Genomic DNA, 283,319 nt, shown 5'->3' with positions numbered 1-283,319 from the left:
AGTACATTTAGAGCATAGGTTAGGAAATTGCAATTTATGGGCTGCATGCAGCCCCTGAAGCTCTCCGTTTTTTGGAAAAAAATTGTAATATTGGGCAATTCCCCCTCACCCCAAATCATGCAGAACGTCCCTCCACTTCATTTTCCTCTGCAGTCTTCTATAAATGGCTACATCACTTTTGTCACCAGTTTGAGATGGACTTGTAAGAAGCACTGCTTGAATATCAGGCAAAAAATGGGTGCTAGAAATAATAACATACGAAAGCTGATGGGCACAACCTGGGAATCACAATAGGACACACTGACGACATCTGCCCTTGTGCTTTGCTACTCTGCTCCTGAGTATGCATACCGAGTGTGGATTACATCTCAACTCGTTAAAATAGTGGATGTGGCTCTTAATGAGACATGTCACATTATCACAGGATGTCTACGCCCAACACCCTGGAGAAATTATATTGTTTATCCGGTATTGCACCACCTGACATCCACCGGGAAGTAGCAGTCTGCAGTGAAAGGACCAAGGCATTGACATCATTGGCCCATCCTCTGTTTGGATATCAACCAGCAAGCCAACACCGTAAATCAAGAAACAGCTTCATAAGATCTACAGAGATACTTGCAGGAACACCACAACAAACGAGAGTGCAAAGGTGGCAGGCAAAAAACCGGAACCTCAATCAGTGGATGATATCAGATGAGAGACTCCCTCCTGGGCACACAGAAGATTGGGCAACCTGGAAGGCATTGAACAGACTGTGCTCTGGCACCACACGATGCAGAGCCAACCTTAAGAAAAGGGGCTGCATAGTGGAGTCCACTACATACAAGTGCGGAGAAGAGCAAACCACAGGCCAGCTATTACAGTGCAACCTGAGCCCTACCACATGCACAATGGAGGACCTTCTCACAGCAACACCCAAGGCACACCAAGTGATCAGCTTCTAATCTAAGGACATTTAGCATACTGCCAAATTTTTAACTTTTTGTGTTTTAAAATACATTATAACTACCCAATTCACTTCTGACACAATAACATTTTGAGAGGGACAACAACAAAAAAGGGAGGTACTTGGGCTTGCTATGGAAAGAAGTTGGGGGGAATTGGCCTAGTCTGAAGCAGTTGACCCTCCAGATATTGTTAAAGTGGAAGGATCACAAGAGATGCAGTCCATCAAGAAGTGGAGGCCTACACATATCCTATCTATTATTTAGAGGTGTGCTACTCAAAAGTTGTCCATGGACCAGTTAGTTCCTGACAAGTTTCCACGAGAGAAGGAAAGACTTGTAGCTGGCAAGACAGAAATAAAATACTAGTTCCTGGCATATTGGGGTGAGGGTGGGATTTCCAGCCCTCTAATCAGACAGATTACATAGATGACGAAGGAATAGTGGGCTATGTAGGAAAGTGAGGGGACAACAACATATCTGGGAATAGAATTGATTCTACTGGTAGAATCGGTGCTGAATCAAGAAACATTCACTAAGTCAACAAGCATATGTGTATGTTCCTCAAAACACTGTCATGTTCTTGTCTGAATGCAGAAAGGTCTAACTTAGTAAATAAACAGAAAGTTTTGATAATATCACAAAGGACGTTTACCAGCTTTAGCATGGTAGCAAACAGCCTTCTGTTCCGAACTTCCCTGTCTACTTTAATAGCGAGGGCACAAGAACTGTGTTTTATGCCACCCCTTTCTCCAGTCCAACGGCTGAGCCTTCACATGCTGCTGGAGTCATAGCAGTAATTTCATATACCTGGCACTGAAGCAACACTCCCTGGAACCTGCTAGGACATTTACTTAGTTGGTTTAGATTTACAACCACAAAAGAAAAAAATACTAATGAGGGACTAAAAGTGAGAGCAAACAGAAGTGTATGTACAGCCAGGAGTACCGGGCCATTTTATTGCTTGATGTGTTGTGTTTCTTTTTAACAAGAAGATAGGCACAAGGTACATTTGTTTGTGCCAAGAGTATTGGGAACATAGTAACAATTATGGAGGTATCTGGGTATCGCTATACCAGCCTATGGGCATCACAGCTAGTGTTTCATAGCAGCAGCCGTAGGGAAAGTTGGTTTACTCCACAGATGGAAGTTGTGTAAAACACAACTTTTAGCATTAAAAACTCTAATTAGTTCTCTATGAGGCAAAGCCCTCGTGGTAATTGCAGCAAGATGCAGTTTAAAAAGATTAACTTGGACCTGCCCTATAATCTAACTCAGGCTGTCAGCAACCAGGCTGCTAAACTATTCAGTTGTGGCAGTGCACAGTCTACTTGCAAACAGGCCATTAGCTGGGTGCCAAAATAGTACTGTCTGAGAGGAATGTTCTTTCCTACAGAGGTAATATAGTAGACAAAGGTTTGTTTCACCACAGGTTTTCTTCAAAGGTTGCTCTGCATTTTGAGTCTCTGTTAAGAGAAAAAGCAGCACACAAATAAATATCATAATTCTGTAGATCAGGTGGATCTTCGAAAACATTATTTTTTCCTTTCCAGATATTCTCTTCAGAGAAAAGGCAGGAAATCTCTTATATAGTTGAATAATGTGCCTCCTAATAAGCATATTTGTTTGAAAATAAATTCAACAGAACCCTTTAGGACAGTGGTTTCCAACCCATGGTCCGTGGACCACCAGTGATCCACAAGAACTAAAATATGGTCGGCGGGCTCACCATTACTACAACGTTGTATCAAGAGCAACTGGTCTCGCAAAACCCTCTTATGCCGAGGCTTATTAAAAATGGTTTTCTGTGAGCAAGCAGGTGATGACTACTGGATGTCACATCAGCTCTAGATGATCAAATATGGTTTTCAGATGGTGATTACTGGGTGGCATATGTTCTGCATCAGAAACGAGAGCTGATGTTGTCTATCCAATGCAATTTTCTGAATCGGCACCCCAAATTACCAAACCAAATCTAAAGTTGACCAAAAACTGATTCGTAACCCTTTTGGTACTAATATTGGAGAGTGGCCCCTGGTCAAAGTGGTCCTTGGTCAAAAAAAGGTTGGGAACAACTGCTTTATGACAAATTTACAATCAAGTGCATAGCTACATTCGGGATCAGCACTGTGGCACTTATTCCAACGTGTATATATACACTCAACATTTTAGGATATTAGCCATTTGTTGGCACTCTTGAGCTTGCTTCCTTTTCCTAGTGCTGCTGTTGAAGCAAGCAGATTTTGCTTAAAATAATGGGAGTACAGCCAAAAGTCCTTTGATGTTCTTTATTCCTGAACCATATAGCATGATCTGGTGCAAAATCTTTCCATCAGCCTTGGCTGTTGCAGAAATGTGTAGTGACAGACCATATTTAGGCTTGAAGACATAATAGCACTGCTGGAGCAGACCATAGGCCTATTTAGTCCACCATTGTGTTCTCACAACAGATAAAAGTCCTGCAAAGCCCTATAGGAAGATGAATTTATCTGCATTCCTAACCAGTATTTGTTGTTAACCATACCTTAGAAAAGCGGATGATGAAAATTGTGTTCCATCTTTGCTTTGGGGCAGAGAACCATTGACCCTACAGATATATATATAAGATTTGAGCTTCCCTAAAAGCCGCAGTAAATACAACCAGTGGTACAGGAGCTGTAGTCCAGAACATCATGCGGCACCAGTCTCTTCCACTATTTTCAAATTTTGCTTAATGGTGAATACCATTAAGCATACCTGTTCACATGGTCTGCAGTGAAAATATAAACCAGAAGCTGTGGCTGAGATCTTAAGTACAATTTATGCATTTTGAAGAAGCAATAGATATCAGCATGTATCAATAGTAGCAACCCCCCTGGTTATAAAGCCAACAAGCTTGATTAATCCAAGGCAGCAGGCGCAGCAAAACGACAGCCAAAGAAGTTAGGAGAAGTAACCCATATTTCATGGTGAATTATTAGTATCTCATAGTAAGCATTTTGTCACCGAAACATCAGCAAAAGGGGCACCTGCTCACAACAGCTCCTTTCAACTGCAGTCCTTTGTCAATATCTATTTCTAGTACTTAGCACTGTCACAGCCCGCCTTTAGAGCTTGAGATAATATGAAAGCAATTTGCTTTCTACGTGGCTTAAATTGTTCACCGGAGCCATGGGAAACCCCCTTAGGCTTAGAAAACATACTTCATAATTCAGAAGTGGAGAGAATGTGCTACGAGTTAATAGCGTTTGCAGCACAACAGAACCAAAAATACACCCCAAGTGGTTTTGAATAATACATATGCATAGTTTTTGTTCAGTGCATCAAACAGCTTGAGCCAGACTTCTTTCAATACTAGTTAAGCTTTTGTTTTCTCATAGGAAAAGTACCTGCAATTTTGTTTTACCAGGAGTAAGTGGTCCCTTGTAAATATAAAACTTTTAAGTTTTCTTGCATATTTGCTACTAGATAATCTATCTTCTCCTCATTGACAACCTCCAGATGAGTTGGACTAGTGCACCTGGAAGGTTTTCTTTTGCTACACGAGTTGCATCAGTATTTTCAGTGGCTTTGTCACAACTGTTGGATTAGAATTGTACACAAGGCACAAAACACTTAAAGGCAGTCAGAACTCAGCGAATAGAAGGCAAAGCAAAAGGGGAGGAGTACAAACAACTGCAACGAAATTTGAAAGAGCCTACAGATGAAAGAAGAAAGTGCAAAAGATTGGTTGCAGTTAAACATAAAAAACCCAAGATTATGGTAACCAGACTGATCGATAACTGGCAAATAAAGGGAGAGAACGTGGAGGCAGTGACAGACTTTGCATTTCTAGGTGCAAAGATTACTGCAGACGCAGACTGCAGCCAGGAAATCAGAAGACGTTTACTTCTTGGAAGGAGAGCAATGACCAATTTCGATAAAATAGTGAAGAGTAGAGACATCACACCGGCAATGAAGATCCAAATAGTTAAAGCAATGGTATTCCCCATAGCAACCTATGGATGCAAGAGCTGGACCCATAAGGAAGGCTGAGTGAAGGAAGATAAGACACTTTTGAACTGTGGTGTTGGAGGAAAATTCTGAGAGTGCCTTGGATCGTGAGCAGATCAAACCAGTCCATACTTCAGGAAATAAAAGCCCAACTGCTCACTGGAAGGAAGGATATTAATTAATTTATTTATTTATTTATTTCGAGGTTTTATATACCGACCCTCTCACCTTCAAAGAGGGATTCGGACCGGTTCACAACATGTGTTAACATACAAAAAATATGCAATAACCACACAATGCCACTTCATTACACGATTAAAATATCAGCACCATACACATTAAAATATTAACATCCTAGTTAAAAGAGCCAAATCGTCCAACACCATCACAATCACATTCATCATCCTCCTTTCATGTGGGCAAAGAATTAAATCAGTTGTCAAATGCCGCGTTCCACAACCAGGTCTTTGTTAGTTTCCTGAACGTCATGAGGGAGGGGGCAGTTCTAATCTCTAATGGCAGGGAGTTCCAAAGTCGAGGGGCCACCATCGAGAAGGCCCTGTCCCTCGTCCCCACCAGCCATGCTTGTGCAGGCGGAGGGACCGAGAGCAGGGCCCCTCCAGACGATCTTAGTGGTCTTGATGGTTCGTAGGGGAGAATACGTTCGGAGAGGTAAACAGGGCCGGAGTCGTTTAGGGCTTTATAGGTTAACACCAGCACTTTGAATTGTGCTCGGAAGCTAATCGGCAGCCAGTGGAGTTCGAGTAACAGCGGAGTGGTGTGCTCCCTGTATCCCGCACCCGTTAGTAATCTGGCTGCCGCGCGTTGTACTTGCTGCAGCTTCCGGGTAGTCTTCAGAGGCAACCCCACGTAGAGAGCGTTGCAGTAATCTAAGCGGGATGTAACCAAAGCGTGTACTACCGTGGCCAAGTCAGCCCTCCCAAGGTACGGACGCAGCTGGCGCACAAGTTTTAATTGTGCGAATGCTCCCCTGACCACCGCTGAAACCTGGGGTTCCAGGCTCAGCGATGAATCCAGGAGAACTCCCAGACTGCGTACCTGTGCTTTTAGGGGGAGTGTGACCCCGTCCAACACAGGCTGTAACCCCGTACCCTGTTCGGTCTTACGACTGACCTGGAGTACCTCTGTCTTGTCTGGATTTATTTTCAATCTGTTGTCCCTCATCCAGTCCGTGACAGCGGCCAAGCACCGGTTCATGACCTGAACAGCCTCCTTAGTGGCAGGTGGAAATGAGTGATAGAGTTGGACATCATCTGCGTACAGATGACATCGCACCCCAAAACTCCGGATGATCTCTCCCAACGGCTTCATGTATATGTTAAACAACATAGGGGACAGTATTGAGCCCTGCGGGACTCCACAGTACAATGGCCGAGGAGTCGAACAGGAGTCCCCTAGTGACACCTTCTGGGAGCGACCCTCGAGAAAGGACCGGAGCCACTGCAAGGCAGTACCCCCGAGACCCATTCCCGCGAGGCGTCCCAGAAGGATACCGTGGTCGACGGTATCGAAGGCCGAAGAGAGGTCCAGCAGAACTAACAGGGACACACTCCCCCTGTCCAGTTCCCGGCGCAGATCATCAACTAAGGCGACCAAGGCTGTCTCAGTACCATGTCCCGGCCTAAAGCCAGACTGTGACGGATCTAGATAGTCCGTGTCCACCAGGAATTCCTGGAGTTGCGAGGCCACCACACGTTCCAGGACTTTGCCCAAGTAGGGGAGATTGGAGACTGGCCGAAAGTTGACGAATTGAGTGGGGTCTAGTGATGGTTTTTTCAACAGCGGTTTGATGACAGCTTGTTTTAAGCTGGCTGGAATCTTGCCTTCCCGAAGGGAGGCATTAACCACCACCTTTACCCACTCTGCCAAACCCCCTCTGGCTTCTTTTACCAGCCAGGAAGGGCAGGGGTCTAGGATGCATGTGGTGGGCCTCGCCTCTCCCAGAACCCTGATGACCTCGTCGAGTTGAACAGATCAAAACGAATCCAACAAAACTGGACAAGCAGATGCTTGAGTTACATCCTCAGAGACTGCAGTTAATGTGGTGTCAAAGCCCACGCGGATCAAAGCGACTTTGTCCGCAAAGTACTGAGCAAATGCTTCACAGCGCGCTGTCGAGTCGTCAGGGGACCCACTCAAGGTGGGATTCAACAACCCTCTGACTACTCGGAACAGCTCTGCTGGACGGTTCCTTGCTGACGCAATATTGGCCAAGTAGAAAGCATTTTGCGCGGCCTCTATTGCCGCGCCATACGCCCTTAGATAGAGGCGTAGGCGTGTTCGGTTTGACTCGCTGGGCTGTTTCCTCCACACGCTCTCTAGCCACCTCTTTGTTCGCTTTAGCTCCACCAGCTCCTCGTTGAACCAAGGGGCCGGTTTCGCTCGGCGACTTAAGAGGGGGCGCTCCGGAGCAATCGTGTCTATTGCCCTAGTCAACTCCCTATTCCAGTGAGCGACCAGGGCATCGACAGAATCACCATCCAAGGCAGCGGAAACATCCCCAAGAGCCATCAGGAGTCCTTCTGGATCCATAAGCCTCCTGGGGCGGACCATCTTAATGGGTCCACCACCCCTGCGGAGGTTAGAAGTTGCAGCAAGTCTAAACTTGATCAGGTGGTGGTCAGTCCATGGCAAAGGGGAGATTGATAACTCCTCCACACCGCCACCTTCTTCCCAGCCCTGACAGAAGACCAAGTCAAGTGTGTGTCCAGCACAGTGGGTAGGGCCAGATATTAATTGGGACAGCCCCATAGTTGCCATGGAAGCCATGAAGTCCTGAGCCGCTCCTGAAAGAGTGGTCTCTGCATGGACATTGAAGTCCCCCAGCACTACAAGCCGCCGGGACTCCAATGCCAGGCCCGAGACCAACTCTGCAAGCTCAGGTAGGGCGGCCGTGGTGCAGCGGGGTGGTCGGTACACCAACAACAGCCCTATTCTGTCCCGGTCTCCTAGCCTCAGGTGGACACATTCAAACAAGGTCGACTGTAAGGCCGGGCCCCTGACCAAGGAGATGGAATCTTTATAGACTATTGCAACTCCGCCTCCCCGCCCCCCGGATCTCGGTTGGTGTTGCACGGCATAACCTGGTGGGCAAAGCTGGGTGAGATTAACCCCTCCAGCCTCGTCCAACCAGGTCTCCGTGATGCACGCCAGGTCTGCCTTTTCATCCAGGATTAAATCCTGAATGGTTGATGTTTTACCATTGACAGACCTGGCGTTCAACAGCACCACCTTTAATCCGGGAGGACCGTCTACCTTGGAACCCAAGTTTACCATGTCGGGAGGACATTTTGGAATTTTTCTTAAGGTTTGCTCACGAATTGGCCGAATTGGTTTTTTAACTCTCCCTTTCCCGTATCTCCCCCTCCCCATCATCACCTCGATGGGGGCCCCCCAAGCACCGGAACTCCCTCCCTCCCTCCCTCCCCCCTCTATCATTCTCCATATCCTGGTAGTTCACTAGTGCGCTATTATATGATATGTCAATAGCCCTGGCGGTTGTTAAACCATCATTTACGCCATTGTTGTAGTTCAATTCCTCCGCCTTATAAAACCATCTCCAATTTTCCCCGGCCATTCGACCATTGTTGGGAGTGATTATATAATACACGATGTAAAGTGCAAATGCAAAATTAAAGTGACCGCACAATAGCACCATTGACATTAGTAACTAACAGAGATCTCACCGTTAATTAAAGTGCTGGAGTGCTAACAAGTCATCTTTCATAACAGTGCAATGAGGGATTAGACTACAGAGGTATTCCTACACAGTGCAATTCTTATTGGCAAGAAATTGGCAGATTGGCAGTGTAATTGACATTAAGTAGGGGCATAGGAAAAAGTGCCAGGTGCAAATCACAGTAGCTTGAGAGATATTCGCAGCAGGACCTCGGGCTCCAGGAGGGAGCCGTATAGTTCCTCTACTGATGCCTTCAGTCAATCTGCAGCTGTTGACAGTCCTCTCTGCACATAGGTGGAACAGTAGCACCAAACACACAATAACCCCCCTAGAGCCACTGCCCAGGATGGAGTACGGCTGTACTACTGGAGGTTGGAATATATTCCTGTTTGTTGGGTGGATGGAAGGGCAACTGACCCTTGGCAAGCCGAGGGTGTCTATAATGACAGTTGGCAACTGGCGACTGGTCTCAAACAAACAGTAAGCAGTAAAAAAGCAACTTCACAATTACACCACAACCAAGCCAGGATGGATAGCAAGCCCGCAGCCGCCACCGCACATTAGGGGGTCCTGGAGGACTGCACAAGAAGTTCTTAACTGCAGATGGAGCACACTGTCACAGCCCCAATAGTACAGCACCACCAGTCGTCGTAGGTATTGCAGCCCGACCAGTTGACCTCTAGCTGCTGCAGACAACCCCGCCGGCTGAAGTAGGTGGTCGCCGGTCCTCAACCAGTGCAGGCTCCAAGGGGGGAAAACTCTATCGCCAGTCTTAACTGGAAATGGAGATGGACAGTCGGATGGCAGCAAGTTAAGATGGTGGGATGGTCAATGCTAGTCCTTCCAGGAGTGGAGATGGAAGACGCGATGACAGTGGAGATGGAAGACGCGATGACAGGCGTCTCAGATGGTGAGATGGTGAGTCAGACCCCACTGGAGGAGGCCTGGGCTGCTGGCTACTCACAAGGAGTCCTGGGAGCGGCTGGAGATCTTTATTGCCCCTTATAGCAGCACAGCAGACACAGTCCCTGGCAGGCCTGTGGGCTCAGCTTTATAGAAGTAGAGGCCTCCTTGCAGGTGCTGAGTCAGACCCCACTCATTAAGGGCAAAGATGAAGTACTTTGGCCACATAATGAGAAGACAGGAAAGCTTAGAGAAGAGAATGATGCTTGGGAAAATGGAAGGAAAAAGGAAGAGGGGCTGACCATGGACCAGATGGATGGATGGTATCCTTGAAGTGATTGGATTGAGTCTGAAGGAGCTGAGGGTGGCCATGGCCAACAGGGAGCTTTGGCGTGGGCTGGTCCATGAGGTCACAAAGAGTTGGAAGCGACTGAATGAATAAACAACAACAAACAGGCGGACTATGAAGAATATTTGATTACACAATTAAGAAAAGTTTCAGAGAACAAGAAAAGTTTTTTAAAAAACTACAGGAAAGGAGATTCCACCTGAACATTAGGAAGAACTTCCTGAGACTCCTGCTGCCCTGGAGACTAGGACATGGAACAATGGCTTCAAACTACAAGAGAGGAGATGCCATCTGAACATTAGGAAGAACTTCCTGACTGTGAGAGCTGTTCAGCAGTGGAACTCTCTGCCCCGGAGTGTGATGGAGGCTCCTTCTTTGGAGGCTTTTAAACAGAGGCTGGATGGCCATCTGTTGGGGGTGCTTTGAATGCGATTTTCCTGCTTCTTGGCAGGGGGTTGGACTGGATGGCCCATGAGGTCTCCTTCAACTCTATGATTCTATTCTATGTCTAGAACATTTGTTCTTATTTATTTATTTATTTATTTATTTACTGTGCTTATATACCGCTGTTCTCAGCCCGTGGACGACTCACAGCGGTGTACAACATAGAAAGGACAGGGTACAAATTACAAGACACAATCTAAAAACAGTCTAGCAATAACAAAAAACATTGTCATCAAAAAACATCAACAATATCAATAATACAAAATAACATTCGTGTCGTCTCATCGTTAAACCACAATCCAGTATCATTTTCCGTTGTTCCATTCCTGTTCTACCAAAACAAACTCAATCATGGAGTGGAAGAAAATGAATCGCCCCTCCACACTTCGTGTACCCATCAGAGATACAATTAATGTTTGGTCCAATAGTGACAAACTCAAACTTGCTATGAATAACACATTTTAGAATAAAATTGGGCATACATTAGGATAGATCCTAGCCAACCAGGAAAATAGCACTTCTAGACTGTGCTTTACTACGCTCCTTTGGAATCTTGTATTTATAGAGGCCAACCAGGTTTACCTTCAGTAACAGAGTATTCTGAAGCTGGCAACGTTTTGAGTGGTAGTTTGTCTATCCAGTATGTTGAACTTTTCATTCTGTGTCACCAATGTAGACTTTTACCTACCTTGGCTGTGAAATCTCACCCTCAAGCCATTTTGTAAGTTGATGAATCTAGCACATCCCTGGAATCAGGTTGTCATGGAGGAGAGTAAAGGAAACAGGATTCTGTCTAGTGACTTATATCCCTTTGATTAACAGATCTCGCTGCCACTATAAAACTAATACAACACATATTCTGGATAGATCGTCTTTGACTCAGAGCATTTCAAACCATTCCTACCAGGCTTATCTTAGTTTTCATCATTTTTCTATTGTTTGGAGATACACATTTATAACCTGAGCCAGATTCTTCGAACTGTATCCTAGACTAAGTAGAACAATCTACCACAGAAGTTAAGAAGCTTGGTGTGTTGGAAATTGCAACCTTTCAAACCCCACTATTTATTTATTAATGTATATATTTGCTAACCTGTATTGTATGTATATATTGATTAGTCAGTTTGATTGACCTCTTTGGTGTGAGAGGGGCTACAGAAATGTGATTGTACTGAGCATGTTCAGACTCAAGACTCATTGTGTTATCAGTATGCTTTTGGATTTCAATGGAAGCAGATGTCTTTTGGACTTATGCAGAAACAGTCAACAATATGTTTGCTTTGAAAAGCAGTGAGTATAGTTATACAGTTTGGATTGTCATAAGATATCCACTTAAAGACTATGTACTATTGATTAAGAATGATGCCCTGTGTTCTCAACACAGAAAAACAATATCCTATCTATAACTGAACTTCAATAAGAAATGTACCTGTATGGTGAATTAATACAAGATGTTTGTGAGTAAACAAGATATGTTACTTTGTTTAAAAAAAGACTTCATTTTTGTCTCTGAGTACATATTTTAAACTAAGAGGTTTCAAGGGAGATTATATGTTTTGGGTAACTGCAATTTCAAATACAAAGAAACATTTTAAAAATTCTGCTAGTCAAATATATGTGTTTTTGTGCAGTGTCTTGTCTTTGTCCCTGGCAGTTCAAAGACATGGTTTATCAGTTTAACAGCTGAGTTACCTGTGTGCTATTACATAAACACAGAGCACACAGAGGACTGGGCGACTTATAAGGCGCTGAACAGACTGCGCTCTGGCACCATGAGATGCAGAGCCAACCTCAAGAAATGGGGCTACAAAGTGGAATCCACGACATGCGAGTGTAGAGAAGAGCAAACCACTGACCACCTGCTGCAATGCAACTTGAGCCCTGCCACATGCACCGTGGAGGACCTTCTTGCAGCAACACCAGAAGCACTCCAAGTGGCCAGATACTGGTCAAAGGACATTTAATCAACTACCAAACTCACTAATTTTTATTTTGTCTGTTTGTTTGCTTTGTTCTGTTAGAAATGTAATATAACTTGACTGGTTGTCCTGACACGACAAATAAATAAATTACATAAACGCTAGTGAACATCAGTTTTTCAAAGGGTTGAGTTCTAACAAGGTCATGACTTTCCTTGACTAATGGTTTTTGAAAGGTGGTCTCCAGATATTCATAGAGATTCCCATTTGCCAAAAGGAAATGACATCATTTTTCTTTTTTAAAAGGTTATGAATGCCAATTTCTCCAAAATGGTGAGAGTTCGATTTGGGGGGCAGAGTACAATTTGGGGGGCAAGACTAAATGGCAGCAAGACAAATACAATTACTACTTCTCGCTTGGAAACCATATTTTTAATGACAAAATGTTTTGAAATGTATGATATTACAATACAGAAGAATTCATTTGCCACATTTTCAACAGCAAAAGCTTCCCCCTCCAACCAATGGCTTTGTTATGCTTTCCCGCTTGTATTCAGAAAGAAGGTTCCAAGGATTCTCCCTGTCCCAGATAAGAAAAAGAAAGTTACAGATAGAGGCCCTCTGGGGTGCCTTCTTGTTTCTTATAGAGAACATTTTCTTTCGATTTTTTGAAGTCTTCATTTGTTACTTTCATTCTCCGTTCCCGCAGAGCCATCAAGCCAGCTTCTGTGCAAATTGCCTGCCAGGGAGGGAAGCTTCTGGTTAGAACATCATCCGTCTCACATGTACTAAATGGTATTAGAATGTAACTTTCAAATAAGCTGATTACGATTGTTTGCAGCAGTGTTCAGCTAAGACTGAAATCTTAGTATTGGAATGGAGAAGCATGCAAAAATGTGAGCTTACTAGGGACACAGAAATTTAAGGATGATTCAGAGACTCAAGCTAGAGGGTAATCAGACTGTAAACTACAACAATGACTTTCTTTATAGTGAAACTGCAAGTTGCTTCTGGCATGAGAGAATTGGTCATCTGCAAGGATATTGCCCAGGGGACATTGCCCATCTTGTGGAAGGCTTCTCTCATGTCCATGCATGGGAAGCTGGAGCTGACAGATGGGAGCTCACTCCATCTCACGGATTCGAACCGCCGACCCTCAGGTCAGCACTGCAGCCAGCACAAGGGTTTAATCCATTGTGCCACTGTGGCTCCTAGCAATGACCATGTACTTCTGTTATTCCCTGCACTCATGGAAAAGAGCAACTCACTATCATATCCCAGCCCAAACAGATGATTTACCAAAGAATATGGACAAAGGATTCGAACCTTGATGTGCTCTTCTAAACAAATAACCAAGGAGCAAGTACTACTAGTTCTCTAATGACGTCCTACTCCATTCCTGCATACCCTACTCTCAGAATGAGTGGCCAGGATGTTTAAACATGGGAAGCTTGTGGCTATCCAGGTGTTGGATTTCAATTCCCATAAGCCCTAGCATGACTAAGTGATGCTGGGCATTGCAATCCAACTTGAATGGAAGAGGCACAGGTTTCCCACCACTCACTCCAGGATTTCATTCCCTTTTCAGACAAGTTTCCCCTCTCATAGTCAACACCACTGTTCTCAGGTCACTTTACTGCAATCCATGGCTTCTCAATGTGAGCCAGAAGAAAGGCTCATTGTCTGTTGCCTGAATTAGAAAAGGTTCCCATGATCCTAGATGTTTTATCACAAACCTAGAAAGTTCTGTTTTTAAAAAACTTATCTAAAATTAGGAGCATCCTTCCATTGTTCTTCCAAAAACTGTTGAAGACATTTACAAGTGAGAAGAAGCAAAATGTAGTCTGCAGAAGAAGTCTGAAAGGGAAAACACAAATCTGCATCAAGAATCTTACCTTAATATCTGCACCCGACAGATCGTCTTTAGCCATTATCAGTTCATCTAGAGTAACATCGTCTGCTAAAGTCATTCTGCTGGTATGAATTTGGAAAATACGCTTCTTGGTTTTCTCATCCGGCAGTGGGAATTCAATTTTCCTGTCAATTCGTCCTAGGAAATAGAAAATTACAGCCAGCTCAGGTTTCTGCCTGATGGACAAAAGATGGAAGGCTTACCTTGCGAGGGAGTTTAAGTTTAAGACTAAATATTTTTGTTACTAAAATTAAAAGGGTTGCTGCTAGTTTTCTGGGCTGTATGGCCATGTTCCAGAAGCATTCTCTCCTGACATTTCACCCATATCTATGGCAGGCATCCTCAGAATGTTGTGGGGTTTTGAAATGTCAGGAGAGAATGCTTCTGGAACATGGCCATAAGCTCAGAAAACTCACAGCAACCCAGTGATTCCAGGCATGAAAGCAACAAAATTAAAAGGGTTTGTCACTGAAATGGTTCCCACAGCTGTGTTGGTAAATCACATAATTATATTTTTGAACTCTTCTCTCATTTTACAACACCTTATTCCACGATTAATACACCATGCATTTCTAATTACAGTTATATACTGCCTCCTTTCTGAATATTTCAGAATATCATGTACTTCCATCAAACTTTTCTTTCTTTCAACGCACCTCAAAATATTTAAGGCTTTCAGGTCACCTTCTATCCAAATCTTGGCCAAACCTAGATCTGGTTTGCTTCAGCAAGATTGTTGCACTATGTGCAGTACAACCCTTGTATCCATGGGGGACAGGTTCCAGAACATGTATCTTTTTATTTAATTCGTATCTTTTTATTCCCAGAATTAAAGTTATGAAATTAAAACAGATGCTGGTCCATGAGGTCATGAAGAGTCAGAAGCGACTGATCGACAGAAAAAGGTATCAGAAAACTAACAAAAGGTAATCATGCTAAATTGTAATATAAAAACTCTAGGGAATTAAAAATGTTTGAAAAATGCATCAATAAATCACTGAAAATAAATACAAAACCAATCCACTAAAGGCCAGTCTTCAACAGTCACTTAACTGGTGAAAGCTGACTGGGTTAAAAAAAAGATTTTGCCTGTAACTGGAAGAGTGGATGCTTTAAATTCAACAACTTGGGAACTGCCACTGAGAAAGCCTTTTCTCACATCTCCACCAAAGATGCCTGTGAGCACGACAGAACCGGCAGAAGGAGCTCACCTGAAGTTTTCAGTGCCCAGAAGGCTTTTATGACTTATCTGAGAGTGGTATTTGTTCACAATCATTTGCCTCTTCCTTCTCTTAATCTCATTTCCTGCACTTCAAAAGGCTGAGTTTGCCTTCTTGATTCTGATGCCCTGCTCAATGTATAGTGGTAACATTACATACAGGCAGTCCCCGAGTTATGAACAAGATAGGTTCTTTAGGATTGTTCTTAAGTTGAATATGTATGTAAGTTGGAATAAACACATTTTATAAGTGGAACTCCTGCCAATTTTTGTTTTTTAGTTTTGGATAGCTTGTTTTGCTGTCTGTGCCCCTGTTCAGAAGATTTCACCTCACTTTCTGTCACTGTGACAACTGAATTTTGAAAATTTAAGGTTGTCATGGAACCATGGATTGGTGATGAAGCTTCAGTGGAGACACTCTTTTCCCCATGATAATTCTTCCAGGAGTTGATTTCCTTTCCAGAGATTTCTCTCACTACATGTTGCCTCACCCCCATTTGCAGCTAGGAGTCGTATGTAAGGCGAATGTCTGCAACTTACGGATTGCCTGCAATTAAAACTAAACTAAAAAAAAAGAAGATACTATTCCAAAACCTCCAATTTTTTAAATGTTTAGGCAATTCTGATGTGTGGAAACAAACAGAATACAAAACAACAATATCTTACCTGGCCTGATTAAGGCTGGATCCAGCGTTTCTATTCTGTTAGTGGCCATGATCACCTTGACATCTCCACGTGAATCAAAGCCATCTAACTGATTCAGCAACTCCAGCATTGTTCGTTGGATCTCCCTTTCGCCACCTGAATTAGAGTCGTACCTTGAAAGCAAGAGCAAAAAGGAGCAGAAGCTAAGCTACATGTACCAGTATTTAGAAGTATATTAGAGGCCAAGATGAAGTATTTTGGCCACATAATGAGAAGACAGGAAAGCTTAGAGAAGACAATGATGCTAGGCAAAATGGAAGGAAAAAGGAAGAGGGGCCAACCAATGGCAAGATGGATGAATGGTTGGCTTGACCTTGAAGAAGCTGGGCATGGTGACAGTTGACAGGGGGCTCTGGCGTGGGCTGGTCCATGAGGTCACAAAGAATCGGAAGCGACTGAACAAATGAAAAACATGAAGATGTACCCCCTTCTGTCTTTCCAAAATCTCCTATTATTCAGCTTCAGTAGACAGCCCCTGATTTTAATACCATGACAGGGAAAAGAGGACTGACTTTCCCTATCAATTTGCTCCATGCTATGCTGTCATTGTGGCTGCTGTTGTTTTTAAAAGCAATGCTTCTGAAGCCTAGAAAGACACTTGATCTTGAATCCGACAGTTGTGATCAATCCACTACTGACACTTTGCCTCTCTGGGTTCCATAGGATTATTCCATAGTTCTTTCAGTGGAGGCACAAGGGACTGAAGTTTTTCTGTATACAAGACATATATCTTGGCCCTGAGTTAGACTCTCCCTAGTGATTACTACAACAGGTGCAGAGCCTGGAATTTTCAGAAGTTTTGAGCATACCTTTAAACCTAAACCTTCAACAGTAGTGAAGAACATGTGGTTTTTGAGATGCTGCTGACATGCTATTCCTAGAAACTGTAGACAACAAAGCCAACAGTGAAGAATTGTGAAAGCTGAAATCAGAAAGATTTGAAGGCCCATATGTCCCCAACCCAATCCTAAAATAAGGAGGGTAAAATAGTTTCCTCAATGAACCTGAGATCACTGAAATTCTAGGAAAAAAATATCTACCGGGGAAAAATGTATATCCTGGAATGAGGGCAGAATGGAATACATTTTCTTTGATTTCCAAATCCATCTCAGTAAATGAGTGAAGACAGAAAAAAGTAAACAGACAGAAATGTATTCATGGAAGTGACATTAATGCCCTATACCTACCTTTTGGTACCTATGGCATCAATTTCATCTATGAAAACAATGGATGGAGCGTGTTCCTCAGCGACTCGAAACAGCTCCCGTACAAGCTTTGGACCATCTCCCAGGTACTTCTGTATAAGTTCAGAGCCCACCACTCTCAGGAAAGTGGCAGAGGTCTGATTTGCCACCGCTTTGGCTAACAATGTTTTACCTGTTTGGTTTTCAAGGTACAGAAAAGAAAAATTACTTAGTTATAAAGAATAGTGCTAGCAGCAGAAGCAGCAGTAATCGACCCCGAATCTCCAGCAGAACATCAGCGACTGTGATACCATGTTGAGTAACATGGATGGCTTCAATATTTAGATGTAGGCTTTTAAAAAAATCATTTTCATGCAAAAAGTAAAGTCGAGTCTAGTCGAGTCCAACTATAGGGGGTGTGGTGTTCATCTCTATTTCTAAGCCGAAGAGTCGGCATTGCCTGTACATGCCTCCTAGGTCATGTGACTGGCATGACTGCATAGGGCGCCATTAACTTCCCACCCAAATGGTACCTATTGATCTACTCACATTTGCAAGTTTTCGAACTGCTAGGTTGGCAGAAGCTGGGGCTAACAACAGGAGCTCATCCTATTCCATCTTATGTATAGACTGAATAATGCAGATATGAAAAAGGAAAACAGAAAACAAGTACCTGTGCCTGGTGGCCCATATAGAATGACCCCCTTAGGTGGCTTTATACCCATCTCTTCGTAATATTCAGGATGAGTTAAAGGTAACTCCACAGATTCCTACAGGGAAGAAAATGATGCCATTATCATTTCTGTTCTCCTTCTTCCAAACAGGTCCACAATGTGTATTTTAAAACAGTATAGGTAAAGATTTTCCCTGACATTAAGTCTAGTAGTGTCCAACTCTGGGGGGTAGTGGTCATCTCCATTTTTAAGAGCCGGCGTTGTCTGTAGACATCTCGAAGGTCATGTGGCCAGCATAGAGTGCCATTACCTTCCCACCAGGGTCGTACCTACCGATCTACTCACATTTGCATGTTGTCAAACTGCTAGGTTGGCAGAAGAGGGAGCTCACCCCACTCCCTGCACTACCAGAGGGCTTTAAAACTGTAAATATCAATAATTCAAATATTTTCTGATAAACCACCAGTATGGAACAATAGCCTAGGCATCACATTTGTCTAGAGGATTCTGGAGAATCTAAAACTACAAAAGTATATTTTTCAAACTGTGTTCTTAATCCCACCTCCAGAGTCATAGGCTGATGGTTTTTTAAATGACAGCTTTAAAAAATTACATAAAACACATTGTGACAGCTTCTTGTGAGTGCTAGAAGAAAGAATACCTTGATTTCCTGAATCTGGTTGTCTAAGCCCCCGATATCTGCATATGTCTCTTGCGGGGCTTTCTCTACCTTCATCACGGTAACTAATGGATCTGTGTCATCCATCAGGACTCCTATCACAGCATGGACCTGAACAAAATAAGAGGCGGAAACACCAATAAATAAAGCAGCATGTGTATCAAGAAAATACATTGATTTGACATTTTGTCCAATTGATTTTAAAGCAAGGCACAAACAATACTATCATAGATCTGTCAAAGAGTTCCCCTGCTCAAATGAACTTGAGAGAACCTCTTGCTAGCAGCAAGCACTTCATTTATCTGACAGCAATTTTCAAAATACAAGATGGGAGGAAAATATTGTGTCAGATCCAAAGCTGACATGAAACCCTTCCTCTTCTCTCTTATATCCACAAGTGATTTGAGGGGAGGATGAGCAACCTTGAGACAGCAGAAGCAGTCTCAGAGACCTGTTGAAGTCCTGCCTGCTTTAAAATACAGTGGAATCAAAGCCATATCAAGAAATGTTACTGCCCTAAGACCCAGCAGCTAATGGAATGCAAGCTAAAATAACTGGTACTTCTCTGCTTGTGATCTCTATCCAGATAACATAACATCACAGTCCTCTAACTAACTACAATATGACCAACTTTCTATCCATTGCAGATTATAGTATTTCTTCATGATGCCTGCATATGTCTTAAAACCTCTTGTGACTAAATTAGAGATAGCTAAAATGTGCATGATTCAAACAGAAGGCAGCAGAAAAATGAGAAGCTGGTCCACTTTATCATTTTGCTGAGAGACTATCTCCACTGATTCTGTCTCTCTCTGCACTATTTATAGCCAAGGTCATCACTAAAATAAAATTTCAATTATCAATATGGGTGCCTAAGTTTCCCTGATCTCTTCCACCTTCCTTTTCCATTTGGTTGAAGAACACAGGAATTATTACTCTAATAAAATGTTGTAATATTTACCCCTTTTCAGTGCTTTGCATCAGAGACAAACTGAAGGATACACGACTTACCTTATGATTAAGCAGAACTGAGCAGCCTGGCTCTAGCAAATCCTTGTCTACGAAGGAGAGAATGCTGACATAGTGCTCTGACCCCACAGAAGTGGAGACAATGGCATGATTGTCATCAATGATCTCCTCCAGTGTTCCCACAGACATTGGGGTTCCCCTCAGGTCATCCACCTTGGATCGCTCTTCCTGCAGATCAAAATATGTGATTATGCACTACAATAACTCATCACCCAATAGCTTTGTATGTTTTATGACCTTTGAGGTTTCAGAGGGTCAACTTATCTCTGTTTGTTGTGGGACCTGACATTTAGAATGTGTAAGGTTGTGCAACATAAATAAAATTTCCACCTAAAAAGCCGAAACTATATCAACAAATGGCTTGAGCAAAACAAGAAAAGAAAAACAAAAATAAAACAAAAAGGATAATTTAGGAGTGTAGAGAGAACAGTCTTAATTTTTTTTTCAAGATCTACCTCTTGCTTTTCTTCCAAAGGCTTCATCTGTTCCTGGTTCCTGATGAATTCTTCTTCCATCAAAAGGTAATCTTTAATTCTTTCCAACTTCAACAATTTGAGTCTGCACTGGGTGTGAGGGGTTACTACAATTAAAGGGGGAAAATCAGCACAACATAAAGTCAAAATTTGAGACAAAACATTGTCTGTGTGGGTAAACTTGAGGAAAACAGTAGTTTAATTCATCGCTGGCAAAAGACAATTTCTGAAGCAAAGGACAAGATTACACCTCTGCACAGAAATTAATCTGAATAGCAGATAAGTCTTAATTGAATACAGCATGATGGGACAGAGTAACCATCATATCTGAGGCAGTGGACTAAGATAGGGAATTCAGAGCATGAGGAATATACCCCTGTGTTTTCTATTGATGGTGTTGATACCATTACAATTGCTAACACTTTCGCCCTGCTTGTTCTCCATTATGTCACACTGACAATTTAAATGGCTTCTGCTTATCCGGATTTTGTTCCTTTCCTGATCTCCATGGACACTGCTTTTTGGGGAAAGAATGTAAATCTAAACTGGATGGCATCAGACAGAAACAAGTAATCTCCAGTGGCAGGATTTCAAGCAATTTCTCTGAACAGAATGCCACAATGATATTACACTGAGTTTTTTTTAAAGGTTTTACTGATTTTTTACTTTGGGGATTTGATTTTTGAGAAATTAGTAGCATTATTGTTATTCCAATTTTTGATTAATTTCTGTTTTGCAGAGAGCTAGTTAACATTTTAATACTTTTTTCCCATGTGGCCAAATGTTCAAATATGTCTCTATTTTTCGCAAACTAATCCTAAACTAATCCTAATTCTAGAAGAGGTATTCTGGGCATCTGCAGATATGGACACACAGACAATAAGAATGCTGCTTCATAGAGAGTTAGTTCATTAGCCCATTTATAACTGACACTTAACTGACACTTAGGTTTTTCAAGATTTCACCCAGAGAGGCTTCTTGCAGCTGAACTGAGTTTTTAAAACACAGGCTCCCAATACTCAATTGTGGGTTTTCTCTACGTAATTGTGCGTACTATTATTCAATATGTCCGCTCATCAAGAGGCACACAATCTAACTGTGCTTACCCAGGGGAAGTTTGCTGGCAGCATCTGGTCCCTTTGTTTTCTTCTTCTTTTTCCCCACTCGGGTCGGAACTGGGGGTTCGTATTTTTTCTTTTTGTCCTTTTTATTTTAAAAATCAAGCAGAAAGAATCATAATGGGGATAGGTCTAAATCCTATTGTTAGCCCCAAATTAGAGCAGATCTAACGAATCAACATTATTTTGGTGAAGTCAAAATGTATGTAAGTGCTACTACTGTAACTGATACAGATATCAGCAGTACAGTGTAAAGAAATATAGGAGGATTGGGATGGGAGTAGATTTCACCTCCATGTCATACAATTATTTACACCAGAAATTAAAGAAAACTAAGTTAGTAATCCCAACCTATAGCTCTTAACAAACACCTATGAAACAAACATGGATTAATACTTCTCTTGCTAGATATGACTCAAGAAAAAAAATTACATCTGTGTCTTTAATGGCATCCCAAGTAGATCCCTGACAATCTCAGCTCCAGCCATCTGGCTGTGAAATTAACATTCTGAGCATTCCCTCCAAGCTGCTGTCTCATCCTACTTTATAATGAAGATTAGCGAATCTGGGGAAGTAATCTGTGCTTCTATTTCACAAAAACTTCCTAATTCGATAAAAAACATTCACATGGTCCAAATAATAACTGGCTCCAACAACCATCACAAAATTAAGCAACAGATGTTTTAGATCTGTTGAGAGGGATTTCATGATGAATTACAGTTTTTTAAGGAAGAGGTAACAGTACAGAAAGGACTTCAAGTGGAGCAGTCACAATTTGTTATGGCCATATTAAAGGGCAAGATACATTTATTGAAAAACCCCATCTGATCTCTTCCTTAAAGTCATGTTAAATGAGAAAGAGATGTGGGTAATTCCTGGTTACAAATCAGAGTTTACAATAATGTCCAAAGTGACACATTACCTAAAAGCAACTAATACAATACTTAGAAGACTTAGAAAACTAGACTACTGCATTGCCAGTCTGAGACAGAAATAACATATAAATGAGATACAAAGTTTCTTATGTAGAAAGTGAAAGTATGTCTGAGAAAGTGCAATTTGAATTTTTCAATTTGCATGGAATATTTTTTCTAGAAGAACATTTAATGCTGCACTTATTTCAAGAAAGTCCATTATACACCTCATCCACACAAAATCCCTTATTTCTTTATTCTTACTTTGTCATCCTTCTTGCTACCCCCAGGGCCATGTCCACCACTCTGACTTTGACCCTAATGGGAAAAAAAAACAAGCAGAATATAATATACAGCTGAAAAACAATTGTTTCCCTTAGTGCAGTTGAAATAACATCTATACAGGTATATGTCAATTAACAAAGTGGATGTATTCCTGGGCTTTACCTCTCAAACAGAAACTTTGGTACCAATGGAAAAAAAATGTCCTGGAAAAAAATAGAGCTAGGTTTCTCACTACAAAGAAAAGAACAGCTGTTCAACAAGTTTCAAGCAAACTTTTTTTATTCAAAACTTAAATTATGCACAGGTAAACTGAAAACAAACAAAGACATTTTGAATTCTCTGGAGACCACTCGATAGTTCTTTCCAAAATGTACCCAGAGAAGATTGTTTTCTTTCAACAATCTCCTTTCATTATAATTTTCATTTCAGTGGCAAGTATTTTATTTTTTTGCAATATATCAAGGTAGCTGGTAATGCCTGCTAATGTCCTTTCCCCTTATTGTAGATACAAGGTGGATACTACACTGGGTCCCGGCCCCAAACAGGGTCCCCTTAACTCAAAATTGGGGTCACGAAAAATGTGTCAACAGCAAAAGGTTTCTGAACCACCCATTTACACAAATCTGTTAGTAACAATGTGCACTGTTGATAGTGGCCTCTGCAGAAAATGCTTCAGCTGTACTCCTCACAAAAAGGGGAAACTGCAGGTGTTTTTGACTTTAACTCCCACAGTTCCTAACAGCCGGTGGGAGTTGATGTCCAAAATACCTGGAGAGTCAAAGTTTGCCAGCAAAAATATGATAGCTGGGACCCTACGCTGGTTGCACACTGTGGGTCAGAATTCATGAAGGGAAGATATGTATGAGACAGTGCAGTGAGTGAGAGATGCAGCTGGGAGGAAGGAAGGAAGGGAGAGGGAGAGGGGGAGAGGGAGAGGGGGAGGGGGAGGGGGGAGGGGGGTCTATGGCTTACACATCCTGCCTCCTGGAGTCCCCACTCCTCCACTGTCAAAAAGCTGGCAGGGGAAAGCACAAGAAGAGGGGAAGAGGACTCTGGTTCCTGCTGCTCTGTTTGCACTTGGCCCTTGTAAAAACCTTCCCTGGCTACCAGCACACTTTCCGCCCTTTGAGGAAAGCAGCTCTAGCAGCTGAGAAAAGTTCAAGCGGACTTCCCTTCATTAATTCTGACATGCATTGTGCAACCAGTGTAGGGTCCCAGCTATCATATTTTTGCCCGTTTGCCCATGCCTACTCTGGTGTCATGAGGCTATCAGTCCCACTATGCCTTTGCAGACTCACAAAAAGTAACTGCTGTCGATTCACTTGCCTTTTGTGATTTTCCCTATTAATATAATTTGTTCTTTTGAGCACACACTGATGTTGACTGACCCCGCATGAGGAAAAAGAAGAAAAAACCTTTGGATTCCTTAATAATATGCCCATTTCTGGGACAGTGGGGAAGTCTGGCCAAGAGACATCCAGACCATTTGCTACAGGAGGCATCATCAAATGTAAGCTGCTAGGAATTGTGGGAGTTGAAGTCCAAAACACCAGGAGGGCCTAAGTTTGCTAAGGTCTGTTCTACACAGAGTCACTCCACTTTTGGCTGCCTTTACACTGTAGAATTAATACAATTTGGCATTACTTTAACTACCATGGCTGAATGCTATGGAATCACAGAAGTTGTAGTTTTACATGGTCTTTAGCCTTCTCAGCCAAAGAGGGCTGTTATCGATCAAGCTACAGCTCCCAGGATTCAGCAGTATTAATTCTACAGTTATAGATCAGGCCTGGGCAAACTTGGGCCCTCGAGGGGTTTTGGACTTCAACTCCCACAATTCCTAACAGCCTCAGGCCTCTTCTTTTCACTGAAAGGAAGGGGCCTGAGGCTGTTAGGAATTGTGGGAGTTGAAGTCCAAAACACCTCGAGGGCCCAAGTTTGCCCAGGCCTGGTCTAGACGAAAGATGAGGGACGATGACAAGGCACAACACTGCGAAGGGGACGGACGAACCAAGGACTGAGCCTAAGGAGCAGCTCTCCGCCCTCCTCAGGGCACCCGCTTCCCTCAGGGACGCCCACCACAACACAACTCCCACAATCCGCTCTCTTCGCCCGCGGCACCCTTCTCACTTACCATTCTGCTCACTCACAACCCGCCGCCGGAAATGCTCAAACTTCTCTGAACAGCGGAAGCGGAAGCAGGCCTGCTACGGGACGCGAGGAGGGTCAAGCTGTTGCTAAGGAGAGGGGGGCAAGCGCGCGAGGGGGAGGGCGGGGCCAAGCGTTGCTGTGGAGACGGAGGCAAAAGGAGGCGGGGCCAAGGAAGAGTCAGATTTACTTGGCATTCCAAAAGGAGAGGAAGGAAGTGGAGCAGTGTTTTGGTGATGGCAGCTAGACAGACAATCATGTCTCTTTGGTTGTTTCATTATATAAAATATAATATAAATAAAAATATAATACAAGGATAAAATAGAACATAAAATAGAAATATACTATAAATAATATAAATAAAAATATAATACAAGGATAAAATAGAACATAAAATAGAAATATACTATAAATAATATAAATAAAAATATAATACAAGGATAAATTAGAACATAAAATAGAAATATACTATAAATAATATAAATAAAAATATAATACAAGGATAAAATAGAACATAAAATAGAAATATACTATAAATAATATAAATAAAAATATAATACAAGGATAAATTAGAACATAAAATAGAAATATACCATAAATAATATAAATAAAAATATAATACAAGGATAAAATAGAACATAAAATAGAAATATACTATAAATAATATAAATAAAAATATAATACAAGGATAAATTAGAACATAAAATAGAAATATACCATAAATAATATAAATAAAAATATAATACAAGGATAAAATAGAACATAAAATAAAAATATAATATAAAATAATATAAATGAAATATAATACAAGGATAAAATTGAACATAAAATAGAAATATAATATAAAATAATATAAATAAAAATATAATCAATGATACAATATAAAATAAATACATATAATACAAGGATAAAATAGAACATAAAATAGAAATATAATATAAAATAATATAAATAAAATATAATCAAAGGATGCAATATAAAATAAATAGAAACAATACATATAATACAAGGATAAAAATAAATAAAATAAAATATAAAAATAAATATAAAAAGATAAAATAGAACGTAAAATATAAATACCTTGAGAACCGCATCTCGGCCTACGAGCCCACGAGGACCTTAAGATCATCCGGGGAGGCCCTTCTCTCGGTCCCGCCTGCCTCACAGGCACGCCTGGCGGGGACAAGAGAGCGGGCCTTCTCGGTGGTGGCCCCCCGGCTGTGGAACTCCCTCCCTGCTGAAATCAGACAGGCGCCTTCCCTCATGGCCTTCCGCAAGGGCCTGAAAACCTGGCTCTTTGAGAAGGCCTTCAACTAAGTGCTATGTTTTTGGAATGACCACCGGAATGGACCATGACTACGAGATTGATTATGACCCTAAACAAGACGAAGCGGATTTTTAGTTAAGTAGCTGTGTATTAGTAAGATGTGTGTTGTGGTCCTGATTTATTGTAACCTGTTGTCCTTTGTGTTCTATGTTCTGTACACCGCCACGAGTCGCCTTCGGGCTTGAGAGTGGCGGTTAACAAGTGCAAATAATAAATATAAATAAATAAATAAATAATACAAGGATAAAATATAAATATAAAATAAAATAATATAAATACAAATATAATCAAAGGATACAATATAAAATAGAAACAATACATGTAATACAAGGGTAAAAATAAAATATAAAATAAAATATAAACATACTATATATAAAAGGATAAATAGAACAAAATATAAATATAATATAAAATAATATAAATAAAAATATAATCAAAGGATACAATATAAAATCAAATATATATCTATATAAATAAAAATGTAATGTTTGTTTGTGGGATTAACATAACTCAAAAACCACTGGATGAATTGACACCAGATTTGGACACAAGACACCTATCAGTGACCATCACTCATAAAAACACTGAAAAACCCAGCAGAAGGGACTTAAAAGCCAAAAAATTAAAAAATATATTACAATGCATTTGCAAAACCACATATATACACATGTAGACAAATATATACACACATATATATACACACAAAACACATATACACAGACTGGGCTACAGCAACGTGAAGTGGGGATGGCTAGTATATATATATAAAAGGATAAAAATATATATAAAATAAAATATAAAAATAATATACAATAAATAAAATATAATACAAGGATAAAATATAAAATAAAATATTAATATAATATAAATAATATAATACAAGGATACAATACAATATAAATATATAAATATAATATACAATATAATAAAAGGATACAATATAAAATCAAATATAAAAATATAATACATATCCACATATAAAATAAAAGGATACAATATAATATAAAATATAAATATAATATAAAATAATATAAATTTAAAAATATAATAAAAGGACAGGCCTTTATTCAGAGCCATTTTTCTGAGGGTGCATCTACACTGTAGAATTAATGCAGTTTGGCACCACTTTAACTGCCACGGCTCAAGGCTATGGAATTTTGGAATTTGTAGTTGGATGAGAGAAAGCACCCTTTGGCAAGTGAAGGATGAAGACCTTGTAAAAACGACACCTCCCAGGATGCCATAGGATTGAGCCATGGCAGTTAAAGTAGTGCCAAACTGCAATAATCCTACAGTGTAGAACAGGCATGGGCAAACTGGGGCCCTCCAGGTGTTTTGGACTTCAACTCCCACAATTCCTAACAGCCATAACACCTGGAGGGCCCCAGTTTGCCCATGCCTGGTGTAGATGCACCTTCAAATGGTTTGTCATTACTTTCCTCTGAAATGTGGCCTGCAGCACAGTATTCTTTGACTGTTCCCCATCCAAGGAAAAGGAAGGTGAAAGAAGCCAGCAGAGGGCTCTGTATAACTACATTTCAAAATGTTCTTAGCTTGGAAGTAGAAGCCAAATTGCCATAGCATTTAACATTTTTCAACTTCCTCTAAAAAGCTTTAGTTTCCCCAATCTGGGTTGTTTCAGGTGATGTACAGAGGAAGGAGGCAGTTTGGCTGGAGTTTACTTCCAATATTTATCAAAGTAAAAGAAGGGGAGAGATTATTTCCCAAAGCCTGAAGTACGATTTAATTGGTAGCTTTATGTTACTGTTGTTTTATGTTAGGTTTTCATGTTTTGTAAGGCATTGAATTTTCCCATGAATATGTTGGAAACCGCTTTGAGTTATATACCGCTTTGAAAAAAAAAAGTATATAAATAAAGTAAATAAATAAATAAATACTTTTTGAATGCATCAAACATGTACCATCAGGAAGGTGATGATTTATTTCACTTGCATTTTACTATTTTCAGCTACTGAAAGAGTAGCCATGAATGACATTGAAAGAGAAACATGCCAGAAACCAAATAGAAGCCTAGTAACAACCAGAGTGCCTCTTCACCAGGCATGGACAAACTTGGGCCCTCCAGGTGTTTTGGACTTCAGGTGTTTTGGACTTGCACTGGGACTGCGGCGCAGCTGGCTGGGAGTCAGCTGCATTAAGATCACTACTGACCGAAAGGTCATGAGTTTGAAGCCAGCCCGGGTCGGAGTGAGCTTCTGACCATTTGTGTAGCTTGCTGTCAACCTTCGCAGCCCGAAAGAGAGTTGCATCTGTCAAGTAGGAAATTTAGGTACTGCTTATGCGGGGAGGCTAATTTAACTAATTTATGATGCCATAAAATCTCCAGCAAGTATGCAAAAGAATGAGGAAGTACTCCAGCAGTGTCACAAACGGGCAATGAAGCGAGAGCTCCCCTGGTGGCCAGAATACTCTCATGAAGCTGGAATGTTAAATAGCCTATGTGTGTCTGTCTATACATGTTGTGTGTCTATGGCACTGAATTTTTGCCATGGATATGTACATTGTAATCTGCCCTGAGTCCCCTCCGGGGTGAGAAGGGCGGAATATAAATACTGTAAATAAATACTGTAAATAAACTCCCACTCTTCCAGACAGCCTCGAGTCCATCCCTTTACCAAGTTTGCCCATGCCTGATCTACATTGTGGAATTAATGTAGTTTGACACTACTTTAACTGTTCTGGCTCAGTGCTAGAGAATCCTGGGAATTATAGTTTGTTGAGTCACCAGCATCCTGGGCAAAGGACTTGTAAATAATCTACAATTCCTATAATTCCGTAGGATTGAGCCATGGTGGTGCCAAATGCATTAATTCTTGGGATTAATTCTTGGGTAGCCTTGGGATTGTTGTGCTAACTTCTCATACGGCAAGTACAATAGGGAAAAAAGAAAAGAAGAAAAAAGTAACCCATTTGCAGTGAATAGATAAGAAACCAAAAGAAGATAATCTTTGCAAGAGAGAGGTACAAGCCAGCTCACATTGACTTCCTGGATTTAGAGGAGCCCGTACACATGTACAGATTATCTGTATGTTACGGTGTTTAAAAATGGAAATCAGATGCAAGCTTGGCAGTCTACTATCTCACTCAGCCTTAAATAGATTTTGAGGTGTTGTGTCATGTATGATAAAGAAGACAATACTCTGTGGCATTAATACACTTCGACACTACTTGAACTGCCATGACGCAGTGCTATGAAATCAGAAGATTTGGAGTTTTACAAGATCTTTAGTTTTCTGCACCAAATAGTGCTGGTGCCTCACCAAACCACAATTCCCAGGATTCCATTGCATTAAGACATGGTAGTTAAAATGATGTGAAAATGGGTTAATTTTACAGTGTAGATGCACCCCAAGTCTTGCAGAAAGTAGTAGAATGCCAGAGCTTGGATGTATCCTACCAGTTGTTTGCCTATGAACATTCAACCGGGTTTCCTTCTTTTATCTCTTCCTCCATTGTCTTCTGGGAATGTTGTTTCTATATGTTTTCTAGTCATTTGCGACGTATGGCAATCCTAGGGCAACCCTATCACATGTATCTGGGGGAGAGTGAGTCCCATTGAGTAGACTTAGACCCCCATCTACACTGCCATATAATGCAGTTTAACTGCATTGAACTGAATTATATGGCAGTGTAGATCCATACAATCCAATCAAACTGCATTGTGAAAATACATTGTATGACAGTGTAGACAGGGCTGTACTTTTCATAGAATCATAGAGTTGAGCCATCCAGTCCAACCTCCTGCCAAGAAGCAGAAAAATCGCATTCAAAGCACCCCCGACAGATGGCCACCCATCCTCTGTTTAAAAGCCTCCAAAGAAGGAGCCTCCACCACACTGCTTAACAGCTCTCACAGTCAGGAAGTTCTTCCTAATAATCAGATGGAATCTCCTTTCTGTAGTTTGAAGCCATTGTCCCATGTCCTAGTCTCCCTATAACTTCCCCTCACATATTTATACATGGCCATCATGTCTCATCTCAGCCTTCTCTTCTCCAGGCTACATGCCCAGCTCTTTAAGCCGCTCCTCATAGGGCTTGTCCTCCAGACCTTTGATCATTTTAGTCGCCTCCTCAGGACACATTCCCGCTTGTCAACATCTCCCTTAAATTGTGGTGCCCAGAATTGGGCACAGTATTCCAGGCGTGGTCTGACCAAGGCAGAATAGAGGGGTAGCATGACTTACCTGGATCTAGACACAATGCTCCATGAGTCATGGATCATGCAAATCGATCAGTGACTTCGAGCAAGTCATTTTCCTCTCTCTTCAAATGCAAACTCACTCTGAACAAATATGTTAACTTTTGCTTTTTTTCTCTTTAGTGTATCAAATTCTTAATTGCGTTTTGTAAAATATACCAAGAATTTTTACTGAAGTTCATGCTATACCTTTAATGAGAGAATGAATAGACACATAGTTCTAGATGAATTTTAATTCTTTGTCTCACTATTTTAAAGTTTGAACGGAGTCCTGTTTTCCCATTTCCCAAAAGCTTGCTTTAAATACTAATATCTAAGAACTGTGATGTTGGTTTTTTTGCAGTGCTTCAAAGACATCTCACAAAAAGAAGACACGCTGGACGCCAAAATAAATAACTGGCTCAAACATTCCTTCTCCTCTCACAGTATTAAGAATTATCAGGCTTTCACACAAAAAAGCATGGGAGAAGCTACAATGCAAATTAGATGAAGCTTGCTGTAATAATCCACAAAATATGTCACCACAGCAAGTATTTGGCTCTGTGACTCGTTTTCATAAAGTAAACACAGGCTTATATTCAAAATGTAAGCTTGTTTATTTGGAACATTGACTCATAAATTCCACAGAGACAGTCCTACCTTCACAGAATATGAGGTTGTGGTGTCAAGCAACAAATATTGGAAGGCAACAACAACTAGATCAAGAAGCAGCATACAATGCAGTTTGCTTTCCATTCTAGGCAATTGACTGTGTGTTCCCCCAGTGAAATTTTTGTTGGGCCTCAAGAAGTTCCTTCATTGTCTCAAAGCTTTGTAGGGAGAGAGCAACATGCAATAACTGTCAACCTAAAATCTGACACTGGACAAGCTTCACTTTTTGATCCATACCAAGACACTGCCCCTTTCCACCTCAAATGACCCTCATTGGCCAAACTGGTTCTTCTTGGAGATGTTTGGGAGCTGCTCTTGGAGGCAGAACTATTGGCAAAGAGTTGGGGGAATGTGAAGTTGCTGTTGTTGGTCCTCTTCATTCTTTCCTTCCAATAAAGAAGTCTGTTCCTTGAAATTGTTCAAAAACCAATTGAGAAAGGCAGAGCATACACATCACAGTTGGGTCTCAGACCCCTTCCAGGTCTGCTAGGCTCTAACTCAGTGGTTCTAAACCTTCCTAGTGCAGTGACCCCTTAATACATTTCCTTGTGTTGTGGCGACCCCCAACCATAAAATTATTTTTGTTGCTACTTCATAACTAATTTTGCTACTGTTATGAATCATCATGTAAATATCTTATATGCAGGATGTATTTTCATTTGGCACAAATACACAATAACCCCAAATCTGAATATTGGTGGGGTTCGGGGGGGATTGATTTTGCCATTTGGGGGTTTTAGTTGCTGGGATTTATAGTTAACCTACAATCAAAGAGCATTCTGAACTCCACCAACGATGGAATTGAACCAAACTTGGCTAATAGAACTCCTACGACCAAGAGAAAATACTGGAATGATTTGGTAGGCATTGACCTTGAGTTTGGAGTTGTGGTTCACCTACCTCCAGAGAGCACTGTGGGCTCAAACAATGATGGATCTGGACCAAACTGGGTACGAATACTCAATATGTCCAAATGTGAACACTGGTGGAGTTAGTAGAAAATGGACCTTGACATTTGGGAGTTGTAGTTGCTGGGATTTATAGTTCACCTACAATCAAAGAGCATTCTGAATCCAGCCCTCAATGGATCTGCACCAAACTTGGCACACTATCTACATGGCCAACATTAAATACTGGTGGGGTTGGGGTGGGGGGCTGTTTTTGAATCCTGAAAGTTGTAGTTCACCAACACCAAAAAGAAAGAGAAGGACAGGTGGAGAGATTTTCAGCCTTCTTGCCAAAGGGGCGCCTTAGACCATCAGAAATATCTATTTTCTGATGTTCTTTGGTGACCCTTCTGAAACCCCCCTCACAACCCCCCCAGGGGTCCTGACCCCCAGGTTGAGAAACATTGCTCTAGCTGTATTAGCTTTCTCTCCCCAATCTGCTTCTTGTCTTTGTCCTGAAACTAACTTGATGCCTACATGTGTGGAGAAGGATGTTGTTCCATTGCAAAAAAGCAAGATTCAGTTACAGGTTCAGTCAGTTTTTCTTCATAGAATTGTAGAAGGCATCATTTCATTCATCACCTCAAATAACAAGCATGTGTTAGTTTTGCAAGTAAGTGTAATTAGGACTGATGCCCCAAAGCTCAATGTTATAAAGTCATGGAACGAGTGCTGTGAAATCAGGTTCTTGGCAAATATATCAGGTCATTATTTAGGTGCTAAATAATGACAATTCCACTCACCTCCCAACAAAGGAATCTCCCAGGCACTAAGAAGCCAAACCTTGAAACTGTTAGGCTTTTAAATGCTAATAAAGGTGGCCAATAGCTACATTCTCACCGACCTCAAACAGACAAGAGCTCTTCCTCACACTCTGGATATTCCACAGGTATATAAACCTCCTTTTCCTAGTTTCCAACAGACCTCACAACCTCTGAGAATGCCTGCCATAGATGCATGTGAAATGTCAGGAGAGAATAATAATAATATAATAACTTTATTTTTATACTTGTGCGTCAGCTGTGCCCTGCACCTTGAATTGGGACCAGAAGTTTATTGGCAGCCAGTGGAGCTTCTGGAACATGGCCATACAGTCCAGAAAACTCAAAACAACCCAGTTCCACCCATGCCCATATTCTCATCTGAAAATCTATCATATTATCTTACTATATAGTTGGTAAATATGTCATCTAAACCCCTAGTCCAAAGGGACTAGGGGCAGCTTACATAGGGACAAGCCAGAATACACAGAATAAAACACGACACAATAAAACAAATCAAAGTTAAAATCAAATAATCAAAAAATAAAATAACACATCACAATAAGACAACACAACATCATAAAAGGAATCCCTGGCCTGAATACTAATAAATACAGACCTCCGAGGGCTAATTGATGCTTAATTGTTTATTATGCTACTGTTTTAACTGTCCCTTAACTGTTTTTATGATGTTTAGCATTGAATTCTTGCTGTTGTTAACCGCTTTGAGTCGCCTAAGGGCTGAGAAAAGTGGTATGTAAATAAATAAATAAATAAATAAATAAATAAATAAATAAGAGTTTGTGTGAATTTGTGTGATAATTTCAGGGCAGGGGTATGGGAGAAGTGCAAATCTTCAGTGAAAACTAGGGCTAGAAGGGTAATGCCATTTGGCATTGGAATGCCAGAACTATGGGGCAGGGGACAGTGTGCAGGAGCTGTTGGAAAATTACAGTTAGGGTCCAGTTATCTGGTGAACTGTTTAGTCATAGGCACAGTGAAACATCCACGATTTTAGGTCTGTACGAAAAGTGACCAGGGTGGGTGCCAGTCTTACTTACTTTTACTTAGGCGATCCCTCGTTGTCCGAGTAAGTGGCATCCTGGTGGTGGGTATGTAGGTGACTGTAGAGCCCTATTCTTGACCGCCATGTTCTGCAGTGAGGGCATTGGGTTTCCAGATGGAAGGCGGTCCCGGTTGGGGTTGGCTTGGCGCGCCTTTCTCTTGGCACGTTTCTCTCTTTTGGCCTCCATTCGTGCCTCTTCAAATTCTACAGGACTGTTGGTCATTGCTGACCTCTAGCTCAAGTGTTCAAGGGCCAGGGCTCCCCAGTTCTCAGTTTCTATGCCACAGTTTAATCTCCCTAGGGAGAGAGTTCCAGAGCAGGGGGGCCACCACTGAGAAGGCCCACTCCCTTGTCCCCACCAACTGTCCTTGAGACAGAGGTGGGAGCGAGAGAAGGACCTCAACTGAAGATCTTAGAGCTCATGCTGGCTTGTAAGGGAAGATGCAATCGTGAAGATAAGCAGGTCTCAAACCGTTTAGGGCTTTGTAGATGATAACCTGCACCTTGAATTGGGACCGGAAGCTTATCGGCAGCCAGTGGAGCTTCTGGAACATGGCCATACAGCCCAGAAAACTCACAGCAACCCAATTCCACCCATGCCCATATTCTCATCTGAAAACCAATCATCTTATCTTACTATATAGATGGTAAATATGTCATCTAAACTGCTGAGCAAAAATAATAATTAAAAAAGATCCAGCATCTTGAATAGCTTCTGCAAAGTTCAGACAAACACCTGGAGCTGATTTGCCACCCCAATAAAAATCAAGCCATTAGTCTTAGCTGGGTGAGAAGGTCCCAAATCAAATTCCTGGCACCTGTAAAAAAAATAGCCAGCCAGTGATGGGACAGCTCTCTCTATAAGGCCATTCAAATTTGCTGCTAGACAAAATAGACGATGCAGTCTGAATAGAAATAATAACGTGACTGGGTATAAGCTAGGCACCTTTGTTCCTATAATGATATGTGTTCATTCAAAACCTGCTTTAAAAGCATTTGCTTAGCAAGATGTGAGGTTCATAACAGGTAGACATTTTCACAATTCTGCCTCATCGAAAAATAAAATTGGATAGAAAATGCATCCCAAAATGTTGAGAGGGCACAAGGCATTTCAACGGATGCAATTGTTACACATTTGAATTCTCACCTCCTCCTCCTGCCCCTTCCGCCATGTGCTGTGCCCTGATTTACAGCTTTATTAAGACAACTTGCAGATGTGCCAGATGACAAAAATTCAATTTGTTAGAACTCATGAATTTTTCATTGCCACATGTTAGGGTACTGAACAAGCCAAATCAGGTTGATTATTTAAAATCTCTATTTCGTCAAGCACGTTGTTAATCACAGGGATTTTTTACATGGCCATTATCTTGTGCACTGTAGTATTATCATCATTATTTTAAATTCACATAGAAACACAGACGAATGTTCAAGGATATCACCAAACTAAATCTACCCATGGCATTCTAGAGCAGTGGTTTTCAACCTTTCTAATGCCGTGACCCCTTAATACAGTCCGTCATGTTGTGGTGACCCCCACCATAAAATTATTTTTGTTGCTACTTCACAACTGTAATTTTGCTACTGTTGTGAATTGTCATGTAAATATCTGATATGCAGGATGCATTTTCATTCACTGGACCAGATCTGGCACAAATACCCAATATGCCCAAATTTGAGTACTGGTTGGTTGGGTGGGGTGGTGGGTTGGTTTTGTCATTTGGGAGTTTGAGTTGCTAGGATTTATAGTTCACCTATAATCAAAGAGCATCCTGAACTCCACCAATGATGGAATTGAACCAAAGACCTCCCACGACCAACAGAAAATACTGGAAAAGTTTGGTGGGCATTGACCTTGAGGTTTGGTGTTGTAGTTCACTTACATCCAGAGAGCAATGTGGACTTAAACAATGATGTATCTGGGTCAAACTTTGTATGAATCCTCAATATGCCCAAAATTGAACCAAACTTGGCACATAGAACTACCATGACCAACAGAAAATACTGGAAGGGTTTGGTGGGCACTGACCTTGAGTTTTGGAGTTGTAGTTCACTTACATCCAGAAAGTGCTGTGGACTCAAACAATGATGGATCTGGACCAAACTTGGCACGAATCCTCAATATGCCCAAATGTGAACACTGGTGGAGTTTGGGGAAAATAGACCTTAACATTTGGGAGTTGTAGTTGCTGGGATTTATAGTTCATCTACAATCAAAGAGCATTTTGAATCTCAGCAATGGTAGAACTGGGCCAAGCTTCCCATACAGAACCTCCATGACTTGAAGGGACTCACGGGGCTAGCCTCCCTCCAGCCTCAAATACTCTCTCTTGCCTGCACATGCGCACCACCCTGTCATGCACCGAGCATGCCTGCTCTCCCCTCTCCACTTGGAGTCTCAGAAACAGCCTTCTCCTTGGCTGAGAATCCGACGAGGGTTTTTGGTGGGAGAATTTACCGTCTGTTCCCAAAAAGGAAGAGAAGGACAGGTGGAGAGATCTTCAGCCTTGTCTGCCCATATATGTTTTCTGATGGTCTTTGGCGACCCCTCTGAAACCACCTTGTGAACCCCCAGGAGTCCCGACTCCCAGGTTGAGAAATGCTGAGCTAGATCATCCTCGTTCTGTTATGAACATGTGGACAATGGGTTGCTCAGGTGGTATGAGGAGGAAATAGGAGGCTTGGTATGGCTCTGATGCTAGTAGAAGAAAAATCTTTGTGATGAACAAAATGAATATTGCCTGCCACATCCCAAAACATTATACATTTATTTAATATTGAATGAGTATCACCCACAATTAAATAACTTCAGCTTTACTTTCAATCAGACTCTGATTGCAATAATGCTCTCTGAAGGTAGCACGGTTGACATACCAATATAATTGTGTTTACTGTTAATGATGCAAATTGAATTGGCTTCATTACTCAAATTAGACATCACCTTTCATTCTAGAAATCATCTCTGCACCTGCTTTGACAGCTGTTGGTGAACTGTTGTGCTTTAGCATCACCTTATAAAAATGAGCTGATTTCTGGAGCTGCTCATGAAGGATGGTGATGGTTTTAATACCTACTCTAATTCATCTGACTGCTAAATGAAGAACTCCATGTCAGTTCTTTAAAATCCAAGAACCACACAATGCTGTCCACCCCTAGAAATGAATTTACAGCTTGGATGGAGAAGTTGTAGTCCTCCAGATATTGATGAATTTCAGCCATCTTCATAGCTGAATATGCTGAATGGCACTGATGGAAATTGTAGGTCAAATTATCTTGAGGGCCACATCTTCGTTTTAGTAGTTGTGTTAGGAAGATTTGTTCAGAGGGGAGTAATCTTTGCCTTTCTCTGAAGCTGAGAGTGTGATTTGCCCAATTGTCATCCAGTGGGTTTCCAGGGCTGAAAGTGAATTTGAACCCTGGTCACTAGAGTAGTAATCCAACACTCAAACCGTGGTAGCTCTCTGGTTTTAGAGGAGTGATAGAAAATCTGTGCATTACATTAGCCATCCAAAAAATCTGAAAAGCATATCTTCCTTCAGTGAGCAGTGGGTTTGAATCCGGGGAGCAGCGTGAGCTTCTGCTGTCATCCCCAGCTTCTGCCAACCTAGCAGTTCGAAAACATGCAAATGTGAGTAGATTAATAGGTACTGCTCCGCCAGGAAAGTAACGGGACACCACAGTCATGCTGGCCACATGACCTTGGAGGTGTCTATGGACAATGCCAGCTCTTCGGCTTAAAAATGGAGATGAGCACCACACCCCAGAGTCGGACACGACTGGACTTCATGTCAGGGGAAACCTTTACCTTTACCCTTACCTTCAGTTCAATGGGATTTACTATCATGGCATTTTGTAGACGGAGGCATGTGAATTACAGAAAAATTTCCCTCGTACCAAACAAAACTGGAGTTTCAGGGAATCTGAGGGGAAAATTATTTGCTGCTGCTTTAAGATGGCAGAGGTCACTGTTCCTACAAAGCAATGTGCCATTTAACTATCAGCTCCATTCTGCACTGTCTGCCTTCAGATGGAAAGTTTTGTGGGTGGTGAATGTACAGATGGAGAGTTTTGTGGGTGGTGAATGTATAGATATGTATGTTTTTTCCATGTCATCTACATTCAAGGCAATGTTACGAGGACTTTCATTTCTCAAAATGGTATCAAAACTTTGCTGTGAGATCTCAGGTGAAAGGAAGCTGAGATCAAAACAAGCTGCTTCTCTCCCTAGATGACCTATAAAAGTCTTGTTGGAATGAGTTCAAATGGCCTCCTTTATTTAAAGAATGAAATGTCCATTATCATGATGGCTGGAGCATGTACAGAATCCCCAAGAAAGAAACTGTGAAGTGATATATCTACTTCTATTGCCCCCTAGAACTGCACTATTACTTCCACAAGCATATTTTTCCACATTTTCCATTGTCAAAATTCATGCAAAAATTCCCAACATATTGGAAAACTTGGAAGGAGAGAAGTACAAAGCATTCCAAGGCAGCTTTCCTCACACAAATGCCAAATGATGATGGGACAAAGGGAAGATATTTGTCCCCATGACGTTGCCAAGCACATCGCTTTCCTTCTTCTGCAATGTAAATTAATTTGATCTGAAAGGGTAACATGGCATTCCATCATGAATAGCTTTTTTTGCAAAAATATTTCTTGTTCTCCTTTTCCTTGCAATTAATTTGAGAGATAACATGGTGTTTACCATGCACCACCAGTCTATTGACACACAGTTTGCAAACACCCTTTGATTCTGAGTTTCAGACTTAATTAAGTTGTTTTGATGCAGCTTTTACAAAGGAAGGCCTAGCTTCCAGGCTCCTCTTAGGGTCAAATGCAAAATTAATTTGGTGTCTTAATCTAATCCTCCCACCTAATATCACCAGGACCATAATTAATTCTAAATAATATTCAGTTTCAGCGAAAGGAAAGTGGTATGATATGAGGATCAGAATTGGCTAATATGTTTTTTGTTAGTGTTATTTGAACAATAAATCGACAGTCTTTCCTCAGGGCGTTTGTTTTATCTCCTCCTTCTCACATCTTGCAACAGATTCCTTCTAGTTTTCCATTTGTTAGTAGAGAAGATGCGTTAACCCTGTATGGTTGAGGACACCATGCTGGCTGATGGGAAGGACAAAGATGGATTTCACCTGGAATATTGTGTTCAGTTCTGGGTATCACAGTTTGGGAAGGGTATTGACAACCTGGAATGTGTCCAGAAGATGGTGGCCAAGATTATCAAAGATCTGGAACCAAGCTTTATGAGGAGCTAGATATGTTTAGCTTGGAGGAAGAAGACTGAGAGGAGACATGACAGCCATCTATAAATATCTGAAGGGATATCATGTTTTTGCTGCTCTATGACTAGAACATGAAGCAATGGATTTAAATTATAATAATAGGTTCTTCTTAAACATTAAGAAGTGCTTTTTTACTATAAGAGCTGTTTGACAGTGAACTAGATTGCCTTGGAGGGTGGTGGACATCTTTAACGGAGGTTGGATGGACATCTTTCAATAATACTTCAGTTCCTACATGTTAGAAGTTTGGACTAGATGGCCATTAATTTCCTTTTTCATGCTCAAATGCTATATTGTACGACACCCACCCTTCCTATATTCTATGTGTTGTTGTTCATTCGTTCAGTCGTCTCCGACTCTTCGTGACCTCATGGACCAGCCCACGCCAGAGCTCCCTGTCGGCCGTTACCACCCCCAGCTCCCTCAAGGTCAGTCCAGTCACTTCAAGGATGCCATCCATCCATCTTGTCCTTGGTCGGCCCCTCTTCCTTTTGCCTTCCACTTTCCCAAGCATAATTGTCTTCTCTAGGCTTTCCTGTCTCCTCATGATGTGACCAAAGTACTTCAACTTTGTCTCTAGTATCTTTCCCTCCAGTGAGCAGTCGGGCTTTATTTCCTGGAGGATGGACTGGTTGGATTTTCTCGCAGTCCAAGGCACTCTCAAAACTTTCCTCCAACACCACAGCTCAAAAGCATCGATCTTCCTTCGCTCCGCCTTCCCTAAGGTCCAGCTCTCACATCTGTAGGTTACTACAGGGAATACCATGGCTTTGACTAGGCGGATCTTTGTTGCCAATCTGATGTCTCTACTCTTTACTATTTTATCGAGATTGGACATTGCTCTCCTCCCAAGAAGTAAGCGTCTTCTGATTTCCTGGCCACAGTCTGCATCTGCAGTAATCTTTGCACCTAGAAATACAAAGTCTGTCACGGCCTCCACGGTTTCTCCCTCTATTTTCCAGTTGTCAATCATTCTTGTTGCCATAATCTTGGTTTTTTTGACGTTTAGCTGCAATCCGGCTTTTGCGCTTTCTTCTTTCACCTTGATTAGAAGGCTCCTCAGCTCCTCCTCGCTTTCGGCCATCAGAGTGGTGTCATCTGCATATCTGAGGTTGTTAATGTTTCTTCCAGCAATTTTCACCCCAGCTTTGCATTCATCCAGCCCCACACATCGCATGATGTGTTCTGCATACAAGTTAAAAAGGTTGGGTGAGAGGATGCAGCCTTGCCGTACGCCTTTCCCAATCTTGAACCAGTCTGTTGTTCCGTGGTCAGTTCTTACTGTTGCGACTTGGTCCTTGTACAGATTCCTCAGGAGAGAGACAAGGTGGCTTGGGATGCCCATCCCACTAAGAACTTGCCACAATTTATTATGATCCACACAGTCAAAGGCTTTAGAATAGTCAATGAAGCAGAAGTAGATGTTTTTCTGAAACTCCCTGCCTTTCTCCATTATCCAGCGGATATTGGCAATTTGGTCTCTCGTTCCTCTGCCTTTTCTAAACCCAGCTTGAACATCTGGCAACTCTCGCTCCATGTATTGCTGGAGTCTTCCTTGCAGGATCTTGAGCATTACCTTACTGGCATGAGAAATAAGGGCCACTGTACGGAAGTTTGAGCAGTCTTTTGCATTTCCCTTTTTTGGTATGGGGATATAAGTTGATTTTTTCCAGTCTGATGGCCATTCTTGTGTTTTCCATATTTGCTGGCAAATGGCATGCATCACCTTGACAGCATCATCTTTTAAGATTTTAAACAGTTCAGCTGGGATCCCGTCGTCTCCTGCTGCCTTGTTGTTAGCAATGCTTCTTAAGGCCCATTGAACCTCACTCCTCAGGATGTCTGGTTCTAACTCATTCACCACACCGTCAAAACTATCCTCAATATTATTATCCTTCCTATACAGATCTTCTGTATAGTCTCGCCACCTTCTCTTGATCTCTTCAGCTTCTGTTAGGTCCCTGCCATCTTTGTTTCTTATCATACCAATTTTTGCCTGAAATTTACCTCCAATGTTTCTAATTTTCTGGAAGAGGTCTCTTGTCCTTCCTATTCTGTTGTCTTCTTCCACTTCCATGCATTGCTTATTTAAAAATAGTTCCTTATCTCTTCTGGCTAACCTCTGGAATTGCGCATTTAACTGGGCATATCTCCCCTTTTCACTGTTTCCTTTTGCTTTCCTCCTTTCTTGGGCTACTTCCAGTGTCTCAGCAGACAACCATTTTGCCTTCTTGGTTTTCTTTTTCTTTGGGACGTACTTTGTTGCTGCCTCCTGAACAATGTCTCGGACTTCTGTCCATAATTCTTCTGGGACTCTGTTTACTAAATCTAGTCCTTCAAATCTGTTCTTCACTTCCACTGTATATTCGCTAGGAATGTTAGTGAGATCATATCTAACTGGTCTGTGTATTTTCCCTGATCTCTTTAGTTTTATTCTAAATTGGGCAATAAGAAGTTCGTGATCTGAGCTACAGTCAGCCCCAGGTCTTGTTTTCACCGACTGGATGGATGTCCGCCACCTTTGGCTGCAAAGGATGTAGTCAATCTGATTTCGGTGTTGACCGTCTGGAGAGGTCCATGTGTAAAGCCGTCTTTTAGGTTGTTGGAAGAGAGTATTCGTTATACACAGCGAGTTTTCCTGGCAAAATTCTATCAGCCTGCGTCCCGCTTCATTTTGTTCTCCCAGACCATGCTTGCCTGTGATCCCTGTTGTCATTTGACTTCCCACCTTGGCATTCCAGTCTCCTGTAATGAAAATAATGTCTCTTTTTGGTGTATTATCCAGTAGTTCCTGCAGATCCTCATAGAACTGATCTACTTCTGCTTCTTCAGCAGCTGTGGTTGGGGCATATATTTGGATCACTGTAATGTTGAAAGGCTTTCCTTGCACTCGAATTGAGATCATTCTGTCATTTTTTGGGTTGTATCCAAGCACCGCTTTAGCGAATTTCTTATTAATTATGAAGGCTACTCCATTTCTTCGATGTTCCTCTTGTCCGCAGTAGTAGATCTGGTGGTCATCTGATGTGAAGTGGCCCATTCCAGTCCATTTCAGTTCGCTGACCCCCAGAATGTCTATCTTTAGTCGACATCTCACCAATAACAACATCCAATTTGCCCTGGCTCATAGATCTTACATTCCAGGTTCCTATGGTGTGTTGATCTTTAGAGCATCGGATTCGTCGTTCACCTCCAGTACCGTCGGCCGCTAGCCTTCCTTTCGGCTTTGAGCTAGCTGCGTCATCACATCTGGGGCTAGTTGAACTTATCCTCTGCTCCTCCCCAGTAGCATTTTGGCCATCTTCCAACCTGGGAGTCCCATCTTCCAATGGCATACCGACATATCTCTGGTTGTACTGGTCCATTTAGTTTTCTTGGCAAGGATACTGGAGTGGTTTGCCATTGCCTTCCCCAGGGATCACGCTTGGTCTGACCTCTCTGCCACAACCGTCCCGTCTTGGGTGTCCCTTCACGGTTTCGCTCATGACATCATTGAGGTGCTCAAGCTCCAGCGCCCCGACAAGGCGGTGATCCTTTGCTGGAGATATTCTATGTACAGCAGCTAAATAATTTTCATTTATGGTATTTGACTGTGCTGTGACCCACCTCAAGCCATGAGGAGAGGCAGGTAAGAAATAAAATTATTATTATTATTATTATTGTTATTATTATTATTTAGCTGCTGTACATATTCTATGTACAGCAGCTAAATAATAATAATAATAATAATAATAATAATAATAATAATTTTATTTCTTACCTGCCTCTCCTCATGGCTTGAGGTGGGTCACAGCACAGTCAAATACCATAAATGAAAATACATCCTGCATATCAGATATTTATATTACAACTCATAAAAGTAGAAAAATTGCAGTTGTGAAGTAGCAACTAATGTAATTTTATGGTTTGGGGTCAGCACATGTTAGATTCATCCCCTTGTTGCTATGCAGAAAGCCCTTAACTAGCAAGTAGTCACTAACATGTCATGCCCATGGTTTCTTGATAGGCAAGTTGCTTTCTCTCGATAAGTGGGCTCAGTGAGAAGTGGCCAAGGATAACAGCGTTGTTTTTTCAATAGGATTTGCTTGTTTGTTACTATAATTATATCTAAACATCTGAACGGGATTGAGGTCTGCAGTTTCAGCATATCCCAGCTCAAAGACATTGAATGTGAATTTTTAGCTGTGTCTATTTTTAATTTTTGCAAGCTGCCTAGAGTCTCAAAATGGGGGAAATGTGGCAGATAGATATAGACCTAGACAAAAAAGTTGTTGCTATTCTTGTTGCTGCTATTGTTATTCCATTGATAATTCCATATATTCCCCAGATGAAAAGCAGGACATGTGTGGCCAAGAACACCAGAATAAGATCAAGATAGAAAAGGTTGTTAATGAAAAAGTGTTATTCTCTGGTCACCATGCGTTATTATGTTAGTTAACTATATCTCTCCCCATAATTATTTATCTTCAAGCACTGTGCTCACTCTCTACTACTCTCTGCAATTATCTTTGAACACAGTTCCTTCATGGTTTCCCACTCTTTCTATGTATATTTGTGCGCATGTAACAGTTGTGCTGAGTTATATTCCTTTGTAATTGACTTAGAAATTCTATACGGAAGCTAGAACATGGCTGTAGGCTGAATAGATAAATAATGGGCTAACCTGCCATACGCCCACACTGCGCAAACATATCTCTGAAATACATTTCCATGTTAATGATTCCATCAGTTATCACAATGCAGCAAATGAGGGCTTTTAGGCACAAGGTTTTCCTTTATGCAAGCAATAGTACATAAGTAAGCGAAAGGAACATTTGTAGCAATCTCAGGTCATTACGTTTAATGGAACTAACCTTCTTTGGGAATGCAATTGTATTATAGCGGTGGGACAAGAGAAGTAGACATGTTATGCTCTGAAAACCTCCAGGGAAGAGCCAGGCAGTCGATGCTGAGAAGCCAATCAAATGGTTTTAGTTGCTCTCTATGCCCTGAAATGGAACAAAGAATCATAGAAAGAGAAGCATTGCAAAGGAGCAAATGCTGTTTCCTCAAGTCATATAATCTATTCAAATGCTAAAATAGAGGAATGTTTATCCTATTTATTTATTTATTTATTTATTTATTTCAGGTATTTCAGGCACATATTCAATGCCTACAATAAAACACAATAAAATACACAACAAACAGTAGTTATACATAATTAAAACACTGAGTTAATACAGTAAAATCTACTAGAAAAGAAGCCAGCCTGGTAGCCATTGTTTCGCTGAGTTCTGTGATTAGTGATTCCATTCAGCTTATCGTAATCCATTTCCAAAGCTCTTGTCGTCATTGTCCTTGTCAGTCTGCCAGATTACCCAAAGGCCTGGTCCCATATCCATGTTTTTAATTTCCATCTTAAAGAGAGGAGGGATGACGATGATCTAATTTCCCCGGGGAGTGAATTCCACAGGTGGGGGGCCACCACCAAGAAGGCCTTGTCCCTCATCCCCGCCAGTCTTGTTTGTGACAAGGGCGGGGCCGAGAGCAGGGGCTCTCCAGAAGATCTGAAATTTGTAGGCGGGATGTAGAAGGAGATACCGTATAGGGTTTTTAGGTCAAGACCAGCACTTTGAATTGTGCTCGGAACTGGATTGGCAGCCAATTAACTATTTCCTGGCTTCAGTGCTGTAGATCATCATCAGGGTCCTATTAGTATTGCTGCACAATGTACATTAACATGTAGTTTGCACCAATGCACATTACACTCTGATGCACACTAGGGGACTGGGATGCATTGCTCACCACTGTACATCAGGCACTGATATTTATTGTGCACCAATGGACATTAGGGACTACTTAGTGTGCATCAGGCACTTTGCTGGCTCTGTTACTAGTAACATAACATTAGCCCTCTACTAGATATGGAGGCTACACAACTGCACAGTTCCCACAGCTGCACTTGTCCACAGCTGCATGGTATAGTTTGTATGTTGTGTTTCCTCATCAGCTTCCCTATGCAGTCAGTCAAAACTATCTACAGACCCACTAAGAAAGTCCAACAAAGTATGTCCAAAGTATGACAGTTTAGTCATCTTAGATTCTAATAAGGTCTATAGGGTCCATACATGTCTACTACAATGTGAAAGCTAACTAAATTGGCAGTCATCTACACCTCTAGTATCAGTGGATTCTACATTTTAACTGTGCATAAAGAAGTTTATCCTTTTATTTTTCTTAAATTTTCCACAATTTAGCTTCACTGGTTGATCTCAGACTGTAGTGATTTCTCCCTATTCACTTTCTTCACACCACACATAATTTGGTGCCATATCATGTTTCCCTTTACTCATTATTTTTCTAAGTTAAACAAAATCAAACTTTCCCCCCTAAAGACAAGTGATGCTTTATTTAAATGACTTATATGGCCAATTGCAATTTCTGTTTAGTTATTTCACTTGATCATCTAATTGGGAGGAGCAGGAAGAGTATAATTTAATTGCAATTAAGACAGACTTGTTTCTCTCAGTGAATTAGAGATAAGGAGTGGGAGGACAGGTGAAGGAGAAATGATTTCATGGGAGAGATTCTGACTTTTAAGAAGTGTTTCATGTTGGAACAATTCTTGTGAGAGCAATGTTGCATTCAGGTGACAAGCTCTTGTTTTCTTGGGGTCTGCATTCTTGGAATTCATATATTCAAGCTGTTCTTGCTTTTAGTTCGTGTGTTTGGCAAGCCTTGGATTCATGTTATCTTGTCTTTTGAAATCTTGGGACGTTGCTGTTGTGGACTTTCTTTGAATGGAGTTTTAAATTATGGAAATAACCTTTTGAAGTTTGATTTTTCTCTTTTGAATTTGATGCTTTTGATAAACTTTTACTTATTGGATTTCCCGTGGTTTGTTGTGAAAAGAGGTTTCAAGGCCCGAGTGCAGCAGGTAAACCAACTTTTAAGGGTAAGCCTTCCCTGGTTTGCCAATCCCATAGATTTTTAGACTACCATTCCCATCAATCCTAGGCAGCATAGTGAATTATTACAGCCTATGAAAATTGTAGTCAAAAGAATCTGGAGGGTGCGAAGATTAGCAAGTCGAGAGTCTATCCAGTAGCAGATCTGCATATGTGAATGACATCCTTCAACCTGTGTTTCTTATGGAGGGAACTCTAACACTAAGACCAGGTCCTTCTTACATATACCTAATAACAGTATCTATCTATGACTCCAATGAGTACCAATGCAGAATAAGATAGCATCTATTAGAAATTGAGAAAGACGAGAAGTATTTTAAATTTGCAAGAAAGCAAAACACTGTGTGTGAAGATGCATGCATTTAGGAGGCGAGAGAAAACCAAGAACTGTTGTTAGCATATTCTGTCTAAAAACCACATATTTCTTTATTAATCACTGGGGCAATTTTAGTACTTATCATTCAATTACCCAAGTGCCTGGGAGGAGGTTCATCATGTTCAGTCCATTACCAGTGCAGCAATATTCCCTGAAGCAGCAATTTAAAGCACTCTGATTTATTCTGCTTTTTATAAACTGAAGCCATTGGTTTCCCATGGGAGAGGAGTATATACATGGTCATATACCTGTCAGGCATCAGTTGAGATCTTGGCACATTGCATCAAGCAGCAAAAGTATAAGATGTGTATTCTTTTGATATAAAAACAGTACACAGATAGCCCCTGCTGATTTGCAACTTTTATGATTTATTATCAAAGCCAAGATGAAGAGCCTTCACAGCGAGATTTAAAAGGTTTTCTCATCTCGAGATTCTGTTTTCAGATTCTCAGCAACAGAGATGGAGAAGTGCAAGTTAAGGGTTGCATGCAGCCCTTATCCTTCTTAAGGGTCTTCAAAGATCCCAATGCTTCACCCTATCCCTAAAAAAAGTGGGATCCAAGATTTTTTTTCCCTCCCAAAAATATCAAATAGCATCCACTCTTTTCTTCCCTTTGGTTTGGTCACTGTTTGAAAGTGACCATACACTTATTTATTTATTTATTTATTTATTTCCAACATTTCTACCCCGTCCTTTTCAAATCCCGAGGGGGGACTCAGGACGGCTTACAACCCGCAACAATTTGATGCTACAATGTACAGACAAATATAACAGCAATTTAAAACAATAGAGAAAACATTAAGTTAAAAACAATTTAAAACATTATTATCAAACCATATAGCCATTTCTAGTCCAATTCAACATCCAAAGTGCTGTCATGCCTGCTGTCCAAAAGCCTGGTTCCAAAACCATGATTTAAGTTTCTTCCTAAAAGAAAGAAGGGATGAAGCTGACCTAATCTCACTGGGGAGTGAGTTCCACAGGCGAGGGGTCACCACCGAGAAGGCCCTGTCCCTCATCCCCGCCAAATGCATTTGCAAAGGTGGTGGGACCGAGAGCAGGGCCTCCTGGACAATCTTAGACTACGAATCACAATGTAGAGGGAGATACGTTCTGACAAGTTAGCTGGGCCGGAACCATATGGGGCTTTATAGGCCAAGACCAGCACTTTGAATTGTGCTCGGAAGTGGACCGGCAGCCAGTGGAGTTGACACAACAGGGGGTGGTATGCTCCCTGTATGTCGCTCTGGTGAGTAGTCTGGCTGCTGCCCGTTGGACTATTTGAAGTTTCCGAACAGTCTTCAAAGGCAACTCCAAGTAGAGTGTGTTGCAGTAATCTATTCGGGATGTAACAAGAGCATGGACTACCATGGCTAGATCAGACTTCCCAAGGTACAGGCGCAGCTGGCATACTAGTTTTAACTATACAAAAGCTCTCCTGGCCGCCGCTGAAACCTGGGGTGCCAGGCTCAGCGATGCCTCCAGGATCACTCCCAAGCTGTGAACCTACATCTTCAGAGGGAGTGTAACCCCATCCAATACAGGCTGGAACCTTATGCGCTGTTCTCTTTTTATTGTTGAAGAATTTCATGGCTGGAATCACTGGTTTTCTGGGCAGTTTGGCCATTTTCCAGAAGCATTCTCCCTTGACGTTTCGCTTGCATCTATGGCAGGCATCCTCACAACCTCTGAGGATGCTTGCCATTGATGCAGTCAAAACATCAGGAGAGAATGCTTCTGGAACATGGCCATACAGCCTGGAAAACTCACAACAAACTTCTCTTTTTGATTGGAAAAAAGGACCTATACATGAACAAGCATAAGTGATACAAGTAGTTAAAAGGGGGAGGTCACTGTGACCTCTCCTGATTTCTGCTTTACAATGAGGAAATCACCAGGACCAAAATGGCATATGATATTTTAATTCCAAAATGGTGCAATTTATATAATAAGGTTTTTGAGCCTGCTTCTTTGCAATCTTCTTTCTATCACAGTCCCATTACTCGGATTCATAATCCTTGCAAATAACATATTCAGTCTGCAGATTTCAGGCCTATTTCTTTAAAGTTCATGCAGATGTGCTAACCACTATCTTTGTTAACAGGCTTGAAGAAGTTATTACAACCTTGGCCCATGTGGACCTGACAGGCTTTGTTAACTCAGATAGAGTGCTGATAATCTTAGGCTGGTTGTTTCCTTAATTGCTTCGAACAGTAATAGAGCTGCTCAGACTGCTATCCTTTCACTGCATGATGAAAAAGCTTTTGACATAACATATAATCATTTTTGCTGCATTGTCCATATTTGGTTGCCTTGGGGCTGTTTGAAGTGATGGCATTTTTCTACAATGTTTGCTCTTGGGAGACGTGCTAGACATGACTACCCTTTCTTTCCACTGATATTTCGTTTGTTTTGGAATCCATGTCTTGTCCTATTAAACCAAATATTAATATTCATGGCTATGTGTACAAGTGCTAAAAATTTAACACAATGCAGTCAATTTTGTATTGTTTATCTCTGAACTTCTGTCTTCTGTCCTGCTATTAATGAAGGTGATTAAAGATATTGGGACATGTCCAGATATACAATTAACAGGTCAAAATTTGGACAGAGATCTTACATCCAAAAGCAAATTTGCCAAGCAGCAATTGTGGAAGTAATCAGATGTAATTTAGTGAGAAACAATATATATATAATAGAATAGCTTGATTGAAAAATATTAGACCATTCTGTTTTTGCATGCATTCATCAATCATCAGTGTTGAAATAGCAATTAGTACAGCACAATAGGTGCTTCTAGACCTCTCAGCGGCCTTTGATACCATCAACCATTGTATTCTTCTGGAAAGCCTGGAGGGGCTAGGAATTGGAGACACTGTGTTGCAGTGGTTCTAGCCATACCTCTCAGGCAGGTTCCAGATGTTGGTGCTTGGAGATAGTTGCTCCCCCAAAAAGGAGCTGTTATGTGGTACCCCACGGGGTGCAATTCTATTCCCTATGTTCTTTAATATTTACACGAAACAGCTGAGAGAGATAATCCATAGGCATGGGTCAGGGTGTTATCAGTATGCTGATGACACCCAAATATCCATGCCTTCCAAAATAGCAACAGCTAAGGATAGCGTGTCTACTCTGAATGAATGCCTGGAGGAAGTAATGGGTTGGATGAGGAAACACAAATTGAAACTGAATCCAAACAAAACAGGTATTGCCATTAAGGGTCCTAATCTGGGGGTGTAGGTGTGACAACCAGTACTGGATGGGGTTCCACTCCTCTTGAAAGTCTGTGTTCACAGTTTGGTAGCTTTCCTGGATCTATCTCTCCAAATGTCAGCCCAGGTATATGCGACAGTGAGGAGTGCTTACTACCAGCTTTGCCTGATACACAAGCTGTGCCCCTTCTTAGATTTGGAGGACTTGATACACAATCTGCACCCTTTCCTAAAGATGGGGTGGACCTAAAGATGGGTAGTGCACATGCTGGTAACCTCAAGGCTGGATTTCTACAATGCACTTTACATTGGGCTACTCTTGTACCATGTTCAGAAACTTCAGCTGGTTCAAAATACAGCAGCCAAATTGGTTATGGGAACATCTAAGACTGAGTATATTATATCTAATCCAAAGTCACTCCACTGGCTGCCAATTAGTTTCTGGGCAAAGTACAAGTTGTTGGTTTGCCCTTTAAAGCCTTACATGGTTTAGGTCCAGGTTACCTACAGGATTATCTTCTGTAAAATCCATCCCACACACTTTTCTGGGGGGCCTGCCAGAATTGGACTGGCCACTATCACCCAGAGGATCTTTTCATCAGCCACCTCAAGACTGTGGAATGACCTGCTGGATGAGCTCTAACAACTAGATCAGCTGTCGGAATTTAAAAACCTATCTCTTCCAACAGGCCTACCCAGCCAGTTGAAAGCAACAATTTTAAACTCATGTCCTGTGTTTTGGTCTCTATCTTGTGTGATTAATGTGTATTTTATAGAAATGCTTTGATTTGTGTATTTTATGGAGCAATCTGAACCCCACCAACTATAGAATAGGGTCAAACTTCCCACACAGAACCCTCATGACCAACAGAAAATATTGTGCTTTCTGATGGTCTTTGGCGACCCCTCTGACACTCCCCTCACAACCCCCCAGGGGTCCCGGCCCTCAGGTTGGGAAGCGCTGAGCTAAAGAGAGGCATCCAGGCCCAGGAAATGTAAAGAAACCATTTACACTTTTCCTCTATCCAAGGTCCTGAAAGACCCACTTTTTATTTTGTTGCTTCCTCATTAAACTACAAACCCCAGGAATCCTGCATTGACACTGTGTTGAAAATGCAACAATGCTCAGCACATGAAAGGTTAAAGACTTCGGAATTAAGGCAGTCTGACACTACTTTAGTTCAATACTATGGGATTATGGGAGTTATAGTTTTACAAGTTCTCTAGCCATCTCTGCCCAAGAGTGCTAGTGCCTCAGCAGACCACAAACCCCAGGATTCCATAACATTGATCACTAGCAGTCAAAGTAGTGCCAAACTGCATTAATTCTATAGTAGATGCACTATAGAATTAATGCAAAGTCTCTCCATCTCATATCAATTATTTCTTTATTTCTTTATTATTTAAAACATTTATATTCCACCCTTCTCACTCTGAAAGGGACTCAGGGCAGAGCACAGCATATATATGGCAAACATTCAATTCCGGGACAAGAATTCATTATATGCATACATAAACATTAAAAACGTGTATCTCAGCATTAAAATACACTGTTTAAAACCATTTGGATCATCCACATCAAATCTAACTGGCCTGGTAACGTTTCCTATTGCTGCTTTATTGCCCTGTACCTATCCTATCCTCTAAAATATAAATTGATACTCCACCTCTTTTCTTCCTGTCCCCTTATGCTCTCCTATTAAAACTGACACTGGCATAGAGAACAACGTTTATTAGCCTTCTAATATTTCATGGAGTTCTTACTCTATTAAAGCTTCAGTTCGCTCCTTTAGACATGGGTGGTTTGACTCCTTAAATCAGAATTGCTCTCTATCAGACTCAACTTGTCCCATCCTTTACACTTTATCCTGGACCCCCTGCTGAACCTGTGCCTTTCCACCTTCTCCATGGGGCAGTCTTTCTTGCCCGGACAAGCCACTAACAACACACTCTTCTTAGCACAAATTGCCTTGGCTGCACCCCGAATGTGTTCTTGCAAATGGAAGAAACTGGATTCTGCTGGAAGATAATCAGCAACTGTGAGTCAGTTGGCTTTGGCTGTTAAGTGCATTCAAACACACAAATTCCATTTCAAAACCAAAAGACTTTGTGATAGAAAACCTTCAAAACTGCCTCCTTGCAGAGATCATCAAAGTTCAAGGGAGCTGTAACAAGCTCTTTTCAGTTGGAACAGTGAGCATTATTATGAAAATATTCCATTGCAAGCTAATTGAGAACCTGGTTATTTTACCCAAGTTTATCATGCAAGCTGATGATAATTACAAAACAAAAAAAATGAAGATTTCCCCCCTGTGGTGATTGATGTAATTTAGTTTTTAATAATGGCACAATCATTGTTTCACTAAATACAGTTTAACTTGAAATGAGTGACATTTTAAAGTAATGCTGTGACAATTTCAACCATTTTCAGAGTTGTTATGATTTCAAAAACACATACACACAGTCTCTCTCTCACACACACAGAAATCCACTGTATTAGTGTCCCCTCCCTAGAGGTCAACATTCAGAAAGAAGTTAACATGAAGGAAATGTATATTTCTTCATTCTATATACATCTATATATACATATAAAGCTTTTAGTGGTATTATAGGGTAGGACTGGAATATCAGCTCTACTGGATCCTCCCAGGTGGGACACAAACCTAGGATGAGCCTTGAAAGTGAGCAGAATGGTAAACAGACACCAAACAATAATTTTGGCCCAAGGAACTACCAAGCACAGTATTGTTTTCAGTCCAACCTCCTAACAGCATGGGTAGAGGCAGCTAAAGTTTATTTCAACCATTAATATTTTATACAGCTTCAGAGCTACAAAGGAAGCATCAACGTGCGCATGAGCAGTATCTAACGCATATGTGGTAATTCTTATCTAAGGTCCTCATAGAATTTAGTGATCATTTGTTTACGAGGGTGTTCTCAAGGTCTGGCATTTTAGCCATAACATTAGATGGGGTGGCCCTGGGCACATGATATTGCAGTTACAGCATTTCTTGAAAGAACAACATGTGATAGGATATGAAAAACAATACAATTTGCTTTTTAATGCAACAGGATATAAAGGCACAGATATATATGATGCTTCCCCTCCTCATGGGATGAGGTCCCTAGCTAAATTTGTAATTCTTACTTTACCAACCTGTGGTCCATAGACCATCAGTGGTCCTGAAGAACGAAAATATGGCCTGCGGCCTCACCATTACTACACCATTGCCTCAAAACCTTGCGGTAATGAGAGCGACTGGTTTCACAAAACCCTCTTGTAGTGCCGAGGCAACAGGGATGTTGGGAAGGAAGAGGCTGACTTCCCACAAAGATTACTACTGCACATCAGCTCTAGCTTATTAAATATGGTTTTCTGTGGGCGAGTAGACGGCGACTACTGGATGGCATATGTTCTGTACCAGAAATTAGGGCTGATGTGTTCTAGCCAATGCACTTTTCTGAATCAGCACCCCAAATAACCAAACCAAATCTAAAGTTGACCAAAAACTGATTCTTAACTCTTTTGGTACTAATGTTGGAGAGTGGTCCCTGGTCAAGTGGTCCCTGGTCCAAAAAAGGTTGGGAACCACTATTTTACACCAACAGTATAGAAATAGGAGAAGGGGGATATTGCCTTATCAATAAAGATTCTGCCTCCTAGGAAATGTTCCTTCACTCCCCATATAATAGCTTTAAGAGGAGTTGTTAAAGGTACCAAATACCAACCAACAAATAGCTTCATTGTGTTGGATAGTTCCTTTACAGTTCAGCGTAGACACAAGAGTGAATTCATTGCCCTCTGGCAGCCACAAACCACTGCCTCTTCCATTGAATTTTGAACACACACCTTTGCCTGCAATAAAGTTGGCTGCACAATAACCTTTACACTTGCAATCAATAAAGGCAAACACAGAAGACAAGAGACAGTAGGAGATCTACTCCACTTTGACCCAAGGGAACGAAAGACATTTCACCATGCCGGGGACATGATTGCATTGATAAGCTTTAGTTGATTACAAATCCACCTCTGCCTAAAAGGTGATCATTAAATCTGGCTTCTCTGAAGTTTTCATTTTTTTTAATGCAGCAGAAAGACTATCAACAAGCCTCTGCCTTGTGCTTTCATTAGAGAAGTAGAAACTTTCCTCGTGTAAGAACTTGTCACTTAATTGCTATTATGTGCTTTGAGATAGATAAATTGCTCAGGCATTATGAGTGTTGGATCAATGTCATCAGCAGAAGCATTACCTACGCCAGTCTGGAAAATGTAGCAATTACACTTCATGTAAGCAATGACTAAATTTCACCTAATCTGTTTTTAAACTTGTTCCTGAAAAATGAACTGCATCAAACTTTGTGATAGATTCTTGCTTTTATATACCTGCCTTTCCTGATTAGATACACTTCACAAAGAGCATCTGAACTGTAGAATTAATGCAGTTTGATGCCATTGTAACCTCCGTAGTTCAACCCCATAGAATTGTGGGAACTGTAGTTTTACAAGGTCTTTATCTTTCTCTATCAAAAGTACTTGTGCCTCACCAAACTACAAATTTTAGGATTGCATAGCATTGAGCCATAATGGTTCACGTGATATGAAATTATATTACCATATATATTTGAGTATAAGCCAACCTGAATATAAGCTGAGTCACCTAAATTTACCACAAAAAACTGGGAAAACGTATTGGCTCGAGTGTAAGCTGAGATTGGGACATGCAGCAGCTACTGGTAAATTTCAAAATAAAAATAGATACCAATAACATTACATTAATTGAGGCATAAGTAGGTTAAATGTTTTTGAATATTTACATAAAACTATAATTTAAGATAAGACTGTCCGAATCTGATTATACCATTATTCTAACCTTCTTCAGTGTAAATGTGCTTACGTATCCTTCCAATAATAATAATAAAGTAAAATAATAAATGTAATAAAAATAATAATAGAGTAAAATAATAAATGTGATAGCAATAATAAAATTAAATTATAAATGTAATAATAACAAATAGAGTAAAATAATAAATGCAATAACAACAGAATAAAATAATAAATAACCTTGACTCAAGTATAAGCCGAGTGGGGCTTTTTCAGCTTTAAAAAAGGGCTGAAAAACTAGGCTTATACTCAAGTATATACAATAATTCTACAAAGTAGATGTATCCCCAAGAAAGTAGTTATAGTTTAACAGTAGTAGGAAATCATAGTTCCATCCCTGATACTCACAAATGAATATTGAGCCATGTGGACCCTTAGACTGAGTGAAATCCCTTTGTTCATAAATTCATAGAAGCTAACTGTGCACTGTAACTATGGTGTGGTGTAATGTAAAATAATCCATGTGTAGTTGATGTAGGAGAAGCCCACACACTGCCTTACCAGGGAAAGAAAATATGCCACGCAGCTGAACAATAAAAACAAGTACAGTATTTTACTCTTCTTAACAACATATGTACAATATGATCAGTTGCATCAACTCACTAAATGTCTTTTTATGAGAGATTTAAAATGGTCCTTTCTGTGTCCATATGAGAGACCTTTTTTCAGCAGCCAAGAAGCAAATCAATCTGTCTGTCACTGCTTCTCTCTTCTTCTCACTGTGCCTCCATAGCTGAGCCTGAACAAAAATGCAACAGTATCCAAAAGTTCCAGGCTCAGCCATCACCCCATGCATTGCCCAACCAATCAGCTTCATGCATCTCATTTTGCAGTTGACACACTCACCCACCTATTCCTTGCATTCTCCAACATATGGGACTAACTAAACATGGGATAGGAACTGTTCGGCCCCTCCAGATATCTGCTGCAACTCCATGAAAATGAGATTCTGAGCTTCAGGTTTTTGGTGGAAGAGAGGTAGAAAGATTATGGATTGGGAATGTGTCTTTGAGACAGAAAAGGGAGAAGTGTCTTGTTGAAGGATGGAGTCCTACCCATCAAGGTTTTGCTCTTGAACTCAATGACTTTTGACAACAGCCTGGAGTATGGAAATGTCACACACATGTACACACACACACACACACACACACTTCAAATCAAGGGCAATTGTATGATACTATTTGGGGTCAAGAAACATGAAAAGAAACTAATTCCAGCTTTAAAGGTGATGGTAAAGAGTTTGTTGGGGAACATATATTGAAAAAACACTTTCACAACAATTCTAAGCCTCTTAAGTCCAGTTAAATCAAGATGGTATTCAGGTGCTCTTGGCTCAAAAGCCAACATATATTTATTTGAAGCCTGCTGGAAATATATATAGAGAGACAGAGATGGGGGGAGGAGGGAAGCAGGCTTTGACTTATATTTCTAGCTGAATCTGCCAGGTTTTTGTACCACAGCCATTCTTTCCACAGAATACAATACCCATGGATACAGTGCAAGTGACATTATATTAGAAAACTCATCTGATCAAGAAAATAACCAGAAGCAGAAACCTCAGTGGAATTCTTGAACTAATATCAGCCCACATACTGATCCTCAAAAGTCCCCATCACTTCTCAGATCAAATGAAACAGTTTCACTGCTTCATTGAAAAATATCTCCTGGTTGATTGTGCATCATGAAAAGTGACAAAGGATCAAACTTCTAGTTAAGAGAAATGTATATTATTTGCCACAAGCAGTTTTATTCTTACAGTGGGATTTCCTCAGAATTTAATATCCTATCCTTCTCATGACCACTTACAAAACTTTAAACATAAGATAACAGAGATGAGGCAACACATGTGCTATGAGAAACAGATGTCTTTTGTCACTTCAGGGAGCACCTTTTTAAAAATATGCAAAGATTGTCATTTTAGTTCAGTGGTGGAAATCATGCAGTCCATGCAAGAGCCCCGGTGGTGCAATGGGTTAAACCCTTCTGCTTGCAGGACTGCTGACTGAAAGGTCAGCGGTTCAATTCCCTGGAGCAGGGTGAGCTCCCACTTGTCAGCTCCAACTTCCCATGTGGGGATATGAGAGAAGCCTCCCACAGGATGGTAAAACGTCCGGGCATCCCCTAGGCAACATCTTTGCAGATGGCCAATTCTCTCACACCAGAAACAACTCGCAATTTCTTGGGTTGCTCCTCACATGAAAAAAATTAACAGGAGAAGGTTTAGTGTGTTCCCCAGATCCCTACTACCTTCTCTATGACACCAGGAATAAAATATATATATTGGCTGAAAAAAAAAAACATTCATGAATGATTATAATCTAAAGGTTTCCTTACCCAATCAGCCCAAATTCAAATAGGAGCTACCAATAAAAAGTCTTAGGGACCTTCCAGACAGGCCCTATATTCTAGGAGCTGATTCCAGGTTTTCCACTTTAAACTGGATTATATGAGTCTGCACTGCCAGATAATCTGGGATAAACAGAAAACTTGGGATCAGATTTTGGAATATAGGGCCTGTCTATAGAGCTGCTTCTATTTTTTCTTCCTAAATGGCTTTTAGTTTTTCAAAGAAAATGGAATAAGCAGTGGAAAAACAGAGGAGGCTTTAAAATGGAAGATTTTGTAGGCTGGAAGCACTTAAAATCTGGGGATAGACAATGTGCCATCCTGCTCCCAATGTTCATATTTTCATAGACCTTTTGTGAACACAGACTATCTGTTTATAAGTTGTACGTCTATAGAACCTCTCTGTCTCATGGGGAAATCACACTGCAGAATACCCAGCTGCATATATATTAGCTACAATCTGTATGTACCGGTATATACAATTTCCTACCCACCAGAGATCAATGGATGCATGGAACAGGGACAGTGGGTGTGCTTTTGTTCCCTCCTTATGTGCTCAGCATCTCTAAATGTTAATCATGTGAACAGGGATCTAGAGAATTGGCAACAGAATAATCAACTGTACTGAATTATCTCTTTGTGTATGCTACGTTGCCACAGAGCAAATTATTATAGTTTTTTTCTCCTTTGGGACGGTGAATATTCTGACTATCCTGTTTCACCTTCTGTTTTGTTGGAAGACAAAGAAACAAAAACTAAAGGTAAAATGTTAAGTATTAGGCAGGCATGGCAGATGTAAGGTTGCCAGGTAAACACATGAAGTCAAAAGGAAGGAAGGAAGGAAGGAAGGAAGGAAGGAAGGAAGGAAGGAAGGAAGGAAGGAAGAAGATACATGATAGCTAATGAAAGGGACAATTAAGATTTCCAGTCCTGTCACCGTTCTCTCCCCTTCAGTCTCTCCCACAGGACTTTATCACACCAGTTTGAGGCTTGTTTGTTTCACATCTTATGTTTCCAATTGGTTAAACAATGTACAGCAACTGGTGACATACTACACTTTACACAACTGTACACCTAAAGTTGAGTGGCCATAGATTGGTTGGGGACTGGAAAAGGACAGGAAGAGGATCACATCCATTAACTGTGACTACAGTCCTACTGCAAAAGGAAAATGTCTCACTGTAAATAGTGTTCCAACTATAGCAATATTGGAGCCATTAACAGATTTCCATCATTTTTAAATGTTTTTATTGTAAACACAGGTAGAATATCAAAATCAGTCACCATTTCTCTAAATATTTGAACCATTTTAAGCTTCCCACTTTTTATGCTCTTTCCAACCCAAGGCCACAATTTCTGAGGTGGCAACTGCTGTGTATTTTATAATTTCTGCCCATTCCTTATAGTTTTCATTCTTGTCTAGTTTCTGGGTGAACAATTCTTTTTTTTCAACACCAATTTATGCCCTATTAATTCTTCCATTTTTTTCTTTATCTTGTTATAAATTTTTTGTACTTTGTCACATTCCCACCACATGTGTATATAGGTGCCAATTTCGCCACATCTGTGCCAACACAATTTTGTGATTGATTTAGTTATTTGAGCTAATTTAATTGGGTTTCTATACCATTTAGTCAGTATTTTTCTTTGTGTTTCTCTAGTCCTTATGTACTTGATTTTTAAAAATTGAATTGATTCAGTATTCAGTCTCTGTCTCACTGCTATTCAGGTCCTCTCTCCATATCTCGGCCAATGTTTGTTTCAATTTATATTGTATTCCAACTAATTTCTTGTATATAAAACCCATCAGGCTTTCTCCTTTTCTAATTTCCACTTTAAAATGTGGTCAAAATTTGTTTATGAACCTTCCTTTTTTCAAACCATTTCAAAGAAGCCAGTTACATTGACCACAATTGTCCTTTATCATCTCCCAATCCTTGATTGTCCCAACTGGGTTTAGGAGGTCACTTATCAATTTCATTCTATTTTGTTTTAAATTTGCGATCACTTTGTCAAATATCTGTTCCTTTTTATTGTTTAGAAAGAAACTCTATTGGGAGTCTATCTACTTTATTTATTGGTAATTTGCCTTGCCATTTTTTCCAGCACTCCATGGATTTCCATCAGTAATGAAAAGACATGATCCAATGAGTTTGAAGCAATGCAACAATGAGTAAGACAGAACATAATCACCAACCAACTATACTATTATAGTGCAGGAATTGCAATTTCATGTTTTCATGTGATAACCCCCACACTCTCACATTCACCATACTACCACCACAACTTTGTAAAAGGGGAAGCCAACCTAGAATATTTCCAGCCATCCTCTGTAATGGCCACAATGATGAATGGGATAGCAAAGAGGGTAAAGGGAATGACCGACACTCTTACTCTTTTTTTCTCCCAGCCATCACAGAAGATAGAGCCAGTGTCAAGGGCTGAAACCACTGAGTACCTTCCCAGACCAAGGCCCTGCAGGGATTCAACTGGGAAGCCCCCTTTTCTTGTTTCTGCTCCTGGCACGCTCTGCCTATCTGCCACAATGGGAAAAACACCAGCAGATTTTGGAAAAAATGAAAATAGTATTGCCACTCACGTTTTTGCCTCATGTCTTGGAGTAGTAGTGGGACTTGGATGTAGAAACAAATAAATAAGAGGCACGTGTAACTGTTTGTTAATCTTGCACCCCCAATGAGCTCAAGCTACAGATCTGATTTCTCTCTTCATCACATCTTTCCAAGAACTCTGTGAAGTAGGTCAGGCTGAGAAGGAAAGGCCAAGGGCGTTCTACACTGCCCCAAAACTGGAACTGGGTTATTTTAACTCACCCCCTTCCCAAACTCTGGACTTTCCTTTGTGGATAGCTAGATGCTACCCCAACCAAAGGCACTCTTTGTTGTAAGGGACACCTGGCAGCTCTAATGAGAAGAAAAATAAATATATGGAGCATTTTGTTGTTGTTTATTTGTTCAGTCGCTTCTGACTCTTCGTGACCTTATGGACCAGCCCACGTCAAAGCTCCCTGTCAGCCATCGCCATCCTCAGCTCCTTCAAAGTCATGCCAGTCACTTCAAGGATACCATCCATCCATCTTGCTCTTGATCAGCCCTCTTCCCTTTTCCTTCCATTTTTCCTTCCATTATCTTCTCCAAGCTTTCCTATCTTCTCATGATGTGGCCAAAGTACTTCATCTTTGCCTCTAACATCCTTCCCTCCAGTGTGCAGCTGGGCATTATTTCCTGGAGTGTGGACTGGTTTGATCTTCTTGTGGTCCAAGGCACTCTCAGAATTTTCTTCCAACACCACGGTTTGAAAACATCTATCTTACTTCACAAAGCCTTCCTTGTGGTCCAGCTCTCACATCCATAGGTTATCATAGGGAATACCATTGCTTTAACTCTGCGGATCTTCGTTGCCAGTCTCTACTCTTCACTATTTTATTGAGATTGGTCATTGTTCTCCTCCCAATAAGTAAACGTCTTCTGATTTCCTGGCTACAGTCTGCATCTGCAGTAATCTTCGTGCCTAGAAATACAAAGTCTACCACTGCTTCCATGATTTTTCCTTCTATTTGCCAGTTATCAATCAGTCTGGTTGTCATAATCTGGGTTTTTTAATGTTTAACTGCAATCCAGCTTTTGCACTTCATTCTTTCTCCTTGGTTATAAGGCTCCATAGCTCCTCCTCGCTTTCAGCCATCAAAGTGGTATCATCTGCATATCTAAGGTTGTTCATGTTTTGTCCATCAATTTTAACTCCAGCCTTGGAAAGAAACATGGATTGTGGGAGGAGAAGATAGGGTCCCTCAGATGACAGATATTCCTGTGTCATGTTGTGTTTAGTGTGTGAGGCAAGGGACAAAACCTCAGAGAGAAACTTTTTCCTCCAGGAGTCTTTGATCATATATTTAGCCTGGTTCCCAGCAGCATTCGAAGGACTTTGAGTCGTGACCTTGTGACTCAGTCTTGTCCTTTTATCTTGTTCTACCCGTCTGCCTCTTTTAAAAGAAAAAGCAAATTCAAACAGTGTCTGTGGGCCAGAAAATTCCAAACATTAATTTGCTTCTCCCTCCTTTCCTGTTGTCAATTTAATTCACATCAGTATAGAAATGAACCCCTGCTGCAAATCAAATTTCCTTTAAATGTAAAAGACTGCTTGTCAATGTAACCTTGATGTGGCTGAAAGAGTTGGATTTTTTGAAAGAAAGGGAAAAAAGCAGCTTCTTGGTCTGTCACACTCCCACATATTTTGTGTTTTAAAGCTTGCAATGGCAGCAAACATTTGCTGCATGCAAACTTGCCCCTGAATAGTTGAAATTTCTGCTTCAAAGTCTGCTTCAGGGGTTTTTTTTTCAGGGCAGGGCACAATGCAAGACAGATTTATATTGCTTTCAAGTGGGACTAATTAATCAATTAAAACATGTCATTAGGTGATAGATAATAAACTTTTCTGTAGTAATAAGGCTTCTCAGAAGTAAGCATGTGTCTCTAAACGAGCAATCTCCCTAAAGGAGAAAGCCTTGAAATTTGGTTGCAGCTTGCATCTTCTTTACTTAAGGCTGTGTAGGACTGGGCTACATAGGTTTTGCTTCTGTGTAACCTATCTGCCTGGTGACCTTCCTGTTCCTGACTTGCAGTGTGGAGAGAAGTAGTTGAAAATTGTGCTTCACAAACATCCAGGATGGGAGAAGAATGGGAAGTCTGGGTGAGTATGAGGACTGAGGACGAAGTAAAAGAGATAGTGAGGAAAAGAAGAAGAATGGAAGGTAGTCGCCATCTTACTTGGTGTTACCTTGATACCTGTTTACACTGTTAGCTGGTCTGGATTACAAAATCCTTTGAAAAGTACATCTGGCCTTATAGAAAGTGACATATGAAGCAAAACTCACTACAGGGTGTTTCAAAACATTGGATCAGATTTGAAACTGATATCAAGCAATTTAGGGCAGTTCGCGGATAGTGAGATCCGGACTACATAAAGTGAGACCCAGTACGCAGATAATGAAATCCGACACGCAGATAGTGAGATCCAACATCAGGCTGCAGAGTCTGTGGCTGGCGAGACCTAAAGCTAAAATCCAATGGTCCCCAACCAAATAAGTCTCACCTGTTGAAGCAGAAGCCATCAAAGTAATTTATTAAATCTGGCCAGAAAGCATGACAGCCAGTACAAATAAAACACACATTTTATACTGTTTAGTCTTTTGTGTTTCGCGCACATGCCAATCTGAGTCACCTCTCAGCTGAGAGAGGCGGTATATAAATATAGTAAATAAATAAATAATCTGAGGCCAGCTTTGTGCTGATTGGCAGAGCTGGCTCTGATATCACAAGCAGCTGGAAGGTTTCCTTCCACGTGGAGGGGCTGCGGCACCCAGCAGCCAATCAGAGAGCCTTTTCCGCTTCCAATGCAGATTTCAGCTCTCCAATGGCAGGCAGGGAGCGATGTGGTTAGCGGTGTGGAGAATATAGTTTTATGAATGGGTTACAGTGTCTCAATCTCAAGACTAACAAAGTGGGACCATCAGGTCCATGAGGGTTATGGCTTTGGTCATTGTTTGCGGAAGGGCCCTCAAACCTCTGTGGCTCTCAGTTATGGCAATCTCCCATATGTGATATGTATTAATAAGGTCACTACAGGATCAATGCAGATTCCATCCATCATGTAGACAAGCCTCGGCTCTGTAAACCAACCCACCAAGGGCCCTTCTATACTGCCATATAATCCAGAACATCATGGCAGATAATCCACATTTGCTTTGAACTGGATTATCTGAGTCTACACTGCCATATAATCCAGTTCAAAGCAGATCATCTGGATTTTATACAGCTGTGTAGAAGGGGCCAGGGTGACCTTGGGCAAGTTGCAATCTCTCAGTCCCAGGGAAAGGCAAAGATAAATCCACTCTGCTAAGAAAATTTGCTAAGAAAATCCCAGTGATAGCGTTACCTAAGGGTTGCTAGAAGTCAGATATAACTTGAAGGCACAGAACAACAACAATGTTCTCCTGGCAAAGAAGGTGGTTGTTTCATCTCCTAAACTTGTAAAAATGTTCTCCTTCACATCATTATAGGAGGCAATAAAACATTAACCTAATGGTACACTGACGTTGTGAAGCAATGAGAACCTGGTGAGTTAATACTTATGTAAATTCCTTTGATCCACTTTAGTTGGGATTACAATTGGATTTAAGATACAGAACAGAATGACCTCATGGATGTCTACCATCCTTGTTCTCTGGACAGGGATATTACCTCACATGCAGTCTAGACATTGCTTAACTCACAGGTCAGCCAAGGCAAAACTCAGATGTGTCCGCCAGCACCCTTCCAAGACAAAATGTCCATTCCACTGAGGGATAGTAGAGGTGGTGGGCACAACATCAGCCACATAAATCCCAGATTTACATGGATAATTGGAAATGGGATTAAGACATTCCACTGCAATTGAATCAAACAATTGTCTATATTCAAGAGACCTATGAAACTGTAAAAAAAAATAAGAATTTGCATGTGAGTTAGATATGCACAGCAGAGCAAAATTATGCAATCTGGATCTGTCTGAATATAATGAATGCTAGTTATGTAGTCTTAGGGCACATTGGGCATTTTCTACTTTTAATGTTTTGAATCATTGATCTTAATGTTATTTTTTTAAAAAAATCCTCTGATTTAATGTTTTAATGCTTTGTACTTTTGTCTGTGATCGCTACAATAAAACTCATAGTCTTAGGGCACAGATAACAGGGAGAAATTGTGAGTTGTGAGGGCTCAGTGGCACAACCATTAATGTAATCTCTTCATTATGTTGTCTTGGTCAATACTCTGATATATTAGGATTGAGTTTGAAATAACTTCTCTAAGAATATATTTCCAGCTAAATACTCCTCCATCCCAAAAAGGAATGGGGAAATATTATTTTTCTGAATGTTTCAGACTGCAACTCCCTCTGTCTCTTTGCACTGGTAATCCTGGGTGAAAATGACCAGCTCAAGCACCTATGAAACTATTTCCTCCTCCAATACACAAAAGATCTTATGGGAACAACCCATCCTTGAGAAAGAAAACCACCTTGCCCATAATAAAATAACATGACAGGGAGAAGGTTCAACTAGGGTGCAGATACACCAAGTTTGGGCAAACTTGGGCTCTTCGAGTATTTTGAACTTCAATTCCCACAATTTCTAACAGCTGGTTAGGAATTGTGGGAGTTGAAGTCCCAAACACCCGGAGGCCCAAGTTTGCCATGTCTGAGCTACGTTGTGGAACAGTGGTTCTCAACCTGTGGGTCCCCAGGTGTTATGGCCTATTACTCTCAGAAATCGCAGCCATGTCACCAGCTGTTAGGAGTTCTGGGAGTTGAAAGCCAAAACATCTGGGGACCCAAAGGTTGAGAACCACTGCTGTAGAATTCATGCAGTTGGATATCACCTGAGCTGCCATGACTCAGTGCTAGGGAATAAGGGAATTACCCAGTTCTGGGCATCACAATTTCAGAAGGATATTAACAAGCTGGAACATGTCCAGAGAAGGGCGACCAAAATAGTAAAAAAGAAAAAAGAAAAAAAAGGGGAGAAGCTAAGCCCTACTAGAAGTGGTTGAGGGATATGGGCATGTTTATCTTTGAGAAAAGATGGCTGAGAAATGACGTGACAGCTGTGTTTAAATATGTGAAAGGATGTCACATTGAGGAGGGGGCAAGCTTCTTTTCTGCTGCTCTGGCATCTAGAGGCCCATCTAAACAATACCTTTATTGCAGTATCTACGTCAATAAAGGAGGGACTGTCCAGAGAGTCCCACTACTTCTGGTGTCTGGACTGCAGTCCAGACACAATTCCCACAATTTCCAAGACTAAACTAGTCCAGAAAACTGTGGGAATACCCCTCCCCCAAACCCCTTTGAAAGGTAAAAAAAAACCCTTACTCTGCCTCCAGTATACTCTCGGATTCAAATTGCAAGAAAAGAGATTCCACCTAAACATAAGGGAGAACTTCCTGATGGTAAGAGCTGTTCAGTAGTGGAATATGCTGTTGCCTCAGAGCATGGTGGAGTCTCATTTGCTGGAGGTTTTTAAGCAGAGGCTTAATAGTCATCTATTGGGGATGCTATGGTTGTGTGTTACTGCATGGCCCTTCTGATCTCTTCCAACTCTGTGATTCTATGGGAGTTGCAGTTTGCTGAGGCACCAGCACTCTTTAACAGAGAAGAATGAAGACCTTTGGAAACAACCACACCAATGATTCTATCAAGTGGTGTCAAAAGATATTAATTCTACAATATGGAATAGGTATGGGCAAACTTCAGTCCTCCAGATGTTTTGGACTTCTACTCCTACAATTCCTAACAGCCTAACCAGCTGTTAGGAATTGTAGGAGTTGAAGTTCAAAACACCTGCACCAAACTTCGGCCCATACCTGGTATAGGAGCACCGTTAACCTCTTGACTCTGAAAATCAATTCTAATTTTCTAGCTGTTATTTTGAATGAACGCAGATGACATCCAACTCTTTCTCTCCTTCCCAGCTACTGCTAAGAGGCTGTTCAGGTCTTGCGCTGGTGGAGCCTGGAACTCCAGGTTTTGGCGGTGGCCAGGGGGACTTTTGCACAATTAAAACTTGTGTGCCAGCTGTGCCCGTACCTTGAGAAGCCAGATTTGGCCGTGGTAGTCCATGCTCTTGTTACATCTCAAATAGACTACTGCAATGCATTCTATGTGGGGCTGCCATTGAAGTCTGTTCGGAAGCTCCAAGTAGTCCAATGGGTGGCAGTGGTGGACAGGAAGCATACAACTCCCCTGTTGTATCAGTTCCGCTGGCTGCCAGTTTGTTACCGAGCACAATTCCAAGTGTTGGCTTTTTAGCCTATAAAGCCCTAAATGGCTCTGGCCCAACTTATCTGTTTGAACTTATCTCTCCCTATGAACTGGTTAGAGTATTAAGATCTGCCAGGGAGTCCCTGCTCTCGGTCCCACCCCCTTTGCAAGCGCGACTGGTGGGGACGAGAGACAGAGTGTTCTCAGTGGTGGCCCTTTGGCTATGGAACTCCCTCTCCAGTGATATTAGATTGGCCCCTTCCCTCCTGGTTTTCAGGAAAAAATATAAAGACATGGCTTTGGAAGGAGGCATTTGGGGAGTAATGCATTACAGAATTGGCATGATGTAGCTACACAAATGATGGCTTCAGGACTAAGTCTCAAGTTTTTAACAGTTTTAATTGTATTTATATGTTTTACCTTTTTATTGCCAATGTAATTGTGTTGTATTTATTGTGTATTTGCTTTGTTTATGCAGCATTGACTATTGCTATACTGTAAGCCTCTCTGAGTCCCCTTCAAGGTTAGATAGAGCAGGATAGAAATATAGTAAATAAATAAATGTGGAAACCAGGATTATTTATTATATTATTTAATCAAGTTAAATCAAGGCTTCCATATTCACAGATTCATATTTAACCAACCATGACTTGAAAATCTTTCCTCTCACCAACCCCCCTCTCCGCCTCAAAAAAGCTTGACCTTTGCCGTTTTAAATAAAATACACCATTTTATGCTATGCCCCTGATTTATGTATAATTTGAGCATCTTTAGATTTTGGTATCCACTGGGGAACCTGAAACCAAACTCCATTTGAAACCAAGAGCTCACTGTGTTGTTTCAAGATATCATTAAAATAGGTATTTACTGATAGCTTGAAGCAGTATACAGACATGTCATAGTTTACTTGTAATAATAATGCCCAGGAGCAGTTTTGATACTCGTTATAACATTGGAAGAGCTTTTCAGCATGCTGACTGCCAATCGCAACTTGGAAACGCATGGATTATTCATTGACCCTCACTTGGCAGTGATGTAAAATGTAAAACCAGTTCAAATGAGGCCAGTTCATGCAAAGCAGTTGGATAGCAGGTTCCTGCTCATAACTTGACTTACAGCCATGAAGAAAAGAGGGGTTAAGCACCAAAGCAGAACAAACATAAGACACCATATGTGCGTGAGAGCCAAGACTACACATTTGTCGTTGTATTGAGGAGATTTGCACATAAAAACAGCTGTGCCAGGTGCATTTGGTGAGTTATATCATAATAAGTGATTCACACCCATGTTATGGATAATGAAGATTTTTCAGTTTATAGACAGTGGTTTGGCTCGAGCCCATTCTCTTAAATCAAAAGAAAATGACAAAAGCGGGATATGTTGTAATTTAAATCCAACTCTCTTCTTTGGGTGCAGAGTGTTTATTTGGGGAGCCAGAAATACATATGAATAGTGCATTCAGAAGTGGCATTTTAATTACCAGGATGAGATTTTCCAAAAGCTCGAAGCACTACCATGTTCTACTTTCTTTGGATTTCGTCGTCTTATTATTTTGGCTCAACAGATGAATACAATGAAGCCACTCAACTTTGATGAGATTTCCAAAGGTCACTGTGGAACAGGGCTGCTGTAATACACAGAAAATCTTGAAGCAAAAATTACTTTGATAAGCAGCTTTGCTAGAAAATCAGTTTCGGAAATTAATGCTTATTACAATCCTGGTCACTGAACAGGGTTTCTGAGTATTGGGGTCCAGCTCTGAGTTTCCAGTTTTTGTGGATCATTCCCAGGCAGGAAACGAGTGCGAATCCTCCAGTTTAGGGGGCTCAGCTCTGCTATATGCAGCTCGCCAACCCAGCTTGTAAGCAACGGCTTGCTATAATTTGCAAAGTTTAGTTAATTTTTAAAACATAATTTGCAAAAAAGTAATCTATGCATTTACTTAGGACAGTGTTTCTCAACCTTCTTAATGCTGTGACCCCTCAATACAGTTAGTGTCATAGAATCATAGAGTTGGAGGAGACCTCATGGGCCATCCAGTCCAACCCCCTGTCAAGAAGCAGGAAAATAGCATTCAAAGCACCCCCGACAGATGGCCATCCAGCTTATGTTTAAAAGCCTCCATCACACTCCGGGGCAGAGAGTTCCACTGCTGAACAGCTCTCACAGTCAGGAAGTTCTTCCTAATATTCAGGTGGAATCTCCTTTCCTGAAGTTTGAAGCCATTGTTCCACGTCCTAGTCTCCAGGGCAGCAGAAAACAAGCTTGCTCCCTCCTCCCTGTGACTTCCTCTCCCGTATTTATACATGGCTATCATGTCTCTTCTCAGCCTTCTCTTCTTCAGGCTAAACATGCCCAGATCTTTAAGCTGCTCCTCATAGGGCTTGTTCCCCTGACCCTTGACCATTTTAGTCACCCTCCTCTGGACACATTCGAGCTTGTCAACCTCTCCCTTCAATTGTGGTGCCCAGAATTGGACACAATATTCCAGGTGTGGTCTAACCAAGGAAGAATAGAGGAGTAGCATGACTTCCCTGGATCTAGACACTAGACTCCTATTGAAGCAGGCCAAAATCCCATTGGTTGGGGGTCACCTCATGTTGTGGTGACCCCCAATCATAAAATTATTTTTGTTGCTACTTCATAATTGTAATTTTGCTACTGTTGTGAATCGTAATGTAAATATCTGATGTGCAGGATGTATTTTCATTCACTGGACCAGATTTGGCACAAAGACCCAATACACCCAAATGTGAACAGTAGTGGAGTTTGGGGGGAAATAGACATTGACATTTGGTAGTTGTAGTTGATGGGATTTATAGTTCACCTACAGTCAAAGAGCATTCTGAACCCCACCAGCAATAGAATTTGGCCAAACACACAGAATCCCCATCCCTTGAAGGGACTCACTGGGGTGATCCTCCCTCCAGCCTTATGCTCTCCATCACCCATACATGCACACCATGCTGCCATGCGCTAAGCATGCCTGCTCTCCCCTCCCCACATGGAGTCTGTCAAACAGCCCTCCCCTTGGCTGAGGGGTTATCTGAGAGGCCAGCCAATCACAGCAGAAGAGGGCTTTTGGTGGGAGGATTTGCAGTCTGTTTCCAAAAAAGAAGAGAAGGACAGGTGGAGAAGTGTCCCATATAGGCTGAATCTACATTACTGTATATTCCAGATTTATTTATTTATAATATCAGAAGCAAACCAAGGGTACAGTTGCAATGTATTTTAAAAAAAACAAAACAGAGAGTTTAAAAACTTGGCAAAGGACTAAATGTCCTTTGACCAGAAGCTGGCCACTTGGAGTGCCTCTGGTGTTGCTGTAAGAAGGTCCTCCATTGTGCATGTGACAGGGTGGTCTGTGGTTTGCTCTTCTCCACACCCACACTCCACACCCAAAGACTTCACTTTGTGGCCTCATTTTTTAAGGTTGGCTCTGCACCTCATAGTGCCACAGCACAGTCTGTTCAGTGCTTTCCAAGTCGCCCAGTCTTCTGCGTGCCCAGGAGGGAATCTCTCATCCAGTATCAGCCATGGATTGGGGTGCTGGGTTTTAGCCTGCCACTTTTGGATTCTCACACTGAGTTGTTTCTGTGAGTATCTCTGTAGATTTTAGAAAATTATTTCTTGATTTAAGGCGTGGCGTGTTGGCTGATATCCGAACAGGGGGTGGGCCGGAGATGTCACTGCCTTGGTCCTTTCATTATTGGCTGCTACTTCCCGGTGGATGTCAGGTGGTGCAATACTGGTTAACCAGTATAATTTCTCCAATGGTGTAGGATGTAGATATCCTGTGATAATGTGGTATATCTCATTAAGAGCCACATCCACTGTTTTAGCGTGGTGAGATGTGTTCCAGAAGCAACTTGCAGCATTGTCCAAATTAGCAATGCAGATAATCCAGATTATTTTCTTTCAAATGGATTTTATGAGTCTTCACTGCCATATAATGCAGTTCAAAGAAGATAATCTGGATTTCATGTGGCAGTGTAGAAAGGGCCATAGGCTCCTGTGTACCTGCTGCCTTTGATTGGTGGCAGAATCTGTTAAATACGATTCAGGTGTCAATCCAGACAATGTTGACCTGAGAATGAAAGGGGCTCCTTTTTGTCTTCTCCCCAATAAAATATCTTGGATCAGATCTTGCATCTGGAAAAAGCACTGTTGAGTATTTTAGACATTTTAAGGATGGCTAAGGAAGTTTTCTGTTTGGTGTGCTTATGTATGTTACTGAAGAAAGGAACAATTCTCCACTTTATGTGGAAGGAAGAAAGAAGTTTTTAAATAAACTGAGTAAGACTTTTACAGTCATATTACAAATTCAATTTAAGTAAGCTCTGAAGACCTCAGTTTACCACACAATCAGGCAAAGCCGGAACCTACAATCATGCCAATGCCAATCAGATGTGTTAATCTTGAAGAAGTGTCTTGTGATACAGAAAGGCATGCAAACTCATTTAGTTGCTGCACATCAGATAATTAACTTGTGAGGATTGCATTTGCCGCTTGCTAAGGAGGAAGAGGGCAAAAGGGTGCCAAGGAATGCAAAGGAGGCTTAAATGGCAAATGTGCCCAAGTGCCAATAAATATTAATCAGTTCTAAAGGCCCAAAGCCCATTGTGTCTAAAATAGGGTTTCTGATGTCGATTAAATGAAAAGGCCACTTTCCATTATTCTCATCAGCAACAAGTAGGTCAGGGCAGGAAGAACTGTGTAATTCACGGCTGTGAATCAGTTCAGAAGAACTGATAATGGACAGAAAAAATACAAAAGAGATCCAGACGGAGTATCCCTTATTCAAAATGCCTGGGACCAAAAGTATCCCGTACTTAAGGAGGTGGGAGTTGGATTTTGGAATAATTGTATATTCAGGCAGTCCCCAAGTTACAGACATCTGACTTACAAACAACTCATACTTAATAAACAGGGTGAGACAACAGAAAGTGAGAGAAATCTTCCCCTTGGAAGGAAAATTCACCCTTGAAAGACTTATCATAGGGGAAAGGTGTCTCCACTGAAACTTTATCACCAATCCTTGTTTCCACAACAAGCCATTTTTTTTCAAAATCCAACTATCACAAGTGAGGTGGCATCTTCTGAACACGGGCACAGACAGCACACCACACACCACAAAGGCTTCCCTTCCCTGTACTATCCAGAGGAGCCCTTGGTGGCGCAGTGAGTTAAACTGCTGAGCTGCTGATCTTGCTAATCAAAAGGTCACAGGTTTGAATCCAGGGGGAGGCGTGAGCTCCCGCTGTTAGCCCCAGATTCTGCCAACCTAGCAGTTCTAAAACATGCAAATGTGAGTAGATCAACAGGTACCACTCCAGCCAGGCATGTAGCTGGGGGGGGGGGGCGCTTGGGGGCTTCAGCCCCCCCTCCCCCAAATTCTGATGGTGGTCCGCGAGAAGGCCTTCCTGGTACATTATTTAAACTGTTATGTTTATTCATATCATGATCTGATCACCATGCTCAGTATATCCCATCTGCATGGGGTTATTGGGGTAACAATACAAAAGGTTTGCTAGGGTAGACCCTCTTTCACTCAGACTCAGCCCCCCCCCCCGAACCAAACTCAGCCCCCCCTCCCGAAACAAAATCCTGGCTACGGGCCTGACTCCAGCAGAAAGAAAACGGTGCTTCATGCAGTCATACTGGCCACATGACCTTGAAGGTGTCTACAGACAATGCCAGCTTTTTGGCTTAGAAAGGGAGATGAGCACCAACCCCCAGAGTCAGACACAACTGGACTTAATGTCAAGGGGAAATCTTTACCTTTACCTATGCTATCCAAAGCTTATATATGGCTGGAGTTACACTTTAAAATGTGCCTGTTCCGACTTACATACAAATTCAACTTAAGAACCTATATTGTTCATAACCTGGGGACTGCCTGTGTATATATAATGAGATATCTTGGAGATGGAACCTAAGTTTAAGCACAAAATTCATTTTTATTCCATTTATTTATTTAAAGCATTTACATTCTGCTCTTCTCATGCCGAAGGGGACTCAGGGTGGAGCACAACATATGTACGGCAAACATTCAATGCCGGAACAAAAAATAAACTATAAATATACAAAAACACTAAAATCAGTCATCTCCACGTTGAAATCAATTGTTTAAAACCATCTCAGATCCGCCATACCGAATCTGGTCAGCAGGGTAAAGTTTCCTATTGTTGCCTTATTGCACTGTCTCAAAGGCTTGGTCCCAAAACCAGGTTTTTACCATCTTTCTGAAGGACAGGAGTGAGAGGGCTGATATAATCTCACCAGGGAAGGAGTTCCATAGCCGGAGGGCCACCTCTGAGAAGGCCCTCTCTCTCATCCCCGTCAAACGCACCTGTGACAGTGGTGAGACCGAGAGTGGGGCCTCCCCAGAAGATCTTAATCTCCATCGTGGGTCATAGAGGGTGATGCATTCGGACAGGTAGATTGGGCCATTAAGGGCTATATAGGCCAAAGCCAGCACTTTGAATTGTGCTCGGTAGCAAACTGGCAACCAGTGCAGCAGACGCAATATGGGAGTTATATGCTTCCTGCATGCTGGCCCAGTTTTAACCTGACTGCCTCTTGTTGGACTATTTGAAACTTCCAAACAGTCTTCAGAGGCAACTCCACGTCGAGCATGTTGCAGTAGTGTAGCATATTACAGCTTACACAATTTTATACACAACATTTAAATGATATTGTGCATAAATAAAGTTTGTGTACATTAAACCATCTTCTTTCTCTTACCTTTCTCATTATGTCCCATTTGTTCTCTCCTATACCAAGCATCTGCCCTGCTCCATGAGATAAAATCTACCAACGGGCAATAACTTTGATGTGCTACCAACAAATGAGCTACCTATCAAGAACATGGAAAAATGTTTAATTATTTCGAATTTAGTTGTCCTGGGTTATAGAGTTTACACTCTCATATAATTCAATTCAAAGCAGATAATCTGGGACCAGAAACTGGATCATATGGCAAAAGATAGTAAAGGTAAGGTTTCCCCTGACATTAAGTCTAGTCATGCCCGACTCTGTGGGGGTGGTGCTCATATCCATTTTTAAACTGAAGAGCTGGTGTTATCCATAGACACCTCCAAGGTGATATAGCTAGCATGACTGCATGGAATGCCGTTACCTTCTCGTAGAAACAGTACCTATTGATCTACTCACACTTGCATGTTTTCAAACTGCTAGGTTGGCAGAAGCTGGGCCTAACAGCAGGAGATCACCCCTCTCCCTGGATTCAAACCACTAACGTTTTGGTCAGCAAGTTCAGCAGCTCAGTGGTTTAACCCGCTGCACCACCAGGAGGCCGATATAGCAGTATAGAAGGGTTTGGAGTGACAGTTGGTTTACTTTTGTGTAAACACATGCTTATGAACATGCTCCAAAAGTGCTACCTAGATGGGAAAATATGGCGATGCCACTACCAGGCTAAGAATGAAATCAAATCAATTTATAGAAGTGGATGGATATAAACTAATGAAGCTTAAAATGGCATATGTTGAACCATTTTATTAAACTCTAACAGAAAGGTGGGTGCAACCAAGTAGGTGAATTGATTAGCCTGTACTTGCAATTGCTAAATGTCAACAACCAAACAAGAGATATTAAAGTTTTAGGGAGAGGAAATATCATTAGTTTTGAAATTTTGTATCTACTTACATTTTAGTCAGCCTCATTAAACTGTATGGTATTTACCTCTGAGTAAATTTACATACTGTAAATGTGCATCTATCTTGATTGTAGGAATATGACTATACTGCATTTTCAATAGATACAGTATGTAGTGTTGAAACACCATCCTAACCTTTTCAACGTAGTGCAAAATACGTTGCTATTTTAGTTCAAGAGGATGATAAGAATCCACTCTCTCACTTCCCCTCCACTGTTACTTTTCCGTAGTTTTAGCACATCAGAGGGGTGACTTACATTACAGAAATAGAAAACCACGAACAGAAATAGCATTAAACCTAAAATGAACACATAAGTGTGAACTTCCTCTGAAATGTACAAGGGTTGAATGAAAAGTAATGCCTCTACCTTTGTAACTCCTCAACAAATGACAGTACTGGTAGGCAGCAGGTATTGGCTTGTTCAGTAGACACTTCTCTACAGTTCCATTTTGACAGGAAGCCTTAGTATTGAATGGTTGTGTTGTTAAAGTATGAAGTATGGAACCCTGCGCAGACGGTCGGTCAATGCAACTTAAGCAACGTGCAGTCATTGAATTCTTGACAGCAGAAGGTGTCACCCCAAAGGAGATTCATCAGAGAATGTATGCTGTTTCTGGTGATTGTGTTGATGTGAGTACTGCGTGTCGTTGGGAGAGTAAGTTTAAAGATGTTGAGGTGGGAACATCTGACGTGCATGACAAACAAAGAGTTGGACGTCCTGTGACAGCAACTACCGAGTTTCACAAGCAAAACGTTGACAGATTGATTCAAGACGATCGTTGTATCACTCAGAGAGAAATTTCAAGCATAATTGGCATTTCACAAGAATGTGTGGGTCACATTATTGCTTTGCTTGGCTATCAGAAGATCTGTGCATGATGGGTTGCAGAAACAGAGTGCTGACTTCTTCCGTGACTGCTTCAGAAAACTTGTTCATTATTGGCAAAATGTATCCAATTGTCTGGTGATTATGGCAAAAAGTGAATAGTGGTTGTTAAAGAGCACATTCTGAGGATTATTTCTCCATTTGATTTATTAAAATATTCCCATCCAAACCCAAGTAACGAAGGTGGAGGCATTACCTTTCATTCAACCCTTGTCTCCTACAGTACATAATATTCATGAGTCATCTCCCAATCAAGTATTAACCAAAACTGACCCTGCTTATCATCCAAGATCAGACAGGATCTAGTGCCTTTACAGTATTTAGATGCACTTCTTACGGCAGCAAAAGTAATTCCCAGAAAACAGGATGCCAGGAGTCAGCAAGCTCTTCTCCCGCAGTGAATAAATAGTCCCTTTCTCATCCCACTGTGCAGCCTTATCGATTGGCTGGTTTTCCACATAAAGAAATACAGTTGTAAATAGCAGCAAGCACAGCAGGTAAAGGTTCCTTCTCAAAGGTCAAGATATAAATGCACTGTCTACTACTAGTGCATTGATCTTCAAAGCCACAGCAGAAATGGGGAGAGGCAGAAAGAGAAGGGCAACCACAGGGTTTTAATATATCATTTGCTGCCACAGCATGACAACTGACAATGTTATCTACTACTGATCAAAGCATTCAACCCCGTGCCTCTTACTATTGTTTTATTGAGCCTCAAAAATTATGGCAATGTAGTCAATCCTCATATGTGATTGAAATCTGAAAGAGAATAAACTGCATATGAACCTGAGCCTGGTGGCAAAACATGTTCTGATGTACAGCTGTCCCTCCACATTTGTGGTTTCTGTGACTCCAGTGTGACTCTGTGGTCAGCTTTCTCCAATCATGTTGGAAGACCTAGAAATTTCTAGGCTGGATCTACACTGCCCTATATCCCAGAATCAGAACCCAGATTATTTGCTTATCCCAGATTATCTGGCAGTGTAGACTCATATAATCCAGTTCAAAGCAGATAATCTGGGATCAGGTCCTGGGGTATAGAGGAATGTAGATCCAGTCCCAGTCTCCTTAGGAGTCTTTGGGGAAGCTAATGAATGAAGAATGATTAAAAATATTAGGTTGCTGTGAGTTTTCCGGGCTGTATGGCCATGTTCCAGAAGCATTCTCTCCTGACGTTTTGCCCACATTTGTGACAGGCACCATCAGAGGTTGTGGGGTCTGTTGGAAACTAGGCAAGTGAGGTTTATATATCTGTGGAATGTCCAGGGTGGGAGAAAGAACTCTTGTCTGCTTGAGGCAAGTGTGAATGTTGCAATTGGCCATGTTGATTAGCATTGAATGGCCTCATAGCTTCAAGGCTTGGCTGTTTAGTGGTCCCTATGTAGACTTGTCCACCACTATGGTAGACTCCTGCAAAGGTGAGAGGATCCCTCTTGTCCTTTGCTGAATGTAGCATTTGTTGTGAGGGGTGTTGGAAACTAGGCAAGTGAGGTGTATACACACACAACACACAGAGTAGAGTCTCGGTTATCCAACATAAACAGGCCGGCAGAATGTTGGATAAGCAAAAATGTTGGATAATAAGGTGGGATTAAGGAAAAGCCTATTAAATGTCAAATTAAGTTATGATTTTACAAATTAAGCACCAAAACATCATGTTTTACAACAAATTGACAGAATAAGCAGTTCAATACATGGTAACATTATGTAGTAATTACTGTATTTACGAATTTAGCACCAAAACATCACAATGTATTGAAACAGCTGTGGATACGGGTGGGATGCAGGCTGTGTTGGATAATACAAAATGTTGGATGAGCAAAGGTTGGATAAGCGAGACTCTACTGTGTATGTGTGTGTGTATAAGATATATATATAAGATGTTTGATGCTTATTGATTGTTATGTTATTTTTAAAAAATTGTTCTCAACTGTTTTTATCATGTTTTAAGTATTGTATTTGCTGTTGTGAACCGCTCTGAGTTGCCCCGAGGGCTGAGAAGAGTGGTATACAAATATAGTAAATAAATAAATATATCTGTCTATCTATCTATCTATCTATCTATCTATCTATCATCCAGGATGGGAGAAAGAACTCTTGTCTTTCTCTGTGTGAATATTGCAATTGGCCACCTTGATTAGCATTTAATGGCCTTGCAGCTTCAAAGCCTGACTGGTTGCTGCCTGGGGGAATCCTTTATTGGGCAGTGTTAACTGGCCCTGATTGATTCATGTCTGGAATTCCCCCGTTTTTTTCAGTGTTGCTCTTTATTTACTGTTCTGCTTTTAGAGTTTTTAAAAAACTGGTAGCCAGATTTTGTTCATTTTCATGGTTTTCTCCTTTCTGCTGTAATTATCCACATTCTTGTGGATTTCAGTGGCTTCTCTGTGTAGTCTGACATGGTGGTTGTTAGAATGATCCAGCATTTCTGTGTTCTCAAATAATATGCTGTCTCCAGGTTGGCTCATCAGGTACTCTGCTATGGCTGATTTCTTAGGTTGAAGTAGTCTGCAGTGCCTTTCATGTTCCTTGATTTGTGTTTGGGCAATGCTGGGTTTGGTGGTCCCTATGTAAACTTGTCCACAGCTGCATGGTATATGGTAGACTCCTGCAGAGGTGAGAGGACCTTCTTGTCCTCAAACAGACAAGAGTTATTTCTCCCACCTTGGACACACCACAGATATATAAACCCCATTTGCCTAGTTTCCAACAGACCTCACAACCTCTGAGGATGCCTGCCATAGATGCAGGTGAAACATCAGGAGAGAATGCTTCTGGAACATGGCCATGCAGCCTGGAAAACTCACAGCAGCCCAGTGATTCCAGCCATGAAAGCCTTCAACAACACATTAAAAATATTGGAGGAACAAGGCTTCTAAACATGACAACAAATGGAATAACAACATGCTCTCTCCCCTGCTCTTTGCCTCATGATCTTTTGACTCACTTCTAATCACAGTAGTGCCTAGACAACCCATTTCAGCTAATAGTCATTTCTAACATGGGCTGAAACATCATCAAACTCTTGGTTAATTTTTATGCAAAATGTACAAATTATAGGTTCAAAAGGTTATGTACATTCACTGGAAATTTCTTTACATTGACATGTTAATGGAGCTGAAGTGAATTTCACTGTATGTTCCATCGGGAGTATTTTTAGCACAGAAGCAGAGTGTTTTATCTCCATTTTCATCCTTTGATAAGACCAACCGAGTAACAGATGTGAAGCCTTCCTATTGCAAACAAACAGTAACATCCCAGCATTCGTTACTGATTCTAAATGAAAGGTTCCACTTCAGAAAAGTATTTCTATCTTTTTACTTCCCACTTTCATATAGTTTTTCGGGTAATATCTCATCCAGTTCATTGAAACTATGCAAGATACATTATTAGAAAATTACAGCTGATTTTTTTGTATCTTTTTACATCCATTAATCCCTGCAGTGGAGCCACGGTGGAGCAATGGGTTAAATCCTTGTGCTGGCTGAACTGCTGACCTGAAGGATTGGCGGTTCGAATCCATGAGATGATGTGAGATCCCATCTGTCAGCCCCAGCTTCTCATGTGGGAACATGAGAGAAGCCTCCCATAAGGATGGTAACACATCCGGATGTCCCCTGGGCAATGTCCTTGCAGATGGCCAATTCTCTCACACCAGAAGCGACTTGCAGTATATTCTCAATTTGCTTCTGACACAATATAAAAAATCCTACAGTCTCTTGAGGTTGTCATTTATCAAGTCAAAGAAGAGTGAAATGCTTCTTTTGGAAGTCTAGAGATAAACATTTCCTTTGTTAAACAGATTGAAGAACTGCATTGCACCATTTGATTTTCAAAATCAAAAAACACTGCCCACTTTTTGGTTTTTATTACATTGCATTGCCTTTTTGGCAGTCCTTGAGGAACCCAGGAGCCAGAAAATTGCCCCCGACCCTTTGTAATTTCCTACTCCTGATGCTGAACAGCACTTTTTGGATAGAGATGTGATGGGAGAGGCACTCAATCAACTTTGACATTTCGGAGGTGTTTAATGGAAAATAATTTCCAAATAAAGTATACATTATGTTAGCTTTTAAGTCAGTTTAAGCAGGAAAAGACATTTCTCTAGGTCTTTTCCTGGTTAAAAGGTAGATTTTGGGGGCACCTTTAGTGGTTGTAATGATACAACATTAAAGTAGTTGTGATGGTACAACATTACAATAGTTGTGATGGTAGCTGTGCATTCCAATTCAGGATCTTGGCTTGCATTTTTTATTTTATGGTTTGTTTTGTGAAATGCCTTGGGGAGGCTTTTTGATATACCTATGAAAAAATATAATTAAAAAATAAACATAAATAAATAATCAAGTAATGTAAATGTGCACCCGAAGCATCCCCGAGTTTTAAATTAACAGGTAATAAGAGTTATGCACAGATCTGTTTTCCTTTGTTTATTTTCTGTTCGTTGTTTATCTGTTCATTTGTGACTTTCGTTAACTTCGGGAGCATGTAACGGGAAGCCCCCTCCTGGTATGAAAATCAGCTTGACACAAAAGCAAGAGGGAATCGATCCCGGATCCTTGCCTGCTTTTCGTGAGCAGCTTACTTGCCTTGGAAAGAGTGTGTGTGGCGTGCAGGCCCAGAATGTGCATGCGCCTGCTTGCAGCCGAGCACCTCCTCTGGAGTAAACTTGCCTCCTTGCCTTGAAAAGTACATGTCGCATGAAACCCAAGAAAGCATACGTGCCTGACTGTAGCTGAATGCCTCCTCTGGGGTAAACTTGCCTCCTTGCCTTGGAAAGTGCTTGTGGCATGCAGGGCCAGAAAGTGCATGCACCTGCCTGCAGCCAAGTGCCTTCTCTGAGGTAAACTTTCCTCCTTGCCTTGGAAAGTGTGTGTGTGGCAAGAAGGTCCAGAAAGTACTCATGCTTGCCTGCACCCAAGTGCCTCCTCCGGAGTAAACTTGCCTCCTTGCCTTGGAAAGTGTGTGTGGCAAGCAGGTCCAGAAAGCACGTGTGCCTTCCTGCAACCAAGTGCCTTCTCTGGAGTAAACTTGCCTCCTTGCCTTAGAAAGTGCATATGGTGTGCAGGCTCAGAAAGTGTGAATGTCTGTGTGCAGCCGAGTACCTCCTCTGGAGTAAACTTGCCTCCTTGCCTTGGAAAGTGTGTGTGGCGTGCAGGGCCTGAAAGCACGCATACCTGCCTGCAGCTGGGCACCTCTAGAGTAAGAAACAGGTAAGAAGCCTTCTTAAAGTGAGTGCCTGCCTGTAGCTAAGCACCCCTCCTCTAGAGTAGAGCTTTAATGCCTAAAATGATGGGAAGGGGAGCCTGGGAAGCCACCCCCATAATGGGCCAATAGAAAACAGATCCTTTGGCACCCCAGAGTGAAAACAGATATCTGCCCTCCCTATTGTGGGAGGCCCATAAAACTGATCGGGGTCCCCACCAAAAGCTGGGACACAACACGGGTCAAAGTTTACCCAGATTGCACAAGCCTAACAGGTAAAGTGCAGATACCCACATTTAAGAGATGCCTATTTCAGTAGCTATAATTCAGCACTAATGACATGCAAACCTGATTGTGACAAATTGCAGCTTCAACTAGGCAGGAAGGTGAACAGGATCAGAAACCTCATTAACTTCTCCTTGAGCTAACCCCCCAAATATAACATGATCTTATGACCACAAAGCTTTTCTCTTAAGTGCAATTTTCATCTCTTAGCCACTTCACCTGAGTAAAAGCATTGCAAAGTGTCACCTGTCATGCCCTGCTCTGGCCTGTCCCTGAATACCAATTTCTATAAGGTACCAAATGCAATCAAAATACTGAAGGAACTTGTACTATTTTGAGCTGTACAATATTATTATCTCCCAGCTCCCGCCTTCTAATAGAATTACAGAGCTGGAAGCTGTGAATGAAATGCTAACATTTATAAAATAAACCTGTTAAATCTTCTAAAAATTCAGATCCATCAACTTATGTACCACTAGTTTATCTGCTTCTATTGCGCAGATGCCTTGTTCTCTGGAGGCCATTTTTCTGTGTAGGGTTGGCGAAGAGTTCCATAGATGCCATGGATTGCTAGAAAGACAAATGAATGGATCTTAAGAATTTATCAAGCCTAAACTTTCCCGTGAAGTGAAGATAACCGAACTTAGGCTGTTATACTTTGGAGATATCATGAGATGACATGTTGTTGTTCATTCGTTCAGTCATTTCTGAATCTTCGTGACCTCATGGACCAGCCCACACCAGAGCTCCCTGTCGGCCGTCACCACCCCCAGCTCCTACAAGGTCAATCCAGTCACTTCAAGGATGCCATCCATCCATCTTGCCCTTAGTCGGCCCCTCTTCCTTTTTCCTTCCATTTTCCCCAGCATAATTGTCTTCTCTAGGCTTTGCTGTCTCCTCATGATGTGGCCAAAGTACTTCATCTTGGCCTCTAATATCCTTCCCTCCAATGAGCAGTCGGACTTTATTTCCTGGAGGATGGACTGGTTGGACCTTCTCGCAGTCCAAGGCACTCTCAGAACTTTCCTCTAACACCACAGTTCAAAAGCGTATATTTTCCTTCGCTCAGCCTTCTCTAAGGTCCAGCTTTCACATCCGTAGGTGACTATGGGGAATACCATTGCTTTAACTATGCGGATCTTTGTTGCCACTGTGATGTCTTTACTCTTCATTATTTTATCGAGATTGGACATTGTTCTCCTCCTGATTTCCTGGCTGGAATCTGCATCTGCAGTAATCTTTGCACCTAGAAATACAATGACATGAGGATAGTGATAATCAGAAGGTCTTTAGACTGAGTTACGTGTGGGGGTGGGGGAACAGTATTCCAAAGGGCGGGGGGACACCATGTAGGGGCGAAGGTGACTCTTGCGGTACAGAGGGAATTGGATCAATTCCAAGAACCCAACGGTGGGCTAAACAAACAACAACATGAAGGAAATAGCTGGGAAGAATGATCCATGGTGTTGTATGTCTCTATACTAATGCGAAGACAGTTTTACCTAACAATAGCATGTCTCCTCTGAATGAATGCCAGGCAGAGGTAATGGGATGGATGCAGATGAGGAAAAACACTAAGATCTGCCGGGGAGGCCCTCCTCTCACTCTCACCTCAGTCTCAAGTGTGGTTGGTGAGGACGAGAAAAGGGGCCTTCTCGGTAATGCCTCCCAGCTTTGGAATGTACTCCCGAAAGAAATCAGGTTAGCCCCCCAGTTTTCAAGCTTTCTGCACAGAATTGAAATCACATTTTTAGACAAGCCTTTGGACCTGGATTAGGACCTTCCTCACTAAACCCAAGGACCTTGTGATTGACTCATGTTAGCATTTTATGGACTAAGATGATGCACAGCCTGTTTATACCTTGCTGCGTTGTTGGATTTTAAATTGGTAGGGTCATATGCCATTTTATGCAATCATTGTTGTACAAACCTACTTTGTTATTGTTTTATATGTTATGTATATAATAATAATAATAATAATAATAATAATAATAATAATAATAATCTTTATTTATACCCCACCACCATCTCCCCAAGGGGACTCAGGCCAGCTAATATGAGGACAAGCCCAGGAAGTACAATAAGGCAACATAAAATACATACAATAGATAATAACATCAAATAACATCAAATAAAGTGCAAACAATAACAAACTAATACAATAGAATGAACACAAAATATAAAAAGATAAGAGAGTTGAAACAGTGGGCTGGGTCACATGCAAGGAATAAAATAATAAAACCCCTCGGTGATATATGTAATAGAGTAGTGTATCTAGTGGGAGACTCAGATAGGAAAAACAATGCGGTATTTTGTTGGTATATTTTGCTTTACTGCACTATTGTGTGCTTTTTCTGAGCCACTTCGATTCCCTTTGGAGAGATGTTGGCGGGGTACAAATAAAGATGACAACGACGATGATGATAATGATGATGATTATTATTATTATTATTAAAAACAAACTAAAACTGAATCCAGATAAGAGTGCTTGCCATCAAGGGTCCTCATCTGGGGATAAATCTTGACAATACTTCTGGAATATGGCCATACAATACTGAAAAAACACAGCAACCCATCATCATCAGTGATTTTCCTGATGTCTCCCATTGGGTTTCAGGGTGATATGGGAATTTGATGCCTGGATTCCTAGCCTTGGTCCGATATTCAAACTGGTGTTAGACTGGGGAGGAAGAAAATAGGCCTTGGCTTTGAGAGGGAGCTTGTAACCTACTTTACCTTTTCCTTAACACATTTTTCCTTCTTAAAAACAAGTATTCATGTTGACAGATGTACAGGCGGATGATGGCTGTGCTCTGTCTTGCTTCTTTGTGGCATGAGGTTCAGCGGTCACTCCTTTCTCCTGAGTCCTTATGGCTCATCCCCAACAGACTATGAAATTATGAGCTGATGTCCAGTGCAAATGATTGGAGCGAACCTTATTAATTCACTGCATATTGGATTTATGTATATCTATTTATAGTCGGTTACTGCCCTGTAAACATTGTCAGTTTTAATGGCTTTATGCAAGAGTAAATGAAGGCAGAATTGGGCTGCGATTTTTCCTACAGCCACTTCCTTTTACATTTCATATCTTCGTTCTACTGTTCTCTAATATAGAATGCTGTCCTGTAGTCATTATTGATCCATCTAATTTCCTGTTTCTGTTTCTCTCGCTATTAAAGTGGTTCTCATTTAAGTCCCCACCTGTTCGTAATAAGCACTTGGATAGTTTCATTTGGTAGAATTAGGAGTGGCCATCTTTCCTAATCAAAACCCTGTCATTATCATCACCAAAGGCTGTAAAACTGGTTGGAGAGTGATAAAGACACATGAATGTTAATAAGGAACTTACCAACACATTTCCTGTCCAAGGATACTTGTGATAACCCCTTGAGATGTTGCTGGTGGAATCAATTCTCTACTGAATTCATTAGTTATTAACCATTTGCAGCCTGACCATATCCAAAAGTCTCAAAGTGGGACTTTTGCTTAGGGCTTGTGTTAGAATCTACAGCAGACCAGTCATCAGGTACTTGAGAAAACCAATTTTTCTTTGGGCAAAGCAAGCAAAGAGATGTCATTGTCACCTCTCACATGGGGCTGGGGAACACATGGTCCTTTAGAGGCACGGCTACAAATTCCAACATCCCTACCTAGCATCGGTAGCAAGAGATGATGGGTTCTGTAGTTCAACAACAACCGAAGAGCCAAGCATTCCCTATTCTTGTAGCAATCCCTGTATTGAAAGAGCTGATACAGGAAACATGTACAATATTCTACCTGTGTCTGCATTCCCAAAGCAGTTGCTCTACTCCGAACTCAAGAACGGAAAACGGAATGTTGTTGGGCAGGAAAAGAGATCTAAAGATGGGCTCAAAGCCAACCTTAAAAACTCTGGCATAGACACTGAGAACTGGGAAACCCTGGCCCTTGTGCGCTCCATCTGGAGGTCAGCTGTGACCAGCAGTGCTGTAGAATTCAAAGAGGCACGAATGGAGGGCGAAAGAGAGAAATGTGCCAAGAGGAACGCGCATCAAGCCAACCCCAACTGGGACCGCCTTCCACCTGGAAACCAATGCCCTCACTGTGGGAGAACATGCAGGTCAAGAATAGGGCTCCACAGTCACTTACGTGCCCACCGCCAGTACGCCAATCTTGGAAGACAATCGTACTCGGACAATGAAGGATCGCCTAAGTAAGCAAGTAAGTCATATTTTGGGACTGTTAGGGCAAGACACTTTGTGCTTTTTAGTTATTAAGAGCAAGTGACCAGGCAGTGTTAGGGCTGAAGAGAGACAGCAGTGTTTTGTGGCTCTAGAGGTTGGCATTGTTGCACCTGCTGGAGTTCTGGCTTCAGCATTCATCAAGGACAGGACTTCTTAAACCTTTTCATTACCCAAGAATTTTTTATGTGACCCTGGTATATAGATATATAAAATGGGTATAAAAATGAAACATTCACTGATAATAAACAAGCATTTGCAAGGCCTGCTAAACAGGCTGATCTTCCTTTTTATGAAGTACAGCAGAAGCATTTTCCGCAAAGTTCATTGTAAACACTGGATTTGTGTAAATCTCTAAAACAGCCACTAGGTGGCACCCAGAAATCTTTTACCCATTTGGGGTTCAATTCATAGTTTAAGAAGTGTGATCTAGGACACCAGTACTTAGATTACAAGGTACTGCAAGTCAAGAGACAGTTATGAGCAGAGCAATTGCCTCTGGTGTTGCCACTGAAGTAAGATTTGAGAATTGAGGACTATGGGCCCATTCAGCAGAAAATCTCTCCAGTGTAGTATGATTGCCTTTTCCTATTTCAAAGGAAGTCAAGTCATACATGTTCCTGTCTGCAGAGAAGAATCCCCAAAGTAAAACTACAAAGTCCATAGTAACTTTTAAAAGAAGAATAGAGTTTAGTGATTGTGTACACGAAGAAAGAATGAGACCCGGAATTAACTTTAGACTTGGTTTAAAATTGTTGGAGCATGCAAGTAATCAGTGTGTGTGTGTGTGTGTGTGTGTCAACTGCAAAATAAGATGCATGAAACTGTTTGGTTGGGCAATGCATGGGGCGATGGTTGAGCCTGGAACTTTTGCATAGTGTTGCATTTTACAGGCTTGAGCTATGCAAGTGTTCAGAGAGAAGTCAGTGAGAAGAGAGAAGCAGAGAGAGACAGACGGATTTGCATCTTGGCTGCTGAAAAGAAGGCCTCTCATATGGACAAAGAAATAACATTTTGAATCTCTCTGAAAGGACATTTGATGCAACTGATCACATTGTACATAGGTTGTTCTGAACTAAGAAGAGTAAACTACTTGTTCTTTACTGTTCACCTGCATGGCATATTTTCTTTCCCTGGCAAGGCAGTGTGTGGGCTGATCCAACAAGAACTACATGTAGTGTATTTTACATTATGCCACAAAAAACAGTAGCTGTGATTATGTGCAGAAGTAATACTTAAAGTAAATATACACATTAATGTTATACGTGTTTCTTTTTTTTTAACAAATTGTTGGGGAGAAAGAGTATCATATGATTACAATCTTGCAAGTTAGAAGTGCCATGTGACGCTTTCTTTTGCTGCATTGAATGTAGCTTTTGTAGATGTATGACTATCAATATAATTTTTCTGGGTTGTGACATTTGCTATGTTTTTTGCTTTTTGTATGATTTTTCTTTTTTTGCATACCCAAATTGTAGCTTTATGTAGTTAAAATGTTAAATGCATTTTGAAAAATATACAAGCACCATAATCTATCTTTATCTAACCTACGCACCGCTTTGTGTTTCTTGAGGATGGAAGGAATATTTGAACAAGAGAAGCAAAACCTCAGAGTTCCAGATCAATTTAATTGAGGAGGATGTTGCATTCTGATCCCAAACATGGTTCAGTCAATTGTGGCACATAAGCACAAATACATCCCTTAAATCTTGTGAAGGTATATTTTGCAGGGAATGATGGTCCCACATTACCACATACAACATTACTTGTCCGCTATAGTTTTGGCTCTTTCACGGAAAGTAGAGCTCTAAACTGATACGTTGCAATGAACACTTCTCTAGTCCCTTGTGAGCCACAGTGAAGTTATCAGAAGGAGATCATTGCATAACATATAATAAAAATTAAACAAATTAATAAAATATCAATGCATAGTGTCTCCTTGTTAAAAATGTTGTCCAGACTTATTATCTAGTCATTCAAAAAGCCATGTCTTAACTTTTTTCCGGAATGTTAAAAGGGAGGTGACCGATCTAATATCTATAGGGAGGGTGTTCCACAGCCGAGGGGCCACCACCAAGAAGGTCCTGTCTCTTGTCTCTGCCAAACGTACTTGTGACGAAGGCGGTAACAAGAGCAGGGCCTCCCCAGACGATTTTAAGGTCCTAGATTATTCATAAGGGGAGATGTGTTCGGACATGTAAGTTGGGCCACAACCAATTAGGGCTTTTTAGGCTAAAGCCAGCACTTTGAATAGTGCCTGGTAGCAAACTGGCAGCCATCCAGTAGTCATCTGCTCACCCACAGAAGACCATATTTAATGATCTAGAGCTGATGTGGTCTATCCAATGCATTTTTCTGAATCAACACCCTAAATAACCCCAGGAACAGACCTAAAATCGAAGACACCAAGGTGCCCCCACTTCCAGGTGCCACATGGAATGGCTCTGCTCAGGGAGAGGGAGGAGGAGAAGCAGCAGTAAGGAGGCTTGCTGTCATGCTTTTCATGGGTAGTCAGCCTCTCCCTTCCCAACATCCCCATTGACTAGGCACTATAAGAGGGTTTTGCAAGACCAGTCACACTCGTTGCAATGGTGTAGTAATGGTGAGGCAGTGGACCATATTTTAGTTCTTGGGGACCATTGGTGGTTCATGGACCACAGGTTGGGAACCACTGTTCTAGAGACAGCTCACCAAATATATCTAAGCAGTACATTCCTTCTTGATGTAGCTGTTACATGCACACCTTAATAGCCCAAATTTTCTTTCACTGTAGATGTCCTCCAGCAGACAACACCACAGCCAATAACAAGCATCTTTTATTGTTTACTTTCAAATTCATCACTGCACATTTTGTGATGCTGGATTCCATTCCACTTATATCACTTGAATTTTTGATGCCTTCAAGTTAGGCTGTGTGTAATTCCACAATCCTTCCAGAAGAAATACCTTCAACATTGGAATCATATTCAAATTACGAAGAGAAAGTCTCACTTTCTTCCATTAATGAAAAATTTTAATAAAAAGATACCTAGGAGATCGCAGTCACTCTCTCTCCAAGTTAAATGTTTCCAGTTTAATGAAACTGATGGACAGAAACGCTAGATAATAAAATTCTACTGCTGATTTCTCTGTTCTTTCTATGTCACATATTATAACTTCAGTTCACGATTTAAATAACAAGTCTGTGAATTTAGTTGTAAAAAGAATGGGTTTTTGTTTTTAAGCACTCTTTTTGGGATTAGATTAGGAACAACCACCTTTTCTTGGGATTCTGTGTATTGAGGATAGTGATAAGTATGCATGCAATTTTCCTAATGGAACATCTGTAGGCATTACTTTTTGAAAACTCTGATGCCTGAAGATTCTAAGCAATTTAGTTTAGCATTATCGTGTGTGTCTGGCAGCAGGTCTTTATTTTCAAGCAAAAATGTGTGCTTTGTTCTACCCCTTTTGTGTGTGAGACAGTGATTTTATGTATGTACATCCACATCCAACAGTGTGATGTGACAGCTAAAGAAGGCAATGTGATTCTTGGCTGCATCAATAGGAGCATAGTGTCTAGTAGGCAACATGGGCAATCCATGGTTGTAAATGGTTCAAAAGTACTTACAAAACTAAGGGGTGCTGGTGCTTTGCTTCTAAAGTGTTGCTAAAGTTCTGGTGGTGAAAATTTCAGAACTCTAACAAAACTTTCAAAATTTCATTATAAATGGCAGTTCCTAATTGCTTCTGTCATAAAAATCACCATGAAAGCCTTCGACAATACTTTGAAAGTTTTGTTGGAGTTCTGAAATTTTCACCACCAGAACTTTAGCAACACTTTAGAAGCAAAGCACCAGTGCCCTCTAGTTCTGCAAGTACTTTAGAACCATTTAGAACTATGGATTGCCCATGCCTAGTGTCTAGACCAGGCAGAACTGATCACAGTATTCCAAATGAGGTCTGGCCAAAGCAGAATAGAATAGTACTATTATTTCTCTCAGTCTAAACCAGGCATGGCAAACTTTGGCCCTCCATGTGTTTTGGACTTCAACTCCCACAATTCCTAACAACCTCAAGCCTCTTCCTTTTCCCCCTCCCCACTTAAGTGGCTGAAGAGGAAAAGGAAAGGGTGTTAGGAATTGTGGGGGTTGAAGTCCAAAACACCTGGAGGGCCCAAGTTTGCCATGCCTGGTTTAGACTGAGAGAAATAATAGTACTATTCTATTCTGCTTTGGCCAGACCTCATTTGGAATACTGTGATCAGTTCTGGGAACTGCAATTCAAGAAAAACATTGACATGTGAAATGTGTCCAGGAGATGGTGTCCAAAATGGTAAAATAAGCCCCATGAGGAGCAACTTAGAGAGTGGGATATGTTTAGCTTGGAGATGAAAAGGTTAAGTGGGAGAATAACCATTTCTAACTATTGTAAAAGATATTGAGGAGGGGGCAAGTTTGTTTTTGCTGTTCTAGATATTTGGCTATGGAGCAAATGATTCAAACTACAGGAAAAGAGAGTCCACCTAACTATTCGGAAGAAGTTCTTGATGGTAAGAGCTGCTGGACAGTGGAATACACCTCCTGGAAATGATTTGAAGTCCCCTTTTCTGGAGATTTTTAAACAGTAGCTGATGGCCATCTGTGTAGTGCTTTGATTGTGTGTTCCTGCAAAGTAGGATGGGGTTCGACTAGATGGCCCATGTGCACGAAAATCTTGATGTATGTACTAAGACAAAGGAACTTGAGGGTCAGAAGAAAGATCAACTGTTCTGTTTCCAATGGTTTTCATTACACAGAAGCACAGTGCTGCTCACGTTTTCTGAATTCAAAGGCAATTGGGAAATGAATTCTGAACAATGGACGCATAATTACTTTTCTGAGTGATTGCTTCCAGCACCTTCTCATACATAAAACTATTCTTGTACAGCACTTTCGAGTGCACAATCCTTTCAGATTGGACCACTGTTTCATACTTTTGTTTGGAAACATATAATGTTTAGCTCTTTATCTGGCTGAAAAGATTCAAGAACAATTGTTTCCCAGTGACATAAACCCTTTCACACTACAGAATTATAACACTACGATACAAATTTTAACCAACACAGTGTATTGTTTGGTGATACAATAGTTCTAAATAATATATCCCTTTCAGAAATGCAAACCCCAAGTTAGTTTTGTGTCACACTAGACCAGGCATGGGCAAACTTTCTAACTTGGGAAATGCATGGTGGGTCAGAGCGAGGTGGCCAAGCAGGGGGGTGGGGTTTTTCCCAAAGTCACCTCCCTGCCCTTTCCTCCTCTTCCTCTTCTCTTTTGGAGGCAGAAAATGAAGGAATGACAGGAAATGTTTGGATCCCAAAGGGGATGGTCTTGGTCAGAATGAGATGGTGGATGGGAGAGGAAAACTTTAGCTTACTCCTGATATAGAATCCTAGAGTTGGAAAAGACCCCCAAGGGCCATCCAGTTCGACCTTCTACTATGCAGGAAGGCACAGTCAAAGCACTCCCAATAGACAGCCTCTGAAGAAAAGTCTATTGAGAAGGAGACTCTATCACACTCTGAGGTAACCTATGCCACTCTCCAGGAAGTTCTTCTTAATCTTTTCAGTTGAATGTCTTTCCCTGCCATTTGAAACAATTATTCTCTTGTGCCCTGGTCTCTAGAACAGCAGAAAAACCGTTTTCCCCTCCTCCTCAATGGGACACCCTTTAAAATCTAGAAACTTAGTTCTCATGTTCCCTTTCCATCGTCTCTTGTCCTAGCTAAACATCCTCGAGGAGGAAAAGAGGAAGTAAAAAGAGAAGGAAGGAAGGAAGGGAGGGAGGAAGAGAAGGAAGGAAGGGTGAATGGGAATGGAGGGAGAGAGGGAAGGGAGGAAGGAAAGAGAGAAGGAAGGAAAGGCAAAAGGGAAGGAAGGAGGGAGGGAGAGAGAGGAGGGAGGAAAGAGGGAAGGAAGGAAGGAAGGAGGAGAAGGAGGGAGGAAAGGGTGGAAGGGAAGGAAGAATGGAAGGAGAAGGAGGGAGGTAAGGGAGGGAGAGAAGAAGGAAGGAAAGATAGAAGGAAGGAAGGATAGGATGGTGAGAGAGATTAAGGCCTGAGAAAAGAGCCCAAGGGGGCGCATCCAGCCTCCGGGCCTGGGTTTGCCCATACCTGCACTAGACAGTTCCAAATGTCCTTTTTCCAAACTGCAAATCTAAGGCTTTCATAAGATAAAAACATGGCAGTTAAAGTGGCACCATGCTGCTATAATTGTGTGGTGTGAAAGGGCATATAAAGTAACAGCAAATATTTAATAGTTTTTTAGCACTGGAAACCTGAGTATAATGTTGTAATGTTGTTATTTAGGAACCAAGGCACAAACATATCAAGTGATTGTTGTTAATCCATTCTCATTGGATAATCCCAACTGGTGAGTCAACAGATGAATGAAACCAATGGATTTAACAGGTTTACTCTAGTCAGTAAACCTGAAGTGTTTTATAGCTTCCTTTCTTGCAGCTGCTCCAGGTTGTTCAGGAACTCTCCGAGTAACAACACTCTACTGGGAAAAGGATTCAGTGTGTGGGGGACCACCACAATACCCTGAACAGCTACAATAAGAATGGCTGTAAATACACAGCATGGATTTGCTGATACTGCAATAATAATGAATGAGACATTATTGTCTTATCCTGCTAATGTGCTTCTGACACCAACCAAGGCATGATTTACAGAGCAGCCTGATATGTGAAAATGCACCCAGGTCTTAGTGGGGAATACAGTTTTCAGTTACTCTTTATACTAGCATTCCAAAGGATCCAAAGTAGTTCAAAGTATGAAGCTAGAGAAGTATCCAAATAAGATGCAAATAATGAGTGCCTAACGTATGCCAGTGCTGTGGGAAAGGCCAGGCCCTGATGTTAGCACAAGGATGCAAGTTCCCCTTTCTGCCAGCACTATTATTCTTTGGTACTGAAACAGTGGAGCCAACAAAGCAGCTTTCAGAATGGAGTTTTCCATGTAGAAAGGTTAGCATCCCATGTTATTATTACATTCATTTCCTTGCTTCTAACTTGGAACTCAACTGAACATGTACTGCAGAAGCCTGTAGGTAAAGCTGTATGATCTGATGGAAACATCTACAATGCAGTCTGTAGGGCAAATTGTTGCCCTAATGCAAAAGCAACAGAACTACCAGCAAAACTATTAGGGATCCCCTCTTTTAAAAGGTTTGTTCTGTCTCTGGAATGTCATTTCATTCTTACTTAACCTGTGTTCACTGATGGACTCCCAGTGTTGAGGTCTACCTATCTGTACTTGTCTCTGCCAGTCTGTTATTCATAATTCCCAAAGCACCCACTCCACCAGCAAATCCGTTCTGCCGAGGAACACTGTTCATCTGTCTCGGAAAGCCATTGGCACTGTCAGACAACTGTTTCTGCATGATGGCCAGTGACACTTTGTTAGAGGCTAAAAGGTCTTTCATGGAGATCATCTCGCCAGACATTCTGCGTCCATCTGTATCGCTCTCTAGGACACCATCAGATTCAATGGATATGTTGCGCTGGTTCCGCGCAGTCCCTGGCACCACAACGTTCCTGCGCGATCGGAAGAATTTTCTTTGGCATTTATGGCATGTCCACTCCAGTTTCTTTAATATCCAGTTTATGGACTGTTTGATAACAATAGAGATCACGTTAAACAAAGAATAGATGCAACACACCCCCATGAGTATGAAGATGAAATTGCCAAATCGGTAAAGGCCTTGATTCTCATACTGGGCATTCTGGCTACTCACTAGGTCTCCAAAGCCAATAGTACTGAAGGCCACAAAGCAAAAATAAAGAGACTCGAAGTAGCTCCATCCTTCCATCGGAGTGTACATAGCTGAGGCACAACAGGAAATGATGAGTGATGCTAGGCACAAGATCAGCATGACGTAATACACGGATGGCTTCCATCCTGCTAAGCTGTCCACTTCCGTGTTCCCAGAGGCTTGTTGGACTACTTGAGTAAGGGCCCCGCTCCGCCTCAGCCGCCTCTCATGGCAGGACTTCATGATATACGCGATGATGGTGATCAGGCGCTCCAGGAACAAGTTGAAGAATAATATGGTCCCTGCACAGCCTATAAGGCCATAGAATATCAGGAAAATTTTGCCTGCAATGGTGGCTGGCGTGGTCATGCCAAATCCTGAAAGATAAAATAAGACAATGTATTTGTTTATTTACTAAAACATTTATATCCTGCCCTATATTAAAAGATCTCAAGAGTCATGTACAAACAGGTTAAAATAATTGAATAGACTAGAAATATATTAAAAACACAAACATGCTTTTAAAAAATATTAAAATCATGGGCACCATATTCGAAGTAATAAACAGCCACATTTTCAGTTGCACAACAAACAACAATTGCAAACTGGTGACACTGTAGTTTCCAAACCAACAAAACCACCTACCAACCTGTCAGACTCTCCAATTTGATCCCAGTCATGTGTAAAAAGCTGCTCTTTCCTTGAAATTGCAAAGTAAGGTGCGTTTGTAAAAATCATATTAAAGCCCCTAGGCATATAAAAGAAGTGCTTTCCATTCAAAAATGGAGGTCCGGTTGTACCAAAAGGATCAAGATCATTTCAAGGATGATTTATTTTATAAATGTGCATTCATCCCTGGTCTGTCCTAGGTCCATTCCAATATCTCAATTACTACTCTATTTTCTGTTTTCTAATTAGTCAAAGTATTTTTGATTCAGACTATGGACTGCCTCCCTCCCCCCATTTGTAAGCACTTAGACTCCATTGATGGTATGATGTATGGTGGAGCTCTTCCCATGACGCAGGGGAAATTCTTGTCAGCTCCATCATGCTTTGTTAGGGATATATCTGAAACTGTCCAAATGGGGAGAAGGAGAAAAGATGGTCAGAGATCATCTTCTGGACTCAGGAATCAGGATATAACTGGGGGAAAAAACACCCAAAAACACATGGGATAAGAGCTGTCAAATTTGCCCAGGTTGAATTGCTACAGTGAAGTTAAGTAAGGCTAGCAGTACAAAGCCTTCAACAAATCAGATATATATATATATATATATATATATATATATATATATATATATAGGCATTGACATTTCTCTCCCAAAAACCTGCTTCATGAGCTTGGCATGGTAATTTTTTATGTAATAATTCAAAATATCGACATTTCAAAATATCTTTTTCCAGTCTGTACTGCTATCTTTTTAAACCTCAGATTTCTACAATGAAGAGTACTGAGATTGGAGAAGAGCCGATATCCCCTAAGTGCAGTCTCTTTAAGTCAGTGCCTCCGTTCTCCTCTGGAGCAGCAGGATGGGAGGGAGTAAAAAGTCTCGGTATCCAGAGTCCCCCCCCCCCCCCGAAGGTGGGTGGGAACTGCCCTCACTGGTATGATAAATATGAAAATGGAATACTTTGGAAGAAAATGCAAGAAAGAACAATATGTGATAAGGAATGGCAAACAGAACTATTCTGCAGGACTAAACGTCACAAAAAAAATTCGGGGAGGGTTGAAAATTTCGGGGGGGGGTTTGAAAATTTCGGGGGGGGGTTAGGGTCACACTGAAGCAAAGAGCACATCTGCAGGGGGCAGAGCAGCCTTCAATAGCCTGCAGCTCCGCCCCTGTCAACCACCTCCACCAAGTCTGGCCTCCTTAATGAGAGCATTCAACACCCACCCCCAACTTGGTTTCTTCACTACATCGGCTATTGCTGCAAGTAATGACAGTGTGAATAAATTGTTAATATTTGCTTGAGATAGTGCTTGCAGTTCTGGAGGGACTCCTGATTGTTTGCATTTCATAGACTTAGCATGGGGATTTGGTTAACCAGTTAAAATTCATGAGTATTCAGAAGTCCATTGTCTGAGGTTGCAGTGGATCTATTGCCTGGGGCTAAGAATATTCTTAATTGGCTTTAAGCAGACAGTTTAGTTTCTTATTTTAGTACATTTAAGAATAATACAAAATAAAAGTACAGTTTATACATTTCAGACTTGGGAAATAGATACATTATATAAAAGGATAAAAATGATAAGGATGGATAAATATAAGTTTTTGGCGTTGGATGTCTGAGCATGATTATGTCCCTTGTTTTTTGGGGGGTTTTTTTGCCAGTCAAATAAAGGATGTTGCAATGACCCAAAGTCCCCTTTGTCTTGAGCCACGCTTTGGGAGCCATTTCTCAATGTGAAACAACAGATGATTTTCTGACCAAGGTTTTTCTGTCCCAGAAGTAAAATAGTACAAGTTTTTATAGATTTACAGGAATAAAATATAGTTTATAGAGGGGAGAGAGGGGTCTGGGGTGATGGGGAGACCTGGGAGTTTTATGCAAAAGAGAGGACACAGCTGCAATTTATTCTGGCTTGTTGCCCTTGTAAAACTATACATCCCTAACTAGAAATCTTTTTTTTATTTGGGGTGTGGGGTAGTGGAGTTTGATTACATGGAATAAGAACCTTAGTTGCCCTATAACTTTGCTTGAACCTAAAAAACACCCTAATTGAAATGCTTTGTAGACTGTTGCTTATTTATTTATAAATGTAGCACCATACATCAAGGTCCCATATTGTTAGCCAAAAATATACTTTGGATTTGCTAAGGGGAGTTTTGCAGCTGAAAAGGCAGCAATAATGATATCGGATTTTTAAAATACTCTTTTCTTATGTTTTATTTCAGCCCTATTAACTTTGCGGAGGATAAGAAGAGCATTCTTCCTTTATCTTTCAAGACACCTATGGAGGGACATGTACTTTGTTTAAATTGCCCCTCCTTCCTTTTCATTAAATACTCTCTGAAAACCTTGTATCTATTCAGCACAATGTCTTTGTTATTTACATTTTGAAGAGTGTTAAAAATGTTTTGAAACTATGCCTCTTGTCTACCAAGGATTCTTGAGTCACATTACTGCATTGTTCAGAGATTATGTGCAATACAGTAAGTAATGCATTTTTCAATCCTCTGTTGTTAACTCAAGAAGTATCCTGATTAACTCTGAAATTCTGCATTCATTCTGTACAAACACCAATAAAAAAAAGAATAGATAAGTGTCAAAGGCTTTCATGGCTGGAATCACTGGGTTGTTGTAGGTTTTTTTCGGGCTATATGGCCATGTTCTAGAGGCATTCTCTCCTGATGTTTTGCCTGCATCTATGGAAAGCATCCTTAGAGGTAGTGAGGTCTGAGGATGCTTGCCATAGATGCAGGCGAAACGTCAGGAGAGAATGCCTCTAGAACATGGCCATATAGCTCGAAAAAAAACCTACAACAACCCAAGAATAGATAACATTCCTCACACTCAGTTGTATTCTGGATGGGCAGCAAAGTATTCCTTATTCAGTAGCAGATTAATGCCAATGCAAAAACTATGGTATTACACATATTTGTGGCTTCCTTTTGTGGACTCTGTGACAACTGTCACTCTACTTAACAATGCCAACACAAAGTTTAAATTGGGATAAAAAAGCCACATCTTCCTTGGTTACATTCTCAAATAGGCTTAGTGATCACATGGATCCAAATCCTGACATTGACCTATTGGACAATGAGCTGCCATTAACCCAGTTCACTGTTAGTCATTCACCTGCGATTGGGGGGGGGGGGGAGGCGTGGAAGTGGGGAAAAGCGGAGTGAATCTTATTGTTTTGTTCTCTATCGAGGTTTCATGCCTTTCCATATTCAGGGATGTTAGCCATCCCATGTCCTTCTCCCATCTTTTTTTTACTGGCGTTGAGAATAGAAGAACACACAATCTTGGCTCTGTTTCCCTGCTCTTCCACAATGCAATCCCATGGACAACCACCGAAAGTTGCCTTATGTCACGTGAAGTCCTCAGTGGGACTCTGTTTTGGCAGCGCAGCGAAACAGAGTGAAGACTGCATGGGATGAAGTCTTTATAAGAGTATCATTTTATCTTCTTGATGAGCAGTTAACCCCATCTCATTTCACTTGGATTTGGATCCCATACTATCCTGTCTCCAAAATTATGAGACAGTACAATCCATAGCAAACACGTTATTGTTAATAGAAGGAAAGAGGTTAGGCAACCTCCAGATCCAACCACTGGCAAATCTTGCTGCTTCCCGTTGATTAGTTTTTCCTGTTCCTTCCCAGAATTTGCAGAAACCACAGATATCTGAGGAGGAGCAAGCGGCACCACCTAAAATAGAATCCACCATGCTCTGACTTTTCCATTGCTCACAACCAGTGCTTCCTAGTACCAGTAACTTGTGGAGGGCCAATCTGCTTTATAGAAGCTTGGCTATCAGAGTAGGCCAACAGGGGTGTTTTTTGTGGGTATGGTGGAAGGGACAGCAGAAGGTGAGCTTCTCTCTGTTGGGCTGGACATCTCAAATTGCACTAGGAATTGCTAATTGGATTAAGGCTGCTGTGTCTGTTGGGTTAAGGCTATTTGTGTAAATTGGGAGGACAACTGCTTGCTTGTGTGCATGTTGTTCTATTGTTCTATTGAGCTCTCTTGGGTTAAGGTGGAATTGTTTATGTGGGCTGAGTGGAAGTGTGCTTGATTTCATGCTGGTGTTCGAATGTGTACAACACCAGGTCCTCTGTTTGAATAAATGGTCTTGGGGACCCGACCTCTACTGGGGCCCCATCTATACTGCAATATAAAATCCAGATAATCTGCTTTGAACTGGATTATATGGCACTGTATACACATAATCCAGTTCAAAGAAGATAATCTGGATTATATGGCAGTGTAGATCCATCCTGAGAGGAACTGAACAGAGATTTTGTTGAGGAAGGAATTAGCAGTCACTGGCTCTCTATATGGCTGGAGTCTCTAGCTTTCTATATAATAGAAAGGGAAAGCTGTGTAGTCAGACACACATTTGCGACTTTAAGAAACCTGATTTCAGAAAACACTGGTTATGATCCTATGGTCTATTAAAAAGGAGTTCTTGATAGAGGATAGTTTCTGAAAAGTGAGATACTGGGGGCACAAATTTAGGCAGCTACAGTGGAGAAACTAGAATGGTTGTCTAAAGGAGTTTCAATTGAGCTAAGATTTAACTGAGACATGTACAAGAAATGGGAAATGGGGGGATCACCAAAGAGGGATTCAAGAGTCAGTGCATGTAGGGAGAAAGTCAGACAACCTAAAGCACAGAATGAGTGAGTCCAAGCTTTCTAGAAAAGTTAAAAACAACACAAAGGACTTTTTGGGGTTATGTCAATGACAAAAAAGACCAAGTAAATGGCAGAACCACTTCTCGGAGGAGATAATGAAACACTAACAGGGGACAGAGAAAAGACATAACTGCTCAACATCTTCTTTTCCTCAGTCTTTTCTTAAAAGGATGGAGCAGAAGATGCACTAGAAGGAATTCCCTTTCCACACCCAGAATGGGGGTGGAGAGGTGTTTTGATCCCTTCCATTGAAGGAAGAGACAAAATAGTCCTGGCCGGGACTTCTTGTAGGTGGGGCCAACTAGACCGAGGCCCACTCACCTCATTTGCACCCAAGCTGCTGACCCATCCATCCGCCTAAATGCAGTGTACTTTTCAGGGGTTGTTAAGGGCCAGGTAGGAATTTTCCCTCCCTTATATTCTGGGTTTTTTTTTTCACCTACCCTACACTGTTCAGGGGTCCCTGTGGAAGCAACATGTGGATAGTATCCGGGGACCATGGTGTCTCGGCCTTATTGGAGGATGACATGGTCACTAGGTGCCACTGCCTCACATTATGGCCTATCAAAATCAATTATAAATTCAAATTCAAGTTCATGTTGAAATTCTGAAACTTGATCGCAGATCACACAGAGATTGATTGGTAACATATAATAAAAGTTGCCCATAGTTAGCCCATAATGCGGCTTGTGATTTCACTGGTGGGAGAGCAATGCAGTACAGAATAGCCAAAGAGGCAAAGCAGGAATATCTTGCTACTTTAAACAAATTCAAGTCCTTAAAGCCAGATGAACTATATCCAAAGGTATTAAAATGAGTGGCAGAAGTAATATCAGAATTATCATTAAGAATAATCTTTGAAACTTCCTGGGGGAGTTTGACCACCATATTGTTTGCTTTAGAAGTAGCTTTTCTTTGTTTAATCGGGAGAGCAGCCGTTATTATATACAATGCAATGCGAAATCTCAACTGTATTCAACAAATTATGTAAAGAGGCCACACTGGACCTTTTTTGTCTCTTGGAAGAAATGTTCTCCTCATTCCCAATAATGGTTACCAGTCCCCAGTCTTCCCTCACTAATGCCAATTAGTGTAATTAATTTATTTCCATTTCCCCCTTGTGGTGAATCCCAGTGAGAGATGCCATGGGTGTCCTTTAATTCTTTTGCTTAGGCTAAGGCGAACATCACTGGTGTTTTCTTGAATTGGGCTATTTTCAAAAGGCGTGATGCTAAACTACATGGCACATGCTGCATACATACTTTTTAATAAACCCATGTTGTTTTGGAGGATGTACAGAGACACTTGACAAGCGAAAGAAGCCTGTGCTGAACAAAACATCCTTGCCTCTTTATCTGCATGGACTGTCAGTGCATAGAAACGGAAAGAAAGGAAATTAATTCCTCAAGAGCCTGGAAAAACAGAACAACTCTCATGTGCTCAACTCAAGTATGATGAGAAGATAGCTTTCTTTTTAGCTCCTATTCCAAACAATTAATGTTAATCTGCACTTCTTTTCATAGAAAATGAGTTCATTTGCACTCATCCGCATTCTCATCTCATGTCCCTAATCCTTTGTTGCCATTAACAAAACCTTTTCTCAACAAGTTCAAAATCCCAAATGATTATGAAAATTGATATAACAAGGACAAATACAAGTGGTTCATGTTCTGCCATGAAAACGAAGCAAACACATTAGCCATAATGAAAGGTCTTATGTGTAACTTTGGAAGGCTTATGGAGTAGCTTTCCAAGGTGCACATGATTCTGTATTATAGCTTCCTAGTCTGAGAAGTGAGTAACATCTGTTTTCTTTAGGGAAGATGTAAGTAAAGTAAATCCCCCCAGATATTGTTAAAGCTTCTTTTTCCTCTCAGCCCTTGCTAAAAGAGTTAATTGTAAGGATATGTGGAAGTTTGCCTTATTTCACATGCCAGTAAAGTAATGCTCAAGATCCTGCAAGGAAGACCCCAGCAATACATGGAGAGAGAGAGTTGCCAGATGTACAAGCTGGGTTTAGAAAAGGCAGAGGAACAAGAGACCAAATGGCCAATATCCGCTGGATAATGGAGAAAGGCAGGGAGTTTCAGAAAAACCGCGAGAAGATCCAACTAGTCCTTACTTAAGGAAATAAAGCCCGACTGCTCATTGGAGGGAAGGACAGTAGTGGCAAAGATGAAGTACTTTGCCACATCATGAGAAGACAGGAAAGCTTAGAGAAGACAATGATGCTTGGGAAAATTGAAGAAAAAAGGAAGAGGGGCCGACCAAGGGCAAGATGAATGGATGGTATCCTTGAAGTGACTGGCTTGACCTTGAAGGAGCTGGGGGTGGTGATGGCTGACAGGGAGCTCTGGAGTGGGCTGGTCCATGAAGTCATGAAGAGTCAGAAGCGACTGAATGAATAAACAGCAACATCAGAGGTGGAAGTTACAGCACAGCAACTGGAGGGGGGTACACTTCACCAATCCTGAACCCCTCAATGCTCAGTGTCTTGTTGTCTGTGAGAATCTCTAGTAGAGTAGTTGCTTCTAGGAGTGCATATGCATTGTAGAGTTTGACCCCACCTTAACTACCATAGCTCAATGATATGGAAACTTGGGAGTTGTGATTTGGTAAGACATGTTTTGTTGGCAAGATTTTTCCATAGAGGGTTTGTCTTTCCCTTCCTCTGAGGCTGAGAGAGTGTGACTTGCACAAGACCACCCAGTGAGTTTCCACGCTGAATAGGGATTTGAACCCTGGTCTCCATAATGGCAGTTTGAGCTCTAACCACCTCACAATCAGAAGGGACTAAGAGGTGGAAAAAATGGAATGATGTGTACCCAAGTGGAAATCAAGTGGTTTTTGCAAAACAGCAGCATGCTTTTAATGTACAAAAAGCATTCCTTCAACCCATCAGGTTTACAACTGCTTTAAAAAAAAGACTCAGGAGCTGATGACTAATTACAGAGAGGAAAAGTGTAAAAACTTAACTGAAGGAATAATAAGAAGTGTAGAGTTTAAAGGACAAACTTCCCCATCCGTATGGAGACCAAGGTGCTTTATAAAGCTACTGTGAGAAAGCTTGTTTATAAAGCTACTGTCCTCCCAAACCTGTTATATGCCTCCAAAACGTGGACTGTCTACAGACGTCATACTCAACTTCTGGAAAGATTCCACCAGCGTTGCCTCCGAAAAATCCTGAAAATCTCTTGAGAAGACAGGTGGACAAATGACAGCATGCTGGAAGAAGCAAAGACCACCAGCACTGAAGTGATGCTCCCACATCACCAACTCTGCTGGACTGGCCACGTTGTCTGAATGGCCAATCACTGTCTCCCAAAGCTGTTGCTATACTCCCAACTCAAGAACGGGAAAACAGAATGTTGGTGGATAGGAATTTAATTTAATAGATTTAAAGATAAGCTTAAAGCTAACCTTAAAAACTGTGGCATAGACACAGAGAACTGGGAAGCCTTGGCCCTTGAGTGCTCTAACTGGAGGTCAGCTGTGACCAGCAGTGCTGCGGAATTCAAAGAGGCATGAATGGAGGGCGAATGAGAGTAAGGCCAGTCAAACCAACCAACCAGGAGCACCTTCCACTTGGAAACTGATGTCCTCACTGTGGAAGAACATGTGGATCAAGAATAGGGCTCCACAGTCACCTACATACCCACCACCAAGACACTACACTTGGAAGGCCATCATACTCAGACAATGAGGGTTCACCTAAGTAGGAAAGTAAGTAAGAATGCCAAGATCAACAGCAGTAATAGCTTCCTCCTTGTTTTAATCAGAATCTACTTTGGACCTTGTTACACATTGACTCCATGTAATTAAGCAAAATACAAACACACAGCTGGACTAATCAGAATATAGTTACTGTGTTTCCGTCAAACAGTAATATTGAATAACTACAGAGATATTTGATTCTGACCGAGGAATAAAAGGGAAGGTTTTTTTTATTGACTTCAATTTATTTCAACCAGAGAATGCCATGAGGGATGCAGATCTATCTCGGCAATAAATATGGATTGAAAAAGCATCTTCATTATATAATTTATCAGCCTGACTCCAACACAATTTTTTCACACCACATCCAAGGGCTCTTTGTCATGCCTGTACCAAAAGTACAAGAAATACAGTAATTTAGTGTTGGGCTTAAAAACAGGAAGGTTAAGATTCTAATCTTCCTTTATCTATGAAGAACATATGGAAATCATGGGTAATTTGCTATCTTTCAGCCAAACTTCTCTAACAGTTGCCAAACAAGTGAGTGCAAACCAACCACAGATGCATGCTGAAGGAAGTTTGTGCCAACAAGAAAATAATTGCCTGTTGTTGTTCTTTCCTGTAGCCAGTCTTTCCCCTAGAGGTTTGTTCTTGCCGAATTATATGCTATAAGTAACCAAACAACTACAATGAACAAATATGACTTCAGACTATTTTTAAAGCATTTGCATCCCCTACAACTAGCTTTACAACAGTGTCCACAAGGTGATAAATGTGCTGTATATCATCCAAGAAATTTATGAAAGAGAATGAGACAAGCTGAAACAGCCTAAAATAAACCCTAATGCTGAGGGTTTATTCATCACATTATACTTTAGTATATAGCGGAGTTTTAAAATAGAAAACTGGATCCTAAAATTGCTGTTTGGGTTTAAAATAGTCGAATTGAGCTAAAATTGAAATCTGGGTTATTTTATGCTTGGTAGCATCTGTTTTTAGAAAGTAGCTCTCTACAGTGCTGGGCTAGGCAACTTGGCTGCCTCCAAATGTTTGGGCCACAATTTCTATAATTCCCAAGAATTCTGCAGAATGGGGATAATGGGTATTGTAGTCCAAGACTACAACGTCCATCAGCTGTAGGGCACTATATTGGGTTACTTTACTATAGTGAAACAGAAGGGAGGAACTTCAATAACTGACATGGGATTTAGAAGTCCCTTCTACACTGTCATATAATCCAGATTATCAAAGTAGATAATCCACATTGTCTGCTTTGAATTGAATTATATTAGTCTATGCTGTCATATAAAAGGTAAAGGGTTTCCCCTGACATTAAGTCCAGTTGTGTCCGACTCTGGGGGTTGGTGCTCATCTCCATTTCTAAGCCGAAGAGCCAGCGTTGTCCATAGACATCTCCAAGGTGATGTGGCTGGTATGACTGCATGGAGCACCGTTACCTTCCCGCCTGAGTGGTACCTATTAATCTATTCACATTTGCATGTTTTCGAACTGCTAGGTTGGTAGAAGCTGGGGCTGACAGCTGAAGCTCATGCCGCTCCCCGGATTCATACCTGCGACATTTTAGTCAACAAGCTCAGCAGCTCAGCAGTTTAACCCACTGCTCCATCGGGGGCTCCTAATCCTGTTCAAAGCAGATAAACTGGATTTTATACAGCAGTGTAGAAGGGGCCTCAATTTTGTGTTGGTCAGTAATCCATAAAGCCACACCTTTCTATTATTTCACACACTCTCCTCCCACTCACGATATCTGTGTGTCAATGGATAGCAATATCTTTTTCCTTCCTCTTTCCCCAACTCAATCTCAGGTGTATTTTCTATTTAAAGACATCCAGTTGCTTGTAGACAGTTTGTGTTCACTCTTTCCAAAAATAGGAGAGAGGTTTTGTATACATCGTCCTTAAAAAGCTTTCCCAGACTCAGTGTCCTACATATTTTGTTGTTGCCTTCAAGTAGGATCTCAAGAGTTCAGTCAGACTTATATGGGAAGGTATGCTTATATAGGGCTTCATCGGTCATAACTAGCAATTGCACCTGTGCCCAAAAATAAACTGGTAGTCAATGGAAGATCTGTAAGAAAGAAACCTTTTGTTCCCACAGTTGAATGGTGGGAGGGAGATTCACAAAGCTCCTCTCCTCAATAGTGTTTCTCTCATGATAGCACCAGTCGAAGGTGCTTTATGTGTGCATGTGTATAGCACCACCAGGAGCATGGTGGTCTCTAGCTACAGACAGGATTTGCTTCAATTGCACCATGGACAATTCCGCCTTGTTTTAGAGGATACACTGGTCCATGATTTGATTTCTCCTTCCCCTGGATTCAGGGGAATAGAAAGAAGGAGCAAAGCAGCCGAACTGTCAAGAATATGAAATATGGGGCCTTTCCCAAAGGGACTGAATTCCTGGAACATGCTATGCTTAAGCTTCACGTTTTCACTGTGTGGCAGTTCCACTTTTTTTCCTAAGTGAAAATAACATCAGGAAGAAAGTTTCATAGGTGGGGGAAGAAAACAATTTATGCTGCCTACACATCATGCTAAAGGTGTAGGCAGTATAAATTAGAAGCAATGTTCTCAAAGTATATTCTCAAATAAATGTTTACTGCGTGAGAAAGCAGACAGTACATCAGTCTTCAAATCTAACCATACATCAGTCTTCAAAGCACAATAATAATAATAATAATAATAATAATAATAATAAAATCTGCATGCATTATTCACTGATACATCACACAATCCTAGACACTTGGAAAGTGTCCGACGTGTGATCCAATACAACAGTCAGCAGAGTGATCTTGTCTGCTGTGGACTCATCTTGTTGTGTTTCTATTATTATTATTATTATTATTATTATTATTATTATTATTTTACTGACACAATATTATTATTATTTTACTGACACATTCCACAGATATATAAACTTCACTTGACTAGTTTCCAACAGATCTCACAACCTCTGCGGATGCCTGCCATAGTTGTGGGCAAAACTTCAGAAAAGAATGCTTTTGGAACATGGCCATACAGCCCAAAAAACCTTTGTTGTAGGTTTTTCGGGCTGTATGGCCATGTTCTACAACCTCTGAATGCTTGCCACAGATGCAGGCAAAATTTCAGGAGAGAATGCTTCTAGAATATGGCCATACAGCCCGAAAAACCTACAACCCAAAACAGGATTTGATGGTCCAAGGAAAATTCTTCAGAGTAGAGTGGGAATCAAACACATACACACATGCATACACCATGGTTCTCCTAACAGAAACTTTTCTATCTTTGGAACAAATATCTTGAACCTTAGTCGTTGTATACAAAGAATTATAATGCTGCATTACAGACACACAACTTTCTCACACCCAGGTTTTGCTATAAAATTCCATTAGAAATTATATATATATATATATATATATATATATATATATATATCCCTAGATTTCCTCTACCAACAAGGCAACTGTAGTTCTAAAAATATCTCTTTTCTTAGTTCTGAATGTTCTCATGTTAAAATTGAGTTCCTGGAAAGAGAGAAACGATTATATCATTATCAAGACCACACTGGATGGACTAGTATCTCGCTCAGAATAGTTATATTTAACTTTTCTGTTCTCATTCATGAAAATTGTGGGTAAATTAATAATAATTAGGGTTTTCTAAGTGAAAACTGGAGAAGATACCTGCACTTTTAATAATTGTGTAGATGAAATTTCAGCCTGCGCTGCTTGTTATCTTGTTATATAACAACCCATACTAGTTGCATTTTCCACTTCTACACAACTGTTATACATACAGGAGCTCTGCCCAATTTTCACTCTGGTAAACCTAATGATCCTTGTCTTTAGAGAACAGTTTGAATTCCCAATAATTGTATTTAATTTCATCTCTCTTTACTTCAGACAAGCAGATATGATTCTGTCCCTGTAATGATTCTGGGGTCCTGATCCACTCAGTTCTCAACTCAACCAATCCCAACAGTCTGCTGAAATGAAATGTAATAACAGATACACTGAAACAATGGTTTACTGATCACATACAATAAAACTTAAGGCAAAGACAAGGTTAGCTCCTGTCACTCAGTTAATCAAAGCAGCCCTTCACCACAACCACTGTTTCCTAAGTTTCTCAAATCACCAGAATCTTGCCCCAATGGACCAGTTTCCTCTGCTGAGATGTGGTCTGTACATACCCCGCCCCAGGTCTACTGACCACATCTCAGCACAGAAAACTGGGCCATCTTTAAATATCCTTCTCTCATTTTAGAAGACTGAAACATCTTATAAAGGGAAAGTTCCTTGGACATTCTAGGATGGAAGCATACTTGTCTATTCATTCACCATGAGCTTGTTGCACTCCAGGACAGGAAAAGCCCTCTGACTTTAAACACCACATAGATGGATGAAAAATAATCCTTTTATTGAAGATAATTAAAAAGCAGTAAGGTAAAAAACACTTTAAAGAAATAAGTAAATCCAATTAGGTAGGAGGATAATCAGGAGCAAAGTAGTCCAAGGTAATAGTCCATCAAAGTCCATAAAAACCAAGTCAAAACTGCCCAAATAAAATGCAAGAAATCAGGAAACATGAATCCAAGGCATGAATATAGTAGCATAGATCAAAACCATGAAACAAAGGCACTTAAAACATGAATTTTCCAAGCAAAGCTTCCATGAACAATGACAAGAACTTGACTTGATTCCAAATGATGCTTCATCTGACTACATATCCTGTGCTATGTCTCTAGCACTCAGAAATTGGTTTCGCTTTAGCTGAGAATTTCTTATCTTTTTCTCTCGGAGCCTGGCAGACCGCCCAAGCCACTGTTCGGCTCTCCTGTTTTGACTGATCTCCTCCTGTCTATCTATTTTCTCATTAATTTCTGCAGCTGGATCAGGTGCCGAGCTGTTTTCATGTTCCCTATCATGGGAACTCTTTGGTAACAATTCAGAAAGCACACCATCATCCCCGCAACCCTCAGGGACATTCTCATGGGAAAATAACTTTGAACAGGGATCTCCTGGCCATTCTCTGCATCAATATCACTGGCTAAACCATTGCCATCTTGAAACCCATCCTGCAACTCATTAACATCACTCCCCACATCCAAAGCACCCGGATCCTGAAACACAATCACAGGCTGAGCTGCAACAGAGTTGCCCTTGCTCAGGCTACTAGAAAATGCAAATATTGAAAGCAGGGGTCTCCTCCTCCTCCTCCTATTTTACAGGCATACTTGATTAATGAGCAAATACTCAGTCATAGTTATGTGTCCCTTAAACACATAAAACACATGTATAGTATGATCCCCCATATAGAAGGGGGATATATTTCAGGATTTCATGTGGATACAGGAAACTGTGGATAACAGAGAACCTACTATTTTCAATGAAATGAACAGCGAAGGTACTAAGTCTATGATGGCGAAGCTATGACACACATGTCAGCACTGACACGCGTAGCCATTTTCGATGACATGCAGCCACACGCGGCCGCATACAGAGAAGTATAGGGCTGCTTGCCGAGAAGGATTTGCCTGGATTCGAACCGTGATCTGTTGGTCTCCAGTCCTGTCGGCACAGGGGTTTAACCCACTGTGCCACCCACACAAGTTAAATAATATCAAGAAACCTACTGATGGATGAACAAAGAAGTCACTAAACAGGTAAGTTAAATAATTAGTTTTTGGTTTATTAAATGCAGTTATATATTACAATTATACATTTTTGTTATTTAAATGATAAATATTGTGAAATTATGTTTTTTTTCCCTCAAAGTGACACCCCACCTGAGTTATGCTCGGTTTTTTGGTGAATTTTGACACACCAAGCTCAAAAGGTTGCCCATCACTGTACTGAAGGTGTAGCTTGTACAAGAGGCCATACATGAGTAAGTGAAGTGGAGTATATCAGTTCAGCTATTCCTTGTCACGTCTTCCATACCGTCCACACCCCTACGGACAGATAATGATTGCATCTGCACAATCCCAGGGCAGAAAATTGGTTCACTGGATGTTCTTCAATAATGTAATAAACAAGAAATGCCCATAAACCTGGTGAATCTCCAAGATCACACGGTGGACCAGCCAGGTGCCCTTTTTCGTAAGGGATGTCAGCATAAGTCAGTTTAATGTAGTAGTTTGAGTGTTGGACTAGATAACTGGCACAACAGAATTCAAATCCTCACTTGGCCAATGAAGCTCACTAGGTTACCTTGTGCAAGTCACATTCTCTCAGGCCAGTCAAATAACCCAGAATATCAAGGCAGAAAATCCCACAATATCTGCTTTGAACTGGGTTATCAGAGTCCACACTGTCATATATTCCAGTTCAAAGCAGATAATGTGGGATTTTATTCATTTGTATGGAAGAGGCCTAAGGCTCAGTGGATGACAATGGTAAACCCTTTCTCAATTAATCTTACCAAGAAAAACTTGTGTTCATGTCACTTTAGGGTCACTATAAGTCAGAAATGGCTTGAAGGCAAATGACAACAAACCCTATTTGAAGGAGAAAGCCTGTTGCTTGTCTGGTGGGCAACTGTCCTTTATTATAAGAAGCATTCTGCACCAGAGGGTGCATCCACATTGTAGATATAGTGCAGTTTAACACCACTTTAACTGTTGTGGCTCAATGCTATAGGATAATCGGAATTGTAGTTCTACAAGGTCTTTACCCTTCTCTGCCAAAGAGTTCAAACTACAACCCCCATGACTGCCTAGGATTGAGCCATGGCAGTTAAAAGTGGTGCTAAATTGCATTAATTCTACAATGTGCATGCACTCTTAGAGTTGAAAAATGTCTCCTTACATATTGGTTGCACGAGATGTCAGAAACCCCTGCATTTGGGGAAATGTATCCTTCATAAAGGCAGAAATATGTGCATTGTGCAATTTATGAAAATGGACGATTTGTTAATTTTACAGAGAATCACTCCGTAACTGAAAAATTAGCAAATTAACAGTTTCTTAATTTTACATAATTTTGCAGAGAGACCTCCAGGTTAACTGAAATCAATACTTTAATTTGGTATTTAATTAGAACACAACCTTGCTATTAGTTACTTCCTGATTGCTTCCCCTTGATGTCATGAATTTTCACTTGCCAACATCATTGCAGAGTAATGTTCGTAATATAATCCAGCACCTGTTAACCAGAAAGAAATGCCGTGTGTGGTGGTGGATTTTACTAACTCTTAAAAGGCTGGGTCCCGCTGAGATGTTGTTTCTGTTTTTCTTCCTGTGGCTCTCTCAGCATGAAAAGTACATGTTCTCCTGCCTGTTGCTGCTAGCAACCCTTACTTGAGTGTGCCCAGGATGATGCCATGCGCCAGCCGTGTGGGCAGCGTGAGTCAGGCTGCACTTGGAGCCCTCCCTCCCCCTTGTCGGAGACAAAATATATTCCCACTCATTGGCCATAAGCAAACACAAACAAACAACACTGCAGGCAGTACAGAAGCATCTCTTTAGTTTAAAGAGAATGGTCTGGAATGTGGACCAATGTGGATACGAAGGAAAAGGAACTCCAGAGATTGCAAATGCAACAAGTGGATTTGGCTGATCACATTTGAATAGATTACTGTAGAGGTTTCCAAACCATGTGCCGGGACATGTTAGTGTGTCGACAGTAGTCCACAGGTATGTCGCATGAAAAAGGCTCCCCGTCTTCATAAACAAACTCTGTTTGGCAGGAAGACATAGTCAAAGTCCTCCCGACAAATAGCCATCAAGCCTTAGTTTAAAAAAACAGAGAAGAAGAACCCACCGGACCCTATGGCTTCAAACTACAGGAAAGGAGATTCCACCTGAACATTAGGAAGAACTTCCTGACTGTGAGAGCTGTTCAGCAGTGGAACTCTCTTCCCCAGAGTGTGGTGGAGGCTCCTTCTCTGGGGGCTGGATGGCCATCTGTTTGGGGTGCTTTGAATATGATTTTCCTGCTTCTTGGCAGGGGATTGGACCGGATGGCCCATGAGGTCTCTTCCAGCTCAAGGATTCTATTAGTGAAATATAGGCAGTCTATATTTCACTAAAGTTGTATGGGGGTCCCAAAAGGGCATCTATATGCCATATATGTGTTCTGTAATCCGCTCTGAGTCCCCTCGGATAGATAGAGCAGAATATAAATAAAGTATTAATGTATTCATTATTAATGGAACATGATTCTCCGACAAACAGTTTTTGGGCTAAAGAAAAGGTGAATATTATTGATAGAGTTTTAGTGTTAAAGTGTTAAAAAAAACTCTGCCACCTTCAAGGAAAGTGTTAGAGTAGATTTTAAAATTAAAATCTTTGGTCCCTACAGACATAAACAAAGAACTTGACCTTCTCTTACTCTTGTGAATTTTCTGAGTTTTTCAATAGTCTCCTTTTCCTGCACTCCAGCTACATCAGTGCCCTTGAATATTATCTAACAACCCTTTTTTTTCTGATCAACTGCCGACAAAAAACCCTTTACCTTTTGTTCACATGTATGTTTTTGCAGTAAATGGTGTGAGATTTTGAGCTCCAGAAATCTCTGAAACTGAATTTCAAATGGATACATACAGTGCATAGGAAGTCTACAAATGTCATAATAATTTAATCCAGTGTCATATTATGTATTGTTTTATAACATACACGTGTTGTTGCTTTTTATGATGTTGGAAGCCAGCCTAAGTCCCCATGGGGAGATAGGGCAAGATACAAATGAATTTATTATTATTGTTTTTGTTATTAAGTTATTGTTGATACCATATTGTTTTTGTTAACCCTATTTCTCCACTTACACAGCTAGTTTACTGTTTTTCTTTGAAATACAGTAAATATTCAAAATATTTAACCTACGAATTCCTTAATTAATGCAATTTTATTGCTATCTATATTTATTTTGAAATTTACCAATAGCTGCTTCATTTCCCATCCTCAGCTTATAACTGAGTCAATAAGTTTCCCCAGGTTTTTTGTGGTAAAATTAGGTGCCTCAGCTTATATTTGAGTCAGCTTATGCACAAATATATACGATGGAGCAACAGGTAATGCTTTGGTGGGAAAAGGCAAAAAAGACACTCTAAGCAGTCGTGCTGGCCACATGACCAGCAGATGTTTACAGACGCAGGCTCCTCGGCTTGGAAATGGAGAAAGCACACCTCCCCCAGAGCTGGAAATGAGCACCGCCTTCAGAACCGGAAATGAAAGGAGAAGCCTTTGCCTTTGTGTGTTTGTGTGTCATTGTATCTCATTGCAATCAAGGCACTGAATGTTTGCCTCTTTCTGTTTATATACTTTAATCCATTCTGAGTCCCCTCAGGTATTATTATTATTATTATTATTATTATTATTATTATCAGGAACCTGAAAAAGGACACTGAGAGTATTCAAAGGCGGAAACATATTGGACTTTTTTTAAAAAACCTAAAAATCTATGAATTGAATATCAATTGTGTATCTCTCCCCCCCCCCCCCCCAATAATTCTATTGGATGCTCCCTAGTTTTTATTTCTCAGGTTTTCCAAACAGCAATAAAAGACTGTAGGGTCGACAATGAGGAAGCTTGTCATCCACCTAAATACCAAATGAAGGTATTAATTTCAGTTAACTATGCACTTCTCTGTAAAAGTAGGGTATTGTCAAGATTCATAATTTACATTTTTGTCTTTATGAAGGGCTCACACTCCAAAATATGGGATTGCTTGGGCGGGAGGGGTTAGTCCTAATCTTCTGATTTCTTGCCTGCAGTTTCCATTCAGATTAATGACTGAGCCAAAGGATTGATCGTTTTAAATCATTTCACTTTCATTATCTAAAGAAATATTAATAATCTGTGGCCATTATTTTTTGTTTTTCTAATGTTCACGTGTAACTTGCTTTTGTAATTTCTAGACTTTCTTTAGCAATCCTTTTTGCTATTTTCTGCTTGTTGTATGTTGTCAACCACATATCTTAAATTGCTAATGTCCCTTTCTCCAATTTTCAAGGAAAGATACTTACAAAAAAGGCCAATGTATGAATTTTTAAAAATATATCATTTCTAAAATTCATACACCGAGCTTTTCAGACTGTGTGTTGGGACACACTTGTGTGGCACCTGTAACCCACGGGTGTGTTGCATGCCTACCTCCACAAACAAAAGCTGTATTGGCCACCCCTGGAGAAGGAGGAGGAGGAGGAGGCAGCAATGGGAACAATAGCGGGAACAACAACAGCAGTGGCCACTCAGGTGGCACCAAACATAAGCAAGAGTACCCACTATCCTTGTTGTCCTCATCTCTCCGCCTTGCCCTTTATGACAGTGTCCAAACAGAGGTCCTAGCCACAGCATTGGGGGGGGGGGGGGGGTGAGGGTGGGTGTGGGTTCAAACACATCCAGAGGAGACTCCACTGAAAGAGATCCCCAAATGGCATCTAATCCAACTCCCTTCTGCCAGGCAGGAACACACAAAGAAAGTGCCCCTGGATGGCCATCCAGCCTCTGTTTAAATTCTCCAGAGAGGTTTAATCACAACAGTGCAGTGCTGTTTCTGTTAAAGTGTAAGTAATGTTAGAACTGGGTTGGCAGTGGGACCAAGAGCAGGGCCTCCCCGGATGATCTTATGGTCCTTGATGGTTCGTAGGGGGAGACACGTTTGGACAGATAAACTGGGCCAGAACCGTCACTTCTTTCCAGGATGACGAGGAACCATTGGTGAGCACCCTTTGGGTTTGGTCACTTAACCAATTACAGATCCAAATAATTGTAATTTTGCCTAACCCACATTTGACTAGTTTGCTTGCAAGAAGATAATGGGGGACTTTGTCGAAGGACTTACTGAAATCAAGATATGCTACATCCACAGCATTCCCTGCTTACACCAAGCTTGCAACTCTATCGAAAAAAGAGATAAAATTAGTCTGGCATGACTTGTTTTTGAGAAATCCATGTTGACTTTTAATAATTACAGCATTCTTTTTAAAGTGATTGCTAACTGCCTCCTTAATGATCTGCTCCAGAATATTTCCTGGTATTGATGTCAGGTTGACTGGATGGTAATTGTTTGGGTTCTCTTTTTTCCCTTCTTGAAGATAGGAACAACATTTGCCCTCCTCCAGTCTGCTGGGACTTCTCCTGTTTTTCAAGAATTCTTAAATATTATTGCCAGTGGTTCTGAAATGACTTCTGCTAGTTCCTTCAATACTCTTGGATGTAGTTCATCTGGCCCTGGAGTATAGAGAATGAATATCTATCTATCTATCTATCTATCTATCTATCTATCTATCTATCTATCTATCTATCTATGGTATAAGGGGTTGGTTTAATCTATGATTTGCTAGTAAAACTGAAACTGTGTGAGGAAAGGATGTATGTCTAAGAAAAGTTTGGAAAACTCTGACCTAATACATCAATCTCTGAAAATCTCAGTGTCTTAAAAACTAACAATACAATTTACAAATAATTTATGATCAACACAGAAAACAGAGTTGTAATCTTTCAACATGACAACAAATCCTAAGATCAGTTTTAACAAAGTGAATTACAAACTTAATGATCCAAGGCTTGGCTGGAATATGAATAAAACATGGATCTCATTGCTCCACCCTTTAGGGGTGGAGCAAACCAATTGTGTTCAAACATGGAAATGGTAGTTAACAGCTTCACAATCAGGTTCTCATCTCATTTCATGCTCTAGCAGAGTATGGCAAGAGCTTAGTTACAACATACTGCACAGAAAAGTCAATTAACTTCAAATGCTCCATAACCAGTGTAATTCTCAAAGTAATCATCATAATTTAAGTAGTGGCATATGGGATCTTAATTAAAAGAACCCTAAAGAACAATTATGGTGACTCTGTAAGTACAATTTGTGCTTGGAAAAATATGCCATATAGACAATATTTCCACAAATCCTACATTTAGAATTGAGCAATGGGGTCATTGCCACTCCTTATCCATATGGTATTAGATTTCCCCCTTGAAAATACTCAGAAGATAATGAGAGCAAACCATAGCAAGCATAAACAAGAATGTACCAATTGGAACATATTTATTTATTTATTTATTTATTTATTTGGTATGCTTGTATACCGCTAATATCTCAGCCTGTGCGGCGACTCATTGCGGTTTACAACATGTTAAAATATACAATGTTAAAAAATACAATTCACTTGAGCATATAAAAATTAAAATTAAGAATACATACAAAAATACATACATATGCCTTATTTGTCAATATTTTTTTGTACTCCTCCTGACAGAGGTATTAGACTTGTCCATACGTTTTAGGTATTATGTCTAAACAATAGATTAATTCATATTAGTAGCAGAGAGGCATGCACGATGGATCTTCCCACAACACTTCTGTTTTCTCCATGGTTAACCAACTGGCTCTCATGGTCAAATCAGTGAGGTAGAGGTAATCGCAACTCAAAACAAAGTTGCCCCTGATTCAACTTTCTCATGTTTAGTAAGGAAATCTCTGCTCATATTTGTATAGTTGTTTAGCTTGACTATGTGGAACAGGAACGAGTCTATTTATGTTCAAATAGTCCAAGTAAAAACCCAATGAAACCTTTTCATTCAAAAAAGGAAGGTCAAAGATAGAAGGGACACGGAGAGTGGGGATTGTGTCCACTATTTCTGCCTATGCCTCTTACACATACTGTTTAGGTATAATGCCTGAACAGGGTTAAGAAAATCAGCTGTATTAAATCTTTAAAATATTCTGGTCTTGTTCTGTGTAAATCAGACCATCTCTATTTTGGCTGCAAATGCTCATTAAATGCCTATGATTTTGATCCAAATTAGAATAAAGCATGCCCCCTGAGTTATCCTGAGTCCAACATAATAGGTCGCAGCATTCTGTTGCCTCTATAAATTATCCCTAATTAGCTAAGAACTTGAAACTTGAACTATTTGGATTGATGTGAGTTTTCCGGGCTGTATGGAACTCTTGTTTGCTGCAGGCAAGTGTGAATGTTGCAACTGGCCACCTTGATTAGCACTGAATGGCCTTGCAGCTTCAAAGCCTGGCTGCTTCCTGCCTGGGGAAATCCTTTGTTATCTAAAATCAGGACCGTAAATAAAGAACAACACTCAAAAAACAGGGAAATTCCACTAGGCAAGAGTTCTTTCTCCCACCCTGGACATTCCACAGATATATAAACTGCACTTGCCTAGTTTCCAACAGACCTCACAACCTCTGAGGATGCCTGCCATAGATGTGGGCAAAATGTCAGGAGCGAATGCTTCTGGAACATAGCCATACAGCCGAGAAAACTCACAGCAACCCAATGATTCTGACCATGAAAACCTTCAACAACACCTTGAAATACTGTATTTATTTAATTCTTCACCTTCATCACACAGATATCTTTAAAATTGCCACTAATGCAACAATTTAGAAAGTGCTGAAGACTGTTACATTGGCACCTATTCCAAACTGTGTAGTAATCTGTAGTTATCATAAAATTTTCCCCACATTTTAGTGAATGATTTGAATAGCTTTAATTAGGGTTCAGTTTTGTGGAGTTCTTTTGATTTGTCCCTGAAATCAATGTGAATACCTGCTGCTAAAGTTATCTTGTGTGTTTTCATCATCATCTTCAAGTTGTCAGAACTCCAAAAAAATTCCAAGATAAATCAGTACTGTATGCAATGCCTATTTATTTAATTTTGTAATTTGCCCTCATGTGTTATTACAGACTGGGACATTAGTGGCAGGGAAAGGCAGCTGCAGTTCTCTCTCTTGGCCAGTCTCCTCTTGCCAGTCTTCCTCAAAACCATCCCACCCAAAACTATTCCTCAGAAATTTGTCTTAGAGCACCCAAGGCTGAAAAGCACTGCACCTTTGTATTCTTGAAAGCATTACACACCCATAAGCTGAAAAATGCAGGGCTTTTGTATTAGTACTGCGCAGCCTCCAGCTCTTCACAACATCAGTATGGTCAAGATGGCAAAAAGATATGAAGGAGGAAGAACACCAAGAGAGCTGAAACAATTTGCTTTTGCCTGATCCTTAGATTCTGCCTCCTCTTTGCCTTATCTTCTTATTGAATTGAGTGCAAACTCCTTTTGTATTTTTAACTCAGTTTGCAGTAGTGAAGTTAGCCAGGAACAAGCAGAGAGGGAAAGTAAAAGGAAGAGAGCAAAATTGGGGCATTTTGAAATTAACCTGAGTAGTGGGATGAGAGAGGATTAATTGTGGCTGTTCCTTGCAAATCCAGACCAGTTGGAGTAACGATACAAAAGGTTTGCTAGGGTAGACCCTCTTTTACTCAGACTCACCCTCCCCCCCTCAAATCAAACTCAGCCCCTCCTGAATCAAAATCCTGGCTACATGCCTGAGTTGGAGGGTATCAGTCTGTTGTGTCAAAGGATTGCTCTCCCCAACAATGTCTGTGATAATGGGCTCTTGCATGGCATTAATAACTCAAGTGCCACTAAGCTAGGGAACTGAAAGCAAAGATAATGACAGGCACACTATGTGATAAATGATGATGATCTGCAATGTTACAAACTGTACCTGCTTTACCATTCACATATCCCTTTGGAATTTCAGAACGAAATTCAGAGGGGGTGACAGAGTGCATGGGACTAATGAGATTATCTTGATCCTATTATCAAACATCTTATGAAACCTCTGAGCATTATTGTATCGCTGGATAAATTCTTCTGTGAGTTTATGCGTTGCCTTTTTTGCTGTTTGTATTCATATCTGACACAAAAAAGAGTAAACTGTGGAAGCTTCTTACTTTCTGATTTGCACCAACTTAAAACAGAGCCCCCGGAGGCACAATGGTTAAACCATTGTGCTGGCAGGACTGAAGACCAACAAGTCAGAGGTTCGAATTCGGAGAGAGCGCGGATGAGCTCCCCATGCGGGAACATGAGAGAAGCCTCCCACAGGGATGGTAAAACATCAAGAACATCTGGGCGTCCCCTAGGCAACATCTTTGCAGATGGCCAATTATCTAGCACCAGAAGCAACTTGCAGTTTCTCAAGTCGCTCCTGACATGAAAAAAGAAACAAAACAAAAACAAAAACTTAAGACAATCCTAACTCTGATCCTAAATTGGCACACCATCTCTTCCCACATCTATGCACAAAACTTCTGTCTATCAAGCCAACTGAAGAGACAGATTGATTTGCATACTAAAGCTCAAATTAAAATAGATATATTTTGAATACATTGTTTTGTTGGATTTTCTGCAATAGACGAAGACAGCTGCCTATTGGGAAACGTTATACATGGAGAGAAGCAGTTGTCTAGTAGGACTCAAAACCTCATAATGAATTCAAGCTGAAGAAGTCAAAGTGCTAATTCTAAAGATATAGACCACATCTTCTAGACATCAAGCATACTGCAGCCTACACCAGGCATACATAATCTACCTTTCGGTTGCCATAATTATAATCAACAACATTTGTACAAGACTATCATCAACCTATATGTTTGATCTGTGCCTCATGCATTGAAATCACATAGCCTTGATTTTGCATTTTGATTAGAGGCAGAAAGACATCATTTGTGGCTCAACATCAGTCAGCAAAAATGTATTCAGCCAGCTTTGCTCTTTCCCACATATTTCTTTTACTGGATTTGGATTGGAAAATAAATCAAAAGATGAGACAAATCAAAGACATTCATCTACTACCTCCCCAAAATATATGTAGTAGCTTCTATCAAAAAAATATATATTAGAACTGAGGAAAGAGACACTTCAAAAGCAAGCAGAGATAAATGCACACACATTAAGGGAGAAAGAAGGAAAATAAACTTTTCCTACAAGAGAGAAAGAAGGTGCTAAGGTTAGTGGGGAATTGTTGACAGATAGGAAATGCAGAGGTGTCCCTGGGCACCAGTTGTTCTCCAGCACCGGTCTGTAATATCAACATGGATGACAGACCTAAGGGGCCAAGAGCTATGGTCTGTCTAGCAGTTCCCAGTTACAACCCACAGACTCTGTGACTGACAGCCAGAAAGCTTGAGAAATCTTCATGTAGACTAATGCTGTCAACTTAAAAGCCCCAGAACAATTTTATTCACTTATGTGTTGTTCTATGTGATAAAAAAGCATACCTTATTATACAGTCTTCATAAATTACTAGGTCTGCAGTACAGCTTTGAAACACCTACAACTCCACAACTACAATTTGTGGAGTTATAGTCCATAAATATTAAGTAAGGGGTATAGTAAAGTAGCAATTTAGTGATATGCAATTTAGGGTCCATGCATAACAACACCAAAGCTACCTTTGAGGCCTCCACAAGGGTCTGCAATGTCCCTGGTGCCAAATTTCCCACAGTACTTGCAACAAATATATATATTGGGGGTATGCATCTTGTTATTTAATTAGACTTTCACTTCTGGAAGCCCCCAGAACTATGTTTCTCAAAATCAAGGGTCACCTTCTCTTGCTACTTTGTTCATATTGGGAAACACTGCAAAAGTATTGCTGCCACCAAGGAAAAAAAATGGAAAACTGATTTCAACTTCAAATGTCAAATCCAGTAGTAAGGAAGTCTATAAAGTCACCCATTGGGTCAGAGCCATTGTCCGAGGTTCAAACCACTACACCATGCTTTCTGAATTCTGAATTCCTTTCTTTATCTTACCTACCTTTTTTCCTCCCTTTCCTCTCTGTTTCCTACCTTTCACCATTCCTTTTCTGCCTCCCTCCCTCCCTTCTTCCCTCTTTTTCCTACCTCTTCCTTTTTCTTTCCTCCTTTCTTTCTCCCCTTCATCCCCCTTCCCTCCCTCCTTTCTCCTTTTTCCTACCTACCTACCTACCTCTCTCCCTCCCTCCTTCCCTTTCTTCCTTTCTCCCTTCCTTCTTCCCTGTCTTTTTCCATCCTTCCTTCCTTTTCTCCCTCCCTCCTTCCTTATCTATCTTTTTCCTCCCTCCCAACTTCCCTCTTTTTGCTTCCTTCCTTCCTTCCTTTCTTTCTTTCTTTCTTTCTTTCTTTCCTTTTATCCTTCTTTTCTTCCTTGGAGTGGACAGTGGAGGGCATCAGGAAGAGGTTGGGCAGCAGCTTGGTGCAGCCCACCTAGCAGATTAAAAACAGCAGTATGAGTAGATAAATTAGGAACTGCATTAAGCGGCGAGGTATTTTAAGCCTGGCATTTCAATCAGAAAAAAGGAGGAAAGTTTACGAACAAAGAAAGCCCTTCAGCAAGGAGATGGAGCGACAGCACCCCCTGTTGCCAGAACCAAGCACAGCCTCCAAAGATGCCCAAAGATGAGAAAAAGGCTATATATCTCTTATCTGTCTTGCTACTGTATAACTGGCATTGCATGTTTGCTGTATGTGTATTCTGTGATATGCCCTGAGAGCTCTTTGGGGTGAGAAGGGTGGAATATAAATACTGTAAATAAATAATACAATAAATAAATTTTGCGGGCTGCATCTGGCCCAGGTGAGGCACCCCAAAGCAGGATCCCCTTTGATTTTAAACACCACACAGTTGAGATAAAATGTCAAGCAGTTTATTAAAGGTAATAAAGCCAAAGCAATGAAAAGTAATCCACAGTAAAAAGGTAAATCGAATTGATTAGGAAGAAAAAGGATAATTAGTCCAAAGAAAAAAGTCCAAAGAAGTCCATGAAACTAGAGGCTTGATTTCAAAGACAAAATAACAGCAAAATAACACTTAAAACAGGAATCAAACAAAGACAAAGGTTCAGGAACTTGGCATGAAGAACTTATTGTGAATCTAATGTTGCTTCGTCTGAAGTTAGATTCAGTACATGGCACTTATATCTCTCCTTTGTTTCCCAGACAGCTAAGAACAGATTTTTGTTTGTCTTTGCTGGCTTAAAGCACTTCTGTTCAAGGTTTCATTAAAATCTGTACCTGGAGAGAACTGACCAGGGGATTGTGGCACAAAGCCTTTTCCAGGCTCAAGACCTTGAGAATCCGTTTGCAGCAATACAGGTCTCTCTAACTCATCAACTGAACTGCATTCAGGCCCCCCATCTCTAAAACCAGGCCCAGGAAACAGACCATCATCCCCATTCCCTTCAGGAACATCTTCATGGACAGCATCCCCATCAGAGGAATCAACTTGAACATAAACAACATTGTCATTCCCATCATCCAAAGCAACCTGAACATTAGACACAATCATAGGCTGAACAGGCTGACATACAACACCGGGGGTCTCATAATGTTTAGGCTTACTCTGTAGTAACTTCTGGTAACAGTTGTTCATTTCAATAGGGTTCACTATTATCCATGGTTCCCTGATTCTACTGTAAGTTCAAGAAACAGAAGTCATTACTTTATCATAGTTCCATCATGGCAGAACTTTACAATAGCCTCCCACTGCAGATTCTCAGCTAATCTCAGACCATTGATAGGGGAATTAAATTTGAAGTGTAAAATAGTTAAAAGCATACTTTGTATTCTGCATTGTGTTTACATATGAACCATCTCTACACAGCACTTCATTTCTCTTTAGTCTCCTAGGGGAACCATAAATTGAATTTCTTTCTCTTTACCCCACAGCACTGCAAATACATTTACCTGTAGTCCCTTGTGGGAGGAATAAATCATTCTCATAATTTAATAAAATCCTACATACAACATTTTCTTTTCAGAAGCTCCATTATATTCAAATAAAATATAACCTCAAAGACATACTCAAATGAACAGATGTGGGATGTTACAGCTACAAGCAAAACTCCATTCTCTACCTATATCATTAACTGGATTGTTAAATTGATCAAGAAGAATGCTCAACTGTGCCATTAAGGGCCAACTTAGTCCTTAATGGGAGAAAGATATTCTATTTTTTTTCATTTATATCACAACTGTGTTGAATATCTAAGTCAGATTTTCCAAACCCCAACACCTACAATGCATTGAACTACAATTCCCAGGCAAGCATAAACACTATGACGAAGGCTTGTATTGTCGAAGGCTTTCATGGCCGGAATCACTGGGTTGTTGTAGGTTTTTTCGGGCTATATGGCCATGGTCTAGAGGCATTCTCTCCTGACCTTTCGTCTGCATCTATGGCAAGCATCCTCAGAGGTAGTGACGATTGGCCAAGCAGAACTATACATCTGTGAGCTCTTCCTGTATAGTATTTTGGAGTGACTTAGTCAAATAAGACCTATTGACTTGACAAAAAACTTGACAGCTGATTCGTTGAATTGCTTGTATTTTTGGACACTTCTTGGTGGTTATGACTTGAAGGCTTCTGTGAGTTTCCATCCAAATAATATCTTTTCTAATCTTTCTTTGAGAATATAGAGAGCTCCTGCCATCCAAAGCAAAGATAGCAAAAATTATAAATTAAGAAGAAGATGTCTTAATGGAGGCTGCTGCAGCCTGCTTTTGCTTGAGTAACTGGGAAGGACAAGATTTTCCCTCTCCTGTTGTGTTGAGTACAAAGTACTTTGATTCAATTTGTGGCAGCTGGACATAGATAGAAAGTATGAGGAGGAGAGAAGCATGTGGATATTTTAACAGAGGCTTAAACAGGACTGTTGATGTCAAACTGGGACAGTTGGAATTTCCTCTGCCCGGTCCAACTTTGGTCTTCCCACATACTAAGGTGCATCTATACTGCAGAATTAATACAGATTGACATGGTTCAATGGTATGGAATCCAGGGATTTTTTAGTTTGGTGAGAAACCAGCACTCTTTGACAGAGAGGACTAAAGAGCTTGTAAAACTACAACTCCCAGGATGTCATAGCATTGAGCCATGCACCATGAAGTGGTGTCAGACTGCATTAATTCTACAGTGTAGAGGTGCTCCTAGTCTAGCATTCAAAGCACTATACCACTGGCTAGGATCCCCAAATTGGGCAATGAAGGTCGCAATATTTTGTTGCCTGGTTTTCAAGTGCTATGCAAAAGGGGAAAAAGTAAAATACGACAACTTTTCAATGTGGTTTTTTTGAAGCTACTAAAGTTGGTGTAGTTTGAGCTAATTTTTTTAATATTCAGAGGGCACGTACTCCATCATGTTTTCTTGAGGAAACCACTTTAGGAAAATTAATAGAAAATTCATTGCAAGCAGATGGCTTATTGAGGAAGAAATGGTCCTACGACTGCCTCCCCACCAGCACTAATTGGTACATGTTTCAATGGTAACCACAAAATCCCTTGAAATTCCCTGCAAGTTCCCCTGGTGAGGCAGTGTGTGCTTTGGCAACATTAGTAGCGTCACACAAAATGAAGCAGGGATTAACTTTACCATTGGATACAGTGTAAAATTAGAGCTAGGAGAACCTTATAACTGCATCTCCTATCAAGATTATTCAAAAAGATTTCCTAGTAAAATTACAAGTTACATGGCAAGGGACAGGAATGGGTGGAGGGAGAGGAGCTTTTTGCATGCACGTGCCTTCAATTATTTATTTATTTATTTATTTATTTATTTATGGCTTACAATGGGCACCAATACGATGCCACTACATAACAATTAATAATAAAACCACAATTGAACATAAATCATAATTAAAACAATACATAAACAATCATTAAAATGTTAAATCATTACTTGTTGAATATCAGTTTCAGTGGATTTTCTTAGACATGGAATATTCAGAGTTTTGGAAAACCACTAGTCACATAACCTTTTTGAAAATGGCATTCATAACCATTTGGGAAAACTAGGAAACTGTATTGTCGAAGGCTTTCATGGCCGGAATCACTGGGTTGTTGTAGGTTTTTTCGGGCTATATGGCCATGGTCTAGAGGCATTCTCTCCTTACGTTTCGCCTACATCTATGGCAAGCATCCTCAGAGGTAGTGAGGTCTGTTGGAACTTTTTCCTAGTTCCAACAGACCTCACTACCTCTGAGGATGCTTGCCATAGATGCAGGCGAAACGTAAGCAGAGAATGCCTCTAGACCATGGCCATATAGCCCGAAAAAACCTACAACAACCCAAACTAGGAAACTCTTGAGAAGAATTAAAAACTCGCTTGAGTCAACCTTCTCCTTAGTGGTAAATATCCACTAATATTCATGCAAGGCAATTAGGTTTCTCAGTTGTTAAACTGATATACCTAGATATCTCTTTGAACTGTTAGGGATAAAGATATGCCAATGCACAAATATCTATCTATCTATCTATCTATCTATCTATCTATCTATCTATCTATCTATCAGAGTTTCAGAAATGTTTCAGGTTCCCAAAAAACATCAACTCTCCCTTAAAACATCTTTGGTTTAAACTTTAAATCATGCGCTCAAAAGACCAAAAATAAGTAGACTTTTTAAAAAGTAAAATAGTTGGTTTACTCACAAACTTCATGTATTCAGCATACAGGTACATTTCTTATAAATCTAGTTACAGTTAGGATTTGAAGTAGTTTCTCTGTATAGATAACACAGGGCATCTTTCTTAGAATTAACAGTCCAAAGTCTAATGCATTTCTAGTCTGAGAGTCCAATAGAGTCTCTTAGACTCTATTCTATAAAGCATTCTGTTTCTACTACTTGTAAACTGCTTGTACTGCTTCTGATGCAAACACACTGACATTTAAAAATGGAGTCTGAGTCTGAACAATCCCAGATGTTGTCACATGGTCTGCAGCCCCTCCTACAACAAAGAGTTAAGGAAAACTGCATACCAATACACATATATACAATACAGTAAGCAATCTGAATTATATACATAACAAGTAACTAATATAGGAGGCTTGTAGAAGGTTGCTATTTCCAACACAGAGATAGTTTTGTCAATTATTCTAATATATGGACCTTTTATTGTTGTGTGCCTTTGTTTCTGGCCTAAGGAAAACCACACATAGGGTTTTCTTGGAAAGATTTGATCAATGGGAGCTGGTATTTGCCTTCTGCTGAGGCTGCGAGAATGTTACTTCTTCTTCTTCTTCTTCTTCTTCTTATTATTATTATTATGTTTATTTATTTGCCCAAGTTCAGTGGGTTTCTATGGAAAAGCAAGAATTCAAAGTCTGGTCTCTGGAGTTATACTCTAACATTCATAGAATCACAGAATCATAGAATTGAAAGAGATCTCGTTGGCCATCCAGTCCAACCCCTTGCCAAGAAGCAGGAAAATCACATTCAAAGCACCCCCGAAAAATGGCCACCCGCCTAAAAGCCTCCAAAGATGGAGCTTCCACCACACTCCAGGGCAGAGAGTTCCACTGCTAAACAGCTCTCACAGTTTGGAAGTTCTTCCTCATATTCAGATGGAATCTCTTTTCAAACCCCTTCACAATATTGACTCTCATAAACAGCTCCTAGTATTCATTGATGGACTCTTATCTAAAAACTAACCAAAGTTGACTCTGCTTAGCTTCCAAGATCAGATGACACTCATGCCTTTAGGGTATTTAGATTGGTCTTGCAAGAACTTTATGAAAGAAAAGAATGAAGAAGAGAAGTTCCTCTCAAATATGCCAATGCTGAGATATTTCCCTTCTTTGTGTTTTCTATACGACCGATATTGACTATTCATTTTTAGCTGCAAATAGGGATGCTTGAGGATTTTATTCAATCCACAGATTAATCTAATTCTTACTTCTTGGATAAATAGATAGATTGGAACACCATTATCCTTTACTTCTTGCATTTTTTGTACAGTTTTCTGAATTTTATAATGGAATATGTGGCTTAAAGGGGTGCCAAATAGCATTTTAAAATTCTCCCCTTAGGGCAATTAGGCAAACAAAGAGGCTAATGTGAAGAGCAACATGTAAAATAACAAAAATTTGGTGTGGTTTATCAAAAGTTGTGCATTATAAATATAAATATTACTAGCTGTGCCCTGCCACGCGTTGCTGTGGCCTATAGTAAAACTTATCAAAGTTGAGGTAGATATCTGGACTATTATGAAAGAGAGGTACCTACCTATTCCTTCCCCCTTTTCCTCCCCCTTTCTCTCCTTTCTTCCTTCTCTACCTCTTTCTTTCTTTCCTTCTTTCACTACTTGGTTTCATCCTTCTCTCTTTCCTTCATTCCCTCCCCCTTTCTTCCTTTGCCTTTCTTCCCTCCCTGTTTGCTTCCTTCTTTCACTTTTTATTTCCTTTTATTTCACCACCATCATAACAATAACAATAATGCAATGCATTGCCTCTGGGACCTGACACCTCTCCCATTCCCCCTAAAAGGGTCTCATAGGAATAATAGCATAATAATAATAATAATAATAGAAATAACAACCTTTACCCGCCACGTGTTGCTGTGGCCAATCTTCCCTCTTTCTCTCCTTCTTTCCCTCCTTCCTTCCTTCCTTCCCTCCCATCTTTCCTTCTCCTCTTCTTTCTCTATCTCTTTCCTTCCTTCCCCCCCTTTTTTTTCTTTTCTGCTGTCTCTCTTTTCTTTCCTTCAATCTTTCCTTTTCTTTCCTTTTCTTCTTCCTTCTTTCTCTAACTTTCCTTCCTTCCCCCTTTTTCTTTACCTCCCTTTCTCTTTCTTCCTTCTTTCCTTCCTTCCTGTCTTTCCTAGATTTTGACAGGGCGGGAAGGGGCGGGGTGGGGTTTGGAGGGGGCGTGAAGTAAAAGGAGGTAAGATTGGGGTGGGGGAGTGATGGAGCGTGGGGTTGTGTGTGTGTGTGCAGCGGCGGGGGGAGTGATGGAGCGTGGGGTTGCGTGTGTGTGTGCGGCGGCGGGGGGGAGTGATGGAGCGTGGGGTTGTGTGTGTGTGTGTGACGGCGGGGGGAGTGGGGTTGCGTGTGTGCGTGCGGCGGCGGGGGGAGTGATGGAGCGTGGGGTTGCGTGTGTGTGTGCGGCGGCGGGGGGAGTGGGGTTGCGTGTGTGCGTGCGGCAGCGGGGGAAGTGATGGAGTGTGGGGTTGCGTGTGTGTGTGCGGCGGCGGGGGGAGTGATGGAGTGTGGGGTTGTGTGTGTGTGTGCGGCAGGGGTGTGTGTGTGTGCGGGAAGCGGCGTGGCGGGGCTTGGAGTGGGCATGGTTTCCGCAGAGGGAACGTTGGCCGGAAGGGCATGTGCGCGCGCCAGGGAACTTGCGGCTGGGCGCCAATGCGCATGCTCAGTTGTTTTGCCGTTTTGTGAGTGTGTTGTTGTGTTGTTTTTCATTTTGAGTAGATACGTTTGTACCTTGTGGGTTGTGTTATGGGCATGGGAATTTTGGTTAAGTTTCGTTGGGGTTTTTTTGAGTTTTGTTTTTTTGCCGTTTTGAGTGTGTTGTTGTGTTGTTTTTCATTTTGAGTAATATGTTTGTACCTTGTGGGTTGTGTTATGAGCATGGGAATTTTGGTTAAGTTTCGTTGGTTTTTTTTAGAGTTTTATCCTTTTGCTGTTTTGTGAGTGTGTTGTTGTGTTGTTTTTCATTTTGAGTAGATATGTTTGTACCTTGTGGGTTGTGTTATGGGCATGGGAATTTTGGTTAAGTTTCGTTGGGGGATTTTTGAGTTTTGTTGTTTTGCCGTTTTGTGAGTGTGTTGTTGTGTTGTTTTTCATTTTGAGTAGATATGTTTGTACCTTGTGGGTTGTGTTATGGGCATGGGAATTTTGGTTAAGTTTCGTTGGGGGGTTTTTGAGTTTTGTTTCCTTGTTGGATGCCCCTAACAAATTTATATATATAGATACATGAATATATGTGATACTGACACAGACCAAATAAGACTTATCCACCCAACCTCAACTTTTTTTTAAAAAAAAGATAAACTCTCTGAATGAAGAAGTTTGAATATCAAAGGACCGATTGATGACCTCTCACATTGGGGCATTTAGAGAGTGTCTGAACTGTGTCTGACACTATATGGTATTTGCAGCTACGTAAGCAACACTTCTGGCCTTTGATGATTGGGAAGTTAATGCAGCCACTATCTGCTCTTCTTCTGTTGCCATACTTTATAGGGAATGTATTGCATTGTGGCAGCTATGGGGAAGGATGGTCCTTCAGGTGATGGAGTGCATCGGCAGTATGAGAAAGCCACATAGGCATATCTCCATTACAAAGTTGCTTTTTGCAAAGCCTTTTTGCACCTGCTTTCCATCCCTTTTTCTCCTTGCTTTCAGTATAGCTGGACGTTTTAGCAGAAGTGCCATTGGGAGGCTGAAAGAGGATTAGATGGGTTCGTAGCACCATGTCTTCATTAAACAGTGCAAGAAAGTGTAAGCTGGAAAAGAGCAGTATCCTACTCTAACTGATCTAACCATAAGCCAGAGTGTCTCCTTATGATGGGCAAAGTAAACAGCAGCTGTCTCTCCTTTACTGAGCAAACAATAAAGCAAAGTGGAGTGATTCTACAGCGAAGATGCATTCAAACCACTACACTACAAGCTGGCTGGGATCCTCAAAAGAGCCAATCCAGGTTGAAATAGTATTTTGTTGCTGATTTTCAAGTGCTTTGCCAATAAGAAAGAAGTGTAATATAAGAGTTTTTCAGTGCGTCCAATACTTTAAAAATCCTATCCTCCAGAATCTTGTACTGAGCAAACAAAAGGAGGAGAGGAGAATATCTACCACCAGCATAGATCTGTAACCTTGGGCACGAAAACTGAAGACATGAAAATGGAGGCTGGTGAAAAGTAATCCTTGAACACTTTTTGGTTCTCAACCCTCAAGCTTTAGGCCTGGGCAGTTTCGTTTCGTTAATTCGTAATTCGTTAATAATTCGTTAATTTTTCCAATTACAAAACGATAACGAACCATTCTGGAGCAATCATTAAAAAAAAACGAATTTTTAAACACGTTTTGTAAATGCTTCGTATTTTGTTATTGAATTTGTTTCGTTATTGTTCTGAGGTCGTTTCGTTATTATTTCCGCATGTCTGGGCCAGTTTTATGGTTTAATTAGTGAAAAAAAATTATAATATCACACCAACAGTCAAGAACAGAGGGAGAGGGAAGCTTCAGAAGTTTTTGGAGGTTTTTTAGCGTATTTCGCGGTCGCGTCTGCCATTAACGAATCGATTCGTTATTGTTTCGGAAATCAATTCGTTAATTTTTTACCATTTACGAAATTTCGTAAATATCGAACTTTTTAAAAGGAAAATTTTGTAATTATTTTAAATATCGAAACAAAAAAACCCCCCAAATACAAATCGATTTTAGAAACAAATTTTTGCGTTGTTACCCAGGCCTATCAAGCTTCCTATTGGCATGACCCTTTAATACAGTTCCTCATGTTGTGGTGACCCCCAACCATGAAATTATTTTTGTTGCTACTTCATAGCTTCATAGCTGATTGAGGGGCTTCAGCCCCCCCCCCCCCCGAAATTCTCAGGGTGGTCCATGAGAAGGCCTTATTGGTACATTATTTAAACATATTTATTTATTATTTATTCATATCATGATCTGATCACCATGCGCAATATATTCCATATGCATGGGTGTATTGGGATAACAATACAAAAGGTCTGCTAGGGTAGATGCTCAGCCCCCCCCTAATAAAACAACACCCCCCCCCCCGAATCAAAATCCTGGTTATGGGCCTGCGCAGGATGTATATTCATTGTTACTTCTCTTTCTCCCTGGGATTCGGCCATGGAGGGGCCACTCCACCCCTCTCTAAGCCATTCCCTTCCCCCAGGCCTCTGCTACCTAGGCCTCCCTCCCTCACTTTCTCCTTTCTTCCTTCTCACCTCCTCCTCCCCCCCTCATGGCTCCAAAACAAATCTCATCTCAATCGCTCCTGTTTTTCTTCCTAAAATGGCTGAGAAGGCAGAGGGGACATGGAGTGATGTCACCACCTCTCTTCAGAGAAGAAGAAGAAGCCTCTGGGAAGCAAAGGGGGCAGGAAAAAGTTAGTGGTGTTTCGATTCCTAAGACCATCGGAAATATATGTTTTCCAATGGTCTTAGGTGACCTCTGTGAAAGGGTCATTCGACCCCCAAAGGGGTCGCAACCCAGAGGTTGAGAACCACTGCTCTAAAAGGTCAAAAGTGGGAGTATTTAATTAATATAAGATTTACCTGATCTGCTTACTTCATTTTACATGGACATATCAGTCTTTAAAAAGTTCTCTTAAACATATTGAACTGCGTTTCTTTCTTTACTTCCTTCCTTCGTTTCTTCCTTCCTTAGCCTATTCCTCATCTTATTATGTTATTTCTGCCACTAACACATTTTAATTGAAGAAGTATTGCTCATCTAACTCATTCACAGAGGTATATTTGTACACTGAGATCCTATCCAGTTTTGTGGTAGAACAAAGGCTCGCAAGGTTGAGATAAAGGGATCTTCTGAACAGCAGGGATACTGATGTTACCTGTCACCATCCTTTGTCAGCTCACTGTTCTATGATTACCAACTGCTCCAAATAAATTGTGTTTTATTCTATGTATTTTTGCTCTTTGAGATGTGCACAGTGCTTGCATGCAGAGTCATATCCAGTTATAGACAAATTTTATAGATGACTCCATGATTGAACTCTCCTTGCAGATGTAGTTATGGGGGCTTTCATGAGGAGTACCACTATACAACTCTAAGAGTCTTACTACAGTCGGGCATTAATGGAGTATCCCATTTAGAGAAGAGATATGGCAACAGAGCTGTTGATTCTTTCAACACCTTTCTGGCAGATTTCTTCTACATATATCTGGCTCTTTGGTACTACATCTGAGTCAGAAGTATCTGTCATTAAAACAAGCAGTGCATTGAATTTGAAAGCCAAGTTCGAAGCACAAATAGTCTGATAGCATAGATATTCTGTGTTTATATATCAGCCCCAAGGTGTTCAAAACATGAGAGCCATCTGCCAGGAACCTAAACTGTACATGAAAAAATTAGCATCTTTAAATAGATTTATGCCCTTGAAACACATGGGCTTTTGGATGAGCATGATGAAGTGTCAGCATTTGAGTGCGATGAAGGAGGATGACACAGAAAACATGTTCACCCCAACAGTCATATCCCTTCAGGGTCAGAACATCCAAAGGACTGACTCACTCACTCCCTGTTATGAGGGCCCTTGATCATTTCCAGAGTTGCTTTGGGCTAGTTTTGTTGATTTCATTACAGCTTTTGCTTCACTTATTGGTTATATTCTTTAATGCATGTGCAACCATTTCCACAGTTGATCATGACACCAGCTGTTGCAATGCAAAATATAGTTGGTTCTCTGTATCCACGGATTCAACCATGCATGGCTTGGCTTTTTTTTAATTCCCAAAAACATCCTTTGATTTCTAATTCTATATAATGGGCAGCATTTTACTATTCCATTGTATGTATGTATGCATGTGTGTGTATACACACAGAGGCATATATATCTCCACAGATTTCTGTATCAGTAAAAAGGTAAAGGTTTCCATTTAACACTAAGTCTAGCCATATCTTATCTCTAACATAAATAAATGACAGTATTCGCATACATTTCAAATAAATTTCCAACAGGAGAAATCAATCTCCTCTTAATAAACACAACAGTCCAATATATTGACAGGATATGCCTAATGATTCAAAAAGTCAATTTAAGGTATCTTGAAAGACCATTTGTTGCATACGAAGTTCTAGTAGTGTCAGAGTTGTAGCAGTGTCGGAGACTTCCTCTTTATACATGTAAATGTAGTGCCAGAAACTTTACTCCTACTGGAATACCACTGAAAAGAGCAGAGAAGAAACCATTACCTGAGGAAGGTGTTCCCACTACAAACATTGAAACAAGGAATACTACCCGGGATACCTTGTAGTAACCTTTGTCACCTCGTAGAACTCTTCTCTGACACTACAACTTTGTATGCAACAAATGGTCCTCCAAGATACCTTAAACTGGCAAAAGCTTGGGCTAACAGCCAGAGCTCACCCTGCTTGCCGGATCTGATTCACCAACCTTTTGGTCAGCAAGTTCAGCAGCTCAGTGGTTCAACCTGCTGCGCTATCGGGGGTTCATAGATTTAGGGTATCCATAGATTTAGGATATCCACAGGAAATCCTGGAACCAAACCCTAATTGATAACAAGAGCCCATAGTAATGTGGAAAAAATGGTAAAATGCCTAAATCTAGAGACAGGGTGCCATTTCTAGGACAAACAGGAATAAAATAGGAACTTTATTTTAACACCAGAAAATGGCCAGTCATGATGTTGGCTGATGTGTGATGGAGATTTGCACACATGTATACAGAAATGTCTGTGGTGTTTTTATGGGAGGAGACTATTTGTTCGTTTGATGCTTTTATAATGTCTCATGCATCAGCCAGAAAGACCTTCTGGTGGCTCAGCAGAGAAATTCATCTTCTCAAGGTTGTAATCTGAAGTGTAAAGGAGCCATCCACCCAGGATGCAGAACTTATTTTGGAAACAGGGATTGCAGCACATTGGACAGCTCCCTTAGCATTCAAACTAAAATCTTGAGCACATTCATTACCAGTTTCCACTAGCTATTCATGCAAATTACAACACAATCAAATAAGACTTCCTTCTTTCTGGCTAGCAACCTAAGAAAGCAAAAAGGATCTTTTATCTGTATTGTTACCAAAACTAAGACTAAATAACCAATTTCTTTCTATAAAAAGGTATAGTGGTGACTAGTATATCAATCATCAATTTTTGCTGTAGTGGTTCAGTCTCAAGAAATTTCAAATATGGAAACTAGGACTGTTTCTCATTGGAACAATCTTATTCTTTATTTCATTGAATTCTAACTACATTGATATCAAGTTTCTAAGAAACATTTGTAAACTACACTTCTAGATTTCAGTTTTTTTGGGCGTACTTCTAATGTAGTAGGAGTGGTGAATAATAATAATACTGTAATTATTACAGCAAGTTATAACTTAACAACAAAAATTAAATGAAAAACACAGCCTATTATATCAGACATGAAACAAAACATCAAACAGAAGCACCAATTTCCTTGTTCCTTGGGGGCAAATAAGATTGATCATTGCTCAAGATGTCAATTGAGCTGCTGGGGTGAACATGGCATGGATATGGATGGCAGCTATTAATCAGAGGTATAATGGTAGTATTACCATCTATTTCCTCCTCTTCCTCGTAAGCCAGTGAGCAAAGCTACTTCTTCAGCTGTTTCTTGAAGACGGAGAGGGAGGGGACCATCTTTAATTCCTTAGGAAGGGAGTTCCAGAGGTGTGGAGCGGCCACGGAGAAGGCCCTTTCTCTTGTTCCCACCATCCACACTTGGAATGGGGGTGGGAACGAGAGCAGGGTCTTCTCTGATGAGTGCAGTGTCCGAGTTGGCGTGTAGTGGGAGATATGGTTCGTCAAATAGTCTGGACCCAAGCCGTTTAGGCCTTTTAAGGTAATAACCAATACTTTGTATCAAGCCCAGAAGAAGACCAGCAGCTGATGTCCAATATATGGACAACAAAAGGCAGTATAATCACAAATACTGACATACTTCCCCAGAAGGCAAGTAACATGTAGACCACAATGCAGAACAGCCAACATGGTGTAGCAGTATAAGTTCTGGACTACAACTTTGAAAACTATGGTTTGAATCCTTACTTTGCCACTGAAACACACTGGATGAGTAACACAGTCTAAACCTCAAGGGGAGGAAAAAGCAAGCTCTATACGGTTCCGGCCCAGTTTACTTGTCCAATCCCGCCACCCTCGCAAGTGTGATTGGGGGGATGAGAGACAGGGCCTTTTCAGTGGTGCCCCCCCCCCCCGTCTATGGAACGCACTCCCCAATGACATCAGGGTGACTCCCTCCATCTCCTCTCCTTTAGAAAAAAGCTTAAATCTTGGCTTTGGGTCCAAGCATTCAGGCAGCTGACTGAGCGGCAATTGCAATGACTCATGAGAATTGCCAGTGAATAGATCTTGGACTGGAACTCTGGACTATGATTTGGATTTGCAGACTTAGGCTTAGTTGCATTTTAATATTTTAATGTCCAATATTTGAATGTATTTTATAATCTTGCTGTCTTATTTAATGTTAGTTGTTTGCTGTTAGGAATTGTGGGAATTGAAGTTCAAACTACCTGGAGGGCCAAAGTTTGCCCATGTTTGACTTATATAGTACAGCACAGTAACAATATTATTTGTCCAGTGAGACATGTCTACATTTCTATTTCAACATTCACAACACCTGGAGTGAAAACAAATTGTTTGCCAATAACCAGCTGTCAAAAAAACCCCCATTGGTTATAGAAGGAAATAGCCCATACTGGAGGAAGGAAAAACACACAATGAAACTGTTTGTAACATGTCAGTAGACTTCTCCTATTCTTCCTACTGGTGTTGACCAGACAATGGAATTATGCCAAAAAGATAAGACTCTTCAGCTGATGGTATTTTAAATACAAGAAGACAGTAACATCGAAAGGAGCAGGGAAATGGAGAAAACATTTTATCTTTCTCTTCATAGCAAATTTCTGAGCTTGGAAAAGCTGTTCTCTTTTTAGTAATCTCATTTCTCCATTTTCTTTTCTCTGCAGGATTCTTTTATGAAGAACTCAGCTGGCACTGGAAGTGTGACTAGTCCCCTTTCCCCAAAGGCAGAAATGAGAGACTGGTGGCAAAAATATTTTGAAGTATTTCAGATTTCGGGATAAGAGAAAGTAAGCCTGCAATAAAAAGAATCATTGCCATCCCTGGAATATCTAGAGTGAATTTACCAAGTTCGTAACTTGCTATATAATAATAATAATAATAATAATAATAATAATAATAATCTGGGCTGTTGTAGGGTTTTTCAGGCTATATGGCCATGTTCTAGAGGCATTTTCTCCTGACATTTCACCTGCATCTATAGCACTACCTCTGAGGATGCTTGCCATAGATGCAGGCGAAACGTCAGGAGAAAATACCTCTAGAACATGGCCATAGCCCAAAAAAACCTACAACAACCCAGTGATTCCGGTCATGAAAGCCTTCAACAATACAATAATAATAAAAACTTTATTTATACCCCGCCACCATCTCCCCAAGGGGACTCGGAGCGGCTTACATGAGGCCAAGCCCAACAACACATCAATAAAAACAACAATCCCTGCAAAAAAAACTTGTAAAAAAATTGTTGAAAGATAGTAATAACCCAGTGAGCCCCCGGTGGCATTGAGCTGCTGAACTTGCTAATCAAAAGGTCACAGGTTCGAATTCAGGGAGCGGGTGAGCTCCCGCTGTTAGCCCCAGCTTCTGCCAACCTAGCAGTTTGAAAACATGCAAATGTTAGTAGATCAACAGGTACCACTCCGGTGACTTTGGAGGCATGTACGGACAACACCGGCTCTTTGGCTTACAAATGGAGATGAGCACACACACACCCGGCCCAGAGTTGGACTCTACTAGATTTAATGTCAAGGGAAAACCTTTACTTTTACCTATTAATAACCTCACTCCACATCATAAATTACATGTCTGAGCAGCTATTTGAATTTGGATTCCTCGGTTTCAAATCCAATGCATTATGAACAGTTATGGTAAAAATAGTATCAAAATTGAATCATATTGCTAGAAAAACATTATTATTAATATGTGAAATTTTCACAATGAGAATGTAAAAAAACTTCATTACTGTGAGACTGGAACATGACAATCATACTCCAAACAGAAGGAGTAAGTATGTCTACCTATTTGTTTGAGTTAGAAAGCTAATGTTTTCTATGAGAAATACATTGACATAGCAAAGAAAATCTTAGTTCTAACTACCTGGCTGGGCCGAAGAGGTATTACTGTTGCTGTCACTGGTGATGATGATATCACCTCCTTAGCCTAGTGGTCAGCTAGAAAATTTCTATATTATGGTCTTTTCTGTGTCAATGTTTCATAATAACATTAACCTTCTTTAATATAGGAAAGCAGGCTTTGTATGAGAATATTTCAGGAAAAGCACAGTAAGTACAATTTTGCTAATAGATAAAAGGTTTCTTTGCTGTTGTTAAAGCAAAGGCACAGTGAAGAAAGGTTACTGAAGCACAGGAGGAAAGCAGCATATTCTTCCTTATGACAAAGGAGCCCTCAGAAGACCTTCATGCTCAATGTGAAAAGGTCTTCAATGCTGCTGGCTGAGTGGCCAAGACACTGAGGGGATCGGTGTAACAACTCATACTGAGGTACATAAGAAATATGACACAGAAGAGTTAAAAGTAGAAGGCCTCAAGTTTGAGGTGACAAAATGTTCTGGTTCCAGATTAAAAAAATCCCCTCTTAACCAGTATAGTGAGAGGTGCAGCTGAGACCTCAGTCAGATAGGTTTCCATCTCAGTTGGAAGTGATGATAGTAGTATATTGACAAGACAAAGAAAAAAATTGTCTGCTCTAGCCCAAAAAACCAAAGTGAACCAGAAGTCTCTCTTAGAATCATAGAATCATAGAGTTGGAAGAGACCTCATGGGCTATCCAGTCCAACCCCCTGCCAAGAAGCAGGAAAATTGCATTGAAAGCACCCCCGACAGATGGCCATCCAGCCTCTGTTTAAAAGCTTCCAAAGAAGGATCCTCCACCACACTCCAGGGCAGAGAGTTCCACTGCTAAATGGCTCTCACAGTCAGGAAGTTCTTCCTAATGTTCAGATGGCATCTCCTCTCTTGTAGTTTGAAGCCATTGTTCCACGTCCTAGTCTCCAGGGTAGCAGAAAACAAGCTTGCTCCCTCCTCCCTATGACTTCCTCTCACATATTTATACATGGCCATCTTCTCAGCCTTCTCTTCTTCAGGCTAAACATGCCCAGCTCTTGAAGCTGCTCCTTATAGGGCTTGTTTTCCAGACCCTTGATCATTTTAGTCGCCCTCCTCTTTACACATTCCAGCTTGTCAATATCCTGGAAGTCAACACAATGTCCTGGGACTTCCAGTCCTGAACTCAGGGTAATCCAGGGTGAATTAGTTTAGCCCCTCATTAAGGAGAATTGGGGAATGCTCCAGAGTTTGCCAATCCTTACAGTATTTGAGCATCAGGAAGTTTAGAACAGCAGGGATTATGACTTTGCCCACCCTGCCTACTGACTTTCCAGTTCCCTCGAAGTGTAGCTACAATTCTCAAAGTTTTGAATGAATTAATTGTCATTCCAAGTATTTGCAGATGACTTTTTCCTTAAAAGTTCCCCATTAACTTTCTAAAAATGTTCCTGATTGAGATTAAAACTTTTGAAAGTGATTTTCTGATATTGATCCAGAATTCAGAAATGTCTCTTGGAATTACAATGCTTGGAATGGTCTTACAAGTCAGGATGGACACTGCTTACTTTTGGGGGTTCTTTGGGAGCATAGTTATAGGAAATGTCAAGATGAACATCTGCATTTCCACGATTTACCACTACACCACTGCCTGTGTAGTGTCAGAGGAATACTGCAGCATATTAATCATGCCAGTCTCTCAGCATCATGTTGGGGGAAACTGGGAATGACGCCAGTTTTATCTAATGTTCCATCAATAAAAGTGTCATTGTATTTAATCCCATTTGTTAGTGTTCTGATTCTTATTTCCTCCCATGGCAACTGATCCTCATTGACATATATTCAGCATAAACAAAAGCCTTAGGGAACACTTCAGGTGTCTTCACTGCACATACAACACAAAACCTGAAGGCCATAACTTTTAGATATAAACTGTTGGTCTTAAATGCAGGGACTTTGATAAACAAAGAAATTATGAGTGCAATGTTTACAACTGCATTTTTAAAAACCTCTCCTACTTACAGATCTGTGTTATTTTTTATTGTGGCATGGGGGCTCCAAAAGGGAGAATGAGTACAGTGTCAATCCCATGCCTGGAGATGTATATGGGAGTGTGAAAACCTTGGGATTTGGAACCAAATTAAACTCTCCTGAAGTCTCAACTAGTCCCTTTATAAGTGCATAAAACTTTGAGGTTTTTAAGAAACTATCCTCCCCTCTTTATGTTGCCATCCTTACGTATCATCCCCTTCACTATGGTGACATCCTTTTGCCCAGAAATGTACAGTTTCTAGAAATTTTGAAGGGATGGCAAAACAGATAAAAATGTCAGGGGAAAAATGAAAAATGCCATATTAGGATCCATTACAGATTGAAAGTCACTTTAGAAATATAATATGCATTATATATACTTGATTAGGCATAAAATTATTGGCTAGAATTCATGGTCACAATTATGAATGTGTAATCTGAATTTTTTTAAATTGCAGCATGCTTAGTAGGGTAACCCCTTCTGGCATGGTTACTATTGATATCGAGCTCTTTTTGGGGGGCTTTCCCAGCGAGGAAGGCCCCAGGGGACCGCCAAGGGGGTCCTTAACCTTGGTGAGCAGCCAGCGAACGCCAATCCAAAGCGCAAAATATTAAGAATTAATCCCACCAGAGGCTGAAGAGGTATCCAGTGACCGAAGCGTTTATTTCTGCGATTCAGCTGAAAAGGATGCGTTACAGGGATATTTCCACCATAAGCATACAGTACAGTGATTTTCAGGCATATTTATACAAGCAAAACAAAGAAAACCCGGTTTGAATCTCCCGCCCGCCTTCTGTCAGTTTCCTCTGTCCTGATTGGCCGGCTCCAGAACAGTTGGGAGGAGGCTTGGCCGCTTGTCCCGCCTCCCCTCCAATCGCTGGCCGCTGTCGCCTCCAGGGGGCCAATCAGAGCCCTCGGAGTGCCTCTGAAGATTGTCCAATCAGCGGCCAGGAGGCGGGACGTAGTTTGACAGCACAGAGGGGCGGAACGCCTAGGAGGCGTCCGCCAGCTGATTGATAATCTTTTGTCCTTACACGGCAGGGTGGCAGACGGGGGAAACAAGGGATTTCCTGATTTCTGATGGCAGATGTGTATAGGCATAAAGGAAGGGCTATGGGTGGTATTTGGATCTCAACCTTGTGGACAAAGGGGATCCTTAGTCACAAAGGAGCGTACACAAATACCATGATTGATTTAATCAGTCCGTTTTCCGGGTTTCGGCTGACAAATCTTTGGCCCTGTTTGTCTGACTCTGAAAACAAAGCCTTAAGATATTTGTCAGCCCTGATCCATGCAATGTCAATATGAATGGAGTTTCTTCTAAGGAAATTGGATTCCTTAACTGTAACCCCAGGTCACATACTTTAGTAGGGTAAAGTTCAAAGGGAAAAAGTAGGGAAAAAGGGTGAGGGTACATCTCATTTCATATTATATATATATTTCATATACATTCTTCATAAACTTTCATAAGCTCATAGATTTCATAAAGGGGTCCTCATCCCATACCCATCCCAGCAAAGTTTATTAGAAGTAACAACAATTGATAAAAGAAATCCATCAGAGTCCTTGAGGTATGATCTTCTTGGCAAGGGCGCATGTAGGCTAGAGGTTTTTGAGTCCAAAAGTGTGGCTGAAAACAGTCCGGGATGTGGAGCAGAAAGTCAATAGGAGAGGGCGAGCAAGAGAGTTCAAAAAAGGGGGGGGGCTTCCGGGTTGCGATCTGTGAAGCAGTGTCCTTTGGGAAACTACATTTCCCTGATCAGGGGCCAGGGTCCAGTGCACAAGCCAGAGAGTTCACAGAGAGGAAACAGGAACCCAGTTATGTGTGCTGGGTCAGGAAGCAGCAGAATCCATGGTCCGGCCCTTGGCGAACTACAAATACTTGGGGGGAAGATGCTCTGCATCAAATCCTCCCTTCGAGGCTGGAAAATGGTCACACTCATTTTCTCAAGCCTCGACAATCCCCCCAAGCACCCAGGGCCTCTTTCTAGACTGATTAGATTGTATTCTGTTGATTATTTTGGGGCCCAACTCAAGCAACAACAGCAGGACCCAGCAGGGTGGGAGAGACCAGTGGCAGAATGTCCTTTGGGTTGGAGGAAAAAAAAGACTGAAGTAAGAAGGCGAAGATGGTGGAGGCAGGGGATGATGGAGTCTGTGATGGCAGTCAGCATGGAGCACTCAGAGGTCCCGAGTGAGTCCCCAATGGAGAAGGATGGCACATGGTGGAATTCTCCCATCTGGCAGTGGTCCTCAGGCCTCCTGGGGGCGCTGGCTCCTCCCTTGGCACTTGGGGGAGGGAGAAGATGGGGCACAGCCTTGCTACTCCTTCTGGCGTGGCGCCTCCTGGTGACCGCAGACAGGTCCGGCTCTCCATCATCACAGAGACTCAGGGGCAGTGTCTAGTGGGAACGTCAGTGGTCTCCTTTGGGCCCCTCCTCTGCACAGCTTCTGGAACGGGCAGGGCCTCCTTCCTTCATGGCAGTTGCTGTGGGATCCTGGTTGCTCCTCCTGCGATGGCATTCCCCCGTGGGGGCTCAGATCAGCCTCTAGGAGGGGCTGTCTCTTCTGGGCAGCATGGGGTCTGGTCCTGCTCTCTGTGGGATCCTCCTGTGCCATCTGGGTTCCACACAGGAAAGTCCACAGACCTCCCATTGTTCACCTCACCCAGGTAGTTGTCCTCAGCGGCAGGAGTGGATTATGGGTCCCACAGTTCGATCTGGGCCTCTTCACTGTGCAGAAGGGACCCCTGGACCTCGACGCCCCCCCCCCCTCATATTTAAGGCAGTTAATGGGATAATTTAGACATACACATACATGCGCTCAGGGAAAGGGGAGGGAGGAAGGGCCAGGAAGGAAAAAAGCATCCGAGGGACTGCGTGTGTGAGGGAGAGACTTAACCATAGATGTGGGTGAAATGTCAGGAGGGAATGCTTCTGGAACATCCCTTCCTTAGGTTTTAGGAGAAGGAGGTAAGAGGGAGCAGCAGGATTTCTCTGGGGGATAGAGGAAAAAAAATTCACAGAATGCTGGCTTCTTAGAAGATGGGAGGGGAGGGAGAAGAGAGAGAGAGAGAGAGAGAGAGAGAGAGAGAGAAACCCAGCAAACTTTATTTGGCAAAAGGAAACAGGAGCAGGAAAAAGGTCCCCCCCCCCTTACACCTCCCATTGTTTGCAAGAGGAGAGAGGGAGGAGGGGTTTGAAAGCAAAAAGGGGGAGTTGGAGAGTGAAGAGAAAACAAAGGAAAGGCAGGGACATTGGTGACTGCCCCTGAAAAATGGGTTTTGTAGTTGCACAGAAGAGAAGGGGAGAGGAAGAGAGCTCTTGGGTCAGGGAAACCAGGCGAGAGAGAGAGACTTTTTGCAAGGCAGCTGAGTCACATCAGTGGCAGGGTCTCTCCTGGTGAGGGGAAACACTGTTTATTATAAATAAACAGGCACTGAAGATTCAGCTTTAGAAAGAAAGGGATGTAGTAGCTTGGTGAAGAAGGGAATGAGCAATGCCTCCCTTTTCCATCTGAAGGAAGGAAAAAGGTGGCACAGGAGAAAGCAGGAGAGGAGGAGAGCAAAGAATTTCCTGATCATTTCCTCAAGGAGCAGAAAAAAAAACAAACAGAGGGGCATATAAATGCAGACATATCATAAATAGGGAATAGGGAAATGGAGGGGTTGGGAAGGGAAGGAAGGAGTCAGGGAGATTGGGTAAAGGGAAATGGGAATGGGATGGTAGGGGAACAAGCAATTTCTTCCAAAGGGAGAGGGTGAAGGGGTCTGGAGGGGGTTTCCTGGGGGTTGGGGCTTTGTTACCTTCCCCTTGCATGGTAGGAGTTGGCCACAACTACCCCCCTTCCACCTCCCTCCGGCACATGGCAAAAAGCATGAGGCAGGGGCGAGTTCGGTCCTCTTGGCCCCCTCACAGCGATCCGACTGCCATGAGGGGCCACGAAACTCCACCTGCTGAGGGCCTGGAGGGCCACCTCTCCATGCGATTTTTACCCTACTGGCCTGCGTCGGCGACGCAACCCTGCCCCATTCCGCCAGTATTCTTCCCAAAGGTGTTTCTGATGGAGCAGGACGTTTGATCCTGGAATAACATGCGCCCATCTCTCAATCTACCAGCCCCACAGACCAGTGGTTAATCAGGGAAGCCCCCCCCAACCGTAAGGCAGGCCAGAACCTGAATGGTCCCTGGATAGGAGAGCTCGGGGCGATCAGCACTTGGCAGCTAGGCAGTCCGAAAGGGGAGGGCTCCCTTTCCCACGTAGCTCCGGCCAAGTCCGCAAAAGCGAGCTGAATTGCTATTCCGGGCCTCAAACGCGTAGATGTTTTCTACCCCCCGCCAGGAATTTGTTACCGAGATCTAGAGAATCCCTCCCCAGTGGGCCAACTCCGAAGCTGGTTCGGAAAGCCTAGAATCCCCTCCCACCTGACGACCAGGGCAGCCCCGCGGTTGATTCTCTTACCCGTCCGGACGTTTTCCTTCCCCCCTTCCGCGTCGGTCGCTCCTCTTCCTGGAAGTCCTTGGATCAAGGCTTCCCTGGCGCTCCTTTGTGCTGAAACTCTAGGTCAGAGCTTGGGAGGAAGTGGCTGTGGGAGAATTTGTAGTTTTGTCAAGAAGGAGAGTCCAAATTAAGAGAGGCGCCTCTTTTCCCAAGCCGTTCCTCCTTTGCTGCTGGCCCAAAGAATCAGACCAAGGCGCCTGCTTGAAAATTTAGGCTATAATTTAGTCTGGAACCTCAAGCAGAGTCCCTTCGTAGTAAAGCCAAATGATATCGAGCTCTTTTTGGGGGGCTTTCCCAGCGAGGAAGGCCCCAGGGGACCGCCAAGGGGGTCCTTAACCTTGGTGAGCAGCCAGCGAACGCCAATCCAAAGCGCAAAATATTAAGAATTAATCCCACCAGAGGCTGAAGAGGTATCCAGTGACCGAAGCGTTTATTTCTGCGATTCAGCTGAAAAGGATGCGTTACAGGGATATTTCCACCATAAGCATACAGTACAGTGATTTTCAGGCATATTTATACAAGCAAAACAAAGAAAACCCGGTTTGAATCTCCCGCCCGCCTTCTGTCAGTTTCCTCTGTCCTGATTGGCCGGCTCCGGAACAGTTGGGAGGAGGCTTGGCCGCTTGTCCCGCCTCCCCTCCAATCGCTGGCCGCTGTCGCCTCCAGGGGGCCAATCAGAGCCCTCGGAGCGCCTCTGAAGATTGTCCAATCAGCGGCCAGGAGGCGGGACGTAGTTTGACAGCACAGAGGGGCGGAACGCCTAGGAGGCGTCCGCCAGCTGATTGATAATCTTTTGTCCTTACACGGCAGGGTGGCAGACGGGGGAAACAAGGGATTTCCTGATTTCTGATGGCAGATGTGTATAGGCATAAAGGAAGGGCTATGGGTGGTATTTGGATCTCAACCTTGTGGACAAAGGGGATCCTTAGTCACAAAGGAGCGTACACAAATACCATGATTGATTTAATCAGTCCGTTTTCCGGGTTTCGGCTGACAAATCTTTGGCCCTGTTTGTCTGACTCTGAAAACAAAGCCTTAAGATATTTGTCAGCCCTGATCCATGCAATGTCAATATGAATGGAGTTTCTTCTAAGGAAATTGGATTCCTTAACTGTAACCCCAGGTCACATACTTTAGTAGGGTAAAGTTCAAAGGGAAAAAGTAGGGAAAAAGGGTGAGGGTACATCTCATTTCATATTATATATATATTTCATATACATTCTTCATAAACTTTCATAAGCTCATAGATTTCATAAAGGGGTCCCCATCCCATCCCCATCCCAGCAAAGTTTATTAGAAGTAACAACAATTGATAAAAGAAATCCATCAGAGTCCTTGAGGTATGATCTTCTTGGCAAGGGTGCATGTAGGCTAGAGGTTTTTGAGTCCAAAAGTGTGGCTGAAAACAGTCCGGGATGTGGAGCAGAAAGTCAATAGGAGAGGGCGAGCAAGAGAGTTCAAAAAAAGGGGGGGGCTTCCGGGTTGCGATCTGTGAAGCAGTGTCCTTTGGGAAACTACATTTCCCTGATCAGGGGCCAGGGTCCAGTGCACAAGCCAGAGAGTTCACAGAGAGGAAACAGGAACCCAGTTATGTGTGCTGGGTCAGGAAGCAGCAGAATCCATGGTCCGGCCCTTGGCGAACTACAAATACTTGGGGGGAAGATGCTCTGCATCACTATTACCTATTTATTCTCTCTCCACCACAAATTCTGCACCTCAGAAAGCATAGCAAACCCTTCTTCCAGGTAACGCAAGGCTCCAGCTTGGTTCTCCATACATACCCCTCTTATTTCTGGCAATGTCCAATGGTCAAACTCACCCTGACTGCCAATTACATGGTGATATAACTTCGCTGCCACCAATCTAAATATAATGGTCTACGACACCATTCACCCTTCCCTGTCCCACTGGCCCACCGACCACAGGAGTCAGTTCACAGAGCCACTCAAAAATGAAGGGAAACTCCGACTTAAAGAGTGATGGCTGTTATCCAGACAGACCCCCTTCTTATATTGGGGCACAGAAAGACACACTGAATACTTGTGGTGAAATATAAACAATTTGTGAAGTTTATTTAAACTAGAACAAGAAGGCTTCTCAGATATTAGGAGAGGTTCAGATGCTTAGTAGTTTCAGAAGATTATCAAGCGGTTTCCTTAAAAGAAAATGGTTCCTTGACTTGTCTTCTACAGAACAGGTGAACTAACTGGGCTTTTCAAAACCCTTCAGTCTTCCCTTCCAGAGGCTCCTAATATAAGCACTCTATCCCTTAGATGCTCTCTAAAATCATGTAGCAATTCTCCCCAAATTGCTACATGAATTGCTATTTTTAATTCTCCCTTCACAGAGGTTTTTCCCTGCAACTTCCAAACACTTCTCTTCTCCCCCAGACTTCTCCCAGTCCCACCAATCAGGCATCACTACCATGTAAGGAGCAGGCTGTTCCTTCCTCCTTTAGCTTGGATCAAGCCTTTTCTCCCAGGGCCTAGAAATTTCCCTACAACACTACCCCGGAAAGGTAGGCCCATTCCGTTACACAATGCCAAGAATACTATTGCTTTCTCTTCCTTCTCACTCAACCTACCTGGGTAGAAAAGGGAAATCCAGTCTAAAATTCCACCTCACCTTATTCCACAAAAGACTTGTGGTGGTCTGGTTCCAGGCATTTTGACTAAAGTATACTCAACCTGTAGTGATGAATGTAGTCACATAACGTGCTTTGAATGTACACAAATTAAGCCAGACAAGCAAACAATACATTTTCATGCTCTTCTTGCTGAGTGTATGTATTAATATAGTCCATCTATCATTACAAATGCTTGGCTATGAGGGCACTCAATTCATAATACAGGCATATTTGAGTTAACAAACTTCTGAGAAAGAAGCTTATTTTAACAAAGTCCCACTTTTGTCTTTTTCCTCTAGAATTGGGAAATGGCATTGGGAAAATGGTAAGGGAAGGCTTAAAAAACACAAACTTTCAGTGTTGAGTTGCAAAACCTGGTCTGTAGTGAACTGTGCAATAAAGCTTGAACAAAGAAAAAGTTTTACTCTTCAAAGTACAAACAAACATTGTTTTAAAGGGGGAAAATATTACTCTAAAGGCTTGGAGACCTACTGCTTGTCAAAATGTATAAACTTTGGATAGATGGACCACTGATTCAATGTAAGACAGCTTTCTATACCCACGTGACTGAAGAAAACAATGGTTCCCATACCAATTGTAATTACTCCCTCAAAGCATACCCTGCCTATAAAATGGGCATAGTTTAAAGTTCCATATAACAACAACAACAACAACCAAGAGCAACCGAGAGAGCTCTTATTAATTTTGATTGCAAATATTAAAGAGCTGCAAAATGGAAGATCCTGCTTATACAATTCAGCCTGAGCCATTTCCAACATAAATGCATGTAGAATGTGAAACTAACAGATTAAAAAAATTACCTTGGGAAAATGATGGATGTGAATATTGTCAGGGCATGTAAGGAATCTGTTGGCGAGTGTGTTAACTGTAAAATGCAAGGCATGAAGCTGATTGGTTGGGCCATGCCCGAGGAGCTAGCTGAGCCTGGGAATTTTGGCAACAGTTACATATTTAGGCTTTAGCTGTGCAGGAGTTTGCTCAGAGAGAGAACGTTTTTGCTTCATGAGCTGCTGGAAGGAGATTTTCCACATGGACATAGAAAGACCATTTAAATCTCTCTCAAAGGGCATTGAATGGTTCACATGATTGTATATATGTTGCTCTGCATTACAAAGAGTAAACTACTTGTTCTTTACTAATAATCTGCATGACATATTTTCTCTCTCTGGCAAGACAGTGTGTGGTCTGATAAAACATGAACTACGCATGATTTTCATTACGCCACAAATATTTGAACTAAAATTATTACATGCCGAAGGATTAAGGAATCTGGGTATTTTCAAATCATTAAAGAATCTGAGCATTTTCAAATTTAACTTTCAAATGAAGGCAGCATAACTGTAGCACTATGAACAATTTTAATAAGGTACCTCACTGCAATTTTGCAAGAAAAAAAATCTGTATAATGAAACTACCTGTCTGGTAAGGTAAGGCACACACAAAACATGAAGTTGGAAATGTGGAAAATGAGGTTACATTTAATTACAGGCCCACAGAGAACTGATATAAGATAGTCCTGCTGCAGCTGGTGTGAAGAACATGACAATAATGCTCTTCAGTCCAAGAATAGAAGAGGACAAAAAGAATGAGAGAGCTGAAAGTACATCACTGTATTAGAAAAACAGCTCCTTATGAAAGGGGGACATGAAAAGTATAGATCTTTCTTAGAAAACCTTTATATGCTGCTGATCCCAAGTATATCTTTCATTTGAGCAGGCAAGGTATTAGTTCTTGTGCTGAAAAGTTAAAATGTTCCATTTGCTAGATTGAAATCTTCAGCACAAGCAGGCTGTCATCATTTTTCAGAGAAATACAACCACACATGATAAGTAGGCAAGACAGGCTTAACACCAGTTCGGACTATTGATCCATCTTTGTTACTTTCGGGACATAAAATGTTTCATGCTTATATTAATTAATTTTACAAAAAAGGTACCATGTTTGCCATATTAAAGCTAGTTTATTCAGACAATTATTACTTTAAAACTTAAATAAATGGAGATATATGACTCTGAAATATAAGGAATGTTGAAACTATAAGGGGCCACAGTAGTGCAATGGGTTAAACCAATGATTCTCAACCTTCCGAATGCCGCGATCCCTTAATACAGTTCCTCATGTTGTGGTGACTCCCAACCATAAATTTATTTTCATTGCTACTTCATAACTGTAATTTTGCTCCTGTTATTAATCATAATGTAAAGATCTGATATGCAGGATATATTTTCATTCACTGGACCAAATTTGAATACTGGTGGGGTAGGAGGGGGATTGATTTTCTCATTTGGGGGTTGTAGTTGCTGGGATTTATAGTTCACCTACAATCAAAGAGCATTCTGAACTCCAGCAACAATGGAATTGAACCAAACTTGGCACACAGAACTCCATGACCAACAGAGAATACTGGAAGGGTTTGGTGGGCATTGACCTTGAGTTTTGGAGTTGTAGTTCACCTACATCCAGAGAGCACTGTGGGCTCAGGCAACGATAGACCTGGACCAAACTTGGCACAAGCACTCAATATGCCCAAATGTGAACACTGGTGGAGTTTGGGGAAAATAGACCTTGACTTTTGGGAGTTGTAGTTTCTGGTATTTATAGTTCACCTACAATCAAAGAGAATTCTGAACCCCATCAACGATAGAATTGGGCCAAACTTCCCACACAGAACCCCCATGACCAACAGAAAATACTGTGTTTTCTGATGATCTTTGGTGACCCCTCTGACAACCCCCTTGCAACCCCCCCAGGGGTCCCAACCCCCAGGTTGAAAACACTGAATTAAACCCTTGTACTTCTGACCTGAAGGTTTGCAGCACTAGCTCCTGTCAGCCTAGCAGTTCACAAACATGCACATGTGGGTAGATAACTAGGTACTGCTTTGGCGGGAAAAGGTAAATATATGCTCTAAGCAATCTTATTGGCTAGGCCTGGGTGGTTTCATTTCGTTAATTCGTAATTCGTTAATAATTCGTTAATTTTTCCAATTACAAAACGATAACGAACCATTCTGGAGCAATCATTAAAAAAACCGAATTTTTAAACACGTTTTGTAAATGCTTCGTATTTCGTTATTGTATTCGTTTCGTTATTGTTCTGAGGTCGTTTCGTTATTATTTCCGCATGTCTGGGCCAGTTTTATGGTTTAATTAGTGAAAAAAAATTATAATATCATACCAACAGTCAAGAACAGAGGGAGAGGGAAGCTTCAGAAGTTTTTGGAGGTTTTTTAGCGTATTTCGCGGTCGCGTCCGCCATTAACGAATCGATTCGTTATTGTATCGGAAATAGATTCGTTATTTTTTTACCATTTACGAAATTTCGTAAATATCGAACTTTTTAAAAGGAAAATTTTGTAATTATTTTAAATATCGAAACAAAAAAACCCCCCAAATACAAATCGATTTTAGAAACAAATTTTTCCGTTGTTACCCAGGCCTATTATTGGCCATACGATCAGGAGGTGACAACACAGGCTCCTCGGCTTGAAAATAAAGCACCCCGCACAAGAGCCAGACATGAGCACCACGTCCAGAAGCCAGAAATGAAAGGAGAAGCCTCTGCCTTTGTGTTTGTATGTCTCATTGTATATGATTGTAAAGGCATGTTTGCTTATGTATGTAAATTCTGTAATCCGCTCTGAGTTCCCTAGGGGAGAGGGGTGGAATATAAATAAAATCTATTATTATTATTATTATTATTATTATTATTATTATTAAGAACATCTTTGCTTTTGCCAGTTTATGAAGAGCTGGCAAACCGATGCCCATTGTAAAAATAGAAGAAACCATCAACATTAGTAAAATAAATAGATATATCTAGTCCTACATAGTACAAGTAAACATAAAGCACTCCTTCCCAGAAAAAAGACCCAAGAAAACAGAACCAAAGCCATGAATTGCAATGATCTGAGCTACCGGTACTTAGTGTTACACAAAATTGTATATGATACATAGATTTTAGAAATAACAGCGGAGCAGGGAGTATATATCTTTTTTCATATATTTTTCAAGGAAAGGGCTTTTGGAAAAAAATGAGGAAAATGTTTATTTCCCCTAGGCCTTTCTATCTCTATAAAACCCAGCTCTTAAATGGCTTTAATTCTATCAGACGCAATTTGGAATATCTCTCACACTGACAACTGTTACCATAATTCTATTTATTTTATGGGAAAGAGTAACAATTCTGCACAGTTGTTACCATTTTGATAATCTTTCTGTGACTGGTGATTTTGGAATCTTTAATGAGTTGTCTGCCCAACATCATCTTCTAAATCTGTGAAAAGTATCCCTACCAGAATTTCTAATGAGCAGTGTTTTGACTTCCATTTTTTCTGTTGTGCCTGTACACATTTTTCCTTTAATTAAGCCAACAACATTTCTCCTGCACTCATAAGTCACACCAGGGCAAACTCACCAACTTCCAATTAATTAGACTGACTTTCATCACACTACATGCACCATAATTAACATCTGTATCTGGAACTAGTGGGAGGTGTTTGTGAATCACCTCATTGGAAGGAAGAGGGGCTGCTTCTTCCTTCTCCACAGTCACCCTGTTTGTTTGTTCCACTTGTGACTAATGTTGCCAGATCTCAAGACCCAATCCAGCATCTTCAACACTCATGAGCCATCTCCAGGTGGGAAATGAGGGTACAAGATCTCTAATTTTGGAGGGCTCGCCTCCAGACAAGTTGAAATGACTGGGTATAAATTTCCAGTTCAGCTAGGACGGCAGTAGCTTGCTTCAGTTTTCAAGATGACATTGATTTTTAGTTTCAAATTGTAAAAACTCTCAAAAAGGGGGGAGGACACGACATATGTCATATTTGTAGTCATCTCTCCACATTTGCAGATTTGATTACACTATATATTTTCTGTTCCTGGTTTGAAAGTGTTATTTCCTGTTTAATTGTGCAGTACTTACTTTGAAAGTAGTTGTCATACTCCAGAAACTTCATTTTTGTGGCTGCCACAAACTACTTTGAATTGGTTGAGACTAATAGTCGTTGAAAAACTATAGGAAAATGTGCTAAAGGGTGTCCCGTAAAAGCAAAGTTTTTGCAGTTTAATAAACTTTTTCCCCATGTTTTTATGATATAACCAATGAAAGTAAAGGTAAATGTTTCCCCTGATATTAAGTATAGTCATGTCCGACTCGGGGGGGGGGGGGGTGCTCATCTCCATTTCTAAGCCGAAGAGCCAGTGTTGTCCGTAGACAACTCCAAGGTCATGTGGCCAGCATGACTGCATGGAGTGCCATTACCTTCCTGCCAAGATGATACCTATTGATCTACTCAAATTTGCATGTTTTCGAACTGCTAGATTGGCAGAAACTGGGCCTAACAGTGGGGGCTCACCCTGCTCTCTGGATTCGAACTGCCGACCTTTTGATCAGCAAGTTCAGCAACTCAGTGGTTTAACCCGCTGTGCCACAGGGGGCCCTTAGAACCAATTAGGAAATGACATTTAAAAACCAGGAAAAAATCATGTTACATAGTGTTATTCATGGATTTAAAATGATCTCTGTAAGAATCTCTAGGTTTTCTGGTCTAGTGCTTCTTAAACTGTGGGTCCTGACCCTAAATGGGGTCCCCTTAGCAGCACAACGTTGGGGTTGCAAAAAAAATGGCAACAGTAAAAGGTTTCTGAATGCAACCCATTTACGCATATCTCTTAGCAACAACATGCAGTGTTTCTGATGGACTCCACAGAAAATGCTTCAGCTGTACTTCACAAAAATGAAACTCAGCCTGCTTTGCAAGCCTTGCAAATGCAGTAAACAGAAAATGTTTGATCTTATACCAAATTTGGGCCACATGAAATTGCCCAGATGGAAAGGGGTCATGAGTGGCAAAAGTTTAAGAAGCCCTGCTGTGTAGTGTGGCTCTATGGCAAGCATGGGAAAACTTCAGCCCTCCAGGTGTTTTGGACTTCAACTCCCACAATTCCTATCAGCCAAGCATATTGCAGAAATTCAGATACTATACTATTGGAAAATTAGAAAGATATTGGGTTGAATTTACGTATGAAAGGCAAGTACAGATGAAATGCACTGCACTAATTCTCCAGTATAGATGTATCCTTAGATGGTTCTGTCAGTCAAAAACACACAAATATTATAAAAATTATATAAAAACACATATTAAAATGCAGTTTCGTAAAATGCAGTTTGCAATAATTGACAATGTGGCCAGTAACACTGAGACCCTTAGAAGCCGAGCATGCATGTTTCCATACTTCTTATTAGTGGTGCAGGTAAGTGCTTATAAACCCCTGACTCCAAGCTTGAATTTCAGACAAGAGATTTCCTCAACAGCCCTGATGAGCCCTGCAAATAATACCTTTAGTGCACTGTGTAGCAGTAATTGCTATGGAAACCCAGTCATTGTATTACTGCTTTCAATGACTGGACTAATATCCAAAAGGGACTATATCATCCCCTGCCCCCTCTCCGCTAAGTTATCTGTGCAAAGAGAAGATGACAATTTATAATAATGGAGCTGAGTTTTTAAGTACTGAAAAGCAAAAGCATTTGGGAATATTAGGCGAAAGAGGGAGGTAAGGGAGGAAGGAAAGGGAGAAGGAAGGATAGGATGGTGAGAGAGAGGAGGGCCTGAGAAAAGAGCCCAAGGGGCCACATCTGGCCCCCGGGCCTGGGTTTGCCCATACCTGCTTTAGTTAATAAAGTGTTTCTTGGCTCTGAGGATGCATCTAATAATAATAATAATAATAATAATAATAATAATAATAATAATAATAATGGCACAAGCCAGTAATGATGGTCCCAGTGGTGATCAGTATAAAGGCTCCTTTATGGCTGTCTGGGCAGGGGAGTCAAACAATCCCACCACTGCCACCAATATTAAAGACACGTCGTGTGGCCAAACAATATCTCTGGACAGGGAATAAAGCAAATCCCACCAACTGTCCCTCCAATATAAAGAATTTACACCACTTTGGCACCAATAGAACGTTTGAGGGGATTGTCTCACTAATTAACTTCCGCTGCCACCATAAACAATTGTACAGGAACACTCTAGCTGTTTAAAATATTAAAAAGGGCTTTTATTACCACCAAGTACTGTGTTTTATTTTCTTATTTAAAGGAAGCAGGTGAGGTTGAATGAAAAGAACTATAGCCACAAAGGCACACTGGACTCAGGCTTTTAAGTTTCAAAATAAACAAGGAAAGTTTATTGAATAAAGTACAGAATGAAGTGAATGCTGTTTAATACGTTTGGCTGTTGCAGATAAGGTGTTCTGGTTCTTGAAAGCGTGACGGTTACACGTGAATGGTTCTTTCTTTGTTACAAATATAAAGATTTTCTTCTCTTTAAACACAAGTATTCTTGACAGGATCTGAATCTCTGCCAAGATACAACTGTAGCTTAGCTACCCTCAACTGTGGCCTAGCTAACTACAAAACCCAGCTATTTCTTCCCTAAATAGCTGTACCCAGTTTGCTACAGCTTACTTCGCTGGCAAACTTAAGGCAAACTGCCTACTCTTAACACGAACTCCTAAAAACTTCTGTAATCCTGCTCTAAACTCTAACATCAACAGACTGACTCACTGAAAAACCCTTTCCCTCCAAACAGTCTAACTCCGCCCCCCTCCAACAAACCAATCCTGGCTGTTCCAAGGCTGGCCCAGGCCCAGGCCACTCCCCCTCTCTGAAATGGCGCCTTCCCCAAACCAAAATGGCTCCTGCTGCCCTCTGCCAGGCCCTCCAAAGCTGCAACTAACTGGCCTGTCCCTCCCAGGCCCTGCCACCCAGGCTGGCAAGGCAAGGGATCCCCACAATCAGCACACTGGGTGCAGTGCCTAAAGACCTTAGCCTGTACTTAAAAACAATCAGCACTGACAAAATTGCAATCTGCCAGCTGCAAAAGGCTACCTTACTCGGATCTGCACACATTATTCGCCGATACATCACACAGTCCTAGACACTTTGGAAGTGTCTGATGTGTGATCCAATACAAATGCCAGCATAGTGTTCATGTTTGATGTGTACTAAACTTGATGTGTATCTAATTATTATTATTATTATTATTATTATTTCTTACCCAACTCTCCTCACAGCTCGAGGTGGGTCACAGAACAGTCAAAAACACACAAATATTATAAAAATTATATAAAAACACATATTAAAAGTTTCATAAAAAGTAATATCAAAGCATTTCTGTAAAATACACATTAATCCCACAGGACAGAGACCAAAACGCAGGATATGAGTTTGAAATTCACGCTTTCCACAGTATAATTTATACACTGTATAATTAATGCACTTTAGCTGCTATGGCTCAATGTTATGGAACCATGGAAGTTGTAGGTTGGTGAGGCAAGAGACCTCTTTAGCAGATAAGGCAGTTAAAGTGGTATCGAACTACTTTAACTTGACAGTGTAGGTGCACTGTCTGTACCCCATGTTTTTTTTTCTTATTAGTAGCCCAGCATTGTTGTGAAAACAGATTATAGGTATGTGTGCAAACAGGGCCAACACAAAGAGCCTTCCTTAAAGGAAAAATAAGATGCCTGATATCTATTCCCCTTCCATGTTCAATAGATCCAATGGCAACTGGACCCTTCTTCAACACATAGGCTAGTTTCGGTGTACAAAGAAAGCTACATGAACTACAGTTCTTTGCTCCAATGCCTTGCTGCTACCTTCCAAAAGCTACTGTCTGAAGTCACCAGTTCTCTGTGCTTAATGGCAGGGCCAACCTTCATGCAGATATCAATAACGTTGGCCAACACATATTAAACCCTAGACTCAGCAGGACTCCTGAAAGGTCGGCGGTTCAAATCCAGGAGTGGGGTGAGCTCCCATCTGTCAGCTCCAGCTTCTTATGTGGGGACATGAGAGAAGCCTCCCACTGGATCGTAAACCTTCTGGGCATCCCCTGGGCAACATCCTTGCAGATGGCCAATTATCTCACAACAGAAGCGACTTGCAGTTTCTCAAGTTGCTCCTGACATAAAAAACCTGGTGCCTCGAATGTTAGGTTTGTTTCTGGATATGTTTGACCTGCTGATTCCAAAAATGGCACCAGTTTTCCCTATGAGCTCCAGTTTTTGAGATATAGAACATATGCCATATACCAGTTGCCATCTGTTCACCTATAAAGAATAATGAAAACCATATCTAAGAAACTAGAGCTGACGTGGTCTACCCAATGCAATTTTCTGAATCAGCACCCCAAATAACCCCAGGAACAGGACTAAAAACCAAGACACCAAGAATAGTTTTCACTGGGCTATGAAATATGTGTGAGGATGGTACTGGCATGCAATTTTATAAATATTTATGTGACTTGTAGATCTTATTAACTGAGAACGGAAGGTCCAAGTGATATTTACATAAACTGATAATTTCCCACCACTACTTGTTATCTTTCTGCATGATGCAAAGCAAACTGAACCAGGAAATGTGTAGATTATGCCATCTGAGTAAGATAAGCCACTTCCTTATGCCATGGAAACCCTTTCTGACATCAAAAGCAAAAAAACTCCACCCCCGAAAGTCTGACATCAATTGCTGGGTGGGATAATCTTTCCTCAACGTTTTCAGAATCGATGCACCATGCATCATTTCCTCTGGAAACATGTATGTGGGAGAACAAGAGAATTTGGGGATGTTGATTTCGTCATTTCAGGGTGAAAAGGATATTATCTAGCTCATACGTGTATCTGATATCCAAGGCACAGTCAAGCTAAGTTCAGCATCTTTAAGATTTATAAGTTTCAGTGAGAGACAGCTATTCACATCTTCCACCAAAATAAATGACATTTAAGAAGTTTAATTCTGGCTGGATTCAGACCATATTAGACTGAGATCTTCCTGTTGAGAACCAATGCACTATGATGTAACATTATACTGATTGTGATGGCATGCCCGAGTCTTTGGGAAAACTATATTGTCTGGCTTTACTCAGGGGGGCTATCTAATATTCTCTGTTAAGATTAAGACCCTTAGCAAACAGAGGCACTTTAGGAAAGGTGGAAAGATAATCAAATGGGTTTACTGAAACAAGATGAATAAAGGGTTAACTCCATCCGGGACTATCATAAGGTAACTTAAAACAATACATTACAAAAGGAGATCTTGTTGGTTGCAGTCATCTTTCTGGGGTCTTTGAGAGTCTCTCTTGCCTTTGGTGCAAAGCTATGGATTATAAATTGTTGCTTACAAATCTTCTCTCTTGTGAAGCTTAGGCTGGCCAAAAGCTTCTATTGTCCTTTGGACTGCTAAGCATTCCTACTTTTGGATTGCTTGGCCAAGGATTACCAGACAATGCCCCAAGCCTCTAATGACTGTAGAAAAGGGAGAAATCTAGCAAGAGCTCTATATAGAGAAATAGAATAGACCAGTTAAGACTGTCCTGTGGGGAGATTTTACACCCAAAAATTAATACAGACGAAGGTCTCTATACTATTGAGAAGGCCTATAAACAGGGGGAACTAAAGCAGAGGAGAGGAGAAGGCAGAGCCAAGACTTCACACTGATATAACTCTATGAAATTGTAGAATAAAACAAAATAGCTAGATTTTGAGATCTGTAATTATGGTCCACACGTACAAAATAGCTAGATTTTGGAGAGGACTTGTCCATGTGGTGCTCTAAGAGGGCAGGCCGCACCGAGTCCCTTGGGGAGATGGTGGCGGGATACAAATAAAGTGTTGTTATTATTATTATTATGGACCCCGCTTCTTTCTCTCCACAAGGAGACTCAAAACATCTTTTCACTGAGTATATCTAAAAGCCTTTAGGGATTAAATATAAGAGGCTGTGAGTTCCCAGCCTTTGAGAAATGTCACTCATTCCATTTGACAGAACAACAGGAGGACTGAGGTCCATTTCTCCTGAATCTTGTCAAGTTGCACCATCCACCCTTCCTTCTCAGCAGACAATATTGACGTTGGGTTGCTGTGCATTTTCGGGGCTGCCTGAACATGTTCCAGAAGCATTCTCTCCTGATGTTTCACTCACATCTATGGCAGGCATCCGAAGAGGTTGTGAGGTCTGTTGGAAACTAAACAAGTGAGGTTTATCTATCTGTGGAATGCCCAGGGTGGGAGAAAGAAATCTTGTCTGCTTGAGGCAAGTGTGAATGTTGCAACTAGCCAGTTTGATTGGCATTGATTAGCATTGTAGCTTCAAAGTCTGGCTGATTGCTACCTGGGGGAATTCTATGTTGGGAGGTGTTAGGTTGCCCTGATTGATTCTTGTCTGGAATTCTCCTGTTTTTTTAGTGTTGCTCTTTATCCTGATTTTAAAGTTTTTTTAATACTGGTAACCAGATTTTGTTCATTTTCCTGGTTTCCTCCTTTCTGTTGTAATTATCCACATGCTTGTGGATTCCAATGGCTTCTCTGTGTAGTCTGACATGGTGGTTGTTAGTCTAGTTCAGCAGTGGTCTCAACAAGGGAATTCCCAGACAGGAAACAATCAGGGCCAGCTAACACCTCCCAACAAGGGATTCTCCTAGGTAGGAATCAGCCAGTCTTTGAAGCTGCAAGGACATTCAATGCTAATCAAGTTGGCCAATTGCAACATTCACAGTTGCCTCAAGCAGGCAAGAATTCTTTCTTTCACCCTGGACATTATTCCACAGATAGATAAACCTCACTTGTCTAGTTTCCAGCAGGCATCCCAACTTCTGAGGATGCCTGCCATAGATGTGGGCGAAACGCCAGGAGTGAATGCTTCTAGAACATGGCCATGCAGCCTGGAAAACCCACAGCAACAGAGTGATTCCGGCATGAAAGCCTTCAACAACATATTAAATATAAGAACATTATCCCACAGTATTTCATTTAAAGTTTTTTTAAAAATGGTCACAGTACAAGTACTGGAGAATTGTTTATTACATAGGCAGATTTTAGGTAGTTTGAATTACAGCTACCTACAGAGTTGATGTGTGCATTTAACTGTATCAGTTTCAGTGGTGTATAATCCAAGAAAAAAATCATGGAAGGAAAGTTTTCTGTACTTTCTTCCAGTGAGTAATAGAAGGAAGGCAGCTTGTCAATGTAAACATATTGAGATTTTTCATAATTGCAACTTTTCATTGTCTTTTTCTTAAATTACTTAGCTTTAAAATAATCAGTTAACCTGACCAAAAATAGCTTATGATGAAAATCTAATTGGGAGTGCAGCTGACTTAAAGTCAAACAGTAGTTCAGTGTTTCTCAGGTGGATATGCTGAGAAATCTATATTTCATCCCTATTAACCAATGGTACCTCAAAACCAGCTTTAGGCAACAGTCTCTTCTTAAATGATTTTCAGGAGTGTGCATTAGAGGCTCAGAAGGATCTGAAACACATCTTTTAGAAGAGCATTCCTAGAAAACCACTTATCATCAGGAACATATGCGCTACTATTGATTCACAGTTCACAACCTTACCAGAGTCAAGATGCTTTATACAAAGGAGAAACCTGTGAACAACCCATCCTTAAGAAAGATTGACTCAAAATTTGCAAAAGGTAACAAGCTTTATGATCTCTCTCTCTTGTTAAAAAGGGAAAGAAGAAAGTCATGGCCACCAAAGTATATTTAGAATTAATCCAAAAAGTTTGCTGCTTAAGACAGAGGAGAAATTGCATCTCCTTCAGTCAAGGAGACTAAGCATTAGGCATGTGCATTTTGGGTGAACCTTGATCTGTTTCTGCTGGCCAGATTCTGGTAGACCCCCGTATCCATTTTGAGTGTCTCCTGAAAACGGGTGGGTAGCCAGATAGCTATTTTAGGTCAGCACCCAAAAAATATGGCTAGATCCGGCCCATTGACAGTAATAGGGAACTTACGAGGCTCCCCTTTCCATTCCTGGGACTCTTTCCTTTTTCCCTTCAAGGGAGCTCGGGTTTCAGCAATGGGGATGGCAGCCTTTTTGCATGCTGCGTACTCCAAAAAAGGAAGGAGGAGCCATGATTGGTTGCCACATGGTCCAGTTATGGACAGGACACAGTGACAGCTGGGCCCTGGCTGTTACAGCCATCCAACCATGCCAACGAAGCTGGATTACGGATCCGTGCACAAGCCTACTAAGCATAGAACCCCAAAGATAATAAAATCCAGTCTATTATTCCAGCCAATAGAGAAAATAAAAATATTCCCCACCGTTTGTCTAATTCAGGTGCTTATGTTTATATGTGTGCCTTCATGTCACCTGTCAATATATGGCAACCCTACTAACTCTTCATAGGGTTATTTTTAAGGCAAGGAATACTCAGAGGTGGTTTTGTCAGTCATTCACATGAAATATAGCTTGCATCTTATGTAATCTCTATTCTAAACAATAAGCAGGTTCCATATCCCAAAAATCCATACTCAACCCAAATCCAGGATTGGAAGTTTCATGGTGTATAGAATCATAGAATCATAGAGTTAAAAGAGACCTTGTGGGCCATCCAGTCCAACCCCCATTAAGAAGCAGGAAAATCACATTCAAAGTACCCCCGACAGATGGCCATCCAGCCTCTGTTTAAAAACCTCCAGAGAAGGAGCCTCCACCACATTCGGGGGCAGAGAGTTCCACTGCTGAACAGCATGACAACTTTTGAGAAGTATCCAGAGCTTTCAGCCCTTCACCTAACTTTGCTCTGCACTAAGTAAAATCAGGAGATATTCTGGAGTTTGCATGAACTCTATCATTGTCTTTGGGTTTTACGGCTGAATGGAGAACTGGTTTGAATCAATTTCAGCCCTATCGACTGTCCACACACATACTGCCATCACCACCTTTTGTATGCACTGATGAGGGATGGGAACAGGTTGTCAGCAAATTGCCACCTTGTGGACTATGGAGTTCTCTAAGAGCACCTAGCCATTGAAGTCACATCTACTGAGATTAGAACCGGGCACCTACACAATCAATAAGAAAAAAGTGAGTTGCTCTTCTTCCTCCTTGCTGATCAGGTTCCCTGCTATGAATTTAGTGGACACAACTGCAATGACCAGCTGCTTGCTGGGAGGTCTGTGTCCGGCAAGGAATAGCAGTGATGACATGGAGGACAGGGTAACGGCCTACCAAGGTGAATTGTGCTATTGGCCTGGCTGGACCATTTGGACATGAATGTGGTGTAGCAGAGATTCAATGTATATGGACACCATTGCAGTTGATCCAGGGCCAGTTCAGAGCGTAATGTTCCAGACTGATCCTAGATAAAAGAGAAAAAGCTTGAATAATCTAGATTGTGAAACACACTATGCACTAGTCAACTTGTTTGAGGTCACTTACCAAAAGCAAGAAATATTAAAAGCCAAATGTGTCTGCTAAATGTTAGGATGATTGAAATTAATCAGTTCAGATAATATCAAAACCTGGTATCCCGTGGAATAGTTTGTCAAGAACGTCCTACCCCTTGAAAAACAATTGGGTGGGGGAAATGAGTGTTCAACAGCAATCACATATCTAGGAAACATTATGAGGTGGTGAGACAGATGATAGTGGATCACTGGCAAACTTCACCCACAGCCATCACTCACAAAGAGCTTTATATAGATCGAACACTAACATTTAGGAAACACTGTATGAACACCAAGCATAAAGTAGCTGCACGCAATAATATCCTGTAAAAACATACTGGCAGTGCATGGGGTGCAGACCCAAAATTAATAAGAACATCAGCCCTGGCCTTGTCTTACTCAACTGCTGAGTATGCCTGCCCTGTTTGGCATAAGTCTGCCAATCAAAACAGGTGAATAGCACTGAATGAAACATGAAGAATAATCACAGGATGTCTCAAACCTACACCTGTTGATAGACTCTACAAGCTAACTAGCACCCCCCCCCCCCCATGTGCAACAGGAAGTTGCTGCTTACTAGGAGAGAAATAAGGCTGAACACTGTGAAAGCCACCCACTGCATGGCTATCAGCCTCCTCCCAGTAGACTCAAATCAAGGGACCTTAGCTTAACAACACAAGCAAAAGACTTTGAAACAGTTGAAAACCAACTTACTAATGCCTTGAAAGAGCTCTCCAGTTACATCAAAGATAACCACCTGAAGCCTAACCTTGCCAAGACATAAGTATGCGCTTTCCACCTACGGAACTGTAAAGCCAACAGGAAATTGAAAGTTACCTGGGAAGGCCAAGAGCTTGAACATTGTTGCCAGCCTAAATATCTAGGTGTCACCTTAGATCGAACACTAACATTTAGGAAACACTGTATGAACACCAAGCATAAAGTAGCTGCATGCAATAACATCCTGTAGAAACTTACTGGCAGTTCATGGGGTGCAGACCCAAAATTAATAAGAACATCAGCCCTCCCCTTGTCTTACTCAACTGCTATGTAAGCCTGCCCTGTCTGGCATAAGTCTGCCTATGCAAAGCAGGTGAATAGCACTGAACGAAACATGAAGAATAATCACAGGATGTCTCAAACCTACACCTGTTGATAAACTACACGCTAGCAACAGGAAGTTGCTGCTAACTAGGAGAGAAATAAGTTTGAACACTGTGAAAGCCACCCACTGCATGACTATCAGCCTCCTCCCAGTAGACTCAAATCAAGGGAAAGTTTTATGAGAACCACCACTCCTTTTAATGTTCCCCCAGCAACAGCAAGAGTATCTCTCTGGGCAACTGAATCAGAAAATCCCAAATGGATGACCCCCCCTCCCTTAGGGTCTTCCACCATGGGCAGCTTGGACATTCCTGAATAGACTCAGAAGTGGAGTGGGCAGATCAAAACACAACCTTGAAAAATTGCACTACCTTGTGCGACTGTGAGGCAGAACAAACAACTCCAGATCTGTATGCTTGCCCACAATGCCCTGCCTCATCCAAAGATGGTCACTATTGCCCATTTTGGGGCAAAAATTATTTAGCCGCTTGTGCTCTTTCTATTTTTATCAGTTTTATACTTATTCATGCAATGCTTTTGACACGAAATAAATAAATTGGCAACTTTAAGAGGAAAATACATAATAAGGGTGTGATGAAAAAAGTGACTTCTTTTTCTAGTATTCCATCCACAGCTGAATGGCTAACACAGGGAAGAGCATAGTATGCTTAAGAAGATATGGGGAACAATCCAGCCAGTGCGTTCTCTCCCCTTTCACTTCTATGTCAGGGAATTTTGACTTCCCATTGAAAGTAGTTTCAAAGAGAGAGCTCTACTAATCTATTTAATCCCGAAAAGAGGGGAAAGGTGGGTGATAAGGGGAAAAGAATCTAGCAATAGCTTTGAGACTGAATTATTTTAGTGTGAGTTTCACACATTCTAGAAATCAATTCATCCAAAGGTGATGACACCTTCTCCCCCACCCCTCACTTTTCTTTCTTTTTTGACTCCTCATATTGAGGAATTCACTATTCTATTCTACAGAGGAGAAAGTTATTTAATTTTTCAATATAAAATATTTGCTCAAGACAATCACAAACTTCAAAGTAAGCACATCTGATACATGTACTTAAACTCAACCATCATGCTATCCGGCATCAATATTAGTCTCAGCTATGGGAAATAGCTAAGGGACCTTAAGTCTAAACCTCATGCTATGCAAGGCTTATCCCTGAAAATAGGTAGAGCACAAAAGTCCTTAAAAATTCAGCCCCTCCCTCCCTTCTCCGTGGTGATTTATTTTGGTTCTTTTCTACTTAGGGATTGAGCATCCTTTATCCAGAATTCCAAACTCAAAAATCTATAAGTGCCATTTTTGCTTTCTTCTGTTTTGTGCAAAGCATTTAAGACCATTTTATACAATTACCTTCAGGCTATGCTTATAAGGCATGGAGGAAAGTACATGGCTTTGTTTGTTTACCATATTAATATCCTGCCTTTCTCACCCTGGAGGAGACTCAAGGCGTGCTTTGACTTGGATCCCATTGCCAAGATATCTCATTGTATGCATTCACAGAATTCCCCAAAAAACCAAAATACTTTCCATCCCAAAACCCTTGAGCCAGCAGGACTGAAGACCGACAGGTCACAAGTTCGAATCTGGGGAGAGAGCGGATGAGCCCCCTCTGTCAGCTCCAGCTCCCCATTGCGGGGACATGAGAGAAGCCTCCCACAAGGATGATAAAACATAAAAACATCCAGGCGTCACCTGGGCAATGTCTTTGCAGACGGCCAATTCTTTCACACCAGAAGCAACTTGCAGTTTCTCAAGTCACTTCTGACACGGAAGTGGATAAGAGATGCTCAAAATGCAGTAGCATTCTCTGCATTGGAAAAGCCCAAGTGCCACAAGGGCAGAGGGTGCATTTACACTGGCCAATGAATGCAGTTTAACATGGCTCAATGCTATGGAATCTTGAGAATTGTAGTTTTACAAGGTCTTTTGCCTTCTCTGACAAAATGTGCTATTTCCTCACCAAACTACAACTCCTGAGATTCCATAGCATTGAGCCATGGCTGATGATATTGTCGTCGTCATCGTCGTCGTATCCTGCTTTCCTCTCTTAAAAGAGATTCAAAGCTGCTAATTCGACAGTGTAGAATGGTTGCATCTCTAAGAGATGGAGAGGAAGGAAAGGAGGAGGAACAGAAGGGGAGGGACACAAAAGTATCTTTCTTTGGGGAAAGTTACTTATTCTGGAGGACCCCACCCCCCACACCCAGTCACTGGAGAGGGATCCTGAGAGTAATAATAATAATAATAATTGGCAGAGAAGGTTAAATAAAGATCTTAATACCATCTACACAAGGCACGGGCACACTTGGGTCCTCCCTCCAGGTGTTTTGGACTTCAACTCCCACCATCCCTAACAGCCTCAGTCCTCTTCCTCTCTCCCCCCCCCCCCCCCCCCACCCTCAGCTGCTTATAGAATCATAGAGTTGTAAAGGAGGTTCCACCTGAACATTAGGGAGAACTTCCTAACTGTGAGAGCTGTTCAGCAGTGGAACTCACTGCCCCGGAGTGTGGTGGAAGCTCCTTCTTTGGAGGCTTTTAAACAGAGGCTGGATGGCCATCTGTCGGGAGAACAAGCCCTGTGACGAATGGCTTAAAGAGCTGGGCATTCTATGAAAACACTGGGGGACCCAAAGGTTGAGAACCACAGCTAATCTGTTAAAATTGTTTTTAATTCTGTTCCTGTCTTCTGGGGTATTAGCAGTTGAGGGGAAAAGGAAGGGGCCTGAGGCTATTAGGAATGGTGGGAGTTGGAGTCCAAAGCACCTGGAGGGAGGGCCCAAGTGTACCCATGCCTGGTGTAGTCCCTTCTGCAGGTAGATTTCTTTCCAAAATCTTGCCTCAGAGTATTGTCGAAGGCTTCCATGGCTGGAATCATAGAATCAAAGAGTTGGAAGAGACCTCATGGGCCATCCAGTCCAACCCCCTGCCAAGAAGCAGGAATATTGCATTCAAAGCAACCCTGACAGATGGCCATCCAGCCTCTGTGTAAAAGCTTCCAAAGAAGGAGCCTCCACCACACTCCGGGGCAGAGAGTTCCACTGCTGAACGGCTCTCACAGTCAGGAAGTTCTTCCTCATGTTCAGATGGAATCTCCTCTCTTGTAGTTTGAAGCCATTGTTTCGCATCCTAGTCTCCAGGGAAGCATAAAACAAGCTTGCTCCCTCCTCCCTGTGGCTTCCTTTCACATGGCTATCATATCTCCTCTCAGCCTTCTCTTCTTCAGGCTAAACATGCCCAGCTCTTTAAGCCATTCCTCACAGGGCTTGTTCTCCAGACCCTTGATCATTTGGGTCACCCTCCTCTGGAAACATTCCAGCTTGTCAATATCTCTCTTCAATTGTGGTGCCCAGTTATAATTAAGTTTGCTTCTTGTGCCATATATATAGCTTCTATAGCATTTTTAAATTGATGTCCTATGTCTAATTCTTTTAATAATAATTTTAGATAGTTCCAATTCACTTTATCAAATGCCTTTTTGGCATCTATGAAAAGTAGCGCCATTTGTTTCTCGTTGTGTTTCTCATAATAATCATATCTATCAATATTCTTGTGTTGTCTTTGATTTGTCTATTTGGAAGAAAATCCACTTGTTCTATCGAGATCCAATCTTTTAAGAGTCCTTTTAATCTTTCGGCCATAATTAGTGTGAATATTTTATAATCGTTATTTAGTAATGACATTGGTTGGTAATTTTTGATTTCCATTGGGTCTGTACCTTCTTTGTGAATTAGAATAATATTGGCTTTCCCCCATGTTTTAGGAATTGTTTTGTTTTCTAAGGCATTATTTAGAACAGGGGTCCACAAACTTTTTAAATGGAGTGCCAGGTCACAGTCCCTCAAACTGTTGGAGGGCCGGATTATAATTTGAAAAATAAAACATGAATTCCTGTGCACACTGCACATATCTTATTTGTAGAGTAATAAACACTTAAAAAATACAATAATTAAAATGAGGAACAATGTTAACAAATATAAACTTATTAGTATTTCAATGGGAAATGTGGGCCTGCTTTTGGCTGATGAGATAGGGTTGTTGTTGTTGTTATGTGCTTTCAAGTAGTTTCAGACTTAGGTTGACCCTGAGCGAGGGCCAGGTAAATGACCTTGGAGGGCCGCATCCGGCCCCCGGGCCTTAGTTTGAGGACCCCTGATTTAGAATGTCTTTTAGTAGGGGGCTTGTCTCCTCTTTAAATGTTTTATAAAATATGGCTGTGAAGCCATCCGGGCTGGGGGCTTTATTAGCTCCAACAGACAAAAGTTCTTTCTCCCAACCCCATTTTTCTAGCTTCCAACAGACCTCACAACCTCTGAGCATGCTTGCCATAGATGCAGGCGAAATGTCAGGAGAGAATGCTTCTAGAACATGGCTTCTAGAACAGTGGTTCTCAACCTTCCTAATGCCGCGACCCCTTAATACAGTTCCTCATGTTGTGGTGACCACCAATCATAAAATTATTCTCAGTGCTATTTCACAGCTGTAATTTTGCTACTGTTATGAAGCATAATGTAAATATCTGATATAGAATCATAGAATCAAAGAGTTGGAAGAGACCTCATGGGCCATCCAGTCCAACCCCCTGCCAAAAAGCAGGAATATTGCATTCAAATCACCCCTGACAGATGGCCATCCAGCCTCTGTGTAAAAGCTTCCAAAGAAGGAGCCTCCACCACACTCCAGGGCAGAGAGTTCCACTGCTGAACGGCTCTCACAGTCAGAAGTTCTTCCTCATGTTCAGATGGAATCTCCTTTCTTGTAGTTTGAAGTATATGCAGGATGTATTTTCATTCACTGGACCAAATTTGGCACAAATATCCAATATACCCAAATTTGAATAATAGTGGGATGGGGAAAGAGATTGATTTTGTCATTTGGAAGTTGTAGTTGCTGGGATTTATAGTTCACCTATGATCAAAGAGAATTCTGAACTCCACCAACAATGAAATTGAACCAAACTTGGGACACAGAACTCCTATGACCAACAGAAAATACTGGAAGGGTTTGGTGAGCATTGACCTTGAGTTTTGGAGTTGTAGTTCACCCACATCCCGAGAGGACTCAAAGCAATGATGTATCAAACCAATGATGGGTTGGGACCAAACTTAGCATGAAAATCAATATGTCCAAATGTGAAGTTTGGGGAAAACAGACTTGACATTTGGGAGTTGTAGTTGCTGGGATTTATAGTTCACCTACAACCAAAGAGCCTTCTGAACCCCACCAATGATAGCATTGGGCCAAACTTCCCATACGGAATCCCCATGATTCCCCATGATCAACAGAAAATACCGTGTTTTCTGATGGTCTTTGGCGACCCCTCTGACACCCCCTCGTGACCCCTCCAGGGGTCCCGACCCCCAGGTTGAGAAACACTGTTCTAGAACAACTCTTGCCTCAGAAGTTGGGAAAGTTGACTTTTCGGGGCGATCATGGTGGGAGGCTGGGGATCTTACCGATGGTGGAGACGACGGTGCCGACGAAGTAGAAGGCTCCGGGGAAGTCCCAGCGAGGGCGGAGCGGGTGGGCGCGGACGCCGGCGACGAAGGCGGCCTCGTAGTGCCGGAGGAAGGCGCGGAGCTCGGCGGCGGAGAGGTTATGCCGGCGGGAGAAGTCCTGGAGGCGGCCCTGCCAGCGCTGCTGCGCCTCCCGCTCCGAGGGGCGCTCCAGGGCGGAGAAGACGGCCGCCCCGCAGAGCAGGTAGAGCAGGATCAGGGCGGCCAGGAGGACGAAGCGGGCGTTGTCCTCGTTGCAAGCGCCCCCGGGACCCAGGCAGCAGCAGCAGCACCACGAGGGGCCCCCTCGCAGCGCCATCCCGCCCTACCGGCCCCACCACGGCGGCAAGGGCGCTCCTACTTGGGCCGAGGAGGCGGCGGAGGAGGGCATGGCAAGCGCCACAAGGAGCCCAGGCAGGCAGTCCTTACCCTGGAAGAGGAGACCCAAAGGGAAGAAGCCCAGGCAGTATCACCTCCTCTGAAGAAGGGGAAGAAGTCAGCGCAGAGTTGCCAGCTGTGGAGGAGATGGAGAGAGCGGATCTGGACAAGCCGAGCAGAAAAAGAGCCTCCCTCTTGTTAGAGGCGCCCAAAAAAGTCAATCCAATCGGAGAGTGAGTCTCAGAAGTGTTCCTTCAAAGGGCACCACTGGCATTGGAAAAGAAGTCTGTTAGAGGCGCCAAAAAGTCAACCCAATCGACGCGTGAATCCCAGAAGGGCGCCAGTGGCAGTCCTCAAAGGTTCTCCAGAGAAGGGGAGAGAAGAGGTCTATCCGTTATGACCTGCAATGGAGGGAAAGGAGGAGGAGCTGGTGAGATGTGGTAGGCTCGGCAGAAAGAGACCTCTCTCTCTCTCGCATTGCTTCAAGCCCAGGCTTCAAAGCCAAAGTTCTGCTTAAAGGGATAGACTCAGCAGAACTTGGCCCTCCCCTTCTTCCTTCAAAGGCTTTGGGAAGGAAAGTCTTTCTGGGCTTCTGGAAAAAAAAGTCTCCGCCTCACCTGGGCGAGCCGCGGTGGTGCAATGGGTTCAACCAGGTATGGTATGGGCAAACCCAGGCCAGGTCGGATGTGGCCCCATGGGCTCTTTTCTCAGATCCTCCTCTCTCACACTATCCTTCCTTCCTTCTCTCTTTCCTTTCTCCTTCCCTTCCACCCTTTCGTTCTTCCTTCCCTCTCTCCCTCTTTCTTCTTCCTTCCTTGCCTTTTGTCTTTCCTTCCTTCTCTCTTTCCTTTATCGTTCCCTTCCCCTCTTCCTTCCTTCTTTTCTTCCATACTTCCCTTCCAACCATTCATCCTTCCTTCCATTCCTTTTGTCTTTCCTTCCTTCCCTCTTTCCTCCTGCCTTCCCTCTTTCTCCTTCCATCCTTCCCTTCCTCCCTTTCCTCCTTCTTTCCTTCTCTCTTTCCGTCCTCCTTCCCTCTCTCTTTCTCCTTCCCTTCCTCCCTTTCGTCCTTCCTTCTTTCCCTTTTGTTTTTCCTTCCTTCCTTCTTTCCTATATTGTTCCCTTCCTCCCTTCCTTCTCTTTTTCCTTTCTTCCTTCTTTCCTTCCATCCTTCCCTTCCACCCTTTTATCCTTTCTTCCTTTCTTTTTGTCTTTCTTTCCTCCCTTCCCTCTGTCCTCCCGCCTTCCCCCTTCTCCTTCCTTCCCTCCTTCCTTCCTTCCTTCCTTCCTTCCCTTTTGTCTTTCCTTCCTTCTCTCTTTCCCCTTCTCCTCTTTCTCCCTCTCTCCATTCCCTTCTACCCTTACATCCTTCCTTCCCTTTTGTCTTTCCTTCCTTCCCTCTTTCCTCCCTCCTTCCTCTCTCCCTCTTTCTCTTTCCATCCTTCCCTCCCTTCCTTTCCTCCTTCCTCCCTTTTCTCTTTCCTTCTTCCTTCCCTCCCACTTTCTCCTTCCCTTCCAGCCTTTCGTCCTTCCTTCCCTTTCTCCCTCTTTCTCCTTCCTTCCTTCCTTCCTTCCTTCCTTCCTTCTTTCCATCCATCCATCCATCCCACCTTTTCATCCTTCCTTCCCTTTTGTCTTTCCTTCCTTCTTTCCTCCCGCCTTCCCGCTCTCTCTCTCTTTCTCCTTCCCTCCTTCCCTTCCACCCTCTTGTCCTTACTTCCTTCTCTCTTTCCTCCTTCCTCCCCTTCCTTCCTTCCTTCCATCACCGGGCAGCCAGTCCTCCTAGCAGGGAGTGCTAGCATGCGGCCCCCCAAGTTAGAAAGTTTGCTCATGCCTGGTTGACCCTTGTGCCGGCTGGACTGCTGACCTCTCAAGGTTGCCGGTTCAAATCCGGCTGTCAGCTCTAGCTTGCTTGGACATGAGAGAAAGCCTCTCAACAGGATGGTAACAACACATCTGGGCGTCCCCCTGGGCAACGTCTCTGTAGACAGCCAATTCTCTCACACCAGAAGCAGCTTGCCTCATGTTCAAATTACATATTTGTTAATAATGGATAAAATAACTGTACTGTGACATGAAAATGAACAAAATCTGGCTACCACTATTAAAAAACTCTAAAGTCATAATGGTAAATAAAGACAGGGGAACTCCAGACAAGAAACAATCAGGGACAGCTAATCACCTCTCAACAAAGAATGCCCCCAGGCAGTAAGAAGCCAAGCCTTGAGAACTGCTAGGCCATCTAATGCTAATCAAGGTGGCCAATTGCAACATTTACACCTACCTCAAACAGACAAAAGTTCTTTCTCCCACCCTGGACATTATTCCACAGATATATAAACTCTACTTGCCTAGTTTCCAACAGATCTCACAACCTCTGAGGATGCCTGCCATAGATGCAGGCGAGACATCAGGAAAGAATGCTTCTGGAACATGGCCATACAGCCCAAAAAACTTACAGAATCCCAATAACTGTACTCTTAAGAGGAGAACTATTAGAGAACTTTGTTAATTAATGGCAACCAGTGATTCAACGACTCAACCTTAACCCTAAAAGAAACCCCTGGCAAGTGACTGGACTAGGTCACCAGTCGTCCTTTGCAAAAGGAAAGAAGGGGGAATAACTTGCTTGCTGAAAATGAAGGCTGCGGTGTGGGGAAGAGAGTCCTTCTCCCATCAAAAGCAAGGGAAGGGCCCACATTGAGTTCACTTTAGGTGCCAAGAGGAGAAACATCGATACAAGCATGTGGACTGTTTCAACAGTAAGGAGGAAACCATGAAAATCTGGCTACTAGTATTAAAACAGATTCTAAAATCAGGGCAGTAAATAAAGAGCAACACTAAAAAAACAGGGGGATTCCTGACATGAAACAATCAGAGCCAGCTAACATCTCCCAACAAAGGATTCCCCCAGGAAGGAAACAGCCAGGCTTTGAAGCTGCAAAGCCATTAAATGCTACTCAAGGTGGCCAATTGCAACAGTCACACTTGCCTCAGGAAGAGACGAGTTATTTCTCCCACCCTGGACATCATTCCACAGATAGATAAACCCCACTTGTTTAGTTTCCAACAAACCTCACAACCTCTGAGGATGCCTGCCATAGATGTGGCGAAACGTCAGGAGAGAATGCTTCTGGAGCATGTCCAGGTAGCCCGGAAAACTCACAGCAAGCCAACGTCGATATTGTCTGCTGAGAAGGAAGGGTAGCTGGTGAAACTTGACAAGACTCAGGAGAAATGGACTTTAATCCTCCTCTTGTCCTGTCAAATGGAACGAGTGACGTTCCTTAAAGGCTGGACACATGGCTGGATTGGGTCTCCCTGCGACTTTTGAGTGGTGAAACTTGACCAACTCCTCCTGCTTTAGGCGCCCAAGAGGGAAGAAGTCAATGCAATGAAAGAGTGACTGCTGAAAACTGACAGTGACAGACTTAGTGGGAATGGGCTCCTCCTCTCCTTGGTGGGGCATTTCTCAAAGGCTGGGGAGCCCACAAGCAAAAAATCTTCGTCCCCACGAGGCACAAGTGACAGTGAAAGAGATCCCACCCAAACATTCCTGATAGTGAGAGCTGTTGCTGCCTCGGAGTGTGGCTGAGTCTCTTTCTCTGGAGGTTTTTAAGCAGATCCTGGATGGCCATCTGTCGGGAGTGCCTTGATTGTGCGTCCCTGCATGGCAGGATAAGCTTGGACGACCCGGGTGGCCCTTGAGGTCCCTTCCGACTCCTGTCCTCCTCAGTGGGGCTTTCCTCAAAGGTAAGGGGTGGAGAGAGAAGCGGGAGAAGAGCGCCGGGTCTCTTCTTCTTCTTTCTGTCTTTCTTTCTTTCCAGGGGAGGGAAGCCCCAGCCTCCTCCCTTCCTGGGCTCTCTGGCGCTTCTCCTTCCCAAGCAGCAGGCAGAGCTTTCTAGTTTCTCTCTCTCTCCTCTCTGCGTTTGCATCTGGAAAAGGGAAGGAAAAGAAGGAGGAGAAAAGGTAATTTCTCGAGGGAGGGAAAAACGAGTCGATTCCCCACTTACCTTTGTGCAAGTCGGGCTCTTGTTGGGGTGCCAGCACTTGGGGTGCACCCACATTGTAGAATTGATGCACTTTCATACCACTTTAACTTAAGTGGTATGAACATTATGGCGCTCCGTGAATTGTACTTTTAGTAAGGCATTATTTGGCAGAGAAGGCATGGGCAAACGTTGGCCCTCCAGGTGCTTTGGACTCCAAATCCCACCATTCCTAACAGCCTCAGGCCCCTTCCTTTCCCCCCTCAGCTGCTTAAAGTTGGGCCCTCCAGGTGTTTAAGCTTAAGCTTAAGTGGCTGAGAGGGAAAAGGAAGGGGCCCAAGGCTGTTAGGAATCGTGGGAGTTGGAGTCCAAAACACCTGGAGGGCCCAACTTTAAGCAGCTGAGGAGAAAAGGAAGGGGCATGAGGCTGTTAGGAAGTGTGGGAGTTGGAGTCCAAAACAGGTCTAACTTTAAGCAGCCGAGGAGAGAAGTGGAAGGGGCCTGAGGTTGTTAGGAATTGTGGGAGTTGGAGTCCAAAACACCTGGAGGGCCCAATTTTAAGCAGATGAGGATGAAAAGGAAGGGACCTGAGGCTGTTAGGAATTGTGGGAGTTGGAGTCCAAAACACCTGAAGGGCCCAACTTTAAGCAGATGAGGAGGAAATGGAAGGGTCCTGAGGCTGCTAGGAATTGTGGGAGTTGGAGTCCAAAACACCTGGAGGGCCCAACTTTAAGCAGATGAGGAGGAAATGGAAGGGACCTGAGGCTGTTAGGAATTGTGGGAGTTGGAGTCCAAAACACCTGGAGGGCCCAATTTTAAGCAGATGAGGAGGAAATGGAAGGGACCCGAGGCTGTTATGAATTGTGGGAGTTGGAGTCCAAAACACCTGAAGGGCCCAACTTTAAGCAGATGAGGAGGAAATGGAAGGGTCCTGAGGCTGTTATGAATTGTGGGAGTTGGAGTCCAAAACACCTGGAGGGCCCATCTTTAAGCAGATGAGGAGGAAATGGAAGGGACCTGAGGCTGTTAGGAATTGAGGGAGTTGGAGTCCAAAACACCTGGAGGGCCCATCTTTAAGCAGATGAGGAAATGAAAGGGACCTGAGGCTGTTAGGAATTGTGGGAGTTGGAGTCCAAAACACCTGGAGGGCCCAATTTTAAGCAGATGAGGAGGAAATGGAAGGGACCTGAGGCTGTTAGGAATTGTGGGAGTTGGAGTCCAAAACACCTGGAGGGCCCAACTTTAAGCAGATGAGGAGGAAATGGAAGGGACCTGAGGCTGTTAGGAATTGTGGGAGTTGGAGTCCAAAACACCTGGAGGGCCCATCTTTAAGCAGATGAGGAGGAAATGGAAGGGACCTGAGGCTGTTAGGAATTGTGGGAGTTGGAGTCCAAAACACCTGGAGGGCCCATCTTTAAGCAGATGAGGAAATGGAAGGGACCTGAGGCTGTTAGGAATTGTGGGAGTTGGAGTCCAAAACACCTGGAGGGCCCATCTTTAAGCAGATGAGGAAATGAAAGGGACCTGAGGCTGTTAGGAATTGTGGGAGTTGGAGTCCAAAACAACTGGAGGACCCAACTTTGTCCATGCCTGCTCAACATCTTGTAGAATCCCAGCTGAAAAGGTGTCAGACTACATTTATTCTACACCTCAAGTCACACTGAGCTGAACAGCCCTGTTCAGGTCTTTCAGGCTCAAAACCATGGCTTCCTCCACCTTTTCCAACCTTTCCCTTCATTTCTTAGCAATCAGTGTCTTTTCTTCTGAGGCAGGTATTCTCAGGGCTCTGAAATACCTTAAAAGCACAATTTTCTGATTGATCTTAGAAGCTTAGCTGTTATTTCAGAGGATGGAGCTGGCAAAACCACCTCTGAGTCTTCCTTGCCTTTTAAAAAACCCTGTGGAATTCATGGGGTCACCCCACAAGTCAACAAGCAACTTGAAGGCATATCTTCTCTTGACATTACCAAAGTACGACAGTTCTACCACTTCATCACACTTACTAAATTTCACTTCTTTTTATAGTGTCAGAGGCTAATTGAGAACATACTGCAAGTCACTTCTGGTGTGAGAGAATTGGCCATCAGCAATTGCCCATGTTGCCCATGGGATGCCTGGATGTGTTTCCACCCTGCTGGGAGGCTTTTCTCATGTCCCCGCATGGGAAGCTGGGGCTGACAGACGGGAGGTCACCCTGTCTCACGGATTTGAACCACCAACCTTAAAGTCTTCAGGTCAGCAGTTCAGCTGGCAAAAGGGTTTAACCCAGGCATGGGCAAACTTGGGTCTTTCAGATGTTTTGGCTGGTAGGCTGTTAGGAATTGTGGGAGTTGAAGTCCACAACACTTGGAGGGCTGAAGTTTGCCCATGCCTGGTTTAACCCATTGTGCCACTGTGGCTCCTACTAAATTTGACTAAATTCGACTGAGTCCTACACTTAAAATGTGGTAAGCCACTGTGTTCATCACATTAGTGGCCTTATCACACTAGAGAAAAAATCCACTTAAAATCCGGTTTCTGTCCCCTGCAGAATTCTGGGGTTTGTAGTTTAGGGAGGAGCCTTTAACAGCCTCACAAACCCCAGAATTCCGCAGGGGACAGAAACCGGATTTTAAGTGGATTTTTTCTCTAGTTGAGTTCAAGTGTAAGGTAGAGCCCAGTTTAATCATTTTGGCTTCAGGCTTTATGTGATTTAAGACCCATTTATTTGTCTGTTTGGCAGACACAGCATCACATTTCAAATTACTTGGTTCTTTCTCTGTTCAATTCCCTTCGCTGTCCAGCTTCACAGCCATGCATAGAATTGGAAACAGGATGGCACAAACTCTCCTAACTTTATATATACACTTTGATACAGTTCAGGATCTTTTCTAGTTACAGGATCAAACAAAATAATAATAATAATAATAATAATAATAATAATAATAATAATAATAATACAGCAGGGTTGAAGAAAAACAACTGGAAAAGCTGATTTAAAGATTGAACTGCACAGACTCTGGCACAAGCCAGTAAAGGTGGCCCCAGTGGTGATTGGCACACTGGGTGCAGTGCCTAAAGACCTTGGCCTACACTTAAGTACAATCAGCGCTGACAAAATTACCATCTGCCAGATGCAAAAGGCCACCTTACTGGGATTTGCACGCATTATTCGCCAATACAGCACACAGTCCTAGACACTTGGGACAGCTAGCAGAGTGATGTTGTCTGCTGTGGACTCATCTTGTTGTGTTTCAAATAATAATAATATAAAAATAAATTTATAACCTGCCCTCTCCCCAAAGGGACTCAGAAGACAGCTTACAGCAATCAGAATCATAGAATTGGAGGACCATCCAGCCCAGGCCCATTCTTCTATGCAGGGATATGCAATCAAAGCACTACTAACAGATGGCGATCCATCCTCTGCTTAAAAACATCCAGAGAAGACATTGCTTAAAATAAATGGAAAGTGTAAAGAAAGAAGGTATATCCCAGACAGCATCCTTTTTTGCCCCCAGTCCCTTTGTAAGAGATCTTCTCGAGGGGCATAAAGGACAGGTGCATGTGCAAGACTTTGGAGGAACAGCTCGATTACTCACCTCCACCCCAAGGCAGACCCTCCAATGTTTGGCTGAGGCCAGTTTCCAGAACAGGTACCTTTGCCTCACCAAGGCTTCCTTTTCCCCAATTCCCTTCAAGAATTTATTTATTTATTTATTTGTAGCATTTATATTTCACCCTTCTCATCCCGAAGGGGACAGATGATCACAGAACACACATACATGGCAAACGTTCAATTAAACAGACAGGACAGACAACAGATAAAGGTATTATGTTGGTATTTTTTCCCCAGCTTCAGCATCCTGGAGGTTGTGCTTAATTCCGGCCACAGGGGGTGCCTTGATCACAGACTTCCTCCTTCCTTTGATCACTGGCATTTTTTGATATTCCTTTTATGGTGCCATAAAATACCTCCCCGCTTAAACAATGCCTAATTTCTCTACTCACAGCTCACAGTTGTTTTTGAACTGCTTAGGTGAACAGTAAACTCGGCTGAAGGTCAGGTGTTCACCGTGACCCGGGTTTTTGAACTGTCAACCTTTTGATTGGTAAGATGTATTGCTGCTGGTGATTAACCAGCTGTGCTAAAGCCCAGCCCATTGTGAAGCACTGTGAATCTCTGCCCTTCAAACTCCTTGGTTCTGATTCGTTCAGAAGTTTTTTCCTTTGCGGCGGAGAGAGTGTAACTCACCACTAGTCAAATTTGTTCTGCATTAGCTGAACAAGCTTTTGCATGCAACCATAAAGCAAACCAATATCATTGGGTTGTTGTAGGTTTTTACAGCATTCTAACAAATGCTGTAATACTTTTCTGGAGGCATTCTCTCCTGACGATGGCAAGCATCCTCAGAGGTAGTGAAGTCTGCTGGGACTAGGAAATGGGTTTATATATCTGTGGAAAGACCAGAACATGGCCATATAGCCCGAAAAAACCTACAACAACCCAGTGATTCCAGCCATGAAAGACTTCGACAATACATTAAACCAATATCATATTCAGACATACAGTTATCCCTCCACATTTGCTGGGGTTGGGGACCAGGACACTATTAAAATGCAAATAACCCTCTTCCCCCAACTATTATTTTAACTAGGACACCTCTAGGATTATCTGGGTCCTCTAGCAATAAGAGAACCTGGAGATTCAATTAAATTATGTAAATTATGAAACCTGAAGAAGTATAACCTTAAAATGTGGAGGGCCGAATGTAATTAAGATAAAATACTTGAATTGGTAATAAAAACATCCCAAATAGGTCTGAGATTTGTCACTAGCCAGCTTAAAAATGTATCCCTTTATCAGGGCTAACTTGACATACTTGGCTGCTTGACAAGACACATTAGAGTCCATTCCTGCTAATAAAAATGTCATTTTTGAGAGGAAAGCATCTTTAATATGAACAGTAAGAGAGTCAAGATATTGAGTTCTTAGGTCTACAATACAAAGGTCTAAATTCCTCCCAAAAATGACATAAATCTTCCATACTTCTTCGGTCATATGGGCACTGTCTATCTGTATTGGGTATGCAATCATCACTCTTTTATGTTCATTAGATGCAAAGTATTCTTATGGTCATGGAGACAAGCAAAGACTAATTAATGAACAATTTTCAGCATAAAGTGAATAGTAAATAAAACCAGATTCAAATGCAAATTGAGTAATGGTAGGAAATCATATAGCTAAAAGTACCTGCATTTGTGAACCTGTAGCATGCCTTCAAGTTGGCCCTGAATTTTAGCAATTCTCTCCTCAGGACTTTTGTTTTTCCACAAGATTTGCTCCAGGGTTTGCTATTGATTTTTTTCTAAGGCTGGAGGGAACTTTCCATGTCTGAGTGGGGATTAAAAATTAAGATGTATGTTTGGATTGCTGTAACACACTCTTTGTGGGGCTACCTTACCTTTGAAGCCTTAGAGAGGTTTCAAAATGCTGCAGCCAGGCTGTACAATTCAGTGTTTTGACCTTTCAAGCCCTACATGGTTTATGTCCACTACCTTCACAGTCATGGCTGGTGAGGACACAACATCCTTTCTTGGGAAGTCTGATTGATCCCCTTCCTGTTTTCTTTACACCTTTATATTCAGGCAGGCATTTGAATGGCAAATTATATAGCAATAGGACATGTATAGGACAGACAGTGTGATTTGAGTGTTGGACTCTGATGTTAAGAGACCAGGGATCAAATCCCTGACCATGGAAATCCACTGGGTGCCTTTGGCAAGTCACTTTCTTAGCCTCAAAGGGGGGTAATGGCAAAACTCTTTGAGCAAATCTTGCTGTGAAAACCCCATTATAGCTTTGCCTTTATGCCATCATACATTGGAAATGGCACAAAGGCACACAACAAAGTATGTGTGAAATGGTGTGCTATATTTTATTTTAAAATCTTTTTAATAATAGTTTTTTGAGTGTGTTATTCACTGTTTTAACCATGGTTTGGAATAACATTATTTAATTACTATTTTTCAAAATGTCTGCAATGAATAGTTAGATTCACTCTTGTTTTAAATTGCTGTAGGTTTCCTTGGATCTCATTTCTGCTGCCTTGGAGACCAGGATGTAGAATAATGATTTCAAACTACAAGAAAGGAGATTCCACCTGAGCATTACGAAGAACTTCCTAACTGTGAAAGTTGTTCAGCAGTGGAACTCTCTGCCCTGGATTGTGGTGGAGGCTCCTTCTTTGGAGGCTTTTAAACAGAGGATGGGTGGCCATCTGTTGGGGGTGCTCTGAATGCGATTTTCCTGCTTCTTGGCAAGGGGTTGGACTGGATGGCCCACGAGGTCTTTTCCAACTCTATGAATTACCTTACTACATACAAATATTGCTTAAAGTGAAAAAATAGGATCACAGCCATCAAGAGAAAAAAACACACAATTTCAGTCAATCTCAGCTTAATCATTAATCAAAATAAGAGTCAAATATTAAGACTTGGAAGGGCAATTATGAAGATTATCAAGCCTAAAGATACACAATTAATTGCCAAAGTCAGGCACATCCATATCATACCAATTCCCATTTTAATATATAGTTGTGAAAAACAGGTCAGTGAAGAAAGACAACAGGAAGAAAGCCATCTAGTTTGTAATGTGGTGGTGAAAAATTCTACAGATACCATGAACTGCTAAAAAAATGATAGATGCATCCTGAAGCAAATCAGGTGTCACTTCTAACAAATGCTGTAATACTTTGGGTCTTTCACAAAATAATATAATTTGTCGGTAAAGATGGTAATGCTTGGTAAAATCATGCTTGGTAAAGAGCAGAGCAGTTGACAACAAGGTCTTGGAGATCTCTGATGGGGTTACCTTGACAGCAAACAACAACAATTACTGTTTGCGAATTCCCCTAAGCAATTACAGTGCATAACTGTGTGATTGTTAATACATACCACGGGAACAGAAGATGTAATAAGAAAGGGAAAATACACAAAATTAGCTGCTACAGAAGTTTTAGCAAAAGGTTAATGTAGTTAAAAGCTGAACTTTTTCTCTCTTTCATACACCAATGCTACTCAAAGTGGTGATCCCTAGAGAAGAGCCGGTTCCTGCGTCATTGGCACCGGATTACTGGAGCATTTCTAGGAAAGAAACAATTATCAATTTACAATTATGTTATTAGATTAGAGGGTAATATAAATACAATTGTGAAAATTATTTTCAATAATTCTGTGTGACATGACAATCATACTTTACTTTCTGAGTGCATTGTAAATTCCCAAGTATATGTGACTCCTCCTGAAGTCTGTAACTGGTGAACAGAATTGCATTACTTCTATGTTAAGGTCGCATACAAGCAGTAATATATAGTGAAGTACTTAAGTAGCTAAAAATGTTTCTGTTTCATAGCAAATGAAAAGACAAAGTATTTTCATAAAGTGCAATATAAAGACTATGAACCTAAATATTCCGATTTTATTGTTGTCTGTTTTTATATTGTTTTTATATTTTTATACTGTTTATACTGTTTTATATTGTTATTATTACATTGCTGTTAATTGTATATTTATGTTTTGATTTGGGCGCTATGGGGGTGCCACTGTGTTAGCCGTCCTGAGTCCCTCTACGGAGGTTGAGAAAGGACGGGATATAAAAGCCCTAAATAAATAAATAATAATAAATAAAGGGACATCTAATTATGTCGCCTACTGCCTATCTTTATATATTTAATGCAAATTATATTAACAGTGTATGAAAAGAACAGTTTTCACAAATCACCAACAGCTATCAAGATGGTTGTTTTTATGTACCTTCAAACTTGTCCATTCATGCAAACCCCTCATGAGTTTTATTGGGAACATTCATTCAGAAGGGTTTGGCCTTGCATTTGTCCTAAGCTGAGAGTGTATGGCTTGGTCAGTGTCACCCTATGGCAGTGGTTCTCAACCTGGGGTTCCCAGATGTTTTTGGCCTACAAATCCCAGAAATCCCAGCCAGTTTTGTAGCTGTTAGGATTTCTGGCAGTTGAATGCCAAAGACATCTGTGGACCCCAGGTTGACAACCACTGCCCTATGGGTTTCTGTGGCCAATCAGTGATATTCCCTAGTCAAGCTACTATACCACATATCTGTAGTTGCAAATGGGGTCTACAACTGAGGTAGGTTTCATGCAGATATGCCTTACAATGGCTGAGAATTGAGCCTTTAAAGTTTCTCATTGTAGCCAATGGGCTGAATCTCTGCTGAATGAAACAGAAAACACCACTCCTCTTCTGGTTAACAAAATGAGGGGTCAGACGAAAATGGAACCGAAAACAATATGTCTTTTGGTCTGAAGGCACATGACTAAAAGCTACCTTTTCTACACTATATGCTCGTCAGGATTATTGAGGTATGCATGTGTGTTTTTTTAATGTGTTTCTATGTAATTCAAGATGGATTAAGATGTGTTTCAAGATGGATTCTATTATGTTTAATTGTGTATTAGAAATACTGTGAGAAGCAGAGAGAAAAGTAACCTTGATAGAAATGAGATAACATGTTCTCTGGCTGTGGAAAGAAGAAGAAGGAGTATCCGGTTACAGCCAGAGGTCTGATAAGCAGATGTTCTGAAACTGTTTATGCTGCGCTTTGTAGTTCCTGATGATTGCCTGCTAAAAATGGATGTGTGTAGATGTGCTTAGTAAAGTTTGTGTTATTTTAAAACTGTAAGACTGCAGAGTCCTGATTTTTGGAGTCCTGTGTCTGTTGATCTAGCAACCTCTTCCGCTGCGCATATACCCCCAAATTCCTGTGACAATTGGTTATGGGCCCAGCACTCTTGAGAGAAATATGCACAAAGATTAATGAATGCACAATGCAATGCCTCCAATATAAAACATTAAACAATTACCATCATATATTGGAAATAATATCAGAAAGGAGGGCTATAATATCAGAAAGGAAAAGTCAGCATAGTTAGTAGTTTGGTTCACTTTATTTCAATTCTATAAAATGTTCTCCATCATAGTTATTGTTTCAAGGGCAGGTAAAACATGGTTGAAAAATATTCAGGCAAAAGTACAAAGACAATAATATTTTCTCAGCATTTTAGAACAAATAATCAAGCTTATAAATACTGTTTTTAAAGCAACATGCCGTCATGAGATTTAGAAATACTAAACTTCTCCAAAATGTCAATATAGAAATTAATATTGTAGATATTGTAGATTGTGTGCAGAAGACAATATTAATAAATTTATTAATTTGCTCATGGATGAACACTGTTCACTTCTGCTTGATGTTTCAGAATGAAGTTCACCCAGGAACCCACATGTTCCCATTAGTATCAGGAGCTCTTGTGTAGGGAATATTCCAAATCCATGGCCGATCTGCAATTATGAAGAAAACTTTATATTACAGGTATAAAGAAAACTGAATGAAAACTTAAATTGCAAATGTCATTCTTAGATTGCAACTAGACCTTGATAATCACAAGTGTTTTATTTTTCCACTGGTTATCTGTCCTTTAGTGGTGTGCATTATTACTTTGAACAAATTATGAATACCTCTTAATACAGCTTGTAGAACAAGAGACATTTTTGACAAAAGTCAAAAAATCAACAGGAAATTTAAATCAAGAGTAGGGTTGCTACAGGACCAACACTACATCAAAAGAAAAGAAAAAAAAGAGAAGTAATACATTAAAAACTATATAAAATAGATGAAAAGATGGCAATTTTTTTCAAGGAAGAATCCATTGTTGATGAATTCACAATTTTAGAAAGTGAAGTGGAAGCTGCCCTCAAAGCACTTGGGAGAAATAAATTACCAAAGATAGACTGCTTATGAATAGAGCTATTTCAAGCTACAGAGATAGAATCCACTCAAATCTATACACATAATAAAAGTGAAAACATGTATGTGTGTGTGTGGCTGGGGTGTCCACTAACAAAGACAAGCTCCTGCCTCCACAAACAGCTATAGCTCCCACTACTCAGGAGACACCAAAGGCCCTCCCTTATTGACACTGCAGGTTATAGTGAGTGCTATGAACATTTCCAAGAGCCCTGCCAATGCCCTCCACAAACACAACACCACCCACCACCCAAGTGAAGGCTTTCATACAGGGACAATTTCATCCTAGATTTTATGTGTTTCCTCCACAGACATCCCAGTGTTTCTTACCCTCTCCACTGGTGTGGAATTTGCATGACCCTACCCACTGCCCCTCCCTTAACCCTTTCTTATTCAAACAGAGGAATTGATCAGCAACTGAAATCTAGGTTTGAGGAGAATTCACCATCATTTATAGGAGTTGTAGGTACTGGGATGTATAGTTCACCTGCAATCTAAGAGCACTCTGAACTCTATCAACAATTGACCTGAAATTAACTTGGCACACAGAACCCCCCCATGACCAACAAAACATACTTGAGGTTTTTGGTGAAAATTCACCTTTATTTGGGAGAGTTATAGTTCACCTATATCCCGAGAGCACTGTGAACACAAACACTGATGGATCTGGACCAAACTTGGTATACATACCTGATATGTCAAAATTTGATTACTGGAGGGGTTTGGTGTGAACTGATCTTCCTTTCTAGGAGTTGTAGTTCACCCACAACCAGAGAAATTGTGACCTCCACTGATGATGGACCTGGACCAAACTTGGCACCCAGAACCCCCATGACTAACTCAAACTACTGGAGGGGTTTGAGGGAACAGACTCACCATAGTGGGAGCTGTACTTTATATATATATATATATATATATATATATATATATATATATATATATATATATAAACTTTATTTATACCCCACCACCATCTCTCCAAATGGGACCTGGGGTAGCTAACATGAGGCCAAGCCCAAAGATACAATACAGCAAAATAAAATACAGAATGCAGACAACGAAAAATTACATCAGAGTAAAATACATACAGTAGCAAAATAAAACAAATAAAACAAATAAACACAATATAAAATCGAACAGAATGGGCAGGCCAAATAAACGAGGTAAAATGATAAAACCCTTGGTTAGGTAGGAGAGAAAATATGTAATTGAGGGGAGCCCAAAAAGAATGAACAGTGGGGTAGGCTTTCAGTTTAGGATGGGGGAAAGTGCATCACAGGGGCAATGCTATAGATGGAGCACGCAGAAATGGGATAAATGGTCACTCTCCAAAGGCACATCGGAAGAGCCAAGTTTTCAATTTTTTTTGAAGGCTGCAAAGGTGGGGGCTTGCCTAATCTCACCAGGTAGTGAGTTTCAAAGTCAGGGGACCACAGCGGAGAAGGTTTTCTCCCTCGTTCCCACAAGTCCTGCTTGTGATAAAGGAAGAGGCGAAAGGAGGGCCTCCCCAGAGGATCGAAGGGATTGTGCAGGTTGGTGGTAGGAGCAAACTTGCCCAACATAACAAACTTTAAATACTGATGGAATTTTTGTGGTTAGCCTGGCATGATGTGAGTTGTAGTTCAACCACAACCTTTGGTATGAACAACAGACATTCCAATCCTCCAAAAAAGGGGATACCTCACATTACAGTTACCATTAGACTACTGCATTTGTCTCACATGCAAGCAAGGTTACACTCAAAATTATGCAACAAAGACTTTCACAGAACAAGGAATACAGAAGAAATGCCAGATATTTTAAGCTGAGTTCAAAAAAGGAAGGGATGCTAGGGGTGCAAACATTAATTGGATAAGGCAACCCACTGAAAGATTGTAGAAGGAAATCAACCTTGTTTTATAAATTATATATACAAAAAACCTTTGGATTGCATAGATTAGAACAGGGGTCCTCAAACTTTTTAAACAGAGGGCCAGGTCACAGTCCCTCAAACAGTTGGAGGGCCGGATTATAATTTGAAAAAAATGGATGAATTCCTATGCACACTGCACATATCTTATTTGTAGTGCAAAAAAAACCCCAACACTTTAAAACAATATAATAATTAAAATGAAGAACAATTTTAACAAATATAAACTTATTAGTATTTCAATGGGAACTGTGGGCCTGCTTTTGGCTGATGAGATAGGATTGTTGTTGTTGTTATGTGCTTTCAAGTCGTATCAAACTTAGATTGATCCTAAGCGAGGGCCGGGTAAATTACCTTGGAGGGCCGTATGCGGCCCCCGAGCCTTAGTTTGAGGACCCCTGGATTAGAATATGAAAAAGACGAATCACTAATTACAGCACTTATTAACATGACTGCTGTGATGGTCTGGATGAGGGCAAGCAAATTGAAGTTGAATCCAGACAAGACAGAGGTGCTCCTCATCAGTCACAAGGCTGAACAGGATATAGGGTTACAGCCTGTGCTGGATGGGGTTACGCTCCCTTTGAAGGCACAGGTTCGCAGCTTGGGAGTCCTCCTGGAGTCATTGCTACGATAGGAACGCTTGGTATGCCAACCAGATTCAATATGGTTGTTTGAGACAGTTTTAAACAGAGGATTTTAACGTCAAGGTAAGTGCTTTTAATGTTTTTGTATATGTATAGTCTAGTAAGTTTCAGCATGGAATGTTTGCCATTTATATATTGTGCTCCGCCTTGACTCCCCTTCGGGGTGAGAAGGACGGAATATAAATGCTTTAAATAAATAAATAAAATGTTCGAATAACAGTCACTTGGCAGGAAGAAACCTCTTGTATGCACTGATGTGGCCTGGCTGCCTTCCTACTCATCTTCTTCCCACTAATCAACATAATGGTTAAGAGGGAGAGGAAGTTTGACCCTCCTGTCTCCAAGCTTTTTTCCCCCCACTTTTACTGCACTGGAGGAAGCAGGACACCTATGCAATCATTGCTAACTTATTTATTTATGAAATAAATAAATTGCTGAGGAAATGATCAGATTTCCTCAGCAGCAACCTGCTGCATTTCTGTGTTCACTGCTGAGAAAAAGAATGCTAGCTTTCTCATCATTTGGCACAGAAATATGAATCTGGTCATGGTATGGTTGGATGCATGTGTGAAGGTATTCAGCCTAGCCTACTGGTTTGGAACAAAGGCAAGTGATCCTCATCTTAAAATCCATTTTGACTTATAATTAGGCACAGAGAAGCCCCCAGTGGCACAGGTTAAAGGTAGGTTCATATCTGGGGAGTGAGGTGAGCTCCCATCTGTTAGCTCCAGTTTCCCAGCTTCTCTCACACAATAAGTGACTTGCAGTTTCTCAAGTCGCTCCTGACACACACACAAAATAGGCACATGCATGTTAATGACATAATTTATTACACGTATTTTAAGTGCTCAACTAGATTCTAGTAAATACTTTATTTTATGCCATGGAGTATTATTGACCCTAATGAGTCTTTTTTTCAAATGTGCTGTTATTTTTTTTTAAAAGGAAAGTTGTCAGTGGGGAAAACATAATTTAATTACGCAAATTTTTGTCTTGCTTTTGGTTTTCCATGTTCCAGGTATATCTGAGCCCAACATCGCACTGTCACAGTATTTGTTTTTATTGTTAGGTCAAGGTTTTGTCCATTATCATTCACCTATATTTTTGATGATCCACCATATTGTGTTTTACTGTCAATCTGGGGAACATCTCAGTGATCCTTTTGCTTTTTTTAAAAAAATGGTTGTCATATAAAACACCTCAGACTAAAAATAATATACTTTGCTTGAATTGTACACTCCAGAATTCTTGGGACACTTCACAGTGTAAAGTCCTGTGACCGTCTGAAAACTATGTATTTCTTGGAAACCAATAGTAGCACTGGGAAAATGAAATGGTAGTAATCAAAGCCCTTTCTTACAAACAATCCTGTCTGAGGCCTCCAGGGATCTTTCATTTTCATATAACAGCCTTTGAAAAACCACCTACCATCAGAATTCTAAATCCCATGCAGAATTTCAAAGAGAGAAAAGAAAATAACAGTATTCTTTTTTTTTTTTTTGCTTTTGCAGGAAAATGTACTGGTAGTCAGTCATATAACTGACATATAATTTCATTTTATATATATTAATCTATTGCAGTGAACCAAGTGACATTTGATTATTTCAGGCTGAATAGAGAGCTGTTCTCTGTGTAGGAGAAAAACAACATAAATGCACAAGAAATTATGTATCCTTCAAATGCAGCAATTTGCAATGATATAGAAAGTGACAAAGCCTTGACAGACCAATTTCTGAACTTAAGAGATTTACAATACTAAGAAGAAAACATTAAGTGAGTTAGCTTCTCTCATCAATAAGAAATGGAAGGCTAAGCAACTGAAGTTCTTTCTGGCTAGCAGTGTTCACTCCTACAAATAGAATAGTGGATAGCAATCTACTAAGGCACTACTGAAGTTTGCATAAATCAGAGGTAGATTACTGGGGAAGGCTAGCAAACCATATTGGCCTCCTTGGACCCCCACACTGTACCACCCTGAAGGGGACTCAGAGCGGATCACAGAACACGTATATGGCAAACATGCAATGCCTTTATACACTGACAGGACAGACAACTGTATATAGATAAAGGTATATATAGGCTTTTCCATCTTCGGCATCTTGGAGGCTGTGCTCGGTCCAGGGCAAGGGGGTGCTGTCACTGCACTTTTCCCTGCCAAAGAGCTTTGTTCGTAAACTTCCCCCTTGATCAAATCACTGGCATTCTTTCTGGCATTTCCTTATGAGTGCCTTAAATACTCCCTGATTAAGCGGTACCTATTTATCTACTCACATTGCTGTTTTTGAAACTGCTAGGTAGGCAGAAGCTGGGCTAAAGGACAAGATCTCACCCTGACATGGGCTTCGAACTGTCAACCTTTCAGTTAGCAACATTTACTGCAGCTGGCAATTAACCTCCCGTGCTAAAGCTCGAATTGTAAATGGACCAATTAGGCAAACTGGCAGGCTCATATGAAGTTTTTAAACAACCTGAGCCAACTGGGTGGGCTAGGATTGCTTTTTCAGCCTCTTGCACCTGTGAAGCTCATATTGGTCTCTTCTGGGGCAACCACAACAATATGTCCCTATGTGTCCCACAGCAGCTAAAATGATCTTATGTTTTCGAATGCAACATTCACACTTGCCTCAAACAGACAAGAGTTCTTTCTCCCACCATGGACCTTCCACAGATACATAAACCCCACTTGCCTAGTTTCCAACAGACCTCATAACCCCTGAGGACACCTGCCATAGATGTGGGTGAAATGTCAGGAAAGAATACTGCTGGAACATGGTCATACAGCCTGGAAAACTCACAGCAACCCAGTAAAATTATCTTGTTTTCTACCAAGTACTCAATGCTTTTATTTTCATGACAGAAGGAAACAGAATGGAAAGAATCTTTCCCCTTACATTACAGGACATCTTACCTTTGCCCTCATATTTCTCTGGGGGCAGATCATATGGTACAGGAAATGATGAAGCTGGCTCATCAGAAAACATACTTTCCTTCACTTGGAAGTACCCCGAATTCAAGCCCTGTGAAAAATGAAGATGGGGAAGATTCTGCTTTATTAAAAAAAAAAACCTGTAGTGTGTGTAAGCTGGCCTGAATCCTATTCTGGGAGAAAGGAAGGTTATAAATCCAAACAATCAAGACAGAAAAACAGCAAACACAAAGCCAGATTTATTCAGTTTTTGTGAGTTCATGAACTGGTGTCTTAAACTTACCTGACAGTTGCAATTGCTTGTTCAAACAGAAGCAGGTCATTCAATTAAATAACTTCCTGGAATTATGAACTGCTTTAGCAATGTACCTTTTAATGATTTAAATCCAGAAAGCCATACAAGCATAGGAGATTTTCTAGATCTCCACTGTGTAATACATCCTTATTCTTGTGTCATCCCTCATGCCATACTGCCAGCTGCTTCTAAAGGATGAATAGAGTATATGTAAGGAACTAGAAATCAAATTGAACAGCCTTTCTGGGCAATATTCACATGCTTTCTATGTGCACAGAGTGCCCTCTGGGGTCTGCTGCACATTAATAGCTCTTACAGGCCCTGCTGTTTGGGTTATCCTTAAAAGCCGAAATTATTACATGTGGCTGTACACATATCTATAAGTGCTTCCCAGGGCTATCCATCTGGAAAAATTAAATTGCTTCAATTTTAATTTGGCTGGTCTTTGGTCATTTATTTTACAAACAATCAGTTTAGAAAATGAATGGCCTCTTAAGAAATGAAAGCCTTTCCTTGAACATATTTTAGCAAAAAAAGTTTCATTCAAAATTCACATGTAAAATTAGTAACCAGACCAGGGCATCCTTGCACGAATAAAGAAAAACATGTTTTTTTTCTTTCTTTCATCAGTTTTACTTTTCCTACGACTTACATTCTGACAGCCTAATTTACAGATTTATATATTTCAAAATGCTAGTGAGGCCGGCTTATCTGCACTTCCCCTTTCTCTGTCTTTTATGGTTCACACATTTTCAATAAGGGAATCTGGAGACAGCAGCTGTGTATCTGTTATAGGCAAATGCATGAAGCACCAATAGGATCAGCTCAAGCTTTATTGCATTGTTCACAGGGAACATGCTGCTGTACCAGAGGTATGTGTTTCTCCAGCTCTACTTCACCAACTTCCTGATGCCAATGCTGCTTAAAACTTTCCCGCTAGACAGAGGAAAAGAGGACCAAAAGACTTATGGGGCTTCTTTCTCAGAGGCTTATTAATGAGGTATGTTTCTGTTAAACTTCTTGCTTTTTGAAGTTTTTTCAACTATCAATAAGGCAAAAAGATGGACGAAGAGACTGGAAAGCCATAATGAATAAGTTTTTTATATGTCTGAATGCTTGGACTACCACAGATTTCAACAAAAAGGTTCTCAGTGTGAGTGTCTGTAAAAAATAGGTGTTCTATCCCAGGATTCTACTTATAGCTACTCATCTTTCAGGAATGTTTTGATTGTGCTTTTCCTGCATGGCAGGGGGCTGGGCTAGATGACCCATTTGGTCTCGTCCAATTCTATTATTCCAGGATTCTATGATAACAAGGGGTGTGTTTTGTCTCATTAATAAAAACAGTCATCACCAACGTGCCATATACTGCTTCAAAATGTACATATGTTTTGAAAAACATTAAATAGCTACATAAAAAAGAGAATGGGAATTTTGGCTCTCATCTCCACATTTAATCATTTGCATTTTTATCTAACCTGCCCATTATTATTCCACTGAAGCATGAACATATTTTTCATGTTTACACAAATTAAGAGTGTTTCTAATGAATGCATTATAGAAAATTAATTTCAGGAATCAATATCTTTGTTCTGAAATAAAAGAACATTTAAACCTGCCAAGAGTGATAGCTCTGTGGAGACCTACATTTTTAGAGAGAAAACTAGTGGGAGTGAATGCTTTTGTATTCTTTGTGAGCTCATACTGCAGGAATCTGGACTCTAAAGTTTATTTTTAGTTGTTCAAAGTGATACCAAGACAAAGCAGGTTGTCTTTGCCATATCAAGACAAAATAAGACAGCTTCTGAATGGAATTATTCTTACCACAAAATGTTCTAATTTCAACCCTTATATTCTGGATGACGATAATGCTAAAATGGGGCATTTGGTGTAAGATCCAACAAGATAGTCAGAAATTCCAGTAAAAGAACATTCAAGTAGAAATATGATTCTCCTTCCTGAATGCTACCTTCAAACACTTATGAAACATATGTATCTACTGGAAATATCTGAAAAAGCACTAAGATCAATCTTTTATCAGTGTTTATTCTGAACCCAGACAAAATGCTGCCACTTCTACCACCAAACTTCAGACTGTTTTGTTTATGTCCGTTTTCCTTTTACTAATAATAGTAAAAGTTGATTACCATTTAAGATTTGGACAAAATATTCAATTTATTAAAAAAACCAGAAAGAATACTACTTGTAAGGCACAGTGCAAAAAACAGATGTGCCTCATTTAATTAAACTTCTGGGAGGTAAGCTTTTTATGAAAGCTTTTGAGGATGCAAGGCGAGAAACTGTTGGAAATAGCAACCTTCCAAACCTTCACTATTTGTTTGTTAATGTATATATTTGTGAACCCGTATTGTATGTATATATTTTTCAGTTTGACTGACCTCTTTGGTGTGGGAGGGGCTGCAGACATGTGATTGTACTGAGCATGTTCAGACTCAAGACTCCGTTTTGTTTGCTTTAGACCTCAGTGGAGGTGAATTAAGTATGCTTTTGGACTTTAATAGAAGTAGATGTCATTTGGACTTTACTATATGTTTGCTTTGAGAAGCAGTGAGTTTGGACTTTCATAAGATGTATACTTAAAGACTTTGGACTATTGATTAAGAATGATGCCCTGTGGTCTCAACACAGAGAAACTACATCCTATCTATACATGTGCCTGCATGCTGAATTAATAAAAGATGTTTATGAGTAAGCAAGATATATGACTTTTAAAAGAATAATTTGGGTTTTTTTTGTCTCCAAGTGCATATTTTAAACTAAGAGGTTTTAAGGGAGAGTATATTATATTTGGGGTAACTGCAACTGCAATATCAACTTCAAAGAAACATTTTAAAACTTTGATAGCGAAGTATATGTTTTTGTGCAGTGGCATGTCTTTGTCCCTGGCAGTTCAAAGATATGGTTTATCAGTTTAACAGCTGATTTACCTGTGTGCCATAACATGAATGCTTGTGAACATCACTTTTTCAAAAGGCTGACTTCTAACAAGGTCATGCCTTTCCTTGACTAGTGGTTTTCAAAAGGTCGTCTCCAGATGTTCTTGGAGATTCACATTTGCCAAAAGGATGTGACATTATTTTTCCTTTTCATAAGGTTATGAATGCCATTTTCCCAAAAGAAACAGGGTTTCTTGCACTCAGTAAAAACCTCACAGAAGCATTAGCCCAAACGATTACAACCATCAGGCTTAAACTGTAGTTGTGAATCAACTCCTTATAATTAATGATCAATCACATAGGAGAGTAACCCTTTAGATTGTTAACAAAAGTTTACTGGAACCAAAACAGCAGATTAAGTGACTCAGCTTGAGTCTTTCAACAGAAGCCCTACAGAACCATGATTACTTAAGATTCCTACAGTGAGATGCTATTTGGTAAAACCCTTTGAATCTTCTGCAGACCTCTTGAAGGCATTTTGGAAGAAGCCTTCAAGTAGTCTGCAGAAGGTTCAAAGTGTTTTTGGTTTACTTACTCAAAGCTTACTTCCCCTGCTTTTTTAATTTCACACATGCATGAGTGTTAATTCTGAATAAAAAAGTCCCTGAAACATTGAATTGCCCTCCTTTCTCAGCAGTGTAGGGAACTGCCTCTGTTACTTCTCTCTTATTTCTGTCCTAGTTCTGATTAAAGTAATGCCCAGGACCTAACTGAGGAATATCTGTAGCCTATCATGATACTATGCGATAGTCTAGAATTACATTCGCTTACCATCATTAACAGATCCTACTTGATCCCAATAACTGCAGCCCAAATTAATCCCAACTAGATTAGACCAATTGAAGCAATGGGAAATTGATAAGTCAGCATTTAGGTTCCATAGAAACAATAGTTGGTGCTAAGAACTCTACTGGATTTAGACTTAACCTTTCTAAGAAATAAAAAGTGTATAGAAAAAAGCTAATTTTGCTACTGTCTTCCAGAAAAAAAAAATGTTTTCTCACTACAGCTTTTTTTCTTGCAAAGTAAATAAACAAAACAATTCTGACTGCATTGACAAAACATGAAAATGGATTTAATGAACTTACAAATTCCGATGGCAGGAAGAGAACTCCCAGCTCATAGGACCGGATCATTAGCTGGGTGCCATTTTTTTCAAAACCTCCCCAAGCAGCCTTGGAAAGATTGGCACTAAAGAGAGAGGAAAATGGTAGTTCTGTTAGGTGGACACAACTTGCACTCAGGTGTGTCCATAGTAAAATTATAGAGTGCCGAATATGGCTTTTGGGGAATTCAGTGTTTTCGTTTTCATGCCAAAATAATATAATGGGTGCATTTACACAGTAGGATTAATGCAGTCTGACATTATTTGAACTGCCATGGCTCAACGCTATTGAATCATGTGAGTTGTATTTTACAAAGGTTTTAGCCAAAGAGTTTTTCTCTGCCGAGGAGTGCTGGTGCCTCACTCCTCATGTAGTTACATGGAGGACATAAGGATTACAGAAGTAGCATTATTGGGCAAAAAGGACAAAGATAGAAAACTTACCTTGTAACTAGAAACCATGCAATCTTCTGGAAGTCTGGAGATGCTCTCATATAAGTCTTAATGTGTGGCATTGCACGGCTACGTCCTGACGTTTCAGCCGACCATTTGCTATAGATAAAAAAAGGAGTGGCACTGTCTGTTAACCCATATCTAATATTTGTGTAAACTCATATTGCTCACATGTGGTAGCCATGGACAGAATTAGGTTTTTTTAAAGGACCGTTTTCAACTTTGTTCTATTCCTCCTCCTCCTCCATACTGTACAAAGCGCAACCTGCAAACAATCCCTAGAGTACAAGCCCCAACAAAGCTCCACAGTACTGTCTGTATCCATGGTTTCCATATCTACGAATTCAGCCAACCATGGCTTGAAATTCTATCTTTAAAATCCCAAAAGCAATTCCTGATTTTGTCTTTTTAATATAAGGGGCATTATTGTATTACATCTCTAAATATAGTGGGATTGGAGTGTTCATGGATTTTGGTATCCATTGAAGGTTCCAGAGCAGGTATGGACAAATTTCAGCACTCCAGGTGTTTACAGTGTCCTCTGTGTCCCCTCTTTGGATTCTGGCCAGCTATTATGAGGCATATTCTGATTGCAACTTGACTTAATGTCAAGGGGAAACTTTACCCTTTATTTTAGCATACCTCTCTTTACCCTACCAGTCTTCTTTCCGTTAATACACATATATAGGAAGACTACTGCTCACTGTCTCCGTGGAATGACTTGGCATATGACCTGTCCAACCGGCTACACATTTTTCAAATCATATTCATAGCACACAATAAAATGGAAATAACATCTCCATTTTTGGAAATTCAACATTTAAATGAGTTTTTTAAAAATAAACATTCTACAGTTTATCTGATCAACATGTAAACATCTGTATAGCTATCACTTGTTACAAATCTAGTTAATTTTGAAAAAATTATACCCAGTAATGTCATAATAACCTTTAAGGTTAAAGAACATATTTATTATGACATGACATACTGGACATCATTTTTTTCAAAATCAACTAGGTTTATAACAAGTGATAGCTATACAGATGTTTAAATAAATATGTTAGGCTTTTCTTAAATACAAATATATTGCTTCACTTACTGAAAATAAGCATGCAGCCAAAGCTGTTTCTTTGCCGTTTCTATACTGTAAGGAAGGGAGCCTCCAGCTTAAAGACAAAGTAATGATTAATTACTTACTTATATTTAAATGCAATTGAAATTATATGTTGCTAAATAATGAACAGGCAAATCACTTTCTAATCACAACATTTCCACTGCAAGAAACAAATCCAACACTCTTCCCACCATAACAAAGAAAGAACAATTGTTTAAAAGTATTTTCACAAGTGCTTCACATTTCAGCCTTTTAAAAGAATTTTCTATAGGCTGAGTGCAACCAATTCATTTTCATGTATGAGCCACCTGGTGTCTCTTGTTCCAAGATCAAATCAATGATTTTTGAAAACTCGGAACACCATAAGATATTTAGAAACTATTTCCAAGAAAGTGCTTGTTTAGTCTAACAAATAATATTCCACAAATACATTAGAATGTGTTTTTTTTACCTGGATAACCTTCTAAACTCCGTCTCACATTCTCTACAGTTGGATAAACCTAAACGAAAAACATGTAGTAATAAAACAGTAGATAAAATGGTAACTGCACATCAGCAGGGAGTTATAGTGACTTGAATGCAATTTGCTAATAGGAAGTTTTTGCTTCGGGATGGGCAAGTTACCCATGAATAGTAATTTTTACAGGCTGGAGAAAAGGGGCTCCTTCTTCTAGAAACCTCAGGGACTAGCTATTCACCTTTTTAAAAGACTGCAAGGCCTCCCTGTAACTGTGCCTTGCTCTATAACCAAGGATCTCAGGGAGGCTTACAACAAAATGAATTTTAAAAAGCAAATAACCTACAATTAATTTAAAAAGACATAAAATATTTCAAAATGAGTTAAAACCATTTAAAATAATGACAACTACAGCATATGTGTAAACTGGATAAAATTAATTAAGCCTGAACACTTTAATAAAAAGCCTTGATGTTGGGGTGGTTCCTGTGCTAAATTATCTCTGCCTACAAAAGACTTTGGCTGTCAGACCACTAAATGTGAGGCAGACTCCACCTGGGCATCAAGTGACAAAAATGGAGCCACAGGTACTTCTAGCCACTCAACCCATTTGGTTGTTTTAACCTATAGCTGCCCTCAGAATAAAGCACCTGCCCCTGCCCCCCAAAATGGCTAAATTACATTGCTCTTCTCTGTCGGCTCCTCTCTTACAAATGCACTGTCATCCCTATCTCACCCAGGGTTTTAACTTTTTAACATTTTACCTCATACATTTGGCCCGCCCTTTTTTGTCTGAGTTTACCCTGTTATTTTATATTGTTGATTTTATTTGTTATTTCATATTTTGTTATGATGTATTTTGTTATTGTGTGCTTATTAGGTTGTATTATTTTGGGCCTGGCCTCATGTTAGCTGCCCCGAGTCCCCTGTGGGGAGATGGTGGCGGGTTATAAATAAAGATGATGATGATGATTATTTGAAACACAACAAGATGAGTCCACAGCAGACACTCTGCTGGCTGTTAAATTGGATCACACATCAGACACTTCCCAAGTGTCTAGGACTGTGTGATGTATCGGCGAATAATGCGTGCAGATCCCAGTAAGGTGGCCTTCTGCAGCTGACAGATGGTAATTTTGTGTTTAAGTGCAGGCCAAGGTCTTTATGCACTACACCCAGTGTCCCGATCACCAGTGGGACCATCTTTACTGGTTTGTGCTAGAGTCTTTTAAAAAAATCCATTTTAAAATTGGTCCTAGTGGTTGCAAAGGGCTTTTCCAGCACATCTGACTCTTCCAAGGGTCAAAACAACAACAACAACAACATGCTCTGTTTTGGAAAATGCAATCCAATCCTTGGGATATAGCTTATCCAATTCTCAGATTTGAAAACCAGCAATCCCCAAATGCTTCATCTTATTGCAATTCAGCTCCACATTACAACATTTAGGCATTACTCCAGCATCTGCTTTAACGGACTCTTGATTATATGTTGTAGAGCTGAACATTATCAGCATAATACCAATAGGACCTAACTCCTAATGACCACACCTAGCAGTTTCATTTAAATATTGAACAACATGGAAGATAAGATGGAACCCTGTGGTTACCTCTCATTTAGTACTTCACTGGGAACTCCCAAGTGAAATTAGATTGGCTCCCTCCCTCCTGTACTTTAGGAAAAAAAAAGTTAAATCCTGGCTATGGAACCAAGTGTTTGGAGAGTAGTACAATGCAATAGGCCATTACAAAGTGATTGTAATATGATTGGAATGGTTACGATTTCGGGTCTCTGCGTTATGCTTTTAACAGCTTATTTAATGTATTGATTGATATGCTATGATTTTGTGATTTTTATTGATTTTAATGTATGTTTACATTTATTGTGGCATTGAATCATTGCCAATTTGGAAGCCACTCTGAGTCCCCTTTGGGGTTGAGATAGAGCAGGATAAAAATACAGTAAATAAAATAGAAGTACCGCAATGGCACTTTCTGGAACCACAGTTGCAAATAGGAGTAGATCTATTGTAACACATTTTTCAAACCAGAGGTGGGCTAAATTTATTTATTTATTTACTTCATGCATTTCTACCCCGCCCTTCTCCCCACCCCCAGGCCTCTTTTTATGCCTCTCCAAAACAATTTTCCATTTTAAAATTAGTCATAGGTGTTGCAAAGCGCTTTTCCAGCACATCTGACTCTTCCAAGGATCAAAACAATTTTTCAAAAGTGTTCCAATAATTTTGCCTCAGAATGTCTTTTAGTGACATAGAAATGTCCAAAATAATGGCCTCTGTTTAGCTCTAGAAAATGTTTTAGCTGAAGCCTTGAAATCAATCTATATGTAAGATTTAAGCAAGCATGACAGTAGTAGTATTTATGCTCCTACATGTTTTCTTAAAACAAAACACATAAAGAATACAATACCAAGTGAATGGGGATGTCATGATTAGTTGGAGCCTTCCTGCCATTTCCAAGTGAAGTAAAACTGTCTCTGAATTCTGAACACAACCATTTGGACTGATCGTCTCCCAATGATCCAATACTAGAGAATTGTCCTATTACAGGCCATGAATCCTGATCAGGTATTTGCATCGCATGGTCTTTCAACAGCTGTTTTGAGACAAATGAAACAAAAGTAACCAAATGTTATCAATTGAACCTGACCAGAACAGAGTGTTCTATCTTGCATACATTGCTGCTTCTGAACACAGACAGACATTAGCTACTAATTAAACAATTCTCCTAATCACCAGACTTAAATTTGGGGTGGGGGAGGGGGGATTCTAAGGTACATTATAAACGGACACCTTTAAAAATGTAACTTACAAAGTCTTACAATTTAATGTATAATATTTAGAAATATGTTTTAATATGCATCTTTTATAGAAAAACATTTTAATCTGTGTATTTGTGGTATTTTTACAATGTTTATGTGTTTTAATTATTTTGTAACTCACCTCGAGCCATGAGGAGTCTCGGGTGAGAAATAATAATAATGATAATAATGCTTCAAATCTTCCCAATGAAAGATAATCCTTACCCTAAATATCATATAGGTACTGTATCAACACTTGAATAAAAATTATATATATTAGGGTTCAATTCAAGAAAGACATCTCTTTTTGTTTTTAATGGATTCTAGTGCTACCAAAGAACTGGGAAGTAATGGAAGAGGCTTAGGAAAAGATCATCCTAGATACTAATTCCTTTGAAGAAACGTCAAAAAATATATGTGTGTTTATCCTGAATATAAGAAGATGAAAAGGCTGTAGGATAATGATACTCGAATATCTGAAGAGAGTTGTCACGTGGTGGAGAAAATTACCTTTTTTTTCTCCAGGGTTCCTATGAATCCAATTGTCCAAGCCCTGAACAAATGGATTCATAGGAAATGAATTTTACTAACCATTTGAAATAATTTCCTGCATATATGAGTTTCTAGACCAATGAAGAAAGAGTCTATTTTATCAGTTTTTTAAAAAAGGCTGGATGATCAGCTAGTACAAAATCTTCCAACAATAGATTTACCATATTCAGATTGCACTGTAAACTTTCTGAGGTCTCTTTCAACTTTCTGATGCTATCAAAATCAGGGGAAAAGGTAAGAAAGCCAAAGAGAAGACAAGTCACACAAAAATCCAATACCTTTCTAAGTCTAAGGTGACCCCATTTCTCTTTGTCATTGTTTTGGTATCGACCTGGAGTTGAGCCAAGAAGATATACCCTACCAAAAATAAAAGACATATATTGAGTGCATCTATGCAAGACAATAATAAATCAGTATGTTTTCACCAAAGTGCATTCTTGAAGAACATTAGAAGGAAGAATTTTTTTTTTACTGTATTTTTACCGCATTCTATCACAGGGGACTCAGTGCGGCTTACAAATTGGCAACAATTCAATGCCGCATTAAGACATTTTAAAAAACCATACAAATTACATTGTGCATTTAAATATATTTAAATAAGCAGTTGAAAACAAAGCACATAGTCCTGAAATCATAGTGCATATTAATATATAATATATTATTATATCATCCATGTTATAATAGAATACATTATATTTATATATGTGTGTTATAATTCAAATCCGGGGAGTGGCTTGAGTTCCTGCTGTTAGCCCCAGTTTCTGCCAACCTAGCAGTTCGGAAACATCCAAATGTGAGTAGATCAATAGGTATCGCTCCGATGGGAAGGTAACGGCACTCCATGCAGTCATGCCAGCTACATGACCTTGGAGGTATCTACGGACAATGCCGGCTCTTCAGCTTAGAAATGGAGATGAGCACCAACCCCCAGAGTAGGATATGACTGGACTTATGTCAGGGGAAAACCTTTACCTTTACGTATGCTATATTATTATATATACTTTAATATAATTATTATATAATTTATTATTTAAGAAGGAAGTCTTAAAGACACCATAGCCTACAGTCTAACTGAAATAGTTTAACATTTGAAGAGAAAATTATTTTCAGAAAAAGTAATCACCTTTCATTAAAGGCTTACACTTTTTTTCAATTTCTTGTATGTTCTGAGAATATGAGTAAAAATGTTACCTTTATAGTAACCATTAGACAATCTGGCATCTCTAGCACTCCATACCAATTTCAACATGTAAAGTAACAGTATACCTACACAAGAAACACTAAATAAAAATAATAATACTAGTTTTTCAAGAAGAATTTCAAAGCAGATACCTTGTCTCTGAGAAATCATATTGCTTAATTGTTTCAGCCCATTTAACGAGAGCAGGAGACTTGTAAGACATCAAATAGCTTATTAGGTCAGACTTGAACATTGTATGGGATTCACCATCAGATGCAGATGCTCCAGCTGGGAGTCTTGGATACAGAGGACTTAGCCACACCCTAGAAGATTAAAACACACTTGAAAAGGCAACCTTGATAAATATTTTCCAAAATTTCTTTCAGGTAATCAAAGCAAGAGATTTAACATCTTCTGTTGCTATTACTGATTCCCAATATCCTTCATATCCATCCCTCACCATATATCTGCTGTACCCATCCTTCTTACCAAAATGGAATCAGCAATATTTCCTGTGTTGGTAAGTATTTTCCAATCAAGAGTTGCATAATATTAAATATCTTTCTAAACAGTGAGTGGCTGTACACAATCTTTTAAGGATGATGTATATGTATGCATATATAAAAGTGAAGGGCCAATATCCAACAGGATGCTTTCCTGGAAAAAGCAGTATTTTCTCCATCTTATAGTCTCCCTTTGTGTATCCTAAAAACCTTCTTCAAAGAACTGCAAATGTCTCCAGAGTAGGTTTTTGCTGTGTAGTGGAACTCCTGGTACTACTACAGATGTACCAATGTATTTAACTAAAGGAAGGGGCAAAGGATCTTTAAAACGAACAAAAAATAAATAAAATAAACCAGAAATACAAATAAGAATTAAGCAATGTGTAGCTAGATGAATGTTGCCTTATTTTAAGATATGTCATTAAATTCAAGAGCCCTAAAAATCCTTTTTCTTACCCTTGTGTTTTCTGGTACCAGTCCTCAGCAATAAGATTTGCAGTATGTATCACCACTCGAAGACCTTCTTCATATTGCAATATCATCATTTTCCTTTTTTTTAAAAAAAACAAAAAACAAAAACAGCAATCAGTATTACATGAAGACATAATCAAATACCCCAAAAGTTCCAACTGTACATTTCACATGTTTGTGAGAATTTCTCACATACATTTTTGTGCGTATTCAACTCACTTACTGACTTATGGAGACCTCTTTAATTTTCTAGAGTTTTTCTAAAGAATTCTCACTGGTGTTTTTGCTAATACCTTCCTCTGTAATATAGCCTATAGTACTTGGTATTCATTGGCATTCAACTCTCTCTTCTCTTTCCATAGTGGAACTGCTTCTGCCCTTTTTCAGAGCTGGGTAGGAAAATGGCAGAAGTCACGGCTCTTTGGCACTTCCCCTCAAAGGAGGATCAAGAGACTGCAGTGGGTCAGTGCCTCTAAAAAATTCTCCCAGGATAGACTAAGCTCTCACCTTTTACTGATCTACTCAGAGAAATGGTTCCTTTTTTGATGAGAGTTAAGAACATTACTTACACTGACACATGGATAAGTTGACCCAGGTTTATTGGGTCAATTTTTGACTAAATTGTCTAGATGTATACATGAGTATATGCAGTATCTCTCTAGATCTATCAAAGTCTGTCTTTTGGCTTAGGTCTAAAATGGAAACTGTTTTCATGACCTAGTTAAAATAATCAGAGAAAGTGCAACCTTGGAAATTTTCCTGGGCTTTTCATCAACCATGCCATCCTTTTGAGTAGGCTATAAAAATGGAGAATAGAAACGCTTAGTGCAGTGGGTGCCAAATTTGGAGATATGGTAATAGCAGATGCGATGGACATAATCAACCTGCATGGAGTTCTGAAGTGCTTTTTTTGTGTGCATTCCTATGAAAAAATAGAGGGGACAAAACATATGTGATTTGCTGCCCAAACTTGGCAACAAACACCTAAACCCAGTATTTACCCAAACTTTCCCTGCTTTGAAGATTTTTTTTTTTTGATGTCAGGAGCGACTTGAGAAACTGCAAGTCGCTTCTGATGTGAGAGAATTGGCCGTTTTGTAAGGACATCGCCCAGGAGATGCCCAGATGTTTGATGTTTTACGATCCTGTGGGAGGCTTCTCTCATGTCCCCGCATGGGAAACTGGAGCTGACAGACGGGAGCTCATCCCACTCCTCGGATTCAGACCGCCAACCTTTTGGTCAGCAGTCTTGCTGGCACAAGGGTTTAATCCACTGTGTCACCGGGGGCTTCCTTTGAAGATATAAAATTATATAAGCTTATATCTTCAAAAAAGCATATAATATAGAGTTTGGAACCTTAGTTTGCTCACTATTGTGGGTTTTTCTGCAAGTCAATTCAAGTGGCAACAAGAGAACAGAGATGTGAATGCATCAGATTGCTCATTTTCAGTTCTTTTGTAATCAGAATATTAGCCCTTTCCTCTAGGCACATTATATGTATTTTGTCTATAGAACTAAATAGACTCAATTTGAACCAACCACTAGTTACTGGTTTGCATAGTATCTGACATGATATATTTTGAGTGTGCAGTGGCTTTTCTGCATCTCCTTTCAGTAAAGGTCCCCTCTCAAGTTCGGGGGCTCACCATGAGGCTACTTAAAGGAAAAGGAGGATATCAATGACCATTTTGACATATATACTGTTTTTTTTATTTCTTTGGATCCTAACTTACAAACATAAACAGTTGGTATCTGCATGTACTAGGCCATATTTTGAATTATCTTTAGCTCTTGGTGCTACAGAAAAAAAGAAAATTTTTAAAGTGGCTTTTCCTCAGATATCATAAATTACTTACGTGTGATGGGTTCCAAACGCAATGTCCAGTTTTGCCTACAATAAAAAGGAATTCCAGTAAAGGTACTTATTACATTGCTATTTTCTTTTAGAAAAAACAAAAACAAAACCATTTTCTAATTTGTTTTAGCTTACTGCTCCCTGGTGGCCTCAACACAAATTGCATGAAAGCATTTTTCACCCAAACTATATTTGTCATCTTCGAATTTGAAGTACTACAGAAATTTTGCTCACCATTTACCAACTTTTGTTGGCTTGCTAGATTTTTCTAGGATTCAAATTATACAAAAATATTGTACAAGCTACTGTAGAGAAGGAAGGGAAGAAAAACCCTACTGATATGTATTAATAAAAAATATATAATTAAATGCATTCATGGTCCAAACAAAAACATTAGAAATGTATAATATGCAGTCCCAGCACTGTGCAAACCTTTACAATAGTAGAAACAGAAAAACTACCAGATATTTTGTTCTTACATATCTTTAAATACAATAAAGCAATTTCAAGACTTGCTCAGGAAAGGGCTTCCCTTTCTCTACCTGCCCAACATGCCTTTTCCCTTGTTTGAACACTTTCTCTTTCTCTCTCTCTCTCACACACACCCCTATACGAAATCTTTTTCATATTTCACAGGTTCCGGAATTAGAGAAAATACACTTTCAAACATTTCAGGAGAATTCATTTAGAAAAGAGATTGCTGAATGGACCTTCAGCTTGGAGAAAGCCCCTAAGTATCATAATAATAAAAACTGCCAACTGATTTTCAAACCAAGCATTACACAGAAGATGACCCACAACGAGGGGATAAGAAAGTTCCCATAGGAAAAAAAAAACCAGATAAGGAAAAGTAGTGTTTCTTTTTATGTTCTCTGCTGAATTGGGGGCATGTAGTACACCTGGAAGCATATGCATGTTTGGATTTATATGAATGTTGATGAATACAGGGATAATATTTAGAATGCAGCAGCAGTTCAGACGAGCACATAGGAACTTGGCATGATACCCAGCATGTGAACAGGTTTTTGTGCCCAATATAAAATCTGCAATAGGATTTCCAATGAGCTTCCTAATACCTTTTCAAAATGAATCAAATCAAATAAAAATATTTTCTGATAAAAAATAGCCTTATCAGAAATGCTATATTCTCCGTATAATATTATTGATGAACTGCAATACAGAATGCCTCATCTTTTGTCAGTTTAGGGAAACCAAAGAATTACCTGGCACAAACGGACATTGTCATAAAGGCCTTTTTCTTCTTGTAGTTCTGCTTTGGATTCTCCTTTCTCTCCATGAACAACTAATAAAGGTTTTTCCCTAAGAACAGAGAGTACTTCATTAGAAAAAAAATCACCTATGACTAGGTTTGCACAAACTTTTATGTTTAGCAGATCTTAATTATATTGACAGCATGTTCCCAACCTATGTATTGGTTCCACATTGTTTATTCAATTTTATCTTTAACTGTATAAAACTCCTCCAAACCTTAAAAAAACCCTATATATCTTTAAGCCCAACATTCGACGTCATGCTGACAGAAGTAAAGTTCAGACAGTAAACTTCTTCACCTTTCCTCCCAGGTGACATAACAACTTTTAGTTATGCTCATAAAACCTAATATAGTGATCAGCTGTTTTATGTTTTTCAGTTTGAGGTCTAATTCACTTATGTGATTAACTCAATACTATTATTTTCTATTATGTTTTATTGCTTTAATGTATTCCTTGGGCATTGAATGTTTGCCTTTTTGTATGTAAACCACCCTGAGTCCCCTTGGGGGAGATAGGGCGGTCTATAAATAAAGATTTATTTATTTATTTCTTATATGTAAAATACTGCACCTAAGCTGAAATTTAGTAAACAGCAGCATTGGTCATCTCACTATAGCATAACTCTTCTTCAGCAATGGGATTATGTACTCTTGTGAGGCAAGAACTATACTTATGATAGGATGCTGCTGATAAGAGTCTCACATGTCAGAGAAGCAGGTCAAGACCTTCTTCTGTCAACAGGCATTTGAAGGAAGGTAAGGAGCAGTATTTGTGGAGGTTGGGTGGGATTGGGGGGGGGCTTTGAGTTTTAAATGCTAGTTTAAGTATATTTATTATATTTTAATTCTGCTTTTATCACACTTACTATTTAATTTTTTTCACTTTTGTATTGCACTTTTAAAATTTGTCTAGCGTGGGATTGTTAGTCGCCTTGAGTCCCCACGGGGAGAATGGTGGAGCATAAATAAAGTTAATAATCTGCCAAACAGTGATGAGGCAGCAGCAGCAGGAGGGTGACAATGTTGGAGGATCTCTCAGGGCACATCTACAATGACCAGTTCCAAATGGTATTGAAGAAAGTGGTTTCACTATGCAAATGATTCCATATGAAATTCTGGAACCAGTTTGAGGCCAGGATGGTGGTCACACACAGCACAGAGTGCTGATAAGCAATCAAGGGCTTTTTGTGAGTGTTTGTTGTCTAGATGCTGCAGTTTGAAGCTAGCCTTGAACTACATTAAATTATCAGTGTAGATGGGGCCTCGGAGACAATGGCAGTGGCACCACAGCTTTTAGTATTGCACAGCAAATCACTTCTGAATGTCTTTTTTAAACCATAAAACCCAAAATGAAATAATAATAATAATGTTTGTTTGTCGTGTCAGGACAACCAGTCAAATTATATTACATTTCTAACAGAACAAAGCAAGCAAACAGACAAAATACAAAATTTGTGAGTTTGGTAGTTGATTAAATGTCCTTTGACCAGTATCTGGCCACTTGGAGTGCTTCTGGTGTAATAATAATAATAATAATAATAATAATAATAATAATAGCTTTATTTTTGTACCCGCCTTCATCTCCCCAATGGGACTCAGGACGGCTTACATGGGGACAGATTAAAATTCATAAAACACATCATAAACAATACAAAACAATCAGATACATAAAACAATATAAAAACAACCATTGAGCAACAACCAGTGGCCTGAAATAGTAGCAGTTTCTGGTCTCGGGCGGGCAGGCTGATGAAAAACAATTGTGAGGACTGGGCTAATGAATAAAGTGCAGATACCAGGCGACAGAATTAAGGATAAAGGGCTATGTAGGGTGGAACTTTACATCCCTGGGCAGGGAATAGTAGAAAGAAGATATAATGCCAGAAACATTTTGCTAACTTTTTTTGTCAGCTCATGCAGTCCTTGGTGAATCTTTTACTTCTCTTGTAAAAAAAACATGGCTTCTATCATGAATGTAAGAGACAGCATGAGAAGAAGAAAAATCTCAGGTGTGATCATTTTTATCACATGGATACTATAAATGATCAAATAAACTGGTGGGAGAAATATCAGAATAAATAACATGGCAAGGTTCCCGAAATATCAAGTAAGCTGAATTATTTTCTAGTGAAAGACAATCATAGTGTCACTGCAACTCCAACATCCCTTTTTTCTACCTCATAAAGCAATTACAATTAATATACGTTTAGCTTCATCATACCAACTACAACAGTAAACTAGGGAATCAGAAATACAGAGTTTCAATAACCTTTTTGTTCATTCAAATGCACAACAAGAATAAGTTTTGAAAATTACTAAAGAAACGTACCTGAATTCCTTTGGATATTGTTTGACAAGCCATCCCAAATCTATGCAGTAATTAAACTTAGTCATGGAGAGAAGAAAAACATGATTAGAAATGTATGTGGCTGGTGGATGAATACTTCTTCAACAAAGCAGTAATTGTTGTGTTATATTTGCTGATTAATGCTACGTGATATCTCCCAATTCCATTAGAATGCTATCTTTCAACATCTTAGAAAGTTCATTATTTCCTGATTAGAGCAATGATATCTGCATTAGAGTATGAATGTGTACTGTGTAAAGTGCTTTTCTATGAACCAGACAAGTGCAAGTCAGATGAAGGGCTTATCCTTCTATGGTTATTTGGAATACAAGCAAACTGGTTGAAGAGAGACTGGAAGGCCCATGGTTTCTAAATTGTCACTCACCTGGATAGAATTACATACTTGTTACCTACAGTTAGTGTGTTGTTACATATAAGAATAAGTTAACTTAATTCTAACTGCCATATCTGAGTTGAATTGAAGCGTTCAAAAATGTAGCCAAATCCACATATTTTCAAGGGACTGGGGGAATTAACACAAATTCAATTCAACAAAGCAAGCAGGACTGTGTTTGTATAGGTCTCTAGACCAGGAAATTGTAGCTTGAGAATGAATATTTTGGTGGGATTAATAAACCAAAGCCAGGAGTGGACAATTGCAGAGAGAGCAGGAAAAATTCCCCCATAGATCACATTACCATCTGTGAAAATGGAAGTGAAATAATGTCACTTTCTGTTCAAGGAATCAGATTAAATACAGTTGATTTTTGCAGATTGGATAACTGAGTGAGTAAAGGGGAGAAAGTTACATTTTGAAGTAGTTTGCATCCTAAACCTTCCACACCTCTGACCCATGAAAGTAAATATTTTATTAACATTTTTTTCAAGTTGGAGATCCTGGTTTATAAGGGCCACAAAAAGCTGTGATCCCACATAAGGGGTTGATTCAGCTCTATAAAATCCTGACTTGTTTAGGAGGATAAAGAAATTTCTGGTTTAGGTTTCTACTCCAGCAAGAGGAGCTAAGTTGGAGAAAAATGGGCTGTGTGTGTGTACCTGTACATAATTGTTCAGGGGAAATCGAACACCTCTGTAATGACACATACACCAGATAAATATGTAAGTATGTACATAATAGATCAGGTCAGTTTTACTCATTCTTTAAGAAAATGAAAGCATATATTTGGAACATAGCCAGATATCTCATTGGTGCAATACTTTTAATTACCATTTGAGTTTTCTAGAAATCAGCGTTTCATAAGATCATTTCTATTTTGTGATATTTTGGCTTTTCCAAACAGAGGTATTTTTTAATGTATCATAACACAACTTCTGGTGTTATGTATCACCAGAAGACTCTTTCACAAGTTCTCGCAGTTCTGACAGGTAATATGCAATACTATATTACATTTTAAAAAGAAAACTACAATGCAAGTTTACCTGAGCAGAAGATACCAGAGTTCCAAAGAGGGGAGACAAAATATCTATGATCAAAATTAGAAAAAAAAATATAAACACATTTTTACATTAAAATATGTATCTAACATTTTTGAACTATCATCCAAAAGTCAATACTAAAGCTACTGAGGCCAGAAACGAATTGTATCTTGTTATTTAATCTGAACTAAAATAAACTGTAGTTAATTTAAACTTTAATTTATGGTCTGAACAACCCAAGGTCCAAATGTGACTCCTGATGTAGCTTCTTGAGATAAATCATAGCTAACACTTAATGTTAGGTGTGGACGTACTAGAAGAGGGGGAGGAAAGGAAGAACAAAATGAGTTGGTGTGAGTTTTCCAGGCTGTATGGCCATGTTCCAGAAGCATTCGCTCTTGGCTTCTGGAACATGGCCATGCAGCCCAGAAAACTCATAGCAATCCAGTGATTCTGGCCATGAAACCCTTCAACAACATGAAGAGCAAACTCATGCTTCAGCACTCAGTTTATATGATATTGCATCAAAACATTTATTTCTGATATTATTTTGGGTTTAGTCCAGAAAGGATAGCCAAGGTGACTTTCAATTTTGAAAACAAAATTTAAAACTTTTAAAATACATGAGAACTACAAAATTAAAAGCTGACAGCACCAATTCTTTAAAAACATCAAATGTACATATAACTAAAAAAAACCCCCAAAACTATGCAAGTCAAAAATGTTTCAACAGCTTGTCTAAAATTAAACAAAGTGGCCTACAATTAAACAAGCATTCTTATAAATGCAGACACACCCATACCAGAGCCATTTTGGGGTTATACGAATGGGACGCAGAGGTACAGGTTCAAACCCATCTAACTATAAAACCTACAACTCTTTCTCATGTTGACTTTCCCTACAGAGCTGTTGTGTGAATAAAAACAGGATGAGAAAATCAACTCATGGCAGAAAGGACAAAATATAAACTTGACAAATAGATAAGTCACAAACACCATAGATCGGGCATCCTCAAACTCTGGCCTCCAACTCGTGGAATTCCTGGATCACTGAACAAGCTGGCTAGGGCTTCTGGGAGTTGGAGGTCCAAACAGCTGGAGGGTCACAGTTTGAGGACGCCTGCCATAGATCAGTGTTTCTCAAACTGTGCTCCTCCAGATGTTATATGACTTCCGCTCTCACAATTCCCAACAGCTGGTAAACTGGCTGGGATTTCTGGGAGCTGAAGTCCAAAACACCTGGAGGAGCAGTTTGAAAATCACTGCCATAGATAGTACAGGTATGCATTACTTTTACAGTTACGGTTACAAATAATGCCTACCAAAAACTTTTAGTGGGAAAAATGGAGCATTCAGCACTTTTGTCCACTATGAAAATGTTGTATTCTATGTGCGTGTTGATTTGCCAGTTTGACTGTACCTCTTTGGTGTGGGAGGGGTTATAGACATATGATTGTACTGAGCATATTCAGACTCAGGACTCCATTTTGTAGTCAGTCTGCTTACCACCTCTTTGGAGGTGGATGTGTTTGTTTCCCACAAGTAGAAGTATGTGTTTGGTCTTCAATGAAAGCAGGTTGTTGTTTAGAGACTTTAGTAGAGAAGTATGACTTATGGACTTCAGTGAGTACAACAAAACCTAGACTATGGACTATTGACAAAGAATGATATCCTGTGTACTCAACACAGAGAACAACATCCTATCTATAACTGAACTTCAATAAAATGTGTCAGCATGGTGAATTAATACAAGATGTTTATGAGCAAACAAGATATGTTATTTTTCAAAGAATACTTTGTTTTTTATCTCTAAGTGCATATTTAAAACTAAGAGGTTTCAAGGGAGTGTATATCTTTTGGACAATTGCAATTTCAATGTCAAAGAAATAACCATCCTCTGCTAACCAAATATATTTTTGTAGTGGCAGTTTAAAGACATGGTTCTTCAGTTTAACACAGTGGTTCTCAATCTGTGGGCCGCGAAAACGAAAATCCGGCCCGTGAACCTCTTTCCTCTTTATTTAATTTCTACTCCTTTCCACAGAGCTAACCAGTACTAATGTTGGGGTGTGGTCCACAGTCAAAGTGGTCCCCATTCAAGTGGTCCCTGGTCAAATAAAAGTTGGGAACCACTGGTTTAACAGCTGAGTTACCTGTGTGCCATTACATGAAAACTTATGAATATCACTTGTTCAATGGGTTGACTTCTGACCTATGGACTTGCTATATTAGTAACAGGTTGAATTATTGCATACTTGTTACAGAATAAAACACCTTTGCAGAGTATATTAACAAGGACTTGTATTATTAATATTACATGATATATATATATATATATATATATATATCTGTTATGAATGGTATATGATTCATGTAACAATGTAGTAGTACCTTTAGTCACTATGTATGTTCCCTTCAGGATCCACTTTTCAAGAGCACTGTCAGTAGACCACTTGCCTCAAACATTGAATCTTTTTGATAAATGAGTAAGTAGTGTGAGTATATAAATACTTACAAACTTGATGTCTTCAATTGATCAATTGATAATATGTATTGTTTATAGACCCAACTACCTGATGAAGATTCCTATGAGTTGAAATGGGTTGAATATCGGAGTCTACTCTTGTGCTATAAAAAGTATAGGACACTTACTGTGAATGTCTGAGTCTACTCTTATGTAACAAAGAAAAAAGGACATTCATTGTGCAAGGACCTGTAGTCTACTCGTCTGTAGGAAAGACACAAGAATTAGTTCCATACATGTGAAGAAGATTTTTTCGTATTTCAAGAAAAGAACAAATTATCTCTCTTTAATGTGAATGTAACAATCCTATGTGTTACTGATATTTGTATTTGTATGCATACATTGAGTTTGTTTAGATACATTTGCATTACAGCAATTAGTGGATATTGGTACAGGTTGTCCACCTCCCTCCTTTCCTTTAGAAGACAACTGAAGACCTGGCTCTGGAGCCAGGCGTTCGATTCGAGGCCAGCTGCAAGAGGGAAAGGAAATTTAGATTTTGTGATATGGATTCTCCCAGCTCAGCTTAGTTTTAATGGCACGTTAATCTATTAATTTATTATAAAATTTTACGGCTGATGTAGTATAATGTTTTAAAATGATTTTATTGTAAATTGCAATTTTAATTATGCTGTTAGCATCCTCTGATCCTCATGTGAGGCTGCGCTGAGTCCCCTTTGTGGGGAGAAGGGCGGAATATAAATATATGAAATAAATAAATAAGTCTCTTGACTTCTAACAAGGCCATGCTTTTCTTGACTTGTGGTTTTCATGAAGTGGTCACCGCATGTTCATGGAGATTCACACTTGCCAAATGGATGTGACTTTTTTTATAGTTTTCTAAGATCTACAGACACACTCGCTGGATCACCTCAGTAAGCGAGAGTCCAAAAGTGGCAGGCCCAAACCCAGAATCTCAACCAATGGCTGATACCAAATGAGAGACTCCCCGCTGGGCACACAGAAGACTGGGCGACTTGGAAGGCGCTGAACAGACTGCGCTCTGGCACCACGAGATGCAGTGCGAACTTCAAGAAATGGGGCCACAAAGTGGAATCCACGACGTGAGTGTGGAGAAGAGCAAACCACTGACCACCTGCTGCAATGCACCTTGAGCCCTGCCACATGCACGATGGAGGACCTTCTTGCAGCAACACCAGAAGCACTCCAAGTTGCCAGATACTGGTCAAAGGACATTTAATCAACTACCAAACTTGCAAATTTTGGGTTTTGTCTGTTTGTTTTGTTCTGTTAGAAATGTAATACAATTGACTGGTTGCCCTGACATGACAGATAAATAAATAAATGTGTTATTGATATTTGTATGCATACATTGAATTCGTTTAGATACATTTGCATTACTGCAATTAGTGGATATTGGTCTCTTGACTTCTAACAAGGCCATGCTTTTCTTGACTTGTGGTTTTCATGAGGTGGTCTCCGCATGTTCATGGAGATTCACACTTGCCAAACGGATGTGACATCATTTTTTTAAACCTTTTCAATAAAGTTATGGTACAGTTATTTTCAATAGGTTATGGAATTTCCAATAAACTCCTATCTTGATATTGTATTGCCAAAGGCTTTCATGGCTGGAATCACTAGGTTCTTGTGGGTTTTTTCGGGCTATATGGCCATGTCCTAGAGGCATTTTCTCCTGATGTTTCGCCTGCATCTATGGCAAGCATCCTCAGAGGTAGTGAGGTCTGTTGGAATAAGGAAAATGGGTTTATATATGTGTGAAATGACTGGGGTGGGACAAAGGACTCTTGTCTGCTGGAGCTAGGTGTGAATGTTTCAATTGACCACCTTGATTAGCATTTGATAGCCTGGCAGTGCCTAGGGCAATCTTTTGCAATCAAACGCAGCACCCAAACACGAATCAAGGAACATGAAAGGCACTGTGGACTACTTCAACTACTACTATTTGGATAAAATCAATTAGTTTCCAGAGGCTTTTGTGAAGAACAATCTTGATTCCTAGGTTCTTGTGGGTTTTTTCGGACTATATGGCCATGTTCTAGAGGCATTTTCTCCTGACGTTTCACCTGCATCTATGGCAAGCATCCTCAGAGGTAGTGAGGTCTGTTGGAATTAGGAAAATGGGTTTATATATCTGTGGAATGACTGGGGTGGGGCAAAGAGCTCTTCTCTGCTAGAGCTGGGTGTGAATGTTTCAACTGACCACCTTAATTAGCATTTGGCCATGGTAGTCCACGCTCTGGTTACATCCCGTTTAGACTACTGCAACGCTCTCTACGTGGGGTTGCCTTTGAAGACGGCTCGGAAGCTCCAACTAGTCCAACGCTCGGCAGCCATGTTACTAACAGGAGCGGAGCGCAGGGAGCATACAACTCCTTTGCTGCACCAGCTCCACTGGCTGCTGATTTGCTACCGGGCTCAATTTAAAGTGCTGGCATTGGCCTATAAAGCCCTAAACGGTTCTGGCCCAAGCTACCTATCCGAACGTATCTCTGCCTATGAACCCACCAGGACTCTAAGATCTTCTGGGGTGGCCCTGCTCTCGATCCCGCCTACATCACAAGCACAGCTGGCGGGGACGAGGGACAGGGCCTTCTCTGTGGTGGCCCCTCGGCTGTGGAACGCCCTTCCCATGGATATTAGATCAGCCCCTTCATTAATGGTGTTTCGAAGAAAACTAAAAACCAGGCTGTTTGAACAGGCGTTCGGATAAATAGTGCAATGAACGATGAATATAGGAATGGAATTATGGATGACGAATTGGATCACGATTTTAGTTACGAGACGTGGATGTGCTGTTATTGATGTGTCATTATTTTGTATATTTGCTGTTAATGGTTTTAAATACAAGCCCTATGAGGAGCGGCTAAAGGAGCTGGGCATGTTTAGCCTGAAGAAGAGAAGGCTGAGAGGGGATATGATAGCCATGTATAAATATGTGAGAGGAAGCCACAGAGAGCAAGCTTGTTTTCTGATTCCCTGGAGACTAGGACGCAATGGAACAATGGCTTCAAACTACAAGAGAGGAGATTCCATCTGAACATGAGGAAGAACTTCCTGACTGTGAGAGCCGTTCAGCAGTGGAACTCTCTGTCCCGGAGTGTGGTGGAGGCTCCTTCTTTGGAAGCTTTTAAACAGAGGCTGGATGGCCATCTGTCAGGGGTGATTTGAATGCAATATTCCTGCTTCTTGGCAGGGGGATGGACTGGATGGCCCATGAGGTCTCTTCCAACTCTTTGATTCTATGATTCTAAATATTGTATGTTGTTCGATTGACTTTTGCTCTTGTTGTGAACCGTGTTGAGTCGCCTACGGGCTGAGAAACTGCGGTATACAAGTAAAGTAAATAAATAAATAAATTTGAAGGCCTGGGTGAGCCTGGGTGAATCTTTTGTTGAGGGGTGTTAAGATGTGCCTGGTTGTTTCCTCTCTGCTGTTTTGCTGTTGTAATTTTAGAGGGTTTTTTTTAAATATCTTGATATTTCTCACCTTTTATGTGGAGGGCTCCCAAATTGTATTTGGCGTCAATCCCTTTCACTTTCGTGAGGAAGAACCTGAAAGGGTTTTCCCCATCCAAGAGATCCCAAGTGTCCTGCACTTTTTGAGGAGCTTGTGAAGACTCCTGGCTCTGGAGAGGCTTGTGAGTCCCTTCTCCTTGTTCCTTCAGAGCAGGACGGTGTTCTTTGGGCCTGGCGCCGGCTCCCGCGTCTCCTTTCCCCTTCTGGCCTTTAGTGTCCTCCTCGTCCTCGCTGCTGGAAAGGCACCAACCCTGTTCTTCTGGAGGAGACTTCTGCTTTGGGGCCTGAGGAAAGCCCCCATCCTGGTGCTTCAAAGGGGAGGCCTTTCTCTTGAGCGCGGCTTTCCTGGCCTCTGAGCAAGGGAAAGAGGGCTCACCTCCCTTGCTGAGGCCAGTTTGCTGAGGCAGAGAAGTGGACGGCTTGTCGCCATCTTCCTCCTCGCTGCTGGAGACGGCCCACTTCCCATGTTCGCTTTCCTGAGACATATTCGAGAATTATGAAGGAAGGAAAAAGAGTCCCGCTTCTCCTCAGCCCGCCTTAAGGAGAGGAAACACTCCCTTCCATCCTCTCTTTACCGCCTTCTGTTTGAGAAACCTGGAAAGACATGCAAAAGGACACAAGAGGAGGCGTGGCTAACAGAGCCAACTTCCGTTTCCGGAGGAAACCCGCGCTCTCCCAGAGAACATGACTGACGCTTCCCGGCGTCCAATGGGCTTGCTTTGAAAGCTGAGCGGGGCGTTCCCCGTTCGTTCGTTCCCCGCCCCCAACTCTTCTCCGGCCAATGAGCGCGGCGCGTTTGGTTACTAAGAGGAAGTTGAGCGGAAGTGGTTCGGTTGCTAAGGACATCTTAGTCCTGGTTGGAGAGAATCGTGTTGCCGGCAATGAGCGCCGCGTTTGAAATGCCAGAAGCAGGCGACAAGAATCGGTCCCAAAGGAAGCGATGGGAGAAGGTAAGGACACCATTCATAAGGGATTTCATTGGTTTGGAAACCAAGCCTTAGGAGGAATGGCAGAGGGAGCTGGGGATGTATGTATGTACACTGTGTATATGTATGTAATCTGTGTATGTATGCATCTAATCGGTCTATGTATGCTTCTAATATGTGTATGTGTAATCTCTCTGTGTGCATGTGTGCAGGTACAACTGCACCAGGAGCTCCAATTTTGTTTGTTGTTGTTGTTCATTCGTTCAGTTGACTCCGACTCTTCGTGACCTCATGGACCAGCCCACGCCAGAGCTCCCTGTCGGCCGTCATTACCCCCAGCTCCTTCAAGGTCAGTCCAGTCACTTCAAGGATGCCATCCATCCATCTTGCCCTTGGTCGGCCCCTCTTCCTTTTGCCTTCCACTTTCCCCAGCATAATTGTCTTCTCCAGGCTTTCCTGTCTCTTCATGATGTGGCCAAAGTACTTCAACTTTGTCTCTAGTATCCTTCCCTCCAGTGAGCAGCCGGGCTTTATTTCCTGGAGGATGGACTGGTTGGATCTTCTCGCAGTCCAAGGCACTCTCAGCACTTTCCTCCAGCACCACAGTTCAAAAGCATCGATCTTCCTTTGCTCAGCCTTCCCTAAGGTCCAGCTCTCACATCCGTAGGTTACTACAGGGAATACCATGGCTTTGACTAGGCGGATCTTTGTTGCCAGTCTGATGTCTCTGCTCTTTACTATTTTGTCGAGACTGGACATTGCTCTTCTCCCAAGAAGTAAGCGTCTTCTGATTTCCTGGCCACAGTCTGCATCTGCAGTAATCTTTGCACTTAGAAATACAAAGTCTGTCACGGCCTCCACATTTTCTCCCTCTATTTCCCAGTTGTCAATCATTCTTGTTGCCATAATCTTGGTTTTTTTATGTTTAGCTGCAACCCGGCTTTTGTGCTTTCTTCTTTCACCTTGATTAGAAAGCTCCTCAGCTCCTCCTTGCTTTCGGCCATCAGAGTGGTGTCATCTGCATATCTGAGGTTGTTAATGTTTCTTCCAGCAATTTTTACCCCAGCTTTGCATTCATCAAGCCCTGTACATCGCATGATGTGTTCTGCATACCAGTTAAAAAGGTTGGGTGAGAGTATGCAGCCTTGCCGTAGGCCTTTCCCAATCTTGAACCAGTCTGTTGTTCCGTGGTCAGTTCTTACTGTTGCTACTTGGTCCTTGTACAGATTCCTCAGGAGAGAGACAAGGTGGCTTGGGATGCCCATCCCACCAAGAACTTGCCACAATTTATTATGATCCACACAGTCAAAGGCTTTAGAATAGTCAATGAAGCAGAAATAGATTTTTTTCTGAAACTCCCTGCCTTTCTCCATTATCCAGCGGATATTGGCAATCAGGTCTCTCGTTCCTCTGTCTTTTCTAAACCCAGCTTGAATTTTGTTTGCTTTGCATTTAATGTTTGTTGCAGTCCTAAGTTTCAGGGGCTCTGCAGATAGCTGGCTTCTTTCGGCTGCAATCATAGGGCAAGCCACCTGTCAATTATAGTTAGGTTCCCTGGTCCCGCCCCCTTTTTGGGCTTTTGGAGGGAATAGAAGCCTTTTTGGATCAGTCCACACAGAGCAGCTTTCCATGCAGGACATAATACCAAGAGCTCCTATAGAAAGCTTCGTCTTCTACGGCTTGGCCGGGGAGATACAGCCCACAGCTTGGCCGAGGATCATACAGCCTTACAGCTCCTTTGCTGAGGGACTTCAGTCAGCCATCACTGAAACCTGAACTCCTTTTTCCCTGGAAGTCTACAAAGCTCTGCTTGGTAAGGGTCGCTCGCGGAAGCCAGACGCAGTTGGTACCGGGTGCAGGGGCTCCACGCCATCAGAGGCAAAGAAAGACTGCCCAGATTAGAAGTGAAGGATTTCCCCATTAGTTAAAATACCAGTCATGAAGATAGTGCCTGTTCCCTGTGGACAAGATTGAAAGAGCCTATAGACTGTTAAGAAAGCTTTAAAGTACCTGTTTGTTTTCATTAATAAAGAACTTTGTTGAACCTTTAAGCAATCTAGAGACTCTGTTTTAAGGAAATCCAAGGGCCTTTAATCTGAGGCAGCCCCGGCGTCCCGTTGGGCACACAGAATTTATGTCCTGTCTACAGTCTTATGCACAGGCCCAGCGTGCGACAGCACAGTATGTATGTATGTATTTATCGTTTATTTATTTTTTGTTGTGTCAGGAGCGACTTGAGAAACCGCAAGTCACTTCTCGTGTGAGAGAACTGGCCATCTGCAAGGGTGTTGCCCAGGGGACGCCCGGATGATTTGATGTTTTTATCATCCTTGTTGGGAGGCTTCTCTCATGTCCCCGTATGAGGAGCTGGAGCTGAAAGAGGGAGCTCATCCGCGCTCTCCCCAGATTTGAACCTGCGACCTCTCGGTCTTCAGTCCTCCTGGCACAGGGGTTTAACCCACTGCGCCACTGGGGGGGGGGGGTCCTATTTATCATATTTATATACTGCCTTTCTCAGCCCGAAGGTGACTCAAGGCGGTTTACAGTCGGCACAATTCGATGGCCCCAACAACATAAATTAAAAACAAATAAAATATCACATAAAACTATATAAAACCAGTAAACACATAAGTCCTCAGCATCTAAATACTAAAAACATTTTCCACTTGCATCATCCAGTCAGTCCGTGGGTCTAAATTTGCCAGAGCTTGCATTTGTAAAAGCTTGCTCGAAAAGCTAGGCTTTGACTTGTTTTCGAAATGTTAGGAGGGAGGGGGCCGATCTAATGTCCCTAGGAAGGGCATTCCACAGCTGAGGGGCCACTGCTGAGAAGGCCCCGTCTCCCGTCTCCACCAAACGCATCTGCAAAGACGGCAGGAGCAAGAGCAGGGCCTCCCCAGAAGATCTTAGAGTCCTAGAAGGTTCATAAGGAGAGATGCGTTCGGACAGGTAAGCTGGGCCGGAACCATTTACTTATCTAATCTGTGTATGTATAATAATAATAATAATAATAATAATAATAAACTTTATTTATACCCCGCCACCATCTCCCCAAGGGACTCGGAGCGGCTTACATGAGGCCAAGCCCAATAACACATCAAAATGGAAAAGCAATAACAAACAATACAAAACAATACAAAATAATATAAATCACATATAACAATAACACACAAGATTTAAAAGCCTATGGCCAGGCCAGATGTAATAATTTAAAAATTAAAAAATAACTCTGGGTATGACAAGATAGGATGTATCTCGTAGGAGAGTTTTAAAAAAGTGAGGGGTACAGTCCAACGCAATCCAATGGTTAAAGTGCATTTGTAAGGACATTTTGCTGAGAGTTATTCCTTTATTCCAGGAAGACACACTGGAATAGCCATGTTTTCAGACTCCTCTTAAAGACTGCCAATGTTGGGGCATGTCTGATATCCTTTGGAAGTGAGTTCCAGAGTCGGGGGGGGGGGGGGCATCACCGAGAAGGCGCTCTCCCATCCCCACCAATCGCGCCTGCGAGGGAGGCAGGAACGTGAGCAGGACCTCTCCGGATGATTGAAGAGTTTGTGTGGGTTCATACACAGAAATGCGGTCACGTAGATAGGCGGGTCCCAAACCGTTCAGGGCTTTCTAGGTAAGAACCTGCACCTTGAATTGGGACCAGAAGATGAATGGCAGCCAATGTAGCTCCTTAAACAGGATCTTGTATCTAATCTGTGTATGTATGTATCTATTCGGTCTTACTTATTTACTAATATGTGCATGTACGTTTGTATCTAATCTGTCTATGTATGTATCTAAACCAGGCATGGGCAAACTGAGTCCATATTAAGATAATGTGGGATTTCCCGCCTTGATATTCTGGGATATAGGGCTGTGTGGAAGGGCTCTGAGTCCACACTGCCATATATTCCAGTCCAAAGCAGATAATGTGGGATATTCTGCCTTGATATTCTGGGATATAGGGCTGTGTGGAAGGGCCCCTAGTCTCCAGAGCAGCAGAAAACCAACTTGCCCCATTATTCTCAATGTCATATCATTTCAAATATTTAAACATGTCTACCATGTCCCCTCTCAGCCCTCCTTTCTCAAATTTCTGCCTTCCTCCAGCAGTGGCAGCAGCATCAAAGTTTAAAGGTAAAAAGCTGTCTATTGCTGCATACCCCCAACTGCCCCTGTCTGGCAGGTATAGTTCCAATTGATTTTCTATCTTCCTATCTTTTTTCAACTGCTGTTAAAATGTCCCAATTTCTCTCTCTTCCTCCACCTTTTGCCTTTGTCCTCAGTTTAGTACAGCAGCTGCAAAGTCTTGCCTTTCAAAGGGTTCTTCCATACAGCCATATAACCCAGAAAAGGCAGAAAATCCCACAATATCTGCTTTGAATTGGGTTATCTGAATCCACATTGCCATATATTCCAGTTCAAATCCGAAAATGTGGGATTTTACTCAGCTGTGTGGAAGGAGCCTAAGTAGGCTTAGGCAAAAGCAAGCTGCTGCATTCTCTTCTAGCTGGTGTGTTCTTCCTCATTAGTACTTTTTGTTTCTCTGATGCTGTTTGGCAAAGCATGTCCTGGTTTTCATCCATCAAATGTTGTGTTAAAAGGTATGTTATCGCATCATTTTTTTCTACTTTTGTTATGGTATTGTAAAACACCCTGGAAATGTTAGTATCGTATTGAAGTATTTGGAATAAATAAATGGCATCTAGAAATAGTAAAATAACACACAACCATAATTGAAGTAATTTTAAAATAAGTTTCACGTAGATTTTTCAAAGAAGTACTGGCATAAGTACTTTTTTAAATGAATTCTTGCAATTTGTATTAAAGGAATGGTTTGGTGTCACAAACTTGCATGGATGGTGAATTCTTTTGTAAAGTGTGCAGAGCCATTCAGGCCATAACTTGTGTTTTTATTTAACCAAATATTTAAAATTTATAGTAGAATTAAGAATGCATTAAGTGGGTTGTTGTAGGCGCATTAAGTATTCAGTCTTGCTTCACTCTTTATTTCCTTTAGGTGTTTGAGGCATGTGATGAAGATAAGAAAGGATATTTAAGCAGAGAGGACTACAAGGTTGCTGTCGTGATGCTTTTTGGCTACAAGCCTTCCAAGGTACAATGTTTTATTCACTTCTTGTGAGGATTGGCAAGCTTTTTAAATGTGCTGAATGCTATTCATAAAACAGTTAATAGGCTATATAATGTAGAAATGGAAATGTGGTCTTCAAAGGACAATATTCCAAAATATTTGTCTAATATTTAATTAAAGAACCAGCACTACAGCATTTCTTCTGTCATCAATTAGAGTCTGAAATTATTCACTCTTAGAATATCAGTGGCATATTATATCTTGCCATAGCATTATAGATTTTCATTCTGTGATGAAAAGCGCTAGATATGGTGCCATCTTTAAAATGTATGATAAATGGCTCAGTAAGAAATAAAGAAACAAATAGTTAAGAGAACTATTGATTGAGGCCAAAACTGAAATTGCATGTTTCGCTTGTGTTGCTCTTTTTAAAGTACAATGTTTCTAATACCTGTAGAACAAAATAAATGGACCCTGTGCAAGAAGAAGGGGGGGGGGGATTAACTAAAAAAAAACCAAATAAACAAATGAACAAAGCATAAGCTAGTGCAGGTATCTTGATGAATTGCTTCCTATATAATGTTTCAATTCCATTATTTCCTGGGGCATAAAAATATTTTTTTCTTCAAAATTAGGTACAGGAGAGTTTTACTTTGCTTCATATAATTACAATTAGGTCAAAGGTGGGCAGCTGTGGAAGGCTAGAAGTTCATATTTGTTCCCTTGGAGGTACCTTCCTGCTCCTAACTCCCCCCCCCCCTCCAATTATCCCAAATGCCTCTAGGTAGCATGGGGACACTTTTACCATGCTTTGAATTTCAAAAAAAGGCATTTACTTGGCCATAATTGACCCAATTGCTCTATGAAATGGAAATGCCCTCCACATGTCTTGGGGCCCTTCCACACCACCATATAACCCAGAATATCAAGACAAAAATCCCACAATATTGGCTTTTTGAACTGGGTTATCTGAGTCCACACTGCTATATATTACAGTTCAAAGCAGATAATGTGGGATTTTATTCAATTATGTGGAAGGGGCCTTGGTATGCATTTTGGGGCATTTAAAAATATTTTTGTTATCTGGGGAACTAAGAGGATCTCCAAATGTGGAAATACTACCCACACATCCTAGAGAAAATCTATTTCTGATGGTCATAGGAACCCCTTTGGCAGAGAAGGCTGACGATCTCTCCAACTGTCCTTCTCTTCCTTTTAGGAAACAGACGGTAAATCCTCCTATGAAAACCCCTCCTTCTGTAGTGATTGGCCAGCCTCTCAGCTGGCCTCTCATCCAAGGGAAGCGCTGTTTCTGATACTCCAAGTGAGAAGGGGAGGGCAGGCATGTTCGGTTCAAGGCAGCGTTAATGGGATTCAAGGGACTCTTTAACTGTAGGTGAACTATTAATCCCAGCAACAACAACTCCCAAATGCCAAGGTCTATTTCCCCCAAACTCCACCAGTGATCACATTTGGGCATATTGAGTATTCGTGTCAAGTTTGTTCCGGATCCAGCATAGTTTGAGTCCATAGTGCTCTCTGGATGTAGGTGAACTACAGCTCCAAAACTCAAGGTTACCAAACCCTTCCAGTATTTTCTGTTGGTTGTGGGAGTTCTGTGTGCCAGGTTTGGTTCAATTCCCTCATTGGTGGAGTTCAAAATGCTCTTTGATTGTAGGTGAACTATAAATCCTATCAACTACAACTCCCAAATGACAAAATCACCCTCCCCCCCCCCCAAACCACCAGTATTCAAATTTGGCTGTATAGGTTATTTGTGCCAAATTTGGTCCAGTGAATGAAAATACATCCGGCATATTCATAACAGTAGCAAAATTACAGTTATGATGTAACAACGAGAATAATTTTATGGGTGTCACCACAACATGAGGAACTGTATTAAGGGGTTGCGGCATTAGGAAGGTTGAGAATTACTGGCCTAACTGGAAAATTGATAGTCTTTAGAAGACTCTTAGACTTTAATGCTTATGCAATTTTACTACGTATTTCTGGAATATACCAAGTTGAGCACTTTGAAGTCTTATTTATCTCAGTGCAGGAGATTTAAGCATGTACTTCACTTTTCAATTGAAATCAATGGTACTTCAAAGTGCTCAACAATGCCTGGATCATGCCTTAATTTTCCTATATCTGGAGCATATATTTGAATTATTATGTACGAGGGTATCCTGATAGTTTTACTGAAACAGTTTATGTATAGATAGAAAAATAAAATAGAGCATTAACTATAAGAAAATATATTATAGCATACACTGATGGTTTAATTCTTTTGTTTAAATTTTAGACGGAAGTGAATTCAGCCATGGCCTCCGTGAAGCAAAATCAGTCAGGTATTATGCATGCATTCGATGTTCACTCTTATCTGTCATGAGATCTTTAAAACTTTAACTTGACAAAATTTGAAAGGGAATTGTGCCACAGGTTGTGTCACAGTTTCTGCTCCTATTGACCCAGCTGTACAGTCTGAGAATCTAACATTAAATTGAGCCCAAGAGACTTCTGGATCAAAGGATGAGCCTTGTATCTGCAAATGTTACACCACCCAGCAAGATTTAATAGACAGAGAATAGTGTTCTTATTCAACTGGCCTTCCAACTTGAGAGGCGAGGGAGGGCTGGATCTGGGAACAGTGCCAGTAATGTTAAGCTCCACTAGGTGCCTCTATCTAAGAAGGAGATGTAAAAAGTTGAAACTGAATACTGCATCATCTTAAGACCCAATACAAATTGCACAACAAGGAGTCATGAATGTAAGAATAGGAAGCCGTGGTGGTGCAGTGAATTAAACCCTTGTGCTGGCTGGCTTGAAGACCTGAAGGTCAGCGTTTCGAATCTGTGAGATGGGATGCGCTCCTGTCTGTCACCTCCAGCTTCCCATGTGGGGACATGAGAGAAGCCTCCCACAGGCGTCCTCTGGACAACGTCCTTGCAGATGGTCAATTCTCTCACACCAGAAGCAACTTGCAGTATATTCTCAATTCACTTCTTACATGATAAAAGAAATGAAAGTAAGAATGTAATTTGATAAGATTTTAAAGTTGCAAATAACACCGAATCTATTAAAGAGAGGTGTGACTTTTTATATAAAAAATAATAGTATGTTTTTAATCCTAGAGGGAGGATGTATTACTCTGGATTATTGCCTGTTCACCAAGTGGTAGGACCTATGCATATCAAGCCTTACTATGACTTCAAATACTGTCTTACTGAAAGGACAGATTTTCCTTGGCTCTTACAGCTTTATGAGTGTTTCGAGGCTAGGATATTTAAAACTAACACAGTTTTTACTATCTTGTATCTTTCCTTTTCCCTGTTGGAGAATATATCTGTGAGGAGAATGAAAGTGGTACACAGCTCAGCACTATCAATAGGTACCTGTGAAGAACAGTCAGATAAATGGGAGCACCACAAAAGAGACTTCCCCTCATGTAAAGGGACACTATTTTTATTGCAGAGTCCTGTTGGTCTCCCATCTTTCTGGGGAAAAATTTGCAGGTTCACCGGAGGCTGCAAGGAGGAGGAATAGTTTTAATTTGATTTCATACAGTGTAAAACTATTCATAAACATTCAGTTTGGAAAGCCTCGAGTAAATTAGTTAGAATAAAATATGCTGTAGAACTTCATTCTTATTATCTGTTCACCGTATAATCAGAATATAAAATTTTAAACTTTATATAGCACTCCTGAAACTAAAGCACAAGCTTCTGAGTTGAATAATTTAACTATCTAAAAGTTGAACAAGTATATCCTAAGTTACCAGTCTCAAAGTATTATTATTATATTTATTTATACCCCACTTGATCTCTCCTGAAGGACACTCAGAGGCTTAACATATTCATTTATTTATTTATTTATTTATAACTTTTGTATACCGGTCTTCTCACCTCCATAGAGGGACTCAGGCCGGTTTCCAACAATAGTATCACAAACAATCGTTTAAAAACATCACATTCCGTAATACACTAGCATTAGCATAACAATTTAAAATATACAAACATGCAAACATTAATAATGTACTGTAATGTACAGGTGGTCTTTTCATCCCTCCTCCCTGTTGTAAGACACGGACCCACAAGAGCCAGAAAAATAGTACAGGTCAATGACTGGCTTAGAAAATGGTGTCAGGAGGAACGCTTTGGCTTCCTCGACCATGGCCTGCTATTCCAGGAGGATGGCCTACTGGCAAGGGATGGGGTGCATCTCACACAAGTAGGAAAACACTTTTTTGCTCACAGACTCGCAAACCTCATTAGACGCACTTTAAACTAGGTCCACCGGGGGAGGGGGACAACAGCCTTGCGAACGCTACTTTACCCATAATGTCTGGGAATCGCCAGAAGGCTAAACGGAGGGCTGCACAAACACAACAAGGACCACGTACCAAAAGCACAATAATCCCAATTAAACAGCTCAAGGGAAGATCCCAGGGGCTCACATGTCTTTACACTAATGCACAGAGCATGGGAAATAAACAAGACGAACTCCAACTTCTAGCACAACACCACAAATATGATATCATAGGGATCACTGAAACCTGGTGGGATGACTCCTATCGCTGGAATGTAGATATCGAGGGGTATAACCTCTTTCACAGAAACTGAACAAAGGGGAGAGGAGGCGGAGTAGCCTTATATGTCAAAAACTCTTATGCTGCAGAAGAAATTCAAGACAGCAATCTGGGAAACCAGCTTGAAATCATCTGGATAAGAATCAAGGGAACTGTGACTCAAAAAGATGTCGTTGTAGGCGTCTACTACAGACCCCCAAGCCAGGAGGAAGATCTTGATGAAGTCTTCTGCCAACAGTTGACCAAACAGGCACAGAGAAGAGATGTAGTAGTCATGGGCGATTTCAACTATCCCGATATTTGCTGAAAAACAAACTCGGCCAAGAGTACAAGGTCCAACAAATTCCTCGCTTGCCTTGCAGACAATTTCATGGTCCAGAAGGTAGAAGAGGCAACAAGGGGATTGGCTACTCTTGATCGCATCCTAACAAATGCGGAGGACCTGATCGATGCGGTCGAAGTGGTAGGATCCTTAGGGGCAAGTGACCATGTGCTCCTGCAATTTGAGGTACAAAGAAAGGCCGAAACGAAGACAAGTCAAACCCGCATTTTGGACTTTAGGAGAGCTGATTTCCAAAAAATGAAGGAAACGCTGAGCAGCATTCCGTGGACACAGATACTAAAAGACAAGGGAGCTACGGATGGATGGGAACTTCTCAAGAGTGAAATACTCAAGGCGCAATTGCAAACCGTGCCAACAAAGAGAAAAAATAGGACAAGTGCAAAGAAGCCAGAATGGATGTCCAAAGAACTTCTAACTGTGCTAAGACACAAAAGAGACATGCACAAGAAGTGGAAAAAGGGAGAAATCACCAAAGAAGAATTCAAACAAATAGCCAACACCTGTAGGGAAAAGGTCCGCAAAGCTAAAGCAAAAAACGAGCTCAGACTTGCTAGGGACATTAAAAACAATAAAAAGGGCTTCTATTCTTATGTCAGTAGAAAAAGGAAAAACAAGGAGGCGATAGGACCTCTTCGAGGAGAAGATGGGGCAATGCTGACAGGGGATAGGGAAAAGGCAGAACTACTTAATGCCTTCTTTGCCTCGGTCTTCTCACAAAAAGAGAGTCTTCAACCTCAGCAAGATGGAGTGGATGAGGGATTGGAGGACATCCAACCCCAAATTGGGAAAGAAGTCGTCCAGGAATACCTGGCCGCTCTTAATGAGTTCAAGTCCCCAGGACCAGATCAACTACACCCAAGAGTATTGAAGGAACTAGCGGAAGTCATTTCGGAACCATTGGCAACCATCTTTGAGAGTTCTTGGAGAACGGGAGAAGTTCCAGCAGATTGGAGGAGGGCCAATGTGGTCCCAATCTTCAAGAAGGGAAAAAAGGACGACCCAAACAACTACCGTCCGGTCAGCCTCACGTCGATACCGGGCAAGATTCTGGAAAAGATTGTTAAGGAAGTGGTCTGCAAACACTTAGAAACAAATGCAGTCATCGCTAATAGTCAACATGGATTTATCAAAAACAAGTCATGCCAGACTAATCTGATCTCTTTCTTCGATAGAGCTACAAGCTGGGTAGATGCGGGGAATGCCGTGGATGTAGCGTACCTGGATTTCAGTAAGGCCTTCGACAAGGTCCCCCATGACCTTCTGGCAAGGAAACTAGTCCAATGTGGGCTAGGCAAAACTACGGTGAGGTGGATCTGTAATTGGTTAAGTGGACGAACACAGAGAGTGCTCACTAATGCTTCCTCTTCATCTTGGAAAGAAGTGACGAGCGGAGTGCCGCAGGGTTCCGTCCTGGGCCCGGTCCTGTTCAACATCTTTATTAATGACTTAGATGAAGGGCTAGAAGGCATGATCATCAAGTTTGCAGACGACACCAAATTGGGAGGGATAGCCAATAGTCCAGAGGACAGGAGCAGAATTCAAAACGATCTTGACAGATTAGAGAGATGGGCCAAAACTAACAAAATGAAGTTCAACAGTGACAAATGCAAGATACTCCACTTTGGCAGAAAAAATGAGATGCAAAGATACAGAATGGGGGACGCCTGGCTCGAGAGCAGTACGTGTGAAAAAGATCTTGGAGTCCTCGTGGACAACAAGTTAAACATGAGCCAACAATGTGATGTGGCGGCAAAAAAAGCCAATGGGATTTTGGCCTGCATCAATAGGAGCATAGTGTCTAGATCTAAGGAAGTAATGCTACCCCTCTATTCTGCTTTGGTTAGACCACATCTGGAATATTGTGTCCAATTCTGGGCACCACAATTCAAGAGAGATATTGACAAGCTGGAAAGTGTCCAGAGGAGGGCGACTAAAATGATCAAGGGTCTGGAGAACAAGCCCTATGAGGAGCGGCTTAGGGAACTGGGCATGTTTAGCCTGAAGAAGAGAAGGCTGAGAGGAGATATGATAGCCATGTATAAATATGTGAGAGGAAGCCACAGGGAGGAGGGAGCTAGCTTGTTTTCTACTTCCTTGGAGACTAGGACACGGAACAATGGCTTCAAACTACAAGAAAGGAGATTCCATCTGAACATTAGGAAGAACTTCCTGACTGTGAGAGCCGTTCAGCAGTGGAACTCTCTGCCCCGGAGTGTGGTGGAGGCTCCTTCCTTGGAAGCTTTTAAACAGAGGCTGGATGGCCATCTGTCAGGGGTGATTTGAATGCAATATTCCTGCTTCTTGGCAGGGGGTTGGACTGGATGGCCCATGAGGTCTCTTCCAACTCTTTGATTCTATGATTCTATGATTCTATGATTCTATGAATACAGGATTAAATATAAACAGTATTTAAAAAATACCCAGTTAAAAACCATTAAACCATATTCAAAGTTAAAAACCACAATACCCCTGAATTGATCTTAGAAACCTGTTTGTAATGTGTTTGCAATGACAGTTTAATTTTATTCAGAGCATTAGATAAAGCCTTAATATTGTTTGAGTTATAAGTATTAAGAGCAGTGGTGTGTTTTGTTTATATATACCTATTCTACATTTTTTAGGTATCTCACTTGAAGAATTTCTCAAACTTATGAGTAGAAAGAAGTCTGACCATTTTTACCATAATGAAGTAAGGCAGCTATTTACTGCTTTTGACAGACAATGTAAGTTTTTAGTTCAGTCCCCTTATTGGTAATTTCTTTGTTACACATTAATTGTGCCATTCTTTTGAGAAACTCGGGATTGCATGCAAAGTTCTTTCTTGTTATTAGCACTATGACTACTGACATTTAGTATAACATATAGTAAGACGTGTACTGCAGCCAAGAAATCAGAAGATGTTTCCTTCTTGGGAGGAGAGCAATGACCAATCTTGTTAAAACTGTGAAAAGTAGAAACATCACATTGGTAACGAAAATCTGCACTGTTAAAGTAATGGTATTCCCCATAGTTACCTATAGATGTGAGAGCTGGACTGTCAGGAAGGCTGAGCGAAGGAAGATAGATGCTTTTGAATAGTGATGTTGTAGGAAAATTCTGAGAGTGCCTTGGATCGCAAGAACATCAAACCAGTCCATACTCCAAGAAATAATGCCCGACTCTCACTGGAGGAAGGATATTAGAGACAAAGGTGAAGTACTTTGGCCATGTAATGAGAAGACAGGAAAGCTTGGAGAATAATAATATTAATAATAATAATAAACAACTTAATTTGTACCCCGCCATCATCTCCCCAAAGGGGACTTGGGGCGGCCAACATGAGGCCAAGCCCAAAATTACACTACAGCAAAATAAAATACAAAGAATCAAAAATACCATCAAAATAAATACATGAAATAACAAAATAAACAGTTTCAAAATAACATGATAGAGAACTAAAACACAGTGGATGGGCCAAATGTACTAAGATAAAATTGATAAAACCCTGGATGAGATAAGTAGTGGAAGAATGTGTTTCTGAGAGAGGCACTCAAAAGGGACAAACAATGAGGTTAGGTCTTTCTTAAAAGCTGCCAGGTTAGGGGCTTGCCTAATCTCACTAGGCAGCGGGTTCCAAAGCCGAGGGGCCACAGCAGAGAAGGTTCTCTCCCTCGTCCCCACAGGTCATACTTGTGATGAAGGAGGGAGTGAAAGGAGGGCCTCCCCAGAGGATTGAAGAGATCATGCAGGCTTATGGAAGGAGATGCGGTTGTGAAGGTAGGCAGGCCCCATACCATTCAGGGCTTTGTAGGTGATAACCTGCACCTTGAATTGGGGCCAGAAGAGGAACGGCAACCAATGGAGCTCCTTAAACAAGGGGGGGGGGGTTAAACCGCTCCCTGTAATTCGCTCTTGTTAGCAGTCTGGCTTCCAAATATTGGACCAATTGAAGGGTCGCCCCACATAGAGTGCATTGCAATAGTCCAATCTAAAGGTAACTAAGGCATGGATCACCGTGGTTAGTTCAGACTTCACGAGGCAGCTGGCGCACAAGTTTTAATTGTGTGAAGGCCCTCCCAGCCACCACTGAAGCCAGGAAGGACCTCCAAGCTGCAGACCTGTGTCTTCAGGGGGAGTGCAACCCCATCAAGCACAGGTTGCCACCCTATACCCTGGTCAATAATTCTGGGGGGAAATGGAAGGAAAAAGGAAGAGGGACTGACTAAGGGCAAGATGGATGAATGTTATCCTTGAAGTGACTGGCTTGAACTTGAAAGAGCCGGGGATGGTGACAGCCGACAGGGAACTCTGGTGTGGGCTGGTCCAAGAGTCATGAACGAATAAACAACAACAACAAGTCAGTCTAGTGGGCCGTACAATCAAAGGACATTTTGAACCGACTTTCGCACTTGAACTTCAAAATTACATTTAGAACAAAGATGGCTCAAAGTTGAAAATTACATTAATAATACATGTTATCCATGATTAGTGAAAGTAAAGGTTATTGCACTATGTTATTAAAGTAAAGCCATGCATGTCAGGGCACCCGAGACATTATTCTCAGAAATAATGAGGAGAATTTGTACTCTAAAAGGCTATTTAGCTCCCTTTTGGTATTGTAAAGCCTTGGGTTTCAATAATCTAATGTTCAATTTTAAATATTTACACCCTGGTTTGAAAATGAATAAGTTTGAATATCTAATTTCAGCATATTTTTCTGTCTTGTTCCCCTCCTTTGTATTGCAAAAAGGTAAAGGATTCTTGTCTTTGGAAGACTTGAGAAAAGCCTTTAATATTGTTGCACCAAAGTTGCCAGAGAGGACCATTGTTGAAGTATTCAGGTAAGGCAAACTGAATGGTTTGTCTATGATCCTAAAATGTGGCAGATCTTGATATTTTTGCCTATGTAAAAGGTGTTCTCCTTGAAGTGAACAGCTTCCTGTTCCACGTTCTGTCTCTGCTCCCCTCACTACATTCAACATGAGCATTAAGTGTGACAGGCCATTACATGGAAACCCTATATTCATTCAGCAGTTCCACCTTCCTCACAATTTGGCAACATAACATCCTGGAAACCAAGTGTGTATCAGATACACTCCAATATGGGATTGACAAAGGGTAAAATGATAATAAGACTTAAGATACTACATAGTGTTTATTTTTTTATCTATTTCCTGTGCGCCATGCACCGAACATGCTCAACATATGTTGCCCCTGTAGATACACATAATTTATGTTGTTAACATTTTGTCAAGTCAGTTTAAGAACAAAACAAATAGAATATTTTTTTTGCAAATGCAAGTATTGCAACATTCAGGAGTTTATTTTGTAACTACATACTAATTAGAACTACATTATGTAATAAAGTCAGAATGCTGTTTTTTTTTTTTTAATTCTTGCTGGATGTCTCTAGTAGCCAAAAAGTTTTCACAAGCAGGAAAAACTCCAGGGTATCATTAGTCAGAAAATATTCAGCATTGATGCACAAAACAGAAATCATGTTACACACTGGCTACCTAAAAATGCACTTAAGTGGTTAAAGGAAATCACTTCAGTGGTTTCATGCTGAGGTTAGGCCACTGCTTGCAAATGAGTGTGTGTATCATGTGTGTATACTATACACACAATAATTTCACATTTATAATTGTACACATTTTTTATTCCCCTTACCCATAACATGTTCTTTTTAAAAAGCAGTATTTATTTTAACAGCTTTTTCTCTCATGGGAAAAAAGGCAATGTTTTAATTTCAAACCAATATATTTTGAAAGATACATGGCACAATAGTTTTCTAAGACAATACGTTAAATCTTCACAGAATGTCTGGAAAATCAAGATGAATGTAAACTGACAACAGACATTTGGATTCATTTGGTGGTGCTGGATGTGTGTTTTATTCTTTGATGTAAATGTGAACCCTCTTTTTAGTCTGGCATTATATTGCTTTTCAAGATAAAGTTTTTTTTTCTATTTTTTTTCACTGCTGCTGAAATGTAATGCATGTCTAACAATTTACATCTCTAGAGAGTTCAGTATCAGTTGCTTTTATTAGTTGGCTTGATACAGCGTACTTAGTTGCAGTAATAGAATAGATACACTTCAACTCCCATTTATTCTACTTTGATGTCGAGTCTGTAACAGTCATCAGTTGCTTCATTGTATACTTGGGGCAAAACAGCAGAGCATTCATAGCTGCCTGTCAGGAAGCAAGATAGCACTAGTAGCAGTTGCATGTATTTCTGGCATTAATCTGAATTTGGAGTTTGCTGGTTGTGATAGAGTTTTGGGTTGTGGAGAAGCAGCCAATTCAGTCACTTTTATAGCTCTTTTGTATATTGTTAATTTATGGACTACTTGGGGTGCATCTACACTCTTGAATTAATGCAATTTGACACTATTTTGACATGGCTTAATGCTATAGAATCATTTGAATTGTAGTTTTACAAGGTCTTCAGCTTCTTCTGTCAAGTGAAGCTGGAGTCTCACCAAACTGCAACTCCCAGGATTCCATAACATTGAGCCATGGCAGTTAAACTGGTGTCAAACTGCATTGACTCTGCAATGTAGATGCACCTCTAGTGTCTTAGTAGTGTATGGAATTTTTCATAGCTTGTTATTTTTAAACCAAAAGTATACAATTTTCTGTTTGTTAACACAAGTTTAAATTGATGGAGCAGGTTAGGCAAGATCATTAGGTGATAACCATAGAATCATAGAATAATTGAGTTGGAAGAGACCTCATGGGCCATCCAGTCCTACCCCCGCCAAGCAAGAAAATCGCATTCAAAGCACTCCCAACAGATGGCCATCCAGCCTCTGTTTAAAAGCCTCCAAAGAAGTAGCCGCCACACCCCCCCCCCCCCCCCCGGGCAGAGAGTTCCATTGCTGAACAGCTCTCAGTCAGGAAGTTCTTCCTAATGTTCAGGTTGAATCTCCTTTCCTATAGTTTGAAGCCATTGTTCTGCAACCTTGCTCCCTCCTCCCTATGACTTCCCTTCACATATTTATATGTGGCCATCATGTCTCCTCTTGGCTTTCTCTTCTTCAGGCTAAACATGCCCAGCTCTTTAAGCCACTTCTCATAGGGCTTGTTCTCCAGACCCTTGATCATTTTAGTCACCCTCCTCTGGACACATTCCAGCTTGTCAACATCTCCTTTCAGTTGTGGTGCCCAGAATTGGACACAGTATTCCAGGTGTGGTCAGACCAAGGCAGAATAGAGGGGCAGCATGACTTCCCTGGATCTAGACACTATACTTCTATTTATGCAGGCCAAAATCCCATTGGCCTTTTTGCCACCACATGACATTGTTGGCTCATGTTTAATTTGTTGTCCACAAGGACTCTTAAAATCACAGTGTCTTATGGTTCTTGTCATAATTCAGAGTAAGCATACCTCTGCGAGGTATCATTCAGAAAGTTGTTGGCAGAAGACATTCTGGTAAATGCTTGTATCTTATGATACCCTTTATTATCCTTTTACAAGTTTTGTGTACCATGGAGGAAAAAATCAGTAATGGGAGTAAAAGGCAGGGCAAAGAAAGGGAAATGCTCCTTTCTCTTTATCTTTTTTTAAGGAGAGGAGGGTGGGGGCCATTTTTTATTTCTTTATGGAGGGAGTTCCAGAGGCAGGGAATGATCATGGAGAAAGCCCCCTCTCTCATTCCCACCAACTGTGCTTGTAATGGGGTGGGACCGAGAGCAGGGCCTTCTCCATTGACTGCAGCGCACGAGATGGCCTGTATAGGGAGATGCAATTAGACAAATAGCCTGGTCCTGAACCATTTAGGGCTTTATAAGTAACAACCAGCACTTTGCATTTAGCCCGGAAGCAGACCAGCAACCAGTGGAGCTGTCGCAGCATGGGAGTTGTCCTCCCAGAATTAGCTGTTGCTAAGGGCCTGTGTAGAAGGGGAAGGGAGGAATGGAGGAGAAAGAAAAAAGGAGGGAAGGAGAAAGGAAAGAGGAATATTCTGCCAGGCATTTTATGCTGGTTTATATTTTGATACATGGGATTCCACAGTAGAGAGATACTAATTCCTGTATATTTTTGTTGATTTCATTCCAAAGTAATCTTATTATTTATTTCCTATAACTGTGCAGTAATACATAAATAACCTGTTTTTGGATAGACATTTTCTGTCAAGATCTTTTGCTCTTTATGAAATTTTGATTTAAACGTGTACCGCAGAGCAGAGTGAATATGAAACATTCATTTTCCTATGATCAGTTGCCATGGGAACATAGTACACAGTGCAATGTCACTCAAGTTCTGGTGATGTCTCTAGTAGTCTTTCCTTGTTGTTCTTCTTTCTTAAGCTAGATATCCAGAAATGCATGCAGCTACATGTACATAAGGTTTCTGTCTTTGCAGAACAATCGCTAATGTCTCAGGCAGGGATGGGAATTGTGCTGCCCACAAATGCTGTAGGACTTGAAGTCCTATCAGCCTTAGCCAGTAGAACTTAAGGTAAAGAATATCAGGAGTTGCAGTCCTACAAATCAGGAGAGCCAAGGTCATCCAATGGCTTTCCTTGGCTGAGTGGGAATTCATGGAATCAAATGAGTTGGAAGACACTCCAAAGACCATTCTGTCCAACCCCATTCTGCCATGCATGATCACACAATCAAAGCACCCCTGACAGATGACCATCTAGCCTCTCCTTGAAAATCTGCTGAGAAGGAGGCTTTACCACACTCGGAGGAGGGAGCATATTCCACTGTTCAAGAGCTCTTACTGTCAAGAAGTGCTTCCTTATGTTTCTCCAAGCTGGATCCCTTTCATGTGTACTGTTTTCAAGCCAGGTGTCACCCATTCTATGTATATACATTTCATTTCTATTGCCTAAGTGTAGTATTACTAATAATAACAATAATACTATGATATTATAATTATATATTTAGCATTACATGTAATACTACTAAATAATATTACAGTATACTGGTATAGTACAATATAGTAATATATAATACTAATATTGTGCTATGGTAATAATATAATGTATTTGCATATTACATATTGTGCAGCGTATAAATGTCATCTATCTATTTATACATATAATAAAAGTCAAAGTTTGTATGCGGCGGTGCGACCGGGTATGTGCCAGCTTTCTGATTGGCTGCCACAGTGGTGCTATTTGCATATGGTCTCTGATTGGCCAGCCTGAAAGTTCCAAGATTCTGATTGGCTGCCATTGTGGTGCTATTTGCATGTGGTCTCTGATTGGCCAGCTTCAATAGGAGCCCCTGGTTGAGAAAAGGGTTCATGACAGAAACGGAGACATGAGAGAAGGAAATTTGCATGTGGTCTCTGATTGGCAAGCCTCAATTCCAAGATTCCGAGATGACAAAGAGAGGAAAGGAAAAGGCCAGGGGCTGGGTCAGAAAATTACCAATACAGACCAAACTTGGCACACAGAGCCCCCATGACCCACTCTACATACTACTGCAGTTTGGAGGAGGATAAACCATGGATGATGGGACTTGCAGTACCATCACTCACATTCTGAGACCGCTGTTAACCTCATCCAATGACTGATCAGGACCAAACTTGGCACATAGACCTCTAATGCCCCATTTTACATCCTGGTGTGGTTTGGCCGGGGATGGACCATGGATTATGGGACTTGCAGTACCTTTGCTCAATTCTTGAGACCACTGCAACCCTCATCCAATTACCGATAAAGACCAAACGTGGCACACTGAGTCTCCATGATGCACTCTACATCCTGGTGCTGTTTGTAGGAGGATGCACCATGGACGATGGGACTTGAAATACCTGCACTCCCTTCCTAAGACCATTACAACTGCCAACACTGATGGATCAAGACCACAATTTACACAGAGAGCCCGCATGACCCACTCTACATCCTGGTGCAGTTTGGAAGAATTTGGCAATGGATGATGGCACTGAGACCCTCCCCAATGACAGATCAAGACCAAACTTGGCACACAGAGTCCCCATGACCCACTCTACATCCTGGTGCACTTTTGAGGAGGACAGACCATGGATGATGGGACTTCAAGTACCTCCACTCCCTTCCCAAGACGGCTGCAACCCTCATCTAATGTCAAGACCAAACTTGGCACACAGAGCCCCCATGACACACTCTACATCCCGATGCTGTTTGGAAGAGGACGGATGATGGATGATGGGACTTCCAGTACCTTCACTCACTTCCTGAAACCACAGCGACATATCCAAATACCAAGAAAGACCAAACTTGGCACAGAGAGCCCCCTTGGCCAACTCAACATTCTGGTGAGGTTTGGGGGAGAACAGACTATGGATGATGGGACTTGCAGTACCGAAACTCACTTTCTGAGACCACTGTGATCCTCATCCAATGATTGATCAAGAACAAAACTTGGCACACAGAGCCCCCTTGACCCACTCTCCATTCTGGTGCAATTTGGAGGAGGATGGACCACAGATGATGGGACTCGCAGTACCTTTACTAACTTCCTGAGACCACTGTGAGCCATATAAATAACTGATAAAGACCAACCTTGATACACAATTCCTTTCTCAAATAACCCGGGCAGCACCGGGTCCCCAAGCTAGTAATAAATAAATACAATTCATTTCTCTCTGTTGAAATATTTTTTGGTTCAGTTCTCTAATCTAGTATGGTCATTTTAGATTCTTATCCTGTCCTCTGGGGTATTAACTAAGGTAAAGGTTTCCTCTGACATAGAGTCTAGTTATATCTGACTAGGGGGGTTGGTGCCCATCTCCATTTCTAAGCCAAAGAACTGGCATTGTCTGCAGATGCCTCCAAGGTCATGTGGCCAGCATGACTGCACGGAGCATTGTTACCTTCTTGCAGAAGTGGTACCTATTGATCTACTCAAATTTGCATGTTTTTGAATTGCTAGGTTGGCAGAAGGTGGGCTAACAGTGGGAGCTCATCCCACTCCCCAGATTCGAACCACCAACATTTCGGTCAGCAAGTTCAGCAGTTCAGTAGTTTAACTCACTGTGCCACCAGGGGGCATTGGGGTATTAACTATCCTTCCCAATTTGGTGTCATCTGCATATTTGGTAAATGTGCCTTCTGTTCCATCATCCAAGTAATTGGTAAAGATTTTGAATAGCATGGACCCAGGACAGACCCCTATGGCACCCCACTGGTCACTTCTTTCTGGGATGAGGAGGAGCCAGTGGTAAGCACCCTTTGGCGTTGACTAGTCAACTAATTCACAATCCACCCAACAGTAGCATTGTCTAGCTCACATTTACTAGCTTGTTTTTGAGAATGTCATGAGGAATCTTATCAAGAGCCTTCCTGAAAGCAAGACATGCTATTCATATCCGGGTCTCCAGAGTCATCCATCATTTAAACCAGGGGTCCTCAAACTTTTTAAAAAGGGGGCCAGATCACAGTTCCTCAAACTGTTGGAGGGCTGGATTATAATTTGAAAAAAACATGAATGAATTCCTATGCACACTGCATGAATCGTATTTGTAGTGCAAAACACACTTTAAAACAATACAATAATTAAAATGAAGAACTATTTAACAAAATATAAACTTATTAGTATCTCAATGGGAAGTGTGGGCTTGCTTTTGGCTGATGAGATAGGATTGTTGTTGTTGTTGTGTGCTTTCAAGTCGTTTCAGATTTACCCGGCCCTGAGCGAGGGCCGGGTAAATGAGGGCCGCATCCGGCCCCCGGGCCTTAGTTTGAGGACCCCTGATTTAAACCATTGCACCACACGGAGTCTCTTATAGATTGAAAACAATTAAAGGTTCTAAAGCCAGAGTTAGAAGCCTACTAAAATACTCCTTAAAGATCATTTATTAGAGGGAAAACAAATGGAGCTGAAGATGAGTTCAGTGTATTTTATTATATGTTGCATGATGATGTGTAGATTTTCCTACAGTTTCACAAATGTTTTGAATTGAAGAGCATAGAGACATTTGTTGACCAAACATATTTTGGGTTTCTTTAGTTAAGATTCATTATTCTTTAGAACCTGTAGTCTTCTCACACATTTTCCTCCTTTTGCTGTGCGTAGTAGGCTGTTAGGAGATGCTGGCCTTGATCCAAAGAGCCACACTGTCATAGTTACTGTTCTGAAGGACCTTATAGCTTGTTTTTCCCTCCAGTAGCAAACTCTTATATGCTTTGTGTTGTCAAAGGCTTTCATGGTCCGGGCTGTATGGCCACATCTCCTGACGTTTCACCTGCATCTATGGCAGGCATCCGCAGAGGTTGTGAGGTCTGTTGGAAACTTGGAAAATAGGGTTTATATGTATATCTGTGGAATGTCTGTTTGAGGTAGGTGTGAATGTAGCAATTGGCTACCTTGATCAGCATTTAATGACCTAGCAGTTTCTAAGTTCTGGCTGCTTCCTGTTGGGGGAATCCTTTGTTGGGAGGTGATTAGCTGGCCCCGATTGTTTCTTATCTGCAATTCCTCCATTTTGAGTCTTGTTCTTTATTTAGTGTTATGATTTAGAGGGTTTTTAAATACTGGTAGCCAGATTTTGTTCATTTTCATGGTTTCTTCCTTTCTGTTGATATTGTCCACATGCTTCAATTGCTTTAGCAATCACTTTTTTAATGTTAAGATTACGTGAAGAGGTATGTTGTTCCAAGAGAAATGCGAGTCACTGTTTTGTTCTCAACCAACTTGTATCTATATAGTTAAATAAAAATATATTTTTAGGGTTTTTTTGGTACTGTATCTTAAAATAGTTGTCATTCAAATATACGTAAATTATGTTCAAGATGTTATGGTTGTACTTAGCAATACACAGCTTAAACATTCCACTTTTCCCCAGTGTTCATGACTTATTTTCAATTTGACCCATCTGAGCAATTCTTTTAATAAGATTGCCATGCTTTCTTTCTTTGGACTAAATCTTAAATCCCTTTCAGTTTTGTTTGGTTAAAGAGAAAAAACAACTAAATCTTCCAGTCACAAATGAGAAATCAGCAATCTGTAAAACTTTGTGTTTTCATCTTTCCAATTCTTTAAATCTTCTTTATGTGGATTAAGCTTAATACATTGCAATTGTAAATGCACTTATATCGAAATATGTTATATCAAAATCAATGGGACACTTCAATATAAATGTGATTAGAACAAAAATGTTGGAAATCTTACTCCTCCCACTATCTTTCACTTCAAGTTTTTTGCAAACTCAATATTGTTCAGTCTGCAGTGAAGAATGTATGAATCATCTCCACTTGTGTTAACTAAATTGTAAGCATTTACAATATTTACACACCCATTCAATCCTTCTATATATATATATCAGCATCCTTTAAGGATTACAGAATTGTTTATGTGTTTTTGTAGAAAATGGAACATCATTTAAAAGATCATTTATCATTTTTTTCATTTCCCAATACGTTTTCTTGGTTTATTTGATACACTGAATTGAGTTTTTTCTTCTTCAGCTCTTAATGATTAATAAATTATCATTGTATTCTTTTTTAAATGTTGTTGGGTACCACTTTTTCCAAATGCATCATAAAGAACTTGCACAGTATGATCCCAGTAATGTTATTAGCAAGCATTTCTCAATATTCAAAATGTTCTATTGAAGTGAAAACACGTTTGTCTGGAGAAGTTTTGACAAAAATACCAGTGGCTTTTAACAGAAATTAACAAATGGAAAGCATTCAGAGCTAATTCCGATCTCTGATTGTCCTAAATATAAGTTAAATAATTGCTGAGTGGTACTTTTTCTACTGGCTGCCAAATGTGTAACGATACAAAGTCATTCAATCTATCTCTGCAATTCTAATATTGTGATCCTCCTAGAAATGTACAGTAGGATGCTCAATTCAGGTCAGCTTGGTCAATAATAGGCTATGAATGTATCTTATTTATTATTTATTTGCTTCATTTTTATACCGCATTTTTCAGCCCTTAACAGGCGACTCAATGCGGTTTACAGTGCAATTAAAACACAACAATGCAACAACAGGATCGACGACGTCGATCCACAACAATTAACAATCAGACAGGACAAATCAACAAACAACATATATAACGCCTCAGTTGAAATCAGATCCGTTCTCATAGTCGTTGTGCCGTTCCTATGTTCCATTTACCGTCTTCCTTGATTTGTTGCATTGCTTAGCCAAACGCTTGTTCGTAAAGCCAGGTCTTGACCATTCTCCGAAACGTCAGCAACGAAGGTGCCTGTCTGATGTCTGCCGGCAAGGCATTCCATAGCCGAGGGGCCACCACTGAGAAGGCCCTGTCTCTCGTCCTCGCCAAGCGCGCCTGTGACGCAGGCGGGATCGAGAGCAGGGCCTCCCCAGACGATCTTAATGTTCTAGTCGGTTCATAGGTGGAGATGCGTTCGGAGAGGTAAGTGGGGCCAGAACCGTTTAGGGCTTTATAGGCTAAAGCCAGCACCTTGAATTGTGCCCGGTAGCGGATTGGCAGCCAGTGGAGCTGGCTCAGCAGAGGAGTGGTGTGCTCCCTGAGTGCCGCTCCCATTAGCAACCTGGCTGCCGAGCGCTGGACCATCTGAAGCTTCCGGGCAGTCTTCAAGGGCAACCCCACGTAGAGCGCATTGCAGTAATCAATCCGGGATGTAACCAGAGCGTGGACCACCATGGCCAAATCAGACTTCCCAAGGTACGGGCGCAGCTGGCGCACAAGTTTGAGTTGTGCAAATGCTCCCCTGGACACCGCCGAAACCTGGGGTTCCAAGCTTAGCGAAGAGTCCAGGATCACACCCAAGCTGCGAACCTGCGTCTTCAGGGGGAGTGTAACCCCGTCCAACACAGGCTGTAACCCTATACCCTGTTCGGCCTTTCAACTGACCAGGAGTGCCTCTGTCTTATCTGGATTCAATTTCAATTTGTTCGCCCTCATCCAGTCCGATACAGCGGCCAAGCAACGGTTCAGGACCTGAACAGCCTCCTTAGTAGTAGGTGGGAAGGAGTGACAGAGTTGGACGTCATCTGCGTACAGATAACACCGCACCTCGAAACTCCGGATGATCTCTCCCAACGGCTTCATGTAGATGTTAAATAACATGGGGGACAATATTGAGCCCTGCGGAACCCCACAAGTCAATGGTTGTGAGGTAGAGCAGTTGTCCTCCAGCAACACCTTCTGAGTACGATCCTCTAGGAAGGACCTGAGCCACTGCAGAGCAGTGCCACCAAGGCCCATTCCCGCGAGGCGTCTCAGAAGGATACCGTGGTCGACGGTATCGAAGGCTGCTGAGAGGTCCAGCAGAACTAACAGGGACACACTCCCCCTGTCTAGCTCCCTGCGCAGATCATCCACTAAGGCGACCAAGGCTGTCTCGGTACCATGTCCCGGCCTGAAACCAGACTGTGCCGGATCTAGATAATCAGTGTCTACCAAGAATACCTGGAGTTGTGAGGCCACCACACATTCCAGGACTTTGCCCAAAAAGGGAAGATTGGAAACAGGCCGATAGTTGACGAATTGAGTGGGATCCAGTGATGGTTTTTTCAACAGCGGTTTTATCACAGCTTGTTTTAAGCTGGCTGGAATTTTGCCTTCCCGAAGGGAGGCATTAACCACCACCTTCACCCACTCGGCCAATCCCCCTCTGGCCTCCTTCAGAAGCCAGGATGGGCAGGGGTCTAGGATGCATGTGGTAGCTCTAATTCCTCCAAGCACCTTGTCCACATCCTTGGATTGAACCAATTGAAATGAATCCATCAAAACCGGACAAGCAGATGCTCGTGTTACATCCTCTGAGACTGCCGTTAACATGGTGTCCAGGTCAGAACGGATCAAAGCGACTTTGTCCGCAAAGAACCGAGCAAATGCTTCACAGCGGGCCGTCGAGTTGTCAGGGTTCCCATCCGGCGTGGTGGGATTTAATAGACCTCTGACAACTCGAAACAGCTCAGCCGGACGGTTCTTTGCGGACGCAATATTGGCCGCAAAGAAAGATTTCTTTGCCGCCTTTATTGCCACGGCATATGCCCTAAGAAGGGCAACATACCGTGTTCGATTTAACTCGCTCGGGTCCGAACGCCACATGCGCTCTAGTCTCCTCTTCCTTCGCTTCATCGCTGCCAGCTCCTCGGTGAACCAAGGGGCTGGTTTAGCTCGGCTACTTGAGAGGGGACGTTCCGGAGCAATCGTGTCTATTGCCCTAGTCATCTCCCCATTCCAGAGAGACACCAGGGCATCAACAGGATCACCAACCGAGGAAGCGGGAAAATCCCCAAGAGCCGTCAGGAATCCATTTGGATCCATAAGCCTCCTGGGGCGGACCAACTTAATGGGTCCCCCACCTCTGCAGAGGTTAGGAGGTGCAGTAAGTCTAAAGCTGACCAGATAGTGGTCGGTTCATGGCAACGGAGAGATGGATAACTCCTCAACACCGCCACTTTGCTCCCATCCCTGACAGAAAACCAAGTCCAATGTGTGTCCAGCACTGTGAGTGGGGCCAGATACATGTTGGGACAGCCCCATGGTTGCCATGGAAGACATGAAGTCCTGAGCCGCTCCTACTAGGGTAGTCTCGGCATGTACATTGAAGTCCCCCAGCACAAGAAGCCGTTGGGACTCCAATGCCAGGCTCGAGACCACCCCTGCTAGCTCAGGTAGGGAGACCGTAGTGCAGTGAGGTGGGCGGTACACTAACAGAATCCCTATTCTGTCCCGGTCACCCACCCTCAGGTAGACACATTCAAAATTAGTTGACTGCGGGATGGGGCCTCTGGTCAGGGGGATAGAATTTTTATAGACTACCGCAACTCCGCCTCCCCGCCCTCCAGGTCTCGATTGGTACTGTACGGAGAAGCCTGGTGGACAAAGCTGGGTCAAATTTACTCCTCCGGCTTCGTCCAGCCAGGTCTCCGTAATGCACGCCAGATCTGCCCGCTCCTCCAGAATTATATCTTGGTTGAAAGATGTTTTTCTGTTGACAGATCTGGCGTTCAACAGCACCACCTTCAACCCAGAGGGACCGCTATCCTTGGTACACCCACTTACCACGTCAGGAGACCGATTACAAGTTCTTAAATTTCTTTTTCTATCCCTAGGCCGAATTTGAGTTATTTTAAATTTTCCATTATTTTTAGGCCGAATTGGCGGTCTCCCTTTCCCACATCTCCCCCTCCCCGTTATGGTTTCTATGGGGACCCCTCGGCCAATGGAATACCTCTCTTCGTCCATATTGCACTTCAAATCTTAACTAACAAGCATTTAATTATCCAATTTGTCCTTCTGCCCTTGCCTGTCTAGTGTTATGTTTTAAAGTACTAATTTTAGTAGGTAAATGAGCAGGCTTTTACTGCTTGCATTTTGATGTTATTCTTTGTCATAATTTAGCATCATGTACTTGAGCCATAGATTTATTTGCTCCCTCCTCCTTTCTTCTTTGGCAGAGCTGTGAGGAGGGGCTGAGAATCCATTTGCTTCCATGATAAATTCATTACTTTATTTGGCTATATTAGAACCCAGGTGAACAGCAATCATTGTTTGCTTGTTTCAGTAAGCCATAGTTAATAATTTCCAGTTTGAACATAGTAGAAAATAATGGTTAGTTGGAAATGGAAGTGAGGGCTTCCATAGCCATGCCAAAGGAGAAGAAGGAATGCATATAGGCTTAAAGCTTAAACAGTTACAACTAAACTAAATGGTTTAGCCTTACATGGGGTTACATGTCTCTGGAGAGCTTTTGTTCATGAATTAATCATTTATTTTGATATCCTCAATACAACCAGACTTTAACTAAGCTAGTCTTGATCCAGTCCAACAACTGTAGGCTTCCCCACTTAGTAAACAAAGTGTACAAGTATGAGAACACTACATGACATCAAGTTGTACACACTCTGATAGGCCTGCAGCAGTGGAAGACCAGTTTATGTTGAGTATGCTTATGCTAAGTAAGAAAAACTCCTGGCCTTGTCTTTCTCAACTGCGGAGTATGCCTGCCCTATTTGGCATTAAGTCTGTTGACACGAAGCAAGTGAACATAGCACTGAATGAAACATGCAGAATAATCATAGGATGTCTCAAACCTACACCTGTCGATATACTCTACAAGCTAGCTGGCATTGCCCCCCGCCCCCAATGTGCTAAGGGGAAGTTGCTGCTAACTGTGAGATAAATAAGGTTGAACACTGTGAAAGCCACCCACTGCATGCCTACCAGCCTCCTCCCAATAGACTCAAATCAAGGAAAAGCTTCATGAGAACCACAACTCTCTTAATGCTCCCCCAGCAACAACAAGAGTTCTATCAGCAACAGAAAGGATTTCCTGGCAGGAAATCCCAATTGGATGGTCCCCCACAAGGGTCTGCCTCCAGGAGAAAACCAAGGATAGGCAACTTGGAAGTCCCTGAACAGATTCAGACAACCTGACAAAATGGCACTACCTAGAAGAATCCTCCACCCTGTGCAACTGTGGAGCAGAACTCCACATCTATATGCTTGTCCACAATGTCCTGCCTCATGCGCAGAGGAAGAATTGTTTAAAGCTACAGAAAATGTGGTTGCTGTTGCCTGGTTGGTCAAAGATTATTTAGCTGCTTGTGTTTCTTCTATTTTAATTAGTTTAATACTTATGTATGCAGTGCTTTTGACACAAAATAAATAAAGCAGTGGAAGCTGGCTTTTAACTCTGAAATTTCCCCCTGAAAGACTAGAGGTGAAGGTATGCAAAAGGTATACTAGGAAACTTTAGAAAATCTTCCCCTTTTTGATCAAACTTGGAAGTGTTCTTATATGTGTATAGTGTTTCAAAGAGTGCAGCAACACTGTGTGTTACAAGCACAAATTATGTACCTTTGTTTTCAGTTTGGCAATATCGTGCCCAATCTGACTCTGAAGACCTGAGAAATAGTTATTTTGTTTATTACATAGCTGGAAAAAGCACTGGGTTATTTATGAAGTTGCTTTTCCAGTGGATGAATTTAAGGAAGGGGGGGGGGGGGGAGAGAAAAAGAAGCCAATGATCAGGAAAGGAATAACAACATTTTTGTATTCTCTGCATGATGAAATGTCTGTGTTTGTGAAATGTTAGTCATAGATCATTTAGATATTATTGAGGAGGAGAAATGGAAAAGGGATGTATCAATAGTCCAAAGAAAAGAAAAAGAAGCTGGGATTATAGTCATTTGAAAAGGTCTTGAATAGTATATATAGAAAATAGAAAGCATTTTGAGATGTATGGATGTATGTCTTAATGTTATGCATGTTGCTTAGCAACAAGCAATAAAATGTGGACTAATGAATTAGAAATAATTCACATCAAAGAGCTGTTGTGTGTATTACAATTTTGTAATCAAACATCTGCAAGAGTTAAAGTGCAGGTGTAAAATGAAGAAGGTTTTTAAAACCTGAAGATACTCTGAGAACCGATTTTTGTTTTTTCTATCATGCTAGCTTAGGCACTTGGCAATGCCCAGGTTTGTAGACCTCTTTATGAGAAAAAGTCAGTCATTGCTTTTTTAAAAATTATACACTCATTAGAAAATGCATAAGACGTGGATAAATGACAACTCCCAGCATTGTGGTTCAATTCTATGCAAACCCCGCCAGTGTTGAAAGTTGGGATGTTGGATCTGTATGTCCAGTTTGATCCAGATCTATTGTCATTTGGATTCACTGTGCTCTCTGGATGCAGATGAACTACAACTCCCACCATTCAAGGTCAATTCCCTTCAAACCCTGCTAGTGTTTAAAGTAGTTATGAGATGGTCTGTGTGCCAAGTTTGGTCCAGATCCATCATTGGTGAGGTTTGCTGTGCTCTCTGGATATGGCTGAAGTTACTGCGACTTCCATCATCCAGAGTCTTCCCCCCCCCCCCACAAATCCCCCCAAGACTTAAAGTTGATTGTAGGGATTTGTGTGCCAGGTTTGGTCTACGATCCATTGGTGAGACTAACAGTACTCTCTGAAAGTTGGAGCCATCTTTGAAAATTCATACAAACAAAATAGATAAATACCTAACTACATACAAATTTTAATTTTTATTATATACATATATAGATAAATCAGGAGAGAAATCAGTTGTTTTCAAAAATCTCCCATGTGTGATTATGTTTTTCATCATGCCTTTTCTCCAAAATATTGTATCGCCACTATAATCCTGCATGGCAGGCTGGGCTGAGAGATCGTGATTGGACTGATGTCGCCTTATGAGCAGAATTCAGATTTGAATCAGCCCTATACATGCTGCTATAATGCAAATGTCCCAGTATTAAAATATACCATTTATGTCACCATAACAAAAAGAAATAGCAGAATAAAAGCCATATCAAAAATTCAGTTTACTTCTCAAAATATTCCAGAAAAATGTCATAGATATTTTAATTATGAACTCACTTTCCCACTATCTAAATGGAATATACCTTCCAATTATTTGCAAGTTGATTTATTTGCAAAATAAACAGCACATGGGTGTTAACCTTTTCCTATGCTCTATATATGTATATAGCATTGGAACAGTTGCCTTCGGGCTGATATGGGCGGGATACAAATGTTGTAAATAAATAAATAAAATGTACCTGTTCCAACTTATATACAAATTCAACTTAAGAACAAACCTATAGAACATATCTTGTTTGTAACGAGGGGCCTGCTTAACTAAATTTTTATTTAGTTAAGCCTCCCAGTTGTTGCAGTGTGTTCCAATGCATGGTGCCTTTTGGTTTCTGGTGTTCCTTATATTTGCCTTGGTTTGGATAAAGGTGCAAATGACCTAATTTGTATACATAACAATGATAAACATTGGGCTCCTCCAAGGAAGCCACTTAATTGCTATCTATGCTCTCATTTTCCTTGAATTAATATTGACATAACAATCGATTTGACATCTGTTACAGAGTCAGTTGTTATTGTATCCATATGGCTGTTTTCTAGCATAAAATGATGTTACATAGTTTCCAACAGGCCTCACCCTCTGAGGATGCCCACCATAGATATGTGTGAAACATCAGGAAAGAATGCTTCTGGAACATGGCCATACAGACCAGAAACCTCACAGCAACCCAGTGATTCTGGTCATGAAACACATAATGTTTTGTGTTTTTCTCTCAGCCTTTAAAAATCTTATTGTGAACTCCATTGAGTTCCTTTTTTGGAAAAAATATATAAAGCAAATACAGTTTAAACCATAGATCTTAATACTTATTTTAAGCATTTAGTGGATATTTGCCAAATATTTACCCTTCCTCTTGACACGTTTCTCCCTTTCGCTCTCCATTCGTGCCTCTTTGAATCCTGCAGCACTGCTGGTCACAGCTGACCTCCAGTTAGAGTACTCAAGCACCAGGGCTTTCCAGTTCTCGGCACCTATGCCACAGTTTTTAAGGCTGGCATTAAGCCCATCTTTAAATCTCTTTTCCTGTCCACCAACATTATGTTTCCCATTCTTGAGTTTGGAGTATAGTAACTGCTTTGGGAGATGGTGATCGGGCATTCGGACAATGCGACCAGTCCAGCAGAGTTGATGGAGTAGGAGCATAAACTCTGTCATAACAACTCTCTTGTTCTTAAACAGCCTTTTCATGGATTTATCTTTTTTCCAGAGATCACAGGAATACTATCTTTTTTTTTAGTTTTTAAAATATTTTCTCTATAAGATCTGAGGACAGTGAATGAATGTACAAACTATGCAAAACAAACAGAAAATACAAGTAGTATCACCTGTAAAACAAGCTAATTTAAACTGGCCAGGTGCTGAAATATTTCTTGGAGAAGGTGTTTCACAAGCCATAATGTAACAGAGAAGGCGCTTCCTCTAGTTGTCATGCCAAGAGCAAAGGACACCTTGAGAAAAGCTTCCTCTGCAGATATTAAGTGTCAAGCAGGTTGGTAAAGTGGGAACGGTTGCTTCAGTTATTTGGATCTCAAGCCAAATAGGCCAATTACTGAAGCCTGGAAGTGGGCCAGGAAGTAAATAGACAACCAGTGCTATTCCCATGTAATCAACAAGTCATTCAACCTAATCTGACTGCACCTGTTCAGCATTTTAGCACCCATATTCTTTCAAGCAGTCTTGTATACCACACATTGGCACAGCCTATTCAGGAGGTTAGCAATGGAAGAACCGTTGTGACTGTAGTTAGTTGTCTAAAGCTGATCAAAAAGACCCAGTGACTGACTGAGTATGTACTGGGAAAAAAGCCAGATCCAAGAACACCCTCAAGCTACATACCTGCTGTTTTAAGGTGAATGTAATACTATAGTAAATAGTATTATATAGTATTATCAGAGACTTTTGGAATATGAGTATGATCTGAGAGGTGTGCCACATTTGTGTGTGGTATAACCATTTTGCATAGTTTGGTGGGGGGGGGGGGAGTGAAAACTGTCCCCAAAATCATACCCAAAAATGTTTTTAAATTTTTGGAGAAGCTGGAGCAGCTTAGGCATCAGATCTGTAGAGTTTAAAGGGCATACGCCCCCATCCCTGAACTAGCAGTTGGATTTAGCCTTCTGTTTGCAATATGATGTCCTGTGTCTTCCTTAGTTATGCTGATTCATCCACTTTGTTTAGGAGTAGAAGCATGGAGTTACATGGGAAGACACTGACAGCTGTTTTTCACCTAAACTTCTATACCAGTGTGGTTCTTCCCACATTATGCATCTGTGTGGGAAGTGTTTTCTGCATTCTGACATTACCAAAAAGCCAGGGGACAGAAATGTGAGCACTGGCAATCTTTCTGACCTTATAGATTTGATGCTATATTTTGTTTTAAAAAACATTTATGTATTCTGCTATTTTGAAGGCCTGAAGTATAAAATACTTCAGTGTTAAGTTTTAAATGACTGTAAACTGGTCATGAAATAACACAGCTTATGGGGGTTGAAGTACCATCACAATAATATGACAATTAGAATAGACTTGGCCTAGCTAGAAAAGTAATTTATTTATTTATTTACCATATTTATATATTGCCTCTCTCACCCTGGGGGGTGGGGAGGGGACTCAAGGCATTTTACAACATATTAATGGAAAAAATCCAATTATTTATTTACATTTATTTACAGTGTTTCTATACCGCTTTTTTCACCCCTAGGGGGACTCAATGCCATATACATGTAGAAAAAAAATGTAATAACTAAACACTAACATATAACTATAAATTAAAAAATTAAAATCATTAAACATAAGACATAAACAACATTAAAACATTAAAACAAAGCACTAAAAACATCCCGGTATAAATATTAAAATCACATGATCCAAAAATCGTACGCCATAGCCATTCCGATTGTCATTGCACATCTTTCCTAATTATTCTTTGCACTGCATTATTTTACTGGCCAAAGGCTTGGTCCCCTAACCATGTCTTTGTTTTCTTTCTAAAGGCCAGGAGGGAGGGCACTGATCTAATCTCACTGGGAGGAGAGTTCCGGAGCTGAGGAGCCACCACTGAGAAGGTCCTGACTCTCATCCGCACCAACCGCACTTGTGACGGACGTGGGACTGAGAGCAGGGCCTCCCCAGAAGATCTTAACCTCTGTTATGGTGCATAGAGGGAGATACATTTAGACAGGTAAGCTGGGCCAGAACTGTTTAGGGTTTTGTAGGCTAAAGCCAGCACTTTGAATTGTTCTCGGTAGCAAACTGGAAGTCAGTGGAGGTGAAGCAACTGGGGGGTTGTATTTTCCTTGTATGCCATCCCAGTTAGAAATCTGCCTGCCACTCATTGGACCATTTGAAGCTTCCAAACAGTCTTCAAAGGCAACTCCACGTAAGCACATTGCAGTAATCTATTCTTGATGCAGCCATTCCGATTGTCATTTGACATTTCCTAATTCTTCTTTGTACTTCATTATTTTACTTGCCAAAGTTTCGGTTCCATAACCATGTCTTTGTTTTCTTTCTAAAAGCCAGGAGGGAGGCACACTGTGGCCAGGTCTGACTTCCCAAAGTACAGGTGCAAGTGGCGCACAAATTTTAATTGTATGAAAGCTCCTCTGGCCACCCCTGAAACCTGGGGTTCCAGGCTCAGCAATGAGTCCAGGAACAGTCCCAAGCTGTCAACCTAAGCCTTCAGAGGGAGTGTAACACAATTTAGCACAGGCTTTAATCCTATACCCTATTTGGCCTTTCAACTGACTAGGAGCACCTCCAACTTGTCTGGATTCAATTTCAATTTGTTCGCCCTCATCCAGACCATCTCAGCTGCCAAGCACCAGTTCAGGACCTGAACAGCCTCCTTAGCTGCAGGTGAAAAAAAGTGATAGAGTTCCACAACAGCTGCGTACAGATGACACTGAACTCCATAACTCCGGATGATCTCTCCCAACAGCATCGTGTAGATGTTAAACAACATGGCGGACAGTACAGAACCCTGTGGGACCCCACAAAACAATGGCTGTGGGGCCGAGCAGGTGTCCCCTAACAACACCTTATGGGAACGGTCCTCCAGGAAGGACTGGAGCCACTGTAAAACAGTACCTCCAAGACCCATTTTCACCCATTTTCAGTTCCATGTCCCAACCTAAAGCAAGACTGTTTTGGGTCCAGATAATCAGTTTCCTCCAAGAATACTTGGAGTTGCGAGGCCACCACACGTTCCATGACTTTGCCTAAAAAGGGGAGATTGGAAGCTGTTCTTTGTAAACGAGCAAAGAAAATCTAATCACAATCAGAATTTATGAGTTTGACTCTGGTTAGACTTGAATCTTAGCTGTCAGAAGAGAAACTGAGAATTTCCGCTATGAAATGTTATGTAATTTTTTTGAATCCTAAAACTTAACAATCAAACTTTACTCAGAAAACAATCAGGATTTATATTCTTAAAACAGAACTGATATTCCATACTACAAAATCCCTTGAGCCTAACATAATGGTTAATTCATTAGAATGATGCTTATAGTATTAAACACACTAATTCAGAAAAGGAATATGTATAATCAGTACTATCATTTAATCCTTTCAGAGGTCACAGTGACCAGTTGCAGAATCAGTGCAGCCTCCTTTCACAGGAATTTCTTCTTTAAAACATCCTCTCTTTTTTTGTTAATTAGATATGAATTTGATTTGCATATTTTAAGACAGTGATGTTGATTCCAGTAACCAGCAAAAATATTGCTTATATAGTTTTAAATCCTATGGTGCTTTCACTGTGATTTACATTATGAAATGCTCCTGCAGTCTTAGACTGAAGCTAAAAATCAAATTAAAATAAAATACAGCTAAACAAAAAAAAACCAAATTTCAACCACAAATAATTTAAAAATATTTCAACATCATTAAGTATGGAAATAAACCAGAAGACGTCACATTTTACGTTTTCATATAATATTGTTTCTAGCGCCCACTTTTTGCTTGATATTCAAGCAGTGCTTCTTGTAGGTCAGAGCATGCTCCAGGGTAACTCCCAGGTATTTGGGTGTGCTGCAATGCTCCAGTGGGATTCCTTCCCAGGTAATCCTCAGAGCTCAAGATGCTTGTCTGTTCTTAAGATGAAAAGCACACATCTGTGTTTAGATTGATTAGGAATCAACTGGTTTTCCCTGTAATAGGCAGTAAGAGCACCTAAAGCTTCAGAGAACCTCTGTTCAATCATTTCAAAGTGCCCTGCTTGGGCGGTGATGGCATGATCATCAGCATAGATGAAACTTTCTGTCCCTTCTGGTAGTGGCAGATCATTTGTGTGAATGTTAAACATTGATGGAGTGAGCATGCTCCCTTAAGGCAGGCCATTCTTATGATACAGTAAAGAAATCTGCCCTTGCGCTTTGCTACTTTGCTGCTGAGTACGCATGCCCAGTGTAGAACACATTTCACCATGCTAAAACAGTGGATGTGGCTCTTTATGAGACATGCCTCATTATCACAGGATGTCTACACCCAAAACCACTGGATATATTATACTGTTTAGCAGGTATTGCTCCACTTGATATCCTCCGGGATGTAGCAGCCAATAATGAAAGGACCAAGGCAGTGACATCTCTGGCCCATCCCTTGTTTGGATATCAGCCAGCATGCCAATGCCTTAAATCAAGAAATGGTTTTCTAAGATCTACAGGAATACTCACAGGAACACCTCAGCAAATGAGAGTCCAAAAGTGGCAGGTTGAAACCCGGAACCTCAAGCCATGGCTGATACCAAATGATACCCCCCCCCCCCCCCCGGGCACACAGAAGACTTGGCAATTTGGAAGGTGCTGACCAGACTGTGCTCTGGCACCACAAGATGCAGAGCCAATCTTAAGAAATGGGACCATGAAGTGGAGTCCATAACATGTGAGTGTGGAGAAGAGCAAACCACAGACCACCTATTACAATGCAGTCTGAGCCCAGCCACATGCACAATGGAGGACCTTTTTATAGCAGCACCAGAGGTACTCCAAGTGGCCAGCTACAGGCCAAAGGACATTTAGTATAATGCCAAGTTTTGTAAACTTTGTATTTTTCAAATACAGTATAACTGTACCCTTGGTTCACTTCTGTTACATTTTTTTTTCACATTTTAGGCAATAGAATAGATTTCTCCCTTTACATTATTTGTAGTTTGGGTGAGTAGGTGACTGAAAGGTTTTTTTCGCTCCCTCTCTTTCCCCTACTTTGTGTTCCAAGGATTGGACCACATTGTTGAAAACAATTTAAACCGGGAGTCAGTTATAGAGGGTAGGTAGTGTAATCAGATCCAAGGCATTTCATGTCTTTTATTCTGTTTTCTCCATGGAAAAGCACTCCAAGGCCAGTCTGATCCATTTAGCCCCTTCGTTGTGGGCACTCAGGGCTTCTCTATTTACCATCAAGTGTACAACCCAGTTCTTTAATTGAGAGAGGCATTCTCTTTTAATTGTTTAATGGTTCTCTTGGTTTAGTATGTGAGTCATGTGCATTATAACTCCCCTGTTGTTATTTTTAAAGGAACCATTCAATTTTTGAAGTATCTATACATTTTTATACTAGAGAATTCACCCTTTATATAGGAAATATTCCTTCCCAGGCTGTCCGCTTTTATTATCTTTGCATTTTGGTTTTATCGCTCTTGACAGATTTACTTAAAGTGCTTCACTCAGAAATGGAACTTGGGTTTGCCTGTGGAGTTTAAAATATTTTTCAATCATGGAAGAAAATATAATTTTAAGAAGAAAATAGATAAGTAATGGAATAATAAAATCTGGAGATAGAAAAGTTGTGTTAGGTCAAGTAGTCAATTTCCCTTTGCCATATGAAGATAGTTTGCCTTCTATTATATATTTTGTTCACAGTGATGTGTGCCAAACAGAGTTTTACTTTTTCTTGTAGGATATTGTTCTGTGGGATTATAAGATATAACTAAAGGTGTGTGTGGAGAAGATAGAGAATAAAGGTGAACTTCAAACTGTTTAAGTTCCAAGCATTTTTTTAGTATTGGTACTCCTTCAACGGGCCCACTGGTGGTGTAGCCGGTTAAACCGCTGGGCTGCTGAACTTGCTGACCAAAAGGTTGGCAGTTTGAACCCGGGGAGTAGGGTGACCTCCTGCTGTTAGCCCACCTTCTGCAAACCTAGCAGTTCAAAAACATGCAAATGTGAGTAGATCAATAGACACCGTTTCTGCGGGAAGGTAACAAAGCTCCATGCAGTCATGCCGGCTACATGACCTTGAGGGCGTCTATGGACAAGTCCAGCTCTTCAGCTTAGAAATGGAAATGAGCACCACCCCACACAGTCGGATGTGACTGACTTAATGTCAGGGGAAATCTTTAGCTTTACCTACACTTCGACATTCACATGTGTTTTTCACCTTGTAAAATATGGAACCTAAGACAGCAAAATGATCAAAAATTATAAGGAAAATGAAAGTTATAATGGAAAGATGTCACTAAATTATTTTTGCTGCAGTCCTATAATCCTATGGGAATGGTAGGAGCCACGGTGGTGCTATGGGTTAAATCAGCGTTTCTTATCCTGGGGGTCGGAACCCCTGTGGGCTTGCAAGGGGGGGGGGTCAGAGGGGTCATGGGGGTTCTGTGTGGGAAGTTTGGCTCAAATCTATTGTCGGTGGGATTCAGAATGCTCTTTGATTGTAGGCGAATTATAAATCCTAGCAACTACAACTCCCAAATGTCAAGCTCTTTCCCCCCCAAACTTCACCAGCATTCACATTTGGGTATATTGAGTATTTGTGCCAAATTTGGTCCAGATCCATCCTTGTTTGAGTCCACAGTGCTCTCTGGATGTACGTGAACTACAACTCCAAAACTCAAGGTCAATACCTACCAAACCTTTCCAGTGTTTTCAGTTGGTCATGGGAGTTTAATGTGCCAAGTTTGGTTCAATTCCATCATTGGTGGAATTCAGAATGCTTTTTGATTGTAGGTTAACTATAAATTCCATCAACTTAAACTCCCAAATGAAAAAATCAAGGTCAGCAGTTCAAATCTCCGAGATGGGGTGAGTTCCAGCTTTCCATGCAGGGACATGAGAGAAGCCTCCCACAGGTATCCCCTGGGCAACATCTCTGCAGACATCCAATTCTCTCACACCAGAAAGAACTTGCAGTTTCTCAAGTCACTTCTGACACCATTAAAATGGGAACAGTTTTGGGAGTTATAGAATTGATTTTTCCCATCCAAGGGATAATCTGACCTTGAATTCCTCTTTCTTTGATGCTCTGGCATTGGGAAAGCTTAATATATCATTTAGTCAACTGTTCCTTACAGATCAATTTCTGGCATCACTAAGGAAAGTATTATAAAAACTGCACATAGGTGGCACCTCTATCCTGCTAAATTGCATCTTATTAATAGTGCTTTGTCTAATAGATGCTGGAAGGCTTGGAAAGAAAAAGGGTCTTTAGAACACATGTGGAATTATTGTTCTGAGGTCTTCCAGTTTTGAAATGAGACCTGTAGCCGTTCAAATGATAAGGCAAGATGTCCTGTTAAGAGATACTGTGCAAATCCTATCAATCTTTGATACAGGCAACCCAGATTTAACACATTTTCAGATATTTTCTGCTAGGGTTTTTTTTTGGGTTGGAATATCGGAATGGAAATCAGCAGATGGGCTGGCAGTAAGGACACGGCTAGGACCAGTCTGGTAGACTGCCTTATTAGAAACAATAATGTCCCATTTTGGGCTGAACAGAAGGGTCACTTTTATAGAAACTGGTCCCCATTTATCAACTATAATATGGATCACATGTATACATGAAGTCCACCATAATCTCTTTTTACTGTTATGGACTAACAGATTAGGAATTCTGATTAACTTTGCTATAACCGTGGTGACTGATCACTAAACTATCGTATATACTCAAGTATAAGCCAAGTTTTTCAGCCCCTTTTAAGGCTGAAAATGCCCCCCCCCCCAGCTTATATCTCAAGTCAAAGTTATTTATTATTTTACTCTATATATTATTGGTATTATTATTATTACATTTATTATTTTACTCGATTATTATTTTATTACATTTATTATTTTACTCTATTATTTTTTCATTTGTTATTCTACCCTATTATTACTGTTGTTATTACATTTCCATTCCATTATTTTACTCTATTATTATTATTATTATTATTATTACATTTATTATTTTACTCTCTTTATTATTATTGGAAGGATATGTATGCACATTTACATTGAAGAAGATTAGAATTATGGTTTAATCAGAGTTGGACAGTCTTATCTCAAATTACAGTTTTATGTAAATATGCCTCAATTAATTAAATTTTATTTGTATCTATTTTTATTTTGAAATTTATCAGTAGCTGCTGCATTTCCCACCCTTGGCTTATACTCGAGTCAATACGTTTTCCCAGTTTTTTGTGGTAAAATTAGGTGCCTTGGCTTATTTTTGAGTCGGCTTATACTCGAGTATGTTGCAAACAGGAATAGTGAAGGTGAAGAGACAGGAGATAAGAATGGAAGCCAATTCTTTCTCTCTCCCCCCCCACTTTCAGCATTACTTTACCCCATTGTCTCTTCCCTCCCCTAACCCCTTCCTTTCCTTTCCTGTTTCTTTCCCTTCTCTCTCTGTTTTCTTTTTTCTTTAATGTGTAATGTATCTTGAAAGCTTAATAAAAATGTTATTAAAAATACTGGTGGGGATTCAAATAAAAACAAACAACCACATTTAGGTATAGAGCCCCAAAAACCAATAAATAAGTATGTATGTACGCAGCACTTAGATGCAACCACAAGAGTAGAGTATAAGATAAAAAAACTACGTCAGAGAGAGAGATGAAAAATGGAAGAGGGTTAGAATGTCAGCAGGGAGACACTCTAGAAGAGTCCCATAGAAAAAATGTATGGGTGGCTTTCTCAGAAGGTCAGGCAAGGGTGGAGAAGAGAGAAAGGACTACTTAAAATGATAAAACTTGGGGAATCATTCAGTTTTTCTTCAACACTAGGTACATGTGGCAGTTGATTTATACAGTAGAACCAAGTATTCTTCTAGAGGTGGTGGCTTAGCCTTATCTAGGTGCACCAAGTGGAACACTACATCCCAGGGATGTAGCCGGGGGGGGGGGGGGGGGGCTTGAGGGGCTTCACCCCCCCCCCCGAAATTCTCATGGTGGTTCACGAAAAGGCCTTACTGGTGCATTATTTAAACTGTTATGTTTATTCATATCATGATCTGATCACCATAATCAATATACCCCATATGCATGGGGGTATTGGGGTAACGATACAAAAGGTTTGCTAAGGTAGACGCTCTTTCACTCAGACTCAGCACTCCCCCCAAACAAACTCAGCCCCCCCCCCCCCCGAATCGAAATCCTGGCTACGGGCCTGCTACATCCCATCCAATCTTGAAGTGAGCTTGAGGATTAAGCTGTACAGATGTCATCTAAAAAGAAAGGCACCATTGCCTAAACTACTGCATGATACTAGCGCAACTCAAGATTTAGAAGGCCAAAATACTGTGGAAGTCAAAATCATTTTTTTAAAATCTATGCTTTACTAATGCATATTATTTTCCTTTTTCTTATTGACAGCACTCACCCATCTGTTTAAGATAAATCGCATAACAGTTTTGTATAGCTGGATAATATAGATTGCTACCATAGCTGTCTTAGTAACAACAGATGGAGCAACAGAACATTATATTCAGCATATGCAGTTGCACAAATTTGCAGCTTTTAAAAACAGTGACATGCTTCAATGTTTATTAAGGGAATAGTGTGCCAGGCAGCTACAAACCAGAAAATTGATAGAAATTACACTACATTAATCTACACTTCTAACATCTGCTGAACTATTGATTAAAATCTGTCAGTTTTATTCCCAATACTGCATTAATAAGAGCTGAAATAATACAAATGTAGGTATTTGTGGGGGGAAGAAGAAAAGAAACAACCACTCATGCACTTTTATTTCAGTTCATTTCAATAAAAACTTATGGACATGTTTATCTTTCTCCCATAGAAATCAATGGAACTGAAAGGTTTTTGCAGGATCATGCTTGTTGCTATATTTATTGAAATACTTGAATTTATAGAACACATTGTGCATGTGCACTTCTGTTTGTAGATATGAGGGTCTAAATTCCTTCAAATAGCAGTCCTCCACATCCTATGCTATGCCATTCTATAGCCCCAGACTGTGGCACAAAGAGAGAGAGAGAGAGAGAGAGAGAGAGAGAGAGAGAGATTACATGAGTATTTAACGAATCTGCTTGCCACAAGTCTGGGATTGGCTCTAGCAATGAAATTACTACTGATAGCATATTGATTCTATACAAATCAGTTTGATACCTGGATGTGGCGACTTCACAGAAACATAGAACTGTAGAGTTGGAAGGGATTTCAAAGATCTAATCTGGCCCCTTGCCAATGAATATTTTGAATTTACCACGACTGCTGGCAATAAATTTTGCATATATTTGCAATTGCCACCTTCTCTCTCGTTGTATATGTTGTTTTGTTGTTCATTTGTTCAGTCGTTTCTGACTCTTTGTGACCTCATGGACCAGTCCATGCCAGAGCTCCCTGTCGGCCGTCACCACCCCCAGCTCCTTCAAGATCAATTCAGTCACTTCAAGGATACCATCCATCCCTCTTGCCCTTGGTCGGCCCCTCTTCCTTTTTCCTTCCTTTTTCCCAGCATAATTGTCTTCTCTAAGCTTTCCTGTGGCCAAAGTACTTCATCTTGGCCTCTACTATCCTTCCCTCCAATGAGCAGTCGGGCTTTATTTCCTGAAGTATGGGCTGGTTAGATCTTCTGGCAGTCCAAGGCACTCTCAAAACTTTCCTCCAACACCTCAGTTCAAAACCATCTATCTTCCTTCGCTCAGCCTTCCCTAAGGTCCAGTTCTCACATCCGTAGGTGACTATGGTGAATACCATTGCTTTAACTATGCTGATCTTCGTTGCCAGTGTGATGTCTCTACTCTTCAATATTTTATCGAGACTGGTCATTGCTCTCCTCCCAAGAAGTAAGTGTCTTCTGATTTCCTGGCTGCAGTTTGCATCTGCAGCAATTTTGCACCTAGAAATACAAAGTCTGTCACTGCCTCCACGTTTTCTCCCTCTTATTTCCCAGTTATCAATAATTCTTGTTGTCATAATCTTGTTTTTTTTATATATTTAGCTGCAACCCAGCTTTTGCACTTTCTTCTTTCACCTTGACTAGAAGGCGCCTCAGCTCCTCTTCTCTTTTGGCCATCAAAGTGGTATCATCTGCATATCTAAGGTTGTCAATGTTTCTTCCAACAATTTTTACCCCAGACTTGCATTTGTCAAGCCCCACACATCGCATGATGTCTCCTACATACAAGTTGAATAGGTTGTGGTTCTATGTATTGGTATCCTTTCTCTCTTTATGTATTTAGAGAGAGTTTTCCATAATCATTAATTCCTTGTTCTTCCAACAAATATCATCCTCTTTCTTTCTTATTACTCCTTATTTATCTTCTAGTTTTTTAAGTATTTTTCAAATAATTTCCAATCTGTTTCTTTTATAGGTCTTCCTGTATTTTTCCTTAGGAAAAAAGTTAGTCTGTCCATGTCTTTTATCTCTGTCATTGTTTCTAACCATTGTTCTTTCAACGGGATCATCTCTACTTTCCAGTATTTTGTGTATACTATCCATGTAGCGGTCGTAAGGTATGTAAATAAAATGTCCTCGTTTTTGTCTACCTCTAGTTTTTTATCCGTAGAAAGTATTCTGGTTTCACTGGAGACTTCCTGTTTAAAATCTTTCGAGATTCTTCCTGTATCAGTTTCCAATATCTGGTAGCTTCTTTCAAGACTGCCAGATGTGGTAAACACTTCTTACATGTGATTGACATTTCCAGCATTTATTCTGGCACCAGTATTTTAACTTGGATCCTGAAGGCCATGCGTACCATATTTTGTCCTGATCCATCAAATCATTTAGGAGCCTTTGTGGAACATACATATGCACTTTCAGATAGATAGATAGATAGATAGATAGATAGTTATGAACGAAATTGGAGGAAGTAGGAGATAGTATGTGCCTTCTACAAGTGTAAAGACATTGTGGTGCTACCATCTTATGTACATATCCTCATGGAAATCCACCATAAGCATTCTGGCATTTGGGGCAATAATTGTAATACTACAAGCATGCAATGCAGTGTTCTTCAGTTTTCATGCTTAATGCATCAGGAATACCTTTTGTGTAAAAACAAATGTCTGGTCAGGCTCCAATAGGATGGTTGCATTGATGAAATGGTATCTATTGATATATACAGATATATACAAACACACATACCGTCAAAGCAAACAGTAGAGAACTTAGAGAAGTTCATAGAAATGGTATTTGTATGGTGGGGAAGGCTACAGAGGGAAGTTGTGGTTACAGGCATTCATAGCATGGTCTTAGATGTAGGCCTTTAAATTTCCAAACGTGGTACGGTACTTATATTTTAATAAATATTAAAATAATTGAATTGTTCAGTAATATGCATGTTAATGCTGATATTGATAAAACTAAGATTTATATCTGTGTGAGTTGAGATATTGTTATCTGATACACTAATGATTGGATCATAATAAGCTCTGTCTGACTTACCTATTGTGTTAATTCATCTAACTTTCAAATGTTTTAATCCAGATTCCCCAGCATTGTTAATCTCTGTAATACCAGCAATAAATCTGAGATGTTTCCTACAGGGACAAAATAGCCTAGATCTATCCTTGTAAATCTGTAGAATGTTTGCCACATTGCTGCCAAAATATTACAATTGTTTCGTCAAGAGGCATAGACTTTACACATTCATCTGCTCTGACTCTCTGACTCCATACCCACAGTGCCATCTGTTAAAATGAACATGGTGCACTTCATTGCTTCTTTTATGGAAAACCCTGCCACTGTGAAAAAGTCCATGTTGCTGGAACTGTAATTTCCCTCATCAATATGCTTTTGTTCATGCTGGATCATAATGTACTAGAAGACTATTGAGAAGAGTGAAAAGCTCTTCAGTAGCCTCTGTTAGAAGATTTAAATAGTTACCGTTTCTGTCCCATTTCTCTCATCTTATAATCAAGCTTAAGATGGTACTAGATAGCTCTGTTAGAGTGGTTATATATTTGAGAGAGTAATTACTTGGTCTGTACTTAGGTGCTGTAATATTTAAGAAGCACTCACTTTTCTCTCTTAAGACTGAATATATTTGTAGTGCTTTACAGCTTTCTATTCAGATATATCTGTACTTAAAATGTACTTCAGTATAATAGGGAAGCATGCTGCAGGGGAAATTTCAAGCATTTTTATTTACACTGCCGCTAATAGCATCTTTCAGAATAATTGAATTGCACTCAATAAATACGTTGGCATTAGGTAGGAAAATTGGATCACTCAGGAATAGAATAGCAGGCACTCACTTCAAATACTAGCAAGATAACTATGCTGTGCGGATGCAAATTAGAATTTAGGTAGTTTCTCTAGTGGTAGATATTGGCATCATACGGAAGCCAGGACTGGTTATCATTTGTGCAATTTTCCACCCATTTAAATATTTATATCCTCCCTATATCATGGAATTACAGGGTGACATACAATGACATCAAGATAAAGAATTTTAGAAAAATAAACAATAAATAAAACAATTTTAACAATTGAAAGCTGAGATATTAGAGCTGAATAAAAGCCATGCACATTTGAAGATTTGGCAGAAACCAATCAGGTCGCAAAAACTTTAATGTCAGAACATACTAGAAGACCAGTATTGTGCCCAGTGTTACCAATCACTGCTATGAGGAAAGAGTATTCTACAGCTGTGGATTCATCTACACTCTAGAGTTAATGCAGTTTGATATTACTTTAACTGCCAAGAATCTATGGGAGTTGGTGTTTTGAAAGGTCTTTAGCCTTCTCTGTCAAAAAATGCTGTTTTGATTATTCGCTCAATTACTTCCGACTCTCCGTGATCTCAAGGACCAGCCCACGCCAGAGCTCCCTGTTGGCCATGGCCACTCCCAGCTCCTTCGGAGTCAAGCCAGTCACTTCAAGGATACCATCCATCCATCTTGCCCTTGATCGGCCCCTCTTTCTTTTTCCTTCCATTTTCCCCAGCATCATTGTCTTCTTCAAGCTGATGCCTTACCAATGATAAATTCCAGGATTCCATAGCATGGAACCATGGCAGTTAAAGTGGTGTCAAATTGCATTAAATCTACAGGGTAGATGCATATTGAGGCACCAGAGCAGAGAAGGTCCTCTCCTGTGTTCTCCCACAGTTCTTGGACAGGTATACCTGAGGGATGGGGAAGTCTGGGATCTGAGGTGGGCAAGACTAGATCCACTATCCCAACCTAGCATTTGAGAGCCCAGTTGGCCATGGAAACCCACTGGGTGACCTTGGGCAAGTAAAACTCTCAGCCCCTGAGGATGACAATGGCAAATTCCCTCTGAACAATTTTTGCTAAGAAAATACCTGTAGGACAGAAAATACCTGGAGGCCACAGAACTCCATCTTTTCTTGTTTCCCTCTTGTGACCTATTACCTACCAATACAGATTTCCTTAAGAGCATTATATGCATACTGTCATTACACTAGGAAGGGGTGAGCTTCCTCTGTCAGCTCCAGCTCCCCATACGGGGACATGAGAGAAGCCTCCCACAAGGATGTTAAAGCATCAAAACATCCAGGCGTCCCTTGCAGATGGCCAATTCTCTCACACCAGAAGCAACTTGCAGTTTCTCAAGTTTCCCCTGACATGAAAAAATGCCTGGAAGGGGTAGGGGGGTTGTCAAGTAAAAAGAAAACATTATTGTTTAACTCTCAAACCCTTCATTTATCTTCCATAAAATATAATACCTTTGGTATTTAATCCCATCATTTTAAGCTAGCTTGCGATTTAATCTCATCAGCAAAAAAACTGGAAAGCAGCACTTCAGACTATTTCAGCGGGTGAGTACCTACACATCTTGATGATATTATGACAACTTAAATGCATCCTTAAGGATGCCACCACTCAAAACAGGGATTTTGACTGCCAGTAATCATACCAGATCTGTACTATTATAGTCGACAAAACTACAGTAATCCTCCTTATGATTCTTCCATATTTTTAAGTTTTAATCTAGGTTTTTCTTAGCATCTACATTTTAAAGTACTACATTAGACTACAAAGTATTGCAGGAAGCTCACCAATGACTACTTTGTTTATTTAATAAATGTATACTTTAACTTTCTCACTTAAAATGGCATTCAGGAAAGTAATAGTGAGAAACTGAAGTCTTGAGGATTTGTGTAAGTGTACCACCTACCTTTTTCATTAAAATTTCTTGTTTGGGTTGTTGTAGTTTTTTCGTGCTGTATGGCCATGTTCTAGAAGCATTCTCTCCTGATGTTTTGCCTACCTCTATGGCAGGCACCCCCAGAGTTTGTGAGGTCTGTTGGGTTTATATATCTGTAGAAAGTAGAAAGTACAGGGAGGGAGAAAGTAGAAAGTACAGGGAGGGAGAAAGAACTATTGTCTGATGGAGCTAGGTGTGAATGTTTCAATTGGCCACCTTGATTAGCATTTGATGGCCTGACAGTTTTTAGGTGTGGCTTGTTAGTGCCTGGGGGAATCCTTTGTTAAGAGGTGATTAGCTGTCCCTGATTGTTTCTTGTCTGGAGTTCCCCTGTGTTTGAGTGTTGTTCTTTATTTATTGTTATAATGTTTTTTTAATACTGGTAGCCAGATTTTGTTCATTTTCATGGTTTCTTCCTTTCTGTTGAAATTGTCTACATGTTTGTGGATTTCAGTGGCTTCTCTGTGTAGCCTGACATAGTAGTTGTTCGAGTGGCCAAGCATTTCTGTGTTCTCAAATAATATCACCTCTCAACAAAGGTTTATCCCAGGAACTAACAAGCCACACTAAAAACTGTCAGGCCATCAAATGGTAATCAAGGTGGCCAGTTGAAACATTGTCCAACAGACAAGAGTTCTTCCCCGGACTTTCCAGGCGAAACGTCAGGAGAGAATGCTTTTAGAACATGGCCATACAGCCCAAAAAACCTACAACAACCCAGTGATTCTGGCCATGAAAGCCTTCGACAATACAATTCCTTGTTTGTTGCTAAGAGAACCTTTTCCAACTAGTTTTATCTTTTTAATAGATTTAAAATATGTACCAAAAGAAGCGCAAAAAAATAAACTGTAGTCTATGAAGTAGGCAAGAAAGAAATTTTAAAAACTTTTGAAAGAACACTTTGGAGCTTTGAGCAGTGAATTTTAGGATTCCTGGCTTGATCTTGGTAGTTCAGTTGGAGAGAGGATAGCAATTTGATGAGTGTTAAGGTCTACAGAGAACAGTGCAAATGATCATTCTTCCTTTGGAAGATTTATTCACTAGAATTTCAGTAGATATGGGGGAAGACACAAATCCTACCCTGAGAATGTGTTTTGTGTACTGTCTCTTTCCAAACAGAGATAAATCAATTGTTGTTTGGTTTAACAATATATAGGAAACTGCCTTAAGTATATTACTGGTGTATCTAGCCCAGTCTTGGCAGCAAATCTTTAGGATTTCAGACAGGACTCTTTTCCAGCTTTACTTGAAGATGGTAGTGACTCAAAATATGTGCTCTGTCCATGGGCAGTAGCCCTTCCCTGAAGAAGGGAGCTTGCTTTATGCCATCTACTCTGACTGGTAGTAACTTTCCATGGTCTTCAGTAGAGAACACTCTCTTTTATCAATATTAAATATTTTCATTTACCTGGCAATGTTAGGAGTTGAATGTGTGACCTTTCCATCTTCCTACAAGTTCAGGGTGGAATACCTAGCTGTCTTTTGTATTCACGTCACAATATTCCTGTGAAAATGGTTAGGATGTTAGACTATAAGAGAATGTGAGTATCTTTTCTCTCATCGTATTAGCAATCCCTTGTTCTGAGCATAATTGCCTTCCAAGTGTAGGGTCTTGGTGGTGGGTCTGTAGGTGACTGTAGAGGCCTATTCGTGATCCGCATGTTCTTTTGCAGTGAGGACATTGGTTTCCAAGTGGAAGTCTGTCCCAATGAATATCCTATGACCATTTATGCAGAAAATTCATGGCAGACCAAGGATCTGAATGAGAGTTTTGCTGAAAAGTCTAGGTCAGGTGCAGATAACATCTTAATTAATTATGGTTTATCTGCAACCATTGTTGCATTTTATTGTATTTTAACTAGTAGGGTTTTATGATGTTATATTATTTGATATTGTTGTTGTGTTATTGTTTATGCTCATGTTTGTATTTTATATGTTGCACTATTAAGTGCTTTTCTGAGCCACCCCAATTCCTTTCAGGGAGATTGTTTAAATAAATTCTTCTTCTTCCTCCTCCTCCTCCTCCTCCTCCTCCTCCTCCTCCTCCTCCTCCTCCTCCTCCTCCTCTTCTTTTTCTCATCTTTCCCTTTAGATGGCTTGGAACTATAACTCTCTTGTCACCATGTTCAATGGTCAAAAGGAATTACAATCCAGAATACCTGAAGGGTGTTATTATGGTCATCCTTGCTCTAGCCACTACATTGCACTGACTGTATTCCTGGGATTGTGTGCTGACGAAGCACATATACAGTCAGCCATCCACATTCATGGGTTTGACTTTTACAGATTTGATTAAAATGTTCTCTCTATGTATCTTTAGGTCTTCCACTGTGATTCTATGGGGCTCCTGTGCCCCTAACGGCAGAAAATATGGAGGGCTGGCTCTAGAAATATTGGTAAAATAATGCATTGAATATAGTTTAAATAGAACCATCCCTTATCCATGAAAAGCATTGTCCAAAATGGATCAAAGCACCACAGGAGCTTTGAGCAGTGTTAACTTTTGAAACCTTGGGATTTTGTACAATAAGAGCCAATGCTGGAAGGCAAAGGATGTATAAGGCCCATTATCTGTAGGTCACCATTGATCTAAAATGGTATTCTTAATACAGCTTTCATGTGCACCTTTATAAATGAGAGCTAGACTTCTGGAATAACTGTCAGTGGAAAGACACATTGGAGAAACATTCTCATTTCCCCAGGGGTTATCTTCTACTGTTTAAGACCACACAGGGAAGTGCAAGCTTATTAGTTATCCTAGAGTGTGACAAGCCATCAGCTGGAAGTCTGTAATTAAACTCATGACATTGTTGTGTTCCTTACAGGAGTACCTTATTCTCAATAGAGAATCCAAAGGGATAATAAGTACATTGCTGGAAAAGGAGTGATAATAGCCAGCAAAGTACACCCCACTGTTTGGGGCGGGAGGGATTATGCATTTATCAGCCTCACTCTTCAAACTGGAAAAGGGCAGTGGAAATAGATTAATGACCTTTTAAATTCCCTTCCATTCCTAGCATTCTGAAAAGTAGTGTGCGCCGGAATATAAAAATAACCACAATGTTATACATAGTATTCGGATGCTGAAAATCAAGTACAGGCAAGCCCCAGTCAATTAGGCTCTGACAAATAAGATTCTTGTCTTCTCTTTAGTTGGATTTTTTTATCTGTTTTGGGAGGTACCAATGTGATCAAAGAGGGCTAGAGAAACACAGAGTTTCAATGCTGGGTTGCAACAATATGTCTGCAGTAAACAATGCAATAAACTTGATCTGAGAACGAGTGAAATATTCAATCCTAGCCTTTTCTGCTGTAGCTGTATGTTCTTGCCTGTAACAGACAAGATAAACAGCAGCTGCATCCAGAATATCATACTCTGGATGCATGAATGAAAAACAGAAAAAAGGGGGAAAGCAGATAAGCTTACCTCATCTACATCAGCTTTCCAAACTAGTTTTTTTATCATGTCAGAAGCAGCCCATGAAACTGCAAGTCGCTTCTGGTGTGAGAGAATTGGCCGTCTGCAGAGACATTGCCCAGGGGATGCCTGGATGTGTTACCACCCTGGTGGGAGGATCCTCTCATGTCCCTGCATGTCCCTAACAGACAAGAGCTCACCCCTGGCACAAGAGTTTAATCCATTGCGCCACTGCAGGAAGACAGAGTCAAAGTCCTCTCAATAGACAGCCATCCAGCCTCAGTTCAAAAACCTTTGGTGAAGAAGACTCCACTGGAGTCCCAGGTAGTCTGTACTTCATTAGAATTGGAAGAAATCCCCAAAGGGCATCCAGTCCAACCTCCTTCAGTTTGGTAGGAAAAGCATAATCGAAGCACCCCTGGATGGCTATCCAGCATCTGTTTAACAACCTCTTGAGAGGTTTAGTCACTACAAAAGTAGAGTGCTGGCATTGTTACAGTGTATGCACTATTAAAACTTTTACAATGTGCACAATTTGTTGATTGAGCTGCAGTAATTACCACTAAAATGGATGAATTTTTAATCAAGAAAAGAAAATTGTTTAACTGATGTTTGTGATGAACATGTGGAGCGGCTATAAAGGAAACTACACAAGAGTCAACTGTAGTACGTAAGTGTAAAGAAAAAAATTCCAAAGCTTATTTATACAAAAACACTATATTAAACACACACACATATATACACATACAGAGAGAGTATGAAATTGGTTTAACTTTAATTACCGTGTTGTAAAAGGATACATGTCTAAAAAGTGTGTCATCAACATGAAAAGTTTGGAAAGCTCTGCTCTACATTTTAAAAAGCATAGACTTATAAATTTAGCCACCAAAATAGAAAATCATAAGAAAACTGGAGGCTAGTAAAATAAAAAGTTGTCATTTGATAAATTTTGGAAGAAATAATTAGGTGGTCTCTGGAAGGTTTCAAGCTGCTTTTGTTTATCTATTTTTGTTTTTCTTGAATTGTCTGTTTTATTTCACCTATACATAAAGTTAATTTTGAATAAAAAGTATACTAAAATATGTCAAACTGCTTTTTGTGTGCAATATAGGAACCTACCCCTATTTTCCTGTTACTTCTACTACTGGTCCCATATTTAATGTTAAAGAAATGATGTCCAGCAATATATCTGCTTTGCTAACTAAGGTATACCTGTAGACATTTTCTACTCTTTCAGGAACAAAATTAACCTTTCTATATAGAAAGAACATTCAAAACTGCAAGAAGGTTCACAAGTTAAGCACCATGATGCTAGCCAGAGCTTGAAACAGATACCTTTCTGGACTGCACCCCCCAGAAGCTCCATGAAGTTGCAGTGCGAAACACCAGCAGTTTGGCAACAAATAAGAAGGCTGTACTAGTGTACCGAGCCCCTGGTGACACAATGGATGAAACTACTGAGCTGCTGAACTTGTTGCCCGAAAGGTCGGCAGTTTGAATCCGGGGAGCAGGATGAGCCCCCACTGTTAGCCCCAGCTTCTGCCAAACTAGCAGTTTGAAAACATACAAATGTGGGTAGATCAATAGGTACCACTCCGATGGAAAGGTAATGGCACTCCCTACAGTCATGCTGGCCACATGACCTTGGAGGCATCTACAGATAATGCTTGCTCTTTGGCTTAGAAATGGAGACAAGCACCACTCCCCAGAATCAGACATGACTAGACATAATGTCGAGGGTAAACCTTTTTAAACTAGTGTACTGGCTCTTTGGATTGGTTCTACTGGTACAGTTAAGTGGATTTTTGGTGTATATTTGTTCTTTGTGGGAGACAACTATGATTAAGACAAAAGAAATTATTTAAAAGTCCATATAGATTAAAAATGTACCATTTCGACTAAGTAAATACATTATAAATTTGTAGTCTGGGATAACTGTGCCCTTGCAGTCTTGGATAGCTATGTGATTGCTATTCAGCGACTTTCTACTGTAAAAATGTATCTATTGTAGCATTCAGCATAGAAGTCTGATCTTTTATTAGAACTGAAGAAGCAATTTGTATCACAACATAACTTGCCGAAGAATATAAATTAACTTCTTATTCACTTAGATAATTAAAGTCTTCTGAAAAATCCTTCCCACACATAGATACACTCTTCTGTGTTCAGAAACCTCTCTGGGGGTTTACAATTAAATCTCAATGTAAAGTGTAAGTAGATTCTCAAGAAGAATGATATTCAATATATTGTTTGTAACTTTTTGCTGTCCCATATTTTTTTTTGGGGGGGGGGGGGGAGCCAATGTCATATAAAGAACCATTCTAATACTAATACATAGATGTGCAGTCTTAAAATTCGACAGCAACACTTCTTCCTGGATTCTGCTGCTTCATTATGGATTAGAAATGCTATCTGTTTAATGTTCTGAAAAGTAATAATTGTAAGAACCATACCAAATCAGATCAACAGCCTACGTTATTCCCTTCTGGTGCCCACAACAGCTAGTTAGATGTTTATAAGAATCTCCCCAAATTGGATATTATCACAGTAGTTCCTACCCACTTATGTTCCTCTGCAACTGGTTTATCAAGACTTTAGTAGTCACTGTGACAGGTAGCCATTGGTAGCTTCTTTTTCTCCAAATCTGTTTATTCCTCTCTTTTTTTCATGTCAGGAACGACTTGAGAAACTGCATGTCAGTTCTGATATGAGAGAATTGTCCATCTGCAAGGACATTACCCAGAGGAGGCCCAGATGTTTTGATGTTTTACCATCCTTGTGGGAGGCTTCTCTTATGTCCTCATATGGAGAGTTGGAGCTGACAGAGGGAGCTCATCCATGCTCTCCCTGGATTCGAACCTCCGACCTGTTGGTCTTCAGTCCTGCTAGCACAAGGGTTTAACCATTGTGCCACCGGGGGCTCCCAATCCTCTTTTAAATCTACCCAAGCTGATTGTTATCACTATACCTAGTGGTAATTTACTCTATAGTTTGACTACATGCTTTGTGACTGTCTCCATTCTATGCTCAGTCTACCACCATTCATGTTGCTTGCAAGACCACAAGTTCTAATATTATGAAAAAGATACATAAAATTATGAATATCTTACAGAATGTGGATATGGTGAAGTTTTCACATGCATATGGTGAAGTTTCACATGGGGGACTCCTGTTCAACACCACAGCCTTTGACCTGTGGGGTTCCTCAGGGCTCCATACTGTCCCCCATGCTGTTTAACATCTACATGAAGCCGCTGGGTGAGATCATCCGGAGTTTCGGGGTGCGGTGTCACCTGTACGCAGATGACGTCCAACTCTGTCACTCCTTCCCACCTGCTACTAAGGAGGCTGTCGAAGTCCTGAACCGGTGCCTGGCCGCTGTAACGGTCTGGATGAGGGCGAACAAACTGAAATTAAATCCAGACAAGACAGAGGTACTCCTGGTCAGTCGCAAGGCCGAGCAGGGTATAGGGTTACAGCCTGTGCTGGATGGGGTCGCACTCCCCTTGAAGGCGCAGGTTCGCAGCTTGGGTGTGACCCTGGATTCATCGCTGAGCCTGGATCCCCAGGTTTCAGCGGTGACCAGGGGAGCATTTGCACAGCTTAGGCTCGTGCGCCAGCTGCGCCCGTATCTTGGGAAGTCTGACTTGGCCACGATGGTACACGCTTTGGTCACATCCCGCCTCAACTACTGCAACGCTCTCTACGTGGGGCTGCCCTTGAAGACGGCCCGGAAGCTCCAGCTAGTCCAGCGCGCGGCAGCCATGTTGTTAACCGGAGCGGGACGCAGGGAGCACACAACCCCCTTGCTGTCCCAGCTCCACTGGCTGCCGATTTGCTACCGGGCCCAATTTAAGGTGCTGGTGTTATCCTACAAAGCCCTAAACGGTTCCGGCCCAAAATACCTTGCGGACCGCATCTCGGCCTACGAGCCCACGAGGACCTTGAGATCGTCTGGGGAGGCCCTTCTCTCGGTCCCGCCTGCCTCACAGGCACGCCTGGCGGGGACGAGAGAGCGGGCCTTCTCGGTGGTGGCCCCCCGGCTATGGAACTCCCTCCCTGCTGAAATTAGACAGGCGCCCTCCCTTATGGCCTTCCGTAAGGGCCTGAAAACATGGCTCTTCGAGAAGGCCTTCAACTAAGTGCTATGGTATTGGAATGACTACCGGAATGGACTACGACTATGAGATTGATTATGACCCCAAAATAAGACGAAGCGGATTTTTAGTTTAATTAGTTGTTTGAATTAGTAAGATGTTGTGTTGTGGTCTTGACTCATTGTAAATTGTTGTTTTTCTATGTTTTGTACACCGCCACGAGTCGCCCTAGGGCTGAGAGTGGCGCTTAATAAGTGCAAATAATAAATAAATAAATAAATAATAATACTTTTATATTATTTCATTACTCTCCTTCTTTACTTTCCTTCTTTCCGAGATAAAACAAATTCAAACCATTGTTGCTTTTCTTCATGGAGAACCTCGTTGATTGCTTTTGTATATAATGAGAAAGCACCTGTCTTTTGACCATGGTTTTTAACTATACGCTAAGTATTTAAAGCATGGTAAATAATCTGTGTTTAAATGGGCATGTGGAAACTCTGTTAGCAGCTAAATATGGTCATACATTTTGGGAGAAAATGTGAATAGCTCAGTCAAAGGCCTAATTGTCAATCTTTTACCAATTATGAGAATTATCCCAGTTTTGAAAACACACTTGATTTCATTTGTACTTCAATGAAATGATGTGGAATTTTTAGAGACAGTGTCTAGACTTTTCATTGGAATTGTTTATTGCAGTTAAAGAAATAACACTCTGTTTAGTGTTATTATGGAGAACTTAGCTAAATAAAAATAAATTCCCCATGATAAGACTAATTGAAATAATAGGTGTCCTTTTGGGAATATTGCAATGTAATATTTCTTATAAAGCCCTTAATAGTTCTGGCCCAGTTTATCTGTCCAAACGTATATCCCACAATGAACCACCTAGGACCTTAAGATCGTCTGGGGAGGCCCTGCTCACTGTGCACCACCATCGCAATCTCGGTTGATGGGGGCAAGAGACAGGGCCTTCTCTGTGGTGGTCCCTCGGCTATGGAATTCCCCCCAAGTGAAATCTGTGGTTTTAATGGATTCTGATGGACTGTTCTTAGGACGATGACTTAAATTGGTGATTGTTTTAATGTTTTTATAATGTTTTATACTGCTTTTACTTTATATGTATACCTATTTTTTGTTGTTAGCCGTCCTGAGTCACTCTGCGGAGGTTGAGATAGGATGGGATATAAATATCCTAAATAAATAAATAAATGTCCTATATGGCACTTTCTGATGATGATGATGATAATTATGATGATGATGATGATGATAATACATGTTTATTTATTTAGATGTCATTTTAAACCTATCACCTCACCACTATCTCCTGAGGGGACTCAGGGTGGCTCACAAAGTACTCAAACATGCAAACACACAGAGAACAAGAAGTGCACATATAATAATGCAAAGGCAATAACAACCAACATAACGTCATCCCCCCCCCCCGCTCGTTAAGATCAATAAAATGCAACAATAGCTGCAGATATAAAACAACTGCAATCAACACCAGTCTCATAAAGCGCAAGACAGAGTAGAATATGTTCATTAAAGATACCTAAACATGGTCAAAGGCTTGTCCAAAAAACCCAGTCTTCAATTGTGTACAGAAGACTTGGAGAGTGGGAACTAGCTTAATCTCGGGAGGACATTTCAAAGTTGGGGGGCCAACACCGAGATGGCCCCCTCTCTCTCTCGCCCTCACCAACCGTGCTTGGGATGGAGGTGGGACCGAGAGGAGGGCCTCCCCGGCAGATCTCAGAGCCCGCACCGGTTCGTAGAAGGAGATGCAGTCTCGAAGATAGGTTGGACCTGATTAATGAACCAATGAGGGAATTAAACATTGGTTTTCTATTTTCATTTTGTAGTTGTCTAATGAAAATATCTGAAGGGACTATATAGCAGTAATGATTCTTTTCCATTTGTATAATACCATGATGAGCTAAAAGAGGCAGGGCACTGGAATGGTTCACCTGTCATCCTGCAGTGTTGATGACCTACTTTGGTTTTGTAGCAGTTGAAGAGTTTAATAGGCAGAAGAAACGTAACTTTATTCACAGTGGTGTAATAGCATAATCTTATGCTATTTCAGGCCCCATCTATGCTGCCATAAAATGCTGTTTGAAACTGCATTATATAATCAGTGTAGATGGGGTCTTAGTGTATACTCTGTACTTTTATCTCTGCCATGCTATATTCTTGTGAATTTTAAGAGTCAGACTGCTAAATTAGTGTCTGAGAAGTTAATATGATTGGTCAAGGCTGCTTCTGGAGGCTACTGAGATAATTCCTTGTCCACTCCTTTGTCAGAAACAATTAGATACTTGCACAAACACAGTAATATACTATAAGCAATATGTAAAAAATAGATTTCTTTCATACTGTGCTGAGTCAGAATCTGGTGGAGAGGAGATGGAGGGGTGGCATGAGAGTCCTCTTTAAATATCTAAAGAGTTATGAGAAAGAGAAGAGTTCAGGTTTATTATCCACTACCACAGAGGACAGGACTAGATTTCAGTTGAACATCAGAGGGAAAACTGTTTGACAACAAAACTGATTTCCTAGTGAAATGGTAGGGCTTCTTTCTTTGGTTGTCTTAAAAAAAGCCTAGATATCTGCCTGCTGGAGATGCTCCAGATTGATTTCCTGCATTGAGTGGGGCATTGGACTTGATGGTCTACGGAAGACCTTTAATTTCTTTCATTATGTGAGAGTAGATCAACCTTCATTACAATATCATTTGAAATGTGGTGTGCGCAAGTGCCTTCAATTAGGTGTGAGTGGGCAAACAGGTAGGATTGTATATAGTCCACACAGGTAAATTTAATATTTAAATAAGGTTTGCTCTCAATGCCTTTTGGGGGTATGGGGACATTTTCACCCCTTTCTTTTGTCTCCCTGGGCCCATTCCATTGACAAGCTGGAATGTGTCCAGAGGAGGGCGACTAAAATGATCAAGGGTCTGGAGAACAAGCCCTATGAGGAGCGGCTTAAAGAGCTGGGCATGTTTAGCCTGAAGAAGAGAAGGCTGATAGGAGATATGATAGCCATGTATAAATATGTGAGAGGAAGCCACAAATATGAGGAGGAGGAAGCAAGCTTGTTTTCTGCTTCCCTGGAGATTCGGACACGAAACAATGGCTTCAAACTACAAGAAAGGAGATTCCATCTGAACATGAGGAAGAACTTCCTGACTGTGAGAGCCGTTCAGCAGTGGAACTCTCTGCCCCGGAATGTGGTGGAGGCTCCTTCTTTGGAAGCTTTTAAACAGAGGCTGGATGGCCATCTGTCGGGGGAAATTTGAATGCAATATTCCTGCTTCTTGGCAGGAGGTTGGACTGGATGGCCCATGAGGTCTCTTCCAACTCTTTGATTCTATGATTCTATGATTTAGGCCCAGGAAAAACTTTTTTTGTGAAACAGGAAATGACTTTTATTTGTAAAAGGTAACAAACCCTGCCTTGAATGGCCAGGAGTGGGAACATGGGAATTTTCCCTTTACTCCTCTTGAAGACATTGGGGGACAGAAATTAAGGATTTACCATTCTTCAGGGTCTCTTCTTTTTTTTTAAAATAATTTTTATTAAGGTATATTCATACAGGTATATAGGTAAAAAAGGGAGGGGGGTATGGAGAGGTTAGGTAGGGGTAGGTTTGTTGGTAGGATAGTTTGGGTTGGGTCAAGGGGTGAGAAAGTGAGTTAGGGAGGGAGGAGGGGGAGTAGAGGGGGTCAATGGGGGAGGGGGTAGGGGTAGGAGGTGTGTGGAGGGGGGGTGAGAGGGTCTTTTGACTTCCATAATCTCCTTCTCTTTGGTTCTGTCTTTTTATTTTCTTCCTTCTTCTGTCGAGTTCATTCTTCCTCCTTTTTTTGTATCTTTCTTTTCTTGTTCTTCTATTAGGTATTCCTCATATGGCTTCCAATCCGTTCTCCTCACTGGTTTTCCATATGAATCTTTTAATGCAAACGTCAATTTATCCATATCTTTGATTTCATTCATCTTACTTATCCATTCCTCTTTTGTAGCTATTTCTTTCTGTTTCCATTTTTTTGCCAGAACCATTCTTGCAGCTGTAACACAGTAGTTAAATAAAATGTCCTTGTTTTGATTTAATTCCAATTCCTTATCCGTTATTCCCAGTAGGAAATATTCTGGTTTCATATGTATCCTTGTTTTTAAGATCTTTTCACATTCTTGATTTATCATTTTCCAATATGTGTTAATCATGGGGCATGTCCACCAGGCATGGTAGAACGTTCCGGTGTGAAGTTCACATTTCCAGCACTTATTTCTTGCGGTGTTATACATCAGGCCTAATTTTTGTGGGGTCATGTACCACCTGTTAAACATCTTTAGCCAGTTCTCTTGTATATCAGTCGAGTAGGTATACCTAATCTTTTTTTTCCAGATTTCTTCCCATTCTTTATATTGTATTTGTCTTCCTATATTTTTGGCCCATTTAGTCATACATTCTTTTATTGTTTCTTTCTCGGTAGCCCATTCTAATAATTTGTTATATATTATTGTTATGTTTTTCTTCTTTTTTCCTAATATTTTGTCCCACATGTCATCCTTTATCATGAAGCCTACTTTTCTGTCTAGGTTGTAGTATTCTTTGAGTTGTATATACTGGAACCATGATATCTTTGTGACTTGAATATTTAACTCCTCTCTCGTCTTAAGCTGTATTTCATTGTTTTCTTTCTTTAGTACATCTTTGTAAGTTGGCCAATTAGTCCATCCCAGCAACCTTCTTTGTTTCGCTTCTAATGGTGACGCCCATAATGGAGTTTTAGAGTACATTCTTGTTTTGTATTTATTCCAAATTTTTATTAGTGCAGTTCTAATGAAATGATTATTAAAATTCTTTTCTTTTGATGTTTGGTTGTACCATAAATACGAATGCCAACCAAATCTAAGGTCAAAACCTTCAATTGTTAAGGTTCTTTCTTTTTTCAATGAGATCCAATCTTTTACCCATGAGAGTGCGCTTGCTTCAAAATATAATTTTAAATCAGGTAGACCCATTCCTCCTCTAGTTCTTTGATCTATCATATTTATATGTTTGATCCTTGGTTTCTTACCATTCCATATGAATTTTGAGATCTCTTTTTTCCATTTGTCCAGTAATTTATTATTTCTAATTATAGGTATATTTTGAAAGAGATAGAGCATTTTTGGAAGAATATTCATTTTTATTGTTGCAATTTTCCCCAATAATGATAAATTTAGATGTTTCCAATTATTCAAATCTTTCTTTATTTCAGCCCACTTAGCTTCATAATTATTTTTTAGTAGTTGAGAGTTTTTTGCCGTTAGCCAAATTCCTAGGTATTTCATTTTTGTGCAGGTTTGGACTCCTGACATCTCTTCCAATCTTCTTTGCTTTTCCTTGGACATATTTTTTGTTAATATCTTTGTCTTTCCCTTGTTCATTCTAAATCCTGCCACCTTTCCGAATTCTTCAATAACCTTCAACCAGTTTAGTATGTTTTCTTTTGGATCTTCCATTATGCAAATCAGATCGTCCGCATATGCCCTATATTTGTATTTTTGTTTACCAATATTCAGTCCCTGGAGTTGTTCATTTCCTTTGATGTTTCTCAATAATATTTCCAATGACATGATGAAAATGAGGGGTGATAAGGGACACCCCTGCCTTGTACCTCTCTTAATTGTAATTTCTTCGGATGGCATTCCATTCACCCAGATTGTCGCTTTTTGCTCGTTATATATTGCGTTAATTGCATTTTGGAAATTATACCCAATATCTAATTCTTTGAATATAGTTTTAAAGAAATTCCAATTTAGATTATCAAAAGCCTTCTCGGCGTCAATCGTCATTAGGGCCAATTCTTTTTCGTGGTGTGTCTCATAATATTCAATTACGTTCAATATGTTTCTTATATTTTCTTTTATATGTCGTTCTGGTAGGAAACCCACTTGATCTTCATCTATCCAATTCGCCAGGAAGGTTTTGAGTCTTTCCCCCAGTATATATGAAAAAATTTTATAATCCAGATTAAGAAGTGATATGGGTCTGTAGTTTTTGATATTTGTTTCATCTGTACTTTCTTTATGTATGAGTGTTATATTTGCCTTCTTCCAAGTCTCCGGGATGCTCTGGTCCGTCATGATCTTATTCATCAAAGTTTTCAAGTAGGGAGTGATCTCCTCCATCATTGTCTTGTAAAAAATAGCTGTGAAGCCATCAGGGCCCTTCAGGGTCTCTTCTTGTGGCCTAGTGTACACCTCTTAGCTTCTGACATTTCCCTTCTGTAAATGTCAATTTGATTATCAATTTTATAAGGTACAGTAAATATTCTAAATTAATAATGGTTGATGTAAATAGACTACAGTGTATATATTTTCTCAATTTGCTGTATTGACAATGTTTTTCTTTCATAGGGAAGTCGATCAGGATTCTGATGGCCATATTAGCTACAGAGACTTTGAATTAGCAATGAACTATGGAGAAGAAAATGTTTCAGCACTTCCTTTCATTTAAGTATATTTTCCCATGAAAATATCAAAATATGTTCTCTTCAAAATTTTCTAAGTTTGCACAGCATATTCCTACAGAATTTTTTTTAAATTATTTACATGTGATACTATAAAAAACCCTGTTTATTGAAATTGCCATGGAACATACAGTGTTTTCTTGTATACATATTGTCCCCCCCCCCCCCAATATAGTCTAGTTTTCTATTTCTTTAGTGTCTTCATGGTTTTCCTTTCTCTGACAGTGTGGTCAGAAAATGACTTACTCATCCAATATGAAAGTGAGGAAAAGAAAAAATGTTAATAATAACATTTTAAGAATCTGATTACATGTAACTGGAGAATGGAGTCTTCCAATATTCTGTAAGCAATTTGTTAATTGTATTCATTTATACCATGTTTTACAAGTAACTTTCACACCATCTTAGTGGAAGATTATAATATGGGTCAATATTGGTAGCATTGTTTAGCAAATATATTTGTGTGCCATCTTTAATCATATAGAATATTTAAAGCTGCAAACTTTTGTACACTTACAAGAGAATGCGATCCATTGAAATCAGGAGATCTGCTAGTCTTGGTTTTGTTGTGCTTTCATTGCTGATCTCACTGTGATAGAATTCCAGCTAAAGGAAGGCAAGGGGGCTTAGCTAACAGTTTGAATGTTGGGATGGCAAAGCAATGTAAGTATCCAGTAATAGCAGTGTGAGGAAAGAATAGTCCTAAACATATTGTTGGACTTCAACTCCTATTGTCCCTTACCATTAGCTGACAGGGATAGTAAGGCAAAAAAGAAAAATTCAGCAGGTTCAAAGTCAGATGAGACTATGCACAACTGCTTATGCAAGCAGGCTCACATGTTGCTTTATTATCAAGAACATCTCAGTCTGAGATCTAAAGAGATTTTCAGCCTGAGTATTATGGCCTTTCCAGAAATGCCTTAATCCCAGGAGGAACTGGGATATTTTTTCCCAGTTTCTCCCAGGGTAAAGGCCCAACACGACCATTAAACCCCGGGTTTTCCCTGGAGGGGATGGCTATATGTTCTCCTGGATCAGCCAGAGGTTGACCCAGGAGAGCATCCAGCCAGCCCCCTATTTAGCCTCAAAACTTAAAAAAAAACTCTGACACAATCTCCTGGGCATCAAAATAATGTATTAGGAGGGGTAGGGAGGAGGGATCCCTCATGTACGTTTTGGGACTCAATGGGGAGCTGTGAGGAGAGGGTGGGCCTTTCAGTAAGGTCCAGATCTCTTGAGGTGTACTATTAATTCAGAGTAAACTGGAAAACTCCAGTTTACTCTGGAATCCAGGTTAACTGAAGCGTCATTTGGATGCCTTAGATAAATCCGTGACCCATCACAGGTTTTTGAGCCTTTGTAGAAGGGCCCTTGGATTCATTTATGCTCCTTCCTTCCCCATAAGCCTTTGACACTCTTTCTCCTCTTTATTGTGTTATGTATTCTGTATTCTGTTATGTATTCTGTTAATCATCTTTGTATAATGGAAGGATGAATAGTGGTTTAAACAAGTTAATAAAATAAATATACTTTTGCTTAACACTAGCTTATTCTATCATGTTGTGATTTTTTTCAACTTTGTAAGATTCTTGTTATCTAAATAGCATGTCTAACTCTCTTTGCCTCATGAATTTAAGGTATCATTTGCCTACATTTTACAGAAGGTATGAAAAAAAAAAGAAAATTGGTTAGAATCGAACTAATTTTAAACTGGATTCTATTGTATGATGGTTTGTTTCATCTTGTTTTAGACTGACAGTTGTTTACTGCCAACTCCCTTTTGCAAGGCAGTATAAATTATAATTAGTTTGCAAGGCAGTATAAATTAAAATTTGCTCACCTGTGCTCAAAAGACAGCAGTGGTTTAGACCTATATCAGCTTGACTTCAGGCCAGGGAACTGTACTGAAATGGTTTTGGTTGTCCTGACTCATCCATTTCAGCTGAAAGACAAGAGTGCTTTCTGACTCTCAAGCATTTTCAATATCATTGATCGTGGTATCTGAACCAACTGTATCTGATAGGAGAAGGAAGTAGTTTTGCTCTTACTAGTAAAGTCAGTCCTAGGCCTCTTCCAGACAGGACTTTAATGTGAGACCTGCCTTGCTTTTACTGAGGTTCAATCATACAAGCAAATTAATGTGGAATAAACCAGATTTACAGTTTACAGTTTACTCCGCATTAATTAAACACCAGCTTTTGGCCCTGTGTGGATTGACTATCAGGACCATGTCACTCGATCCAAGGGGTCAATGTACACAGCCATCTTGGACTTTTGGGCTCCCTTCTCCCACCTCCTGATGCTCCATTTCCTCAACTCAGGAGGACTCTTTGGAAAGTTCCATGGCTGCCAGGCCATCTCTAGTACGTTTTTGGGCCCAAATGTGGAGGGGGAGGCTGGATGGCATCCCAGGGCAGCCTTTCATCTGGACTATCATGTAGCCACCTCCCAAGAGAAGGCCCAGGTTTTGGATTGAGGGTGGGAATACCAAATTGAGTGGAAATGGGTTATTTAAACCTGTTTCCGCCTGGGTTTTCCTTATGTCTGGAAGTGCCCCTAGAGAGTGGCATTAGAGAACTTGTGTTCAATACCATGACTATTAAGTTATCCAGTGTCACAGGATTTTTTGTCTCTCATGCTGTTCAGTATCTATATGAAGTGACTTGGTGAGATGTACAAGTTTGAAGTTGAGTGCCATTACTATTTTGACAACACACAGCCATACTACTCCTTGTGGCCAAGGTCAGCTGAAGCTTGGCATATGCTGGACCAGTGTCTGGATAAAGTAATGACCTAAATGAAAACCCACAAACAGAATCCGATTAAGATGGGGGCACTGTGGATTGGTGGCTGTTGGGTTCAAGAATCAGGTAAATCCTTGTATGGCATTGCATTCCGCTTCCTCAAGTTTGGAGAAAGGGGGTGCTGGATGTTCAGAAGGACTCAGAAAGCTTAGGAAGAGAAGAAAAAAATGGAGAATAGCCCTCCTAAATTTGTTTGTTGTTTCTCAGATGGCCTAGAAATAGTTCTGCCTAGTTTGGCAACTATGTTCTTTCCTGGACAATGACAACTGCCACACTAGCCAAAGCATTGATAACCTCCCAATTCAAGTATGGCAATGTGCTCTACATGGCATTGCTCTTTAAGATGATCTGGCAACTGTAGATAGTGCCACTCATTTCTAAACAAAACACTAGATGAAAACTATATAACACCAATGTTAAAGGAATTGAACTGACTAGCATTACACTTCCAGTTTGGCCTCAAGGTGCTGATGATAAAATGCAGTCTCTAAGGACTATCTGCCTCATCTAGGCCAGATCTGCAGGAGATACTATCTTCTTTGTCCCATGGATGGGGGAAATGGGAGGTCTGTTCTGTGGATGTGTCTCTGATTGTTGCTGACATTTGAATCCTTCCAGTGGAATCAAGATGGTTCTTCATGAAAGCCTCTGGAAACTAATTGATTTTATCCAAATCTTCAGATATGTATGGTTTAAATTGTGAAATATTGTTCTATGTGGTTTTAAACTGACTTGCTAATTTTCTTAATACACTTTTAGTCTGTATAAATGATTGCTACTGTTTTAAATTGTTTTACCTCATTTAAATCAATTTTATTATATAAATAAGTGTGGTGGCAGTGGGGAGATAGCTACAGAATAGAAATCATATTCTTAGCAGCTGACTGTGGCACTGAAATGGATGAAAACAACCAGGATTTTTTAGAGAAGGGAATAGAGTCCCAAGCAATTTAAACTTGTGGCCTAGTTTCTTTCTTTTTGTGACAAAGGGATACAGGCTGGATCATTTATAGGTATGAGATATGAGAAGAAGTAGGTATCAGCAGAACTGGGGAATATACTACAAAACGATTCGGTAAAAGCACTCGGCATATGTCACAGTATAAATGTGGGGATACAGATCACCTTATTGTTCTGAACATGATAGAATATCAGATTAGCAAATTAGGATATTTATGAAGTATTAATGGAACCACATGAAGAGTCACTTGTCTCCACAAAAAATGGTTGGCGGGATTGATCAAAAGATCAATTAACCTCAAAATGGATGGAAGAGAATGGCCTTGATAAGAGATCGTTATTCTGTGTGGTTGGCTGGGCAATTTCACAAAATCATGGAGTTGGAGGGGACTATAAGGGCCCCTTTAGTGCAGTTCCTTGCCATGCAAGATTTAACAACTAATACAGTCCCGAAAGATGCCCATCCAGTCCCAAAAGATGCCCATCCTTCCTTTAAATATTCCTGTCCTTGTTTCCCAACTGAGACCAGAAACAAGGAGATTATAAATTACAGAAGTTTTATTGCTACAGCAGAAAACTAATGGGTGCCCTCTGTAATTGCCAGGTATATTCCCCCTATGAACCATCTCGGAGATTAAGATCGCCTGGGGAGGCTCTCGGTCCCACCTCCTTTGCAGGCACCGTTAGGGAGGGATGAGAGACAGGGTTTTGTCAGTGGTGGCCCTCGGCTATGGAACTCCCTCCCCAGTGAGATCAGATCAGCCCCTTCTCTCCTGACGTCCAGAAAAAAACTTAAGATGTAACTTTGGGACTAAGCTTTTGACAAGTAATTGGAGCTGTGCAAAACTGGATTATGTTTTGGTTGGGGTGATTTTAGTTGTTTATTTTAATAAGTTTGGTTTTAATTGTTTAGTTTTAATTGTAATTGTTTCTTTGATATAGGCATGTATAGCATCAAATTGCTACCTGTGTTAGGCTGCCTTGAATCCCCTCCGGGGTGAGAAAGGCGGGATATAAATATGGTAAATAAATAACACAGAGAACAAAGAAAATGGAAGCAATTTGTACCAGTTACACATTCCACACTAACATTTCTTCACCCCTCCCAGTTCCACCTCCTTTCCACCCCCAGCTCTACCCTCAGCTCTTGTCCCTCCTCTCACTCTTGCCCCACTTCTTGCCCCACTGAGCATGTGTGAGATTCTCAACTAAGTCATTGTTTCTCAGTTTGCAAACACATTATCTTGTCTTTTGGCTGCTTCTGCAGGTTGAGGTCTTGAGGGTTCAGAGTGACTCGTTTGGAGACCTAGCCCTCCCCATATTCCAGCACCTCTTTTCTAACCAACTCCCCCCTCCCCCCTCATCTATGTTGTGTTACTGAACCAACATTTCAAAATGGCATTTAATTCACAAATCATCCTTTTAGCCATTATTAAAAATTATATTTCACTCAGGTCCATCTTCACAATGTTGAAAGGCCTCCAAAGATGGAAGGTCTATGATGAGACAATTTTGTTCAGGACTATGGATGTTTCTCCTAAAGGGCCAAATAGGATGACTCTCTGCTCTAATACATTTTTGCCAGAGTACAAATAATATGGATTTTATTTGCTTGTTTTAAGTCAGATATAAGATTTGTGAAGCCTTTCAGACATTGCTGAATTGAGACTGCCAACACTTACTTACTTACTTACTTAGGCGATCCCTCGTTGGACGAGTAAGATGGTCTTCCATTATGGATTTCCTTGTGGGTCCGTAGGTGGCTGTGGAGCCCTATTCTTGCTCTGCATCTTCTTCCGCAGTGAGGGCATTGGTTTCCAGGTGGAAGGCGTTCCCGGTCGGGGTTGGCTTGACGCGCCTTCCTCCTGGCACGTTTCTCTCTTTCACCCTCCACTCGTGCCTCCTCAAATTCTGCAGCACTGCTGGTCACAGCTGTCCTCCAGCTGGAGCGCTCAAGGGCCAGGGCTTCCCAGTTCTCGGTGTCTATGCCAGAGTTTTTAAGGTTGGCTTTCAGCCCATCTTTAAATCTCTTTTCCTGTCCACCAACGTTCCGTTTTCCGTTCTTAAGTTCGGAGTAGAGCAACTGCTTTGGGAGACGGTGGTCAGGCATCCGGACAACGTGGCCGGCCCAGCGGAGTTGATGTTGGAGGACCATCGCTTCAATGCTGGTGGTCTTTGCTTCTTCCAGCACACTGACGTTTGTCCGCTTGTCTTCCCAGGAGATTTGCAGGATTTTCCGGAGGCAGCGCTGATGGAATCGTTCCAGGAGTTGCATATGACGTCTGTAGACTGTCCACGTCTCACAGGCATATAGCAGGGTTGGGAGGACAATGGCTTTATAGACAAGCACCTTGGTCTCCCTACGGATGTCCCGGTCCTCAAACACTCTTTGCTTCATTCTGGAAAATGCTGCACTTGCAGAGCTCAGGCGGTGTTGTATTTCGGCGTCGATGTTGACTTTGGTGGAGAGGTGGCTGCCAAGGTAGCGGAAATGGTCCACATTTTCTAATGTGACACCATTAAGCTGTATTACTGGCATTGGAGAGGGATTGGCTGGCGACTGCTGGAACAGCACCTTGGTTTTCTCAATGTTCAGTGACAGGCCGAGCTTCTCGTATGCTTCTGCGAAGGTGTTTAGAGTGGCTTGTAGATCTTCTTCTGAATGCGCACAGACGACATTGTCATCAGCATACTGGAGTTCTATAACAGATGTTGTTGTAATCTTGGTTTTGGCTTTCAGTCTGCTGAGGTTGAATAGCTTGCCATCTGTCCGATAGATTATTTCCACTCCGGTGGGAAGCTTCCCATCAACAAGGTGAAGTATCATAGCGATGAAGATGGAGAATAGAGTTGGGGCGATAACACATCCCTGTTTGACACCGGATTCCACTTTAAATGGGTCACTTTGGGAGCCACTGCTGTCCAAGACTGTTGCCATCATGTCATCATGGAGGAGCCGCAGGATGTTCACAAATTTGTTAGGGCACCCGATTTTGTGGAGGATGGTCCAGAGAGCGCTGCGATTCACTGTGTCAAATGCCTTTGCAAGGTCGATGAATGCCATGTACAGGGGTTGGTTTTGTTCCCTGCATTTTTCTTGGAGTTGTCGTGCAGTGAAGATCATGTCCACGGTTCCTCTGGAGGGGCGGAAGCCGTTCTGGGATTCTGGGAGGGTGTCTTCTGAGAGGGGCAGAAGGCGGTTTGCAAGGATTCTTGCGAGGATTTTCCCAGCGGAGGTTAGAAGGGAGATACCTCGATAGTTTCCGCAGTCTGTTCTTTCCCCTTTTTTGAAGAGGGTGATGATGGTGGCGTCCTTGAAATCTGCTGGGATTTTCTCGGTCACCCACACTTTTTCTATGAGCTGGTGGAGTTGGTGTGTTAGCTCAGGTCCTCCCTCTTTAAAGATTTCAGCAGGGATCCCATCTGGTCCACTGGCTTTGTTATTCTTCTGTTGGCTGATGGCATTTCTGACTTCTTCCAAACTAGGCAGTGCTGCAAGCTCATCCCTGGTTTGTTGTTGTGGGATTTGTGAGAGGACCTCGTCGGCCACATTGGAGCTGCGGTTCAGGAGGCTTTGGTAGTGTTCTTTCCAACGTAGTGCAATTGAGTTTTGGTCCTTCAGGAGTTTGGTTCCATCTGATGAGCGTAGAGGCTGTATGCCATGGTTTCTTGGTCCATAGATGACCTTTGTGGCTTTGAAGAATCCCTGAGCATTATGGGTATCTGCCAGGTGTTGGATTTCTTCGGCCTTCTTTGTCCACCAGATGTTCTTGAGTTCTCTTGTCCTTCTTTGGACCTCAGCTTTTGCACTAGCATAGATCTTTTTCTTAGCAGCACAGTTGATGTCTCTCTGCCATGCTTGGAAGGCTTTCCTTTTCTTGTCAATTAGCTGTTGGATCTCGATGTCATTTTCATCAAACCAGTCTTGATGTTTCTTGGCTTGGTATCCAATAGTTTCTTCGCAGGCTTGGATGATGGAGGTCTTCAGTTTGTTCCAATGTTCCTCAACATTTTCGGGGTGTTCTGTGGGTAGATGGTCCTTGAGTGCTGTTTGGAGATGGGCTCGTCTGGAGGGCTCCTGAAGGGCTTGGGTGTTCATTTTGCGCCTTGTCTTCCTTCCTTGGAGTCTGCGCTTGGGGGCGATCTTGATAGCCATCGAGGATCGAATTAGCCTGTGGTCAGTCCAGCAGTCGTCAGCACCTATCATGGCTCTTGTGAGGAGCACGTCACGGCGGTCTCTGGCGCGTGTGATTACATAGTCTAAGAGGTGCCAATGCTTTGACCGGGGGTGCTTCCATGATGTCTTGAACTTGTTTTTCTGGCGGAAGAGCGTGTTGGTGATGACAAGGTTGTGCTCCGCACATTTGGTGAGAAGCAGGATGCCATTTGAGTTGCTGTTTCCAACCCCGTCTTTTCCTATGGTGCCTGGCCACAGGTCGAAGTCTCGCCCGACTCTTGCATTGAAGTCCCCCAGGAGAATGATTTTGTCCTCCTTAGGTATCCCCGATAGGACGGTGTCCAGCTGACAGTAGAATTTCTCCTTGATGTCTTCATCAGCGTCTAGTGTTGGTGCATAGGCACTTATGATGGTTGCCCGTTGGTTTTTGGCAAGATCAACTCGGAGGGTGGAGAGACGTTCGTTGATACCAGTGGGTGCTTCGGACAGATGTTTCATCAGATCATTTCTTATAGCGAAGCCAACTCCGTGCATTCTTTGGTCTTCTTTGGGCAGTCCCTTCCAGAAGAAGGTGTAGCCTCCTTTTTCTTCTTTCAGCTGTCCCTCTCCTGCTCTCCGGGTCTCCTGAAGGGCTGCTATGTCGATGTTGAAGCGTCCCAGCTCCCTTGCGATGATGGCAGTTCTGCGTTCGGGGCGTTCACTGCCACTGTTGTCCATCAGAGTCCGTACGTTCCACGTACCGAAGTTCATTTTTCTTTTTTGGCCGCAGGGTGGTGACCCCACTGGACGCGGCAGTCCAGTCAGGGATGAGTGAGGCAGACTATGTTTGGGGCACCTTTTCTAGCCCCCTCCCCATGTGGGGTGAGCAGAGTGGGTCCTCAATAGGGCTGCTCAGTCGTGGATACAGCTGCCGAACTACTCAACTGCCTCGGACCTTGAGGTAGAACGACTGAGTCCGTACCCACCGCCCATGTGCCAGTCTGTGACTAGGGGCTTCCAGATTTCACAGTCCTGCCCCTGTCGCCACTCGCTGATCGCCATGGGACTTTGGTTGGTTGGTTTTTATTTTCTGTGGAAGACGCCTGTGCGTGGATTTTTTTTAATGTGTGGAGGTCAGTGCACAACTGATCAACACACAGACTTCACAGAGTGAGGTTCCACTGGTGATGTAGTTTAACACAATGACCGTGGCTTCTCAGTCTGTTGCAGCCTTCTTCCGCCTTCGCGGCCGTTGTAACATGTGCCATGTTATCCTCCGCCTGCTCCGCCGTTGAGGTCTTTGGGTCTTCGGACTGTGCTTGGTCTGGGACCTCCCCCGCAGCCACTCCTGGGAGTGCACGACTCCAGTTGTTGTGCCTACAGGTTCATCGGAACACGCAAGCCCCCTCACCACGACAAGGTGACAGTCCATCGAGGGGGACTGCCAACAATAACAGCCAGATTACCACTAATGAAACTTGTTCGATGTTGCAGTTCAACAACATTTGTGTTACCATTTCCAGCCAAGATAGCTAAACTGAGTCTACTTTGGCCATATCACTTTGGCCATATCACAAGAAGACATGACTCACTAGAAAAGACAATAATGCTTGGTAAGGTAGAAGGCAGTAAGAAATGAGGAAAACCAAATTATAGGTGGATAGACTCAACAGGCATGATAAAATCTTACAGACTCAAGCCATGACTTCCTTGACTGAGAACAAAGTGACTTGAAAGCCTCTCACTCATAGCGTTGCCATAGGTCAAAGTTGACTTGAAAGCAGTTAATGGCAAAGTATTGGCCTGTCGCTGAACACTGATGTTCACTAAGTGCATCATTCATTTTCCAATATGATTATATCTCTTCTCTGAGAATCTGAAAAGATACTTGGAAAGGGTTTTGAGCTATAATAGTCCATACCAACTGTTTTTCTATGTTATGGAATATAAAAAAAGTATTGCTAACTATTCAAAAATATTCTTGGATACAATCTAAAGAACTAAAGGAGACCACTGTGGTAGAAGTCTATCACATGTTTGTGATAGGAAAATATGAAGAAAAGTCACACAGTTTCCTGTCAGGATATCCCAACGAACACGCCTGCTATTGGAGAGAATGAATCAGTTCTTGGTTGAGATATTTTGGCAGGAGAATGTCATTGTTTACTGTAGTTATACTCTAAGAAGTATTCTTGTCTTGACAGGTACTTAAAGCAAAGCTTCACAGCTCTTTACTCTTAAATGGGATATGAAGTTTGACACCAAATGAAGATATTCAATGAAAAATACCAACATTAAAGATTCAGAACATGTCATAAAGCTTCCATATTTAAACACAAATTGCCATGACATCGCATTGTTGTATTTCAGTGTAGCTCAGATTCCAGAAAATTATTGTTACCTCCAGATTCGAATGCAAACCTTTTTATTGAAATGGCAGTCGGCCATCTCTCATTTAAACTGTTTCTTACAGTACAGTTTTGGACATGGATCTTCCTGCGATGGTTAATTTGCCCTACAACCATGTTGCAATATTTTGCATGTTCAGCCCATATAATAATGGGAAAACATGATGGAGTGCCCTGACTTACCTTCTGCCCACTCAAAACAAAAACCCCAAGAACCCTAGGAAACATTAAGCCAAATACGTAAAAGTAAGATTGTCAAGAAAAGGAAGACTCTCCAATGTAAGGATGTACCATAAGCAAGAACAATCGAAACCCATGTTAGTAAGAACTGGTTAGTAAGAGCATTTCACTCAGACTGAAAATATATATATTTAAAAACATAAGATAGGGCTATCTGCTCTCCTCCATTCTGCATTTCTTTAGTTATGTTTTATAGAATCATAGAGTTGGAAGAGACCTCATGGGCCATTCAGTCCGACCCCCTGCAAAGAAGCAGGATAATCGCATTTAAGGCACCCCTGACAGATGGCCATCTAGCCTCTGTTTAAAAGCCTCCAAAGAAGGAGCCCCTACCACACTCTGGGGTAGAGAGTTCCAGTGCTGAACAGCTCTCACAGTTAGGAAATTCTTCCTAATGTTCAAGTGGAATCTCCTTTCTTGTGGTTTGAAGCCATTGTTCTGTGTCCTAGTCTCCAAGGCAGCAGAAAACACACTCCCTCCCTCCTTCCTACGACTTCCCCTCACATATTTATACATGACAATCATGTCTCCTCTCAGCCTTCTCTTCTGCAGGCTGAACATGCCCAGCTCTTTAAGCCGCTCCTCATAGGGCTTGTTCTTCAGACCCTTGATCATTTTATTTGCCCTCTTCTGGACACATTCCAGTTTGTCAACATCTCTCTTCAAATGCAGTGCCCAGAATTGGGCACAATATTCCAGGTTTGTTTTCCTAACAAGCCTCATACAGTTCTGCCAAACAAGTTAGTTTTAAAATTTTCTATCTGTTCTCAAAGTAGTTCTTCATTAGAAGCACACATGTATGATTGATATTTTTAAAGTATGTTTTGTCACTGTATTATTGGACTACATGGCTTATTGCTGTTGCCACCTTCAAGTCATTTCTGACTTATGGGGGTCCTAAGGCGACCTATCATGGCAGTTTCTGAGGCTATGAATGTGTGACTTGCCAAAGGTGGGTTTCAGTGACTGAGTAGGGATTCAAGCCTTGGTTGCCAGAGTTATGGTCTAGCACTAAGCCATACCTCATTGGCATTGAGATTACACAGTACAAAAGAACATTTTAGAACCCTTCTCTACCACGGGAGGAATTGCACATTTACTGCCAAAGTATATCAGAAAATTCAGTGGTGGTGTGGACTCTACCCACACCTGAAGAAGGATTCAATGCAGCACCTCACCCACACAACCCAACAATTTTCCAACCACAGTGTGAGCATGATGGATCACGGGATTTATTTGATTTATGGACATGTTCCTAACTGTGAGCCAAAATGAAAATTGTTACATAATGGAAAAGACATTGACTAGAAGCTCATTACTTATTTGTTCAGTTTTCTTTTAGGTGAATTAACATGCTAGCACAAATGTAATTGGGCTTATTTTAAAATCCTCTTGATGATTGTTCGGTTTGTCTTATGGGATTGCAGATAGAAAACTAGCATCTGGTGTTGCAGGCTGCTGGGGATTTGCACCATATTATGGGTAATAGCTGCACTGTAAGTAAACAAAATGAATAATTAAATGAGTACTAAGGTGGCCTGAATGATAACATTTTTAAAAAAAAATCTAGAGAGGAACTAATGCTGTGTTTTGTTTTAAGCCATGTATTGTGGTTCTTATTTGTGAGAAAATCTTATTATCTATATAGATACAAGGCAGGATGTTATCTGTGCTGAAACTTAAAATGGGATCAATCAGAATAGTGAGCCTTATATTGCCAAGTAGATTGGAGCAGAGCAGGAGGAAGATGGAATTAGAACTACAGGCAGTTCTTGAGTTACAAACACCCGACTTACAAATGACTCATAGTTAAGAACAGGGGTGAGACAACAGGAGGTGAGAGTTATTGTCATGGGAAAAAGGGGTCTTCACTGAAGCTTTCTCACCAATCCTTGTTTCCACAACAAGCCAAAGTCCAATTCTCACAGGGACAGAAAAACAAACTCCAGAGGCCATTAACCCTGTGCCTGTGCTATCCAAAGAGTAAAATATCTGTATTTTTGGCTGGAGTTCCACTCGCCTGTTCCAACTTACATACAAATTCAACTTATTTATTTATTTACAGTACTTATATTCCGCCTTTCTCACCCCCAAGGGGACTCAGTGTGAATCACAGCACATACATATGCAGCAAACATTTGTTGCCATTTTATACACAACCAGACAGACAATTATACATAGATAAGAGGCATGTATATTGGCTTTCCCCATCTTTTGGAACCTTGGAAGGTGTTGTGCTTGGTTCTGGCCATGGGGGGTGCTGTTGCTCCATCTCCCTGCCAAAGAGTTACATAATTCGTAATTTCCTCCTTTTTTCGGATTGAATCACTGACATTCCTTCTGGGTGCCTCAGAATACCTCCCCGCTTTTTATGAGTGACAACTATTTATCTAATCACATTTTTGCTTTCAAACCGCTAGGTAGGCAGAAACTGGGCTAAAGGACAGGAGCTCAGCCTGACCCAGCTTCGAACTGGCAGCCATTCGACTGACAAGATTGACTACAGCTGCGGTTTAACCTGCTGTACTAAAATCAGCTCTTAAGAACAAACCTATCTTGTTTGTAACTTGGGATCCGCCTCGCTGGAGAATTTATCACAGATCAGAAAGGATTTCCAATCCAAATTTTAGCAACAGTAATGAAATTACATTTTTCTCAATTTGAATTCTACAGCCAAATTGTAGGTGGGCAACTACAGTAGGGCCAATTTCTATCTTTTCTTCCAGAATCTTCATAGACTAGCAAAAAGCCCCCAAAAGAAAACTTGACATTTATGACAGTTAAATAGAGTGCAGGATACCCATGAAACGAATTTAGAATGTGAGCTGTTGCTCTTGAAATCTTCAGGAGAGGCAGTTTGCCTTTTGTGGGGAGAGAGATTGCTGAATCTGAAGGGTTGAAGGTCCACAGATACAACCTTGAGTTACCGTTTGTTGGAAATGCCAATCTTCTTTAAGTCTCCTCTAGTAATTTGTTAATCTATGATTCTGTTAGCTTACTGTTTTGTATGTATATTCTAGTATGCAGCTTCTTTTGCTCTATGTTTCTTGAAAGGTTGTGGGAGGGGCTGCAGACCTCATGATGTGATCTGAGACTGCTCAGAGCTTAGACTCCATTTTAGTTTCTTCTCAGATTTTGGACTGTTAAGGACAAGCACATGCTTACTTTATGATTGTAAGAAAGATTCCCTATGCGACCTGCACAGAGAAACTATCTCAAACATATCTGAAACTGGACTGATAAACTATGTACCTGTGTTATGCTGAACACATGAAGGTTATGAGTAAACCAAATATTATTTTACCAAAGCCTACTTCATTTTTGTCTCTTGAGTGCATGATATGAAACTAGTTGACTTATGGGTGGGTAGAACAGTTCAGAGACAATAGGTTCAGTCTGACGACTGAAGATATTGCCTTGCATATTATATTTGGTTGTATACCATCTGAGAAGATTCAGTTCAAATGAGTTTTTGGCTCTTCTCTGAAAGACAAAACCTTTCCATAAGATTATGGTCTCCAAATGGTTATGAATGTCATTTTGCAAAACAGTTTGCCCACTGTTGTGTTCAGTGAAGGGAGTTTTGGAGAAAAGAAA

The 283,319-nt window shown here is 41.0% G+C and overlaps 4 protein-coding genes across 6 annotated transcripts; 1 reads left to right on the top strand and 3 right to left on the bottom strand.

The window, feature by feature from the left end:
• Positions 1–12,644: 12,644 nt before the first annotated feature.
• Positions 12,645–24,666, bottom strand: PSMC1 (proteasome 26S subunit, ATPase 1). The gene is made up of 11 exons (XM_060756844.2): positions 24,561–24,666; positions 22,406–22,459; positions 21,216–21,312; positions 20,092–20,216; positions 19,619–19,804; positions 18,590–18,718; positions 17,928–18,024; positions 17,258–17,447; positions 16,032–16,183; positions 14,130–14,284; positions 12,645–12,973 (listed from the first exon to the last, which is right to left on the bottom strand). The coding sequence occupies exons 1-11, from the start codon at positions 24,561–24,563 to the stop codon at positions 12,839–12,841; spliced, it is 1,323 nt and encodes a 440-aa protein (XP_060612827.1). The 5' UTR covers positions 24,564–24,666; the 3' UTR covers positions 12,645–12,838.
• Positions 24,667–87,840: 63,174 nt separating this feature from the next.
• Positions 87,841–163,405, bottom strand: KCNK13 (potassium two pore domain channel subfamily K member 13). Its single transcript, XM_060756858.2, has 2 exons — positions 163,007–163,405; positions 87,841–91,864 (listed from the first exon to the last, which is right to left on the bottom strand). The coding sequence occupies exons 1-2, from the start codon at positions 163,362–163,364 to the stop codon at positions 90,975–90,977; spliced, it is 1,248 nt and encodes a 415-aa protein (XP_060612841.2). The 5' UTR covers positions 163,365–163,405; the 3' UTR covers positions 87,841–90,974.
• Positions 163,406–176,353: 12,948 nt separating this feature from the next.
• On the bottom strand, positions 176,354–208,215 carry TDP1 (tyrosyl-DNA phosphodiesterase 1). Its single transcript, XM_060756871.2, has 15 exons — positions 207,529–208,215; positions 201,538–201,581; positions 200,080–200,135; positions 197,701–197,797; positions 196,479–196,513; positions 194,607–194,699; positions 193,800–193,970; positions 192,746–192,824; positions 191,525–191,710; positions 189,090–189,138; positions 188,624–188,690; positions 187,516–187,623; positions 187,055–187,157; positions 182,697–182,805; positions 176,354–176,766 (listed from the first exon to the last, which is right to left on the bottom strand). The coding sequence occupies exons 1-15, from the start codon at positions 208,040–208,042 to the stop codon at positions 176,693–176,695; spliced, it is 1,785 nt and encodes a 594-aa protein (XP_060612854.2). The 5' UTR covers positions 208,043–208,215; the 3' UTR covers positions 176,354–176,692.
• Positions 208,216–208,290: 75 nt separating this feature from the next.
• On the top strand, positions 208,291–270,699 carry EFCAB11 (EF-hand calcium binding domain 11). 3 transcript variants are annotated; one of them, XM_060756890.2, is made up of 6 exons: positions 208,297–208,507; positions 213,498–213,593; positions 215,875–215,920; positions 221,122–221,223; positions 223,230–223,320; positions 261,215–261,641. In XM_060756890.2, exons 1-6 carry the CDS (start codon positions 208,439–208,441, stop codon positions 261,249–261,251), a joined length of 441 nt encoding a protein of 146 aa, XP_060612873.2. In that variant the 5' UTR covers positions 208,297–208,438; the 3' UTR covers positions 261,252–261,641. The 3 variants fall into 3 exon arrangements, with proteins under 3 accessions (XP_060612882.2, XP_060612873.2, XP_060612865.2); XM_060756882.2 differs by lacking the exon at positions 261,215–261,641 and adding an exon at positions 269,042–270,699 and having other exon boundaries at positions 208,303–208,507; XM_060756899.2 differs by lacking the exons at positions 221,122–221,223; positions 261,215–261,641 and adding an exon at positions 269,042–270,699 and having other exon boundaries at positions 208,291–208,507.
• Positions 270,700–283,319: the final 12,620 nt, after the last annotated feature.

Source organism: Anolis sagrei, chromosome 1, assembly GCF_037176765.1.
Source record: "Anolis sagrei isolate rAnoSag1 chromosome 1, rAnoSag1.mat, whole genome shotgun sequence".
Taxonomy (NCBI): domain Eukaryota; kingdom Metazoa; phylum Chordata; class Lepidosauria; order Squamata; family Dactyloidae; genus Anolis; species Anolis sagrei.
Note: the sequence above shows the minus strand (reverse complement) of the source record. Positions and strands in the feature narration are given on the sequence as shown.

Bases quoted from the DNA above. Each gene is read 5' to 3' on its own strand.
- EFCAB11 (XM_060756882.2), top strand. From the start codon at position 208,439: ATGAGCGCCGCGTTTGAAATGCCAGAAGCAGGCGACAAGAATCGGTCC. The intron at 208,508-213,497 runs GTAAGGACACCA...TATTTCCTTTAG, and splicing joins AAAGGAAGCGATGGGAGAAG to GTGTTTGAGGCATGTGATGA. The intron at 221,224-223,229 runs GTAAGTTTTTAG...TATTGCAAAAAG, and splicing joins TACTGCTTTTGACAGACAAT to GTAAAGGATTCTTGTCTTTG.
- PSMC1 (XM_060756844.2), bottom strand. The intron at 20,217-21,215 runs GTAAGCACAGTT...CTTTAATTGTAG, and splicing joins TGCCAGCAAACTTCCCCTGG to TAACCCCTCACACCCAGTGC. The intron at 18,025-18,589 runs GTATTCTTTCTT...TCTTCCCTGTAG, and splicing joins ACCAGATTCAGGAAATCAAG to GAATCTGTGGAGTTACCTTT.
- TDP1 (XM_060756871.2), bottom strand. From the start codon at position 208,042: ATGTCTCAGGAAAGCGAACATGGGAAGTGGGCCGTCTCCAGCAGCGAG. The intron at 200,136-201,537 runs GTAAACTTGCAT...TCCATGACTAAG, and splicing joins CTCTGGTATCTTCTGCTCAG to TTTAATTACTGCATAGATTT. The intron at 193,971-194,606 runs GTAAGAAAAAGG...TTAATCTTCTAG, and splicing joins TGGTACCAGAAAACACAAGG to GGTGTGGCTAAGTCCTCTGT.
- KCNK13 (XM_060756858.2), bottom strand. From the start codon at position 163,364: ATGGCGCTGCGAGGGGGCCCCTCGTGGTGCTGCTGCTGCTGCCTGGGT. The intron at 91,865-163,006 runs GTAAGATCCCCA...TTTATCTTTCAG, and splicing joins CACCGTCGTCTCCACCATCG to GATTTGGCATGACCACGCCA.